At 47.6% G+C, this 288,358-nt stretch overlaps 1 protein-coding gene across 6 annotated transcripts; it reads right to left on the reverse strand.

The window, feature by feature from the left end:
* Nucleotides 1-34,943: 34,943 nt before the first annotated feature.
* Nucleotides 34,944-172,117, reverse strand: DAZAP1 (DAZ associated protein 1). Of its 6 annotated transcripts, none has more exons than XM_063914320.1 (13): nt 171,952-172,117; nt 163,631-163,671; nt 149,662-149,828; nt 135,956-136,021; nt 135,632-135,745; nt 87,154-87,202; nt 84,934-85,016; nt 82,171-82,324; nt 52,348-52,377; nt 52,108-52,245; nt 51,834-52,010; nt 51,428-51,486; nt 35,865-35,951 (listed from the first exon to the last, which is right to left on the reverse strand). In XM_063914320.1, exons 1-12 carry the CDS (start codon nt 171,978-171,980, stop codon nt 51,449-51,451), a joined length of 1,086 nt encoding a protein of 361 aa, XP_063770390.1. In that variant the 5' UTR covers nt 171,981-172,117; the 3' UTR covers nt 35,865-35,951; nt 51,428-51,448. The 6 variants fall into 6 exon arrangements, with proteins under 6 accessions (XP_063770388.1, XP_063770387.1, XP_063770392.1 ...); XM_063914319.1 differs by having other exon boundaries at nt 52,108-52,257; XM_063914318.1 differs by lacking the exon at nt 51,428-51,486 and having other exon boundaries at nt 34,944-35,951; nt 171,952-172,115.
* Between the last annotated feature and the right edge of the window lie 116,241 nt (nt 172,118-288,358).

The raw sequence follows: 288,358 nt of genomic DNA on the forward strand, positions 1-288,358 counted from the left end.
TTTCAGAGGCTCCGCTGTTATCATGCTGTTAACTGGGTTCAGATCACAGGTTGTACAGTGTGATTGGTGTGGCTGGTATGAGTCTTACCCGGGATTCAAAATCCTTCCTTATTGTGTACGCTCGTCCGGGCACAGTATCCTAACTGAGGCTTGGAGGAGGGTCATAGGGGGAGGAGCCAGTGCACACCACCTGATCCTAAAGCTTTTACTTTTGTGCCCTGTCTCCTGCGGAGCCGCTATTCCCCATGGTCCTGACGGAGTCCCCAGCATCCACTACGGACTACGAGAAATAGATTTATCGGTAAGTAAAATCTTATTTTTTCCACATAAACCAACCTATTGTGGTGCCAGTGGCTACTGACACCTTCACTGAGTCAAAGTCTCTTGATGAGGTGAGGGCTTTGAAGATTGATGTTGCTAGAACAGCTAGGATACGGAAAACAGAGGCTCTGTTTGTCCTGTATACCGCCAACAAAATTGGGTGTCCTGCTTCCAAGCAGACTATTGCGCGCTGGATCAGAGGAATGATTCAGCATGCTTATTCTACGGCTGGTTTGCCGTTACCTACGTCGGTGAAGGCCCATTCTACAAGGAAGGTGAGCTCATCCTGGGCGGCTGCCCGGGGGGTCTCGGCATTACAATTCTGCCGAGCAGCTACTTGGTCAGGGTCAAACACATTTGCAAAGTTCTACAAGTTTGACACCTTGGCCGATGAGGACCTCAAGTTCGGTCAATCGGTGCTGCAGGGTCATCCGCACTCTCCTGCCCGTACTGGAGCTTTGGTATAAACCCCATGGTCATGAAGCGGACCCCAGCATCCTCTAGGACGTATGAGAAAACAGGATTTTGATACCTACCAGTAAATCCTTTTCTCCTAGTCCGTAGAGGATGCTGAGCCCCCGTACCAGTGCGTACTTTCCCTGCAGTTTTGTTATTAGAGTTACACAAGTTGTGTTATATTACTTTCAGCAGGTTGCTGTAATTGGTTCATGCCTGTTGGCGTGTGTTATGTTGAATGCCATGTGTGCGGCATGGTTGCGGTGTGTGCTGGTATGTATCTCACCAGAAGTATTAAAATAAATCCTTTCCTCGAAATGTCCGTCTCCCTGGGCACAGTTCCTATAACTGGGGTCTGGAGGAGGGGCATAGAGGGAGGAGCCGGTTCACACCCATTGAAAAGTCTTTAAGAGTGCCCATGGCTCCTGCGGAACCGTCTATACCCCATGGTCATGAAGTAAACCCCAGCATCCTCTACGGACTAGGAGAAAAGGATTTACCGGTAGGTATCAAAATCCTGTTTCAGATGGCACCACAAAGGATCCGCAGCACCTAATTACAGAGTACATAAACAAAATAATCAAAACAGGAAAAACAGGATTTTAATACCTACCAGTTAATCCTTTTCTCGTAGTCCATTAGGGATATTGAGGAATCTAGTACGCTGGGTATAGACGGGGTCCACAGAAGCCAGTGCACTTTAAATTTCTTCAACTGGGTGTGCTGGCTCTTCCCCTCTATGCCCCCTCCCACAGGCAGTTATAGGTAAAAACATGCCCAAAGGAGAAAGGACATATATGAGAGAAGGAACTATTATAACAAAGGGGGTAATTCTGAGTTGATCGCAGCAGGAATTTTGTTAGCAGTTGGGCAAAACCATGTGCACTGCAGGGGAGGCAGATATAACATGTGCAGCAGTGGCGTAAGTTTGTCCCAGTTGCCCGGAGGCAAGATAAATATTGGTGCCCCCCTATTTCCTATATCAAGGTGTGTGTGTGTGTGTGTGTGTGTGTGTGTGTGTGTGTGTGTGTGTGTGTGTGTGTGTGTGTGTGTGTGTGTGTGTGTGTGTGTGTGTGTGTGTGTGTGTGTGTCAGCAGACACCTTACTGATGGAACTATTTGCTCCCGTATAGGAAGCATGAAAATTCTAACTATATGAAGTTACGTGTAATTGTCAGAGAAGTATCTTCATATAGTTAAAATTCTCATATTTCCTATACAGGCGCAAACAGCATCATCAGTATGGTGCCTGCTTCGAGTGTAATAGGTTGTGGTTTCTAATCCTGGGTGTGACACTTGTAAAATGTGTATAATAAAGAGGGTGTGATTTGTAAGGTGCAGGGACCAGTGAGGAAGTCGGCCACTGAAAAGATAGCGGCAGCTATCAATTAACTTAATTCACTGGTGTCACAGAATGGGAGGAGAGGTGCCCCCTTCAGAGCAGGAACCCGGCGGCAGATGACTCCGTTGCCTCCCAGAGTTCTGCCTCTGATGTCCAGAGAGAGTTAGATTTGGGTGGGCTATTTTGTTTCTGTGCAGGGTAAATACTGGCTGCTTTATTTTTACACTGCAATTTAGATTGCAGATTGAACACACCACACCCAAATCTAACTCTCTCTGCACATGTTATATCTTCCCTTCCTGCAGTGCACATGGTTTTGCCCAACTGCTAACAAAATTCCTTCTGCGATCAACTCAGAATTACCCCCAAAGAGTGGTGAGATTTACAAACCAGCACACTACTAACATACAACAACCAGCAATGGCAGGTAACAACAACAGCAACCGCTGAACAGGTTACTGCATAACAAGAACCTGCAGAAAAGTCAACGCACTGAGGCAGGTGCCCAATATCCCTTATGGACTACGAGAAAAGGATTTACCGGTAGGTATTAAAATCCTGTTTTCTCTCGCATACATAAGGGATATTGGGAAATCTAGTATGATGGGGACGTCCCAAAGCTTCCAGAACGGGCGGGAATGTGCGGAGACTGCTGCAGCACAGCCTGCCCAAACTGGGTATCTTCTTTGGCCAGGGTATCAAACTTGTAGAACTTCCCCGACCAGGTAGTAGCTCGGCATAGTTGCAAGGCCGAGACTCCACGGGCAGCAGCCCAGGAAGAGCCCACTGATCTTGTAGAGTGGGCCTTCAGAGACTTAGGAACAGGTAAGGCTGCCGACACATAGGCCTGTTGGATAGTAAGCCTAATCCAATGAGCAATGGACTGCTTTGAAGCAGGGCAACCCTTCTTCTGCACATCATAGAGCACGAACAAGGAATCCGTTTTTCTGACCCGAGCTGTGTGCTTAACATAGATCTTCAAGGCACGCACAGCATCCAATGCCTCCGGAAGAGCAGAAGCGTCAGAACTGGATGGAACCACAATAGGTTGATTCAGGTGAAACGCGGAGACAAACTTCGTCAGGAACTGCTGTCTAGTCCGGAACTCCACTATGTCCTCGTAAAAGACCAAGTACGGACTTTTACACGATAAGGCCCCCAATTCTGAGACACGTTGAGCAGAAGCCAGGGCCAGTAACATCACCTCTTCTACTGTCACCAGAAGTTCAAACCAGGAGGACTGTAGAAATTTCAGCACTACATCCAAAGCCCATGGTGCCGTAGATGGCACATAAGGTGGTTGTATGTGGAGTACACCTTGCAAGAAGGTCTGAACTTTTGGCAACAATGCCAATTTCTTCTGGAAGAAAAAGGAGAGAGCTGAAATCTGGTTCTACGTCTTCCATGGCTGTCTCGGCACGCAGGGGACTCTGGCTGCGCCAATGGTCTGTGGATGCAGAATCAAAGAAGAGTGTGGAGAACCTACCCTTCACAGGTCAGGCTCTATTTGGGGAAGCATTGGATGCATGGATCTCCACGGCAACTGCGGGTAAGTCTACCTTTCATTCCTCAGCCACTCCGACACACCGAAAAAAATCTTTTCTACGTCTACAATGCAGTCCTTTCGGACTGCAAAGGTTAAGAAGTCCAAGCCCCTTCCACTTTCTTCAAAGGTGGTCGGGGAAAATCCAGAAAACCTGCACCTGCAGTTTTCCAGGAACAGAAACCTGGTTCTGTTTCCTCAAAATCCTCAGCATGACGGTGGACCTCCCAGCCTGTAGATCGGGCAGGTGGGAGCGAGACTCAGAAATTTCATTCATGTCTGAGCGTCATCAGGCCTGAATCCCTGGGTACAGGATATTGTGTCCCAGGGGTACAAACTGGAGTTTCAAGAACTCCCATCTCACAGATTCTTCGAATCATGCTTACCAGCTTTGCTGACAGAAAAGGCTGTTCTACAGGAAGCCATTCAGAAATTGGAAAAGGCGAATGTCATTATTCCAGTTCCACCTCATCTGGAAAGCTACTATTCAAACCTGTTTGTGGTACCGAGACCAGACGGTTCGGTCAGACCAATTTTGAACCTGAAACCCTTATTTGAGGGAATTCAAGTTCAAAATGGAGTCTCTGAGAGCGGTGATCTCAGGTCTGGAGGAGGGGGAATTCCTGGTTTCCCTAGATATCAAGGATGCGTACCTCCATATTCCGATTTGGCCACCACACCAGGCTTATCTCAGATTTGCACTGTTGGACTGTCACTATCAGTTCCAGGCATTGCCATTCGTCCTCTCCACGGCACCGAGGGTGTTCACCAAGGTAATGGCAGAAATGATGCTACTCGTCCGCATGCAGGGAGTGAACATAATTCCATATCTGGACAATCTGCTGATAAAGGCATCTTCCAGGGAGAAGTTGTTGCAGTCCATTGCGCTCACGACTCGACTGCTCAGGGATCATGGATGGATCCTGAATCTTCCAAAGTCACATTTGGAGCCGACAAGGAGATTGTCTTTCCTGGGTATGATCCTCGACATGGAAGTGCAGAGGGTGTTTCTACCGGTGGAGAAAGCGTTGGTGATACAATCAATGGTCCGGGATGTCTTGAAGCCTGCCCGGGTATCGGTTCATCAGTGCATTCACCTTCTGGGGAAGATGGTTGCCTCCTACGAGGCTCTACTGTACGGAAGATTTCATGCATGGTCTTTCCAACTGGATCTCCTGGACAAGTAGTTGGGATCTCACCTGCACATGCACCAGAGAATTTGTCTGTCGCCGAAAGCCAGGATTTCACTCCTATAGTGGCTACAAATACCTAACCTTCTCGAGGGCTGCAGGTTCGGGATTCAGAACTGGATCCTTCTAACCATGGATGCAAGTCTCAGAGGTTGGGGCGCAGTCACCCAAGGGGAAACCTTCCAAGGAAAGTGGTCAAGTCTGGAATCCATTCTTCCGATAATCATTCTAGAACTAAGAGCCGTGTACAACGGTCTTCTTCAAGCGGCCCATCTTCTGCAAGATCAGGCCATTCAAGTGCAGTCGGACAATATAAAACGGTGGCCTACATAAACCGACAGGGCAGAACAAAGAGCAGAGCTGCAATGTCAGAGGTAACAAGAATCCTCCTCTGGGCAGAGAAGCATGCGGTGGCGCTGTTAGCAATCTTCATTCCGGGAGTAGACAACTGGGAAGCGGACTTCCTCAGCAGACACGATCTCCATCCGGGAGAGAGGGACCTCCATCCGGAGGTGTTCATAGAGGTGACAAATCTTTGGCGTGTACCTCAAATAAACATGATGGCCTCCCATCTCAACAAGAAGCTTTGGAGGTGCTGTTCCAGTTCGAGAAATCCACAGGCAGTGGCGGTGGATACCCTGGTAACTCCGTGAGTGTTCAAGTCAGTGTACGTGTTCCCTCCACTTCCACTCATCCTAAGAATTATAAAACTCACTACGACTGAACAAGAGTTCAGTCGATCCTCATTGCTCCGGACTAGCCAAGAAGGGCTTGATATGCGGATCTTCTAGCGTTACTGCTGGAAGATCCGAGGCCTCTTCTTCTTCGCGAGGACCTTCTGCAACAGCGCCTGTTAGCCTATCAAGGCTTACCAGGCTAGGAAAGGAGTACCGTCTAAACATTTCCATCGCATTTCCAAAAAGTATGTCTCCTGGTGTGAATCCAAGAAGTTTCCTACGGTGGAGTTTCAACTTGGGTGGTTTCTCATCTTCCTGCAAGCAGGTGTTGATTTGGGCCTGCGTTTGGGCTCCATAAAGGTCCAAATTTTGGCCTTGTCCATTTTCTTCTGGAAACAATTGGAGATTCAGAATTTCTTGAAAGGGGCTCTGCACATCCATCCTCCCTTTGTGCCTCCTACGACACCTTCAGACCTTAACGTGGTGCTGCAGTTCTTACAGTCGGATTGGTTTGAGCCTTTACAGGAGGTTGAGGTCAAGTTTCTTACTTGGAAGGCTGTCACAGTATTGGCATCTGCTAGACGTGTGTCAGTATTCGGGGCATTGTCCTGCAAGAGCCCCTATTTGAGTTTTCATGAAGATAGAGCTGAGCTCCGGACACGTCAGCAATTTTTTCCAAAGGTTGTGTCGGCTTCTCATATCAACCAACCTATTGTGGTGCCAGTGGCAACTGACTCCTCAATTACCTCAAAGTCCTTGGATATTGTGAGGGCTTTGAAGATTTATGTGAAGAGAGCTTCTCATCACAGAAAGTTGGACTCTATTTGTCCTTTATGATCCCAACAAGATTGGGTGTCCTGCTTCTAAGCAGATGATTTCTCGCTGGATTAGGTTCACTATCCAGCATGCTTATTCTACGGCAGGATTGCCATGTCCGAAATCGGTTAAGGCCCACTCTACTCGTAAGGATTGTTCTTCCTGGGCGTCTCCGCTTTACAGCTTTGCCGAGCGGCTACTTGGTCAGGGTCGAACACGTTTGCTAGGTTCTACAAGTTCGATACTTTGGCCTCTGAGGACCTAAGGTTTGGTCATTCAGTTCTGCAGGTGCCTTCGCACTCTCCCTCCCATATTGGGAGCTTTGGTACATCCCTATGGTGCTAATGTGGACCCCAGCATCCTCTAGGACGTGAGAGAAAATAGGATTTTAATTATCTACTGTTAAATCCTTTTCTCATAGTCTGTAGAGGATGCTGGGCGCCCGCCCAGCGCTTCGTTCTCCTGCAGTAGTTACTTAGTTCAGTACTGCCTTGTTCCTTGGTTATGTACTGCATTGTTACCTGGTTAAGTACTGTTGTTCAAGCTGGTTAGCTTGGTTTGCCTTGTATGTGTGAGCTGGTGTGAATCTCACCACTATCTGTCATTCAGCCATTGCTGTTCCTGTTTCAAGTTTGGTTAACTTGGCTTTCCTCTTGGTGTGTGTGCCGGTTCAGAATCTTACCACTATCCTTATCTAGCCTTCTCTCGAAGTATGTCCGTCTCCTCGGGCACAGTTTCTAGACTGAGTCTAGTACGAGGGGTATAGAGGGAGGAGCCAGCCCAAACTATTAAACTCTTAAAGGGCCCATGGCTCCTAGTGGACCTGTCTATACCCCTAGGGTACTAATGTGGACCCCAGCATCCTCTACGGACTACGAGAAAAGGATTTACCGGTAGGTAATTAAAATCCTATTTATACTGACAAAAGTCTCCTTTAAAGCTTAAAACATCACACAAGTGCTAGTCAAGCCCTTTTGTGCCAGTTCTACACGGGGGACCTTAGCGGGACCCCCCGGGAGGGTCTCATACGCCGTGCCCGTGGTTAGCCGCACTCTGACCTGGGGGACACCCTAGCGGGGCCCCTGTTTTGTACTCACCACGGATGTCACCTTCAGACAGCGTTAGGGGTGTGCGGCGTACTGCGGCTGTGACAGCCAAGGCGCAGTGCCCCTCTGAGCAACAAACCCCACAGGAGGTCCTGCAGTGGGGAAGCGGCTCTGCACCATGTAAGGCCAGTGACCGCCCCCCCCCCAACTCCCATGCTGCAGGTATGCTGTTGCCCAGACAGCATACCGAAAATAATAAAAGTTTAAAAGAAATTGAAGAGAACTCTCTGGAGCTGCAGAGATGTGCATCCTCTCCTGAGGGCACTTTTGTCTAAACTGCTTGTAGGAGAGGGCATAGAGGGGAGGAGCCAGCACACCCAGTTGAAGAAATTTAAAGTGCACTGGCTCCTTTGGACCCCGTCTATACCCATCATACTAGGGGGGGTCCATTCACACAGCCGATCGCAAGGAGATTGACAGGAAGAGGGCGTTTGTGGGTGTCAACTGACCGTTTTCTGGGAGTGTTTGGAAAAACGCAGGCGTATCTGATCGCAGCGCTGCAAAAAAATAGCTAGCGAGCGATCAGGTCTGAATTAGGCCCTAGATTCCCCAATATCCCTTATGGATGCTAGAGAAATAGTGACTTACATTGAAGACAATATAGTACAAGTAAAGGGCAAATAAACATAGCTACAGCAGCAGATGACACATAAGTATCAGGGTGGCAGAAAACCGTGGGATTTGGTGCAGCTGAAGACGGTTTAAGTAAGCAAAGGATAAGCACATGAAGGTTGAGGACCCTGCTTGTGAGAGCTTACATTATAAAGGGGATGGGCATACAGACAGACAGACAAGGGTGACACAGATGGGGTAGATAGATCTACAATGTCTAGGAAGACAGTCAACAGGTTGACACTATATAGTCGACAGGTACAAAAGGTCAACACATGTTTTTTAAGCTTTTCACATGGGGTTTTCAACATTTGCTTGATTAGTTATTCGCATAGACATCTATTGGAAATAGTAACCTGTGACACACAAACCTAGTCACCTTGCTCGAAGTGTGGCAAGCTTCTACATTTGTACTTACGGTGGTCACAGAACATGAAATATTCAAAATTTGGCCCAAAAAACATGTAGACTTTTCATGTTGACCTATTGACTGTCTACGTAGATAGTGTAGCTCTATTATACCACACCCGTTGGGTAAATATTCCAAATTAAGGAGAGACAGGGAAATTAATTTTCATCCTACTTAGATTAGGTAAGTGTAGAGACAATTTAGGACATGTTTGCATATTGGATGACTCCGAAATTTCTGTGAGTACTCCCAGAGAAGTGATCATTGCCTGCCAAAATGTTCCTCCTCTGCACACACCTGCCACTTTGATACAAAAAAGTAAGCAAGTATGGGCCTACTTGACCGAAAAATCGGATGAAAAGTGTCACATCAGACGGCTCCTCCGATCCGATGCACGGTCCCTTGTCAGATATGTCTGAGCTATAGATCTTTGGTGCTGCACCAATGATTTATCTGAATCTGTAGAAATCAGGTGCACATCGGAGTGTTTTTTTTAAATTTACTTCAGATGTATCGCATCAGATTCATCTGAAGCATCACTTGACTGGCATCTCCCTGGCCACTCCCACCACAAGAACATGGCGACAGCAGTAGCCTATTATATTAAAATATTGCATCAGATCAATCACATGTAGCATGTGTGCATCAGATCTGTTGGCACATGATAGATCGCATTAGCTATATCTGAAGTGAATCTAGTTAAAATTTAAGCCGAGGATCCGATCCGATTCCAGAGAAGCTGCCGGGAGAGTTCAAGAGAAATCTGATGCGACATGGAGCTCAGACAAGTCGGCCTAGTGGATGGGGGCCTTTAGTCACCTGGCTATCTTTGGACCAGTGCTCAAGCTACTGTACAATTCTCCCATTTGTGGTGTAATACAAGGGGAAAACAAAAACTGAACATCTTAGCTATGCTGTTATTTCAGACTGTCTGGAACACAACACAGTGACAATCTACTGCTTCCAGGAGGAAACTCAAACTTATTGTAGAATAAATTTGAAAAATCACCAAAAAAACGTTTTCTACTTCTCCAATGGTTCTGCCGCACAGTTATCATTTAACAAGAGGTTCAGTCCTCTTTTCTTGACTCTTTCAAATATATGTTACTGTTTTTGCCAGTTTTTAGGTTATAATACTATGTGCTTTTCCTGCACCATGGTTCAAAATTGCTATATTGTGTTTCTCTTTTCTCTCCCTCCCATTTTTTCAGTCTATGCTCCCAACCATGACCAATCCCTGTTCTTTGACTCCTTGTTTCAGCGCCCTAGTTAGAGAGGCACAGGGACACATCATCACGGGTGGAGATTTCAATATTATTATTGACCCATTATTAGATAGAACACTCCTCCCCATGTTTCTGTGATGTCCCTTCCTAGAGCTACCCGTATCCTCATCACGTTCCTTAAACACCATGGGGTAAATTTGCTAAGATAGGAGTTCTATGTAAGATGGGATGTTGCCCATAGCAACCAATCAGATTCTACTTCTCATTTATCTAGCACCTTCTAGAAGATAATACCTTTAATCTGATTGGTTGCTATGGGCAACATCCCATCTTAAATAGCACTTCCATCTTAGTAAATTTACCCCCATGGCTTTTGTGACTCCTGGTGCCTTAAACACCCTCACACTAAAGACTATACTCACTTCTCCACTCCACACCAGCACTACTCCATGATCAACATGATCCATATGTTTTCTTCTATTACTTCCCTGTTACAGATGCAGGTATTACTCTGTTTACATGAACAGCCCATGCAGGTGCATATATTCTTATAGATTTATATCCCCCCCCCTTCCCCTAGGAGTTACAAATGGCGCTTAGATGACTCTCTTCTGCAACACTCTTCTGCTTTGGCTGCAATGCAATAACCCACTACTTTGAAGAGAACATTTCTCCTGATGTTTCCTCTGGTATGTTATCGGAGGCCCGTAAACCTACCATTCGGGGGTTCTCTCATCACAAAATCCTTGGTGGTTCGGAAAAAAGCTGGTCTGGAGATTCAATCTCAGGAATCTCAAATCTTCACTTTACTGATCCAACACAAGACGTCTCGTAGTGCCTCTATGCTCTCTCAAATAGAGACTCTGAGAGGTCAGTTGAACACCCTTTTATCCCACCGTACTGCAATTGTTGGGCAGAAACTCCATCATCGTTTTTACGAATAGGTTGATAAAAGTTACTCCTTTTTGGCTAACAAGCTGCGACGCAGGCAAGCAGGCGTTAGGCTCAATAGACAAACTGTACTCTCAGAGACTTGACTCACCTATGATCCTGAAGTAATGGCTGAGGAATTCCAGACGTTTTATAGTTTCCTTTATAATTTAACGGATTCCTCCCTTTCATCTTCTGCAATCAAGGAAGTACGCTCGTACCTGTCCACTACTCCCTTACCTACTCTGACACTCAACTAACTGCACTCAATGATCGTATTTCAGAGGAGATGATAGCCGCTATACATTCCATGCACACCTCTGTCGCACCGGGGTCAGATGGGTTCACATCTCAATATTACAAACGCTTTGTGAAGGACTTGGCCCCACGCCTTACCTCCTTATTTAATTATATCCTGGAAGGTGCTTCTTTCATGCCAGAGATGACCCGGGCGGATATCGTGATAATCTCAAAGCCTGATAGAGATCCGAATAGGTGTTCCAACTATAGGCTAATTTCGCTATTAAAATAGACCTGACAATGTATGCATTTTAGCTAATCGCCTAACCCCTTTGCTTCCCTACCCGATTCATCCAGACCAGCTCGGGTTTATACTAGGACATCAAGCATCTGAAAACACTAGAACGGCTATTGACATGATTTAGTTCATTCATAAATGGAACTCGATGCAGAAAAGGCATTTGACTGCATATCCTGACCCTTTGTTTTTGCTGTTTTTGACAAAATGTTTTTGTTTCCTGGTAAATTTCTTCATGTCATTCTGTTAATGTCGTTACTTCTACTAGTTTTGAGATTGCTAACGGTACCAGGCAGGGTTGTCCTCTCTCCCTCCTAATATTTGTGCTTGTTCTGGAGCTTCTGGTGGCAAAGATCTGTAGTAATGGTATAGATGTCCCATCTAACAAAGGTGTTTCCTGGGGTGCCTGATACCTGTTTGCATTGTAGTCAATAGGGCTGCAAAGGCCGTGATACCAGTTAGCTGGAGTTCTACATCCCCTCCTACCATTAAGGAATTGTTTACTCGCATTGACATGTATATGTCGAATCAGTATGATATCCCGGCTGTCGGGAACCCGGCTGTCAGAAGAGTGACCCCAGAACCCTGACAACTGGAATACCGGTGGCGAGTGCGTGTCCCCTCACGGGCTCACTGCGCTCGCCATGCTTTAGGCCTGGTGGCGATAATCTATTCCCCCTCGGATGGTGACATGGGCCACCACCCAAGTGGAGATTCTGTTCATTGGTCGGGATTTCGACCGCCGGCATTTCAGTGGGTGTCGGGATTCCAGCATCAGTATCCTGACCTCCGGGATCCCGACAGCCGGCAAATTGACCGCATACCGTATATGTCAATGACTCCGGAGCGCATCTGAAGCTTCACTGCTGCCTGGCATCCTTGGCTGGAATTTAAATCCTCACAAACATATCTTCATTTTGCTGTTTGATTTGGGTGTGCCTTCATATTGGTCTGTGCAGACAGGAGATATGTCTATAGCATTTTTTTTTCACAAGTGCTTCTGGGTACCCATCTCTTCCTACCCGCTACCACCCCTATCCCTATCAAACCTGTAACTCCCCCCCCCCCCCCCCTCCTCTCTTCTTAGCCTTATCCTTTTACAATGTCATCCTCGTTGTTTTGAGTGACGATAGATACTGTTATGGATAACTGTGTTGCATTTTGTGCATATCAAAATTGATAGGCTTCTTATCATTAACAATATTACACTGCACTTGATGTACCATTTTCTCTGATCCCTGACAGTTGGGACAGGTGCTGGATGGGTTGCATGGATGAGGGCATCTTTTCTGCATATTTGGTGTTCCTGTCTGAAACTTGCCAGTATTTGGGTATTACCTGTACCTTACTCTCGCACCTATTTGAAGTCACTATCCCTTTAGATCTCAAATATTTCCTACTCCCCACTCTTAACCGGCATCAAAATAAATTGCTCCGCCACATTGTTTCTGCTATGACCTGTCAAATAGCTGCTAACTCGAAAAACCCCTTGCCATCCCCTATGCAGGCAATTCTATCCCATATCTGGTATGTCTATAAAATGGAGTATATGACTGCCATAATATGAAACTCCTCCAAATCATTTAACAAAATCTGGTCCCCTTGGGTGACTTTTCAAGACCTTCACTCCCCGTTTGGCCCCTGATAATCTGATTTATTTTTTTGCAGAGCTGTATGAATGGAGGTCACCCCCTCTCCTCTATTTACTTATACTCTTCTTTTTCTCTGTTCTATTTTTTATTTGTTCTCCACCTCTCGCCTTCTCTTTACTTTTCTTCCTTTGACAGCCTGCCACACCATCTCTACAAAATTTTCCTCTTGCGCTTATAGTTTCTCGAAAATTTGGATCACATTACTGTTGTCTGACTTCCTGTAACCATCACCTGTTTACTACACTTAATTTATTTTTTACGAGTCATGCTTGCTACATTTTATTGTGATTCATTCAATAAATAGTGTTATAAAAAAAGAAAAGAAAATGGGTGAAAAGGATCTATGTGGCTTCTGAACCAGAAAAAGATTGGAGTAGAGACCTATTCCTCTCCATTTTGGAAGAATAGGCACAATTACTTTCTGATACCAGCAGAGCCTAAATAGCTCCCTTTAGGTCCTGCCATTTTATATGATCTGTAGAAAAAACCTGTATGGAAGAAACTACAAGGATATGGTCCGAAGAGGTCTATCTGGTATCCTCTTGAAACAACTGCCAACACCCAGACATCACCTTTTGCCACATGTCCTTTAATCAAAGTAGACTGAGTCCTATCACAAAACTTATAATAGGTCTGTGTACTACCTGCGCTCACCTTGGGGATGGTGTGAATGGGTATCTATGAGCAAATTATATATCTGAATACAGAGCCGGCCCTAACCAATATGATGCCCTAGGCAACATTTTGTCTGGTGCCCCCTAGCACCACCGCTGGTTCTGCAAGAGATGCCTGCCATGAGTCAGCTGACAGCTCTGCTAACGTCGGGAGCCTTTTGTTTATGAAAATGCATCTTATTTGCATTACTATGCGGCTAGGATGCACAAGCAGCTTCTGCTGATTAAAACGATATGCAGCATGCCTATATTCTGTGTGCGGCTGTATCTGCATACGAATTGCTACACCCAGAATATAGGCATGCCGCATATCATTTTAATCAGCAGAAGCTGCTGATGCCCCTAAGCATACCAAATGCCCTAGGCAATTGCCTAGTTTGCTTATGCCTAAGGCCGGCTCTGTCTGAATATTTTCACATGCAAAGTTAGTCTTCGAGTTACAGTGCTCAAAAACTAATGTTACAAACACTGTATAGGGAAATGCAGATTGGATAAAGGATACAATAGTGTACGTACAGAAACAAGTGAGGTATATGCAATGTTTCAAACGCATGAAAATAAGATTTTACTCACCGGTAAATCTATTTCTCGTAGTCCGTAGTGGATGCTGGGAACTCCGTAAGGACCATGGGGAATAGCGGCTCCGCAGGAGACTGGGCACAACTAAAGAAAGCTTTAGGACTACCTGGTGTGCACTGGCTCCTCCCACTATGACCCTCCTCCAAGCCTCAGTTAGGATACTGTGCCCGGAAGAGCTAACACAATAAGGAAGGATTTTGAATCCCGGGTAAGACTCATACCAGCCACACCGTATAACTCGTGATATTATACCCAGTTAACAGTATGAAATATAACTGAGCCTCACTAACAGATGGCTCATAACAATAACCCTTTAGTTAGGCAATAACTATATACATGTATTGCAGACAATCCGCACTTGGGATGGGCGCCCAGCATCCACTACGGACTACGAGAAATAGATTTACCGGTGAGTAAAATCTTATTTTCCCTGACGTCCTAGTGGATGCTGGGAACTCCGTAAGGACCATGCAGATTATACCAAAGCTCCCAAACGGGCGGGAGAGTGCGGATGACTCTGCAGCACCGAATGAGCAAACTCAAGGTCCTCCTCAGCCAGGGTATCAAACTTTCAGACTTTTTCAAAATTGTTTGAACCTGACCAAGTAACAGCTCGGCAAAGTTGTAAAGCCGAGACCCCTCGGGCAGCTGCCCAAGAAGAGCCCACTTTCCTCGTGGAATGGGCTTTTACAGATTTAGGGTGCAGCAGTCCAGCCGCAGAATGTGCAAGTTGAATCGTGCTACAGATCCAGCAAGCAATAGTCTGCTTAGAAGCAGGAGCACCCAGCTTGTTGGGTGCATACAGGATAAATAGCGAGTCAGTTTTCCTGACTCCAGCCGTCCTGGAAACATCTATTTTCAGGGCCCTGACTATGTCCAGTAACTTGGAGTCCTCCAAGTCCCACGTAGCCGCAGGCACCACAATAGGTTGGTTCACATGAAAAGCTGATACCACCTTAGGAAGGAATTGGGAACGAGTCCTCAATTCTGCCCTATCCATATGAAAATCAGATAAGGGCTTTTGCATGACAAAACCGCCAATTCTGATACACGCCTGGCCGACGCCAAGGTCAATCGCATGACCACTTTCCACGTGAGGTATTTTAGCTCTACGGATTTAAGTGGCTCAACCCAATGCGACTTCAGGAAATCCAACACCACGTTGAGATCCCACGGTGCCACTAGAGGCACAAACGGGGGCTGAATATGCAGCACTCCCTTAACAAAAGTCTGAACTTCCGGCCGTGAAGCCAGTTCTTTTTGGAAGAAAATGTACAGAGCCGAAATCTGGACCTTAACGTAACCCAATTTTAGGCCCGTAGTCACTCCTGACTGTAGGAAGTGCAGAAATCGACCCAGTTGAAATTCCTCCGTTGGGGCCTTCTTGGCCTCACACCAAGCAACATATTTTTGCCATATGCGGTGATAATCTTTTGCGATCACATCTTTCCTAGCCTTAATTTTTTCAGCGTAGGAATGACCTCCTCCGGAATGCCTTTTTCCTTTAGGATCCGGTGTTCAACCGCCATGCCGTCAAACACAGCCATGGTAAGTCTTGGAACAGGCAGGGCCCCTGCTGCAGCAGGTCCTGTCTGAGCGGCAGAGGCCATGGGTCCTCTGAGATCATTTCTTGAAGTTCTGGGTACCAAGCTCTTCTTGGCCAATCTGGAACCACGAGTATAGTTCTTACTCCTCTCCTTCTTAGTATTCTCAATACCTTGGGTATGAGAGGCAAAGGAAGGAACACATACACCGACTGGTACACCCACGGTGTTACCAGAGCGTCCACAGCTATCGCCTGAGGGTCCCTTGACCTGGCGCAATATCTTTTTAGCTTTTTGTTGAGGCGTGACGCCATCACGGCACCTGTGGCCTTTCCCAACGGTGTACAATAATTTTGAAGACTTCTGGATGAAGTCCCCACTCTCCCGGGTGGAGGTCGTGCCTGCTGAGAAAGTCTGCTTCCCAGTTGTCCACTCCGGGAATGAACACTGCTGACAGTGCTAACACATGATTTTCCGCCCCTCGGAAAATCCTTGTGGCTTCTGCCATCACCATCCTGCTTCTTGTGCCGCCCTGCTGGTTTACATGGGCGACCGCCGTGATGTTGTCTGACTGGATCAGCACCGGCTGGTGTTGAAGCAGGGGCCTAGCCTGACTTAGGGCATTGTGAATGGCCCTTAGTCCCAGAATATTTATGTGTAGGGAAGTCTCCTGACTTGACCATAGTCCTTGGAAGTTTCTTCCCTGTGTGACTGCCCCCCAGCCTCGAAGGCTGGCATCTGTGGTCACCAGGACCCAGTCCTGTATGCCGAATCTGCAGCCCTCTAGAAGATGAGCACTCTGCAGCCACAACAGCGACACCCTGGCCCTTGGAGACAGGGTTATCAGCTGATGCATCTGAAGATGCGACCCGGACCTCTTGTCCAACAGATCCCATTGCATGGAACCTACCGAATGGAATTTCTTCGTAAGAAGCTACCATCTTTCCCAGGACTCGCGTGCATTGATGCACCGACCCTGTATTTGTATTAGGAGGTCTCTGACTAGAGATGACAACCCCTTGGCCTTCTCCTCCGGGAGAAACCCTTTTTCCTGTTCTGTGTCCAGAACCATACCCAGGAACAGTAGACGCGTCGTAGGGACCAGCTGCGACTTTGGACTATTCAGAATCCAGCCGTGCTGTTGTAGCACTTCCCGAGATAGTGCTACTCCGACGAACAACTGCTCCCTGGACCTCGCCTTTATAAGGAGATCGTCCAAGTACGGGATAATTATAACTCCCTTTTTTTTTCCGAAGGAGTATCATCATTTCGGCCATTACCTTGGTAAATACCCTCGGTGCCGGGGACAGACCAACGGCAACGTCTGGAATTGGTAATGACAGTCCTGTACCACAATTTTGAGGTACTCCTGGTGAGGAGAGTAAATGGGGACATGCAGGTAAGCATCCTTGATGTCCAGTGATACCATGTAATCCCCTTCGTCCAGGCTTGCAATAACCGCCCTGAGCGATTCCATTTTGAACTTGAACCTTCGTATATAAGTGTTCAAGGATTTCAATTTTAGAATGGGTCTCACCGAACAGTCTGGTTTCGGTACCACAAACATTGTGGACTAGTAACCCCGGCCTTGTTGAAGGAGGGGTACCGTGATTATCACCTGCTGGAAGTACAGCTTGTGAATTGCCGCCAGTACTACCTCTCCTCGAGGGCAGTAGGTAAGACTGATTTGAGGTAACGGCGAGAGGGAGTCGCCCCGAAACTCCAGCTTGTGTCCCTGTGATACTACTTGCAGAACCCAGGGAACCACCTGTGAGCGAGCCCACTGGTCGCTGAAGTTCCCGAGACGCGCCCCCACCGCACCTGGCTCCACCTGTGGAGCCCCAGCGTCATGCGGTGGACTCAGAGGGAGCGGGGGAAGATTTTTGATCCTGGGAACTGGCTGTCTGGTGCAGCTTTTTCCCTCTTCCCTTGTCTCTGTGCAGAAAGGAAGCGCCTTTGACCCGCTCGCTTTTTTGAAGCCGAAAGGACTGTACCTGATAATACGGTGCTTTCTTAGGCTGTGAGGAACCTGAGGTAAAATATTTTCTTCCCAGCTGTTGCTGTGGATACGAGGTCCCAGAGACCATCCCCAAACAATTCCTCACCCTCATAAGGCAGAATCTCCATGTGCCTTTTAAAGTCAGTATCACCTGTCCACTGCCGGGTCCCTAATACCCTCCTGGCAGAATGGACATTGCATTAACTTTGAATGCCAGCCGGCAAATATCCCTCTGTGCATCCCTCATATATAAGACAACGTCTTTAATATGCTCTATAGTTAGCAAAATAGTATCCCTGTCTAGGGTATCAATATTATCTGACAGGGTATCAGACCACGCTGCAGCAGCACTATCCATGCTGAGGCAATTGCAGGTCTCAGTATAGTACCTGAGTGTGTATATACAGACTTCAGGATAGCCTCCTGCTTTTTATCAGCAGGTTCCTTCAAAGCGGCCGTATCCTAAGACGGCAGTGCCACCTTTTTTGACAAACGTGTGAGCGCTTTATCCACCCTAGGGGATATCTCCCAACGTGACCTATCCTCTGGCGGGAAAGGGTACGCCATCAGTAACTTTTTAGAAATTACCAGTTTCTTATCGGGGGAACCCACGCTTCATTCACTCATCTGATGGGGGAACAAAACACTGGCTGCTTTTTCTCCCCAAACATAAAACCCCTTTTTTTTTTTTTTTTTTTTGGTGGTACTTGGGTTAATGTCAGAAATGTGTAACACATTTTTCATTGCAGAGTGCAACGGATGTTCCTAGTGTATTGTGTATATGTCTCAACCTCGTTGACACTGGAGTCAGACTCCGTGTCGACATCTGTATCTGCCATCTGAGGTAGCGGGCGTTTTTGAGCCCCTGATGGCCTTTGAGACGCCTGGGCAGGCGCGGGCTGAGAAGCCGGCTGTCCCCACATAAGGAGTTGACACTGTCGGTTAATACCTTCCACTTATCCATCCACTCTGGTGTCGGCCCCACAGGGGGCGACATCACATTTATCGGCATCTGCTCCGCCTCCACGTAACCTTCCTCCTCAAACATGTCGACACAGCCGTACCGACACACCGCACACACACAGGGAATGCTCTGACTGAGGACAGGATCCCACAAAGTCCTTTGGGGAGACAGAGAGAGAGTATGCCAGCACACACCAGAGCGCTATATAATGCAGGGATTAACACTATAACTGAGTGATTTTCCCCCCAATAGCTGCTTGTATACACAATATTACACCTAAATTTAGTGCCCCCCCTCTCTTTTTAACCCTTTGAGCCTGAAAACTACAGGGGAGAGCGTGGGGAGCTGTCTTCCAGCTGCACTGTGAAGAAAAAAATAAGATTTTACTCACCGGTAAATCTATTTCTCGTAGTCCGTAGTGGATGCTGGGAACTCCGTAAGAACCATGGGGAATAGACGGGCTCCGCAGGAGACTGGGCACTCTAAACGAAAGATTAGGTACTATCTGGTGTGCACTGGCTCCTCCCACTATGACCCTCCTCCAGACCTCAGTTAGGATACTGTGCCCGGAAGAGCTGACACAATAAGGAAGGATTTTGAATCCCGGGTAAGACTCATACCAGCCACACCGTATAATTCGTGATACTATACCCAGTTAACAGTATGAAATATAACTGAGCCTCTCAACAGATGGCTCAACAATAACCCTTAGTTAGGCAATAACTACATACAAGTATTGCAGACAATCCGCACTTGGGATGGGCGCCCAGCATCCACAACGGACTACGAGAAATAGATTTACCGGTGAGTAAAATCTTATTTTCTCTGACGTCCTAGTGGATGCTGGGAACTCCGTAAGGACCATGGGGATTATACCAAAGCTCCCAAACGGGCGGGAGAGTGCGGATGACTCTGCAGCACCGAATGAGAGAACTCAAGGTCCTCCTCAGCCAGGGTATCAAATTTGTAGAATTTAGCAAACGTGTTTGCCCCTGACCAAGTTGCAGCTCGGCAAAGTTGTAAAGCCGAGACCCCTCGGGCAGCCGCCCAAGATGAGCCCACTTTCCTCGTGGAATGGGCTTTTACTGATTTAGGATGCGGCAATCCAGCCGCAGAATGCTCCAGCTGAATTGTGCTACAAATTCAGCGAGCAATAGTCTGCTTAGAAGCAGGAGCACCTATTTTGTTGGGTGCCTACAGGATAAAAAGCGAGTCAGTTTTCCTGACTCCAGCCGTCCTGGAAATATTAATTTTTAAGAACCTGACTACGTCCAGTAACTTGGAATCTTCCAAGTCCCTAGTAGCCGCAGGCACTACAATAGGTTGGTTCAAGTGAAAAGCTGATACCACCTTTGGGAGAAACTGGGGACGAGTCCTCAATTCTGCCCTATCCATATGGAAAATCAGATAAGGGCTTTTACATGACAAAGCCGCCAATTCTGACACACGCCTGGCCGAAGCCAAGGCCAATAACATGACCACTTTCCACGTGAGATATTTCAAATCCACAGTTTTAAGTGGCTCAAACCAATGTGATTTTAGGAAACTCAACACCACGTTGAGATCCCAAGGTGCCACAGGAGGCACAAAAGGGGGCTGAATATGTAGCACTCCCTTTACAAATGTCTGAACTCCAGGCAGTGAAGCCAGTTCTTTCTGGAAGAAAATCGACAGAGCCGAAATCTGGACCTTAATGGAACCCAAGTTTAGGCCCATAGTCACTCCTGACTGTAGGAAGTGCAGAAAACGACCCAGCTGAAATTCCTCTGTTGGGGCCTTCCTGGCCTCACACCACGCAACATATTTTCGCCAAATACGGTGATAATGGTTTGCGGTTACTTCTTTCCTGGCTTTTATCAGCATAGGAATGACTTCTTCCGGAATGCCCTTTTCCTTTAGGATCCGGAATTCAACCGCCATGCCGTCAAAAGCAGCTGCGGTAAGTCTTGGAACAGACAGGGCCCCTGCTGTAGCAGATCCTGTCTGAGCGGTAGAGGCCATGGGTCCTCTGATATCTATTCTTGAAGTTCTGGGTACCAAGCTCTTCTTGGCCCATCCAGAACCACGAGTATCGTTCTTACTCCTCGTTTTCTTATTATTCTCAGTACCTTTGGTATGAGAGGCAGAGGAGGGAATACATAAACCGACTGGTACACCCACGGGGTCACTAGAGCGTCCACAGCTATTGCCTGAGGGTCCCTTGACCTGGCGCACTATCTATTTTTTTGTTTAGGCGGGACGCCATCATGTCCACCTGTGGCCTTTCCCAACGGTTTACCAACAGTTGGAAGACTTCTGGATGAAGTCCCCACTCTCCCGGGTGGAGGTCGTGTCTGCTGAAGAAGTCTGCTTCCCAGTTGTCCACTCCCGGAATGAACACTGCTGACAGTGCTAAGACGTGATTTTCCGCCCATCGGAGAATCCTTGTGGCTTCTGCCATCGCCATCCTGCTTCTTGTGCCGCCCTGTCGGTTTACATGGGCGACTGCCGTGATGTTGTCTGATTGGATCAGTACCGTCTGGTTTTGAAGCAGAGGCCTTGCCAGACTTAGGGCATTGTAAATGGCCCTCAGTTCCAGAATATTTATGTGTAGGGACGACTCCTGACTTGACCAAAGTCCTTGGAAATTTCTTCCCTGTGTGACTGCCCCCCCAGCCTCGAAGGCTGGCATCCGTGGTTACCAGGACCCAGTCCTGTATGCCGAATCTGCGGCCCTCTTGAAGATTAGCACTCTGCAGCCACCACAGTAGAGATAACCCTGTCTCCAAGGACTAGGGTATCTGAAGATGCGATCCCGACCACTTGTCCAAGAGGTCCCACTGAAAGGATCTTGCATGGAACCTGCCGAATGGAATTTTGCCTCGTAAGAAGCTACCATTTTTCCCAGGACTCGTGTGCAGTGATGCACCGATACCTGTTTTGGTTTCAGGAGGTCTCTGACTAGAGATGACAGCTCCTTGGCTTTCTCCTGCGGGAGAAACACTTTTTTCTGTTCTGTGTCCAGAACCATCCCCAGGAACAGTAGGCGTGTGGTAGGAACCAGCTGTGACTTTGGAATGTATAGAATCCATCCGTGCTGTTGTAGCACTTCCCGAGATAGTGCTACTCCGACCAACAACTGCTCCTTGGACCTCGCCTTTATAAGGAGATCGTCCAAGTACGGGATAATTAAAACTCCCTTTTTTCGAAGGAGTATCATCATTTCTGCCATTACCTTGGTAAAGACCCTCGGTGCCGTGGACAGTCCAAACGGCAGTGTTTGGAATTGGTAATGGCAATCCTGTACCACAAATCTGAGGTACTCCTGGTGAGGATGGTAAATGGGGACATGTAGGTAAGCATCCTTGATGTCTAGGGATACCATGTAATCCCGCTCCTCCAGGCTTGCAATAACCGCCCTGAGCGATTCCATCTTGAACTTGAATTTTTTTATGTATGTGTTCAAGGATTTCAAATTTAAAATGGGTCTCACCGAACCGTCCGGTTTCAGTACCACAAACAGTGTGGAATAGTAACCCCGTCCTTGTTGAAGTAGGGGCACCTTGACTATCACCTGCTGGGAATACAGCTTGTGAATTGCCTCTAGCACAGCCTCCCTGCCTGAGGGAGTTGTCGGCAAGGCAGATTTGAGGAAACGGCGGGGGGGAGACGCCTCGAATTCCAGCTTGTACCCCTGAGATACTACTTGAAGGATCCAGGGATCCACCTGTGAGCGAGCCCACTGATCGCTGAAATTTTTGAGGCGGCCCCCCACCGTACCTGGCTACTCCTGTGGAGCCCCAGCGTCATGCGGTGGACTCAGAGGAAGCGGGGGAAGAATTTTGATTCTGGGAACTGGCTGACTGGTGCAGCTTTTTCCCTCTTCCCTCGTCTCTGTGCAGAAAGGAAGCGCCTTTGACCCGCTTGCTTTTCTGAAGCCGAAAGGACTGTACCTGATAATACAGTGCTTTCTTAGGCTGTGAGGAAACCTGAGGTAAACATTTTTCTTCCCAGCTGTTGCTGTGGATACGAGGTCCCAGAGACCATCCCCAAACAATTCCTCACCCTTATAAGGCTCTATGTGCCTTTTAAAGTCAGCATCACCTGTCCAGTGTCGGGTCTCTAATACCCTCCTGACAGAATGGACATTGCATTAATTCTGGATGCCAGCCGGCAAAATATCCCTCTGTGCATCCCTGATATATAAGACGACGTCTTTAATATGCTCTTATGTTCGCAAAATAGTATCCCTGTTTGACAGGGTCACAGACCACGCTGCAGCAGCACTATCTGCAGGTCTCAGTCTAGTACCTGAGTGTGTAAATACAGACTTCAGGATAGCCTCCTGATTTTTATCAGCAAGTACCTTCAAAGTGGCCGTATCCTAAGACGGCAGTGCCACCTTTTTTGACAAACGTGTGAGCGCCTTATCCACCCTAGGGGATATCTACCAGCGTAACTTATCCTCTGGCGGGAAAGTGTACGCCATCAGTAACTTTTTTAGAAATTACCAGTTTCTTATCGGGGGAACCCACGCTTTTTCACACTTCATTCACTCATTTGATGGGGGAACAAAACACTGCCTGCTTTTTCTCCCCAAACATAAAACCCTTTTTTAGTGGTACTTGGGTTAATGTCAGAAATGTGTAACACATTTTTTATTGCCGAGATCATGTAACGGATGTTCCTAGTGGATTGTGTATATGTCTCAACCTCGTCGACGCTGGAGTCAGACTCCGTGTTGACATCTGTGTCTGCCATCTGAGGGAGCGGACGTTTTTGAGCCCCTGATGGCCTTTGAGACGCCTGGGCAGGCGCGGGCTGAGAAGCCGGCTGTCCCACAGCTGTTACGTCATCCAGCCTTTTATGTAAGGAGTTGACACTGTCGGTTTATACCTTCCACCTATCCATCCACTCTGGTGTCGGCCCCACAGGGGGCGACATCACATTTATCGGCATCTGCTCTGCCACCACATAAGCCTCCTCATCAAACGTGTCGACACAGCCGTACCGACACACCGCACACACACAGGGAATGCTCTGACTGAGGACAGGACCCCACACAGCCCTTTGGGGAGACAGAGAGAGAGTATGCCAGCACACACCAGAGCGCTATATAATTTAGGGATTAACACTATATTGAGAGAATTTTTCCCAATAGCTGCTTGTATATACAATATTGCGCCTAAATTTAGTGCCCCCCCTCTCTTTTTAACCCTTTGAGCCTGCAAACTACAGGAGAGATTTTTCGCGGACTTTTCTCCCGCTTTTTTATGGATTCTGGCAGGGGTATTTATCACATATATAGCCTCTGGGGCTATATATTGTGATATATTTGCCAGCCAAGGTGTTTTTATTGCTGCTCAGGGCGTCCCCCCCCAGCGCCCTGCACCCTCAGTGACCGGAGTGTGAAGTGTGTATGAGGAGCAATGGCGCACAGCTGCAGTGCTGTGCGCTACCTTGGTGAAGACTGATGTCTTCTGCCGCCGATTTTCCGGACCTCTTCTTGCTTCTGGCTCTGTAAAGGGGACGGCGGCGCGGCTCCGGGAACGAACACCAAGGCCAGTTCCATGCGGTCGATCCCTCTGGAGCTAATGGTGTCCAGTAGCCTAAGAAGCCTAAGCTAGCTGCAAGCAGGTAGGTTCGCTTCTTCTCCCCTTAGTCCCTCGATGCAGTGAGCCTGTTGCCAGCAGGTCTCACTGTAAAATAAAAAACCTAAAATAAACTTTCTTTCTAGGAGCTCAGGAGAGCCCCTAGTGTGCATCCAGCTCGGCCGGGCACAGAAATCTAACTGAGGTCTGGAGGAGGGTCATAGTGGGAGGAGCCAGTGCACACCAGATAGTACCTAATCTTTCTTTTAGAGTGCCCAGTCTCCTGCGGAGCCCGTCTATTCCCCATGGTCCTTACGGAGTTCCCAGCATCCACTAGGACGTCAGAGAAATGGCGACAGTGTGCTGAGGGAGATAGCTCCGCCCCTTTTTCGGCTGGCTTTTCTCCCGCTTTTTTTATGGATTCTGGCAGGGGTATTTATCACATATATAGCCTCTGGGACTATATAATGTGATTTTTTGCCAGCCAAGGTATTCATATTGCTGCTCAGGGCGCCCCACCCCAAAGCGCCCTGCACCCGTCAGTGACTGGAGTGTGAGGTGTGCATGAGGAGCAATGGCGCACAGCTGCAGTGCTGTGCGCTACCTTGTTGAAGACCGAAGTCTTCTGCCGCCGATTTCCAGGACCATCTTCATGCTTCTGGCTTTGTAAGGGGGACGGCGGCGCGGCTCCGGGACCGAACGATCGAGGTCGGGTCCTGTGTTCGATCCCTCTGGAGCTAATGGTGTCCAGTAGCCTAAGAAGCCCAAACTATCTCCAGTCAGGTAGGTTCGCTTCTTCTCCCCTTAGTCCCTCGTAGCAGTGAGTCTGTTGCCAGCAGATCTCACTGAAAATAAAAAACCTAAAATATACTTTCTTTTCTAGGAGCTCAGGAGAGCCCCTAGTGTGCATCCAGCTCAGCCAGGCACAATACTCTAACTGGGGTCTGGAGGAGGGTCATAGTGGGAGGAGCCAGTGCACACCAGGTAGTCCTAAAGCTTTCTTTAGTTGTGCCCAGTCTCCTGCGGAGCCGCTATTCCCCATGGTCCTTACGGAGTTCCCAGCATCCACTAGGACGTCAGAGAAATATAACATGGAAAGAACAAGGTATTTTCCAACACAAAGTTTGCAACATAATCACATACTCCCTGTTAGTTTTTGAGCACTGTGAAACAATTAAGACAAACTCTGCATGTGAAAACGTTCAGATATATCATTTGCTCACAGATACCGAGTCACACTATCCCCAAGGTGAGCGCAGGGAGCACACAGACCCATTATAAGCTAGCACGCACCGGGCCCGGACAGCACATTGCCACTAGCAGCTCCCACAGCAACAGGTCAGGATAGCAGGTTTGCGCAGAACACCCAACCCACAAGACTCCCTGCTGGTCATCTAGTTAACAATCTGGTCATGAGTTTATCTGAAGATCAAGGAGATGGATGGAGGTCTGTCCAGGCTTTTTTTTTTTCCTCTAGAACATCTTACTCCAGAAGATAACTGACCTTGTGACATGGAAAAACCTCTCAACATGCCGGCATGTGAAGAGACCAAATTGAAGGACATTGACTTTGGTGTGGAAGGGGGGCTTAAACTGCTTTTTTTCCACCCATAGTCAACACTATGTTCTTATCTAATTCTGGACCAAACAAAATGTCCCCTTTAAAGAGTAAGGCTTCCAGGGGCCGCACGCCATGGCCGCAGCCAGATTGTACACCTATTCGGACAATAAAGCAGATACAAGAGTATTGATGAATCCTGCATCTATATCTGCTTCTTCTAGGAAGGATGCAGATTCACAAATGTTTTCCACGAAAGGAATTGTTTGAACAAGGTATACACAGAGACCCTCTGTCCACTACTCCACCAACCACTCAACAATTGCAGATACAAGAATGGTCCAGCAAAAACCGCCCACTGCTGAAAAGATCCCTCTTATGGTGGATTCCAGCTTGTGGCAAGAACTATCCTTAATGGAACCAGAACCTGGTACAACGTAGTAACTTTCATTTATACTTATGGGACTATTAAATATATTTAATAACAAGTTAACACACTATCATCAAATGCTGTTTATTAGATGGCTTAGAACAAAGATGTTCACCATGTTGTTTCACTCCTTCAGGATGTTATGTTGGGCGTTAGATACTTAACGCACAGGGCAGTGGCAGAATTTGTGATTGGTAGGCCCAAAAGTAATAAACATACTGTACTTTAGCCCCATCCCCTCCTCTAACCCACCCCAAGTTCATAATATGTCACACCAGTGGCCAACAGGAAGAGGATGACCAAGAAGCAGTGGGTGGCACCGAAAGGTGACAGGAGTACAATCACAGGAGTACAATCACACAGTCGTGTGGAGAACAGGGGGGATGTAACTTGGTGATAGTGGGTGTTGAAAGAAGTTTGTGTTACAGCACAGACTCATCTTACTGTCCTCCAGGGAGGCCTCATGCCCGATACCAAGGTGGCCACCAAGATCACTATTGAGACTGTGCAGGGGCCGTCTTATTTCTTTACTTTATAAAAGACTGTAGGGACATGGTACCAGGGAGACAGAAGTCTGCTACTTAGCGCCTATGAGAGACCTGGTTAATACCTGCTATAAAACTGTTCCAGCATCCCTGCATAACTACCCATTTCAGTATACAGTCACACTGGGGAGCTGTATGAAACAGTGATCCTCTCCAGCTCCGCCACCAGTATACAAGTAAAAGTAGGTATGGTTGTACCTGCTATGTAGCAATAAGCCAACCCCACGGGTTAATTAACTGGGCGGTTCATAATTTTAGTCATCCTCTGGTGTGTGCCTATATAACGCTGCAATATCAACACCCACACAGCAATCACTGCTCTGTCTGTGATGGGCACAAACCCCCCTGTGCTTTCCTCATTTTGGCACTCAGTCAAGCAGGCTCTGACAACACCAATTACACTGGTAGTGAGCGCCCTTTAATTTACGCACCACTGATTCAGGAAGAATTCACAGCTCTATAAATCAGGTGCAGTAAGCGCCTGTGATCATCAGCGCTAACAGACAGCAGGACTCCCCTATCCGTCCGGTTCATATGACAAACTGATGCGGCTGCAAACACACAAGATCAACCCCGCCTCAATGAGGTAAAGGGCAATTCATCAGGCAGTGGCAACCATCCTGCTTCCTTTGTCTGAATTTGCAGAAATAGTCGTGGCCCAGGGGAAAATTCATTGCTGGTCTGGGCAGCAGTGATCCCCCTAGTCCCCAGTGCAATACACATGTTGCCGCCTCTACAACAGGGGACACACGGGCTATTAAACTTACTTTGCAGAATGCATACCTCTCAACTTTTTAGACTAGACCCATTCATTGTTACTCATGTGGATTCCACTTACACCAAGTTAGTGAAGAAACAGGTCAGGCCCCCGCCGAGTTGTGCCAGTCTGCTGGGGTTACGTAAGATGTTCTCCTATCTGTTAATTGCCGGCAACACAAAATTGGAGTAATTTTGCATACAGCTAGATCTGATATTTTAAAATGCTGGGGATCAAGGGTGGGCAATTATTTTAGATAGGGGACCATTTAACAAGTTTTATGAAACGGTCGAAAGCCGCACACAAATTGTTGAAAACACGTTCATGAATTCCTAAGGCAAATAGCAGCTATTTAAGCAAAGGTTTGTGTGTAATTTAAAAATACTGGTAATAAGGAAAGGTATGAATTATAAAGTATTACACTCAAATCTTAGTAGTACGTTATAATACAGAGATTATAATAATATTTCTTGTTGCTTATCCCAGACTATTGAAGTCCCCTTACTTCCACCAGCTCTGCGCAGAGGACAGACTACTAGAGCAGTGCTAGACATTGGTATCTGGTGGTAACACGGTCTCCTCTCTCACTGCTCCTTCACTCATTTCAGAGATCTGGCTTTAGGAAATTCTTACAACATATCATTTTCTACATATAGTGAGAGGTGTTGTGCTTATACACTGTATTAGCAAACAACCTCCTCGCTTGCAATGTGTAGACAATATTGTATGCCATAAGGCCTATGTGATTAGGCCTTACGGCAACATCTGTGGCTGCCCAATATCTGCCAACGTGACTCGGGAGACAGCAGCAAAGGACAGACCCATTTGTCTTGTGGCCCGTATTTTGCCCACCCGATTTAGATGTTTCAATATTGTTTGATGTAATAAATCATCTTCAGCAATTAAATGACCTTCATTTATAATTTTTGATATCCTGGTCAATCCATCTTTATAGAAGTATTCGATTGTCGTTAACACTAAATTTCTTTTCTCTAACGTCCTAGTGGATGCTGGGGACTCCGTCAGGACCATGGGGAATAGCGGGCTCCGCAGGAGACAGGGCACATCTAAAAAAGCTTTTAGGTCACATGGTGCGTACTGGCTCCTCCCCCTATGACCCTCCTCCAAGCCTCAGTTAGGTTTTTGTGCCCGTCCGAGAGGGTGCAATCTAGGTGGCTCTCTTAAAGAGCTAGTTAGAAAAGTTTTTTTTTTTAGGTTTCTAATCAGTGTCTCCTGCTGGCGACAGGAGCACTGCAACGAGGGACTTAGGGGAGAGACTTGCAACTCACCTGCCTGCAGGAGGATTGAAGTCTTAGGCTACTGGACACTGAGCTCCAGAGGGAGTCGGAACACAGGTCAGCCTGGGGTTCGTCCCGGAGCCGCGCCGCCGATCCCCCTTACAGACGCTGAAGAACGGCAGAACGGAGGTCCGGAAACAGGCGGCAGAAGACTTCAGTCTTCATAGAGGTAGCGCACAGCACTGCAGCTGTGCGCCATTGTTGCTACACGGCTCACGGATCTCGGTCACGGAGGGTGCAGGGCGCTGCTGGGGGCGCCCTGGGCAGCAATATAGAGTACCTTAGAGGCAAATAAATACATCACATATAGCCATTAAGGCTATATGTATGTATTTAACCCAGGCCAGTTTATTAGAAAAACCGGGAGAAAAGCCCGCCGGAAAAGGGGCGGAGCTTATTCTCCTCAGCACTCGGCGCCATTTTCCTGCACGGCTCCGCTGGTGAGGAAGGCTCCCACGACTCTCCCCTGCACTGCACTACAGAAACAGGGTAACAAAGAGAGGGGGGGCATAAATTGGCGATATAAAAATATATTGAGAGCGCATATATAAAAACAACACCTTCTAGGGTTGTTATATACTGTATAGCGCTTTTGGTGTGTGCTGGCAAACTCTCCCTCTGTCTCCCCAAAGGGCTAGGAGGGTCCTGTCTTCAATAGAGCATTCACTGTGTGGCTGCTGTGTGTCGGTACGTGTGTGTCGACATGTATGAGGACGAAGTTGGTGTGGAGGCAGAGCAATTGCCGATGATGGTAATGTCACCCCCTAGGGAGTCGACACCGGAATGGATGGCTTTGGTTATGGAATTACGTGATAATGTCAGCACATTACAAAAGTCAGTTGACGAAATGAGACGCCCGGCAAACCAGTTAGTACCGGTTCAGGCATCTCAGACACCGTCAGGGGCTGTAAAACGTCCCTTACCTCAGTCAGTCGACACGGGTACCGACACAGATGAATCTAGTGTCGACGGTGAGGAAGTAAACGTATTTTCCAATAGGGCCACACGTTATATGATCACGGCAATGAAGGAGGCTTTGCAGCTCTCTGATACTACTGGTACCTCAAAAAGGGGTATTATGTGGGGGGTGAAAAAACTACCTGTATTTTTCCCAGAATCAGAGGAATTGAATGATGTGTGTGATGAAGCGTGGGTTACCCCCGATAGAAAAATGCTAATTTCAAAGAAGTTGTTGGCATTATACCCTTTCCCACCAGAGGTTAGGGCGCGCTGGGAATCACCCCCTAAGGTGGATAAGGCGCTCACACGTTTATCAAAGCAAGTGGCGTTGCCGTCTCCTGATACGGCCGCCCTCAAGGATCCAGCAGATAGGAGGCTGGAAACTACACTGAAGAGTATATACACACATACGGGTGTTATACTGCGACCGGCAATAGCCTCAGCCTGGATGTGCAGTGCTGGGGTAGTGTGGTTGGATTCTCTGACTGAAAATATTGAGACCCTGGATAGGGACAGTATTTTATTGACTCTAGAGCAATTAAAGGATGCTTTTCTTTATATGCGAGATGCTCAGAGGGATGTTTGTACTCTAGCATCAAGAGTAAGCGCGATGTCCATATCTGCTAGAAGAAGTTTATGGACGCGACAGTGGTCAGGTGATGCGGATTCCAAGAGGCATATGGAAGTATTGCCATATAAAGGAGAGGAATTGTTTGGGGTCGGTCTTTCGGACCTGGTGACCACGGCAACTGCCGGCAAATCCACCTTTTTACCTCAGACCCCTTCACAACAGAAAAAGACACCGTCTTTTCAGCCGCAGTCCTTTCGCTCCTATAAAAAGCGACCAAAAGGACAGTCTTATCTGCCGAGAGGCAGAGGAAAGGGTAAGAAAGGGCAGCACGCAGCCCCTGCCCAGGAACAGAAGCCCGCCCCGGCTTCTACAAAGCCATCAGCATGACGCTGGGGCTTTACAAGCGGACCCAGGAACGGTGGGGGGTCGACTCAAGATTTTCAGCAATCAATGGGCTCACTCACAAGTGGACCCGTGGGTCCTGCAGATAATATCTCAGGGTTACATGCTGGAGTTCGAAAGGTTTCCCCCTCGCCGGTTCCTAAAGTCTGCTTTACCAACGTCTCCCTCAGAAAGGACGTCGGTTTTGGAAGCCATTCACAAGCTGTATTCTCAGCAGGTGATAGTCAAGGTACCCCTCCTACAACAGGGAAAGGGGTATTATTCCACACTATTTGTGGTACCGAAGCCGGACGGTTCGGTAAGACCTATTCTAAATCTGAAATCCTTGAACCTGTACATACAGAAATTCAAGTTCAAAATGGAGTCACTCAGAGCAGTGATAGCGAATCTGGAAGACGGGGACTTCATGGTGTCCCTGGACATAAAGGATGCTTATCTGCATGTCCCAATTTACCCCTCACACCAAGGGTATCTCAGGTTCGTGATACAAGACTGTCATCAGTTTCAAACGATGCCGTTTGGTTTGTCTACGGCCCCTCGGGTCTTTACCAAGGTAATGACCGAAATGATGGTTCTTCTACGAAGAAAAGGCGTATTAATTATCCCTTACTTGGACGATCTCCTGATAAGGGCAAAGTCCAGAGAACAGCTGGAAGTCGGTGTAGCACTAACCCAGGTAGTGCTCCAGCAACACGGGTGGATTCTGAATCTTCCAAAATCTCAATTGACCCCGACAACTCGACTGCTGTTCCTGGGAATGATTCTGGACACGGTTCAGAAAAAGGTGTTTCTCCCGGAGGAAAAAGCAAGGGAGTTATCCGAACTTGTCAGGAACCTCCTAAAACCAGGAACGGTGTCAGTACATCAATGCACAAGAGTCCTGGGAAAGATGGTGGCTTCGTACGAAGCGATTCCATTCGGCAGATTCCATGCACGGACATTTCAGTGGGATCTGCTGGACAAATGGTCCGGATCGCATCTGCACATGCATCAGCGGATAGCACTGTCACCAAGAACAAGGTTGTCTCTCCTGTGGTGGCTGCAGACTGCCCATCTGTTAGTGGGCCGCAGATTCGGCATACAGGACTGGGTCCTGGTGACTACGGATGCCAGCCTACGAGGTTGGGGAGCAGTCACAAAGGGAAGAAATTTCCAGGGCGTGTGGTCAAGCCTGGAGACGTCTCTTCACATAAATATACTGGAGCTAAGAGCGATCTACAATGCTCTAAGTCTGGCAAAACCGCTGCTTCAGGGTCAGCCGGTGTTGATCCAGTCCGACAACATCACGGCAGTCGCCCACGTAAACCGACAAGGCGGCACGAGAAGCAGGAGTGCAATGGCAGAAGCGGCAAGGATTCTGCGCTGGGCGGAGAATCATGTCATAGCACTGTCAGCAGTGTTCATCCCGGGAGTGGACAACTGGGAAGCAGATTTCCTCAGCAGACACGACCTTCACCCGGGAGAGTGGGGACTTCATCCAGAAGTTTTCCACATGATTGTGAACCGTTGGGAAAAACCAAAGGTAGACATGATGGCGTCTCGCCTCAACAAAAAATTGGACAGGTATTGCGCCAGGTCAAGAGACCCTCAGGCAATAGCTGTGGACGCTCTGGTAACACCGTGGGTGTACCAATCAGTGTATGTGTTCCCTCCTCTGCCTCTCATACCAAAGGTGCTGAGAATTATACGGAAAAGAGGAGTAAGAACGATACTGGTGGCTCCGGACTGGCCAAGGAGAACTTGGTATCCGGAACTGTAAGAGATGCTCACGGAGGATCCGTGGCCTCTACCTCTGAGAAGGGATCTGCTTCAGCAGGGACCTTGTATGTTCCAAGACTTACCGCGTCTGCGTTTGACGGCATGGCGGTTGAACGCCGGATTCTAAAAGAAAAGGGCATTCCAGAGGAAGTTATTCCTACCTTGATTAAGGCTAGGAAGGAAGTGACTGTACAACATTATCACCGCATTTGGCGAAAATATGTTGCGTGGTGTGAGGCCAAGAAGGCTCCAACGGAAGAATTTCAATTGGGTCGATTCTTACATTTCCTGCAAGCAGGATTGTCTATGGGCCTAAAATTGGGGTCTATTAAAGTTCAAATTTCGGCCTTATCAATTTTCTTCCAGAAGGAATTGGCGTCAGTGCCTGAAGTACAAACTTTTGTCAAAGGTGTACTACATATACAACCCCCAATAGTGCCTCCAGTGGCACCGTGGGATTTGAACGTGGTTCTAAATTTTCTCAAATCTCATTGGTTTGAGCCGTTAAAATCGGTAGAATTAAAATACCTTACATGGAAGGTAACCATGCTGTTGGCCCTGGCTTCTGCCAGGAGAGTTTCAGAGTTGGCAGCTTTGTCATACAAGAGCCCATATCTGATATTCCATTCGGACAGGGCAGAATTGAGGACGCGTCCTCAATTTCTCCCTAAGGTGGTTTCGGCATTTCACTTAAACCAGCCTATTGTGGTGCCTGCGGCTACTAGCGACTTGGAGGACTCCAAGTTACTGGACGTTGTCAGAGCATTAAAAATATATATTTCAAGGACAGCTGGAGTCAGAAAAACTGACTCGTTGTTTACATTGTATGCACCCAACAAGATGGGTGCTCCTGCGTCTAAACAGACGATTGCACGTTGGATCTGTAGCACAATCCAACTTGCACATTCTGCGGCAGGCGTGCCACAGCCTAAATCTGTAAAGGCCCACTCCACAAGGAAGGTGGGCTCATCTTGGGCGGCTGCCCGAGGAGTCTCGGCATTACAACTTTGCCGAGCAGCTACGTGGTCAGGGGAGAACACGTTTGTAAAATTTTACAAATTTGATACTCTGGCTACAGAGGACCTGGAGTTTTCTCATTCGGTGCTGCAGAGTCATCCGCACTCTCCCGCCCGTTTGGGAGCTTTGGTATAATCCCCATGGTCCTGACGGAGTCCCCAGCATCCACTAGGACGTTAGAGAAAATAAGAATTTACTTACCGATAATTCTATTTCTCATAGTCCGTAGTGGATGCTGGGCGCCCATCCCAAGTGCGGATTGTCTGCAATACTTGTACATAGTTATTGTTACAAAAATCGGGTTATTATTGTTGTGAGCCATTTTTTTAGAGGCTACTTCGTTTTGTTATCATACTGTTAACTGGGTTCAGATCACAAGTTGTATGGTGTGATTGGTGTGGCTGGTATGAGTCTTACCCGGGATTCAAGATCCTTCCTTATTGTGTACGCTCGTCCGGGCACAGTACCTAACTGAGGCTTGGAGGAGGGTCATAGGGGGAGGAGCCAGTACGCACCATGTGACCTAAAAGCTTTTTTAGATGTGCCCTGTCTCCTGCGGAGCCCGCTATTCCCCATGGTCCTGACGGAGTCCCCAGCATCCACTACGGACTATGAGAAATAGAATTATCGGTAAGTAAATTCTTATTTTTTATATATATATTATATATATATATATATATATATTTATTTTTTTTATTTTTTTTGTATTAGTTAACCTGGATATTTTTTCATATTGTAATTGTTACACTGCATATTGTATACTACTCTAATTTTTTTATTTGTGCCAATTGCATCTGCCTTAACCCTCCATTAGTGACGCCAAACTGTGCAACACGAATGCCGACGCTGGGTCTGTGAGACACATTTTAATTTCTGCGTTTCAGGAAATTTATGGATATTGATAAGGAATATCAGGAATGGAAATAGAAACCTCTCGTTAATCACCAACTATTGTTTTATTAATTCACCCAGAAAAAAAATTAAAATTTCCTGTCCAGTATTTAAGCATTCCTCACACATAAAATTTTGCATACTCCAAAGAAAATTATTCCTTTTTTTACAGTACTGTTTTTCAATCCTTGTTAATGCATTGCTGCATCTTCCTCGTTTTCCAGGCGGTGGCAATTTTTCTGTACAGCAGTGACTACATGCACTCAAAAAAGAGTTACTTCAGTATGGATACTGGGTCTCTCAGACCCGGCAGACAAAGGATGGGCTGTTACAGCAATCGCGACTAGCACATCGATATGCCTTATTTGTAAACAGAAAGTAAACTACATGATACGAAGATACTGAAAAAGTTTATCACTCCTTCTCTGAAATTCGACCAGATAGAACAATAGCTGGGATAGCTATTCAGAATAGCTGGGTCTCACAGCGTCAGCAGTGCAGGGTTAATGTTTGTGGAATTCAAGGGTTTTGTAGCAAAGTAGTAAAACATTTATATGAAAAAGCCATTTAAAAATCTGAATGACTTAATAAAGAGAGACACGCAAAGGGTTCTAATCCAAATGGATTTATTTTCTTTATTCAAACCAGGAGGTATTCACCAGTTAGTGCAAAATGCACTGCACACCTTCAGCCTGAGGAATTTACATCTAGAGATGGCTCCATTACCCCAAAACATTTGCAAAAGAGATGCAATAAGCACGGGGCACAACTCAAGTCTCTGCATTGTGACTTTGGAGCAGGTGGCTGTTCCCTGCATTCTGCCTCATGTCAAGTAACAAAATCAAGAACTACACTCAGTAGGAATTGGGTAATTCGGAGATGTTGACTTATTGCACTCAACAACCCACAACCCCCAAAGTAAAATAAAATTAAAAGGAAAAAAATATATTTAGAAGCAAGGAGTTAAAATTCTTCTGAACTCCAGTGTCACCGGAAACCCTGCCATTAAATTAAAAAATAAACCTGCATACATAGTAGAAAATTTTCTTTTAAAAAATTCACAATCTTTAAATGTATATATTTTATATCTTTAAACATAAAAGTTTACAATTATGGTAAAACAAAGGCTCAGAAAAAAAATCCCCCCCTCCCTCAAAAAACAAAAACAAAAGAAAACAAAAATGAACCTATAAACCTGAAGAGTTCCATTAAAGCTGCAGATGTTTTCAAAACCCTGTTTGGAACCAGTGACTCATTGGCTTTTATTTGTGCTGATGGGTCAAAAATGATGGAAAAACTCTTGTCCAAACACCCACAGCTTTTCCTTCAAACATACAACCTCCACAAGTCTCTACTAGCAGGATGCGTCTTCACCAGGCGATTGTCACAAGTTCAGAGGTGGATGAGTCCTAGTCTCCACTGTGCACACGTTTCCCTTACGTTAACGTCTATAAGGGTGGAATCCTTGCACATTGTGATTCTGCCCTCGTCCCAAGCCACTCCCCCCAGCGGCCGGGCCTGCCGATGCTGGTGTAGTGGGTCCTGTCGTATAAGAGGGGGGCTGTTGGCTGAGGTCAGAGAAACTCTGTCCAAACCCACTCATGTCCTGTCCATATCCTACAATAAATAAAAGGAAAAAGATTAGGTATTTATACAGATAATGATATTATACAGTTGTAGCAATGAACTATGGTGTCATGGAGTGATTGCAAACCAGGAATAGATGGATAAGCAAAAAATGAAGTGATGCATGAAGTTTTGGCGGTACCTTGATCTGTGTTTCTTAAACCCCTATTGCACAAGGTACAGGCAGTTTTTTGTTGTTTTTAAAGCTTTCAGGCACCTACAATCAAATGTGAGCATGTAGGAGGCTTTTAAGTGCCACAGTAAGTTATCTGTAGCTTGAACAAGACACAAATAAGGAAATAACCTTACTTGCGTTATCCACATTCCAACACTGTATTCATCACTTTTTACCAGCATAAAGCTAAGGCAGTTTTAAGCATTTAATCGCACCTTCTTTACTCACTTTAAATTCCCTCTATTGCTTTTTTAATGGTTTTCATTCACTCCTTTACACCTCACGTTTTGTAAGGAGGCTTTTATTTTCACTCATGCTCACAGTCATAGGGACCTACACATTAGGCGATATAACTGAATGATATGAACGTACTCGTTCATATCGTTCAGTGTGTAGGCACCAACGATGAACGATGCACGGCCCCACGCTCATTCATCGTTGGTGCCGGGTTGCTTATGCATGCAGACCAATATGGACAATCTCATCCATATTAGCTTCCACTGCTATGGAGCTGGGTGACGGTGGGAGTGAAGAAAATTCACTCAACCCGTCACCGGGTCGCCCGTATGCCATATCGGGCAGCTCGGTGGCGGGTCACCGAATGTGTAGGGCCCATCAGTCTAGCAGCTTTGCAACAAACCAATCTAACTGGTGTCATACATAGTGTTTGTCTGCAAATTGCAGTCTATAATAGTGAAGGGGGGAGCGAATACCCTTCAAAGCTCAATTCCAAAGAACACAGTCCATCACATCTTCAGACCCACTGACCTATACAGCGTTTACACCAGGCATTCCCAACCACGGTGCTCAAGGCACACCAACAGTGCAGGTTTTAGTGATATCCAGGCTTCCGCACAGGTGACTTAATTAGTAGCTCAGTTATTTTGATTTAACCATCTGTACTGCAGCCTGGATATCACTAAAACCTGCACTGTTGGTGTGCCTTGAGGACCGTGGTTGGGAATGCCTGGTTTACACATTCATGAGGATTGTTTAGATCAGCGATTCTCAACCCTCACATTTTCCCAACAGGTTATGTTTTGAGGATTTCAGCCTGTGGAAGCAGGTGTGATAATTACTGATGCAGCAAAGTCACCTGTGCATGATTAAAGAAATCCCCAAAACATGACCTGTTGGTGGTATTTGAGGACTGGAGTAGAGAACCACTGGTTTAAATTATTGCTCTCTAGTATACAAAAATAAAAACCTAGAAAATGGCTGTTATTGACTTGTCTATTTGCCAGAGTCCATCACTGTTTGTCTCACTAAATATCCAACTTGTAGATTTTAAATGCAACAGCAAAGTTGTATACTGCTATTTCCACATAATACACACTGGCAGATTACAACATTCCCCTTTTGTGTGAGAACCGACCTAATGTCCTAAGTACATTGTTGTCCTAAAAACATTGTACATTAGTAACAAAGGTCAAACTCTATTGCATTTTGTGCTGAACCCACTGTATTTAGCTTTATGCCAGGATACGGTGTTGTGCAGCTATTACACTGCTGGTCGACAAAGCTCCACTCTGGGGTATCGTACAATCCATACTATTGTAAAAGTTACATACATGCAAAGCCTCAAAATAAATTACTCTGGTAGACAAACACGTAAGGAGGGGGAGCATTAAACCATGAGCTGAAGTAAAACTCTGCTTACAGCTGCCTGCAGGACATTATAATCACCATACAAGTGATTATATAATTCCAGCAGTCACACAAAACAATATTAAAAGAAACATGAGAAACTAACTAGGGCTTAAGTCTGGGGAGGGGGGGAAAGAATCGCCCACAAAGTGCAGACTTAGCGGTGTAAAACCCGCCTGCTTACACACTTCAGCTCACCACCCCTGGGGGATATTAGCTGAAATGTAGATGCTGGCAGCCATCACGCCCAAATGGAGCTACAATTGAATAGCTCCGTTTGGGTGCCATCTAGTGACTGTGGGTGTGACAATTGAATCTCGCCCACAGATAAAATTGTGAAAGATAAAGTACTAGCTAATCAGCTTCTACCATACATCTTACAGGCTGCGTTTGAAAAATGGCAATTAGAAACAGATCGATTGGTACTTTCTCAGTTTTACTTCTCTTCAAGCTTTGAAAAATAAACACTTATGGGACTTGTTTACTAAGCAGTCGATTTAGAACACACTTGATTTCTACAGATTGTTTACCGTATTTAAAAGGGCAATAATAGTAAATACAAAACAAGCCTGAATTTGCATTTACTATTATTGCCCTTTTAAAGATGGTAAGCAAAATCTGTAAATATCAAGGGTTTTGTAAATCCACTGCTTCATAAATAGGCACCTATGAATCACCCTTTTATAACAAGGGCACCAGCATTACCCAGTTATGCATGCCATGCCTGTAAAATGAACCCTTGGGCAGAAATTAAGAATAAACATTAACACACATTCCACAGGAAATAAAAATTATAATTGCTATTAAGGCTCTAAATATATATTTTTTGTCATGCCACACAAACTTCATTTTATTGAGAATTGAAAGTATGTCCACTTCATACAATCCCATTTCCTACAACCAACAGAGGAAGCAATTTTTACGTCACAAGTTTTTTTTTATTATTGTTTTAAAACTAATTTAATATTGAAGTCTTTCTGAAGATTAATTTAATGGCACAGATCATGGCACCAATTACTGCTGACAGATCAGATAAAAGCCACATAAAGGACGTAGTGTAGTATTAAGTTTAACAAAATGGCACATTTACTCCAATACAAACTGATTGCTGAGGTCTGTCTGTCTGTCTCAGTACTTAACACTGCTAATCAGAATAATAGATTCTACAATTTAACAGAGTAAAACTGAAATGCTTAGCATAATTTTGCCCAAAAAATGGGGATTTTTGTTTACTTACCGTAAAATCTCTTTCTCTGAGTCCATCTGGGGGACGCTGCGCCGTTACTTGTGGGTTAGAGGTGTGTGGTAGTGGAGATTGGCACAGAACTATCAAAAGCTGACTCCTCCCCCCTCTAACCCCTCCCATCTCCTTCCTGCTCAGCCCTGATCAGTTAACGTTTAGCCAAGCCAAAGGAGATAGACCAGAATAAAAAATTAACCAATTAAACCAGACAAACTATGGGAGGGATCGCAGCGTCCCCCAGATGGACTCAGAGAAAGAGATTTTACGGTAAGTAAACAAAAATCCCCATTTCTCTGTCCTCCATCTGGGGGACGCTGCGCCGTTACTTGTGGGATTTCCCAAAGCAAGCTAATGAGAGGAGGGAGACGTTGACGGCATAGCCGTCTGTAAAATACGACGCCCAACAGAGGCAGTCTCCAAACTAAAAGTATGAAACCGGTAAAACTTTGTGAACGTATGGACTGACGACCAGGTCGCCGCCCTGCATAGTTGCTCAACAGATGCACCACCGCGAACAGCCCAAGACGCTCCAACTGCTCTAGTCGAATGAGCCTTAATTGAGTCAGGAACCGAAACGCTTGAGGACACGTAAGCCTGTCTGATGGCCGAAGTTATCCAACGGGCCACAGTGTTCTTAGAGGCAGGCCAACCTCGTTTGGGAGCATCAATCAATACCAGCAAGGAATCCGTACGACGGAAAGCCTCCGTGCGAGACAAATAAATACGTAAGGCCCGAACAACATCCAAGAGAGCCAAATGGGAATCCTCCCCCTGAGAAGATGACGGATTAAAAGCTGGAAGAACGATGTCCTGATTTAAATGGAATGCTGAAACAACCTTTGGAAGAAATGAAGGCTTTGTCCGCAGCACCACCCGATTTTCATGAAACACTAACAAGGGTGGCCTGCAAGAAAGAGCCGCCAACTCAGACACTCGTCTAGCTGAGGCAATTGCCAACAGAAAAACAACTTTTTGTGTTAGATAACGTAGTTCCACAGATTCTAGAGGTTCAAATGGAGACTTTTGAAGAGCCTTAAGTACCAAGTTTAAATCCCAGGGAGGAATCGGAGGAACAAAAGGTGGTTGAATTCGAAGTACTCCCTGCAGGAATGTTTGAACCTCTGGAATGATTGCTAATTTCTTTTGAAAAAGGACCGACAAGGCCGAAACCTGACCCTTCAGGGAAGAAAGTTTTAAACCCTTGTCAAGACCCTCCTGGAGAAAGGAGAGCAGGCGAGGAAGTCTAAACAAATGCGGAGTCAAGTTCCTTTTCTCGCACCAAGCAATGTAAATACGCCATACTCTATGGTAAATGCCAGAAGTCACCGGCTTTCTAGCCCGAATCATTGTCTGAACAACCGCACGAGAAAGGCCCTCTGCCTTCAGAATGTTGGATTCAAGAACCAAGCCGTCAAAGCCAGCCGATTTAAATCTGGGTGGCGACAAGGTCCCTGAAGCAGAAGATCTGGTCGCAGAGGGAGGCGAAAGGGGTCTCCGACGACCATGCTGTTTAGAAGAGTGTACCACTGTCGGCGTGGCCAATCTGGAGCCACCAGAATTATTGCAAGGCCTTCTCGCCGAATGCGTTGGAGTAGACGTGGGAGCAGTGGAATTGGTGGGAACACGTAACCCAGCTGAAATTGCCACGGAGCTGTTAGTGCATCGATCAGAAATGCTTGAGGATCCTGAGTTCTTGATCCGTAAACCGGAAGTTTTTTGTTGAGCCGTGACGCCATCAGGTCTAATTCTGGCACTCCCCAGCGATCCACTAGAGAAAGAAACACTTCCTGGTGAAGTTCCCACTCTCCCGGATGAATCGTGTGACGACTCAAAAAGTCTGCTTCCCAGTTTTCGACTCCCGGAATGTGAATGGCTGAAATCACGGGAATCCAACGCTCCGCCCACGTGAGAATCTGAGCAACCTCTCTCATTGCGGACCAGCTGCGAGTTCCTCCCTGTTTGTTGATGTAAGCCACTGCCGTGGCATTGTCGGATTGCACCCGAACTGGATGGCCCTGCACCATGGTCTGAATCCGAATGAGAGCATACCGGATCGCTCTCAATTCCAGAATGTTGATTTGTAGTTTTGACTCTTGATTGCTCCAGCGCCCCTGTAAATGATGAGTCTGGAACACTGCTCCCCAACCGCTGAGGCTTGCGTCCGTGGTTACCATCATCCAAGACCAGACCGTGAACGGCGCACCCTTCCTCAGATTGTGACTGTGAAGCCACCAGTAGAGCGACTGACGAGTTCTTATCGACAAGCGTATCAACTGCAGTTCGAGGCGCGAATCCGTCCGAGTCCAACAGTGGAGAATCTGAGCTTGAAGAGGTCGGGCGTGGAATCTGGCGTATGGAACTGCCTCGAATGAGGCTACCATCTTGCCCAGTACCTGCATGCATCTGAGGACTGATACTGCCGGCAATTTTAACAAGGTTCTGATTCTGGCTTGTAAGTCCTGAATCTTGTCTGTAGGAAGAAACACCTTCTGGCTGTTGGTGTCGAATAGAAGACCCAGAAAAACCATTTTCTGTGACGGGAGTAGAGATGACTTTGGAAAATTGATTATCCACCCGAAAGACTGTAGAGTCTCTATCGTTAGACGCAGGTTCTGAGTGAGAATCTCCGGTGACGGGGCCTTGATCAACAGGTCGTCCAAGTATGGAGTGATGTTGACCCCTTTGCAACGGAGAACTGCGACGACATGACCCAGGACCTTCGTAAACACCCGGGGAGCCGTAGAAAGACCAAAGGGAAGGGCCCGAAACTGAAAATGCCACGGACCTACTGTAAATCTCAGAAGTGATTGATGTCCTGTCCAAATTGGAACATGTAGGTATGCGTCCTTTATATCTATTGAAGCCAAATATTCCCCTGGCTCCATGGCTGCGATAATGGAGCGAATGGATTCCATCCTGAATTTCTGGGATGAAAGGTACGGATTGAGGGCTTTTAGATTTAGAATGGGTCGAAACGAACCGTCCGGCTTGTCTACGAGAAAAAGACCCGAGTAAAAGCCCCGACCTCTCTGAGGAGCTGGGACCGGAAGGATTACTCCATTTTGTAATAGTTTTGCTGTTGCCTGAAGGAGAGCCTGACGTCTGGAGGGGTCGTCTGGGAGAGGCGTCACAATTAGTCGGGCTGGGACTGCTTCTTCGAAATCCAACATATATCCTCTGGAAATGACCCCTATTACCCACCGATCCGGTTTCGATAGGAGCCACACTTCCCTGAAGTGAAGTAAACGAGCCCCAACCTGTATTGATCCCTCCAGAGGGCCCGAAGCGTCATGCCTCAGGCTTGTCGGCAGGCTTACTGGACGGTCTGCGAGTAGCCTGAGCTCCTCTACCTCTGAATGATCCCCTTCGTGGAAATCTGGAGAAGGGTCGAAAGGACTGGAAATTACCTCTGCCCTGCGTACGAAAGGACCGAAATCTTGTAGGCTTTGGTTTGTTTGGAGCAGACGGAAGGAAAGGGCTCTTTCCCCCCGTAGTATCTGAAATAATTTTCTTTAACTCTGATCCAAAAAGAAATTCGCCTTCAAAAGGGACTGCCGTCAAGGTCTGCTTTGAGTCCGAATCAGCATTCCAAACCCTAAGCCAAAGAGATCGTCTTGCGGATACTGTTAAGGCAGAAACACGGGACTGTAGCGCCACCGAATCCAATAATGCTTCACCCACGTAAGTAAGGGCCTCAGAAATCTGTTCTGCTAATTGAATGGCCTCCGACGGATCGTCTGACTGCATCCCAGATACAACCTGTGCAAGCCACTCATCAACGGCTTTAAGCACCCAGGCACTCGCCAGAACTGGACGGAGAGAAACACCTGATAAGGAAAACATAGATTTTAGTAATGCTTCTATCTTCCTATCGGTAGAGTCTTTTAAAGTCGCAGACTGTACTGACGGAATAACCGTAGCTTTTGCTAAATGCGAAATAGGGGCGTCTACCTTTGGGGCGGTTTCCCAAATTGTTGTATCCTCTTCTGTAAAAGGATATAGAAACTTTAACTTTTTAGGCGCCTGGAAACGGGAATCCGGTTTTAGCCAGGGTTCTTTTAAAATATCCGCAAAGTGCGAGTAAGAAGGGAACGCAGTAACCTGTCTCTTCTGTCGTTTAAAGAAAGAGGAAGAAGTCTCGGCTACTGCCTCATCCTGAATATTAAGGGTCTGACGAATGGCTTCTATTAGTAGCCTAACACCTGAATTAGTAGATAAATCCTCATCTTCCCAAGCCGAATTTTCGTCCCCTTCAGGATCTACCTCCCCTTCTTCCAATGGAGATGTCAGAGTATCCAACTCCTCTCCTGGAAATGCAATAGCGGGTAACGGCTGCGTTCGCTTAGAAGCCGCCGAACTACTGGCCGAACTTACAAATTTATTTACAGACTGAGTCAAATCAGTGAGACATTTTCCCATATTCTGGGCCCACAGCGGTTCCACCTGAGTCTGGGCCAAAGCTGCTTCCGACCTTGACTGACGCAAATCTGAAATTGCGTCCACCATGGCCTTGACCCAAGGGGGCATTGACTGATCTGTGGATCTGCCCTGCTGATCTGCCGCTGGTGCACCAGAGCATGATGTACAGAGGGTCCCTGCGTCAGCACTCCCCTTAGCCAGCTTTGTGCCACATTGTGAACATGAGAAATAAACCACTGAGGTTGTTTTTCCCTTAGTAGGTTTCTCTGGCTTGCTGGTCATCTTTACTCTGGTGAACTATGTCCCCCAAGTTGTGTTAAAAAATATCTGAGATTCAACCCACTAGACTTGCTCTTTGTTAATATGCTGCTCTAGCCACCAGACTAGAGGAGACACTGTGATCCCCCTCCCCCCCTTTTATACTTGCGGTTTTTATCCCCCTGTGTATGTAATCCTCCTCCGTAGCACAGCGTCCCCTGTGTGCAGGCAGAGAAGATGGCGCCGTGACCAGCCGTGCGCGCGCGCGGGCAGAGCTGAGCGGGAAGACGGCTCTGCCCGCCTGACGTCATTCTCATCTCGTCAAAAACCGGAAGTTCGGCTCCCGTGCGCCGCTACACAGAGCGGTTGTCACGGCAGCCAAGTAACGGTCCAGGGAGTGAATAACACCCTCCCGGACCTAACACAGTCCTCCACCTCACATTTCACCCCAGATCAGCCTCCGTGCTGTCTGTGGGTGATCGCGCGCTCGGGGGGGGGGGGGGGGGGGGGGGGGGGAGGGAGGGGAGGAGGAGTTTGGTAGTCCCAATAAATTCACCATTAATAACAGGAAATAGGGACATTAATAATAGGAAATAGGGACAGCCCAATACTGTCAATGACAGATTGTGGCTGTCCAGTACCTGATGCTGCTGTCTTCTCTCTTTCTCTCTCTGAAGGCCCCAGTGACCGAAGGTATAGTGGCCTCCCTGCAGCAGTCTGGAATGGGATACTAACCCCTTCCACTGTTATACCTGTCACCTGTAAACAGGGACTAGGTATTTGTGAAAGAAGAAATAATAAAAAAAAAAAAAAAAATTCCTAAAGAGAAATCAAAACTGTGTCTGTACTCCACAGGCACAAAACTAAAACTGATCAGGGCTGAGCAGGAAGGAGATGGGAGGGGTTAGAGGGGGAGGAGTCAGCTTTTGATAGTTCTGTGCCAATCTCCACTACCACACACCTCTAACCCACAAGTAACGGCGCAGCGTCCCCCAGATGGAGGACAGAGAAAGGGGATTTTTGTCTTACTTGTAAAATCTTGTTTTCTGAATCCCTGGTGGACACTGGGTATAGTGGGAGCAAACATCTTTTGTGAGAAGCAGAGGCTCCTCCACTACTATACCCACAGAGAACAGTTTAACTTAACAGGCCACCTAACAGAACCAGATGACCTCTTTGGGAGAGTCCATAACATTCCTAAGGTCCAGAACACAGGACTACGCCGGGCAAGCACAACCCAACCGCCCGAAGGCATCACACCTCAATTTTACTCTGTTAAATTGTAGTCTATAACTGTTCTGATTACCAGTGTTTAGTACATAGAGTGTGTGTGGCACTACAAGTCTCAGCATGTTAGATTTTGAATTAAGAGTGTGCAACCCAGTCCCCACATACTATCTCATAACATCTATATATCCAACTCCAATCCTCTTCACTCAATCATGGCTTGCACTAACCATGATTATTTAGGTTTTCAAATCAATTATTTTACTTTTTGATCTGAAAATTTTATCTCCTGCAAACATTGTAGAATTATATATTTAAAAAAAAATACATAATTAAATCATCCACAAAAAGCACATACTAGTCAGAAGCTGAGGTTTAAGGATAATTCTACTAAAAGAATAAAAATAAGAATTTACTTACCGATAATTCTATTTCTCGTAGTCCGTAGTGGATGCTGGGGACTCCGTCAGGACCATGGGGATTAGCGGCTCCGCAGGAGACAGGGCACAAAAGTAAAAGCTTTAGGATCAGGTGGTGTGCACTGACTCCTCCCCCTATGACCCTCCTCCAAGCCTCAGTTAGGATACTGTGCCCGGACGAGCGTACACAATAAGGAAGGATTTTGAATCCCGGGTAAGACTCATACCAGCCACACCAATCACACTGTACAACCTGTGATCTGAACCCAGTTAACAGCATGATAACAGCGGAGCCTCTGAAAAGATGGCTCACAACAATAATAACCCGATTTTTGTAACAATAACTATGTACAAGTATTGCAGACAATCCGCACTTGGGATGGGCGCCCAGCATCCACTACGGACTACGAGAAATAGAATTATCGGTAAGTAAATTCTTATTTTCTCTGACGTCCTAAGTGGATGCTGGGGACTCCGTCAGGACCATGGGGATTATACCAAAGCTCCCAAACGGGCGGGAGAGTGCGGATGACTCTGCAGCACCGAATGAGAGAACTCCAGGTCCTCCTCAGTCAGGGTGTGCCCCTGACCAAGTAGCTGCTCGGCAAAGTTGTAAAGCCGAGACCCCTCGGGCAGCCGCCCAAGATGAGCCCACCTTCCTTGTGGAATGGGCATTTACATATTTTTGCTGTGGCAGGCCTGCCACAGCATGTGCAAGCTGAATTGTACTACACATCCAACTAGCAATCGTCTGCTTAGAAGCGAGAGCACCCAGTTTATTGGGTGCATACAGGATAACAGCAAGTCAGTTTTCCTGACTCCAGCCGTCCTGGAAACCTATATTTTCAGGGCCCTGACAACATCTAGCAACTTGGAGTCCTCCAAGTCCCTAGTAGCCGCAGGTACCACAATAAGCTGGTTCAGGTGAAACACTGACACCACCTTAGGGAGAAACTGGGGACGAGTCCGCAGCTCTGCCCTGTCCGAATGGACAATCAGATATGGGCTTTTGTAAGACAAAGCCGCCAATTCTGACACTCGCCTGGCCGAGGCCAGGGCCAACAGCATGGTCACTTTCCATGTGAGATATTTCAAATCCACAGATTTGAGCGGTTTAAACCAATGTGATTTGAGGAATCCCAGAACTACGTTGAGATCCCACAGTGCCACTGGAGGCACAAAAGGGGGTTGTATATGCAGTACTCCCTTGACAAACTTCTGGACTTCAGGAACTGAAGCCAATTCTTTCTGGAAGAAAATCGACAGGGCCGAAAATTTGAACCTTAATGGACCCCAATTTGAGGCCCATAGACACTCCTGTTTGCAGGAAATGCAGGAATCGACCGAGTTGAAATTTCTTCGTGGGGCCTTCCTGGCCTCACACCACGCAACATATTTTCGCCACATGTGGTGATAATGTTGTGCGGTCACCTCCTTCCTGGCTTTGACCAGGGTAGGAATGACCTCTTCCGGAATGCCTTTTTCCCTTAGGATCCGGCGTTCAACCGCCATGCCGTCAAACGCAGCCGCGGTAAGTCTTGGAACAGACATGGTACTTGCTGAAGCAAGTCCCTTCTTAGCGGCAGAGGCCATGAGTCCTCTGTGAGCATCTCTTGAAGTTCCAGGTACCAAGTCCTTCTTGGCCAATCCGGAGCCACGAGTATAGTTCTTACTCCTCTACGTCTTATAATTCTCAGTACCTTGGGTATGAGAAGCAGAGGAGGGAACACACACACTGACTGGTACACCCACGGTGTTACCAGAGCGTCCACAGCTATTGCCTGAGGGTCTCTTGACCTGGCGCAATACCTGTCCATCTGTTTACGTGGGCGACTGCCGTGATGTTGTCCCACTGGATCAATACCGGCTGACCTTGAAGCAGAGGTCTTGCTAAGCTTAGAGCATTGTAACTTGCCCTTAGCTCCAGTATATTTATGTGGAGAGAATTCTCCAGACTTGATCACACTCCCTGGAAATTTTTTCCCTGTGTGACTGCTCCCCAGCCTCTCAGGCTGGCATCCCTGGTCACCAGGACCCTTCCTGAATGCCGAATCTGCGGCCCATTAGTAGATGAGTACTTTGCAGCCACCGCAGAAGAAACACCCTTGTCTATGGAGACAGGGTTATCCGCTGATGCATCTGAAGATGCGATCCGGACCATTTTTCCAGCAGATCCCACTGAAAAGTTCTTGCGTGAAAACTGCCGAATGGAATCGCTTCGTAAGAAGCCACCATTTTTCCCAGGACCCTTGTGCAATGATGCACTAACACTTTTCCTGGTTTTAGGAGGTTCCTGACTAGCTCGGATAACTCCCTGGCTTTCTTCTCCGGGAGAAACACCCTTTTCTGGACTGTGTCCAGAATCATCCCTAGGAACAGCCGATGTGTCGTCGGAAACAACTGCGGTTTTGGAATATTTAGAATCCACCCGTGCTGTCGTAGAACTACTTGAGATAGTGCTACTCCGACCTCCAACTGTTCTCTGGACCTTGCTCTTATCAGGAGGTCGTCCATTTTCTTTGAAGAAGAATCATAATTTCGGCCATTACCTTGGTAAAGACCCGGGGTGCCGTGGACAATCCAAACGGCAGCGTCTGAAACTGATAGTGACAGTTCTGTACCACGAACCTGAGGTACCCTTGGTGAGAAGGGCAAATTGGGACATGGAGGTAAGTATCCCTGATGTCCCGGGACACCCTATAGTCCCCTTCTTCCTGGTTCGCTATCACTGCTCTGAGTGACTCCATCTTGATTTGAACCTTTGTAAGTGTTCAAATATTTCAGATTTAGAATAGGTCTCACCGAGCCTTCTGGCTTCAGTACCACAACATAGTGTGGAATAATACCCCTTTCCTTGTTGTAGGAGGGGTACTTTGATTATCACCTGCTGGGAATACAGCTTGTGAATTGTTTCCAATACTGCCTCCCTGTCGGAGGGAGACGTTGGTAAAGCAGACTTCAGGAACCTGCGAGGGGGAAACGTCTCGACTTTCCAATCTGTACCCCTGGGATCCTACTTGTAGGATCCAGGGGTCCTGTACGGCCCCAGCGTCATGCTGAGAAACTTGGCAGAAGCGGTGGAGGCTTCTGTTCCTGGGAATGGGCTGCCTGCTGCAGTCTTCTTCCCTTTCCTCTATCCCTGGGCAGATATGACTCTTATGGGGACGAAAGGACTGAGGCTGAAAAGACGGTGTCTTTTTCTGCAGAGATGTGACTTAGGGTAAAAACGGTGGATTTTCCAGCAGTTGCCGTGGCCACCAGGTCCGATGGACCGACCCCAAATAACTCCTCCCCTTTATACGGCAATACTTCTTTGTGCCGTTTGGAATCTGCATCACCTGACCACTGTCGTGTCCATAAACATCTTCTGGCAGATATGGACATCGCACTTACTCTTGATGCCAGAGTGCAAATATCCCTCTGTGCATCTCGTATATATAGAAATGCATCCTTTAAATGCTCTATAGTCAATAAAATACTGTCCCTGTCAAGGGTATCAATATTTTTAGTCAGGGAATCCGACCAAGCCACCCCAGCTCTGCACCTCCAGGCTGAGGCGATCGCTGGTCGCAGTATAACACCAGTATGTGTGTATATACTTCTTAGGATATTTTCCAGCCTCCTATCAGTTGGCTCCTTGAGGACGGCCCTATCTGGAGACAGTACCGCCACTTGTTTTGATAAGCGTGTGAGCGCCTTATCCACCCTAAGGGGTGTTTCCCAACGCGCCCTAACTTCTGGCGGGAAAGGGTATACCGCCAATAATTTTCTATCGGGGGAAACCCACGCATCATCACACACTTCATTTAATTTATCTGATTCAGGAAAAACTACAGGTAGTTTTTTCACACCCCACATAATACCCTTTTTTGTGGTACTTGTAGTATCAGAAATATGTAACACCTCCTTCATTGCCCTTAACAAGTAACGTGTGGCCCTAAAGGAAAATACGTTTGTTTCTTCACCGTCGACACTGAAATCAGTGTCCGTGTCTGTGTCTGTGTCGACCGACTGAGGTAAATGGGCGTTTTAAAGCCCCTGACGGTGTTTGAGACGCCTGGACAGGTACTATTTTGTTTGCCGGCCGTCTCTGTTGACATGATCACGTAATTCCTTGAATAAGCCATCCATTCCGGTGTCGACTCCTTAGAGAGTGACATCACCATTACAGGCAATTTGCTCCGCCTCCTCACCAACATCGTCCTCATACATGTCGACACACACGTACCGACACACAGCACACACACAGGGAATGCTCTGATAGAGGACAGGACCCCACTAGCCCTTTGGGGAGACAGAGGGAGAGTTTGCCAGCACACACCAAAAACGCTATAATTATACAGGGACAACCTTTATATAAGTGTTTTTCCCTTATAGCATTTTAATATATATAGTCATATCGCCAAATAAGTGCCCCCCCTCTCTGTTTTAACCCTGTTTCTGTAGTGCAGTGCAGGGGAGAGCCTGGGAGCCTTCCCACCAGCATTTCTGTGAGGGAAAATGGCGCTGTGTGCTGAGGAGAATAGGCCCCGCCCCCTTTTCGGCGGGCTTCTTCTCCCGTTTTTCTGAGACCTGGCAGGGGTTAAATACATCCATATAGCCCCCAGGGGCTATATGTGATGTATTTTTAGCCAGAATAAGGTACTATCATTGCTGCCCAGGGCGCCCCCCCCAGCGCCCTGCACCCTCAGTGACCGCTGCTATGAAGTGTGCTGACAACAATGGCGCACAGCTGCAGTGCTGTGCGCTACCTTATGAAGACTGAAAAGTCTTCTGCCGCCGGTTTCTGGACCTCTTCACTTTTCGGCATCTGCAAGGGGGTCGGCGGCGCGGCTCCGGGACGAACCCCAGGGTGAGACCTGTGTTCCGACTCCCTCTGGAGCTAATGGTGTCCAGTAGCCTAAGAAGCCAATCCATCCTGCACGCAGGTGAGTTCACTTCTCTCCCCTAAGTCCCTCGATGCAGTGAGCCTGTTGCCAGCAGGACTCACTGAAAATAAAAAACCTAACAAAACTTTTACTCTAAGCAGCTCTTTAGGAGAGCCACCTAGATTGCACCCTTCTCGGCCGGGCACAAAAATCCAACTGAGGCTTGGAGGAGGGTCATAGGGGGAGGAGCCAGTGCACACCACCTGATCCTAAAGCTTTTACTTTTGTGCCCTGTCTCCTGCGGAGCCGCTAATCCCCATGGTCCTGACGGAGTCCCCAGCATCCACTTAGGACGTCAGAGAAATAATAATTAAAGGCTTGGATGAAATATTCCAATTCGAAACAATAGCCAAACGTAACTTACACTAGCTTGCACCCGTTACAGATCCTGCTGTTAGTGGACTACATACTGTCTGTCTGAAGAAAAGGACCGGCACAAACAGGTTGTTAGGGGACTTATGTGATAATGCAAAATGGAGGGAAGCAGCGAGTGTATGTGTAAGACACTGAATAGGCAAGGAACCTTTAGGCTCTGTTTCACAGGATTTTCAATTGTTCGTTTAATTGTTTTTTTATTAAGTTCAACTCAGAATTATCAGAAGCGATGTGGAAATGTGTATACACAGCACTGAAATATATTGTTGTTTTGTAACATACCTCCTACTCCATGCGTTTTAGCATGCCTTAGTAGCAAAACTGTGGTAGGGCATGCTGGGATATGTAGTTCCACAGCAGCTGGAGGGCAGCAGGTTGAAGACCCATGTCCTACTCTAAATGCCTGTAGACAACTAATAGTAGTTTAAACATGCCTTTTTATCCTACAATCCTACTCACTCAGGTAAATGATTTAATGCAGCTTAAAATACACATTTCAAAATCTCAGTTTAGTGGTCATTGGGAAACAGTGAGCTCACTACAAATGGTAGTGTCCACAATAAAAAAAAAAAAAAAAAAAAAAAAGACTAAACAGATTTCCAGGCAGAAAACCTTGAAATTACACTTTAGAGGTACTCGAGATATCCGTATCATTAATTGTTTGGGACCTGCCTGTGTCACTTCAGCTGGTGGTCAGACTGCTTTTTGTAATGTATGTGATCCCCACAAGCCTCCAAATCAGGATGGATGTTCTACCACTACCTACCATCTCTTACCTTTTTTGTCCTTCAGAGAGCTCAAATCCACTCGGACAATTTCACAAAGCAGGCATTTCCTGGAAAGAGTGATTTCTTCAGGCTTTTTACGTGGGATGGTTAAGGCATGCACTACAACCCCAACCTGTTATCCCACCCAGCCAGGCAATGGGCTTTGTGCATGGCAAGGTTAGACAATGGAGTGGTGCACTCGGATTTTAGGGTAATGGATGGGACGGACATGGGAGTGTTTTTATATATATGATGTAGGGCAGTAAGTATCTAATGTACATATTTAATAAAACACAAGTAAGGCTCCAAGCAAGTTCTCTGGGCAGCAGATTGTGTTTCAAGAGGCTGTCAGGCCCACCCAGCCAAACCCAAATGACATAAACAGGGACAGAACTTGTACAAGGACACCACTTACCAAATTGGCTAAAAGCAAAGTCTTGCTGACCACCAGGGGGTTTACTGGGATCCTGAGCTGACTGCCCTGGGGGTGGAGGGAACGCCAATGGCGCTGCTCCAGGAGTACCAGACGGTGGAGGAACTCCTGATGGGACGAACTGATCAGGAGGGGGAGGGGGTTGGCCATAGCCATAGCCTGCAATAACACAGCGAAAGATATACAGGGATGGCTCGGGATTAGTTTCCCTTACAGGCGGGTCTGACACATGAGTGTAAATAAATTGGTCACTTACCATATGGAGGTGGCGTTGCATATCCTGGTGGAAAGGCTTGCTGTGCAGGATAGCTTCCTGGAGGAGTTGACACTAGGAAGGGAGTAAAAGGCGGAGGTGGAGGAGGAGCACCCCGGCCCGCAGTAGGCCCATACCCGCCTGTGGAGAAGACTACATTAGGAAGAACCAAAAGGTAGGAGAGGATGAAGTGAATTGCCCGAGTGATACAATCATTTTTAAAACGTATGGCTAATTACTTACCAATTGTCTGTCCTGTTGGCATCCACATACCTATGGGAAAAACAAGCAAATTATAAAAAAACGTTTTTCAGTAAAACACAGGCGCCATGTAATGCAAAACAGAAGTCAGTTATTACATTTAGAAAAGAAACAAATCTTTTGAACATATACAGTATAAAGTGCTATTATTCAGTGAATACATTATATATTATACTTTAAAAAAGAAAATCATTGCAAAATTACAGCATGTATGGCCAGCACAGTGTCTTGTCCCAAAAAGAGAACATCCACTATTCCATTCAGAACCTGATCATCAAGTTGGGAGCAAGTCAGTTTTATTTCTAATTCAGCCAAGGAGAGAAGGAGGTGTAAAAAGCTAGGAACAGAAAAACAAAAGGCAACATTCCCCTCCAATGACAGAAAACGTATGTCTAAAACTACAAAAACTGGAGCATACATGGGTAGGTGTCCAGTGTCTCTGATCTCTGCAAAATAGCAGTATTAATTATAGCTTGTAAGTGTACAATGCAGGTCATTAGCAATCAATTGGTCCCCAGGGCATTTTAGAATACTATTTAAAAGTACAAGAAGTAAAAGAGCTCGTCAAAAGACCATCAAGTGGGGAAAATGCATGATACTGACACTACAAAGACTAGAACAAAACCAAGAAAGAAGCACGAACAACAGAATACTAGATACAGACCAAGGGGCGGCAAAATCGTCAGAATGACTTACCTGTGACCACTAAGCACCTAACGATCACCATGGTGCTAAAAATAAGAATTTACTTACCGATAATTCTATTTCTCATAGTCCGTAGTGGATGCTGGGGACTCCGTCAGGACCATGGGGAATAGCGGCTCCGCAGGAGACAGGGCACAAAAAGTAAGCTTTTAGGATCACATGGTGTGTACTGGCTCCTCCCCCTATGACCCTCCTCCAAGCCTCAGTTAGGTACTGTGCCCGGACGAGCGTACACAATAAGGAAGGATCTTGAATCCCGGGTAAGACTCATACCAGCCACACCAATCACACCGTACAACTTGTGATTTGAACCCAGTTAACAGTATAACAACGAAGAAGCCTCTGAAAAGATGGCTCACAACAATAATAACCCGATTTTTGTAACAATAACTATGTACAAGTATTGCAGACAATCCGCACTTGGGATGGGCGCCCAGCATCCACTACGGACTATGAGAAATAGAATTATCGGTAAGTAAATTCTTATTTTCTCTAACGTCCTAGTGGATGCTGGGGACTCCGTCAGGACCATGGGGATTATACCAAAGCTCCCAAACGGGCGGGAGAGTGCGGATGTCTCTGCAGCACCGAATGAGAGAACTCCAGGTCCTCCTTAGCCAGAGTATCAAATTTGTAAAATTTTACAAACGTGTTCTCCCCTGACCACGTAGCTGCTCGGCAAAGTTGCAATACCGAGACCCCTCGGGCAGCCGCCCAAGATGAGCCCACCTTCCTTGTGGAGTGGGCATTTACAGATTTAGGCTGTGGCAGGCCTGCCACAGAATGTGCAAGTTGGATTGTGCTACAGATCCAACGAGCAATCGTCTGCTTAGACGCAGGAGCACCCATCTTGTTGGGTGCATACAGGATAAACAGCGAGTCAGATTTTCTGACTCCAGCCGTCCTTGAAATATATATTTTCAATGCTCTGACAACGTCCAGCAACTTGGAGTCCTCCAAGTCGCTAGTAGCCGCAGGCACCACAATAGGCTGGTTCAAGTGAAAAGCCGAAACCACCTTAGGCAGAAACTGAGGACGCGTCCGCAGTTCTGCCCTGTCCGAATGGAAAATCAGATATGGGCTTTTGTACGATAAAGCCGCCAACTCTGATACTCTCCTGGCTGAAGCCAGGGCCAGTAGCATGGTTACTTTCCATGTAAGATACTTCAAATCTACCGATTTGAGCGGCTCAAACCAATGGGATTTGAGAAAATCCAAAACTACGTTGAGATCCCACGGTGCCACTGGAGGCACAATCGGGGGCTGTATATGTAGTACACCTTTGACAAAGGTTTGTACTTCAGGCACTGAAGCCAATTCTTTCTGGAAGAAAATCGATAAGGCCGAAATTTGAACCTTAATAGACCCCAATTTGAGGCCCATAGACAATCCTGCCTGCAGGAAATGTAGGAATCGACCCAATTGAAATTCCTCCGTTGGGGCCTTCTTGGCCTCACACCACGCAACATATTTTCTCCAAATGCGGTGATAATGTTGTGCGGTCACTTCCTTCCTGGCTTTAATCAAGGTAGGAATAACTTCCTCTGGAATGCCCTTTTCTTTTAGAATCCGGCGTTCAACCGCCATGCCGTCAAACGCAGTCGCGGTAAGTCTTGGAACATACAAGGTCCCTGCTGAAGCAGATCCCTTCTTAACGGTAGAGGCCACGGCTCTTCCGTGAGCATCTCTTGAAGTTCCGGGTACCAAGTCCTTCTCGGCCAATCCGGAGCCACGAGTATTGTTCTTACTCCCCGTAGCCGTATAATTCTCAGTACCTTTGGTATGAGAGGCAGAGGAGGAAACACATACACGGACTGGTACACCCACGGTGTTACCAGAGCGTCCACAGCTATTGCCTGAGGGTCTCTTGACCTGGCGCAATATCTGTCCAGTTTCTTGTTGAGGCGGGACGCCATCATGTCCACCTTTGGTTTTTCCCAACGGTTCACAATCATGTGGAAGACTTCTGGATGAAGTCCCCACTCTCCCGGGTGGAGGTCGTGTCTGCTGAGGAAGTCTGCTTCCCAGTTGTCCACTCCCGGAATGAACACTGCTGACAGTGCTATGACATGATTTTCCGCCCAGCGAAGAATCCTTGCAGCTTCTGTCATTGCTCTTCTGCTTCTCGTGCCGCCCTGTCTGTTTACGTGGGCGACTGCCGTGATGTTGTCCGACTGGATCAACACCGGCTGACCCTGAAGCAGCGGTTTTGCCAGGCTTAGAGCATTGTAAATCGCTCTTAGCTCCAGTATATTTATGTGAAGAGACGTCTCCAGGTTTGACCACACGCCCTGGAAGTTTCTTCCCTGTGTGACTGCTCCCCAGCCTCGTAGGCTGGCATCCGTAGTCACCAGGACCCAGTCCTGTATGCCGAATCTGCGGCCCTCTAACAGATGGGCACTCTGCAACCACCACAGAAGAGACACCCTTGTTCTTGGTGACAGTGTTATCCGCTGATGCATGTGCAGATGCGATCCGGACCATTTGTCCAGCAGATCCCACTGAAATATTCGTGCGTGGAATCTGCCGAATGGAATTGCTTCGTAAGAAGCCACCATCTTTCCCAGGACTCTTGTGCATTGATGTACTGACACATTTCCTGGTTTTAGGAGGTTCCTGACAAGTTCGGATAACTCCCTTGCTTTCTCCTCCGGGAGAAACACCTTTTTCTGAACAGTGTCCAGAATCATTCCCAGGAACAGCAGACGTGTCGTCGGGGTCAATTGAGATTTTGGAAGATTCAGAATCCACCCGTGTTGTTGAAGCACTACTTGGGTTAGTGCTACTCCGACTTCCAGCTGTTCTCTGGACCTTGCCCTTATCAGGAGATCGTCCAAGTAAGGGATAATTAATACGCCTTTTCTTCGTAGAAGAACCATCATTTCGGCCATTACCTTGGTAAAGACCCGAGGTGCCGTGGACAAACCAAACGGCAGCGTTTGAAACTGATAATGACAGTTTTGTATCACGAACCTGAGATACCCTTGGTGTGAAGGGTAAATTGGGACATGCAGATAAGCATCTTTCATGTCCAGGGACACCATGAAGTCCCCTTCTTCCAGATTCGCTATCACTGCTCTGAGTGACTCCATCTTGAACTTGAATTTCTGTATGTACAGGTTCAAGGATTTCAGATTTAGAATAGGTCTTACCGAACCGTCCGGCTTCGGTACCACAAATAGTGTGGAATAATACCCCTTTCCCTGTTGTAGGAGGGGTACCTTGACTATCACCTGCTGAGAATACAGCTTGTGAATGGCTTCCAATACCGTCGCCCTTTCTGAGGGAGACGTTGGTAAAGCAGACTTTAGGAACCGGCGAGGGGGAGACTTTTCGAATTCCAACTTGTAACCCTGAGATACTACCTGCAGGATCCAAGGGTCCACCTGTGAGCGCGCCCACTGTGTGCTGAAAATCTTTAGTCGACCCCCCACCGCCCCTGAGTCCGCTTGCACAGCCCCAGCGTCATGCTGAGGGCTTTGTAGAAGCCGGGGAGGGCTTCTGTTCGTGGGAAGTAGTTGCTTGCTGCACCCTCTTACCCCTTCCTTTGCCTCTGGGCAAATATGACTGTCCTTTTGCCCGCTTGTTCTTATAGGAACGAAAGGACTGCGGCTGAAAAGACGGTGTCTTTTTCTGTTGGGAGGTGACCTGAGGTAAAAAAGTGGATTTTCCGGCTGTTGCCGTGGCCACCAGATCCGATAGACCGACCCCAAATAATTCCTCTCCTTTATACGGCAATACTTCCATATGCCGTTTGGAATCCGCATCACCTGACCACTGTCGCGTCCATAAACTTCTTCTGGCAGATATGGACATCGCACTTACTCTCGATGCCAGAGTGAAAATATCCCTCTGAGCATCTCGCATATAAAGAAAAGCATCCTTTAATTGCTCTATAGTCAATAAAATACTGTCCCTATCCAGGGTATCAATATTTTCAGTCAGGGAATCCGACCACACCACCCCAGCACTGCACATCCAGGCTGAGGCTATTGCTGGTCGCAGTATAACACCAGTATGTGTGTATATACTCTTCAGGGTAGTTTCCAGCCTCCTATCAGCTGGATCCTTGAGGGCGGCCGTATCAGGAGACGGTAACGCCACTTGTTTTGATAAGCGTGTGAGCGCCTTATCCACCCTAGGGGGTGTTTCCCAGCGCGCCCTAACCTCTGGTGGGAAAGGGTATAATGCCAATAACTTCTTTGAAATTAGCAGTTTTCTATCGGGGTTAACCCACGCTTCATCACACACGTCATTCAATTCCTCTGATTCTGGAAAAGCTACAGGTAGTTTTTTCACACCCCACATAATACCCCCCTTTGAGGTACCTGCAGTATCAGAGATATGCAAAGCCTCCTTCATTGCCGTGATCATATAACGTGTGGCCCTATTGGAAAATACGTTTCTTTCTTCACCGTCGACACTAGATTCATCTGTGTCGGTACCTGTGTCGACTGACTGAGGTAAGGGACGTTTTACAGCCCCTGACGGTGCCTGAGACGCCTGGACAGGTACTAACTGGTTTTCCGGCCGTCTCATGTCGTCAACTGACTTTTGCAGCGTGCTAACATTATCACGTAATTCCATAATTAAAGCCATCCATTCCGGTGTCGACTCCCTAGGGGGTGACATCACCATTACCGGCAATTGCTCCGCCTCCACACCAACATCGTCCTCATACATGTCGACACACACGTACCGACACACAGCAGACACACAGGGAATGCTCTTATCGAAGACAGGACCCCACTAGCCCTTTGGGGAGACAGAGGGAGAGTTTGCCAGCACACACCAAAGCGCTATAAAAATGTATATAAACAACCCTAAAAGGTGTTGTTTCTGTTATATGCGCTTAATATATAAAAATATCGCCAAAATATGCCCCCCTTCTCTGTTTTACCCTGTTTCTGTAGTGCAGTGCAGGGGAGAGTCCTGGGAGCCTTCCTCACAGCGGAGCTGAGCAGGAAAATGGCGCTGTGTGCTGAGGAGAATAGGCCCCGCCCCCTAAAACGGCGGGCTCTTCTCCCGGAGTTTGCGATATATGGCAGGGGTTAAATACATCCATATAGCCTCAAGGGCTATATGTGATGTATTTTAGCCATAGAAAAAGGTATTATACATTGCTGCCCAGGGCGCCCCCCCCAGCGCCCTGCACCCTCAGTGACCGCTGGTGTGAAGTGTGCCGACAACAATGGCGCACAGCTGCAGTGCTGTGCGCTACCTTATGAAGACTGAAAGTCTTCTGCCGCCTGTTTCCGGACCTCTGGACCTCTTCAACTTCGGCATCTGCAAGGAGGGTCGGCGGCACGGCTCCGGGACCGGACTCCATGGCTGGGCCTGTGTTCGATCCCTCTGGAGCTAATGGTGTCCAGTAGCCTAAGAAGCAAATCCATCCTGCACGCAGGTGAGTTCACTTCTCTCCCCTAAGTCCCTCGTAGCAGTGAGCCTGTTGCCAGCAGGACTCACTGAAAATAAGAAACCTAAAAAACTTTTTCTAAGCAGCTCTTTATGAGAGCCACCTAGATTGCACCCTGCTCGGACGGGCACAAAAACCTAACTGAGGCTTGGAGGAGGGTCATAGGGGGAGGAGCCAGTACACACCATGTGATCCTAAAAGCTTACTTTTTGTGCCCTGTCTCCTGCGGAGCCGCTATTCCCCATGGTCCTGACGGAGTCCCCAGCATCCACTAGGACGTTAGAGAAAATAGGATTTTGGTACTTACCAGGTAAATCCTTTTCTTTGAATCCATAGGGGGGCACTGGAGTACTCTTGGGATATGGATGGCTTCCGTAGGAAACAGGGCACTGAATATTTAAATTTAGAACACTCCACCCCTCCATATCCCCGAGTACCTCAGTGTTTTTTACTGAGCCGAACAGGAACTATAGAGAGGTTGACAATGGAGTATTACATATAACATAACGGACACCATAACCAGCACTTGATAATTTGAACCAGTCGGTGAGAGTGTGTTACCATAAGATCCCCTGAACTTACCACAAACCAGGTAAAACTGCTCTGGGTGGGCATCCAGTGCCCCCTATGGATTCAAAGAAAAGGATTTACCTGGTAAGTACCAAAATCCTATTTTCTTTTTCATCCACTAGGGGTCACTGGAGTACTCTTGGGACGTACCAAAGCTTCCCCCGTGGGCGGGAGAGCTGTTTGGCAACTGTAACACTAGACGGCCAAAGCTAGATGCTGATGCCGCAAACGTATCAAACTTGTAAAAGCGCACAAACGTGTGCACTGAAGACCATGTAGCCGCACGGCAAAGCTGCGTCGTAGAAGCTCCACGACCAGCTGCCCATGAAGTTCCCACAGAACGTGTGGAATGCGCTGTTACTGATGTAGGCGGCTGTAACCTAGCATTAAGGTAAGCCTGACGTATGGTCAGTTTTATCCATCTGGATAAGGTCTGCTTAGACGCTGGCCAACCCATCTTGGCAGCATCATAGAGAACAAACAACGTATCCATCTTACGAACTGTAGATGTCCGGGATACATAAACGCGTAAAGCGCGTACCACATCCAGAGTTCCAGAATGTGCTGTTAACACAGGAACTACTATTGGTTGATTGATGTGAAAAGATGACACTACCTTTGGTAAGAAAGCGGGATTCGTCCGAAGTTCCGCTCTGTCATGAAACACCAAATACGGTGGCTTGCATGACAAGGCACCTAAATCTGAAACACGCCTTGCTGAAGCTAAGGCTAGAAGAAAAATTGTTTTCCAAGTGAGAAACTTTATATCCACTTGCTGTAAGGGTTCAAAATATGAAGACTGTAAGAAATCTAAAACCAGATTCAAGTCCCATGGCGCTGTAGGTGGAATGAATGGAGGCTGTACTCGGAGGACACCTTGCAGAAAAGTGTGTACAGACGGCAATAGAGCCAATCTTCTTTGAAAATAAATTGACAACGCAGATACCTGCACCTTCAGTGTAGATAAACGCAGTCCTCCATCTAACCCTGTCTGGAGAAATAACAAAAGACGGGATAACTTGAAAGCTGATGTCGGAAACTTCCGAGCTTCACACCAACCTATATAGGCATGCCAAATTCTGTAATAATGAGCTGCCGTAACTGGCTTCCTAGCACGTAACATGGTTGGTATAACAGATTCCGGAATGCCCTCTTCTCAAGAGCGCGGTCTCAACAGCCACCCCGTCAAACGCAGCCGCGCTAAATCGGGGTAAAGGAACGGACCCTGTTGTAACAAGTCCGGACGTAGAGGGAGCGGCCAAGGATCGTCTGCGAGTAGTCCGTGGAGATCCGAGAACCAAGCTCTTCGAGGCCAATGAGGCGCCACTAGTATGACTGTGACGGACTCTCTTGATTCGTTTTAGCACTAGAGGGAGCAGCGGAAACGGTGGAAACAGATACACTAGGCTGTATGGCCACGCGATTGTGAGAGCATCCACCGCCACTGCCTTTGGATCTCTCGTTCTGGACACATACTGGAGTGTTTGGTGATTGTGGCGAGACGCTATCAGGTCCACCTGAGGGTAACCCCACCTGTGAACCAATATGTGAAACACCTCTGGATTTAATGCCCATTCTCCTGGATGAAAATCCCGACGGCTGAGATAATCCGCCTCCCAGTTGTCCACTCCCGGAATGAATACTGCCGACAATATCACCTGGTGATATTCTGCCCAATTGAGGATTCGAGCTACTTCCCGCATTGCCATGCGGCTTCTTGTTCCTCCTTGTTTGTTGATGTATGCGACTGTCGTTGCGTTGTCTGACTGCACTTGGACAGTCTGAGAGCGAAGCATGTGTACTGCTTGTCGTAGTGCATTGTAAATTGCACGGAGTTCCAGGACATTTATAGACAGCAATCTTTCGTGATCCGCCCAGAGACCCTGGAGTTGACAATTTTGAACTACAGCTCCCCAACCTCTGAGACTCGCGTCCGTCGTTAGAATTATCCAATTCCAGCCGCCGAATAGTTTCCCTGCGGTTAAATTGTGTTCCTTGAGCCACCAGAGTAGACACCCTTGCCGACAACCTCACCCTGTGGTGAATCTGCAGATGCGAGCCCGACCACTGTGCGAGCACATCCAGTTGAAAAGGACGTGAGTGAAATCTTCCGAACTTAAGCGCTTCGAAAGCTGCCACCATTGTTCCTAAGAGGCGAATGCACAAATGTACCGAGACAGTGCGTGGCTTGAGCACTAGTTGTACTAGATGGCGAATAATCTGTACTTTCTGTTGTGGTAGGTAAATTCTTTGATTTACCGTATCAAGAATCATACCTAGAAATTGAAGGCGTTGAGACGGAATGAGATGTGATTTTTTGAAGTTGACAATCCAACCGTGGTGAACTAGTACATTGTACGTTAGCAGCGCATGTTGGAGAAGCATCTGTTGAGACGGGGCTTTGATGAGCAGATCGTCTAAATACGGAACTATTGTCACAGACATCACTTTGGTGAATACCCGAGGCGCTGACGATAGGCCAAACGGTAGAGCCTGAAACTGGTAATGGTTTTGGCGTATTGCAAACCGCAAGAACCTCTGATGAGGCTGCCAAATCGGAATGTGTAAGTACGCATCCTTGAGATCTAGCGCAATCATGAATTCCTTTGGCTCTAAACCTGCAATCACTGATCGCAGAGATTCCATCTTGAATCTGTAGTAAGTTACGTACCGATTGAGACCCTTTAAGTTCAATATTGGCCTGACTGAGCCATCCGGCTTCGGTACCACAAACAGACTGGAATAATAACCCTGACCCTGTTGGTGTACAGGGACCGGAATCAAAACGGCTGAATCCAGTAGGGACTGAATGGCAATTTGCAGAACCGCCCTCTTGTCGTCCGACAGAGGCAGTCCTGTCTTGAAAAACCGCAGTGGCGGAAGACAGTCGAACTCTATTTTGTAACCTCTTAGCACTAAATTGCGGATCCACCCATCCGCGTATGTCTGGAACCACGCCAAATGGAACGTCTGAAGGCGTGCTCCCACAATCGGAGAACCGAGATGGGCTGGTAGCCCGTCATGCCACTGGCTTGTCGGTAACCTTAGCGTCCTGACGACTTGTGTTGGTTTGTTGGAAACCACGACCACGTCTACCAGGCGTGGCTGTTCCTCTGCCACGTCCTCGAAAGTACTGAGGTCTAAAGGATTTGAACGAAGGTCCAGAGTACCTCCTTCTTGGTACCGGTGGAGGCAATGGTAAGAAAACAGACTTTCCTCCCGTAGCCTCAGAAATCCATGTGTCCAATTCAGGACCAAACAACTTCTTGCCATCGTAAGGTAACGCCTCTATACCTCATTTGACCTCTGCTTCCGCTTGCCAAGAACGCAGCCAGAGTGCTCGTCGTGCCGTAACTAGCGACGATGAAATACGAGAAGTGAGCTGACAGACGTCAGTAGAAGCTGTACAGAGATACTCCGCAGCCTCACACATTTGATCAGCAAGAAGGATAAAGTGTTCGTCATGTAGGGCAGACTTGAGTTCTGTTATCCATACTATGAGCGCCTTAGTGACCCAGATACCAACCAAGCCAGGTCTCAGCAGCACTCCTGCTGCTAAATACATGGACTTTAGCATAGTTTCTATTTTGCGATCTGAAGGGTCTTTAAGCGTAGTAGCCGCTGGCACTGGTATGGTTAATTTCTTTGTAAGCTTCGACACTGACGAATCAACTATTGGTGGATTCTCCAATGTACATGTCACCGAGTCTGGAAACGGGTAACTAGACTTAAATCTGCGAGGTATAAGAAACCATTTATCTGGAGTCTGTCGTGTTTCTACGAACATCTTATTAAGAGACTCCGAAACAGGAAAACACATTGGAGTTCTCTTTCGTTTAGTAAATACGACCTGATCATTTGTGAGAGGCTCCTCGGTTTCTGTAAACTTGAGAGACTGACGCACCGCTCTGATGAGATTATCAATACCTGAGCTGTTAAAATCCTCACTATCTGACTCCACTTCGCCCTCCTCACCCTCATCTTGTGCCGTGAGGTCTGGCATGGAATCGTCAGAATGCAACATAGCAGAAACTGGTAAATCATAAGAGACATGAAATTTATCCCATCTACCCAAAATGGATTTGGACCTTTCGCAAGGCTGAGACCCCTCCGGTAGTTCTGGCGGTCTCACCCTAGACTCAGATCTTGCCGTTTCCCGCTCTTGTCGAGCGGCGGTCAATTCTGATTGCAACCCAGCCAGTACATTGGCTAGCATTTCCCATGGAGGGTCCGGGGAGGAAATTGGCTTTAAAACCGGAGCAGAAATTTTATTCGGAACCGAATCCACAAAACATACTGTACACGTGGTAGATCCATCCGGTAACACACTGCTACAGACTTTGCAATTATGCTTTTTAGTTTTTGCTGGTGCCTTACTCATTATGGCGACAGACAATATAATAATACACAAAAAACAGACACTTGCAGGACTCCGTAAAATAGTACGAAGGTGTCTCATATATATATATATATATATATATATATATATATATATATATATATATATATATATATATATATATATATATATATATATCTCAGGCCAAGTGCAGTACACGTGGGCAGTACTATGAAATGTGATCCCAAATTCCCACTAACACCCCTGCGCCTCCGGTGGAGTAGAGATGTAGTACTGGAACATTCTGGAATCACAGCACGAAGACACAGGAAGCATGGTTAAAATGGCTGCAATGCTTACACATATAATCACAGTGCAGGTTACCAGCCTTTAAAGTGACATCTATATGAAATCCTGTGTAATTAACCCTGCAGCCTAGCATACCGCTGTTGCTGCAGGTTATCCCTCTCATGCCGCTGATTGCACCCTCTGTTAGCAGTTGTCACTGAGCGCAGTATAATCACAGTGCTGTAATGCCCCCCCCCCCCCCTGTATGCTCAGTTGCGGATGCAGTGCGGGCGGGCAACGAGCAGCGTGTGGGGCCGCCAGCGGGAGCCGGGTAGCGGGACGTGCAGGGACCGACAGCGGGGAGCGCGTCTTGAAGCGCTCTGAGCAGCGGCGGCGGGCGTCTGTAGAGGGATCCCAGCGTCAGCGTACAAACAAAGTCCCCACACAGCGGGGCGGCAGCGGGAGCTGACCGCCCCGTTCAACATACCGTGACTCCTGCTGCTGTTGAGGCTCCGATGGGGCTTCTCTGCAAGCGCCGGCCAGCCTGTCTGCAGGATCTGTATGGCTGTGAGGGTGCTCATTCAGTGAGGACCGACACGCCACAGCTGCTAGTAGCAGCTTGCACTATCCCTGACCCTGCCTTTTGGAAGGGGGAAAGGGATGTGTATGAAAAAAGAAAAAATATTCTCTAAAAAAAAAAAAAAAAAAAATATTCAAAAGAATTGTGGACCCAGCCACAGACCTGTTGCTACTTCGAGCACAGAAAAAACACTGAGGTACTCGGGGATATGGAGGGGTGGAGTGTTCTAAATTTAAATATTCAGTGCCCTGTTTCCTACGGAAGCCGTTCATATCCCAAGAGTACTCCAGTGACCCCTAGTGGATGAAAAAGAAAAATAAGAATTTACTCACCGGTAATTCTATTTCTCGTAGTCCGTAGTGGATGCTGGGGACTCCGTAAGGACCATGGGGAATAGACGGGCTCCGCAGGAGACTGGGCACTCTAAAGAAAGATTCAGTACTATCTGGTGTGCAATGGCTCCTCCCTCTATGCCCCTCCTCCAGACCTCAGTTAAGGAAACTGTGCCCGGAAGAGCTGACATTACAAGGAAAGGATTTTGGAATCCAGGGTAAGACTCATACCAGCCACACCAATCACACTGTACAACTTGTGATAAACTTACCCAGTTAACAGCATGAACAACAACTGAGCATCACTCAACCGATGCTACATAACCATAACCCTTTATTAAGCAATAACTACATACACGTATTGCAGAAAGTCCGCACTTGGGACGGGCGCCCAGCATCCACAACGGACTACGAGAAATAGAATTACCGGTGAGTAAATTCTTATTTTCTCTAACGTCCTAGTGGATGCTGGGGACTCCGTAAGGACCATGGGGATTATACCAAAGCTCCCAAACGGGCGGGAGAGTGCGGATGACTCTGCAGCACCGAATGGGCAAACACCAGGTCCTCCTCAGCCAGGGTATCAAACTTGTAGAATTTTGCAAATGTGTTTGAACCCGACCAAGTAGCAGCTCGGCAAAGCTGTAATGCCGAGACCCCTCGGCCAGCCGCCCAAGAAGAGCCCACCTTCCTTGTGGAATGGGCTTTCACTGATTTTGGATGCGGCAATCCAGCCGCAGAATGAGCCTGCTGAATCGTGCTACAGATCCAGCGAGCAATGGTTTGCTTTGAAGCAGGAACACCCAGCTTGTTGGATGCATACAGGATAAACAGCGAGTCAGTTTTCCGGACTCCAGCCATCCTGTCGACATAGATCTTCAAAGCCCTGACTACATCAAGCAACTTGCAATCCTCCAAGTCACGAGTAGCCGCAGGCACCACAATGGGTTGGTTGAAATGAAAAGATGACACCACCTTTGGCAGAAACTGCGGACGAGTCCGCAATTCTGCCCTATCCATATGGAAAACAAGATAGGGGCTTTTACATGACAAAGCCGCCAATTCTGACACACGCCTAGCTGAAGCCAAGGCCAACAGCATGACCACTTTCCACGTGAGATACTTTAGCTCCACTGTTTTAAGTGGCTCAAAGCAGTGGGATTTCAGGAAACCCAAGACCACGTTAAGATCCCACTGGTGGCACAAAAGGAGGCTGAATATGCAGCACTCCCTTAACAAACGTCTGAACCTCAGGCAGTGAAGCCAGTTCTTTTTGAAAGAAAATGGATAGGGCCGAAATCTGGACCTTTATGGACCCTAATTTTAGGCCCATAGTCACACCTGACTGTAGGAAGTGCAGGAATCGACCCAGCTGGAATTCCTCTGTAGGGGCCTTCCTGGCCTCACACCAAGCAACATATTTTCGCCATATACGGTGATAATGTTTTGCTGTCACGTCCTTCCTAGCCTTTATCAGCGTAGGAATAACTGCATCCGGAATGCCCTTTTCTGCTAGGATCCGGCGTTCAACCGCCATGCCGTCAAACGCAGCCGCGGTAAGTCTTGGAACAGACAGGGCCCCTGTTGCAACAGGTCCTGTCTGAAAGGCAGAGGCCATGGGTCCTCTGTGAGCATTTCTTGCAGTCCCGGGTACCAAGTCGTTCTTGGCCAATCCGGAACAATGAGTATTGTTCTCACTCCTCTTTTTCTTACGATTCTCAGTACCCTGGGTATGAGAGGAAGAGGAGGAAACACATAGACCGACTGGAATACCCACGGTGTCACCAGTGCGTCCACAGCTATCGCCTGAGGGTCTCTTGACCTGGCGCAATACCTCTTTAATTTTTTTGTTGAGGCGGGACGCCATCATGTCCACCTGTGGCAGTTCCCATCGATTTACAATCTGCGTGAAGACTTCTTGATGAAGTCCCCACTCTCCCGGGTGGAGGTCGTGTCTGCTGAGGAAGTCTGCTTCCCAGTTGTCCACTCCCGGAATGAACACTGCTGACAGTGCTTGCACGTGATTCTCCGCCCAACGAAGAATCCTGGTGGCTTCCGCCATTGCCACCCTGCTTCTTGTGCCGCCCTGGCGGTTTACATGAGCGACTGCCGTGATGTTGTCTGACTGAATCAGCACTGGTTGGTCTCGAAGCAGAGGCTCCGCTTGACTCAGGGCGTTGTATATGGCCCGTATCTCGAGGATATTTATGTGCAGACAAGTCTCCTGACTTGACCACAGCCCTTGGAAGTTTCTTCCTTGAGTCACTGCCCCCCACCCTCGGAGGCTTGCATGCGTGGTCACCAGGACCCAGTCCTGTATGCCGAATCTGCGGCCCTCGAGGAGGTGAGCACCTTGTAGCCACCACAGAAGAGACACCCTGGCCCTGGGGGACAGGGTGATCATCCGATGCATCTGAAGATGCGATCCGGACCACTTGTCCAGCAGATCCCACTGAAAGATCCTCGCATGGAACCTGCCGAAGGGAATGGCTTCGTATGACGCCACCATCTTTCCCAGGACTCGTGTGCAGTGATGCACCGACACCTGTTTTGGCTTTAGGAGGTCTCTGACCAGAGTCACGAGCTCCTGAGCCTTCTCCTCCGGGAGAAACACCTTCTTCTGGTCTGTGTCCAGAATCATGCCCAGGAAGGGCAGACGCGTCGCCGGAATCAGCTGCGACTTTGGAATGTTCAGAATCCAGCCGTGCTGACGCAACACTCCCTGAGAGTGTGCTACGCTTATCAGCAACTGCTCCCTGGACCTCGCATTTATGAGGAGATCGTCCAAGTATGGGATAATTGTAACCCCTTGCTTCCGAAGGAGCACCATCATTTCCACCATCACCTTGGTAAAAACTCTCGGTGCCGTGGACAGGCCAAACGGCAACGTCTGGAATTGGTAATGACAGTCCCGTACCACAAACCTGAGGTACTCCTGATGAGGCGGATAAATGGGGACATGCAAGTGTCCAGAGACACCATAAAATCCCCCTCTTCCAGGCTTGCAATGACCGCTCTGAGCGATTCCATTTTGAACTTGAATTTCTTCAGATAAATGTTCAGGGATTTAAAATTTAAAATGGGTCTGACCGAACCGTCCGGTTTCGGTACCACAAACATAGTGGAATAGTAGCCCCTTCCCCGTTGAAGAAGGGGAACCTCTACCACCACCTGCTGGAGAAAAAGTTTGTGAATTGCCGCCAACACTATCTCCCTTTCCATGGGGGAAGTTGGTAAGGCAGATTTTAGGTAACGGTGAGGGGGGCGTCACCTCGAATTCCAGCTTGTATCCCTGAGACACAATTTGTATAGCCCAAGGATCCACCTGTGAGCAAACCCACTGGTGGCTGAAATGTCGGAGACGCGGCCCCACGGCTCCTGGCTCCGCCTGTGGAGCCCCAGCGTCATGCGGTGGATTTAGTGGAAGCCGGGGAAGACTTTTGTTCCTGGGAACTAGCTGCATGGTGCAGCTTTTTTTCTCTACCCCTGCCTCTGGCAAGAAAGGACGCACCTCTGCCCTTCTTGCTCTTCTGAGAACGAAAGAACTGCATTTGGTAATACGGTGCTTTCTTAGGCTGTGGAGGGACATAAGGCAAGAAATTTGACTACCCAGCCGTAGCTGTGGAAACTAGGTCCGAGAGACCGTCCCCAAACAATTCCTCACCCTTATAAGGTAAAACCTCCATGTGTTTTTTAGAGTCGGTATCCCCTGTCCATTGCAGAGTCCATAAAACCCTTCTGGCAGAAAATAAGAATTTACTTACCGATAATTCTATTTCTCATAGTCCGTTGTGGATGCTGGGACTCCGTCAGGACCATGGGGAATAGCGGGCTCCGCAGGAGACAGGGCACATCTAAATAAAGCTTTTAGGATCACATGGTGCGTACTGGCTCCTCCCCCTATGACCCTCCTCCAAGCCTCAGTTAGGTACTGTGCCCGGACGAGCGTACACAATAAGGAAGGATCTTGAATCCTGGGTAAGACTCATACCAGCCACACCAATCACACCGTACAACTTGTGATCTGAACCCAGTTAACAGTATGATAACAAAAAACGAAGTAGCCTCTGAAAAGATGGCTCACAACAATAGTAATAACCCGATCTTTGTAACAATAACTATGTACAAGTATTGCAGACAATCCGCACTTGGGATGGGCGCCCAGCATCCACTACGGACTATGAGAAATAGAATTATCGGTAAGTAAATTCTTATTTTCTCTAACGTCCTAGTGGATGCTGGGACTCCGTCAGGACCATGGGGATTATACCAAAGCTCCCAAACGGGCGGGAGAGTGCGGATGACTCTGCAGCACCGAATGAGAGAACTCCAGGTCCTCCTTAGCCAGAGTATCAAATTTGTAAAATTTTACAAACGTGTTCTCCCCTGACCACGTAGCTGCTCGGCAAAGTTGTAATGCCGAGACCCCTCGGGCAGCCGCCCAAGATGAGCCCACTTTCCTTGTGGAGTGGGCCTTTACAGATTTAGGCTGTGGCAGGCCTGCCACAGAATGTGCAAGTTGGATTGTGCTACAGATCCAACGTGCAATCGTCTGTTTAGACGCAGGAGCACCCATCTTGTTGGGTGCATACAATATAAACAACGAGTCAGATTTTCTGACTCCAGCTGTCCTTGAAATATATATTTTTAATGCTCTGACAACGTCCAGTAACTTGGAGTCCTCCAAGTCGCTAGTAGCCGCAGGCACCACAATAGGCTGGTTCAAGTGAAAAGCCGAAACCACCTTAGGGAGAAAATGAGGACGTGTCCGCAGTTCTGCCCTGTCCGAATGGAAAATCAGATATGGGCTTTTGTATGATAAAGCCGCCAACTCTGAAACTCTCCTGGCTGAAGCCAGGGCCAATAGCATGGTTACCCTCCATGTAAGGTATTTTAAATCTACCGATTTTAGAGGCTCAAACCAATGAGATTTGAGAAAATTCAAAACTACGTTCAAATCCCACGGTGCCACTGGAGGCACTATTGGGGGTTGTATATGTAGTACACCTTTTACAAAAGTTTGTACTTCAGGTGCTGATGCCAATTCCTTCTGGAAGAAGATTGATAAGGCCGAAATTTGAACTTTAATGGACCCCAATTTTAGGCCCATAGACAATCCTGCTTGCAGGAAATGTAAGAATCGACCCAATTGAAATTCTTCCGTTGGAGCCTTCTTGGCCTCACACCACGCAACATATTTTCGCCAAATGCGGTGATAATGTTGTACAGTCACTTCCTTTCTAGCCTTAATCAAGGTAGGAATAACTTCCTCTGGAATGCCCTTTTCTTTTAGAATCCGGCGTTCAACCGCCATGCCGTCAAACGCAGACGCGGTAAGTCTTGGAACATACAAGGTCCCTGCTGAAGCAGATCCCTTCTTAGAGGTAGAGGCCATGGATCCTCCGTGAGCATCTCTTGAAGTTCCGGATACCAAGTTCTTCTTGGCCAGTCCGGAGCCACCAGTATTGTTCTTACTCCTCTTTTCCGTATAATTCTCAGTACCTTTGGTATGAGAGGCAGAGGAGGGAACACATACACTGACTGGTACACCCACGGTGTTACCAGAGCGTCCACAGCTATTGCCTGAGGGTCTCTTGACCTGGCGCAATATCTGTCCAATTTTTTGTTGAGGCGAGACGCCATCATGTCCACCTTTGGTCTTTCCCAACGGTTCACAATCATGTGGAAGACTTCTGGATGAAGTCCCCACTCTCCCGGGTGAAGGTCGTGTCTGCTGAGGAAGTCTGCTTCCCAGTTGTCCACTCCCGGGATGAACACTGCTGACAGTGCTATGACATGATTCTCCGCCCAGCGCAGAATCCTTGCAGCTTCTGTCATTGCTCTTCTGCTTCTCGTGCCGCCTTGTCGGTTTACGTGGGCGACTGCCGTGATGTTGTCCGACTGGATCAACACCGGCTGACCCTGAAGCAGCGATTTTGCCAGGCTTAGAGCATTGTAGATCGCTCTTAGCTCCAGTATATTTATGTGAAGGGACGTCTCCAGGTTTGACCACACGCCCTGGAAGTTTCTTCCCTGTGTGACTGCTCCCCAGCCTCGTAGGCTGGCATCCGTAGTCACCAGGACCCAGTCCTGTATGCCGAATCTGCGGCCCTCTAACAGATGGGCACTCTGCAACCACCACAGGAGAGACAACCTTGTTCTTGGTGACAGTGTTATCCGCTGATGCATGTGCAGATGCGATCCGGACCATTTGTCCAGCAGATCCCACTGAAATGTCCGTGCATGGAATCTGCCGAATGGAATCGCTTCGTAAGAAGCCACCATCTTTCCCAGGACTCTTGTGCATTGATGTACTGACACAGTTCCTGGTTTTAGGAGGTTCCTGACAAGTTCGGATAACTCCCTTGCTTTCTCCTCCGGGAGAAACACCTTTTTCTGAACCGTGTCCAGAATCATTCCCAGGAACAGCAGAGGAGTTGTCGGGGTCAATTGAGATTTTGGAAGATTCAGAATCCACCCGTGTTGCTGAAGCACTACCTGGGTTAGTGCTACACCGACTTCCAGCTGTTCTCTGGACTTTGCCCTCATCAGGAGATCGTCCAAGTAAGGGATAATTAATACGCCTTTTCTTCGTAGAAGAACCATCATTTCGGTCATTACCTTGGTAAAGACCCGAGGGGCCGTGGACAAACCAAACGGCAGCGTTTGAAACTGATAATCACAGTCTTGTATCACGAACCTGAGATACCCTTGGTGTGAGGGGTAAATTGGGACATGCAGATAAGCATCTTTTATGTCCAGGGACACCATGAAGTCCCCTTCTTCCAGATTCGCTATCACTGCTCTGAGTGACTCCATCTTGAACTTGAATTTCTGTATGTACAGGTTCAAGGATTTCAGGTTTAGAATAGGTCTTACCGAACCGTCCGGCTTCGGTACCACAAATAGTGTGGAATAATACCCCTTTCCCTGTTGTAGGAGGGGTACCTTGACTATCACCTGCTGAGAATACAGCTTGTGAATGGCTTCCAAAACCGACGTCCTTTCTGAGGGAGACGTTGGTAAAGCAGACTTTAGGAACCGGCGAGGGGGAGACCTTTCGAACTCCAACATGTAACCCTGAGATATTATCTGCAGGATCCACGGGTCCACTTGTGAGCGAGCCCACTGATTGCTGAAAATCTTGAGTCGACCCCCCACCGCTCCTGAGTCCGCTTGTAAAGCCCCAGCGTCATGCTGATGGCTTTGTAGAACCCGGGGCGGGCTTCTGGTCCTGGGCAGGGGCTGCTTGCTGCCCTCTCTTACCCTTTCCTCTGCCTCGCGGCAGATAAGACTGTCCTTTTGGTCGCTTGTTTTTATAGGAGCGAAAGGACTGCGGCTGAAAAGACGGTGTCTTTTTCTGTTGGGAGGGGGTCTGAGGTAAAAAAGTGGATTTGCCGGCAGTTGCCGTGGCCACCAGGTCCGAAAGACCGACCCCAAATAATTCCTCTCCTTTATATGGCAATACTTCCATATGCCTTTTGGAATCCGCATCACCTGACCACTGTCGCGTCCATAAACTTCTTCTGGCAGATATGGACATCGCGCTTACTCTTGATGCTAGAGTACAAATATCCCTCTGAGCATCTCGCATATAAAGAAAAGCATCCTTTAATTGCTCTAGAGTCAATAAAATACTGTCCCTATCCAGGGTATCAATATTTTCAGTCAGAGAATCCAACCACACTACCCCAGCACTGCACATCCAGGCTGAGGCTACTGCCGGTCGCAGTATAACACCAGTATGTGTGTATATACTCTTCAGTGTAGTTTCCAGCCTCCTATCTGCTGGATCCTTGAGGGCGGCCGTATCAGGAGACGGCAACGCCACTTGCTTTGATAAACGTGTGAGCGCCTTATCCACCCTAGGGGGTGTTTCCCAGCGCGCCCTAACCTCTGGTGGGAAAGGGTATAATGCCAATAACTTCTTGGAAATTAGCAGTTTTCTATCTGGGTTAACCCACGCTTCGTCACACACGTCATTCAATTCCTCTGATTCTGGAAAAGCTACAGGTAGTTTTTTCACCCCCCACATAATACCCCTTTTTGAGGTACCAGCAGTATCAGAGATCTGCAAAGCCTCCTTCATTGCCGTGATCATATAACGTGTGGCCCTATTGGAAAATACGTTTGTTTCTTCACCGTCGACACTAGATTCATCTGTGTCGGTACCCGTGTCGACTGACTGAGGTAAGGGACGTTTTACAGCCCCTGACGGTGTCTGAGACGCCTGAGCCGGTACTAACTGGTTTTCCGGCCGTCTCATTTCGTCAACTGACTTTTGTAATGTGCTAACATTATCACGTAATTCCATAACTAAAGCCATCCATTCCGGTGTCGACTCCCTAGGGGGTGACATCACCATTACCGGCAATTGCTCTGCCTCCACACCAACATCGTCCTCATACATGTCGACACACACGTACCGACACACAGCAGCCACACAGGGAATGCTCTAATCGAAGACAGGACCCTCTTAGCCCTTTGGGGAGACAGAGGGAGAGTTTGCCAGCACACACCAAAAACGCTATAAATGTATATAAACAACCCTAGAAGGTGTTGTTTTTGATATAAGCGCTTTTAATATATCAATATCGCCAAATTATGCCCCCCTTCTCTTTGTTACCCTGTTTCTGTAGTGCAGTGCAGGGGAGAGTCCTGGGAGCCTTCCTCACCAGCGGAGCTGAGCAGGAAAATGGCGCTGAGTGCTGAGGAGAATAAGCTCCGCCCCTTTTTCGGCGGGCTTTCTCCCGGGTTTTAAGAAAACTGGCCTGGGTTAAATACATACATATAGCCTTAATGGCTATATGTGATGTATTTATTTTGCCACTAAAGGTATTTAATATTGCTGCCCAGGGCGCCCCCAGCAGCGCCCTGCACCCTCCGTGACTGAATCAGTGAGACGTGTAGCAACAATGGCGCACAGCTGCAGTGCTGTGCGCTACCTTCATGAAGACTGAGGAGTCTTCTGCCGCCTGCTTTCCGGACCTCCGTCTTCAGCGTCTGTAAGGGGGATCGGCGGCGCGGCTCCGGGACGAACCCCAGGAGGACCTGTGTTCCGACTCCCTCTGGAGCTAAGTGTCCAGTAGCCTAAGACTCCAATCCATCCTGCACGCAGGTGAGTTGGAAATCTCTCCCCTAAGTCCCTCGATGCAGTGATCCTGTTGCCAGCAGGATTCACTGAGATTTAAACCTAAAAAAACTTTTTCTAAGCAGCTCTTTAGGAGAGCCACCTAGATTGCACCCTTCTCGGACGGGCACAAAAACCTAACTGAGGCTTGGAGGAGGGTCATAGGGGGAGGAGCCAGTACGCACCATGTGATCCTAAAAGCTTTATTTAGATGTGCCCTGTCTCCTGCGGAGCCCGCTATTCCCCATGGTCCTGACGGAGTCCCAGCATCCACTAGGACGTTAGAGAAATGGACATTGCGTTTACTCTAGAGCCCAGCAGGCAAATGTCCCTCTGGGCATCCCGCATATATAGGACCGCGTCCTTGATATGTGCCAGGGTCAGTAGAACAGTGTCCCTGTCCAGGGTATCCATCTCCTCAGACAGAGTATCCGTCCATGCAGCTACCGCACTACACATCCAGGCCGAAGCAATTGCTGGCCTCAGCAGTGTGCCAGAATGTGTATAAACAGACTTCAGTATAGCTTCCTGCTTTCTATCCGCAGGATCCTTTAGGGCGGCCGTATCCTGAGACAGCAGGGCCACCTTCTTAGACAAGCGTGTCAACGCCTTGTCTACCCTAGGGGAGGATTCCCAGCGTAACCTGTCCGTTGGCGGGAAAGGATACGCCATAAGTAATCTCTTGGAAATTATCACCTTCCTGTCAGGGGAATCCCACGCTTTTTCACATAATTCATTTAATTCATGTGAAGGGGGAAAAGTCACTTCATGCTTTTTCTCCCCATACATATAAATCCAGGATTTTCCTCAGAAATGTGTAATACATCCTTCATTGCAACAATCATGTAGCGGATGGCTTTAGTCATTTTAGGCTGCAACTTTGCCTCATCGTCATCGACACTGGAGTCAGATTCCGTGTCGACATCTGTGTCAACTATCTGGGATAGTGTGCGCTTTTGAGACCCTGACGGCCTCTGCGCTGTAGGATCAGGCACGGGTTGAGACCCTGACTGTCCCAAGGTTACAGTTTTATCCAATCTGTTATGCAAGGAGTTTACATTATCATTTAACACCTTCCACATATCCATCCAATCAGGAGTCGGCACCGTCGGCGGCGACACCACACTCAGCTGCACGTGTTCTGCCTCCACGTATCCTTCCTCATCAAACATGTCGACACAGGCGTACCGACACACAGCACACACAGGGAATGCTCTGACTGAGGACCGGACCCCACAAAGGCTTTTGGGGAGACAGAGAGAGAGTATGCCAGCACACACCCCAGCGCTATATAACCCAGGGATTACACTGTACCTTGGTGTTTACCCCGTAGCTGCTGTTAAATATCTGCGCCTAAATTTTTGTGCCCCCCCCCCCCCCTCTCTTTTTTAACCTTTATTGCACCTGTATACTGCAGGGGAGAGCCTGGGGAGCGTCCTTCCAGCTGAGCTGTGAAGAGAAAATGGCGCTGGTGTGCTGAGGAAGAAGGCCCCGCCCCCTCAGCGGCGGGCTTCTGTCCCGCTTTAATGTGTAAAAAATGGCGGGGGCTCGGGCATATATACAGTCCCAGACTGTATATATGTCTATTTTTGCCAAAAAGGTAATTAATTGCTGCCTAGGGCGCCCCCCCCTGCGCCCTGCACCCTACAGTGACCGGAGTGTGTGGTGTGCTGTGGGAGCAATGGCGCACAGCTGCAGTGCTGTGCGCTACCTTAAGTGAAGACAGGAGTCTTCAGCCGCCGATTTCGATGTCTTCATGCTTCCGCTGCTTCTGTACTTCTGGCTCTGCGAGGGGGACGGCGGCGCGGCTCCGGGAACGGATGATCAAGGTACCTGTGTTCGATCCCTCTGGAGCTAATGGTGTCCAGTAGCCTAAGAAGCGCTACCTAGCTGCCGTGAGTAGGTTTGCTTCTCTCCCCTCAGTCCCTCGTAGCAGAAAGTCTGTTGCCAGCAGAAGCTCTCTGAAAATAAAAAACCTAACAAAATACTTTATTAGCAAGCTCAGGAGAGCCCACTAGGAGCACCCAGCTCTGGCCGGGCACAGATTCTAACTGAGGTCTGGAGGAGGGGCATAGAGGGAGGAGCCAGTGCACACCAGATAGTACTGAATCTTTCTTTAGAGTGCCCAGTCTCCTGCGGAGCCCGTCTATCCCCCATGGTCCTTACGGAGTCCCCAGCATCCACTAGGACGTTAGAGAAATTCAGACTACTGCTTGCCCAATTCAAGCAAGCATAGGTGACTGTCTAGGTCTCCCTAGTAAAGCATGCATCACAAATGAGGGCTTCTGATCCATCACTTACTGTATCTACAGCACAATATTTAAGGTACTGGGCATTCAGACATTCCTTCGTGATACATACACTGGCGGAGATACATCAACCATTGCATGGACACTTTGCAAGAATTCTTTTTAAACACAACCATGAATCAACACAGTCATATACAATAATTGCAGTGTAATTTTAAAATGGATAAGTTATTTGTCTACTACTTATTTCTTGCTGACATGTACAGCATACTACAAGAAAATAAGATTTTACTCACCGGTAAATCTATTTCTCGTAGTCCGTAGTGGATGCTGGGACTCCGTAAGGACCATGGGTATTAGCGGCTCCGCAGGAGACTGGGCACAACTAAAGAAAGCTTTAGGACTACCTGGTGTGCACTGGCTCCTCCCACTAACACCCTCCTCCAGACCTCAGTTAGGATACTGTGCCCGGAAGAGCTGACACAAATAGGAAGGATTTTGAATCCCGGGTAAGACTCATACCAGCCACACCAATCACACCGTATAACTCGTGATACTATACCCAGTTAACAGTATGAAATATAACTGAGCCTCTCAACAGGTGACTCAACAATAACCCTTTAGTTAGGCAATAACTATAAACAAGTATTGCAGACAATCCGCACTTGGGATGGGCACCCAGCATCCACTACGGACTACGAGAAATAGATTTACCGGTGAGTAAAATCTTATTTTCTCTGATGTCCTAAGTGGATGCTGGGACTCCGTAAGGACCATGGGGATTATACCAAAGCTCCCAAACGGGCGGGAGAGTGCGGATGACTCTGCAGCACCGAATGAGCAAACTCTAGGTCCTCCTCAGCCAGGGTATCAAACTTGTAAACTGTTGTAAAAATGTTTGAACCCGACCAAGTAACAGCTCGGCAAAGTTGTAAAGCCGAGACCCCTCGGGCAGCCGCCCAAGAAGAGCCCACTTTCCTCGTGGAATGGGCTTTTACAGATTTAGGGTACGGCAGTCCAGCCGCAGCATGTGCAAGTTGAATCGTGCTACAGATCCAGCGAGCAATAGTCTGCTTAGAAGCAGGAGCACCCAGCTTGTTGGGTGCATACAGGATAAATAGCGAGTCAGTTTTCCTGACTCCAGCCGTCCTGGAAACATATACTTTTTCAGGGCCCTGACTACGTCCAGTAACTTGGAATCCTCCAAGTCACAAGTAGCCGCAGGCACCACAATAGGTTGGTTCACATGAAAAACTGATACCACCTTAGGAAGGAATTGGGAACGAGTCCTCAATTCCGCCTTATCCATATAAAATACAGATAAGGGCTTTTGTATGACAAAGCCGCCAATTCTGATACACGCCTGGCCGACGCCACGGCCCACAGCATGACCACTTTCCACGTGAGGTATTGTAGCTCCACGGATTTAAATGGCTCAACCCAATGCGACTTCAGGAAATCCAACACCACGTTGAGATCCCACGGTGCCACTTGAGGCACAAACGGGGGCTGACTATGCAGCACTCCCTTAAAAGTCCGAACTTCAGGCAGTGAAGCCAGTTCTATTTTGGAAGAAAATCGATAGAGCCGAAATCTGGACCTTCATGGAACCCAATTTTAGGCCCATAGTCACCTCTGATTGTAGGAAGTGCAGAAATCGACCTAGCTGAAATTTCTCCTTTGGGGCCTTCCTGGCCTCACAGCACGCAACATATTTCCACCATATGCGGTGATAATGGTTTGCGTTCACTTCTTTCCTAGCTTTAAATAGCGTAGGGATAACTTCCTCCGGAATGCCCTTTTCCTTCAGGATCCGGCGTTCAACCGCCATGCCGTCAAACGCAGCCACGGTACGTCTTGGAACAGACAGGCCCCCTGCTGCAGCAGGTCCTGTCTGAGCGGCAGAGGCCATGGGTCCTCTGAGATCATTTCTTGGAGTTCTGGTTACCAAGCTCTTCTTGGCCAACCCGGAACAATGAGTATAGTTCTTACTCCTCTCCTTCTTATTATTCTCATTACCCTGGGTAAGAGAGGCAGAGAAGTGAACACATACACCGACTGGTACACCCACGGTGTTACCAGAGTGTCCACAGCTATCGCCTGAGGGTCCCTTGACCTGGCGCAATATCTTTGTAGCTTTTTGTTGAGGCGGGACGCCATCATGTCCACCTGTGGCCTTTCCCAACGGTGTACAATCATTTGGAAAACTTCTGGATGAAGTCCCCACTCTCCCGGGTGGAGGTCGTGTCTTCTGAGAAAGTCTGCTTCTCAGTTGTCCACTCCGGGAATGAACACTGCTGACAGTGCTAACACATGATTTTCCGCCCATCGGAGAATCCTTGTGGCTTCTGCCATCGCCATCCTGCTTCTTGTGCCGCCCTGTCGGTTTACATGAGCGACCGCCGTGATGTTGTCTGACTGGATCAGCACCGGCCGGTGTTGAAGCAGGGGTCTAGCCTGACTTAGGGCATTGTAAATGGCCATTAGTTCCAGAATATTTATGTGTAGGGAAGTCTCCTGACTTTTCCATAGCCTTGGAAGTTTCTTCCCTGTGTGACTGCCCCCCAGCCTCGAAGGCTGGCATCCGTGGTCACCAGGACACAGTCCTGTATGCCGAATCTGCGGCCCCCTAGAAGATGAGCACTCTGCAGCCACCACAACAGCGACACCCTGGCCCTTGGAGACAGGGTTATCCGCCGATGCATCTGAAGATGCGACCCGGACCACTTGTCCAACAGATCCCACTGAAAAATCCTTGCATGGGACCTGGCGAATGGAATTTCTTCGTAAGAAGCTACCATCCTTCCCAGGGCTCGCGTGCATTGATGCACCGACACCTGTATACGTATTAGGAGGTCTCTGTCTAGAGACGACAACTCCTTGGACTTCTCCTCCGGGAGAAAACCTTTTTATCCTGTTCTGTGTCCAGAACCATACCCAGGAACAGTAGACGCGTCGTAGGAACCAGCTGCGACTTTGGAATATTCAGAATCCAGCCGTGCTGTTGTAGCACTTCCCGAGATAGTGCTACTCCGTCGAACAACTGCTCCCTGGACCTCGCCTTTATAAGGAGATCGTCCAAGTACGGGATAATTATTTCGGCCATTACCTTGGTAAATACCTCGGTGCCGGGGACAGACCAACGGCAACGTCTGGAATTGGTAATGACAATCCTGTACCACAATTTTGAGGTACTCCTGGTGAAGAGGGTAAATAGGGACATGCAGGTAAGCATCCTTGATGTCCAGTGATACCATGAAATTCTCCAGGCTTGCAATAATCGCCCTGAGCGATTCCATTTTGAACTTGAACCTTCGTATATAAGTGTTCAAGGCTTTAAATTTTAGAATGGGTCTCACCGAACAGTCTGGTTTCGGTACCACAACATTTTGGAATAGTAACCCCGGCCTTGTTGAAGGAGGGGTACCTTGATTTCACCTGCTGGAAGTACAGCTTGTGAATTGCCGCCAGTACTACCTTTCTCCGAGGGCAGCAGGCAAGGCTGATGTGAGGTAACGGCGAGGGGGAGTCGCCTCGAACTCCAGCCTGTATCCCTGTGATACTACTTGCAGAACCTAGGGATCCACCTGTGGGCAAGCCCACTGGTCCCTGAAGTTCCCGAGACGCGCCCCTACCGCACCTGTCTCCACCTGTGGAGCCCCAACGTCATGCGGTGGACTCATCGAGGAAGCGGGGGAATATTTTTGATCCTGGGAACTGGCTGCTGGTGCAGCTTTTTCCTTCTTCCCTCGTCTCTGTGCAGAAAGGAAGCGCCTTTGACCCGCTTGCTTTTCTGAAGCCGAAAGGACTGTACCTGAAAATACAGTGCTTTCTTAGGCTGTGAGGAAACCTGAGGTAAAAAAAATTCTTCCCAGCTGTTGCTGTGGATACGAGGTCCCAGAGACCATCCCCAAACAATTCCTAACCCTTATAAAGGCAGAATCTCCATGTGCCTTTTATAGGCAGCATCACCTGTCCACTGCCGGGTTTCTAATACCCTCCTGGCAGAATGGACATTGCATTAATTCTGGATGCCAGCCGGCAAATATCCCTCTGTGCATCCTTTATATCTAAGACGACGTCTTTAATATGCTCTATGTTAGCAAACTATTATCCCTGTCTTAGAGTATTAATATTATCTGACTGGGTATCAGACCACGCTGCAGCAGCACTATTTATGCTGAGGCAATTGCAGGTCTCAGTATATAACCTGAGTGTGTATATACAGACTTCAGGATAGCCTCCTGCTTTTTATCAGCAGGCTCCTTCAAGGTGGCCGTATCCTAAGACGGCAGTGCCACCTTTTTTGACAAACGTGTGAGCACCTTATCCACCCTAAGGGATATCTCCCAACGTGACCTATCCTCTGGCGGGAAAGTGTACGCCATCAGTAACTTTTTAGAAATTACCAGTTTCTTATCGGGGGAACCCACGCTACTTTACACACTTCATTCATTCATCTGATGGGGGAACAAAATGGCTGCTTTTTCTCCCCAAAAATAAAACCCCTTTTATGTGGTACTTGGGTTCATGTCAGAAATGCGCAACACATTTTTCATTGCCGAGATCATGTAACGGATGTTCCTAGTGGATTGTGTATATGTCTCAACCTCGTCGACACTGGAGTCAGACTCCGTGTCGACATCTGTGTCTGCCATCTGAGGTAACGGGCACTTTTTTGAGCCCCTGATGGCCTTTGAGACGCCTGGGCAGGCGCGGGCTGAGAAGCCGGCTGTCCCACAGCTGTTTTACGTCATCCAGCCTTCTATGTAAGGAGTTGACATTGTCGGTTAATACCTTCCACCTATCCATCCACTCTGGTGTCGGCCCCACAGGGGGCGACATCCCATTTATCGGCCTCTGCTCCACCTCCACGTAACCTTCCTCATCCCACATGTCGACACAGCCGTACCGACACAGCACACACACAGGGAATGCTCTGACTGAGGACCGGACCCCACAAAGTCCTTTGGGGAGACAGAGAGAGAGTATGCCAGCACACACCAGAGCGCTATATAATGCAGGGATTAACACTATAACTGAGTGATTTTTCCCCCAATAGCTACTTGTATAAACAATATTGCGCCTAAATTTAGTGCCCCCCCTCTCTTTTTAACCCTTTGAGCCTGAAAACTACAGGGGAGAGCCTGGGGAGCTGTCTTCCAGCTGCACTGTGAAGAGAAAATGGCGCCAGTGTGCTGAGGGAGATAGCTCCACCCCTTTTTCACTGACTTTTCTCCCGCTTTTTTATGGATTCTGGCAGGGGTATTTATCACATACATAGCCTCTGGGGCTATATATTGTGATGATTTTGCCAGGCAAGGTGTTTATATTGCTGCTCAGGGCGCCCCCCCCCCCCCAGCGCCCTGCACCCATCAGTGACCGGAGTGTGAGGTGTGCATGAGGAGCAATGGCGCACAGCTGCAGTGCTGTGCGCTACCTTGGTGAAGACTGAAGTCTTCTGCCGCCGATTTTCCGGAACACTTCTTGCTTCTGGCTCTGTAAGGGGGCCGGCGGCGCGGCTCCGGGACCGAACATCAATGGCCGGTTCCATGCGGTCGATCCCTCTGGAGCTAATGGTGTCCAGTAGCCTAAGAAGCCCAAGCTACCACCAGTTAGGTAGGTTCGCTTCTTCTCCCCTTAGTCCCTCGCTGCAGTGAGTCTGTTGCCAGCAGATCTCACTGTAAAATAAAAAACCTAAAATATACTTTCTTTCTAGGAGCTCAGGAGAGCCCCTAGTGTGCATCCAGCTCAGCCGGGCACAAGAATCTAACTGAGGTCTGGAGGAGGGTCTTAGTGGGAGGAGCCAGTGCACACCAGGTAGTCCTAAAGCTTTCTTTAGTTGTGCCCAGTCTCCTGCGGAGCCGCTAATCCCCATGGTCCTTACGGAGTCCCAGCATCCACTTACGACGTCAGAGAAACTGGGGGGTCTAATTCAGCAACACTCAGATGCAAGAAATATACATTCCTTGCTTTTTATTACTGAAATGTAGCAATAACTGAAGAGTTTAAGTCAGTGTACCCAGTGACCATTCTGTTTTTTCAAGTCATTAATACAAAATTCATATTTGAAGTCTTTCAGTTACAGATGTAACTACTGGACAAATAAATACATTTTTAAAAGAATGAAGGTAAGGATATTATTTACCTTTCAACAGTATTCATTTTACTCAATATAATTCCCTGACAGTCTCACCTTGAGGACTGTAACTCTGCTGCCACGTGGGAGCAGTCTGTCCTGTCCATCCATTGGCTGCACTTTGCATGGCTCTACCACCCCATTGGTTGGATCCTGGAGAGCCAGGAGATTGGCTTTTACTGTCACGAGGCTCCGCACGTTTCACTTCCACCTAAAGAAAGACAGAAACTGGTCAAATAATAGCTCAATGGTTCCTGCCCTCTCCCCTCCCACTGTACCCAAACTTATACTTACAACTAAACTTAGCTTATTACTTTAATTATATAAATTAAAGATTATATATGGGTCCTTAACATACTTAACATGTACAATATATGTCTTAATATAGAGTCATAATTGGGAAAACTAGGGATTCCTGACATGGGTTAAAAAAGAAAAAAACAGATTAAACTCCTCTTAATCATGTAGAGCCCTGTGGATGGCCAGGCAAGGCTTTTTATTGGCATTCACCAGAACAAGATACAGGTGCACGTCATGTGATAGTCTAAACGGTGCTCACAATTTAGAATCCCATAAGGAGGATGGGGTTGGAGTGGTTCTAGGGAGACTGCTGATTGACTGCATCAGAAATTACTAATGGAAGATAAAGACTTACCTTCCCCAGGCTAACGCTTTAAGAATCTCAATTTAATTAACTCGCAAATAATGTCAGAGGGAATGGATGTGGTAAGAGAATCTTACACTATATCTAACAAAAAAAGTAAACAAAACATGCAAGTAATACAAAATGGACAGTTTGGTCAATAAGAAGCATATTCTTCATACTGTGTTGTTACCCAGATGATTTATAGTCCTTAGTATATGTTGGCAAGACTATTATGTGCTTTCCTTTGAAACTAGTTTAAATTAGATTATAATAGAACAATGTTATCTTTACTTGTTGTGCACTTGTTTGTCTATCTATGCATGAAGACTGTTCACAGCCATAACTGATCTAAATGTACTAAATATTAAACCATAGTTTTAAAGGGACAACAAAAATATTAATAGCCATAACATCTGGACTTTGCAGTAGCCTGTGCACCATATGCTTTCCTCTGTCCTAGACACAAGTAGCTGCACTCATTTTGGAGCCATGAGTGCCATAAAACATTAACACTAAGTAACAATTAATGCCAACACAGTGCCAAGTCTCAGGCCAAAAAAAGTTGCAGTTTCAGCAAAAATAGTAAAATTATAAGAAAAACTCCACCAAAATCTGAAAGCTAAACTGGGTCCCAAAACTTCACTTATTTAGGGTCTGGCGTTAAGACTTAACAGCAGGTTACCCTATGTCTTGTTCACTCCCCTTATCTGCTCCACATGTTGCATGTTTTTGTTGGGCAATTTCCAGAACTAGTAGAGACCAGCAAAAACTAGCATATGCTTCTCAATCCTACAGTCTTCTCACCCACTGCAACATACTGCCAGAAGAAATGTAAAGGAGCAAGAATAAGGAAGGGATTGGAGCTTGACTGATTGCCTAATCCTCAAACCACAACTAAATAAGCTTTTGGAATTAATTTTCTCTTTGGATTTTCCGCACAAAGCTAATTTTTCACTTTTGAGTTTAATTATCTATATCTATTTTTTTTTTTTTTTTTTTTTATAATTGTAGAGTATTGATGGTAATGTCCATTTTAAAGGATACATTTGTAATCTACTTATTTCTTAAACACTTGGGTTGATTCAATTTACCGACAGTTGAATAGTGCCGGGAATTAGCTCCCGGCGCTATTCAATTCAACTCAATGTTGATTTGTCGGGAGAACGGGCATTCTCCAACTTAACTCCGCGCCGCGATGCTGATTCCTGACAGAATCAGCCTCGCCCCGCCATACGGCAGCACTTTTGCCGGATTTCCTCTCTCATCCCCCGCGGGTGAGAGAAGAATACCCAACAATTGAGTGTCACTTGGCGCTGTACTGAATAGCACCAGGCGCCAGTTCCCGGCGCTATTCAACTGTTGGTGAGTTGAATCGACCCCATTGAGTCTAACGAAGCAATATTAGGTTTTGTTGTAAATCAACTTAAGTTTTAGCAAATGTTATATATATATATATATATATATATATATATATATATATATATATATATAAAATTCTTCTTTTATTTAAGCTGTACCCAAGCTTTTCTATACTCAAAAAGGGGGCGAACATAGCTGACTGCCCATAGGAAACACAAGGTTTTTTTGGAAACTTGTAATTTTTTGTGTATCTATACTTCATTACTAAAGCTCTCAATGTGGGAGATGGAACTACAACTTCTTAAAGTCCTGACAACACAGTATGAATAGATCACTTTACTGCAGAATGGTTAAACTACTGAAAACTGTTTTTTTTGTACCAAAAGATTAACAGTAAGTGACCCAGTAATGAAACAATAACAGCGACCAGTCCTTCCTGAGGTCTACGAAATTGAAAACATATGTAAAAGTAAGAAATTCAGGTATTGTGCCCATACCCCTAGTCAAATTTGAAGTACACATGACGTCAGAAGGAGTGGCATCAAACCAAGCCTTAGGCAGCAGTGTGTCCTTGAGGGCCATGATCCTGACACATCAGTGACATGTGAGAAAGTTAAATGAGCAGTCACTGGATTTTAAATAGATTAAGGTACTACCTAAACACCTCTTATTTAAAACACCAAAAATATCCTCGCCTATGCTTCAATCCCACACCACCCTAAGACAATATACACTATCGGCCAATCACCAAGGACACGGACTGCTACCCAAGACTTAGTTCAGTCTTAAGGTAAAATAAAACTACAACTACACACTTTTTTGCCCATGATGTCGTGAAAATGCATGTTGACAGCCTGGTCCACTGATTGTTCGTCCTCGAAAGTTATAAATCCAAAACCTAGCCAACGACGAAGAGTGAATCAAGGTAGCAGGGTGTTGTGACACAAAACAGGATGATGAACAGTATTAGGAGCAGAACCAAGGCCTCAGCAGCAGGATCAGACTGTAGCAATTCCAGGCACAGCTATCTTGTATACAGAGTTGTGAGAAAAATTGTAGAGGTGGAAAAAAAAAATGGTTCTAGTCACAGGAAGTAAAGTGTAAACCTGGTGACTGGTGAAGAAAAAAACTTTATCAAATACTTTCATGTAATCAATGTGTTTCTTCCTCACCGCCTTAGTGAGGCATATGTGCTGTGAAGTCGCTGTGCAGTCCTGCTGCTTCCTCCTTGGTGGCATTTCACTTGCAGCTAGTGCTGACAGCAGCCATATATTGTTCTAAAGCGTTAAACAGAGCTACAATATCTATAACAGTTAAGGACCGTCAAAGCTTTCCCAACAGTGTTGGGAAAGCCCAGAGTCTGTATTGGAGAAAAAGCTATATGAATACACAAAGATACAGGCCAAGCTGAGATATGAAAATAATACTCTTTGTAGAGGAGGTTTGCATTTCCCACACTACAGGGAGTGAGGTGTAAACGAAGCATCAGCGGGGTTGCACCTAAACCATCATCAACTTGCACTGACTGACACAGAATATCTGTAATAGTAAATACGTTTAAAGGTCAATCTCTTAAACGGTTCACCCATTCTGTAGCTGGCACCTAAAGCTAGTCTTGGTCAAGAGAAACAAGGCTAATAACTAAGAGTTGGTAATATTTAACAAAATTGACAGCGAATATCGACAACTGCAAACAAAAGATGCTCATGCTTACTTGCCATTTACAAATAATGGTCCATAGTATTTTCCACAAAAAAGGTCAGACTAAACTTCTAATAAAGGGTGGGATTCAAATGATATATCACGCCCAATTTCCTTTCTAAAATGATCTCCGTTATCACGCATATTGCGCCCATAGTGATTAGGTTTAGCTGTGTAAAAAGTTGGGTGCCTCCCTACTTCGTGGGTAGCGAGCTGAAATAATGATACCATGCCCTTGAGGGCAGAAACAGAACGGGTGTAAAAAGAATTTAATCCTACCCACTGAGTTTGATTCATTTACAAATTAGACAGAATAACTGCGGTGTGTGAAATGACAACTACTACAGGGAATACAAACCTAGGCCACATCTGTTTTACGTTTCAAAGCTCTGCTCAAATATACACAAAAGTGGATGGAACTTGAAGGCAAAGAATCACCATAGTTTCATAAATACATAATACAGCCAATACGGCTAAAAACACCATGTAGACAAAAATAGCTGGCACTTCATTTACACCCCAAACTCATCGCGCCCACGCCTTATCTAACAGAACTGGCCTGTACCTGAGTGATCCAGCTTAAACACCTAGAGAGAAAAAAAAGCTAGAGAGATAACATTAATCACAGTCAAACAAAAACAAACTTAACAATACTTTACTGTAACTTACATGAATAATAATGTAAAATGAAAAACAAACTAGAACTTAGCTTACAATGTAAGGAGCACGCTACCATATGTATCTTAATGATGAAATGATTAGGAGGGCATTCAGAAGGCAAACAATTTTGACCGTATGTATGGAACAGGCAATGGATGTACTGTGGCCAGCACCAGCATGTGACCTGGGCTCAGGAGGGAAGGACTGAATTTTATAACAAAGAAGACTTCAACAGGACACTTACACAATGGTCCTCACACACAATGCAGAATACCCAGGATTCTGATTGGTGCATCAATATTTCAAAAGGACCATCCATATGTAACAAAGAAAAAGCAAAGATGGTAGCTAGAAAAAAAAATAGTTTATGCACAGTGAAAAATGTCAGATGTCTGAGACACAAACGTCACAGCTTGCAAATGACCCAAATGCATCCTGCAGCAGAAACAGGCCTGCGGAAAATACATTTCATCATTTCCAGTTCAATTTACAAATGCTGTCAGTTTGTACATAATAGTAAAACATCGCCAATGCAGAATGGAGCAGGGATTAAACCCCTGGGCAAGTGCAGACAGGCAATGTGCAATGCTCGAATTAATGTAAAATTGTTTGCCATCTAAATGAAGAGAATGATGATAGAAGTTGAAAAGTAAGATGGTTCAGCCTTTATTTACCTCTTGGCCTCTGTTTTTCAGCATCATAAATCATCACAACTTCAGTAACCTGTAAATGAACAAAAGAAAAGTAAAATTAACATCCCGTATGATAAAACAAAACCACACACAATTCCAAGCAACATGCTGGAGTGGCTTCTTTACACGTAGCTCCATGTTACTGTGCGCCATGAATGAAATACTGAATTTCAAGGATAAAGGACTATAATAATGAAACACTGTGTAGATGTGTCATGTGAAACAAAGGAAGATGTGGCCCTAAGTTGTTCTAGTAATCTACAAAAACAAAAAGATGCAAATATACGTATACAAAACAATAGAAAAAAGGAAAGCTGTATATTGTGTTGCCTTCATATTGTCAAACACCCACAAGAATAAGCATACAATAATATTACTGAGTAGATACACCCAGATTTAAGGATTGAATCTAAAGGCTAGATTAATGTAACCACCAATTCTTGGCAGTTTTGATTCCTGAAAAGAGGATTATAATTACATACCGGTAAATCCTTTTCTTGTAGTCAATAAGGGATACTGGGGACCTTAGTACAATGGGGTATAGAAGGGGTCTAAAGGTGCACTTAAAATTTCTTCCACAGGGTGTGCTGGCTCCTCTATGCCCTCCCCTACAGCTCAGTCTAGGAAAACTGTGCCCGAAGGAGAGGGACATACTCCAGAGGAGGATACATAACAATGAGTGATGATATTAATAAACCAACACAAAACACAACAATGAGCTAGCAAAACACAACAGCAACAGCTCTTGAAACAACTTCCCACAAGAACAAAACCTTGCAGGAAAGTCGCAGCACAGAGGCGGGCGCCCAGTATCCCTTATGGACTACGAGAAAAGGATTTACTGGTAGGTAATTAAAAATCTCTTTTCTCCATCATCCATAAGGGATACTGGGGACGTCACAAAACGCCCCAAAAAGGGTGGGAACATGCCAAGACGCCTGCAACACTGTACGTCCAAACTGGACATCCTCTGCAGCCAGAGTATCAAACCTGTAAAACTTGACAAACAGGTTTGTCCCCGACCAGGTAACGGCCCGACACAGTTGAAGGGCCGACACTACCCAAGCAGCCACCCAGGAGGAACCCACTGACCCTGTGGAGTGGGCCGTGATAGACCGAGGATAGACTGAAGCATAGGCCTGTTGAACAGTAAGCCTAATCCAACGGGTAATTGACTGCTTTGAAGCAGGACAACCCTCTTTGAGAGCATCATACAGCACAAAGAGGGAATCCGATTTTCTGACAGCAGCAGTCCTCTTGACAAATTCTCAGGGCTCGCACCACATCCAATGACTCAGGAATTGAGGAAGAGGCTGAAGCTGCCGAGACCACAATAGGCTGATTCAAGTGGAATGCAGATACCACCTTAGGTAAGAACTGTTGTCGAGTCCGGAGTTCCGCTCCGTCCACATATAAGATCCAAGTAGGGACTTTTATAGGACAAAGCACCAAGTTCAGAGACACGCCTAGTGGAGGCCAAGGCTAGGAGCATAACAGTCTTCCACGTAAGGTATTTGTCCTCCACTGACATCAGAGCTTCAAACCAAGAGGACTATAGAAAGGACAAAACCACGTTTAGATCTCAAGGTGCCGTGGGCAGCACAAAAGGAGATTGGATGTGCAGGACACCCTGCAAGAATGTCTGGACTTCGGGCAAAGCAGCCAGTTTCTTCTGAAAGAAAATTGACAAGGCCGAGATCTGAACCTTTATGAAGCCCAACCTTAGGCCTATATCCACACCAGCCTGTAAAATGCGTCCCAGGTTGAAATCCGCAGAAGGATATTTTCGGCCCTCACACCAGGAAATGTATCGTTTCCAGATATGGTGGTAGTGCTTCGACGTAACCGGTTTTCTGGCTTGAATCATGGTGGTAACAACTTTTCCTGGGATGCCCTTCTCAGCTAGGAGGTTCCGCTCAACTGCCATGCCGTCAAACGAAGCCGCCGTAAGTCTGGGTAAACTAATGGTCCTTGTTGAAGATCTTCCCTTAGCGGTAGGGACCAGGGGTCTTCTATGGCCATCTCCAGAAGATCCGCGTACCAAACCCTCCAAGGCCAGTCTGGTGCGATGAGAATCGCCTGAGCTCCCTCGCTTTTGATTTGCTTTAGAACCTTGGGGAGCAACGGAATCGGAGGAAACAAGTACACCAGCTGGTAATCCCATGGAGTCATCAGAGCATCCACTGCTGATGCCAGAGGGTCCCTCGTTCTGGAACAATAGCACTGAAACTTGTTGCTGAGCCGAGAGGCCATCAGATCGATCTGTGGGCAGCACCACAGATCTGTTATCAGTTGAAACACCTGAGGGTGGAGACCCCACTTTCCTGGGTGGAGGTTGTGACGGCTAAGGAAGTCTGCTTCCCAGTTGTCAACTCCTGGAATGAATATGGCCGACACCACCCTTGCATCTGTTCGGTCCAAAGGAGAAACTTGGATAGCTCCCTCATGCAGGCCCTGCTCTTTGTTGCACCTTGCCGATTAACGTAAGTCACAGCGTTGTCCGACTGTACCTGAATGGCCAGGCCTGGGAGCAGATGAGCTGCCTATAACAGAGCATTGTACTGTAGATCGCTCTGAGTTCCAGTATGTTTATAGGGAGGCGGCTTTCGAGGAGTGACCACCGGCCCTGGAACTGTTGTCCCTGGGTTACCGCTCCTCAGCCCCAAAGGCTGGCATCTGTGGTCAAGAGAATTCAGTCCTGGATCCCGAAGCTCTGCCCATCCAAGAGGTTGGAGGATTGCAACCACCACAGGAAGGAGATCCTGGCCTGCGGTGAGAGACGTATGACCTGGTGCATCTGCAGATGTGAACCCGACCATTTCTTCAGGAGATCCAGTTGGAATATCCGTGTGTGGAATCTGCAAAATTGAATGGCCTCGAAGGAGGCCACCACTTTCCCCAACAGACGGTTGCAGAGATGTACCGAGACCCGGTCCTTCTGCAGAACACCCCGAACCAACTCCTGAATTGCATTCACCTTGTCCGTAAGGAGGAAGACCTTCTGAGCCACCGTGTCCAGGATCATCCCGAGAAACTGGAGATGCTGGGTTGGCTCCAGGTGTGACTTTTGAAAGTTCAGAACCCACCCGTGGCATGATAGCAGGGAGATGCTGTCCAGCAGTACTTCCTTCGACCTGGCTTTGATCAGCAGATCGTCTAGATCCTGAGTTGAAACATCATTCCCACCATCACTTTGGTGAAAACCCTTGGGGCCATGGATAGGCCGAAGGGCAGCGCCTGTAACTGGTAATGTTTTCTGCGGACCAAACCTGAGGTAAGCTTGATGAGGCGGCCACATCGGTATATGGAGGTAAGAATTCTTTATATCCAGGGAGACCAAGAACTCTCCCTCCTCCAGACATGAGATCACTGCACTCACAGACTCCATTTTGAACCGTAAAACCCGCAGATATGGGTTTATCGATTTGAGGTTCAAAATGGGTCTCATTGAACCGTCCGGTTTTGGTCCCACAAAAAGGCTGGAGTAGTATCCCTCGCCTTGTTGTTGAGGTGGCACAGGAACAATGACCTGGGTCTGGGCTAACTTTTGAATGGCCTCCTGCAACGTGAGGCGCATGGTTTCTGAAGCTGGTAAACCCGACCTGAAAAACCTGAGAGGTGGAAGACTTTTAAATTCCAGCTTGTAGCCTTGAGAGGATCAGATCTTCTACCCAAGCGTCCTGGCAGGAGCGGTTCCAGATGGAGCTGAAGTATCTCAGATAAGCTCCCACCCTGAAGTCCCCCTGGAGTGGAGGGACACAGTCATGCTGAGGGTTTGGAGGAGACAGAGCTGACGCCTTGTTCCCGGGAAGCGGAGGTGGCAAGTTTACGAGACTTACCACTTGAACCTCGTACCACATTTGAGGCACCTCGCGTCTTACCTTTAACCACTTGCCTGGCATGGTCGCATCAAATGCGACCATGCCTGCAAGTGCTCTATCTGTCCTGGTCGCACAGGATGCGACCAGTCAGATTGAGAGTGTTAGCAGCGGCAGGGAAAATAAACTTCCCTCTGCTGCTGCTGTCAGAGGGACCGGAAGGTCCCTCAGTCTCCCCGCACTCTCCCCCAATGATTGCCGTGCTGCCGATCACTGCTGATCGGTCAGCACGGCAGGATACCCCCCTCCAGGGGCTGCAGGCAATGGCAGCTGCTGGGGAGTGTAAATGAACCCTCTCAAGCCACCCCCCGAATCCCCCCCCCCCCCCCCTTTATACCTGCAGGCTGTCCCGACTTTTAAAATGAAAGCAGTGATGTTCCGATGATCGCAATGTTCCCGATCGATGTTTGGGGGGGGGGGATTTTTCCTTTTTTTTTATTTTTTTTTACTAAAATCATTTGGGATAGGGTTAAATTCATGTTCTTCACCTAATTCACTCATAAAAACCCAGACAATTTTGGAGCGTTTTTTGGCGAAATACATTGTCAGTTAAGTGGTTAAAGTGCGACATCCGAAAGGACTGCAGAGATCGCCCAGTGTAGGAACGTCTAGCCAGTGGAGCAGCCGAGGGGAGGTACGTGGACTTACCAGCAGTAGCCTTCGAAATCCAGGAATCCAATTCACCCCCGAACAGCCAATCTCCTGCGAAGGGTAAGGCTTCCACAATCTTTTTTGACTCCGCGTACGCCACCCACTGATGTAACCACAACGCTCTGTGTGCGGAAACTGCCGCGGTAGCAGTACGGGCATTTATTACTCCAATACCTTTGATGGTATCATAGAGGAAGCGGGTAGACTCTTGTATGTGCTGAATTAGTATCACCATATCAGCTAGGAACTTGTCCCCAGCAAGGACCTCTTGGATGTTACCGGCCCAAGTATGAATGGCATGTGTCACCCAACAACCTGCAATAACAGGCCTCTGGGAGGCCTCCGCTGCAACATAAACAGATTTTAAAGTAGTTTCTATTTTCCTGTCCGCGGGTTCCTTTATGCAGTAGCCCCAGGAACCGCCAGCGCTGTCTTTTTTTGACAGACGCGATACTGATACATCAACAGCAGGGGGAGCTTCCCAGACCTTGCGCACCTTGTGCAAAAGGGAAGCTGACCATTAATTTCTTTGATACCTGGAATTTCTTATCAGGAGTTGTCCATGTCTCTCTAAAAAGATCATCCAGTTCCTTAGAGTCAGGAAATGTGACCTGTAACTTTTTCTGTGATGAGAAAATAAGAATTTACTTACCGATAATTCTATTTCTCGGAGTCCGTAGTGGATGCTGGGGTTCCTGAAAGGACCATGGGGAATAGCGGCTCCGCAGGAGACGGGGCACAAAAAGTAAAGCTTTCCGATCAGGTGGTGTGCACTGGCTCCTCCCCCTATGACCCTCCTCCAAGCCTCAGTTAGGTACTGTGCCCGGACGAGCGTACACAATAAGGGAGGAATTTTGAATCCCGGGTAAGACTCATACCAGCCACACCGTACAACTTGTGATCTAAACCCAGTTAACAGTATGATAACAGAGGAGCCTCTGAAAGATGGCTCCCTACAACAATAACCCGAATTAGTTAACAATAACTATGTACAATTATTGCAGATAATCCGCACTTGGGATGGGCGCCCAGCATCCACTACGGACTCCGAGAAATAGAATTATCGGTAAGTAAATTCTTATTTTCTCTATCGTCCTAGTGGATGCTGGGGTTCCTGAAAGGACCATGGGGATTATACCAAAGCTCCCAAACGGGCGGGAGAGTGCGGATGACTCTGCAGCACCGAATGAGAGAACTCCAGGTCCTCCTTAGCCAGAGTATCAAATTTGTAAAATTTTACAAACGTGTTCTCCCCTGACCACGTAGCTGCTCGGCAAAGTTGTAATGCCGAGACCCCTCGGGCAGCCGCCCAAGATGAGCCCACCTTCCTTGTGGAGTGGGCCTTTACAGATTTAGGCTGTGGCAGGCCTGCCACAGAATGTGCAAGTTGGATTGTGCTACAGATCCAACGAGCAATCGTCTGCTTAGACGCAGGAGCACCCATCTTGTTGGGTGCATACAATATAAACAACGAGTCAGATTTTCTGACTCCAGCTGTCCTTGCAATATATATTTTCAATGCTCTGACAACGTCCAGTAACTTGGAGTCCTCCAAGTCACTTGTAGCCGCAGGCACTACAATAGGCTGGTTCAGATGAAATGCTGACACCACCTTAGGGAGAAAATGCGGACGAGTCCGCAGTTCCGCCCTGTCCGAATGGAAAATCAGATATGGGCTTTTGTAAGATAAAGCTGCCAGTTCTGACACTCTCCTGGCCGAAGCCAGGGCTAGTAGCATGGTCACTTTCCATGTGAGATATTTCAAATCCACATTTTTTAGTGGTTCAAACCAATGAGATTTTAGAAAGTCCAAAACCACATTGAGATCCCACGGTGCCACTGGAGGCACCACAGGAGGCTGTATATGCAGCACTCCCTTAACAAAAGTCTGGACTTCAGGGACTGAAGCCAATTCTTTCTGGAAGAAAATCGACAGGGCCGAAATTTGAACCTTAATAGATCCCAATTTGAGACCCATAGACAATCCTGATTGCAGGAAATGTAGGAATCGACCCAGTTGAAATTCCTCCGTCGGAGCACTCCGATCCTCGCACCACGCAACATATTTTCGCCAAATGCGGTGATAATGTTGCACGGTTACTTCCTTCCTTGCTTTAATCAAAGTAGGAATGACTTCTTCCGGCATGCCTTTTTCCTTTAGGATCCGGCGTTCAACCGCCATGCCGTCAAACGCAGCCGCGGTAAGTCTTGAAACAGACAGGGACCCTGCTGAAGCAAGTCCCTCCTTAGAGGTAGAGGTCACGGATCTTCCGTGATCATCTCTTGAAGTTCCGGGTACCAAGTCCTTCTTGGCCAATCCGGAACCACTAGTATCGTTCTTACGCCTCTTTGCCGTATAATTCTCAATACTTTTGGTATGAGAGGCAGAGGAGGAAACACATACACCGACTGGTACACCCAAGGCGTTACCAGCGCGTCCACAGCTATTGCCTGCGGATCTCTTGACCTGGCGCAATACCTGTCCAGTTTTTTGTTGAGGCGAGACGCCATCATGTCCACCATTGGTCTTTCCCAACGGGTTACCAGCATGTGGAAGACTTCTGGATGAAGTCCCCACTCTCCCGGGTGAAGGTCGTGTCTGCTGAGGAAGTCTGCTTCCCAGTTGTCCACTCCCGGGATGAACACTGCTGACAGTGCTATCACATGATTCTCTGCCCAGCGAAGAATCCTTGCAGCTTCTGCCATTGCACTCCTGCTTCTTGTGCCGCCCTGTCTGTTCACATGGGCGACTGCCGTGATGTTGTCCGACTGGATCAACACCGGTTTTCCCTGAAGCAGAGGTTCTGCCTGGCTTAGAGCATTGTAGATTGCTCTTAGTTCCAGAATGTTTATGTGAAGAGACGTTTCCAGGCTCGTCCACACTCCCTGGAAGTTTCTTCCTTGTGTGACTGCTCCCCAGCCTCTCAGGCTGGCGTCCGTGGTCACCAGGATCCAATCCTGTATGCCGAATCTGCGGCCCTCCAATAGATGAGCACTCTGCAACCACCACAGAAGAGATACCCTTGTCCTTGGAGACAGGGTTATCCGCTGGTGCATCTGAAGATGCGACCCTGACCATTTGTCCAACAGATCCCTCTGGAAAATTCTTGCGTGGAATCTGCCGAATGGAATTGCTTCGTAAGAAGCCACCATTTTTCCCAGGACTCTTGTGCATTGATGTACAGACACCTTTCCTGGTTTTAGGAGGTTCCTGACAAGCTCGGATAACTCCTTGGCTTTTTCCTCCGGGAGAAAAACCTTTTTCTGAACCGTGTCCAGAATCATCCCTAGGAACAGCAGACGAGTTGTTGGCATTAACTGGGATTTTGGAATATTCAGAATCCACCCGTGCTGTTTTAGCACTTCTTGAGACAGTGCTAATCCCATCTCTAGCTGTTCTCTGGACCTTGCCCTTATCAGGAGATCGTCCAAGTATGGGATAATTAATACGCCTTTCCTTCGAAGAAGAATCATCATCTCGGCCATTACCTTTGTAAAGACCCGAGGTGCCGTGGACAATCCGAACGGCAGCGTCTGAAACTGATAGTGACAGTTTTGTACGACGAACCTGAGGTACCCCTGGTGTGAGGGGTAAATTGGAACGTGGAGGTACGCATCCTTGATGTCCAAGGATACCATAAAGTCCCCTTCTTCCAGGTTCGCTATCACTGCTCTGAGTGACTCCATCTTGAACTTGAACTTCTTTATGTACAGGTTCAAGGACTTCAGATTTAGAATAGGCCTTACCGAGCCATCCGGCTTCGGTACCACAAATAGAGTGGAATAATACCCCTTTCCTTGTTGTAGAAGAGGTACCTTGACTATCACCTGCTGAGAGTACAGCTTGTGAATGGCTTCCAAGACCGTCTCCCTTTCGGAGGGGGACGTTGGTAAAGCAGACTTCAGGAAACGGCGAGGTGGATCTGTCTCTAGTTCCAACCTGTATCCCTGAGATATTATCTGCAGGATCCAGGGATCTACCTGCGAGTGAGCCCACTGCGCGCTGAAATTCTTGAGACGACCGCCCACCGCCCCCGAGTCCGCTTGAGAAGCCCCAGCGTCATGCTGAGGCTTTTGTAGAAGCGGGGGAGGGCTTCTGTTCCTGGGAAGGAGCTGCCTGTTGCTGTCTCTTCCCCCTTCCTCTGCCTCGTGGCAGATATGAATATCCCTTTGCTCTCTTGTTTTTAAAGGAACGAAAGGGCTGCGGTTGAAAAGTCGGTGTCTTTTTCTGTTGGGGAGTAACTTGAGGTAAAAAGGTGGATTTCCCGGCTGTAGCCGTGGCCACCAAATCTGATAGACCGACTCCAAATAACTCCTCCCCTTTATACGGCAAAACTTCCATATGCCGTTTTGAGTCCGCATCGCCTGACCACTGTCGCGTCCATAAACTTCTTCTGGCCGAAATGGACATAGCACTTACCCGTGATGCCAGTGTGCAGATATCCCTCTGTGCATCACGCATATAAAGAAATGCATCCTTTATTTGCTCTAAAGACAGTAAAACATTGTCCCTATCCAGGGTATCAATATTTTCAATCAGGGACTCTGACCAAGCTACTCCAGCACTGCACATCCAGGCTGTCGCTATAGCTGGTCGTAGTATAACACCTGTATGTGTGTATATACTTTTTTGGATATTTTCCATCCTCCTATCTGCTGGATCTTTAAGTGCGGCCGTCTCAGGAGAGGGTAACGCCACTTGTTTAGATAAGCGTGTGAGCGCCTTGTCCACCCTAGGAGGTGTTTCCCAGCGCGCCCTAACCTCTGGCGGGAAAGGGTATAAAGCCAATAACTTCTTTGAAATTAGCATCTTTTTATCGGGGGCAACCCACGCTTCATCACACACCTCATTTAGTTCTTCTGATTCAGGAAAAACTATAGGTAGTTTTTTCACACCCCACATAATACCCTGTTTAGTGGTACCTGTAGTATCAGCTAAATGTAACGCCTCCTTCATTGCCAAAATCATATAACGTGTGGCCCTACTGGAAAATACGGTTGATTCGTCACCGTCGCCACTGGAATCAGTGCCTGTGTCTGGGTCTGTGTCGACCGAGTGAGGCAAAGGGCGTTTTACAGCCCCTGACGGTGTTTGAGGCGCCTGGACAGGCACTAATTGATTGTCCGGCCGTCTCATGTCGTCAAACGACTGCTTTAGCGTGTTGACACTATCCCGTAATTCCAAAAATAAAGGCATCCATTCTGGTGTCGACCCCCTAGGAGGTGACATCCCCATATTTGGCAATTGCTCCGCCTCCACACCAATATCGTCCTCATACATGTCGACACACACGTACCGACACACAGCAGACACACAGGGAATGCTCTTAACGAAGACAGGACCCCACTAGCCCTTTGGGGAGACAGAGGGAGAGTTTGCCAGCACACACCAAAGCGCTATATATGACAGGGATAGCCTTATAATAAGTGCTCCCTGTATAGCTGCTTTTATAATATAATTTTTGCCACTATTTTGCCCCCCCTCTCTTGTTTTACCCTGTTTCTGTAGTGCAGTGCAGGGGAGAGACCTGGGAGCCGTCCTGACCAGCGGAGCTGTGTAAGGAAAATGGCGCTGTGTGCTGAGGAGATAGGCCCCGCCCCTTTTTCGGCGGGCTCGTCTCCCGCTCTTTAGTGGATTCTGGCAGGGGTTAAATATCTCCATATAGCCCCCGGAGGCTATATGTGAGGTATTTTTTAGCCATATAGGTTTTCATTTGCCTCCCAGGGCGCTCCCCTCCCAGCGCCCTGCACCCTCAGTGACTGCCGTGTGAAGTGTGCTGAGAGGAAAATGGCGCACAGCTGCAGTGCTGTGCGCTACCTTTAGAAGACTGAGGAGTCTTCTGCCGCCGATTCTGGACCTCTTCTTGTTTCAGCATCTGCAAGGGGGCCGGCGGCGAGGCTCCGGTGACCATCCAGGCTGTACCTGTGATCGTCCCTCTGGAGCTGATGTCCAGTAGCCAAGAAGCCAATCCATCCTGCACGCAGGTGAGTTCACTTCTTCTCCCCTAAGTCCCTCGTTGCAGTGATCCTGTTGCCAGCAGGACTCACTGTAAAATAAAAAACCTAAGCTAAACTTTTCTAAGCAGCTCTTTAGGAGAGCCACCTAGATTGCACCCTTCTCGGCCGGGCACAAAAATCTAACTGAGGCTTGGAGGAGGGTCATAGGGGGAGGAGCCAGTGCACACCACCTGATCGGAAAGCTTTACTTTTTGTGCCCTGTCTCCTGCGGAGCCGCTATTCCCCATGGTCCTTTCAGGAACCCCAGCATCCACTAGGACGATAGAGAAAAAGGATTGCTGCACATCTGTCTCATTCCCAGGAATATTTAAGACATCCCTTATAGCAATGATAAGTAAGTAAACTCCTTGTGCAGCAGATGAATCATCTAATAGAGCAGGCTTTCCCAACCACGGTCCTCAAGGCACACCAACAGTGCAGGTTTTAGTGATAACCAGGCTGCAGCACAGATGGCTAAATCAAAATAACTGAGCTACTAATTAAGTCACCTGTGCTGAAGCCTGGATATCACTAAAACATGCACTGTTATAGGCCCTACACACTGGCCGATTTTCAGAAAGATATGAACGATCTCGTTCATAAATGAACGAGAACTCGTTTATATCTTTCAGTGTGGAGACTCCAGCGATGAACGATGCGCGGCCCCGCGCTCGTTCATCGCTGGTCTCCCGTCAGCTGTGCATGCAGGCCAATATGGACGATCTCGTCCATATTTGCCTGCACTTCAATGCAGCCGCGTGACAGGGGGAGTGAAGAAACTTCACTCCCCCGTCACTGCCCCCCCGCCGCCGGGTCGCTCGTCGGCCGTATCCGCCGTCGGGCAGCTCGGCGGCGGGTCGGCCAGTGAGTAGGGCCCCTTAGTGTGCCTTGAGGACCGTGGTTGGGAATGCCTGTAATAGAGTATTAGATTCCAGATTGATTATGGGATCACCGCCAGGGGTGTACATATGCCTGCTCCACGTTCATGCCGCACATAGGAACCGGGCACCCCGGTTGTCACTCACCACTCTGCCGTCCTTCGGGCTCTGTACTGGGGGGGGTGCGGCGTGCTGTGGGTGTGTGCGCGAGAGAGCGCAATGCATGCGGTACACTGACCCGCAGGACCGGTCATGTAAACATGCAAGATCCGACTCAGCACCTCTAAACGAGGCTGGTGTTGGTCCCCCCAGTGTCCCTCGGGGCAGGTAAGCTGTTGCCCAAACAGCTTACCTGAAAATAAACAAACTAAACTGAAGAAATACTCACTGGAGCTCCAGAGTGTGCATCCTCTCCTGAAGGCACATTTTTCTAAACTGAGCTGAAGAGGAGGGCATAGAGGGGAGGAGCCAGCACACCCAGTGGAAGAAATTTGTGCACTGGCTCCTTTGGACCCCTTCTATACCCCATTGTACTAAGGTCCCCAGTATCCCTTATGGATTATAGAGAAAACTCAAATGGCAATAATACTAAATGCAAGTACACATGGTTTTGTAGTTATTTTTACATTTTCGGGGTCACAGCTGACAAGAATTATCAACTTGCAAAAACCAACACTTTGTAAATCTAGACCTAAGTCACCAGAGCTCGACAAAAACTACTGTGTACTTCCAAGGGACCTGTTTCACTCCCTAACACTGAGGGGTGGAAGGAGTGATTTAGGCACTGTGCACATCAGCCATACATACATTAGCCAGATCATGATGCATTTTAGTATGCACTCCTGTTGGGTCGCTAAATAAAATGTGTGATGTAGGGGCACTGCCAGCATTCACAATAGCACATCATGGGCATGGCCTGCACACGTACCCTTCATTGAATAAACCCCTAAATGGGTGGATTCCTACATCCCTCACATCATCAGCACCTAGTGCAGCACTATGAAGACCTGAGTGACTATATGTTCCTCCATCCCAGAAACAATTAGATTTTACTTACCGGTAAATCTATTTCTCTTAGTCCGTACAGGATGCTGGGGACTCCGTAAGGACCATGGGGAAGAGACGGGCTCCGCAGGAGATAGGGCACTTTAAGAAAGACTTTAGGATTCTGGGTGTGCACTGGCTCCTCCCTCTATGTCCCTCCTCCAGACCTCAGTTAGGGAAACTGTGCCCAGAGGAGACTGACAGTACGAGGAAAGTATTTTTGTTAATCCAAGGGCAACATTCATACCAGCCACACCAATCACACCGTATAACTTGTGATAACTACCCAGTTAACAGTATAAAAAAACAACATAGCATCAGTACATGACCGATGCAACCATAACATAACCCTTATTGAAGCAATAACTATATACAAGTATTGCAGAAGTAGTCCGCACTTGGGACGGGCGCCCAGCATCCTCTACGGACTACGAGAAAATAGGATTTTGGTACTTACCAGGTAAATCCTTTTCTTTGAATCCATAGGGGGCACTGGAGTACTCTTGGGATATGGACGGCTTAGCAGAAACAAAGGCACTGAATATTTAAATTTAGAACTCTCCACCCCTCCATATCCCCGAGTACCTCAGTGTTTTTTACCGAGCCGAACAGGAACTATAGAGAGGTTGACAAAGGAGAATTACCTATAACATAACGGACAACAACAAAGTTGACACATAACGTTACTGACAACGAAACAGTTGACACCATAACCGATAGAACCTTATAATTTGAACCAGTCGGTGAAAATGTGTTACCATAAGATCCCCTGAGCTTAATACAACCCAGGTAAAACTGCTCTGGGTGGGCGTCCAGTGCCCCCTATGGATTCAAAGAAAAGGATTTACCTGGTAAGTACCAAAATCCTATTTTCTTTTTCATCCACTAGGGGTCACTGGAGTACTCTTGGGACGTACCAAAGCTTCCCCTGTGGGTGGGAGAGCTGTTTGACACCTGTAACACTAGGCGGCCAAAGCTAGATGCTGATGCCACAAACGTATCAAACTTGTAAAAGCGCACAAACATGTGCACTGAAGACCATGTAGCCGCACGGTCAAGCTGCGTCGTAGAAGCTCCACGAACAGCTGCCCATGACGTTCCCACAGAACCTGTGGCATGAGCTATTACTGATGTAGGCGACTGTAACCTAGCCTTAAGGTAAGCCTGACGTATAGTCAGTTTTATCCATCTGGATATGGTCTGCTGAGAAGCTGGCCTCCACTTGGCAGCATCATAGAGAACAAACAACGTATCCGTATTACGAACTGTAGACGTTCGGGACACAAACGCGTAATGCGCGTACCACATTCAGAGTTCCAGAATGTGCTGTCAACACAGGAACTACTATTGGTTGATTGATGTGAAAAAGATGACACTAGCTTTGGTAAGAAATCGGGTTTCGTCCGAAGTTCCTCTCTCTCATCATGAAACACCAAATACGGTGGCTTGCATGACAAGGCACCCAAATCTGAAACACGCCTTGCCGAAGCTAAGGCTAGAAGAAAAATTGTTTTCCAAGTGAGAAACTTTATATCCACTTGCTGTAATTGTTCAAAATATGAAGACTGTAAGAAATCTAAAACCAGATTCAAGTCCTATGACGCTGTAGGTGGAATGAATGGAGGCTGAACTCTGAGGACACCTTGGAGAAAGGTGTGTATAGACGGCAATAGAGCCAATCGTCTTTGAAAGTAAATTGACAAAGCAGATACCTGCACCTTTAGTGTAGATAAACGCAGTCCTCCATTTAAACCCGTCTGTAGAAATAACAGAAGACGGAATAACTGGAAAGATGATGTCGGAAACTTCAGAGCTTCACACCAACCTATATAGGCACGCCAAATTCTGTAATAATGAGCTGCCGTAACCGGCTTCCTAGCTCGTAACATGGTTGGTATAACCGATACTGTAATGCCCTCTCTTCTTAAGAGGGCGGTCTCAACAACCACCCCGTCAAATGTAGCCGCGCTAAATAGGGGTAAAAGAACGGACCCTGTTGTAACAGGTCTGAACGTAGTAGGAGCGGCCAAGGATCGTCTGCGAGTAGTCCGCGGAGATCCGAGAACCAAGCTCTCCGAGACCAATGAGGCATCACCAGTATGACTGCAACGGACTCTCTTGTGATCCGTTTTAGCGACTGAGAGAGCAGCGGAAAACGGTGGAAACAGATACACGAGGCTGTACGGGCCCGCGATTGTGAGAGCATCCACCGCCACTGCCCTTGGATCTCTCGTTCCGGACACATACTGGGGCGTTTGTAATTGTTGCGAGATGCCATCAGGTCCACCTGAGGATATTCCACCAACTTTTGAAACACCTCTGGATTTAATGCCCATTCTCCTGGATGAAAATCCCGACGGCTGAGATAATCCGCCTCCCAGTTGTTCACTCCCGGAATGAACCCTGCCGACAATATCACCTGGTGGTATTTTGGTCAATTGAGGATTCGAGCTACTTCCCGCATTGCCATGCGGCTTCTCGTTCCTCCTTGTTGATGTATGCGACTGCAGTCGCGTTGTCTGACTGCACTTGGACAGTCAGAGGGAAGCATGTGTAATGCTTGTCGTAGTGCATTGTAAATTGCGCGGAGTTCCAGGACATTTTTAGACAGCAATTTGTCGTAATCCGCCCAGAGACCCTGTCGCTGACAATTTTGAACTATAGCTCCCCAACCTCTGAGACTCACGTTCGCCGTTAGAATTATTCAATTCCAGCCGCCGCCTGCGGTTAAATTTTGTAACCTTGAGCCCCAGAGTAGAGACACCCTCGCCCTTGCCGACAACCTCACCCTGTGGGAAATCTGCAGAATGCGAGGCCGACCACTATTGTTGAAATGGACGGGCGGGAAAACTTCCGAACTGAATCGCTTCGAAAGCCACCACCATTGTTCCTAATAGGGGAATACACAAATGTACCGAGAGTGTGCGTGGCTTGAGCACTTATTGTACCAGATAAATAATCTGTACTTTCTGTTGTAGTAGGGAAATTCTTTGATTTACCGTATCCAGAATCATACCTAGAAATTGAAGTCGTTGAGACGGAAATAGATGCGATTTCTTGAAATTGACACTCCAACCGGGGTGTATGTTTATCAGCGCAAGTTGGAGGAGCATCTGTTGAAACTGAGTTTTCATGAGCAGATCGTCTAAGTACGGAACGATAGTCACTGCCAGGGATCTGAGATGAGCTATTATCACAGACATCACTCTAGCGAATACCCGAGGCGCTGACGAAAGGCCAAACGGTAGGGCCTGTGTGGCGAATTGCAAAACGCAAGAACCTCTGATGAGGTGACCAAATCGAAATGTGTAAGTACGCATCCTTGAAATCAAGCGCAATCATGCAATCTTGTGGCTTCAAATCTGCAAATACTGACCGCAGAAATTCCATATTCAATCTGTAGTAAGTGACTTACTGATTGAGACAGACGGAGCCCTCCGAAATCGGTACCACAAACAGATGGGAATAACAACCCTGACCTTGTTGGTGTACCAGGCTGGAATTAAAAACTGCTGAATCCAGCAGAGACTGAATGGCAATCTGCCAAAAGCCTTCTTGTCGTCCGACAGAGACAGTCCAGTTTTGACAACAAAAACGCAGTGGCGGAAGACAGCTTTCTTTTAACACTAAATTGCGGATACATCCATCAGTGGATGTCTGGAATCCCGGCAAATGTAACATCTGAAGGCGCGCTACCACAATTGGAAATCCAAAATGGCCTGGGAGCCAGTCAAGTCACTGGCTTGTTGATGATTTTAGCGCCCTGGTGTTACAAGGCGTGGCTGTACCACAGCCTTGACAGGACTGAAGTCTAAAGTGAACGCCGGACCAGAGTATTTCCGTCTTGGTACCAGTGGAGGCAATAGCAGGAAACTAGACTCTCTCCCCTCCGCCTTGGCCTGAGAAATGCATTTGTCAATTTTAGGACCAAACAACTTCTGGCCACCGTATTCTTTTGACCTCTGACTCCGCTTGCCAAGAACGCAGCCAGAGAACCTGTCGTGCTGTAACTAGCGACGATGAAAGGCGAGATGCGAGCTAACAGCCGGCAGCAGAAGCTGTACATAGCTACTTAGCAGCTTCTCCGATTTGATTAACGATAAGTATAACGTGATCGTCATTGTTTCCATACAAAAAGCGCCTTAGTGACCCAAATCTATGTTACATCTGAAGGGTCTTTATAAGGTTTGACACAGACGAATCCACCAATGTCGGATTCTCCAATGTAGATGTCACTGTCTTACATTTGAAGGGTCTTTATAAGGTTTGACACAGACGAATCCACCAATGGCGGATTCTCCAATGTAGATGTCACTGTGTGGAAACGGGTAAATAGAATTAAATCTGGGAGGTATAGAACCGGTTATACGGTTATTTTGCGTTTCTACTAACATCTTATTAAGATATCCTAAATAAGAGCCCGATTGCTCCTTAGTCTCTGTAAACTTCAGAGACTGACGCACTGGTCATTATCAATGTCTGGGCTGTCAAAAAAAAAAACACACTTGTGACTGCTGGTCTAATGTGCCCTCCTCACCCTTATGTAGCGTCGTGAGGTTTGGCATAGAATTGTCAGACCACAACACAGCAGAAACGGTTAAAGTATAAGACCAATTAATTAATATCCGTTAGATTTGACGGTCTTTTCCGAGACTCGGATCTAACCGCTCGTGTCGAACGGTGGCCAATTGTAATTGCAGGCCAGCCATTACATTTGCGTAGTATAGGAATGAAAACTGGTTCCGGAGTGGAAACCACACAATAAATAAAGACCGACACTTGCACGCTCAGTAAAAGCGTTACTTAAGGTGTGTAATATATATATATATATATATATATATATATATATATATATATATATATATATATATACATATACATATATATATATATATATATATACACACACACACACACACACACACACATATACATTATATATATATATATATATATATATATATATATATATACACGAAATGCATTCACTTTGCCAGCCTATATAAAAGCTGAAGCAAAAATTCCCACCAACACCCCTGCGCCTCCGGTGGAGTAGTGTTGTAGGACAGGAACGTTCTGGAATTAGAAAGAGGAAGAAACAGGAAGCATGGTTAAAATGGCCCCCATGCCATGCTTACACTGATAATCCCAGATCAGGTTACAATACATTCTGTGTGAATATAGGCTCAATAGTCTATTATACAGGGAGAATCACAGGTTAGGTTATTAATATAACCTATATGAATGTGGCAGCCTGTCATATTTTACTAACATATCTTTCCCTGCAGCCGCGCTGCCTGTGGCTTGTCCCCCTCACCTCCCCCTGTGTTCCGTGTCGCAGCGGGGAGAGGGTGCCGGGAAGCTGGCCTTGCAGGGAGGCAGGGAACGTTGTGAGGAGAGCGGCCGAGTGTTCGGCTGGCTGGAGCGGCGTGTAGCGGCTTCCGGCGGTGCTAGTGAGAGCGCTGTGCTGCGGCGGTCTCCCTGGCTTTGAAGTCCGTACAGCGCGGACGGAGCGGCTGGGGCGGGCGCTGGTATTAGCGGCGGGTGCGGGCGGCGGTAAAGAAAACGGACCCCACACAGCGGGGCGGCAGCGCGCGCTGACCGCCCCGTTCCCCCCAGCATACCTTGTCTCGTAGGGAGGGCTGCGACGGGCTTCTATCTGTAAGCTCCGTCCAGCTCTTGTTCCTGGCTGCGACAGGGCTTCTATCTGTAAGCTCTGTGCAGCTCTCGTTCATGGCTGCGACGGGGCTTCTATGTGTAAGCTCCGTCCAGCTGATCACGTCTTCATGGCTGCGACGGGGCTTCTTTCTGTAAGCTCCGTCCAGCTCTTGTTCCTGCCAGTTGATCACTTCTTCATGGCTGTGACGGGGCTTCTATCTGTAAGCTCTGTGCAGCGCTCGTTCATGGCTGCGACGGGGCTTCTATGTGTAAGCTCCGTCCAGCTGATCACGTCTTCATGGCTGCGACGGAGCTTCTTTCTGTAAGCTCCGTCCAGCTCTTGTTCCTGCCAGTTGATCACTTCTTCATGGCTGCGACGGGACTTCTATCTGTAAGCTCCGTCCAGCTGTTGCAGGAGGCAGTGAGCTGCCTGTGGCTGTGAGGGTGCTCTTTGTGAGGACCGACACGCCATGCGCTGCTTGCAGCGGCACTATCCCGGACCCATGTTTTTCCAGAAACTGGGAAGGGATGTAAAAAAGTAAAAATGTAAAAGTAAAAATGAAAAATTAATAAAATCTTCAACTAAGTGTGGGAACTCCACACAAGCCTTGTTAGTGCTGTGAGCACAGAAAAAACACTGAGGTACTCGGGGATATGGAGGGGTGGAGAGTTCTAAATTTAAATATTCAGTGCCTTTGTTTCTGCTAAGCCGTCCATATCCCAAGAGTACTCCAGTGACCCCTAGTGGATGAAAAAGAAATAGATTTACCGGTAAGTAAAATCTTATTTTCTCTAACGTCCTAGAGGATGCTGGGGACTCCGTAAGGACCATGGGGATTATACCAAAGCTCCCAAACGGGCGGGAGAGTGCGGATGACTCTGCAGCACCGATTGAGCAAACAGGAGGTCCTCCTCAGCCAGGGTATCAAACTTATAGAACTTTGCAAAGGTGTTTGACCCGGACCAAGTAGCAGCTCGGCACAATTGTAATGCCGAGACCCCTCGGGCAGCCGCCCAAGAAGAGCCCACCTTCCTAGTGGAATGGGCCTTAACCGATTTAGGCAATGGTAATCCTTCCGTAGAATGCGCCTGCTGAATCGTGTTACAGACCCAGCGAGCAATAGTTTGCTTTGAAGCAGGAGCGTCAACCTTGTTGGCCGCATACAAAACAAACAGAGCTTCAGTCTTCCTGATCCTAGCTGTTCTGGACACATAAATCTTCAAATTCCTGACCACATCCAGGGACTCGGAATCCCCCAAGTCCCGCGTAGCCACAGGCACGACAATAGGTTGGTTCATATGAAAAGATGAGACCACCTTTGGCAGAAATTGAGGACGAGTCCTCAATTCTGCCCTATCCACATGAAAAACCAGGTAGGGGCTTTTATACGACAAAGCCGCCAATTCCAAAACACACCTTGCAGAAGCCAAGGCCAATAACATAACCACTTTCCAAGTGAGATATTTCAATTCCACCGTCTTGAGTGGTTCAAACCAAGGTGACTTGAGGAAACTTAATACCACGTTAAGATCCCAAGGTGCCACCGGAGGTACAAAGGGAGGCTGAATATGCAGTACCCCCTTCACAAATGTCTGTACTTCAGGAAGAGAAGCCAATTCTTTTTGGAAGAAAATGGATAAGGCCGAAATTTGGACCTTTATGGACTCTAATTTAGACCCAAATTCACTCCCGTTTGCAGGAAGTGAAGCAGACGGCCCAAATGGAACTCCTCCGTAGGAGCAGTTCTGGCCTCACACCAAGACACATTTTCGCCATATACGGTGATAATGTTTCAATGTCACGTCCTTCCTAGCCTTGATCAGGGTAGGAATGACCTCCTCCGGAATACCCTTTTACGGCGTTCAACCGCCATGCCGTCAAACGCAGCCGCGGTAAGTCTTGGAACAGACAGGGCCCCTGCTGCAGCAGATCCTGCCTTAGGGGAAGAGGCCACGGATCTTCTGTGAGCAACTCTTGCAGATCCGGATACCAAGTCCTTCGTGGCCAATCCGGAACAATGAGGATCGATCTGACTCCTCCTAGCCTTATTATTCTCAACACCTTGGGTATGAGAGGTAGAGGAGGGAACACATAGACCGATCTTAACACCCAAGGTGTCACTAGAGCGTCTACCGCTACCGCCTGAGGGTCCCTGGACCTGGCGCAATACCGCTTTAGCTTTTTGTTGAGACAGGACGCCATCATGTCTATCTGAGGCAGTCCCCACTGACCCACGATCTGTGCGAAGACTTCTGGATGAAGTCCCCACTCTCCCGGATGCAGGTCGTGTCTGCTGAGGAAGTCCGCTTCCCAGTTGTCCACCCCCGGGATGAATACTGCTGATGGGGCGCTTACATGGCCTTCCGCCCAGCACAGAATCCTGGTCGCTTCTGCCATGGCCACTCTGCTCCTTGTGCCGCCTTGGCGGTTTACATGAGCCACTGCTGTGACATTGTCTGACTGAATCAGAACCGGTTTGTCCCGAAGCAATGCCTCCGCTTGGCGTAGGGCGTTGTATATGGCCCTCAACTCCAGGACGTTGATGTGGAGACCAGTCTCCAGATTTGACCAGAGACCTTGGAAATTTCTTCCCAGTGCGACCGCTCCCCAACCTCGGAGGCTTGCGTCCGTGGTCACCAGGATCCAGTCCTGAAATCCGAACCTGCGGCCTTCTAGGAGGTGAGCACTGTGCAGCCACCACAGGAGAGATACCCTGGCTCTGGGAGACAGGGTGATCCTTTGATGCATTTGTAAATGGAACCCGGACCATTTGTCCAGTAGATCCCATTGAAAGGTCCTTGCATGGAACCTGCCGAAGAGGATGGCCTCGTACGATGCCACCATCTTCCCCAGGACACGTGTGCAATGATGCACTGAAACAGTTTTTAGCTTTAATAGGTTCCTGACCAGGGCCATGAGCTCCTGAGCCTTTTCCATCGGAAGAAAAACTTTTTTCTGGTCTGTGCCTAGAATCAGACCCAGAAAGGTCAGGCTCGTTGTAGGGACTAGCTGGGACTTCGGTAAATTGAGAATCCAGCCGTGCCCCTGCAACATCCTCACAGACAGCGACACGCTGTCCAGCAACTTCTCCCGAGATCTCGCCTTTATGAGGAGATCGTCCAAGTATGGGATAATTGTGACCCCCTGCTTGCGCAGGTGCACCATCATTTCCGCCATTACCTTGGTGAAAATTCTCGGGGCTGTGGAAAGCCCAAACGGCAACGTCTGAAATTGGTAATGACAGTCCTGTACTGCAAATCTCAGGAATGACTGATGAGGAGGGAAAATCGGAACATGAAGGTATGCATCCTTTATGTCCAGGGACACCATCCAATCCCCCCCCCCCCCCTCCAGGCTGGCGATGACCGCTCTGAGCGATTCCATCTTGAACTTGAACTTTTTCAAGTACAAGTTCAGGGATTTTAGATTCAAAATGGGCCTGACCGAACCGTCCGGTTTCGGGACCACAAACAGGGTTGAGTAATACCCCTTTCCTTGCTGGAGAAGAGGAACTTTGACTATCACCTGTTGAAGATACAATTTTTGAATCGCAGTCAACACTAACTCCCTCTCTGACGGGGAAGCTGGCAGAGCAGATTTGAAAAACCGGCGAGGAGGCACGTCTTCGAATTCCAGCCTGTATCCCTGCCCTGAGAAACAATCTCTATAGCCCAGGGATCCACCTGTGAATGAACCCAGACCTGGCTGAAAAATCAAAGACGCGGCCCCACTTGAGCTGACTCCCCCCCCGGGAAGCCCCAGCGTCATGCGGTGGACTTTGCAGATGTAGGGGAGGACTTCTGCTCCTGGGAACTAGCTGCATGCAGCTTTTTTCCCCTTAGCTTTTCCTCTGGCAAGGAAGGACGATCCCCGTACCTTCTTGCTTCTATTGGAACGAAAAGACTGCATTTGATAATGAGGTGCCTTTTTAGTATGATGCGGGGGGACATAAGGTAAGAAATTCGATTTACCGGCCGTAGCAGTAGAGACAAGGTCAGAGAGGCCTTCTCCAAACAACTCCTCCCCCTTGTAAGGCAATGACTCCATATGCCGCTTTGAGTCGTCATCCCCCGTCCACTGTCGGGTCCACAGGAGTCGCCTAGCAGAAATAGACATAACATTTATTCTGGAGCTTAGTAAACAAATGTCTCTTTGAGCATCCCTCATATACAAAGCAGCATCTTTGATATGCTCTAGGGTCATTAGAATGGAATCCGTATCTAGGGTTTCAAGTTCCGTAGATAAGGAATCTGTCCATGCTGCGATAGCACTACACACCCAGGCCGATGCCATAGCCGGTCTAATGATAGTACCGGAATGTGTGTAAATGTGTTTCATGGTAACCTCCTGCTTACGATCAGCAGGATCCTTGAGGGAAGCTGTATCCTGAGAAGGCAGTGCCACCTTCTTGGATAAGCGTGTCAGCGCCTTGTCTACCTTCGGCGAAGATTCCCATCGTACCCTGTCCTTTTGTGGAAAGGGATACGCCATAAGAATCCTTTTGGGAACTTGTAGTCTCCTATCTGGAGACTCCCAAGCCTTTTCGCACAAGTCGCTTAATTCAAATGAGGACGGAAAAGGGACCTCAGGCTTTTTCCCTTTATACATGTGTACCCTCGTGTCAGGGACATGGGGTTCCTCAGTGATATGCAAAGCCTCTTTAATGGCCATAATCATGTAACGAATACCTTTCGCTACCTTTGGCTGTAATTTTGCAGCCTCATAGTCGACACTAGAGTCAGTCTCTGTGTCGGTATCTGTGTCAGTGATCTGGGATATGGTGCATTATTGAGACCCCGAAGGTCCTGTCTAATCGTTTATGCAGTAAATTTACATTTGCATTCAAGACATTCCACATATCCACCCAGTCCGGTGTCGGCGTTGCTGACGGCGACCTGACCATCATGCACTCCCCCCTCCTCCTTAGGTGAGCCTTCCTCGTCAAACATGTCGACACACACGTACAGACACTTCACACACACAGGGAATCTCTTTTCTGAAGACAGGTTCCCCCTGAGGCCCTTTGGAGAGAGAGAGAGTGTATGCCAGCACACACCCCAGCGCTATATGTCCCTGGAGAAAAACACAGAATGTTTACCCAGTAGCGCTGCTGTAGTGTATAAACGCCAATAATGTGCCCCCCCTCTACTTTAAAACCCCCTTTCACCGTGTGTCAATCAGGGGTGAATCCGGGGAGCTTCCTCTCAGCGGTGCTGTGTAGAGAAAATGGTGCTGGTGAGTGCTGAGGGTGAAGCCTCGGCGGCGGGATTCTATCCCGCTCAAACTTATTAAAAAATGGTGGGGGCTCTTTTATATACATGTACAGTGCCCACCTGTACATGTATATACACTTTTGCCATAGGAGAGGTGTTTTATTGCTGCCCAGGCTGCCCCCCCTGCGCCCTGCACCCTTACAGTGACCGGAGTGTGTGAGGTGTAGCGGAGCAATGACCCACAGCTGCAGTGCTGTGCGTTACCTCTGTGAAGCACCGAAGGCTTCTGCCGCCTGAGACGTCTTCTGTCTTCGTTTCTTCTGGCTCTGTGAGGAGAACAGCGGCGCGGCTCTGGGGTGAATGCCCAGGACGAACCTGTGTTCATTCCCTCTGGAGCTAATGGTGTCCAGTAGCCGAGGAAGCAGAGCCTAACATTTAAGTAGGTCTGCTCCTCTCTCCTCAGTCCCTCGTGCAGGGAGCCTGTTGCCAGCAGTGCTCCCTAAAAAAGAGAAAAAATCCTAACAAAAAAACTTTCTAAGCAGGAAACTCAGGAGAGCTCCCTGCAGTGCACCCATTCTCCTCTGGGCACAGTCTAAAACGGAAGTCTGGAGGGGGGGCATAGAGGGAGGAGCCAGTGCACACCCAGAATCCTAACGTCTTTCTTAAAGTGCCCTATCTCCTGCAGAGCCCATCTATTCCCCATGGTCCTTACGGAGTCCCCAGCATCCTCTAGGACGTTAGAGAAAATAAGAATTTACTCACCGGTAATTCTGTTTCTCGTAGTCCGTAGTGGATGCTGGGAACTCCGTAAGGACCATGGGGAATAGCGGGCTCCGAAGGAGGCTGGGCACTCTAGAAAGATCTTAGACTACCTGGTGTGCACTGGCTCCTCCCACTATGACCCTCCTCCAAGCCTCAGTTAGGATACTGTGCCCGGACGAGCGTACACAATAAGGAAGGATTTTGAATCCCGGGTAAGACTCATACCAGCCACACCAATCACACCGTACAACTCGTGATATGAAACACAGTTAACAGTATGAAACAATAGAGCCTCTCAACAGATGGCTCAACAATAACCCGATTTAGTTAACAATAACTATGTACAAGTAATGCAGATAAACCGCACTTGGGATGGGCGCCCAGCATCCACTACGGACTACGAGAAACAGAATTACCGGTGAGTAAATTCTTATTTTCTCTAACGTCCTAGTGGATGCTGGGAACTCCGTAAGGACCATGGGGATTATACCAAAGCTCCCAAACGGGCGGGAGAGTGCGGATGACTCTGTAGCACCGAATGAGAGAACTCCAGGTCCTCCTCAGCCAGGGTATCAAATTTGTAGAATTTTGCAAACCTGACCAAGTAGCTGCTCGGCAAAGTTGTAAAGCCGAGACCCCTCGGGCAGCCGCCCAAGATGAGCCCACCTTCCTTGTGGAATGGGCATTGACAGATTTTGGCTGTGGCAGGCCTGCCACAGTATGTGCAAGCTGAATTGTACTACAAATCCAACGAGCAATAGTCTGCTTAGAAGCAGGAGCACCCAGCTTGTTGGGTGCATACAGGATAAACAGCGAGTCAGATTTTCTGACTCCAGCCGTCCTGGAAACATATATTTTCAGGGCCCTGACAACGTCTAGCAACTTGGAGTCCTCCAAATCCTTAGTAGCCGCAGGCACCACAATAGGCTGGTTCAGGTGAAACGCTGACACCACCTTAGGGAGAAACTGGGGACGAGTCCTCAATTCTGCCCTATCCATATGGAAAATCAGATAAGGGCTTTTACATGATAAAGCCGCCAACTCTGACACTCGCCTGGCTGAAGCCAAGGCCAATAACATGACCACTTTCCACGTGAGATATTTCAGATCCACGGTTTTTAGTGGCTCAAACCAATGTGATTTTAAGAAACTCAACATCACGTTGAGATCCCAAGGTGCCACAGGAGGCACAAATGGGGGCTGAATATGCAGCACTCCTTTCACAAATGTCTGAACTTCAAGTACTGAAGCTAGTTCTTTTTGAAAGAAAATCGACAGAGCCGAGATCTGTACCTTAATGGAGCCCAGTTTTAGGCCCATATTCACTCCTGCTTGCAGGAAATGCAGAAATCGACCTAGTTGAAATTCCTCTGTTGGGGCCTTTTTGGCCTCGCACCAAGCAACATATTTCCGCCATATGCGGTGATAATGCTTTGCCGTAACATCTTTCCTGGCTTTAATAAGCGTAGGAATGACTTCCTCCGGAATGCCCTTTTCCTTCAGGATCCGGCGTTCAACCGCCATGCCGTCAAACGCAGCCGCGGTAAGTCTTGGAACAGACAGGGGCCCTGCTGCAGCAGGTCCTGTCTGAGCGGCAGAGACCACGGGTCCTCTGAGATCATCTCTTGAAGTTCCGGGTACCACGCTCTTCTCGGCCAATCCGGAACCACGAGAATTGTGTTTACTCCTCGCTTTCTTATTATTCTCAATACCTTTGGTATGAGAGGTAGAGGAGGGAACACAAACTGACCGGTACACCCACGGTGTCACTAGAGCGTCCACAGCTATCGCCTGAGGGTCTCTTGACCTGGCGCAATACTTCTCTAGTTTTTTGTTTAGGCGGGACGCCATCATGTCCACCTGTGGACGACCCCATTGATTTACAATCATTTGGAAGACTTCTGGATGAAGTCCCCACTCTCCCGGGTGGAGGTCGTGCCTGCTGAGAAAGTCTGCTTTCCAGTTGTCCACTCCCGGGATGAACACTGCTGACAGTGCTAGTACATGATTCTCCGCCCATCGGAGAATTTTTGTGGCTTCTGCCATCGCCGTCCTGCTTCTTGTGCCGCCCTGTCGATTCACATGGGCGACTGCCGTGATGTTGTCTGACTGGATCAGCACCGGCTGGTGTAGGAGCAGGGATTTTGCTTGACTTAGGGCATTGTAAATGGCCCTTAGTTCCAGAATATTTATGTGAAGGGCAGTCTCCTGACTTGACCATAGTCCTTGGAAATTTCTTCCCTTTGTGACTGCCCCCCAGCCTCGTAGGCTGGCATCCGTGGTCACCAGGACCCAGTCCTGTATGCCGAATCTGCGGCCCTCCAGAAGATGAGCACTGTGCAGCCACCACAGAAGAGACACCCTGGTTCGTGGAGACAGGGTTATTAAACGATGCATCTGAAGATGCGATCCGGACCACTTGTCCAACAGGTCCCACTGAAAAATCCTGGCATGGAACCTGCCGAATGGAATTGCTTCGTAAGAAGCTACCATCTTTCCCAGGACCCGCGTGCAGTGATGCACCGATACCTGTTTTGGTTTTAGGAGGTCTCTGACTAGAGAAGACAACTCCCTGGCTTTCTCCTCCGGGAGAAACACTTTTTTCTGGGCAGTGTCCAGAATCATTCCCAGGAACATTAGACGTGTCGTGGGGACCAGCTGTGACTTTGGGATATTCAGAATCCAGCCGTGCTGGCTCAGCACTTCCTGAGATAGTGCTACTCCCACTAACAACTGTTCCTTGGATCGTGCCTTTATTAGGAGATCGTCCAAGTATGGGATAATTAAAACTCCCTTTTTTCGAAGGAGTATCATCATTTCCGCCATAACCTTGGTAAATACCCTTGGTGCCGTGGAGAGTCCAAACGGCAGCGTCTGGAATTGGTAATGGCAGTCCTGTACCACAAATCTGAGGTACTCCTGGTGAGAATTGCAAATGGGGACATGCAGGTAAGCATCCTTGATGTCCAGGGATACCATGTAATCCCCCTCGTCCAGGCTTGCAATAACCGCCCTGAGCGATTCCATCTTGAACTTGAATTTTTTTATGTATGTGTTCAAGGATTTCAAATTTAAAATGGGTCTCACCGAACCGTCCGGTTTCGGCACCACAAATAGTGTGGAATAGTAACCCCGGCCTTGTTGAAGTAGGGGTACCTTGATTATCACCTGCTGGGAATACAGCTTGTGAATCGCTGCTAGCACTGCCTCCCTGTCTGACGGAGCAATCGGCAAGGCGGATTTTAGGAAACGGCGGGGTGGAGTCGCCTCGAATTCCAGCCTGTATCCCTGAGATACTATTTGAAGGATCCAGGGATCCACCTGTGAGCGGGCCCACTGATCGCTGAAATTCCTGAGGCGGGCCCCCACCGTACCTGGCTCCGCCTGTGAAGCCCCACCGTCATGCGGCGGCCTTGGAAGAGGAAGCGGGGGAGGACTTTTGTTCCTGGGAACCTGCTGTTTGCTGCAGCCTTTTTCCCCTGCCTCTGCCTCTTGACAGAAAAGACCCTTCTTTTCCCCGCTTGTTTTTCAGGGACCGAAAGGACTGAACCTGATAAAATGGCGCCTTCTTAGGCTGTGAGGGGACATGGGGTAAAAATGCTGACTTCCCAGACGTTGCTGTGGAAACTAGGTCGGAGAGACCATCCCCAAATAATTCCTCCCCCTTATAAGGCAAGACTTCCATGTGCCTTTTGGAATCTGCATCTCCAGTCCACTGGCGAGTCCATAAGCATCTCCTAGCAGAGATAGATAATGCACTTATTTTAGATGCCAGTCGGCAGATTTCCCTCTGTGCATCTCTCATGTATAAGACTGAGTCTTTTATATGGTCAATTGTTAGCAGGATCGTGTCTCTGTCTAACGTGTCAATATTTTCTGACCGTTTATCTGACCACGCAGCGGCAGCACTGCACATCCATGCTGACGCAATAGCTGGTCTGAGTATAATGCCTGAGTGTGTATATACAGACTTCAGGATCGCCTCCTGCTTTCTGTCAGCAGGTTCCTTAAGGGCGGCCGTATCCTGGGACGGTAGTGCCACCTTTTTAGACAAACGTGTGAGCGCTTTATCCACCCTCGGGGGTGTTTCCCAACGTAACCTATCCTCTGGCGGGAAAGGGAACGCCATTAGTAGCTTCTTAGGAATTACCAATTTCTTATCAGGGGAAGCCCACGCTTCTTCACACACTTCATTTAATTCATCTGACGGGGGGAAAACTACAGGTAGTTTTTTCTCCCCAAACATAATACCCTTTTTTGTGGTACCTGGATGTAAATCAGAAATATTTAACACCTCTTTCATTGCCTCAATCATGCAGTGAATGGCCTTAACGGGCATTAAATTTGACTCATCGTCGTCGACACTGGTGTCAGTATCCGTGTCGACATCTACTTGTGCCACCTGAGATAACGGGCGTTTCAGAGCCCCTGATGACTTTTGAGACACCTGGACAGGCACGAGCTGAAGACTCGGCTGTCCCACAGTCGGCATGTCGTCAAATTTTTTATGTAAGGAGTCTATACGTGCACTCATTTCCTGCCATAATACCATCCACTCAGGTGTCTGACCCCCAGGGGGTGACATCCCTGCTAAAGGCATCTGCTCCCCCTCCACATCATTATCCTCCTCAAACATGTCGACACAGCCGTACCGACACACTCCACACACACAGGGAATGCTCAAACAGAGGACAGGACCCACAAAAGCCCTTTGGGGGGACAGAGTAAGAGTATGCCAGCACACACCAGAGCGCTATATATATATATACAGGGACTAACTGAGTTATGTCCCTAATAGCTGCTTTTTATATAATATACTGTATACAGTGCCAATTTTAATGCCCCCCCTCTCTTCTCCCTCTTACTGTACTGTAGAATTGCAGGGAAGAGCCAGGGAGCTTCCTTCCAGCCGAGCTGTGAGGGAAAAATGGCGCCAGTGTGCTGAGGAGATAGGCTCCGCCCCTTTTTCGCGGCCTATTCTCCCGCTTTTTATGGGATTCTGGCAGGGGTATTTACCTCATATATAGCCCCAGGGGCTATATATTGGAGGTATTTTAGCCAGCCAAGGTGTTTTTATTGCTGCCTCAGGGAGCCCCCCCCCAGCGCCCTGCACCCTCAGTGACCGGAGTGTGAAGTGTGTATGAGGAGCAATGGCGCACAGCTGCAGTGCTGTGCGCTACCTTGGTGAAGACAGGATGTCTTCATGCCGCCGATTTTCCGGACCATCTTCTTGCTTCTGGCTCTGTAAGGGGGACGGCGGCGCGGCTCCGGGACCGAACATCAAGGCTGGGCCTGCGGTCGATCCCTCTGGAGCTAATGGTGTCCAGTAGCCTAAGAAGCCCAATCCGGCTGCAAGCAGGCGAGTTCGCTTCTTCTCCCCTTAGTCCCTCGCTGCAGTGAGCCTGTTGCCAGCAGGTCTCACTGAAAATAACAAATTCTAAGACTATAACTTTCTAAGAGCTCAGGAGAGCCCCTAGTGTGCATCCAACCTCGGCCGGGCACGAAATCTAACTGAGGCTTGGAGGAGGGTCATAGTGGGAGGAGCCAGTGCACACCAGGTAGTCTAAGATCTTTCTAGAGTGCCCAGCCTCCTTCGGAGCCCGCTATTCCCCATGGTCCTTACGGAGTTCCCAGCATCCACTAGGACGTTAGAGAAATAACAGATGGAAGTGTCTCTGGTCGACTAAATAGCTGCAAACAGTATACAGCTTGCGAAGCTCGGAAGGGCCACACTGGGGACACTATTTTTTTTAAAGGTTGCAAGACTTATTTTTTCGTTAAGGGGACACTAATTTTATCCTTTTAGACTGCAAAGAAATAGTAATGTGTAAGGGGTAATGTGTTATTTATCATTGGAAGTGGCCTTAAATTAGCACTCTTACATTACAGGATAATCTTACTGAAACATTTAATAACCGTGTGCACTAGGTGGTATCCGGTCCTTAGGTCGACCACTATTGGGTTGACATGGTCACTAGGTTGACATAGCAAAGGTCGACACATTAAAAGACTGACATGAGTTTTTCACATTTTGAACTTTTTCATACTTTAAAATCCACGTGGGAATAGTAACCTGTGCCAAGCGCAGCAGTAGCGGAGCGAGGCACCGTGCCCGAAGCGAGGGGACACGGTGCACTTATTGGGGTTCCTGGTCACTTTACGAAGAAAATGACACAAAAAAAATAAAAAATTTAAAGAAACTCATGTCGACCTGTTTTAGGTGTCAACCTAGTCACTGTCAACCAATAGTGGTTGACCTAATGACTGTCGACCCAACGAACCACACCTGCACTGGGGTGTTATTTTAGCCAATATCAAAGACTACTAAATGAACCCCACAGTCCAAAAAATAACTTAAGCCAAATGAGCCCGTACATACACACTGTGTTTCAACTCAATTTTGACATTGCCTGAATGGTTCAGAAGCTTTAATTACTCTGGGAAAATAATATTTTACTTACCGGTAAATCTATTTCTCGTAGTCCGTAGTGGATGCTGGGGACTCCGTAAGGACCATGGGGAATAGACGGGCTCCGCAGGAGACATGGGCACTTTAAGAAAGAATTTAGATTCTGGTGTGCTCTGGCTCCTCCCTCTATGTCCCTCCTCCAGACCTCAGTTAGAGAAACTGTGCCCGGAAGAGCTGACAGTACAAGGAAAGGATTTTGGAAATCCAGGGTAAGACTCATACCAGCCACACCAATCACACCGTATAACTTGTGATAACTTTACCCAGTTAACAGTATGAACAATCACAGAGCATTAGATAAACTCTGATGCAACTATAACATAACCCTTATTTAAGCAATAACTATATACAAGCATTGCAGTAGAAGTCCGCACTTGGGACGGGCGCCCAGCATCCACTACGGACTACGAGAAATAGATTTACCGGTAAGTAAAATCTTATTTTCTCTAACGTCCTAGTGGATTGCTGGGGACTCCGTAAGGACCATGGGGATTATACCAAAGCTCCCAAACGGACGGGAGAGTGCGGATGACTCTGCAGCACCGAATGAGCAAACACAAGGTCCTCCTCAGCCAGGGTATCAAACTTGTAGAACTTTGCAAAGGTGTTTGAACCTGACCAAGTAGCCGCTCGGCAAAGCTGTAATGCCGAGAACCCTCGGGCAGCCGCCCAAGAAGTGCCCACCTTCCTTGTGGAATGGGCCTTAACTGATTTAGGCAGCGGCAACCCAGCCGCAGAATAAGCCTGCTGAATGGTGTTACAGATCCAGCGAGCAATAGTTTGCTTTGAAGCAGGCGCCCCAAGCTTGTTGGAAGCATACAGGATAAACAAAGATTCCGTTTTCCTGACCTTAGCCGTTCTGGCTACATAAACCTTCAAAGCCCCGACTACATCCAGTGACTCGGAATCCTCCAAGTCAGTAGCAGCCACAGGCACCACAATAGGTTGGTTTATATGATGAAACCACTTTCGGCAGAAATTGTGGGCGGGTCCGCAATTCTGCTCCATCAGCATGGAAAACCAGATAAGGGCTTTTATGTGACAAAGCCGCCAATTCTGACACACGCCTAGCCGAAGCCAAGGCTAATAGCATGACCACCTTCCACGTGAGATATTTTACTTCCACCGTTTTGAGTGGTTCAAACCAGTGTGATTTCAGGAAACTTAACACCACGTTAAGATCCCAAAGTGCCACTGGAGGCATAAAAGGGGGCTGAATATGCAGCACTCCCTTTACAAACGTCTGGACTTCAGGCAGAGAAGCCAGTTCTTTTTTAAAGAAAATGGGGGGCGTGGCTTGGCCGAGCATGGAGTAGGAAGCTAGGCGTTAGAGCTCAGTCTATCCTGCCTTATATATCCTGATTCCCCCGCTCGTGGCTACTACTGACCCGGCTCACGCATTGTGGCTCTTAACCCTGCTTATGTTGATGGGTCTGCGGGACTGTGTTTCTGCCCTGGGAAGCAGCTGGACGAATCTCGGCCTACACCGCTCGGCCTCACTCCTTCCGCCCGGCGCCATCTTGAGAACCAACGGCGGAGTCCGGAGCCGCGCTGGGACGGAGCTCCCTTCACCCGCACCCTCTGCTGTTTTCTGCTGAACCGGAGGTCGTTGTGTGTCCCTGTCTCCTTCCACCTTGCGTCTGGCGGACTGCATGTCCCTCTGTGGCGGTGATAGTTGCTGGCGGCGCGGGGGTGCATCTGCCTGCACGGACCGTCTCTCCTCACATCCCCTGCCTCTCTGCACTGCTGGTCGGAGCCTCCCAGTCTGCACTACTCTACTACTGCCTTGATACCTGCAACTACCCTGCTCTGTCCACACTGCTGGGTGACGCTTCCATATCTACACTACTCTCTGAGAGGGTCCACTCAAAAGCCTGCTGTTGATTATACTGCCTGACTACCGACATTAAAGATTTCCTCTTCCTTGCCTGGGTTTATTCACCTGCGTGAGACTCTGGAGTCCTGGGGATTTTACAGCCTGTGGTGAGCACGTATTGCTTATTCTATATCACTGAATCCGCCCGTCTCCCATCATGGTACGTGGGGGCAGTGCTGCTGCTGCTACCGCTGCTGCTAAACTTGAGAAATATGCTAGAGGCTCTCAATCCTCCTCCCAACCCACCCGGGGTGCTGCTCCCCCATCCCCCTCGGGATAACCACCTCGTGAAGACGACACGTCTCGGTCGACACAGCAAATTCTCTTAGCCATATCCACGTCCGAGCACAGAGTCATGGATAAAATTGGCCAAGTACAGGTGGATATCACTTTAATCAGGCATGACATGCAAAAGATTCGTGAACGGGTGGGGGAGGCGGAGCACCGTATCTCCGACCTAGAAGACGTCACCAATCCTCTTATAGACACAATTTCCAACCTCACAACCCAGATGTCGGCAGTGAAGGAAGACTGCGTCGTAAGAACGTTCGCTTTGTGGGCCTCCCGGAGAGAGCGGAGGGCTCCTCCCCAGAATCGTTCCTCGAAATATGGCTTCTCCGCCTATTTCAACGCGATGACTTTGGTCCTTAGTTCTCTGTGGAGAGGGCCCATCGATTGCCTGCCAGGGCTCCTCCCCCGGGCGCACCTGCACGCACTTTCATAGCCCGTTTTCTACATTACAGGGACCGGGATGCGGTCCTACGGCTGGCCCACACACAGGGTCCTTTGAAATTTGACAACCATGATATTTCTGTTTACCCAGACTTTGCCGTAGAAGTCCAGAAGTCGCGTACGCAGTTCCTACAGGTCAAAAGAAAGCTTCGTGACCATCAAATTCAATATGCCATGTTGTTTCCGGCACGTTTAAGGGTGGTGTATGATGGCTCCACACACTTCTTCAATACCCCTCAAGAGGCGGAGGCCTGGCTGGAGCGCAGACCCAGGCCCCCTATTTAGGGACTGTCTCTCCCTCAGAGGTCGCATTGACTGCTGGGTTCTGTACTCCTCCTAACCATGTAGCGGGAATGATCTTTATTTCTAGGAGCTGAATGCTAGGGATATAGCCTTTTTGTAGAGGCATTAGTTGTCTCTACTCCCTAGGGTTATTATAGGTTCTCAGCCTTAGTTTAGTTAGGGGTTTTTTTGGGATCCAGGCGTGTCTAGTTTGGGATGGATATGCAGGGAGGGGGGGGTTTGGGATGTTCTGGGTTTGTTCTTCTTTTTGTACATGTATTGCTTCATGTGTCATTGTGCTATTTTTTTTTCTCGAACTGTAATGTGTCCATGATTTCTTCTATGTATGCCTTCTGCTCTCCGTATGCTCTGCCTGTGTGCTGGCGGGGGGCCGTAGTGATCCCTTTGCTCCTTCTCCCTCTACATTATGGGTTCCTCTCTTTTGCGCGCCTTGCTTGCCTTGAATTTCCCTCTTCTCCTGCCTCTCCGTATTTGCCCCTTGCCCTTTTTCTCCTTCGGTCCTTACTCTTTTGTATCCATGGCTGCAGGGGTTGATGGACTCCGCATACTCGGCTGGAATGTGAGGGGCCTGAATGACCGCATTAAGCGGGCTCTGGTTTTATCTCAGGTGAGAAAGTATAGGGCAGATATCATATGCCTTTCCGAAACGCACCTAGTTGGTACTAGAACCTTGGCTCTCAGGAAGCCCTGGGTGGGTCTCTCCTATCATTCCACCTTCTCTGCTAACTCCAGGGGGATTTCAGTTTTGGTGCGGAAGTCGGTTAATTTCCACTTAGTTCATAGCCAAATTGACCAATATGGCAGATATGTATTTCTTAGGGCCTATGTTAACCGTACACTTTTACACATACTTGCTATCTACGTCCCTCCCCCCTACAATAATGAGGTACTCAGGCAGGCAATGTCGTTTCTTCCTACTTCTCCCTCAGCTCCGGTCCTTTGCATCGGTGACTTCAATAATGTTTTGGATAAAGTTTTAGATAGATGGGCTGAACTTCCCCCTTCTCTACCCTCTGCCTCCCCGTCCCCCACTCCGTTCGCGAGGTTGGTTTCCGAGCTTGGACTCCTGGATATTTGGAGGTTAAGACACCCTAAACAACTCCAATACTCCTGCCACTCGGCCAGCTTTCACTCGTTCTCGAGAATAGACTTGGCCCTCGTCTCCCCTGCTCTCACTGCTAGAATACTGGATGTCCAGTACCTTCAGAGGGGAATCTCGGATCACTCACCTGTGCTGGTGGTCCTAGATTCTGTTCCTGCCTGTGGGGCTAAACTCTGGAAATTGAATCCCTTCTGGTTGACCTTGCTGACTGACCACGAGGCCTTGCTTAGTGAATGGAGTGATTTTGGGGTTCATAATGCGTCCTGTTCTGATCCACTGGTTAAGCATGACGCATTTAAAGCTTCCCTACGGGGCTCCTTCATACGACAAATAGCTAATGTCAAGAAATCTAGTAGGGGAGGAAGAGATGCGCCTGGAGCTTGCCTGTTCCCAATCCGAATCTGCTTACCTCACTACTAGGACCCTTGATGATCGGGCAAGTTGGGATTTGGCCAGGAAAGCCTGGTCTGACCACTTGCTTGATAAATCAAAGCGCAAATTACTTTTCTCCCAGCACACACTCTATTCACAATCGGACACGGGGGGTAGTTACTTGGCCTTTCTGGCTCGGGGAGAGAGGGTCTGTGATACGACATGGTATATGCCACTCCTGAAATAGCCCAGGTTTTCCAGTCCTTTTATTCTTCGTTGTATGCCTCTAGGGTCACCTATACCCCCACTCAACTACAGCAATATCTTTCAGACATTGCCCTCCCACAGCTGTCCCAACAATCTGTAGATGTTTTGGATGCTAATATCACCCCAGAGGAGGTTGACGCTGCTATTGCCTCCTTCCCTAATAAAAAGGCCCCGGGTAGCGACGGTATACCGGTTGAAGTTTATAAACAATATCGTGCATACTTTGTCCCCTATCTTTTGACTCTCTTTAATACATTGATGGAGGGCGCTCGTCTACCTCCCTCTATGTCCGAAGCTATTATTGTGGTGATCCTTAAACCGGGTAAAGACCCTACGGCCCCGGAGTCCTACCGCCCGATCTCATTGCTACCTACTGATGTCAAGATTTTGGCCAAAATTCTGGCACTTAGACTCAATAGTGTTATCACCTCGATCATTCATGATGACCAGACAGGATTTATGCCAGGCAAGTCCACCCTCCAAAATTTGAGGCGACTGTTTTGTCACCTGCAGATGGAGGACCGCCCTGAGTCGGGGGCTGTGGTGGTTTCCTTGGATGCTGCCAAGGCCTTCGACTCTGTAGAATGGGAGTATTTGTGGGAAGTCCTTAGACGGTTTGCTTTTGGCCCCAAATTCATACGCTGGGTACAATTACTCTATTCCTCCCCCGTGGCTCGAATATCTGTCAATGGCTATGTGACGTCCCCATTTGCTTTGTCCCGTGGTACCAGACAGGGCTGCCCACTCTCCCCTGCCCTTTTTGCCCTGGCTGTAGAGCCATTGGCATGTTTCATCAGGGCGTCCCCTGATGTTAGAGGCATCACCATTGACGGACATGAGGATGTTATTGCATTATATGCCGATGACATGCTCTTGTTCCTCAGAGACCCTGATGCTTCCCTGACCTCCCTTCTGGGTATTGTTGATACATTTGGCCTTTACTCCGGCCTGACTATCAACTGGAATAAATCTAATGTCTTTCCCATATCTGGTATTCTTCCTGACCCGTTGCCTGATGTGTCCTCCTTGGCCTGGACCCTTCGCTTTCAGTATCTTGGTGTCTGGATCACTCCTAATGTTAAGTCTTTTGTACATCAAAACATTGACCAGGTCACGGTGGATCTGAAGCGACGGGTTCATGTATGGAAGAAGCTTCCCCTTACTGTCACGGGTCGCATTAACCTTATCAAGATGGTGATGCAACCAAAGTATCTTTATCTATTGCAGCACTCTCCTACTTATATCCCCAAGAAAATATTCACTAACATTGATAGTGTGCTTTCCTCCTTTGTTTGGGGCGACAAAACGCCTAGGGTTGCCCTGAGAGCTCTGGTTAGGGCTAAATCGGATGGAGGTTTGGGCTTTCCCAATCTCCGGGCCTATTATATAGCTGCTCAGCTTGCACACCTGTCTAATTGGATTCTCAGTAGGGATAGTCTCACATTTGAGAGATTCTTTGCAGAGTATGTGGGATCTCATTTCTCCCCTCTCCAGTTTCTTCTCTCTGCCTCTTCTACTGCTGGTCTTCCTCCTTTGCTCCGTCAATCGCTACTTGTGTGGCGTCAGGCGCACTCCTATTATTCATGGCAAGGCACAGACTCTGACACGCCACTTTGGTTCAATCCAAGATATAGGGAGTTGTTGCAGCTCTCACAGGACAACATATGGATTGGGGCGGGCCTTACCACAGTCTCGCAACTGTATGATAATGGTGTTTTCAAGTCATTCGTACAACTGAAGGAGGAGCTTGAAATATCCAATAGATCCTTTTATCGCTATCTACAGCTCCGCCATGCGGTGCAGGCACAGTTTGGGGCCTCGCCCCCGCCCATTTCTGACTCCCCGATTAAAGATATGGTTAGGAATTTGGGTGCAAGACACCAAGTTTCCATTTTATATAGTAGTCTGAATGCCCACATCTGTCCGAATATATTTGACCAACTTAAACTCAAATGGGAACAAGACATTGGCCCAATTGCAGACGACCAGTGGCTACAGGTGTTGAGCTCACTTAAATACTCTACTCAGTGTATCAAATATCAGCAGGTTTATTTCTTTGTTCTGCATAGAACATACAGAACTCCAGTTTCTTTATATAAAGCAGGCCTACGGCCTGATAGTACCTGCCCCAGATGTGGTGCCCTTGAATCTACTTTTTGGCACCTATTATGGCTGTGCCCCACTGTACATGCCTTTTGGGAAGCAGTTTGGGCGGCCATTCCTACGCTGCCCCCCCTCTCTTCTACTATATGTATGTTTGCGCTAGACTTAGAGGAATCCTACTGCCCGGCACTATACAAATATGTTCTTTGCCTGACTACCTTAGCTTAGGTGATTATAGCGCGTAACTGGTTTGCTACTTCTTCCCCCAATGTGTACAACTGGCGAGCCCTGGTAAATGAGGCGTCAGGACATGAGAGGTTTACACATAGGTCTAGAGGGACCCTACCCCATTACTTTAGCAAGTGGGATAGGTGGAATACCTCCCGTCTGGCTACAGCTGGAGCACTATTCTCCGACTAATAGAGGCTTTATATTTGAATTTGCGATGTTGCCGTGACACTTATTATCTTTTTCCATGTGACACTGACACAGATTGTATTAATTACTGTATTTTTCCTGTAATTTTTTTTTGTTTTGTTTGTTGTTCTTGTTTTGTTCTGTATTCAAGGTTATTGTTTTTTTTGTTTTTTTGTCTTGTCCCTGTGAAAAACTCTAATAAAAAACTACACAAGTTAAAAAAAAAAAAAGAAAATGGATAAGGCCGAAATCTGAACCTTAATGGAACCCAATTTAAGGCCTTAAGTCACTCCCGACTGTAGGAAGTGAAGGAAACTGCCCAGCTGGAATTCCTCCGTAGGGGCATTCCTGGCCTCACACCAAGCCACATATTTAGGCCATATACGGTGATAATGTTGAGCCGTCACATTCTTCCTAGCATCTATCAGCGTAGGGATGACCTCATCCGGAATGCCTTTTTCTGCTAGGATCCGGCGTTCAACCGCCATGCCGTCAAACGCAGCCGCGGTAAGTCTGGGAACAGACAGGGCCCCTGTTGCACAAGTCCTGTCCTAGAGGCAGAGGCCACGGGTCCTCTGTGAGCATTTCTTGCAGATCTGGATACCAAGTCCTTCTTGGCCAATTCGGAACAAAGAGTATTGTTCTCACTCCTCAGCACCTTGGGTATGAGAGGAAGAGGAGGAAATACATACACCGACGGGAACACCCACGGTGTCACCAGTGCGTCCCACAGCTATCGCCTGAGGGTCTCTTGACCTGGCGCAATATCTCTGCAGCTTTTTGTTGAGGCGGGATGCCATCATGTCCACCTGTGGCAGTTCCCACCGACTTGCAATCTGCATGAAGACTTCTTGATGAAGTCCCCACTCTCCCAGGTGGAGGTCGTGCCTGCTGAGGAAGTCTGCTTCCCAGTTGTCCACTCCCGGAATGAACACTGCTGACAGTGCGCTTACGTGATTCTCCGCCCAGCGAAGAATTCTGGTGGCTTCTACCATCGCCACCCTGCTCCTTGTGCCGCCTTGGCAGTTTACATGAGCCACTGCGGTGATATTGTCTGACTGGATCAGAACCGGTTGGTCGCGAAGCAGGGACTCCGCTTGACGTAGGGCGTTGTATATGGCCCTTAGTTCCAGGATGTTGATGTGAAGGCAAGTCTCCTGACTTGACCACAGCCCTTGGAAATTTCTTCCCTGTGTGACTGCCCCCCACCCTCGGAGGCTTGCATCCGTGGTCACCAGGACCCAGTCCTGAATGCCGAATCTGCGACCTTCGAGAAGGTGAGCACTCTGCAGCCACCACAGGAGAGACACCCTGGCCCTAGGGGAAAGGGTGATTAACCGATGCATCTGAAGATGTGATCCGGACCACTTGTCCAGTAAGTCCCATTGGAAGGTCCTCACATGGAACCTGCCGAAGGGAATGGCCTCGTATGATGCCACCATCCTTCCCAGGACTCGAGTGCAGTGATGCACTGACACCTGTTTTGGTTTTAACAGATTCCTGACCAGTGTCACGAACTCCTGAGCTCTCTCTATCGGGAGATAAACCCTTTTCTGGTCTGTATCTAGGATCATGCCAAGGCGAGGCAGATGAGCTGTAGGAACCAACTGCGACTTTGGAATATATAGAATCCAGCCGTGTTGCCATTACACTTCCAGAGAAAGTGATACGCTGTTCAGCAACTGCTCTCTTGATCTCGCTTTTATGAGGAGATCGTCCAAGTACGTGATAATAGTGACACCTTGCTTCTGCAGGAGCACCATCATTTCCGCCATTACCTTGATGAAAATTCTCGGGGCCGTGGAGAGACCAAACGGCAACGTCTGAAATTGGTAATGACAATCCCGTACCGCAATTCTGAGGTACGCCTGATGAGGTGGATAAATGGGGACATGAAGGTATGCATCCTTTATGTCCAGAGTCACCATAAAATCTCCCCCTTTCAGGCTTGCAATGACCGCTCTTAGCGATTCCATCTTGAACCTTTTCAGGTATATGTTCAGGGATTTTAAATTCAATATGGGTCTGACCGAACAGTCTGGTTTCGGGACTACAACATGGTCAAATAATAACCCCCTCCTTGTTGAAGGAGGGGAACCTTGACCACCACCTGTTGAAGATACAATTTGTGAATTGCAGTTAACACTGTTACCCTCTCGTGGGGGGAAGCCGGCAGGGCCGTCGGTGAGGGGGCATCTTCTCAAAGTCCAGCTTGTATCCCTGAAACACAATATCTATTGCCCAGGGATCTAACAGGGAGTGAATCTACTTGTGGCTGAACTTACGAAGGCGTGCCCCCACCGGGCCTAGCTCCGCCTGTGGAGCCCCAGCGACATGCGGTGGATTTTGTAGAGGCCGGGGAGGACTTCTGTTCCTGGGAACTAGCTGTGTTGTGCAGCTTCTTTCCTCTGCCCCCGCCTCTGGCAAGAAAGGACGCACCTCGGACTTTCTTGTTTCTTTGTTCGAAAGGCTGCATTTGATAATGTCGTGCTTTCCTAGGCTGTGCAGGAATATAAGGCAAAATATCAGAATTACCAGCTATAGCTGTGGAGACCAGGTCGGAGAACCCTTCTCCACACAATCCTCAGCCTTCCATATGCCTCTTAAGTCGGCATCATCTGTCCATTGCATATTCTACAGGACACGTCAAGCAGAAATCGACATAGCTTTGACTCTAGGACCCAGTATACTCATGTCTCTTTGGGCATGTTTTATATCTATGTCTCTTAAGACAGCATCTTTAATATATATATATCTCTATACACATATATACATACATACATACATACATACTAGGGTCTCAATCTCTGCTGATAAGGTACCTGTCCACGCTGCCACAGCGCTATAAACCCATGCCGACACAATCGCCAGTCTGAGTAGTGTACCAGAATGTGCACGCTATCTGCAGGATCCCCGAGAATAGCTGTTACGTCAGGGCTACCTTTTGGGTAAACATGACACCCTAGGGGAAGATTCCCATCATATCCTGGCCCTAGTGGGGAAAGGATACTGCCTGAGAATTCTTTGTGGGAAACTACAGTCTCTTGTCTGGAGATTCCCGCTCTTTTTCATCATGAGAGGAGGGAAATTTACCTCAGCTTTCTTCCCCTTAAACATGTATACCCTTGTGTCAGGGACAGATGAGTCATCAGTGATATGCAAATCATCTTTTATTACAATAATCATATATTGAATACTTTTCTGCCATTTTCTGTGCATTATCGTAGTCGACACTGGAGTCAAACTCCGTGTCGATATCAGTGTCTATTATTTTGGATAGTGAGCATTGAGAGACTCTGAAGGTCTCTGCGACATAGGGACAGACATGGGTAGATTTCCTGTCTGTTCTCTAATCTTTTGTGCAATAAATTCACCTTAGCACTTAATTACACATATCCAAACAGGTGTCGGCGTTGTCGACGGAGACACCCTCTCACACATCTATTTGCTCCATCTCCTCCTTAGGGGAGCCTTTTACCTCAGACATGTCGACACACACGTACCGACACACCACACATTCAGGGAATGCTCATCTGAAGACAATTCCCCCATAAGGCCCTTTGGAGAGACAGAGAGAGAGTATGCCAGCACACACCCCAGCGCTATTAACCCAGGAATAACACAGTAACTTAATGTTAACCCAGTAGCTGCTGTTTATATTGATTTTTGCGCCTAATTATGTGCCCCCCCTCTCTTTTTACCCTCTTCTACCGTGTAAATGCAGGGGAGAGACTGAGGAGCTTCCTCTCAGCAGTGCTGTGGAGAAAAAAACATGGCGCTGGTGAGTGCTGAGGAAGAAGCCCCGCCCCCTCGACGGCGGGCTTCTGTCCTGCTTTCATGTACAATTTTGGCGGGGGCTCATACATATATACAGTGCCCAACTGTATATTAAGACAACTTTTGCCAAAGAGGTCTCTAATTGCTGCCCAGGGCGCCCCCCCCCCCCCCTGCGCCCTACAGTGACCGGAGTATGTGGGTTTAATGTGGGAGCAATGGCGCACAGCTGCAGTGCTGTGCGCTACCTCAGTGAAGACTGGAGTCTTCTGCCGCCGATTTCGAAGTCTTCTTGCTTCTTTCACCGGCTTCTGTCTTCCGGCTCTGCGAGGGGGGCGGCGGCACGGCTCCGGGATCGGACGACAAAGGGTGAGATCCTGTGTACGATCCCTCTGGAGCTAATGGTGTCCAGTAGCCTAAGAAGCAGGACCTATCTTCAGTGAGTAGGGCTGCTTCTCTCCCCTCAGTCCCACGCTGCAGAGAGTCTGTTGCCAGCAGATCTCTCTGAAAATAAAAAAACCTAACAAAATACTTTCTTATAGCAAGCTCAGGAGAGCTCACTAAGTAGCACCCAGCTCGTCCGGGCACAGATTCAAACTGAGGTCTGGAGGAGGGACATAGAGGGAGGAGCCAGAGCACACCAGTATCCAAATTCTTTCTTAAAGTGCCCTGTCTCCTGCGGAGCCCGTCTATTCCCCATGGTCCTTACGGAGTCCCCAGCATCCACTAGGACGTTAGAGAAATACAATTACTTGCGTCAGCTTATTCAATTACCGGGGTTTACAACTCACACTGAAAACCGAGGTGGACTTTTCATCACAGCTTCATGAGCTACAAGGAAAAGCCTGCGATAAAAAGGCACCCTCTGGAGTTTAGTGCTCTGGAAAACTTACTGATTCACATTTTACATAGACTGATTTTGTTTCCCTACACGTTCATCTCATGGTTCACCTTATGGGAAGAAGTTTTATTGAATAGCTCGGGGCATAAAATCCCAAAGTTTTTCTCTGCATGGAAAAAACCCTGCGGTTAATTGTATTGACCCCATAATGCCACTAGGGAAAGCAGCATTTTCTTTAACATACTGTAGAAATAAAAGGAATGATTAAGCATGTGGTGAACAATTGCAAAACAAGAACGTTTATATGGTGATATAGGCTTATTTTGAATAGACAGATGTTCATTTAGCTTATTGTAACATTTCACATAATAAGCAAATGACTAACAATGCACCTTTAAGTGAAACGAGGCTGAATACAGTGATGATTGTATTATAAGGGAAAATAAGAATTTACTTACCGATAATTCTATTTCTCGGAGTCCGTAGTGGATGCTGGGGTTCCTGAAAGGACCATGGGGAATAGCGGCTCCGCAGGAGACAGGGCACAAAAGTAAAGCTTTCCGATCAGGTGGTGTGCACTGGCTCCTCCCCCTATGACCCTCCTCCAAGCCAGTTAGGTACTGTGCCCGGACGAGCGTACACAATAAGGGAGGAATTTTGAATCCCGGGTAAGACTCATACCAGCCACACCAATCACACCGTACAACTTGTGATCTAAACCCAGTTAACAGTATGATAACAGCGGAGCCTCTGAAAAGATAGTTCACAACAATAATAACCCGATTTTTGTAACTATGTACAAGTATTGCAGATAATCCGCACTTGGGATGGGCGCCCAGCATCCACTACGGACTCCGAGAAATAGAATTATCGGTAAGTAAATTCTTATTTTCTCTATCGTCCTAGTGGATGCTGGGGTTCCTGAAAGGACCATGGGGATTATACCAAAGCTCCCAAACGGGCGGGAGAGTGCGGATGACTCTGCAGCACCGAATGAGAGAACTCCAGGTCCTCCTTAGCCAGGGTATCAAATTTGTAGAATTTAGCAAACGTGTTTGCCCCTGACCAAGTAGCTGCTCGGCAAAGTTGTAAAGCCGAGACCCCTCGGGCAGCCGCCCAAGATGAGCCCACCTTCCTTGTGGAATGGGCATTTACATATTTTGGCTGTGGCAGGCCTGCCACAGAATGTGCAAGCTGAATTGTATTACACGTCCAACTAGCAATAGTCTGCTTAGAAGCAAGAGCACCCAGTTTGTTGGGTGCATACAGGATAACAGCAAGTCAGTTTTCCTGACTCCAGCCGTCCTGGAACATATTTTCAGGGCCCTGACAACATCTAGCAACTTGGAGTCCTCCAAGTCCCTAGTAGGTGCAAGGCACCACAATAAGCTGGTTCAGGTGAAACACTGACACCACCTTAGGGAGAGAACTGGGGACGAGTCCGCAGCTCTGCCCTGTCCGAATGGACAAACAGATATGGGCTTTTTTGAGAAAAAAACCACCAATTTGACACTCGCCTGGTCCAGGCCAGGGCCAAGAGCATGGTCACTTTTCATGTGAGATGCTTCAAATCCACAGATTTGACTGGTTTTAAACCAATGTGATTTGAGGAATCCCAGAACTACGTTGAGATCCCACAGTGCCACTGGAGGCACAAAAGGGGGTTGTATATGCAATACTCCCTTGACAAACTTCTGGACTTCAGGAACTGAAGCCAATTCTTTCTGGAAGAAAATCGACAGGGCCGAAATTTGAACCTTAATGGACCCCAATTTGAGGCCCATAGACACTCCTGTTTGCAGGAAATGCAGGAAAAGACCGAGTTGAAATTTCTTTGTGGGGCCTTCCTGGCCTCACACCACGCAACATATTTTCGCCACATGTGGTGATAATGTTGTGCGGTCACCTCCTTTCTGGCTTTGACCAGGGTAGGAATGACCTCTTCCGGAATGCCTTTTTCCCTTAGGATCCGGCTTTCCACCGCCATGCCGACAAACGCAGCTGCGGTAAGTCTTGGAACAGACATGGTACTTGCTGAAGCAAGTCCCTTCTTAGCGGCAGAGGCCATAAGACCTCTGTAAGCATCTCTTGAAGTTCCGGGTACCAAGTCCTTCTTGGCCAATCCGGAGCCATGAGTATAGTTCTTACTCCTCTACGTCTTATAATTCTCAGCACCTTAGGTATGAGAAGCAGAGGAGGGAACACATACACCGACTGGTACACCCACGGTGTTACCAGAACGTCCACAGCTATTGCCTGAGGGTCTCTTGACCTGGCGCAATACCTGTCCCGTTTTTTGTTCAGACGGGACGCCATCATGTCCACCTTTGGTATTTCCCAACGGTTTACAATCATGTGGAAAAAACTTCCCGATGAAGTTTCCACTCTCCCGGGTGGAGGTCGTGCCTGCTGAGGAAGTCTGCTTCCCAGTTTCCATTCCCGGGATGAAACACTGCTGACAGTGCTATCACATGATTTTCCGCCCAGCGAAAAGTCCTTGCAGTTTTTGCCATTGCCCTCCTGCTTCTTGTGTCGCCCTGTCTGTTTACGTGGGCGACTGCCGTGATGTTTTTCCCACTGGATCAATACCGGCTGACCTTGAAGCAGAGGTCTTGCAAAGCTTAGAGCATTATAAATTTACCCTTAGCTCCAGTATATTTATGTGGAGAAAAGTCTCCAGACTTGATCACACTCCCTGGAAATTTTTTCCTTGTGTGACTGCTCCCCAGCCTCTCGGGCTGGGCTCCGTGGTCACCAGCATCCAATCCTGAATGCCGAATCTGCGGCCCTCTAGAAGATGAGCACTCTATAACCACCACAGGAGAGACACCCTTGTCCTTGGATATAGGGTTATCCGCTGATGCATCTGAAGATGCGATCCGGACCATTTGTCCAGCAGATCCCACTGAAAAATTCTTGCGTGAAATCTGCCGAATGGAATTGCTTCGTAGGAAGCCACCATTTTTACCAGGATCCTTGTGCAATGATGCACTGTTTTTAGGAGGTTCCTGACTAGCTCGGATAACTCCCTGGCTTTCTCTTCCGGGAGAAACACCTTTTTCTGGACTGTGTCCAGAATCATCCCTAGGCACAGCAGACGTGTCGTCGGGATCAGCTGCGATTTTGGAATATTTAGAATCCACCCGTGCTGTTGTAGCAGTATCCGAGATAGTGCTACTCCGACCTCCAACTGTTCCCTGGACTATGCCCTTATCAGGAGATCGTCCAAGTAAGGGATAATTAAGACGCCTTTTCTTCGAAGAAGAATCATTATTTCGGCCATTACCTTGGTAAAGACCCGGGGTGCCGTGGACAATCCAAACGGCAGCGTCTGAAACTGATAGTGACAGTTCTGCACCACGAACCTGAGGTACCCTTAGTGAGAAGGGCAAATTTGGGACATAGAGGTAAGCATCCCTGATGTCCCGGGACACTATATAGTCCCCTTCTTCCTGGTTCGTTATCACTGCTCTGAGTGACTCCATCTTGATTTGAACCTTTGTAAGTGTTCAAAAAAATTTTTTTAGAATAAGTCTCACCTAGCCTTCTGGCTTCAGTACCACAATATAGTGTGGAATAATACCCCTTTTCTTGTAGTAGGAGGGGTAATTTAATTATCACCTGCTGGAATACAGCTTGTGAATTTTTTCCCATACTGCCTCCTTGTCGGAGGGAGACCTTGGTAAAGCAGACTTCAGGAGCCTGCGAAGGGGAAACGTCTCGACATTCCAATCTGTACCCCTGGGATACTACTTGTAGGATCCAGGGGTCCTGTACGGTCTCAGCGCCCTGCTGAGAACTTGTCAGAAGCGGTGGAACGCTTCTGTTCCTGGGAATGGGCTGCCTGCTGCAGTCTTCTTCCCTTTCCTCTATCCCTGGGCAGATATGATCTTATAGGGACGAAAGGACTGAGGCTGAAAAGACGGTGTCTTTTTCTGCAGAGATGTGACTTAGGGTAAAAACGGCGGATTTTCCAGCAGTTGCCGTGGCCACCAGGTCCGATGGACCGACCCCAAATAACTCCTCTTCCTTTATACGGCAATACACCTTTGTGCCGTTTGGAATCTGCATCACCTGACCACTGTCGTGTCCATAACATCTTCTGGCAGATATGGACATCGCATTTACTCTTGATGCCAGAGTGCAAATATCCCTCTGTGCATCTCGCATATATAGAAATGCATCCTTTAAATGCTCTATAGTCAATAAAATACTGTCCCTGTCAAGGGTATCAATATTTTTAGTCAGGGAATCCGACCAAGCCACCCAGCTCTGCACATCCAGGCTGAGGCGATCGCTGGTCGCAGTATAACACCAGTATGTGTGTATATACTTTTTATGATATTTTCCAGCCTCCTGTCAGCTGGTCCTTGAGGACGGCCCTATCTATAGACGGTACCGCCACTTGTTTTGATAAGCGTGTGAGCGCCTTATCCACCCTAAGGGGTGTTTCCCAACGCGCCCTAACTTCTGGCGGGAAAGGGTATACCGCCCATAATTTTCTATCGGGGGGAACCCACGCATCATCACACACTTTATTTAATTTATCTGATTCAGGAAAAACTACGGTAGTTTTTTCACATCCCACATAATACCCTCTTTTGTGGTACTTGTAGTATCAGAAATATGTAACACCTCCTTCATTGCCTTTAACGTGTGGCCCTAATAAGGAATACGTTTGTTTATTCACCGTCGACACTGGATTCAGTGTCCCTGTCTGTGTCTGTGTCGACCGACTAAAGTAAACGGGCGTTTTAAAAACCCCTGACGGTGTCTTTGAGACGTCTGGACCGGTACTAATTGTTTGTCGGCCGTCTCATGTCGTCAACCGACCTTGCAGCGTGTTGACATTATCACGTAATTTCCTAAATAAGCCATCCATTCCGGTGTCGACTCCCTAGAGAGTGACATCACCATTACAGGCAATTGCTCCGCCTCCACACCAATATCGTCCTCATACATGTCGACACACACGTACCGACACACAGCAGACACACAGGGAATGCTCTTAACGAAGACAGGACCCCACTAGCCCTTTGGGGAGACAGAGGGAGAGTTTGCCAGCACACACCAAAAGCGCTATATATGACAGGGATAGCCTTATAATAAGTGCTCCCTGTATAGCTGCTTTTATAATATAATTTTTGCCACTATTTTGCCCCCCCTCTCTTGTTTTACCCTGTTTCTGTAGTGCAGTGCAGGGGAGAGATCTGGGAGCCGTCCTGACCAGCGGAGCTGTGTAAGGAAAATGGCGCTGTGTGCTGAGGAGATAGGCCCCGCCCCTTTTCCGGCGGGCTCGTCTCCCGCTCTTTAGTGTATTCAGGCAGGGGTTAAATATCTCCATATAGCCCCGGAGGCTATATGTGAGGTATTTTTTTAGCCAAATAGGTTTTCATTTGCCTCCCAGGGCGCTCCCCTCCCAGCGCCCTGCACCCTCAGTGACTGCCGTGTGAAGTGTGCTGAGAGGAAAATGGCGCACAGCTGCAGTGCTGTGCGCTACCTTTAGAAGACTGAGGAGTCTTCTGCCGCCGATTCTGGACCTCTTCATGTTTCAGCATCTGCAAGGGGGCCGGCGGCGAGGCTCCGGTGACCATCCAGGCTGTACCTGTGATCGTCCCTCTGGAGCTGATGTCCAGTAGCCAAGAAGCCAATCCATCCTGCACGCAGGTGAGTTCACTTCTTCTCCCCTAAGTCCCTCGTTGCAGTGATCCTGTTGCCAGCAGGACTCACTGTAAAATAAAAAACCTAAGCTAAACTTTCCTAAGCAGCTCTTTAGGAGAGCCACCTAGATTGCACCCTTCTCGGCCGGGCACAAAAATCTAACTGGCTTGGAGGAGGGTCATAGGGGGAGGAGCCAGTGCACACCACCTGATCGGAAAGCTTTACTTTTGTGCCCTGTCTCCTGCGGAGCCGCTATTCCCCATGGTCCTTTCAGGAACCCCAGCATCCACTAGGACGATAGAGAAATATATATGAAATTTATACATGCTTAGTATTTTTGCAAAGTAATTAATTGCTGGTAAGTGAAGTTGGTGAGTGTTATAAAGTAGCAACAGCATGTGGTTCTCCAGCTACGCCGCATTTTCATCTACAAATTATTACACAGTACTGACAGAACTTACCACTCCGAAACGCTTGAAGTAATCTCTAAGTTCAGTTTCCCCACAGTTGTGTGGTATTCCACCAACAAATACCTTGTTACTCCTATTGTTTTCAGTCCTGGGACTTTTTTGTTGCTGTACAAGTAAATAAACACATTTTAGATTCAAACACTGTCATTTTTAAGGCTGAATTTTGTAAACTGCTCAGCTTCCATTTTTACACATAGAACATATTTGCTTATCATTCAACCTTAGGATTAAATGCCTCAGTAAATGAAATTACTACATTTAACTTACATGGTCAACATTCAACGGTTCACATGTTCTCTCACACACATTCCTTACCCATCCTTCTCGTGGCCGAGATCTCTCAGGCTGCATTCCCCGGGGCGTGCATGGCTTTGGATCAATCTGTAATTACAGTATTGTGCTATCAATGCACACAATCTCTTGGCCAGCCTTTCAGCTCATAACCACTGACTTTAAATACATGCTAGTTTGTCCTAAGAAAATACATGAAATGCAACAAAATAGGAGGTAAATTTGGAAACACTGACTGGCGCACTGACTTGGCAAAAAATGCAGCCTGCAAGTGACCTTCATCCACTGCTTTAAAAAGAAAAGGAAATCAGGTCACAACACCAAGTCCTAGGGACCACTAAAATGAGCATATATAAACAGTCAAAAGAATAGAACAGAAACCAATCTTTGACACCTAAACACGAAAATGGTGGTGGGAAGGGGGGGGGGGGGGGGGGGGGGATGATGTACAAATGCAGGTTGGTTCCACCATCCAACAGAACAAAGACCTTTGATCTATTAGATGGTGAAACATGTCAGCAAGTTTGGCATAATGTTGGAAGGAAAAGGGTGGAACCAGTGCCCCCTGAACATTGCTAATTTATTCTGTACTCTGGTATGTTTCCACCCATTTATCATGCTGCTGTTTAAATGTGCACTTTATTAACATAATTAATTCGGTTAACGTTTAAGCACATTTATTATTTTCAAGTAAGCTCAATACCAAAGGGGTTCTTCCCCCATCCTATACATCAGGGAATATATTTAGTGGATATAGCTATTGCTTATGGTTTTACATCATCATACATTTTTCTTCCCTTTCATGTTATGATATAATAAAAAAAGAAACATGCTTGCACTCGTTTTTACCCATATTGTACATGGTACCATTTGCGTGGCATTACTAATGCCATATATGTAATTAAAACAACAAGACTTTTGTTTTCATGTTGTGATGCCAAAGATAAATATCTATAAATGCCCACACCATTTTGTTTTTTGAAGGGAAGTGAACATGTTTATTTCATTGACCCTAGCACAACTTATTATAAACCTAGTGTCACCATACCCATTGCTTCTATTACGTTTCAGCTTACATTGGATTTAATTTACCTTGGGTACACGCACTGGCAATGTATAAAAAGGAGATTTATGGTAGACTTACCATTGTTAAATCTTTCTGCGAGGTACATTAGTTCCACAGGGAAACATCGGGGGTGTAGAGATGGATCTTGATCCAGGCACCAACAGGCTAAAGCTTTAGACTGCCCCAGGATGCATTGGGGCCTCCTCTATAACTCCACCTTCAGGCACTGTGAGCTCAGTTTCGTTAACCAGTCCAATGCAGGAGCAGGTAAAAGAGAAGGTAGATGTTAGTCATCTAGAACCACGTTCTCACGACAGGAGAAGGGACTAGCGGCCAATGCCATACAAACCCATAGAAGCTAGGTGCGTCAGGGTGGGTGCCCTGTGGAACCAATGTACCTCGCAGAAAGATTTAAAAATGGTAAGTCTATCATAAATCTCCTTTTCTGCAGCGGGGTACATTGGTTTCCACAGGGAAACATCGGGGATGTCCTAAAGCAGTTTCTCATGGGAGGGGACGCACTGTAGCGGGTAAAAGAACCCGGCGCCCAAAGGAAGCATCCTGGGAGGCGGAAGTATCGAATTAACCTGTTCACTGTGACCACGTAGCCGCCTTGCACAATTGTTCAGCGGACACGCCTCGGCGGGCCGCCCAAGAAGGTCCAACAGACAGAGTAGAATGGGCTTTCATAGCAACAGGAGCTGGGAGACCAGCCTGCGCATAGGCTTGTGCAATCACCATTCTAATCCATCTGGCCAAGGCTTGCTTATTCACAGGCCATCCATGTTTGTGAAAACTAAAAAAAGAACAAAATTGGTATTTGACCTCCTGATAAAGGCAGTCCTCTCCACAAACACACGGAGAGCCCGTACCACATCCAAAGACTGCTCTTTGGAGGACAAACCAGAAGAGATGAAAGCCGGAACCACAATCTCTTGGTTAAGGTGAAAAGATGACACCAAAAAATAACCCGGGCGAGTTCTAAGAACTGCCCGGTCACGGTGATATATCAGGAAGGGTGGACGACAGGACAAAGCGTCTAGGTCTGACACCCTCCTAGCAGAGGCGAAAGCCAGTAGGAACAGGACCTTGACCGTAAGACATTTAAGATCCACTGACTCAAAGAGGTTCAAATGGAGACTCTTGCATGGCATTCAGGACAACAGACAAATCCCATGGAGCCACAGGAGGGACGTAGGGAGGCTGAATCCGTAACACAAGTGAAAAGTATGAACGTCAGGAATAGACGCAATTTTTCTCTCAAACCACACCGACAAGGCAGAGATATGGACCTTGAGGGAGGCCAGACGAAGTCATAAATCCAGGCCTTGTTGTAGAAAAGCCAGAAGTCTGGAAGTACTGAATTTGTATGCATCGTAATTCTTAGCAGCACACCAGGTGAAGTAAGAATTCCAGATCCTGTAATAAATCCACGCACATGCCGGTTTGCGGGCCTTCAGCATAGTTTGGATAACCCCTCGGAGAATCCTTTGGCCCTCAGGACTGAAGCTTCAAGAGCCATGCTGTCAACGCCAGTCTGGCCATGTCCGATTAGACACAAGGACCCTGAACGAGGTCTGGGCGTTGAAGTAGAAGAAGACAATCTATCGACAGACCCTGCAGGTCTGAGAAACAATGCTGGCTTGGCCACGCTGGAGCGACTAGAAGTAGTATTCCTCCTTCGTGTTTGAACTTCCGCAGTACCCTGGGCTTGAGTGACACTGGAGGGAACATGTATGGCAGCCAAAAGTTCCATGGAATTGCCAGTGCGCTCACGAACGCTGTTTGAGGATCCCTGGTCCTTGATCCAAAGATCGGAACTTTGTGATTGTGTCGAGACGCCATCAGGTCTACATCTGGTAGGCCCCACTTGTCCACTAGGAGTTGAAAGACTTCCGGATGAAGGCTCCACTCTCCGGCGCGCACGTCCAGACGACTGAGGAAATCCGCTTCCCAGTTGAGGACTCCAGCAATGACAATGCTGATATTGCCGGCAGATGGCGTTCCGCCCAACTAAGGAATTTTGACACTTCCATCATTGCCATGCGGCTTTGTGTGCCGCCTTGATGGTTTATGTACGCCACCGTGGTGGCATTGTCTGACCGTACCTGAACAGGCCTGTTCTGTTTCAGAGGCAGGGCGAGAGACAAAGCATTGAACACTGCCCGCAATTCCAGAATGTTTATCGGGAGGAGCGATTCCTCCTTGGTCTACCGACCCTGGAAAGAGTGTTGCTCCAACACCGCGCCCCAACTCCTCAGACTGGCATCCGTAGTCAGTAGGACCCAGTTGGGGATTCAGAAGGGACGGCCCCTGCTCAACTGCTGGTCCTGTAGCCACCAGGTCAGCGACAGACGAACCTCCGGAGTCAAGGAGATCATGTGAGACCTGATCCGATGAGGTAGGCTGTCCCACTTGGAAAGGATTAACCTCTGGCAGAGGGCAGGAATGAAATTGAGCGTACTCTACCATGTCGAACTCCGACACCATGAGGCCTAGTACTTGCATCGCCGAGTGTATCAACACTCTTGGGTGAGAGAGGAAGCATCTGATCCTGTTCTGAAGTTTCAGGACCTTCTCCAGAGATTGTGCGTCTCCAGCAGTGACCCCAGGAGCACGATGCTCCGAGCAGGGACCAGCGAGGACTTCTTCCAGTTGATGAGCCACCCGTGGGCTTGTAGGAAGTTTACAGTCAGTTGTAGATGACTGAGGAGAACATCGTGGGAGTTCACCAGAATCAGCAAGCCGTCCAGATACAGCAGGATCCTGACTACCTGGCGACGGACATGAGCAGTCATCACGGTCATAATCTTGGTGAAGATCCGAGTGGCCATGGGCCAGTCCAAACAGCAGAGCCCGGAATTGATAGTGAAGGTTGCCAATAGCAAACCGCAGATATTGCTGATGTGATATGGCAATAGGTATATGCAGGTAAGCATCTTGTATATCCAGGAATATCATATAGTCTCCGGGGTTCCATGGCCAGAACAATTGAGCAGTGTTTCCATACGGAACTTGGATACCCTCACAAACTTGTTCAGTGATTTTAGGTTGAGTATAGGCCGGAAAGACCCATTGGGTTTCGGGACTAGAAACAGGGTCAAATATTATCCTCTGCCCCTCTGGGACAGAGGTATTGGCACTACCACTCCTGTATTCAGGAGGGAACGCACAACCAGCTGTAGAGCTTACAGCTTCAACGTAAGGGATAACCGTTGTGCAGAACTGGCGAGGGGGACATCTCTTGAAAGAGACTGCGTACCCGTGAGAGACAACTTCTCGCACCCATGCGTCTGAAGTGGTCTTTAACCAGACCTGTGTGAATCGCAGAAGTCGGCCTCCCATCTGGAGTTCCCCAGGGGAGGCCCGCCCTTGTCATGCAGCATGCTTGTCGTGTTTAGAAGCAGGCTGACGGGCGGCCCATGACTGCTCTGTCTTGGGCTTGGTGGTTTTGGGAGCACAAGATTGTCTCAGGAATTTCCGACCTTTTGCTTTACCTTGAGGCCGAAAGGAGCGAAAAGTGGTACTCTTTACCTTCTGTGCAGAAGGATTAGTATTCGGGAGAAATGCAGTCTTAGCAGCCGCTAAATCAGTCACAATCTTATTGAGATCTTCCCCAAATAGGATGTCTCCCTTAAAAGGGAGTACCTCCAAGGTCTTTTTGGGGTTCAGGTCCACCTTCCACGACCTCAACCACAGAATACGGTGAGCCAGGATGGACGTAGTTGATGCCTTGCCCTCTAACACACCTGCCTCAGAGGACGCCTCCTGAATGTAATAGGCGGCGGTGGTAATGAGAGACAAGTACTGTCTGGCAATGTCAGATATATCATGAGGCAGCTCTTCTGCTAATGCCTGAACCCAGGCTTCAATTCCTTTTGCAGCCCAAGAGGCTGCTATAGTGGGCCTATGTACAGCACCTTTAAGGGAGTAAATAAGACTTCAGGCATCCTTCCACACGCTTATCTGTCGGTTCCTTCAATGAGGTGACAGTGGTGACAGACAGAGTAGAGGACAGCACAAGACGGGTGACATGGGAATCCCCCGGCGGTGAAATTTCCTACTAGTTACACAACTCAGAAGGGAGAGATTAAAGAGCAACCATCTTTTTCGATAGGGAAAAATTTTTCCTGGCGAATACCAGGGTTCTTGACGCATGTCTACTAAATGGTCAGAACGCAGTAATAATGTTTTAGTTACCTTCTGACGTTTAAACTTATCATGTTTCTTAGAAACTGTAGTGGAATCCTCATCATCATCATCAGTGATCTGTAGGATCTGCTTAACAGCAACCACTAAATCAGGGACATCAATCTGAATAGTAGATTCCTCGTCAGAAGCAGCTGTATGAGTGTCTGACGGGTCAGTATACTCCCCATCAGAAGAATCTTCCGAGATTAGTGGATCGTGAGGAGGAGGTAGCCCTCTTAGATGACCCCTTGACACGAGAGTGGGTTGGGGTAGGTTTATGTCTAACCAAAGATTGATTCAATTGCTGCAACTGGATAGACAAATTATCCGCCCAAGGCGGATATACCATAGGGACAATATGTGGCTGTAATGGCACAGGAGGTTCCATAGGGGGTGTGAGGCTCAAGAGTATTGAGCATAGTTGAAAACGCCGTCCAAGGTGGCTCCTGATTGGTTACAGGAGCTGCGGACTGACTGGAAGATGTATGGCACACACTACACAGACCTTCATACAAAGCTTCCCCCTCAGGCAAATCCCTGACGCACAATACAGGAGCGTCTGTGGATTTCCCGCCTTTTGTGTTAGACATTTTAGTGAATGTAACCAGAGTGTATGAGTACGATACAGCCAGACAGAGTACAATACCAGCAAATAAATCCCCTAGTATGTGACAGTGTTCACAGTACACAACACCAGCGTCTAAATCCGGTACTATGTGACTGCGTACACCAGAGGTTCTCAAACTCGGTCCTCGGGAGCCCACACAGTGCATGTTTTGCAGGTAACCCAGCAGGTGCACAAGTGTATTAATTACTCACTGACACATTTTAAAAGGTCCACAGGTGGAGCTAATTATTTCACTTGCGATTCTGTGAGGAGACCTGCAAAACATGCACTGTGTGGGCACCCGAGGACTGAGTTTGAGAACATCTGGCGTACACAGTACCAGCGAATAAATCCGGTATTAAGTGACTGAGTACACAGTAGTATACACTTGACGGTAAATACTGTGAAATACTGTGATTATATATATATATATATATATATATATATATATATATATATATATATATATATATATATATATATATATATATATATATATATATAAAAATAAAATAGAAAACACGGTATGGCACTCCCAATGAATAAAGGTATAATTTGCTCCGGTGCCCTGCGTCAGTCACAGCTGAGAGATAGAATCACAAAATCGCTGGCACTCAAAGAGACTCAAAGAAAACACAACTGCTATAGCTTTCAGTCAACGTTTCAGGGCTATGCCCTTTTATCAAGACCTACTATACATACAAAAAAGAAAACATTTATACATTACCAGTGACACCTCGTGTACAGACAACCGCCGCTCTCCGGGAGACCCGCTGACGTCATGGGCGCGCGCCGGCGACCCGGCGTCTCCAGGGGGCGTGGTGAAGACAATTGTGTGACCCGTAACTTGTCCCCATGGAGAGTGTGAGGCAGCTCCAGAGCGGGAACACCAGCAGAAGATGGCGCCCGGAGCTTGGGGAGGGGCTACAGGTCAAGCGCCTTCTTCCCCTATCCTGGTCCTCACTACCTGGTACTCTGGAGTCTTAATAAAGTGGGTATTAGTACACCCGACCCGTACTTCTATGCCCTGGTGGATATAGTGGGGTCCCTGCTCTGTTACAGTGTCCATGCCAGCGTCGCAGTCTGTCTCCTTAGACTGCGACCGGAACGCGATTTAATGGCAGGTCCCGCCTGGGGGACCCTCATACCCCCTCCCTTCTGTAACAGCCACGCGAACCAGGAGACCGTCTGCGACAGTGTGCCTAGAGCCGGAGCGTCTCTGCCGCAAGTACCCAGGAACAGAGCCAGCTAGAGTATGCGACGCCGCTGGGGAGGTAACGGAGCCGCAGCACAGAATGTCACTGACATGTAAGTGCTGCAGCCCTGGAAGTCTTCTAAAAGCTTTTTCAGGACTGCCCAGTGCAGCCCCCCTGTTAAGAGACTTGCTTCTGCAGGCACCAACTCGAAACTGAGCTCACAGTGCCTGGAGGTGGTGTTATAGAGGAGGCCCCAATGCATCTTGGGACAGTCTAAAGCTTTAGCCTGTTGGTGCCTGGATCAAGAGCCATCTCTACACCCCCGAAGTTTGCCTGTGGAAACCAATGTACCCCGCTGCAGAAATAATAAGAATTTACTTACCGATAATTCTATTTCTCGGAGTCCGTAGTGGATGCTGGGGTTCCTGAAAGGACCATGGGGAATAGCGGCTCCGCAGGAGACAGGGCACAAAAAAGTAAAGCTTTACTAGGTCAGGTGGTGTGCACTGGCTCCTCCCCCTATGACCCTCCTCCAGACTCCAGTTAGGTACTGTGCCCGGACGAGCATACACAATAAGGGAGGCATTTTGAATCCCGGGTAAGACTCATACCAGCCACACCAATCACACCGTACAACTTGTGATCTAAACCCAGTTAACAGTATGACAACAGAAAGGGCCTCTTAAAGATGGCTCCTTAACAATAACCCGAATTAGTTAACAATAACTATGTACAAGTATTGCAGATAATCCGCACTTGGGATGGGCGCCCAGCATCCACTACGGACTCCGAGAAATAGAATTATCGGTAAGTAAATTCTTATTTTCTCTATCGTCCTAAGTGGATGCTGGGGTTCCTGAAAGGACCATGGGGATTATACCAAAGCTCCCAAACGGGCGGGAGAGTGCGGATGACTCTGCAGCACCGAATGAGAGAACTCCAGGTCCTCCTTTGCCAGGGTATCAAATTTGTAAAATTTTACAAACGTGTTCTCCCCCGACCACGTAGCTGCTCGGCAGAGTTGTAATGCCGAGACCCCTCGGGCAGCCGCCCAAGATGAGCCCACCTTCCTTGTGGAGTGGGCTTTTACAGTTTTAGGCTGTGGCAGGCCTGCCACAGAATGTGCAAGTTGAATTGTGTTACAAATCCAACGAGCAATCGACTGCTTAGAAGCAGGTGCGCCCAACTTGTTGGGTGCATACAATATAAACAGCGAGTCAGATTTTCTGACTCCAGCCGTCCTTGCAATGTATATTTTTAAGGCTCTGACAACGTCCAACAACTTGGAGTCCTCCAAGTCGCTAGTGGCCGCAGGCACCACAATAGGTTGGTTCAGATGAAATGCTGATACCACTTTAGGGAGAAAATGCGGACGAGTCCGCAGTTCTGCCCTATCCGAATGGAAGATTAGATAAGGACTTTTATAAGATAAAGCCGCCAATTCAGATACTCTCCTGGCAGAGGCCAGGGCTAGTAACATAGTCACTTTCAATGTGAGATATTTCAAATCCACCTTTTTCAATGGTTCAAACCAATGGGATTTGAGGAAATCTAAAACTACATTTAGATCCCACGGTGCCACCGGAGGCACCACAGGAGGCTGTATATGCAGTACTCCCTTGACAAAAGTCTGGACCTCAGGGACAGAGGCCAATTCTTTTTGGAAGAATATTGACAGGGCCGAAATTTGAACCTTAATGGATCCCAATTTGAGACCCATAGATAATCCTGATTGCAGGAAATGTAGGAAACGACCCAGTTGGAATTCCTCCGTCGGAACCCTCCGATCCTCGCACCACGCTACATATTTTCGCCAAATGCGGTGATAATGTTTCACGGTGACTTCCTTCCGTGCCTTAATCAAGGTAGGAATGACTTCTTCTGGAATGCCTTTCCCTTTTAGGATCTGGCGTTCAACCGCCATGCCGTCAAACGCAGCCGCGGTAAGTCTTGAAAAAGACAGGGACCCTGCTGTAGCAGGTCCCTTCTCAGAGGTAGAGGCCACGGTTCGTCCGTGAGCATCTCTTGAAGTTCCGGATACCAAGTCCTTCTCGGCCAATCCGGAACCACTAGTATTGTTCTTACTCTTCTTTGCCGTATGATCTTCAATACCTTTGGTATGAGCGGCAGAGGAGGAAACACATACACTGACTGGTACACCCAAGGAGTTACCAGTGCGTCCACAGCTATTGCCTGTGGATCTCTTGACCTGGCGCAATATTTGTCCAGTTTCTTGTTGAGGCGAGACGCCATCATGTCTACAATTGGTCTTTCCCAACGGTCTATTAACATGTTGAAGACTTCTGGATGTAGACCCCACTCTCCCGGATGAAGATCGTGTCTGCTGAGGAAGTCTGCTTCCCAGTTGTCCACGCCCGGGATGAACACTGCTGACAGTGCTATCACGTGATTCTCCGCCCAGCGAAGAATCTTGGCAGCTTCTGCCATTGCACTCCTGCTTCTTGTGCCGCCCTGCCTGTTTACATGGGCGACCGCCGTGATGTTGTCCGACTGAATCAACACCGGCTTTCCTTGCAGGAGAAGTTCCGCCTGGCTTAGAGCATTGTAGATTGCTCTTAGTTCCAGAATGTTTATGTGAAGAGACTTTTCCAGACTCGTCCATACTCCCTGGAAGTTTCTTCCTTGTGTGACTGCTCCCCAGCCTCTCAGGCTGGCGTCCGTGGTCACCAGGATCCAATCCTGAATGCCGAATCTGCGGCCTTCTAATAGGTGAGCCTTCTGCAACCACCACAGAAGTGACACCCTTGTCTTTGGTGACAGGGTTATTCGCAGGTGCATCTGCAGATGCGACCCTGACCATTTGTCCAACAGATCCCTTTGGAATATTCTTGCATGGAATCTGCCGAATGGAATTGCTTCGTAAGAAGCCACCATTTTTCCCAGGACTCTTGTGCATTGATGTACTGACACTTTTCCTGGTTTTAGGAGGTTCCTGACCAGATCGGATAACTCCTTGGCTTTTTCCTCTGGAAGGAAAACCTTTTTCTGAACCGTGTCCAGAATCATTCCTAGGAACAGCAGACGAGTTGTCGGGATTAAATGGGATTTTGGAATATTCAGAATCCACCCGTGTTGTCTTAGCACCTCTTGAGATAGTGCTAAAGCTGTCTCCAGCTGTTCTCTGGACCTTGCCCTTATTAGGAGATCGTCCAAGTATGGGATAACTAATACGCCTTTTCTTCGAAGAAGAATCATCATCTCGGCCATTACCTTGGTAAAGACCCGAGGCGCCGTGGACAATCCGAACGGCAGCGTCTGAAACTGATAGTGACAGTTTTGAACAATGAACTTGAGGTACCCCTGGTGTGCGGGGTAAATCGGAACGTGTAGATACGCATCCTTGATGTCCAAGGATACCATAAAGTCCCCTTCTTCCAGGTTCGCTATCACTGCTCTGAGTGACTCCATCTTGAACTTGAACTTTTTTATGTAGAGGTTCAAGGACTTCAGATTTAGAATAGGCCTTACCGAGCCATCCGGCTTCGGTACCACAAATAGAGTGGAATAATACCCCTTTCCTTGTTGTAATAGGGGTACTTTGACTATCACCTGCTGAGCGTACAGCTTGTGAATGGCTTCCAACACCCTCTCCCTTTCGGAAGAGACGGTTGGTAAGGCAGACTTCAGGAAACGATGAGGAGGATCCGTCTCTAATTCCAACCTGTACCCCTGAGATATTATCTGCAGGATCCAGGGGTCTACCTGCGAGTGAGCCCACTGCGCGCTGTAATTTTTGAGACGGCCCCCCACTGTCCCCGAGTCCGCTTGAGAGGCCCCAGCGTCATGCTGAGGTTTTTGCAGGAGCCGGGGAGGGCTTCTGTTCCTGGGAAGGAGCTGCCTGTTGGTGTCTCTTCCCTCTTCCTCTGCCTCGTGGCAGGTACGACAAGCCCTTCGCTCTCTTATTTTTGTAGGAGCGAAAAGGCTGCGGTTGAAAGGTCGGTGCCTTTCTCTGTTGGGGAGTGACTTGAGGTAAAAAAGTGGATTTCCCGGCAGTAGCCGTGGCCACCAAGTCTGATAGACCAACTCCAAATAACTCCTCCCCTTTATACGGCAAAACCTCCATGTGACGTTTTGAATCCGCATCGCCTGTCCACTGTCGTGTCCATAAGGCTCTTCTGGCTGAAATGGACATAGCACTCACCCGAGATGCCAGTGTGCAAATATCCCTCTGTGCATCACGCATATAGATAAATGCATCCTTTATTTGTTCTAACGACAGTAAAACATTGTCCCTATCTAGGGTATCAATATTTTCAATCAGGGATTCTGACCAAAATACTCCAGCACTGCACATCCAGGCAGTTGCTATAGCTGGTCGTAGTATAACACCTGCATGTGTGTATATATTCTTTTGAATAACTTCCATCTTTCTATCTGATGGATCCTTAAGTGCGGCCGTCTCAGGAGAGGGTAACGCCACTTGTTTGGATAAGCGTGTGAGCGCCTTGTCCACCTTAGGGGGTGTTTCCCAGCGCGCCCTAACCTCTGGCGGGAAAGGGTATAATGCCAATAACTTTTTTGAAATTATCAACTTTTTATCAGGAGCAACCCACGCTTCATCACACACGTCATTTAATTCTTCTGATTCAGGAAAAACTGTTTGTAGTTTTTTCACACCATACATAATACCCTGTTTTACGGTATCTGTAGTATCAGCTAAATGTAACGTCTCCTTCATTGCCAAAATCATATAACGTGTGGCCCTACTGGAAAATACGTTTGAATTTCTACCGTCGTCACTGGAATCAGTGCCCGTGTCTGGGTCTGTGTCGACCGACTGAGGCAAAGGGCGTTTTACAGCCCCTGACGGTGTTTGAGGCGCCTGGACAGGCATTAATTGATTGTCCGGCCGCCTCATGTCCTCAACTGACTGTTTAAGGGAAGATAAACCATGACGTAATTCCACAAATAAAGGCATCCATTCTGGTGTCGACCCCCTGGGGGGTGACATCTGCATATTTGGCAATTGCTCCGCCTCCACACCAATATCGTCCTCATACATGTCGACACCACGTACCGACACACACCGCAAACTCACAGGGAATGCTCTAATGAAGACAGGACCCACTAGCCCTTTTGGGGAGACAGAGGGAGAGTCTGCCAGCACACACCACAAAGCGCTATATATACAAGGGATATCCTTATATTAAGTGCTCCCTTATAGCTGCTTTAATATATATATATATATATAGCCATTAATGTGCCCCCCCTCTCTGTTTTACCCTGTTTCTGTAGTGCAGTGCAGGGGAGAGACCTGGGAGCCGTTCTGACCAGCGGAGCTGTGACAGAAAATGGCGCCGTGTGCTGAGGAGATAGGCCCCGCCCCTTTTTCGGCGGGTTCTTCTCCCGCTATTTTTCCAGTCAGGCAGGGGTTAAATATCTCCATATAGCCCCTATGGGCTATATGTGAGGTATTTTTAGCCTTGTATAAGGTTTATATTTGCCTCTCAGAGCGCCCCCCCCCAGCGCTCTGCACCCTCAGTGACTGCCCAGTGAAGTGTGCTGAGAGGAAAATGGCGCACAGCTGCAGTGCTGTGCGCTACCTTATGAAGACTGAGGAGTCTTCAGCCGCCGGTTTCCGGACCTCTTCACGCTTCAGCATCTGCAAGGGGGTCGGCGGCGCGGCTCCGGGACCGGACTCCACGGCTGGGCCTGTGTTCGATCCCTCTGGAGCTAATGGTGTCCAGTAGCCAAGCAGCAAATCCACTCTGCATGCAGGTGAGTTTACTACTTTCCCCCTAAGTCCCACGTTGCAGTGATCCTGTTGCCAGCAGGACTCACTGTAAAGAAAAAAAACCTAAACTAAACTTTCTCTAAGCAGCTCTTTAGGAGAGCCACCTAGATTGCACCCTTCTCGTTCGGGCACAAAATCTAACTGGAGTCTGGAGGAGGGTCATAGGGGGAGGAGCCAGTGCACACCACCTGACCTAGTAAAGCTTTACTTTTTTGTGCCCTGTCTCCTGCGGAGCCGCTATTCCCCATGGTCCTTTCAGGAACCCCAGCATCCACTTAGGACGATAGAGAAAATTGTTTTCTTTTCAGCTATTGTGAACACTAGTAATAGTGATGTACTGTACTGTGATACATAGAAACAAAATTAAAATCACACATCCTCTTAAGGTGACACTGATACATATATCTGCTGATCAATTGATCGGCAGATATATCTATGGACGGATCGGGCAGTGTGCTGTGCATACACACTGCCCGATCCGTTGGGGACTGACATCATGAACTGGGCGGGACCCAGTTCAGCTGTCAATCACCGTGGACTGACGCAGCATGTGTATGGGCGGTCGGCCACACACAGCGACGTGCCAATATATTTGTAGATAAATTGGTCGTCGGCTGTGCTGCAGGGCCGACGCGATATGTCTGAACGACGGAGTTCACAAACATATCGCCCGTACACACTGGCCGACAGACCCGCGATATATCGGCCGTTCAAGAGAACGGCCAATATATCGGCCAGTGTGTACCCACCTTTACCATGAAACAAATCTAAATAAATCTCTCAGTATATGCTGATCGTAAATATAATTTTAACTATTATATTATAACATATAAATTAAATATATTAGATGAGCAGGACAGAGTAATATAAGCAACGCTAAAACATACCAACTTGAAACTACATTTTTATACTTACATTCCTGCCATCCAATGTATGAGGTCTACTGGCTAAGACAGTTCCAACACAATTTGGATCTTGAAATTTTACGAATCCAAAGCCTCTTGACTGATTTGTTGTTTTGTCTTTCATTATCACACAGTCTACGACTTCCCCATACTGGGAGAAATAACCACGCAGGGTTTCTGTACAAAGAATGTGTGTGTATATATAGAGGAAAGGAAATAAGGACAAAGTCAATTCAGGATTATGAATTCAACCATAGTCAGCACTCTTAACAGACAGTGTAGATTCCACTGGAAGGACATTCATTATTATTATTATCATTATCATCATCATCAGTTATTTAGCGCATACATATTCTGCAGCACTTTACAGAGAATATTCGGTCATTCACATCAGTCCCTGCCCCAGTAGAGCTTACACTCTATATTCCCGACCACATGTGCACACACATTCATGCTAGGGTTAATTTTGTTAGGAGCCAATTAACCTACCAGTATATTTTTGGATTGTGGGAGGAAACCGGAGTACCTGGAGGAAACCCACGCAAGTATGGGGAGAATATATAAACTCCACACAGGGCCGTGGTGGGAAACAAACCCATAACCTCAGTGCTGTGAGGCAGTAATGCTAACAATTACTCCATTCGTACTACCCCGATAATTAAAGCACTAGTAAAACAAAACATTGAGTACACTAACATAGATAACAATTGCAAGATCTGAAGATAACGGAAGATAGAGTTACAATGGATGTCAAGGGAGCTTCCTACTTATACCACAACACTGTCAAAGTATGGAAGCTTTTGCATTCACAACTTAGTGGGGTATTCAATTACACGTGGCCAATGTATCGGCGGGGGCAATTCTATCCCCCCCCCCCCCCCCCCCCCCCATTGTCAGCACAGATTATGGGGCACCTGAAGCATAATCCACGACAAGCGGATGCCGGAGCTGCGTTAACACATGGTATCTGGGACTTATCCCAGATCCCATGTATATTTGCGCAATCGCGGGTCTGTTTTCGGCCGATGAAAGCGGTAGGATAGGATACCGCGATAATGGCCATCGGTCATTAATTGTGATATCTGCCCGTTTTCACCTGCCGAAAATGAATCGGCTGTAATTGACTACCCCATAAGTATATGAAAAGGTTTGTTGAGCAATTTGTATCTTATATTTTATAGTTTTAGGGAGAAATTAACTGTTTTGTGGGCACCCACTGCAGCAAGTTAATTGTTTCCCCCATACGTCACTTCCTCATTTCACAAGTTTGAATGTTAAATGGTATTGTCATCTTTCTTCTATTGCCAATATGTAGCCAATGAGCGCAAGCATTATTTAGGCTCGAGATTGCTCTCGCCTATACTGTTGGAGCGATAGACGTGTATCAGCAGTGAAATTTAAATTACACTCGCTGCGTCAGTTGTTTCCTATATCACGGAAGTGTAGCCTCACCATTGTTCACTGTAATGAACAGTGGAGGTACATTACTGTATGTCACACAGGCAAAGCATACACAGCCACAGTTTATCCAGTACAGTTGTGCAAACATCACAATGTTCTTAGGGTAACAAAAAATAAATTTCAATGAAGAAAATAAAAAAGAAGATTTTACTTACCGGTAAATCTATTTCTCGTAGTCCGTAGTGGATGCTGGGGACTCCGTAAGGACCATGGGGATAGACGGGCTCCGCAGGAGACATGGGCACTTTAAGAAAGAATTTAGGTTCTGGTGTGCTCTGGCTCCTCCCTCTATGCCCCTCCTCCAGACCTCAGTTAGAGAAACAGTGCCCAGAAGAGCTGACAGTACAAGGAAAGGATTTTGGTAATCCAGGGCAAGATTCATACCAGCCACACCAATCACACCGTATAACTTGTGATAAACTTACCCAGTTAACAGTATGAACAACAACAGAGCATCAGGTCAACCCTGATGCAACCATAACATAACCCTTATTGAAGCAATAACTATATACAAGTATTGCAGAAGAATTCCGCACTTGGGACAGGCGCCCAGCATCCACTACGGACTACGAGAAATAGATTTACCGGTAAGTAAAATCTTATTTTCTCTAACGTCCTAATGGATGCTGGGGACTCCGTAAGGACCATGGGGATTATACCAAAGCTCCCAAACGGGCGGGAGAGTGCGGATGACTCTGCAGCACCGATTGAGCAAACACGAGGTCCTCCTCAGCCAGGGTATCAAACTTGTAGGACTTTGCAAAAGTGTTTGAACCTGACCAAGTAGCCGCTCGGCAAAGCTGTAATGCCGAGACCCCTCGGGCAGCCGCCCAAGAAGAGCCCACCTTCCTAGTGGAATGGGCCTTAACTGATTTTGGCAGCGGCAATCCAGCCGCAGAATGAGCCTGCTGAATCGTGTTACAGATCCAGCGAGCAATAGTTTGCTTTGAAGCAGAAGCACCAAGCTTGTTGGAAGCATACAGGATAAACAAGGACTCTGTTTTCCTGACCCTAGCCGTTCTGGCTACATAAAACCTTCAAAGCCCTGACCACATCAAGCAACTCTGAATCCTCCAAGTCAGTAGTAGCCACAGGCACCACAATAGGTTGGTTTATATGAAAGGATGAAACCACTTTCGGCAGAAATTGTGGACGGGTCCGCAATTCTGTTCTATACGCATGGAAAACCAGATAGGGGCATTTATGTGACAAAGCCGCCAACTCGGACACACGCCTAGCCGAAGCCAAGGCTAATAGCATGACCACCTTCCACGTGAGATATTTCAACTCCACCGTTTTGAGTGGTTCAAACCAGTGTGATTTCAGAAAACTCAACACCACGTTAAGATCCCAAGGTGCCACTGGAGGCACAAAAGGGGGCTGAATATGCAGCACTCCCTTTACAAACGTCTGAACTTCAGGTAGAGAAGTCAACTCCTTTTGAAAGAAAATGGATAGGGCCGAAATCTGGACCTTAATGGAACCCAATTTGAGGCCCAAATTCACTCCTGACTGTAGGAAGTGAAGGAAACGGCCCAGCTGGAATTCCTCCGTAGGGGCATTCCTGGCCTTACACCAAGCAACATATTTTCGCCATATACGGTGATAATGTTGAGCTGCCACGTCCTTCCTAGCCTTTATCAGCGTAGGAATGACCTCATCCGGAATGCCTTTCTCTGCTAGGATCCGGCGTTCAACCGCCATGCCGTCAAACGCAGCCGCGGTAAGTCTTGGAACAGACAGGGCCCCTGTTGCAACAAGTCCTGTCTTAGAGGAAGAGGCCACGGGTCCTCTGCGAGCATTTCTTGCAGATCTGGATACCAAGTCCTTCGTGGCCAATCTGGAACAATGAGTATTGTTCTCACTCCTCTTTTTCTTATTATTCTCAGCACCTTGGGTATGAGAGGAAGAGGAGGAAATACATAGACCGACTGGAACACCCACGGTGTCACCAGGGCGTCTACAGCTATCGCTTGAGGGTCTCTTGACCTGGCGCAATACCTCTGTAGTTTTTTGTTGAGGCGGGATGCCATCATGTCCACCTGTGGCAGTTCCCACCGACTTGCAATCTGTGCGAAGACTTCCTGATGAAGTCCCCACTCTCCCGGGTGGAGGACGTGTCTGCTGAGGAAGTCTGCTTCCCAGTTGTCCACTCCCGGGATGAACACTGCTGACAGTGCGCTTACGTGATTTTCCGCCCAGCGAAGAATTCTGGTGGCTTCCGCCATCGCCACCCTGCTCCTTGTGCCGCCTTGTCGGTTTACATGAGCCACTGCGGTGATGTTGTCTGACTTAATCAGTACCGGTTGGTCGCGAAGCAGGGTCTCCGCTTGACGTAGGGCGTTGTATATGGCCCTTAGTTCCAGGATGTTGATGTGAAGGCAAGTCTCCTGACTTGACCACAGACCTTGGAAATTTCTTCCCTGTGTGACTGCTCCCCACCCTCGGAGGCTTGCATCCGTGGTCACCAGGACCCAGTCCTGAATGCCGAATCTGCGGCCCTCGAGAAGGTGACAACTCTGCAGCCACCACAGGAGAGATACCCTGGCCCTGGGGGATAGGGTGATTAACCGATGCATCTGGAGATGTGATCCGGACCACTTGTCCAGTAAGTCCCATTGAAAGGTCCTCGCATGGAACCTGCCGAAGGGAATGGCCTCGTATGATGCCACCATCTTTCCCAGGACTCGAGTGCAGTGATGCACTGACACCTGTTTTGGTTTTAATAGGTTCCTGACCAGTGTCATGAGTTCCTGAGCTTTCTCTATCGGGAGATAAACCCTTTTCTGGTCTGTGTCTAGAATCATGCCTAGGAAAGGCAGACGAGTCGTAGGAACCAACTGCGACTTTGGAATATTTAGAATCCAGCCGTGTTGCCGTAACACTTCCAGAGAAAGTGCTACGCTGATCAGCAACTGCTCTCTTGATCTCGCTTTTATGAGATCGTCCAAGTATGGGATAATTGTGACCCCTTGCTTCCGCAGGAGCACCATCATTTTCGCCATTACCTTGGTAAATATTCTCGGAGCCGTGGAGAGACCAAACGGCAACGTCTGAAATTGGTAATGACAATCCTGTACCACAAATCTGAGGTACGCCTGATGAGGTGGATAAATGGGGACATGAAGGTATGCATCCTTTATGTCCAGAGACACCATAAAATCCACCCCTTCCAGGCTTGCGATGACCGCTCTCAGCGATTCCATCTTGAACCTTTTCAGGTACATGTTCAGGGATTTTAAATTCAATATGGGTCTGACCGAACTGTCCGGTTTCGGGACTACAAACATGGTCGAATAATAACCCCTTCCTTGTTGAAGGAGGGGAACCTTGACCACCATCTGTTGAAGATACAATTTGTGAATTGCAGTTAACACTATTTCCCTCTTGTGGGGGAAAGCTGGCAGGGCCGATTTGAGGTATCGGTGAGGGGGCATCTCTTCGAATTCCAGCTTGTATCCCTGAGACACAATATCTATTGCCCAGGGATCCAACTGGGAGTGAACCCACTTGTGGCTGAAATTTCGAAGACGTGCCCCCACCGGGCCTAGCTCCGCCTGTGGAGCCCCAGCGTCATGCGGTGGATTTTGTGGAAGCCGGGGAGGACTTCTGTTCCTGGGAACTAGCTGTGTTGTGCAGCTTCTTTCCTCTGCCCCTGCCTCTGGCAAGAAAGGACGCACCTCGGACTTTCTCGTTTTTCTGTGATCGAAAGGACTGCATTTGATAATACGGTGCTCTCTTAGGCTGTGAGGAAACATATAGCAAAAAATTTGACTTTCCAGCAGTAGCTGTGGAGACCAGGTCCGAGAGACCCTCCCCAAACAATTCCTCACCCTTGTAAGATAAAACCTACATATGCCTTTTTGAGTCGGCATCACCTGTCCATTGCCGAGTCTACAGGACCCTTCTGGCAGAAATTGACAAAGCATTTATTCTAGAACCCAGTAGACTAATGTCTCTTTGAGCATCTCTCATATATAGGACAGCGTCTTTAATATGCCCCAAGGTCAACAATATAGTATCCTTGTCTAAGGTATCAATTTCCTCAGATAAGGTATCCGTCCATGCTGCTACAGCACTACACACCCAGGCCGACGCGATCGCCGGCCTTAGCAAGGTACCCGAATGTGTATAAATGGACTTCAGGGTAACCTCCTGTTTGCGATCCGCAGCATCTTTGAGGGTAGCCGTATCCTGTGACGGCAGGGCTACCTTCTTGGATAAGCGTGTCAAAGCTTTGTCCACCTTAGGGGAGGATTCCCAGCGTAACCTGTCTGTTGGCGGGAAAGGATACGCCATAAGAATCCTTTTGGAGATCTGCAGTTTTTTATCTGGAGATTCCCAAGCCTTTTCACATAACTCATTTAGCTCGTGTGAGGGGGGAAAGGTTACCTCCGGCTTCTTTTCCCCATACATATGTACCCTCTTGTCAGGGACTGGGGTTTCCTCTGATGTGCAACACATCCTTAATTGCTATAACCATATAACGGATGGATTTAGCCAATTTAGGCTGCAACTTTGCATCATCGTAATCGACACTGGAGTCAGAATCCATGTCTGTATCTGTGTCAACAATTTGGGATAGTGGGCGCTTCTGAGACCCTGACGGCCTCTGCGACATAGGATCAGGCACGGGTTGAGACCCTGACTGTCCTGAGGCTTCAGCTTTTTCTAACCTTTTATGCAAGGAATTAACATTATCATTTAAAACCTTCCACATATCCATCCAATCAGGTGTCGGCGCCGTCGGCGGAGACACCACATTAATTTGCTCCCGCTCTGCTTCCACATAGCCTTCCTCGTCAAACATGTCGACACAAGCGTACCGACACCACACACACAGGGAATGCCCTTTTTAAAGACCGTTCCCCCACAAGGCCCTTTGGAGAGACAGAGTATGCCAGCACACACCCCAGTGCTATAAACCCAGGAATAACACAGTAACTTAATGTTAACCCAGTAGCTGCTATTTATATTGATTTTTGCGCCTAATTATGTGCCGCCCCTCTCTTCTTACCCTCTTCTACCGTGTATCTGCAGGGGAGAGCCTGGGGAGCTTCCTCTCAGCGGAGCTGTGGAGAAAAAATGGTGCTGGCGAGTGCCGAGGAAGAAGCCCCGCGCCCTCAGCGGCGGGCTTCTGTCCCGCTTAAATGTAAAGTTTTTGGCGGGGGCTCATACATATATACAGTGCCCAACTGTATACCTGTATATGTTAAACTTTTGCCAAAAGAAGTCCCAATTGCTGCCCAGGGCGCCCTCCTGCGCCCTGCACGCTTACAGTGACCGGAGTATGTGAGGTGTGTGGGAGCAATGGCGCACAGCTGCAGTGCTGTGCGTTACCTCAGTGAAGAACGGAGTCTTCTGCCGCCGATTTGAAGTCTTCTTGCTTCTCATACTCACCCGGCTTCTGTCTTCCGGCTCTGCGAGGGGGGCGGCGGCGCGGCTCTGGGATCGGACGGCGAGGGTGAGATCCTGCGTACGATCCCTCTGGAGCTAATGGTGTCCAGTAGCCGAAGAAGCAGGACCTAGCTTCAGAGAGTAGGGCTGCTTCTCTCCCCTCAGTCCCACGATGCAGAGAGTCTGTTGCCAGCAGAGCTCCCTGAAAATAAAAAACCTAACAAAATACTTTCTCCCAGCAAACTCAGGAGAGCTCACTGAAAAGCACCCAGCTCGTCTGGGCACAGTATCAAACTGAGGTCTGGAGGAGGGGCATAGAGGGAGGAGCCAGAGCACACCAGAACCTAAATTCTTTCTTAAAGTGCCCATGTCTTCTGCGGAGCCCGTCTATCCCCATGGTCCTTACGGAGTCCCCAGCATCCACTAAGACGTTAGAGAAAAGGGATTTAAGGTATTAAAGAAAACCAAACATAAATCAAGCCAGATATACTCTTGCAGTATTTGCATATTTGCATTGTGTGCGTGCCAAACTCTCCCCGAGGTCTACAGGCATAGGAACCTCCATATCAGATTAACGGATCCATGTAGGGAGACAAAATGTCCGACCAGTGCACATCTTTCTGCAACATGTACACATTACTAAGATTAACTAGAAAACATCAGCCATTCAATGTAACAAAAGTGATCAGGTACAAAATAAAAGGACTGCGTTTGCAAAAAAAAAAAAGGAAGGAGACGATACTTTCCTGAACAGCACAATATGTTACAAGTAAGTTCCTTGATTCACCACCTTTTTATTGCTAATGTTAGTGTGTGGGTTTGCTTATGTAATCCTCTTGTAAGTCAAATAAGGAGATTATGTGACCTGCCCGTCTCCGCTTAACAATCTAGTACCTGTCCTTGCAAGGCACAAATCACTTCTAAGCAAACACTTATTCTTACAAGCAACTTGCCCAGTGGCTATGTCCATAATGCACTTGGGGGTAATTCAATTCTGACGGTGTGTGGTAGTGATGTATGGTTGTTCACCTCAAACAGAATTACGGTACCGCGAAACAGTACATTTCCTGCACACCCCTATGAAGCACAAGGAGAAATGTGCTGTGTAGATGGCCTTTAGGTAACAGCATTCCAACCCGTTCTATGGCACTACTTGTCTTTTGCTTCTAATTCAATTGCCTCTCTGTGTGCGCAATAGTTTATTTTCCCTACTCATGAGATACATGGTTTTGATATAATCCTATCTTAATTATCTCAAATAACAATCAACAATTGTTTTATTATTAATGCAAGAGCCACATAGGGGATATTCAATAAGGCGCTGCAAATTGTTGCACGGGAAAAAAAAAAAAAAAAACACACGGGTGTTTTTAGTGAATTTTGCCTGATGTTCATTATCGGGCAATTACCCCCTTTACTCGTGTTAAAAAATATCCGTTTTCGTGCGAAAACACACAGGATCTGGAATAAGTTCCCAAAATCCACGACACTGCTGGCTGTCGGGGATAATTGAATATCCCCCATAGTATTTATATAAGAATTTACTTACCGATAATTCTATTTCTCGGAGTCCGTAGTGGATGCTGGGGTTCCTGAAAGGACCATGGGGAATAGCGGCTCCGCAGGAGACAGGGCACAAAAGTTAAGCTTTAGGATCAGGTGGTGTGCACTGGCTCCTCCCCCTATGACCCTCCTCCAAGCCTCAGTTAGGATACTGTGCCCGGACGAGCGTACATAATAAGGAAGGATTTTGAATCCCGGGTAAGACTCATACCAGCCACACCAATCACACTGTACAACCTGTGATCTGAACCCAGTTAACAGTATGAGAACAGAGGAGCCTCTGAAAGATGGCTCACTACAACAATAACCCGATTTAGTTAACAATAACTATGTACAAGTATTGCAGATAATCCGCACTTGGGATGGGCGCCCAGCATCCACTACGGACTCCGAGAAATAGAATTATCAGTAAGTAAATTCTTATTTTCTCTATCGTCCTAGTGGATGCTGGGGTTCCTGAAAGGACCATGGGGATTATACCAAAGCTCCCAAACGGGCGGGAGAGTGCGGATGACTCTGCAGCACCGAATGAGAGAACTCCAGGTCCTCCTTAGCCAGGGTATCAAATTTGTAGGATTTTACAAACGTGTTCTCCCCCGACCACGTAGCCGCTCGGCAAAGTTGTAAAGCCGAGACCCCTCGGGCAGCCGCCCAAGATGAGCCCACCTTCCTTGTGGAATGGGCATTTACATATTTTTGGCTGTGGCAAGCCTGCCACAGAATGTGCAAGCTGAATTGTACTACAAATCCAACGAGCAATAGTCTGCTTAGAAGCAGGGGCACCCAGCTTGTTGGGTGCATACAGGATAAAACAGCAAGTCAGATTTCCTGACTCCAGCCGACCTGGAAAACTATATTTTCAGGGCCCTGACAACATCCAGCAACTTGGAGTCCTCCAAGTCCCTAGTAGCCGCAGGTACCACAATAAGCTGGTTCAGGTAAAACGCTGACACCACCTTAGGGATAAACTGGGGACGAGTCCGCAGCTTTGCTCTGTCCGAATGGACAATCAGATATGGCTTTGTGAGACAAAGCCGCCAATTTTGACACTCGCCTGGCCGAGGCCAGGACCAACCGCATGTTCACTTTCCATGTGAGATATATCAAATCCACAGATTTGAGTGGTTTAAACCAATGTGATTTTTGGAATCCCCAAAACTACGTTGAGATCCCCCAGTGCCACTGGAGACATCAAAAGGGGTTGTATATGCAGTACTCCCTTGACAAACTTCTGGACTTCAGGAACTGAAGCCAATTCTTTCTGGAAGAAAATCGACAGGCCGAAATTTGAACCTTAATGGACCCCAATTTGAGGCCCATAGACACTCCTGTTTGCAGGAAATATAGGAATTAACCTAGTTGAAATTCTTCCGTGGAGCCTTCCTGGCCTCACACCATGGAACATATTTTCACCTAAACTGTGATAATGTTGTGCGGTCACCTCCTTCCTGGCTCTGACCAGGGTAGGGATGACCTCTTCCGGAATGCCTTTTTCCCTTAGGATCCGGCGTTCACCCGCCCCTGCGTCAACGCAGCTGCGGTAAGTCTTGGAACAGACATGATTCTTGCTGAATCAAGACCCTTCTTATCTCTTGAAGTTCCGGTTACCAAGTCCTTCTTGGCCAAACCGGAGCCACGAGTATAATTCTTACTCCTCTCCTTCCTATAATTCTCAATACCCTGGGTATGAGAGGCAGAGGAGGGAACACATACCCGACTGGTACACCCACGGTGTTACCAGAGCGACCCAGCTATTGCCTGAGGGTCTCTTGACCTGGCGCTTCAGGTGGGACGCCATCTTATGACCACCTTTGGTCTTTCCCACGGTTTACAATCATGTGGAAACTTCCAGATGAAGTTCCCACTTTTCCGAGTGGAATTCATTCCTGCTGAGGAAATTCAGTTTTCCACTCCCGGAATGAACACTGCTGACAGTGTTATCACATGATTTTTTTGCTCAGCGAAAAGTTCTTGCTGTCATTGCCCTCCTGCTTCTTGTGCCGCCCCGTCTGTTCACGTGGGCGACTGCCATGATGATGTCCGACCAGATCAGCACCGACTGACTTTGAAGCAGAGGTCTTCCTAGGCTCAGAGCATTGGAAATTGCTCTTAGCTCCAGTATATTCATGTGGAGAAAAGTCTCCAGACTTGACCACATTCCTTGGAAATTTCTTCCCTGTGTGACTGCTTCCCAGCCTCTCAGGCTGGCATCCGTGGTCACCAGAACACAGTCCTGAATGCTGAATGTGCTGTCCTCTAGAAGATGAGCACTCTGCAGCCCCCACAGAGAGACACCCTTGTCCTTGGAGACAGGATTATCTGCTGATGCATCTGAAGATGCGATCCGGACCATTCGTCCAGCAAATCCCCCTGAAAATTTTTTGCGTGAGATCTGCCGAATGGAATTGCTTCGTAAGAAGCCACCATTTTTCCCAGGACTCCTGTGCATTGATGCACTGATACTTGGCCTGGTTTTAGGAGGTTTCTGACTAGTTCGGATAGCTCCCTGGCTTTCTCCTCCAGGAGAAACACCTTTTTCTGGACTATGCACAGAATCATTCCTAGGAACAGCAGACGTATCGTCGGAAAAACGCTGCGATTTTTGGAATATTTAGAATCCACTCGTGCTTCTCTGGACCTTTCCCTTTTCAGGATATCGTCCAAGTAAGGGATAATTAAGATGCCCTTTTCTTTGAAGAGAATCATCTTTTCGGCCATTACCTTGGTAAAGGCCCGGGGTGCCGTGGATAATTCAATGGCAGCGTCAGAAACTGATATTGACAGTTCTGTACCACGAACCATAGGTACCCTTGTTGAGAAGGGCAAATTTGGACATGGAGGTAATCCTTGATGTCCAGGGACACCATATAGTCCCCTTTTTTCCGGTTCGCTATCACTGTCTGAGTGACTCCATCTTGATTTGAACCTTTGTATGTAAGTGTTCAAAAATTTCAGATTTAGAATATGTCTCACCAAGCCGTCTGGCTTCAGTACCACAATATAGTTTGGAAGACTAATACCCTTTTCCTTGATTGTAGGAGGGGTACTTTGATTATCACCTGCTGGAAATACAGCTTGTGAATTTTTTCCCAATACTGCCTCCCTGTCGGAGGGAGCCTTTGGTAAAGCAGACTTCAGGAACCTGCGAGGAAAAGATGTCTCGAATCTCCAAACTGTACCCCTGGGATAATACTTTGTACGATCTAGGGGTCAACTTGCGAGTGATCCCACTGCACGCTGAGACTCTTGAGACGACCCCCCACCTCACCTGAGTCAGCTTGCACGGCCCCAGCGTCCTGCTGAGGACTTGGCAGACTCGGTGGAGGGCTTCTGTTCCTGGAAAGGGGCTGCCTTCTGCAGTCTACTTCCCTTTCCTCTATGTCTGGGCAGATATGACTGGCCTTTTGCCCGCATGCCCTTATGGGAACGGAAGGATTGAGGCTGAAAAGACAGTGTCTTTTTCTGCCGAGATGCGACTTGGGGTAAAAAGGTTGGATTTCCCAGCTGTTGCCGTGGCCCCCAGGTCCGATGGACCGACCCCAAGTACCTACTCTCCTTTATACGACCATACTTTCATGTGCCGTATGGGATCTGCATCACCTGACCACTGTCGTGTCCATAACATCTTCTGGCAGATATGGACAACGCACTTATCTTGATGCCAGAGTGCAAATATCCCTCTGTGCATCTCGCATATATTGGACCGGTACTAATTGTTTGTCGGCCGTCTCATGTCGTCAACCGACCTTGCAGCGTGTTGACATTATCACGTAATTCCCTAAATAAGCCATCCATTCCGGTGTCGACTCCCTAGAGAGTGACATCACCATTACAGGCAATTGCTCCGCCTCCTCACCAACATCGTCCTCATACATGTCGACACACACGTACCGACACACAGCACACACACAGGGAATGCTCTGATAGAGGACAGGACCCACTAGCCCTTTGGAGAGACAGAGGGAGAGTTTGCCAGCACACACCAAAAACGCTATAATTATATAGGGACAACCTTATATAAGTGTTTTCCCTTATAGCATCTTTATATATATGTCTAACGCCAAATTAGTGCCCCCCCTCTCTGTTTTAACCCTGTTTCTGTAGTGCAGTGCAGGGGAGAGCCTGGGAGCCTTCCCTCCAGCCTTTCTGTGAGGGAAAATGGCGCTGTGTGCTGAGGAGATAGGCCCCGCCCCCTTTTCGGCGGGCTCGTCTCCCGCTCTTCAACGGATTCTGGCAGGGGTTAAATATCTCCATATAGCCCCCGGAGGCTATATGTGAGGTATTTTTTGCCAAATAACAGGTTTCCATTGCTGCCCAGGGCGCCCCCCCCCCCAGCGCCCTGCACCCTCAGTGACTGCCGTGTGAAGTGTGCTGAGAGCAATGGCGCACAGCTGCAGTGCTGTGCGCTACCTTAAGAAGACTGAAGAGTCTTCTGCCGCCGATTTCTGGACCTCTTCTCTTTTCGGCATCTGCAAGGGGGCCGGCGGCGCGGCTCCGGTGACCCATCCAGGCTGTACCTGTGATCGTCCCTCTGGAGCTAATGTCCAGTAGCCTAAGAAGCCAATCCATCCTGCACGCAGGTGAGTTCACTTCTTCTCCCCTAAGTCCCTCGATGCAGTGATCCTGTTGCCAGCAGGACTCACTGTAAAATAAAAAACCTAAAACTAAACTTTTCTAAGCAGCTCTTTAGGAGAGCCACCTAGATTGCACCCTTCTCGGCCGGGCACAAAAACCTAACTGAGGCTTGGAGGAGGGTCATAGGGGGAGGAGCCAGTGCACACCACCTGATCCTAAAGCTTAACTTTTGTGCCCTGTCTCCTGCGGAGCCGCTATTCCCCATGGTCCTTTCAGGAACCCCAGCATCCACTAGGACGATAGAGAAAATGGATTTATCCTTAGCATATTATCATATATGTTCTTGTACCTATTATATGTACTTCATAATAACAGGTGCAGTGTGACCAGATAACTTAACGACTGCCCTAACAATTTGTTATACAACCATGTCAGCCAAGTCCAGTGGTGCCAGTGAAGACCTCGAACACTTCACTTCCGCATACAGGAAACATAAGTGCACTGACAGCAACAGAGTGAGACTGTGATGGAGATACTTTTAAAAGAGCCTAATGCCAAGTATAAAGTATTTGTTTAAGAACACACTGTTGCAATCACTAGCAGTTCTCAGATATTCAGCTGCATGTGTTTTATTCTGCATGGGGCCAATTGCTACCTCTGCTGAGAATACTGAGGATTCATTCATTTAAGCCGAGACGCGACCCTAGTAATTTACTTAAAGCACAATACACGTGTTGCATACTATTCAGTTTTCAGACATGTGTAGCATAATTCTCACAGTGCCATCTGATGGCAGAAAAAATGTACTGCAAAAAATGTGATTACTACACTTAATGGAAACGCACTCCACACAATGCAATGTGTTTCCTTAAAAAGGCAACACACAGACTTGACAAAATCACCTGGCGTTTGTAGACAATTTGGCACATGGATACCAGCAGCTACACAATTTAACAACAGAAGTGTGAAAATACGTCACTCACCCTGCGTTGTACTCCAATCGAGGCCACCAACAAAAAGTTTTCTGCAAAACAAGGGGTGCATAAATTACCTTCTAACATGATTTTCTACACAACAATACACATTTTACGCCATATAATGCAGCATAATGAACACGCATCAATTTAATGCAACATGCTACATTTTTCAGACATACAAGTACGAATACCAAAGTCGTTATTAGCATACAATTACTGAAATAATGGGTAGGAGACCGTTAAGATAATAGTGACATTATTTAGTCTGCATTCATGTACACTTAGATACAAGTCCTGCCATACAGAGTGAATAACGCTTTCATTTCTAGAAACAACATTGCATTTATCAATGTAATAATAAAGCACAAGAGAGATTAGCTGGGAACACTGAAGTAGAGAGATTAGTACACGTTGTGGGACTAGGAAGTGGGCACATTACTGGAAGATAATGGGAGTTATGGTTGATAGATGGGCAGCAATGGCTGTCCTACCAGCATAAAAAAAAAAAAAAGTTAAAGTACATCTTCATCACTTTGTGGAGAGAGTTGTGTGCCTCCTTGATGAATGAGACATGTACACAAAAGGTGTGTGAAGGATTTCTAGTTGCAAATTAAACTTTGCAGAGACATGTTATTTGTAATCCATTTTCCCTTAAAAAAAAAAAAAATAAGAATTTACTTACCGATAATTCTATTTCTCGGAGTCCGTAGTGGATGCTGGGGTTCCTGAAAGGACCATGGGGAATAGCGGCTCCGCAGGAGACAGGGCACAAAAAGTAAAGCTTTTACAGGTCAGGTGGTGTGCACTGGCTCCTCCCCCTATGACCCTCCTCCAGACTCCAGTTAGGTACTGTGCCCGGACGAGCGTACACAATAAGGGAGGATTTTGAATCCCGGGTAAGACTCATACCAGCCACACCAATCACACCGTACAACTTGTGATCTAAACCCAGTTAACAGTATGATAACAGAGGAGCCTCTGAAAGATGGCTCCCTAAACAAAATAACCCGAAATAGTTAACAATAACTATGTACAAGTCTTGCAGATAATCCGCACTTGGGATGGGCGCCCAGCATCCACTACGGACTCCGAGAAATAGAATTATCGGTAAGTAAATTCTTATTTTCTCTATCGTCCTAAGTGGATGCTGGGGTTCCTGAAAGGACCATGGGGATTATACCAAAGCTCCCAAACGGGCGGGAGAGTGCGGATGACTCTGCAGCACCGAATGAGAGAACTCCAGGTCCTCTTTTGCCAGGGTATCAAATTTGTAAAATTTTACAAACGTGTTCTCCCCTGACCACGTAGCTGCTCGGCAGAGTTGTAATGCCGAGACCCCTCGGGCAGCCGCCCAGGATGAGCCCACCTTCCTTGTGGAATGGGCCTTAACAGAATTAGGCTGTGGTAGGCCTGCCACAGAATGTGCAAGTTGAATCGTGTTACAAATCCAACGAGCAATCGACTGCTTAGAAGCAGGTGCACCCAACTTGTTGGGTGCATACAGTATAAACAGCGAGTCAGATTTTATGACTCCAGCCGTCCTTGAAATGTATATCTTTAAGCTCTGACAACGTCCAACAACTTGGAGTCTTCCAAGTCGTTTGTAGCCGCAGGCACTACAATAGGCTGGTTCAGGTGAAACGCTGACACCACCTTCGGGAGAAAATGCGGACGCGTCCGCAGCTCTGCCCTATCTGAATGGAAAATTAAATAAGGACTTTTATAAGATAAAGCCGCCAGTTCTGATACTCTCCTGGCCGAAGCCAGGGCCAGTAACATAGTCACTTTCCATGTGAGATATTTCAAATCCACCTTCTTAAGTGGTTCAAACCAATGGGATTTGAGGAAATCTAAAACTACATTTAGATCCCACGGTGCCACCGGAGGCACCACAGGAGGCTGTATATGCAGTACTCCTTTGACAAAAGTCTGGACCTCAGGAACTGAGGCCAATTCTTTTTGGAAGAATATAGACAGGGCCGAAATTTGAACCTTAATAGATCCCAATTTGAGACCCATAGACAATCCTGATTGCAGGAAATGTAGGAAACGACCCAGTTGAAATTCCTCCGTCGGAGCATTCCGACCCTCGCACCATGCCACATATTTCCGCCAAATGCGGTGATAATGCTTTTCGGTGACTTCTTTCCTTGCCTTAATCAAGGTAGGAATGACTTCTTCAGGAATGCCTTTTTCTTTTAGAATCTGGCGTTCAACCGCCATGCCGTCAAACGCAGCCGCGGTAAGTCTTGAAAAAGACAAGGACCCTGCTGAGGCAGGTCCCTTCTCAGAGGTAGAGGCCACGGATCGTCCGTGACCATCTCTTGAAGTTCCGGGTACCAAGTCCTTCTTGGCCAATCCGGAGCCACTAGTATCGTTCTTACTCCTCTTTGCCGTATAATCCTCAATACCTTTGGTATGAGAGGCAGAGGAGGAAACACATATACCGACTGGTACACCCAAGGTGTTACCAGCGCATCCACAGCTATTGCCTGCGGATCTCTTGACCTGGCGCAATACCTGTCCAGTTTTTTGTTGAGGCGAGACGCCATCATGTCCACCATTGGTTTTTCCCAACGGTTTATTATCATGAGGAAAACTTCTGAATGAAGTCCCCACTCTCCCGGGTGAAGATCGTGTCTGCTGAGGAAGTCTGCTTCCCAGTTGTCCACGTCCGGGATGAATACTGCTGACAATGCTATCACGTGATTCTCCGCCCAGCGAAGGATCCTGGCAGCTTCTGCCATTGCACTCCTGCTTCTTGTGCCGCCCTGTCTGTTTACATGGGCGACTGCCGTGATGTTGTCCGACTGGATCAACACCGGTCTTCCTTGAAGCAGAGGTTCCGCCTGGTTTAGAGCATTGTAGATTGCTCTTAGTTCCAGAATGTTTATGTGAAGAGACTTTTCCAGGCTCGTCCACACTCCCTGGAAGTTTCTTCCCTGTGTGACTGCTCCCCAGCCTCTCAGGCTGGCGTCCGTGGTCACCAGGATCCAATCCTGTATGCCGAATCTGCGGCCCTCCAGTAGATGAGCCTCCTGCAACCACCACAGAAGAGATACCCTTGTCCTTGGAGACAGGGTTATCCGCTGATGCACCTGAAGATGCGATCCGGACCATTCGTCCAGCAAATCTCCCTGAAAATGTTTTGCGTGAGATCTGCCGAATGGAATCGCTTCGTAAGAAGCCACCATTTTTCCCAGGCCTCCTGTGCATTAATGCACTGATACTTGGCCTGGTTTTAGGAGGTTTCTGACTAGGTCGGATAACTCCCTGGCTTTCCCCTCCAGGAGAAATACCTTTTTCTGGACTATGCCCAGAATCATTCCTGGGAACAGCAGACGTATCATCGGAAAACACAGCTGCGATTTTTGGAATATTTAGAATCCACTCGTGCTATCGTAGAACTACTTTAGATAGTTCTTTTCCGACCTCCAACTGTTCTCTGGAACTTGCCCCTTTCAGGATATCGTCCAAGTAAGGGATAATTAAGATGCCCTTTTCTTTGAAGAGAGTCATCTTTTCGGCCATTACCTTGGTAAAGGCCCGGGGTGCCGTGGATAATTCAACGGCAACTTTTGAAACTGATATTGACAGTTCTGTATCACGAACCCGATGTACCCTTGTTGAGAAGGGCAAATTTGGACATGGAGGTAATCCTTGATGTCCAGGGACACCATATAGTCCCCTTCTTTCCGGTTCGCTATCACTGCTCTGAGTGACTCCATCTTGATTTGAACCTTTATGTAAGTGTTCAAAGATTTCAGATTTAGACTATGTCTCACCAAGCCGTCTGGCTTCAGTACCACCATATAGTGTGGAAGACTAATACCCTTTTCCTTGTTGTAGGAGGGGTACTTTGATTATCACCTGCTGGAAATACAGCTTGTGAATTTTTCCCAATACTGCCTCCCTGTTGGAGGGAGCCGTTGGTAACGCAGACTTCAGGAACCTGCGAGGAAAAGATGTCTCGACTCTCCAATCTGTACCCCTGGGATAATACTAGTACGATCCAGGGGTCAACTTGCGAGTGATCCCACTGCGCGTTGAGACTCTTGAGACTACACCCCCACCTAACCTGAGTCCGCTTACACGGCCCCAGCGTCATGCTGGGGACTTGGCAGACGCGGTGGAAGGCTTCCTTTCCTGGGAAGGAGCTGTCTGCTGCAGTCTACTTCCCTTTCCTCTATGTCTGGGCAGATATGACTGGCCTTTTGCCCGCTTGCCCTCATGGGAACGGAAGGATTGAGGCTGAAAAGACGGTGTCTGTTTCTGCTGAGATGTAACTTGGGGTAAAAAGGTTGGATTTCCAGCTGTTGCCGAGACCCCCAGGTCCGTTGGACCGACCCCAAATAACTCTTTCCCTTTATACGGCCATACTTCCATGTGTCGTATGGGATATGTATCACCTGACCACTGTCGTGTCCATGACATCTTCTGGGAGATATGGATCACGCACTTATTTTGATGCCAGAGTGCACATATCCCTCTGTGCATCTCGCATACATAAATATATAATGCATCCTATTAAATGCTCTATATCAATCAAATATTTTCAGTCAGGGAAACCGACCAAGCCAACCCAGCACTGCATCTCCAGGCTGATGGCGATCGCTGGTCGCAGTATAACCACCTTATGTGTGTATATACTTTTTAGGATATTTTTCCAGCTGCCTATCAGCTGGCTCCTTGAGGGCGGCCGTATCTGGCGACGGTAACGCCACTTGATAAGCGTGTGAGCGCCTTATTCATTCCCAACGCGCCCTAACTTCTGGCGGGAAAGGGTATAACGCCAATATTTGCTATCGGGGTACACCCACGCATCATCACACACTTTATTTTATTTTATCTGATTCAGGAAAAACTACAGGTAGTTTTTTCACTCCCACATAATACCCTTTTTTGTGGTACTTGTAGTATCAGAAATATGTAACACCTCCTTCATTGCCCTTAACGTGTGGCCCTAATAAGGAATACGTTTGTTTATTCACCGTCGACACTGGATTCAGTGTCGGTGTCTGTGTCGACCGACTGAGGTAAATGGGCGTTATTAAAAACCCCTGACGGTGTTTCTGAGACGCCTGGACCGGTACTAATTGTTTGTCGGCCGTCTCATGTCGTCAACCGACCTTGCAGCGTGTTGACATTCTCACGTAATTCCCTAAATAAGCCATCCATACCGGTGTCGACTCCCTAGAGAGTGACATCACCATCATAGGCAATTGCTCCGCCTCCTCCAACATCGTCCTCATACATGTCGACACACACGTACCGACACACAGCACACACACCGGGAATGCTCTGACAGAGGACAGGACCCCACTAGCCCTTTGGAGAGACAGAGGGAGAGTTTGCCAGCACACACCAAAAAAACGCTATAATTACATAGGGACAACCTTATATAAGTGTTTCTCCCTTATAGCATCTTTAATATATTTATGTCGCCAATTTAGTGCCCCCCCTCTCTGTTTAAACCCTGTTTCTGTAGTGCAGTGCAGGGGAGAGCCTGGGAGCCTTCTCTCCAGCCTTTCTGTGAGAGAAAATGGCGCTGTGTGCTGAGGAGATAGGCCCCGCCCCTTTTTCGGCGGGCTCGTCTCCCGCTATTTATTGTATTTAGGCAGGGGTTAAATATCTCCATATAGCCTCTGGGGGCTATATGTGAGGTATTTTTAGCCTTATATAGGTTTACATTTGCCTCCCAGGGCGCCCCCCCCAGCGCCCTGCACCCTCAGTGACTGCCGTGTGAAGTGTGCTGAGAGGAAAATGGCGCACAGCTGCAGTGCTGTGCGCTACCTTTAGAAGACTGCAGGAGTCTTCAGCCGCCGATTCTGGACCTCTTCTTGCTTCAGCATCTGCGAGGGGGCCGGCGGCGAGGCTCCGGTGACCATCCAGGCTGTACCTGTGATCGTCCCTCTGGAGCTTCATGTCCAGTAGCCAAGAAGCCAATCCATCCTGCACGCAGGTGAGTTCACTTCTTCTCCCCTCTGTCCCTCGTTGCAGTGATCCTGTTGCCAGCAGGAATCACTGTAAAATAAAAAACCTAAGCTAAACTTCTCTAAGCAGCTCTTTATGAGAGCCACCTAGAATTGCACCCTTCTCGGCCGGGCACAAAAATCTAACTGGAGTCTGGAGGAGGGTCATAGGGGGAGGAGCCAGTGCACACCACCTGACCTGTAAAAGCTTTACTTTTTGTGCCCTGTCTCCTGCGGAGCCGCTATTCCCCATGGTCCTTTCAGGAACCCCAGCATCCACTTAGGACGATAGAGAAAAAAAAGATAGTGAATAACTTTCAGGACTAAAGTATTATTACTCTGGTGGTGTTCAACAAGTGGGGTCTTAAGGGGGGTACACACGGAGCGATCGCTTCTTAAAATCTAAGCAATCTGACTAGATTGCTTAGATTTTAAGCAGCGATCACTCCGTGTGTACCCCCTCACAGCGACAGCGATGCGCAGCCCCACGCATCGCTATCGGTGGTGCTAGATTGGCCTGCATGAATACGGGCCTTAACAGTTGTACAGTGCTTAGAAGGCAGGGGCTTATCTATTTAATAATACAAGTGAAAAGGTATCAGTTTGTAGACTGGTCACGTATAAAGACAATACTGTGGGAGGTTCTGCTTTTAACATTATGTGCGATTGTTGTACCGTAAATAAATCACACAATGATCTGAAGCCAAGAAAACCTTTGATCAAGCCATGACACTGACCTTCTATTATGATAGCATGTACATTGTGGATGAACAAACGGTTTCACTTATTTTGTAGTCGTTACAATTTACAGATGGCTCAGCAAATAGGAACTTTTGTAAATTGATAATTAAAGTCTGATATAATATACAATAGCTTTTAAAGCGGAACAGAAAAAAAAAAAAAAGGTCCAACTTATTTTAAATATCAAAGAAGAATTCTACCCAAAACTGGCGGCAATGAATGAATTGTTAAGCAAAGAATACGACATTTACCTGCGGGGCTCGTGATGCCAATTTGAGCTGAAGGTAGGACTGGGGAACAGACATTTTTGTTAAAGTGCTAGAAGCAATGTCAGTGTGCATCTGCTGTGTGCTGCTGAATGGGAGGCCTCTCAGGGGCCGTCATGACATAACAGTTTCACAAAAGAAGGAACCACCAAAGGGGAGAGAAAAACTCCTGTTGTAAAAGGAAGGGGCATCAAGGGACCAGCTTTGACAGAGAATCTGGTAGCTGGCAATTATGCAACTCAACAATTCTCAACCTAAATTAGTTTTGGATGGAATTACACTTTAGCATAAGTTGTGTGTGTTTCCAATAAGGAAGAGTTTAAAGTGCTGAATTGGAAAACGATTAAAGCTGTGCATAGACATTTTTAGAATTACTATGGAAAGCAGTATAGCTCACTGCTGGCGTAAGCAGAAATTGACACGTACAGAAAAGTGACGCTGAATTTCATAGAATATAAGAAACTTAATAAACAATCCAAAAGTTACAATGTACGGACACCATGTAGAATTGCAAAATATAAGAATTTTTTTTTTTTTTTTTAACAGCTCTCTTTCTACTGTACCAGGCTACAGTATGTTCCCTTACGTTTTATACTACATGTAGAAGCAGGAGTTGACAAAGAAAACAAAGCAAAAACAGCAAGTAACAATCATGTGTGCCTTCTGCCTCATTAGGGAAGCCAGGGCGGATCACAAGGATAATAGTGCTGGGAATAGGAGAGTGAGCCCCTGGGCCAGCGCTCACACAGTTCTGTACTCCCATGGGGCAGCCTGGGCACCGTGTGTGCAGGTACTACACCTTCTGCTCATCAGAAGAATAAACAGGTGCTGCATATGGAAATTGCCAAACAATGGAGGAACCTGTCAGACCTGTTCTTAAGCCAAAACCTCGGAGCCAAACACAGAGCAGGTCTCCCGTGAGCAAATGGATGGAGCCCTGGCCCTACTCAGTCGCCCACTGCAGCCCTGCTCCCCTCACAGCCAGCCGCCGGATGGCAGGGGAGGGTCGCAAGGACGCGTGCTATAGGCCGGGCGCTAGTGCCGGGTGGGTGGAGGGTCGTGTAACACCCGCACTCACCCGGCCCTCTATCTCTCACACCCCCTGCACGTTATCAGCAAGCAGCTGGTGCACGGCCGGCCATGACTGATTCCCCTCTCCCACCCCCCATCTCAGTGGGTGCCGGTGCACCGAGGCCTATTCACACGGCAAGGCCTGCCTGTATTCCGGCTTTCCTGCCCGCCCAGGCCGCGCACCCGCTCACACTTTCTCAGGGTCACAGCACTTACTACCCCACATCCTAAGCCCCGGATACAGCTGCCCAGGCGCCCTCACCACCCGGCCACTCACCCGATCTCGTCCTCGCCCTGGTTATTCATTTCTCCGCGGCGGCTCTTGTGTCTCTGCCGCTTCTCTCAGTAACACCAGCTCCTCCGACCAACGGTAACACAGCGCGAGGCTACGGGGTTTCCAGGCAGGGGGCGGCGTAACGTCATTACGCACACGTGGAGCACACAATGCCGGGAGGGATTCTACACTAGAGGAAAACATTTTGTTACGCTCCAGGGTGCAGAAAAGACGCCATTTTTCTGGAGACAAATCTGTAGGACACCAGCTAGAAGAGCCTTTTGCTTCGCTGCAAATATTATGCATACTGGTCATCTATCTATCTATCTATCTATCTATCTATCTGGAAAGCATAAATAAGTGTGTGTGTCTAAGCTTCTGCGGACTGCCACAAATGTCTGTAACATATTTTCATTTATTGCCATTTGAAAATGTTGTTACAGTAAATTTCTCATTGTTTACCTCACAATACATTCTATTTACCTGCATGCTCCAAATTATCATGTATACTGTGACCATTCAGTAAATATGACATGTAGCTTATATAACTCCAAAGTCAAGTCCAATGTCGTATGTGTAGATCAGTAAATATGACATGGATCCATCTGATAGACTGCACAGTTCTGTTGTGTCCTCTAATTTAAGGATCTGTAGAAAATAAAATCTTTTTATGCCCTTAGGCAACTTCAAAGGAATGTGTACACATACCAGCCTGCGGAAAAATGCTTGCATACATGTCACTAGCATTTTATAATACAGTAACTCACTGTCAGGGGTATAGTCAGAACTTTGTGGGCCCCATAGCAACATTTTGAAGGGGCACCCGTCCCAATGCTTCTAGAGCACAGGTTCTCAAACTCGGTCCTCAGGACCCCACATGGTTCATGTTTTGCAGGTCACCCGTAGATTTTTAAAATGTGACAGTTGGTGATACACAGTGCAGCTGCTGGGTGACATGGAAAACGTGAACCGTGTGGTGTCCTGAGGACAGAGGGGGACATTTACTAAGCAGTGATAAGAGAGGAGAAGTGAGCCAGTGGAGAAGTTGCCCCATCAACCAATCAGCAGCTCTGTATAATTTTATAGTATGCAAATTATAGATGTTACTTAAGTGCTGATTGGTTGCCATGGGCACGTCTCCACTGGCTCAGTTCTCCGCTCTTATCACTGCTTAGTAAATGTCCCTCAGAGTTGAGAACCACTGTTCTAGAGCAGAGGTTCTCAAACTCGGTCCTCGGAGGCCCACACAGTGCATGTTTTGCAGGTAACCCAGCAGGTGCACAGGTGTATTAATAATACTTGCCTACCTGACCCTCTCCATGAGGGAGAAAATGCTCTGTTCCTGGACTTTCCTGGTAATGTATGATTGCCATCACCTGTGGTGAAACACCTTTCTTATCAATTACCTAGCTCACCACAGGTAATGACAACCACACATTACCAGGAAAGTCCAGGAACAGAGCATTTTCTCCCTCATGGAGAGGGTCAGGTAGGCAAGTATGGTATTAATTACTCACTGACACATTTTAAAAGGTCCACAGGTGGAGCTAATTATTTCACTTGCGATTCTGTGAGGAGACCTGCAAAACATGCACTGTGTGGGCCCCCGAGGACCGAGTTTGAGAACCTCTGTTCTAGAGTGACACTTCTCTGCAGCAGTTGTTAATTTTATGCCCTATAATTGTGCCCTAGTTCATTTTCTGAACCATAGCAGTGCCTTATTTCATGTTATGCTTCATAGTAGTGCCTTACTTTCTTTTATGTATCTCAGTAGTGCTTAAGTTCACCCTGTGTCACATTTCAGAGTTGCCAGTACACATTATGCCGCACAGTACCCCCAATTCACATTATGATAAATAGTGCTCCCTGTTCATATTGTGCCATATTACAGTGACCCGGTTCATATTATATAACATTAAAATGCTTTCCAGTTCATTTTATACCACACTACAATGAGCAGGTCCAGGGGCATACCTAGATATATTGCAGGCCCCAAGGAAAAAGTTTGAAAGGACCCCTACGTACCACTCAATGGCGAAAAATGTATATAACACATGTAACTTTGACAAGGAAAGTGGTCCCCTCTCAGCTCTGTGCCCTATAGCAGCTGCACTGCCTGCACCTATGGTAGCTACGCCCTTGGTAACTGTCATGTCAGTACTTTCTATACGATTCAATATACTGTAGAGAGATGTTAGGCTCATAAACTACCTGCTTAAAAACTAGTGTTGTAGAAATAGCTATACAATATAAACTACAGTTATCATGTAACCATCTTTGAACAATTTGTCTAGTAGCAGCGTGTTATTATTATTATTATCATTATCCTTTATTTATATGGCACCACAAGGGATCCACAGCATCCAATTAGCATACATAAACAAGCAAAATAGGAAACAGTGACGTAAGGTGTGTACACACGGTGAGATTTACCCTTGCGATTTTGACTATATAGTCAAAATCACAAGGAAAGTTAGTGCAAATCACACCGTGTGTACACAGCTTGCCATACTGATGCGCGCTCCCGTGGGGTTGGTATCGCAAGGAAAGACAGACTGTGCAGGCAAGTCAATCTGGACTATATAGTGTACTTTCTAGTACAAAGTATAGTCAAAATTGGCACTCAGTCAAAATCGCACATAGTCAAAATCGAAAGTACAGATAGTACAGATAGTCCAAATTGGTGCTTCTCGGCTCTGGGGGAGTTCAAGGGAAATCGCATAGTCAAAATAAAATCTCAATGTGTGTATGCACCTTTAGGGGGAGATGTACTAAGCAGTGAAAAAATAAGATTTTAAACCTACCGGTAAATCTTTTTCTCCTAGTCCGTAGAGGATGCTGGGGACTCCGTAAGGACCATGGAGTATAGATGGGCTCCGCAGGAGACATGGGCACCTAAAAGAACTTTCTAGTATGGTGTGCACTGGCTCCTCCCTCTATGCCCCTCCTCCAGACCTCAGTTAGAGAACTGTGCCCAGAGGAGATGGACAATTTGAGGAAAGGATTTTGTTAATCTAAGGGCAAGATTCATACCAGCCCACACCAATCATACCATATAACCTGGAATACACATAACCAGTTAACAGTATGAACAAAACAACAGTATTGGTCCAAGACCGATTATAACTGTAACATAACCCTTATGTAAGCAATAACTATATACAAGTCTTGCAGATTTTCCGCACTGGGACGGGCGCCCAGCATCCTCTACGGACTAGGAGAAAAAGATTTACCGGTAGGTTTAAAATCTTATTTTCTCTTACGTCCTAGAGGATGCTGGGGACTCCGTAAGGACCATGGGGTTTAAATCAAAGCTCCCAAACGGGCGGGAGAGTGCGGATGACTCTGCAGCACCGACTGAGCAAACGCTAGGTCCTCATCAGCCAGGGTATCAAACTTGTAGAATTTAGCAAAAGTGTTTGACCCCGACCAAGTTGCTGCTCGGCAAAGCTGTAATGCCGAGACGCCCCGGGCAGCCGCCCAAGAAGAGCCCACCTTCCTAGTGGAATGGGCCTTTACTGAATGCGGTAACGGCAATCCAGCCGTAACATAAACCTGCTGAATCGTGTTACAGATCCAGCGAGCAATAGTCTGCTTCGAAGCAGGCGCGCCAATCTTGTTGGCAGCATACAGGACAAACAATGCATCTGTTTTCCTAATTCTAGCCGTCCTGGCTACATAAATTTTAAAGGCCCTGACTACATCCAGGGACATGGAATCCTCCAAGTCACTCGTAGCCACAGGCACCACTATAGGTTGGTTCATATGAAACGAAGACACCACCTTAGGTAAAAATTGAGGACGAGTCCTCAATTCCGCTCTATCCACATGAAAAATCAAGTAAGGGCTCTTGTAAGACAAGGCCGCCAATTCTGACAAACGCCTCGCAGATGCCAAGGCTAACAACATGACCACCTTCCAGGTGAGAAATTTCAACTCCACCGTTTTAAGGGGTTCAAACTAGTGTGATTTAAGGAACTGCAACACCACGTTCAGGTCCCATGGTGCCACTGGGGGCACAAAAGGAGGCTGGATGTGCAGTACTCCTTTTACAAACGTCTGGACTCCTGGGATAGAAGCCAATTCCTTCTGAAAGAATATTGACAAGGCCGAAATCTGTACTTTAACAGAGCCTAACTTTAGGCCCATATCCACTCCTGTCTGTAGGAAGTGGAGAAAATAACCCAGATGGAAATCTTCCGTAGGAGCATTCTTGGTTTCACACCAAGAGACATATTTCCGCCAGATACGGTGATAATGATTTGCCATCACCTCCTTCCTAGCCTTTATTAGAGTAGGTATGGCCTCCTCCGGAATACCCTTCACATGAGCTACTGCTGTGACATTGTCTGATTGAATCAGAACCGGTAGGTTACGAAGAAGATTCTCCGCTTGTCGAAGGCCGTTGTATATGGCCCTTAGCTCCAACACGTTGATGTGTAGACAGGACTCCTGGTCTGACCACAGTCCCTGAAAATTTCTTCCTTGGGTGACTGCTCCCCATCCTCAGAGGCTCGCGTCCGTGGTTACCAGGATCCAGTCCTGAATGCCGAACCTGCGACCCTCTAGAAGGTGAGCACTCTGCAGCCACCATAGAAGAGACACCCTGGCCCTGAGGGACAGTGTTATTTTTTGATGTAATTGTAGATGGGACCCGGACCATTTGTCCAGAAGATCCCATTGAAACGTCCTTGCATCGAACCTGCCGAAGGGAATGGCCTCGTAAGTTGCCACCATTTTCCCCAGAACCCGAGTGCATTGATGAGCTGACACTCTTTTTGGCTTTAGTAGTTTTTGGACCATGTTCTGGAGGTCCTCGACTTTTTCCAACGGGAGGAAAACTTTCTTTTGTTCCGTGTCCAGTATCATGCCTAGGAACGCTAGTCGAGTTGTCGGAACCAACTGTGACTTTGGTAGATCGAGAATCCACCCATGTTGCTGAAGCACTCTCTGAGAGAGTGACACGTTCTCCAGTACTTGCTCTCTTGATCTCGCTTTTATCAGGAGATCGTCCAAGTATGGGATAATTGTGACTCCTTGCTTGCGCAGGATCACCATCATTTCCGCCATTAACTTGGTGAAAATCCTCGGGGCCGTGGACAGCCCAAACGGCAACGTCTGAAACTGATAATGACAATCCTGTACCGCGAATCTCAGGAACTCCTGATGAGAGGGATATATGGGGACATGAAGGTAAGCATACTTTGTGTCCAGTGACACCATAAAATCCCCCCCTTCCAGGCAGGCTATCACCGCTCGGAGAGATTCCATCTTGAATTTGAATCTTTTTAGGTACAGGTTCAGGGATTTTAGGTTTAAAATAGGCCCGACCGAACCATTCGGCTTCGGAACCACAAATAGGGTTGAATAATACCCTTTTCCTTGTTGGCTCAGGGGAACCCTGATAATCACTCGCTGTTGACACAGCGTTTGAATTGCAGCTAGCACTACTTCCCGCTCTGGGGTAGAAGCTGGTAAGGCCGACTTGAAAAATCGGCGAGGGGGCACCTCTTCGAATTCCAGCTTATAGCCCTGGGAGACTATTTCTATCACCCAAGGGTCCACGTCTGACTGAACCCAGACTTGGCTGAATAGTCGAAGGCGTGCCCCCCACCTGTGCGGACTCCCGCAGGGGAGCCCCAGCGTCATGCGGTAGACTTAGCGGAAGCCGGGGAGGACTTCTGCTCTTGGGAACCAGCCGCAGTAGGTGTCCTCTTGCCTCTACCCTTACCTCTGGCGAGGAAAGAGGAGCCCCGACATCATCTGGATCTATGCGACCGAAAGGTCTGCACCTGATATTGTGGGGGTTTCTTTTGCTGTTGGGGAACAAAAAGTAAAAAGGTCCACTTACCCGTAGCTGTAGAAACCAGGTCCGCGAGGCCGTCCCCAAACAATACATCACCTTTGTAAGGTAAAACCTCCATATGCCTTTTTGAGTCTGCATCCCCCGTCCATTGGCGGATCCATAAGGCTCTTCTTGCCGAAATAGCCATAGCATTGGCTCTTGAACCCAGTAATCCAATGTCTCTTTGAGCGTCCCTCATATATAAGACTGTGTCCTAAATATGAGCTAATGTTAACAAAATTGTATCCCTATCTAGGGTATCAAGGTCAGCTGACAGTGTATCTGTCCAAGCTGCTACTGCACTACATACCCATGCCGACGCAATTGCCGGTCTAAGCAAAGTACCAGTATGAGTGTAGATAGACTTTAATGTAGTCTCTTGCCTGCGGTCCGCAGGATCCTTGAGGGCCGCTGAGTCAGGGGACGGTAGCGCCACCTTCTTGGAAAGGCGTGTTAAGGCTTTGTCCACTGTGGGAGAGGATTCCCAACGTACCCTGTCCTGTGTAGGGAAAGGGTACGCCCTAAGAATCCTTTTGGGAATCTGCAGCTTCTTATCTGGAGTTTCCCATGCTTTTTCACATAACTCATTAATTTCATGTGAAGGAGGAAAGTTTATAACCTGTTTCTTTCCCTTAAACATGTGTATCCTCGTGTCGGGCACCGAGGGCTCATCAGTGATATGTAAGACATCTTTTATTGCAATAATCATGCACTGAATACTTTTTGTCACCCTGGGGTGCAATTTTGCTTCATCATAGTCGACACTGGAATCAGAGTCTGTGTCGGTATCTGTGTCCCTTATTTGTGAGAAGGGACGTTTCTGAGACCCCGACGGGTCCTGTGAGTCGGTACAATCCGTAGATTGATTACCTGCCGACGCGCTGGACTCTGCTTTGTCCAGTCTTTTATGCAGTGAAGCTACACTAGCATTTAACATATGCCACATATCCATCCAATCCTGAGTCGGCACCGCCGATTGAGACACACCACTCATCTGTTCCACCTCCTCTTTGGATAAGCCTTCTATTTCAGACATGCCGACACACGTACCGACACCCCACACACACAGGGATATAGCTATGAGGGGACAATTCCCTAAAGCAGGCCCTTTGGAGAGACAGAGAGAGAGAGTATGCCAGCACACACCAGCGCCAAACAGACCCAGGGAAAAAAACCCAGATAGCGCTTATATATATATATATATATATATATATAGATTTCCCCCACTCACTGCGCCAAATATGTGCCCCCCTCTCTTTTTTTTCAGCCCTCTGATGCTCAGCAGGGGAGAGTCCGGGGAGCCAGCGTTCTCTGCAGCCTCTGTGGAGAAAATGGCGCTGGTTAGTGCTGAGGGATCAAGCTCCGCCCCCTCACGCGGCGGGCTTCGGTCCCACTCGTAAATTTGAAAAAATGGCGGTGATCTGTAGTTTACTGCCTCCGTAGCCTAACTACATGCTTTAATGCCCAAAACAAGGTTTATTGCTGCCCAGGGCGCCCCCCCTGTGCCCTGCACCCATCAGTGCCCAGTGTGTGTGTAAGTGTGGGAGCAATGGCGCGCAGCTTCCTGCTGCGCGCTTACCTCATGAAGATCTGAAGTCTTCTGCCGCCTGACGTCTTCATATGTCTTTCAAACTCACCCGGCTTCTTTTTTCCGGCATCTGTGAGGAGGATGGCGGCGCGGCTCCGGGACGAACCCCAGGGTGAGACCTGTGTTCCGACTCCCTCTGGAGCTAATAGTGTCCAGTAGCCTAAGAAGCAGAGCCCTTAAACTCTTAAGAAGTGGGTCTGCTTCTCTCCCCTCAGTCCCACGATGCAGGGAGTCTGTTGCCAGCAGAGCTCCCTGAAAATAAAAAACCTAACAAAATTCTTTTTACAGAAAACTCAGGAGAGCTCCCTGTAATGCACCCTATCTCCTCTGGGCACAAGATCTAACTGAGGTCTGGAGGAGGGGCATAGAGGGAGGAGCCAGTGCACACCATACTAGAAAGTTCTTTTAGGTGCCCATGTCCCCTGCGGAGCCCGTCTATACCCCATGGTCCTTACGGAGTCCCCAGCATCCTTTAGGACGTAAGAGAAAAGTGGAGCAGTGAGCCAGTGAAGAAGTTGCCAAATGGTAACCAATCACCTTTGAAGTAACATTTATAATTTGCATACTATAAAATTATATAGAACAGCAGATTGGTTGTCATGGGCAACTTTTCCACTGGCTCACTACTCTTTTCACTGCTTAGTACATCTCCCCTTTACAGTTGAAGACAATATAGAACAAGTACTGGGTGGATAAACATAGCTACATCAGCAGTCAACACTGAAATAATTATCAGGGTGGCAGAAAACTGCGGGATTTGGTGCCATTGATGATGGTTTAAGTAAAAGAAGGAAAAGCACATGAGGGAAGAGGTCCCTACTCATGAGAGCTTACATTCTAAAGCAGGGATGGGGAACTTTCGGCCCTCCAGCTGTTGATGAACTACACATATCAGCATGCCTTGCTACAGTTTTGCTATTTGGCCATGCTAAACCTGTTGCAGGGCATGCTGGGACGTGTAGTTCAACAACAGCTGGAGGGCTGAAGGTTCCAGGGACATGCGGTGAGGTAAATGGCTCAGGTGGCACTGGCTAGCACCAGAGCCAGATTTACATGCAATATATGAGCCAAAAGGTACATCTGGACATTATACACAGGCAGTGGCGTCAGAACGCTTTTTGGTTGGGGGGGCAAGATATAATTTCAGTTTGGCGCCCCTAAATATCTAAATGTCGCCCCCTCTGTTATACCTCATAACAAATATGGAGAGAGAGATGTAGAGAGAGACATGGCGAGAGAGAGACATGGAGAGAAAGAGAGACCTGGAGACAGAGACACATGGAGAGAGAGAGATGGGGAGAGAGATACATGGAGAGAGACACATGGATGGAGAGAGAGAGAGAGAGAGAGAGAGAGAGAGAGAGAGAGAGGTATATCACCATCAGCAGAATGTGTGCCCAGGAGAGCAGTTACCTGGAGGTTTTCGGGAGGATGTTGCAAGGTCTCTCCGGCCAGGTAGAGGTTCTGCAGGGGCTCTGGAGGGCGTCGCTCACATGTAGGCAGTGGTCCAGCAAAAATTTGGTGGCCGTGGGGGTAGGGGGGGATGTAGGGAGGAGGAGGGGAGGATAGGCAGTGACAAGGCGGATGATGCAGGATGGTGTAAGGCGTAACTACAACTTTGTGGTTCCCATAGAAAAATCTTGACAGGGCCTTCCCTGCCCCCCGCCGTTGTCACTTTAATACCCCTTAGGGGATCAAGAGAGAGAGCGAGAGAGAAAGACAAAGCAGGTATTAGGGGTAGAGAGAAAGAGAGGTGCGAGAAAGAGAGGGAGGTCAGGGAGAGAGAGAGGGTTTCACAGAAAAAGAGGGAATGAGCAAGAGATAGGAGCGAGAGAGAGAGGGTGTAAAGGCGGGTACACACTAGGTGACGGGGAAATGCTGGCGATCAACGATATAGTTCGTATACACTGATCGTTATCGTTCAACGATAACGATCAATGTCGTCATCGCCGGAATTCCCGACCATGATGCTCAGCCCAACATTGACAGGTTAAGCTACATGTCAGCTCAATATTGGTGATCGCTAAACGGGGTGCGGGAGCGCACCTCATTCATCGGTCACCGATATTGCCCACATACACACTGGACGATAATAAGATTTTACTTACCGGTAAATCTATTTCTCGTAGTCCGTAGTGGATTCTGGGGACTCCGTAAGGACCATGGGGAATAGACGGGCTCCGCAGGAGACATGGGCACTTTAAGAAAGAATTTAGATTCTGGTGTGCTTTGGCTCCTCCCTCTATGTCCCTCCTCCAGACCTCAGTTAGAGAAACTGTGCCCGGAAGAGCTGACAGTACAAGGAAAGGATTTTGGAAATCCAGGGCAAGACTCATACCAGCCACACCAATCACACCGTATAACTTGTGATAAACTTACCCAGTCAACAGTATGAACAACAACAGAGCATCAGTTCAACCCTGATGCAACAATAACATAGCCCTTATTGCAGCAATAACTATATACAAGTATTGCAGAAGAAGTCCGCACTTGGGACGGGCGCCCTGCATCCACTACGGACTACGAGAAATAGATCTACCGGTAAGTAAAATCTTATTTTCTCTAACGTCCTAGTGGATGCTGGGGACTCCGTAAGGACCATGGGGATTATACCAAATCTCCCAAACGGGCGGGAGAGTGCAGATGACTCTGCAGCACCGATTGAGCAAACAATAGGTTCTCATCAGCCAGGGTATCAAACTTGTAGAACTTCGCAAAAGTGTTTGAACCTGACCAAGTAGCAACTCGGCATAGTAGTAATCCCAAGACCCCTCGGGCAGCCGCCCAAGAAGAGCCCACCTTCCTAGTGGAATGGGCCTTAACTGATTTAGGCAGCGGCAATCCAGCCGCAGAATGAGCCTGCTGAATCGTGTTACAGATCCAGCAAGCAATAGTTTGCTTTAAAGCAGGAGCACCCAGCTTGTTGGATGCATACAGGATAAACAGCGACTCCGTTTTCCTGACTCTAGCCGTTCTGGCTACATAAACCTTCAAGGCCCTGACCACATCCAGTAACTCGGAATCCTCCAAGTCACGAGTAGCCACAGGCACCACAATAGGTTGATTCATATGAAAAGATGACACCACTTTTGGCAGAAATTGTGGTCTGGTCCGCAATTCTGTTCTATCTATATGGAAAATCAGATAGGGGCTTTTATGTGACAAAGCCGCTAAATCTGACACACGCCTAGCCGAAGCCAAGGCTAATAGTATGACCACCTTCCACGTGAGATATTTTAACTCCACCGTTTTAAGTGGTTCAAACCAGTGTGATTTCAGTACACTTAACACCACGTTAAGATCCCAAGGTGCCACTGGAAGCACAAAAGGGGGCTGAATATGCAGCACTCACTTTACAACGTCTGAACTTTTGGTAGAGAAGCCAAATCTTTTTGAAAGAAAATGGATAGTGCCGAAATCTGGACCTTAATGGAGCCCAATTTTAGGCCCAAATTCACTCCTGGCTGTAGAAAGTGAAGGAAACGGCCCAGCTGGAATTCCTCTGTAGGAGCATTCCTGGCCTTACACCAGGAAACATATTTTCGCCATATACGGTGATAATGTTTAGCTGTCACGTCCTTCCTAGCCTTTATCAGCGTAGAAATGACCTCGTCCGGAATGCCCTTTTCTGCTAGGATCCGGCGTTCAACCGCCATGCCGTCAAACGCAGCCGTGGTAAGACTTGGAACAGACAGGGCCCCTGTTGCAACAGGTCCTGTCTTAGAGGAAGAGGCCACGGGTCCTCTGTGAGCATTTCTTGCAGATCTGGATACCAGGTCCTTCGTGGCCAATCTGGAACAATGAGGATTGTTCTCACTCCTCCTTTCCTTATTATCCTCAGCACCTTGGGAATGAGAGGATGAGGAGGAAATACATAGACCGACTGGAACACCCACGGTGTCACCAGGGCGTCTACCGCTATTGCCTGAGGGTCTCTTGACCTGGCACAATATGTAGTTTTTTGTTGAGGCGGGATGCCATCATGTCCACCTGTGGCAGTTCCCACCAATATGTGATCTGTGTGAAGACTTCCTGATGAAGTCCCCACTCTCCCGGGTGGAGGTCGTGTCTGCTGAGGAAGTCTGCTTCCCAGTTGTCCACTCCCGGGATGAACACTGCTGACAGAGCGATTACATGATTCTCCGCCCAGCGAAGAATTCTGGTGGCGTCTGCTATCGCCACTCTGCTCCTTGTGCCGCCTTGGCGGTTCACCTGAGCCACTGCGGTAATGTTGTCTGACTGAATCAGAACCAGTTGGTCGCAAAGCAAGTGCTCCGCTTGACGTAGGACGTTGTATACGGCCCTTAGTTCCAGGATGTTGATGTGAAGGCAAGTCTCTTGACTTGACCACAGACCTTGGAAATTTCTTCCCTGTGTGACTGCTCCCCACCTTCGGAGGCTAGCGTCCGTGGTCACCAGGACCCAGTCCTGAATTCCGAATCTGCGTCCCTCTAGAAGGTGAGAACTCTGCAGCCACAACAGGAGTGACACCCTGGCCCTGGGGGACAGGGTGATTAACCGATGCATCTGAAGATGTGATCCGGACCACTTGTCCAGTAAGTCCCATTGGAAGGTCCTCGCATGGAACCTGCCGAAGGGAATGGCCTCGTATGATGCCACCATCTTTCCCAGGACTCTAGTGCAGTGAAGCACTGACACCTGTTTGGGTTTTAATAGATTCCTGACCAGTGTCATGAGCTCCTGAGCTCTCTCTATCGGGAGATAAACCCTTTTCTGGTCTGTGTCCAGAATCATGCCTAGGAAAGGCAGATGAGCCGTAGGAACCAACTGCGACTTTGGAATATATAGAATCCAGCCGTGTTGCCGTTACACTTCCAGAGAAAGTGATACGCTGTTCCGCAACTGCTCTCTTGATCTCGCTTTTATGAGGAGATCGTCCAAGTACGGGATAATTGTGACACGTTGCTCCCGCAGGACCACCATCATTTCCGCCATTACCTTGGTGAAGATTCTCGGGGCCTTTGAGAGACCAAACGGCAACGTCTGAAAATGGTAATGACAATCCTGTACCGCAAAACTGAGGTACGCCTGATGAGGTGGATAAATGGGGACATGAAGGTGCATCCTTTATGTCCAGAGACACCATAAAATCTCCCCCTTTCAGGCTTGCGATGACCGCTCTTAGCGATTCCATCTTGAACTTGAACCTTTTCAGGCATATGTTCAGGGATTTTAAATTCAATATGGGTCTGACCGAACCGTCCGGTTTCGGGACTACAACATGGTCGAATAATAACCCCCTCCTTGTTGAAGGAGGGGAACCTTGACCACCACCTGTTGAAGATACAATTTGTGAAACGCAGTTAACACTATTTCCCTCTCGTGGGGGGAAGCCGGCAGGGCCGTCGGTGAGGGGGCATCTCCTCAAAGTCCAGCTTGTATCCCTGAGACACAATATCTATTGCCCAGGGATCCAACAGGGAGTGAACCCACTTGTGGCTGATCTTACGAAGACGTGCCCCCACCGGGCCTAGCTCCGCCTGTGGAGCCCCAGCGACATGCGGTGGATTTTGTAGAGGCCTGGGAGGATTTCTGTTCCTGGGAACTAGCTGTGTTGTGCAGCTTCTTTCCTCTGCCCCTGCCTCTGGCAAGAAAGGACGCACCTCGGACTTTCTTGTTTCTTTGTGTTCGAAAGGCTGTATTTGATAATGTCGTGCTTTCCTAGGCTGTGCAGGAATATAAGGCAAAATATCAGAATTACCAGCTATAGCTGTGGAGACCAGGTCCGAGATCCCTTCTCCACAAAATCCTCAGCCTTCCATATGCCTCTTAAGTCGGCATCACCTGTCCATTGCATATTCTACAGGACACGTCAAGCAGAAATCGACATAGCGTTCACTCTAGAACCCAGTAGACTAATGTCTCTTTGGGCATGTTTTATATATATATCTCTTAAGACAGCATCTTTAATATATATATCTCTATACATACATATATATATACATACTAGGGTCTCAATCTCTGCTGATAAGGTACCTGTTCACGCTGCTACAGCACTATAAATCCATGCCGACACAATCGCCGGTCTGAGTAGTGTACCAGAATATGCACGCTATCTGCAGGATCCCTGAGGATAGCTGTTAAGTCAGGGCTACCTTTTGGGCAAACGTGACACCCTAGGGGAAGATTCCCATCGTATCCTGGCCCTAGTAGGGAAAGGATACTCCCTGAGAATTCTTTGTGGGAAACTGCAGTCTCTTGTCTGGAGATTCCCGCTCTTTTTCATCATGAGAGGAGGGAAATTTACCTCAGCTTTCTTCCCCTTAAACATGTGTACCCTTGTGTCAGGGACAGATGAGTCATCAGTGATATGCAAATCATCTTTTATTACAATAATCATATATTGAATACATTTCTGCCATTTTAGCTGTAACGTTGCATTATCGTAGTCGACACTGGAGTCAGACTCCGTGTCGATATCAGTGTCTATTATTTTGGATAGTGATCATTGAGAGACTCTGAAGGTCTCTGCGACATAGGGACAGACATGGGTAGATTTCCTGTCTGTTCTCTAATCTTTTGTGCAATAAATTCACCTTAGCACTTAATTACACATATCCAAACAGGTGTCGGCGTTGTCGACGGAGACACCCTCACACACACATTTGCTCTATCTCCTCCTTAGGGGAGCCTTTTACCTCAGACATGTCGACACACACGTACCGACACACCACACACTCAGGGAATGCTCATCTGAAGACAATTCCCCCATAAGGCCCTTTGGAGAGACAGAGAGAGAGTATGCCAGCACACACCCCAGCGCTATTAACCCAGGAATAACACAGTAACTTAATGTTAACCCAGTAGCTGCTGTTTATATTGATTTTTGCGCCTAATTATGTGCCCCCCCTCTCTTTTTACCCTCTTCTACCGTGTAACTGCAGGGGAGAGGCTGGGGAGCTTCCTCTCAGCGGTGCTGTGGAGAAAAAAGCTGGCACTGGTGAGTGCTGAGGAAGAAGCCCCGCCCCCTCGACGGCGGGCTTCTGTCCCGCTTAAATATACATTTACTTGGCGGGGGCTCATACATATATACAGTGCCCAACTGTATATATGCTAAACTTTTGCCAAAGAGGTCTCAATTGCTGCCCAGGGCGCACCCCCCCCCCCCCCCCCTGCGCCCTGCACCCTCACAGTGACCGGAGTATGTGAGGTGTGTTTGGGAGCAATGGCGCACAGCTGCAGTGCTGTGCGCTACCTCAGTGAAGACAGGAGTCTTATGCCGCCGATTTCGAAGTCTTCTTGCTTCTTATGCTCACCCGGCTTCTGTCTTCCGGCTCTGCGAGGGGGACGGCGGCACGGCTCTGGGATCGGACGACGAGGGTGAGATCCTGTGTACGATCCCTCTGGAGCTAATGGTGTCCAGTAGCCTAAGAATCAGGACCTATCTTCAGAGAGTAGGGCTGCTTCTCTCCCCTCAGTCCCATGATGCAGGGAGTCTGTTGCCAGCAGAGCTCCCTGAAAATAAAAAACCTAACAAAATACTTTCTTACAGCAAGCTCAGGAGAGCTCACTGAACAGCACCCAGCTCGTCCGGGCACAGATTCAAACTGAGGTCTGGAGGAGGGACATAGAGGGAGGAGCCAGAGCACACCAGAATCTAAATTCTTTCTTAAAGTGCCCATGTCTCCTGCGGAGCCCGTCTATTCCCCATGGTCCTTACGGAGTCCCCAGCATCCACTAGGACGTTAGAGAAATAAGACTAAAAATAAACGATTAAGACTTTTATGTCGTTGTCGTTTATTTTTTAGGCTAAAATCGCCTAGTGTGTAGCCCCCTTAAGGGAGAAAGAAAGTGTCAGGGACAGAGAGAGAGTGTGTGTCAGAGGGAGAGCGGGTCAGCAAGAGCGACAGACTGAGGTAGAGGGAGAGAGAGACTGTCAGGGGGAGAGACAGTGTTAGGGAGTGAGGAAGAGACAGTGTCAAAAAGAGAGACCGACAGTGTCAGGGAGAGAGAGAGACAGTGCCAGCAGGGAGGGAGAGAGACCTAGACAGCATCAGGGAGAGACATTGTCACAGAGAGAGATAGAGTGCCAGGGAGAGAGAGACAGTGTCAGGAAGAAAGTGAGGGAGAGAGAGTGTGTCAAGAAGAGAATGAGGGAGATGATGTCAAAGAGAGAGAGTGTAGGGAGGGGACAGAGAGACAGTGTCAGGGAGAGAGTTGAGAGGGAGAGTGTCAGAGGGAGAGGGAGAGCTAGAGAGGTGGGGCAGCCCGAGACACTACCTTTATAGTCTACAGCACAGCACAGGTCTCTTATGGGGGCTGGCACTTCACGGCATTAGGCCCCGCTCCTTAAATACCCGCAAATTGCGGTACTGCCACCGGGAGCCTGCCAGGGCAGGTAGGTTAGTGGCAGAGTAGACCGTGCCAGGCTGGTCCCCCCTCTCCCATTACATACTCCGTGGCTGCAGGCAGGGCCGGCCCGAGCCTCCTTTTTTTTGCAAGCGAAAATATATTTTGGCGCCCCTTAGTGGAATTTATAGGAGCGTGGTTTCATAGGGAAGAGACGAGGCCATAGAATAGTACCAATTCACATTACACCTCACAGTAGCGTCAATTACGAACGTTACACCTCATAGCAGCGTCCGTTAGTCACATTACACCACACAGCAGCATCCGCTAGACACATTACACCTCACAGCAGCATCCGCTAGTCACATTACACCTCACAGCAGCAACCGCTAGTCACATTACACCTCACAGCAGCATCCGCTAGTCACATTACACCTCACAGCAGCATCCGCTAGTCACATTACACCTCACAGCAGCGTCCGCTAGTCACATTACACCTCACAGCAGCGTCCGCTAGTCACATTACACCTCACAGCAGCGTCCGCTAGTCACATTACACCTCACAACGGCATCCGCTAGTCACATTACACACCTCACAGCGGCGTCCGCTAGTCACATTACACACCTCACAGCGGCGTCCGCTAGTCACATTACACACCTCACAGCGGCGTCCGCTAGTCACATTACACCTCACAGCGGCGTCCGCTAGTCACATTACACACCTCACAGCGGCGTCCGCTAGTCACATTACACAGCACAGCAGCGTCCGCTAGTCACATAACACAGCACAGCGGCGTCCGCTAGTCACATGATAGAGTCAAATATCTACCTTTTAACATAAGCTATTTACTAATACCGTGAAGCCGTAATGGCCGCTAAACCACGTGCACGTACTACGCACTTTGTACGCTATTTGCGTACAAAGACTTCGCACGTGGTACGCAAGTTACGTACACACGTTGCGCTGGGTGTACGGAGTACACACAGCGAGCGCACACACAGTCAATAACATTTTAAACCTTAAACACAGAGTATGCTTATACTGTAAACCTTGTTATTTAAGCAAGCTGTTTGAGCGATTTAGATGCTCAGACTCAGAGACCCTTGGTAATAACTGGTGAAACACACAACACTTGGTAAGGTTCCAACACCTTCTAGATGATTTTAGTACGTAAAAAGGGGAAAAACAGTTACAGCTTATACACTACAAACCTAACATTAATAACTAAACAAAATAACATAAAAAGAAAAATATACAATAGTGAACGATCGCAAACACAAATACACAGAGAGAGAATGAATGGCATACACAAGAGGTAACAAAATGAGAACGAATGGCGTACATATAAGAATAACAAAATGAGAACGAATGGCGTACATATAAGAATAACAAAATGGCTACAGAGAAACTTACACACGTGGGAATGATTAAGTTGCGCAACCCGGATCCAGTCCTCCAATTATCAGGTAGATAAATGTTGATGAGAGAGGGAGTGAGTGCTGGTCCGGCTAGCGAGGCCTTTATATACACATCATACAGTACAATACAATGGGCCCTACAATCTTATAGTTCATTGGACACAGGAATGTGTCTCTGCATTATAACAAAAGGTCATAGGTGGGTTCGAACAGGTGGGCTGTGTCTATTTCCAACTGCTCAGGTGGGAGGTATCCTCAGGATTCCCGCCGCATGGATAATGAACAGTAAATACAGTAAATGTCTAGAAACTACTTTTAAACATAACTATACGCAGGAGCGAACAATCTCTTCCTAATCAACACCGAAATGTTACATTTAAAATACTCTACAGTTGGATACTAGACATCACCGTTCTACCTTTGTCTGACCCTTCATATCATGCAAAGAGGAATTTCTCTGTCCAAGAACCGTTTACACTAAACATACTTTCTGACATTGTTAAGGGAAATACTATCTATAAAACACACTATTTAGGTTAAATATGTTGCGATCGAGTCGCCCGCTACACGCTCACAAACTCTACCGTAAATGCGCATAACATGCGCGTGATCGCCGGAGCGATCTTACGCAATTTGCGGATATGCATACGCACGGCAGAGCGTGTGCACACGCAGCGGGCATGTGCATGGGGTTAGTACAAGGCATGTGAATCATGATATTTTTCGACTTTGACACACATTACACAGCACAGCGGCGTCCGCTAGTCACATGGGAGAGAGAGCAGCCTGTATCCAAGGCGGGCGGCAGCGGTGCTGTACAGCGAGTGACGGTGAAACCCGGAATGAACACGTTTCCGGAGCACCTGACCGGATCAGCTCCCTGCAGCGACCTCTGCGGCTGGGGAGCATAAACAGTGGGTATGGGGTCACTTATTACTTATTCATTTATTCATGCATTAAAAACATTTGCCCCGTCCTATGCAGCCAGATTTATATAGATAGATAGGTGCAGGACCAGCAGCTATCTCAGTGCTCCCACTCTGGGTGGTCTTCAGTATGCCGACTGACGGGATCCCGGCGCACAGTATACCGGCGCCGGGATCCCGACAGCCGGCATACCGACACTTATTCTCCCTCGTGGGGGTCCACGACCCCCCTGGAGGGAGAATAAAATAGTGTGGCGCGCGTAGCGCGCCACCGTGCCCGTAGCATGGTGAGCGCAGCGAGCCCGCAAGGGGCTAATTTGCGCTCGCCACACTGTCGGTAAGCCGGCGGTCGGCCTCCCGGCGCCGGTATGCTGGTCGCCGGGAGCCCGACCGCCAGCATACCATAGTGAACCCCCCACTCCCTCTGTCTGAGAGCAGCAGCAGGGTAGGTAGGAGGCTGTCAGCCCTGCACAGTGTCACTCTGCCCAGGGGTAGCGGCAGCAGGGTAGGTAGGAGGGCTGACAGTCTTCAGGCAGTGCGGGAGCAGCAGCAGCTTCGAGCTGGCAATGATCTCTCCCTCCCCGCTGACAGCCCATCGCATACACTCCCCTGGACACTTACTCAGCTCCCCAGCGGCAGTGCTCGATGCAGTGACCTGATCCTGTCCGGCGCTCTACGCGGACGCCGTAGTCCGCAGCGCGTATGTGTCGGCCCGGCGCTGGCTGCAGGGGGTTTCAAGGTGGAGCCACTGTAGGAGGGGGCAGAGCCACTGTAGGGGAGGAGGTGGCACAATGGAGGTGTCCGTGACTGCCAGACGCACTGAGGACGCCTGAGGAAGCAGGAAGTGCGGCAGCCGGCAGCAGTATTTCACCTGACCATCTGCCGCTCCTCTGCTGCAATTGCTAGGCGCCTCGCACATTTTTGCAGGGGGCGAGCTGCCCCCTTGTCCCTCCCCCCATTCCGACGCCCCTGTACACAGGTGCAGCAGTATATACTTTTGGAAATTTGGTGAGTTTTGATCAGAGATGTGCAGAAAAGACAGTCCTGCCTCACCCCACCGCACGTCACTGGAAGGTTCCCCATCCCTGTTCTAAAGTGTTACAACAGTGGTTCCCAAATTGAGTGTAGGCACTTGCAAGGTGACACCGGGGTTGGTGATCTAGGTCCAAATTAAATTATTTATAGTCCAAGTGATGTGATAGGCTAAACCAGAGCTGATAGCTGGCAATCATAAATATGTGGGCAAACAGAAACACAGCCCTGTCTACCACCACATAACTGAAGTAAGGATAACATATAAGAATTATTAACTTCATTTCTTATACATCCTAGAGGATGCTGGGGACCACATCAAGACCATGGGGTATAGACGGGATCCGCAGGAGACATGGGCACTCTTAAGACTTTTCATTGGGTGTGAACTGGCTCCTCCCCCTATGCCCCTCCTCCAGACCTCAGGTTTAGAAATGTGCCCAGGCAGACTGAATGCACTCTGAGGAGCTCTACTGAGTTTCTCTGAAAAGACTTATGTTAGGTTTTTTATTTTCAGGGAGAACTGTTGGCAACAGACTCCCTACTTCGTGGGACTGAGGGGGCAGAAGCAGAACCAACTTCCTCAGAGTTTCATGGCTCTGCTTCTAGCTGACAGGACACCATTAGCTCCTGAAGGGAACTGAACGCTAGCCGTGTCTAGATGCTCACTCCCACAGCACGCCGTCACCCTCCTCGCAGAGCCAGAAGTCAGAAGACAGGTGAGTATGAGAAGAATGAACTATCAAGTAAGTGACGGCCGAGGTGCGGCGCGGCTGGCGGGAGCGCAGCGTGCCATTGATGCCCACACACACAGGCACTGCAGGGCGCGGGGGCGTCCTGGGCAGCAAAAATATACCTCAAACTGGCTAAAAGGGGGCATAAGATGCCGCTGGCACAGCCCTACCCCCGCCAGTATAAATATCATAATGTGTACTGAGTGTAAGGACGCGCCATTGCGGGGGCGGAGCTTCTTCCTCAGGCAGCCAGCACACTACTCAGCGCCATTTTCTCTCTCTCCTCAGGCTGCAGAGAACACGCTGGTCCTCTCCTCCACTTCTGACAAGTACAGGGTGCTATTAAGGGGGGGCACAAAGCGATTGTGGTGCATTTAATAGTGTGAATTACTGTTTAAAAGCGCTATTTGGCTGTGGGCATTCTGTGTTCACAGGCATAGCATACTGGCGCTGGGATTGTGAACTGGCTGCTCCTATACTGTGTTCCTCTGACAGATTTTACTGTGGGTCTGTCCCCAAATAAGTCCCAGTGTGTCTGTGAGTGCGCTGTACACGTGTGAGGCATGTCTGAGGCAGGGAGTTCCTCCCCGGAGGAAGCCATTTTAGGGACACAGACTTGTAATGTGGTGGCGCTGCCGGCACACCAAGAGCCTGCATGGGTGAAAGAGATACGTGACAGTATGCATCTGATTAATCGAATATATGAGATAAGTCTGAATCTAAGGCTGCATGCTGGAGAAAATCTGTGGAAGATGTGATTTTTCAGGATGCTGTTATTCCTTATGCAGGCGGCCCCTCTGGGTCACATAAGTGACCATTTGCGAATGTTGTAAACACTGATACCGACACGGACTCTGATTCTTGTGTCGCCGATAGTGACTCCAGAGAGATAGATCATAAATTGGAAAAAAGTATACAATATATGATTGTGGCTATAAGGGACGTGTTGGAGGTTACTGAAACTACTCCTGTACCTCAGGAATAGGCTTATTTATGTAAGGAAAAGAAATCCAAAGTCACGTTCCCTCCTTTACACGAACTAAATGCTCTTTTTGAAGGGATGTGGGTGAATCCTGATAAGAAATTTCGTATTCCCAAAAGGATTCAGATAGCTTACCCTTTCCCGGCTGAGGACAGGAAAAAATGGGAGTCACCCCCTGTGTTAGACAGCGCGCTTTCCAGGTTGACAAAGAAGGTAATTCTCCCTGCACCTGGCACGGCTTCACTTAAGGAGCCGGCAGACAGCAAAATGGAAACGACATTGAAATCCATTTATGTTACCAATGGTACACTGCTCAGGCCCACTATTGCCTGCGCGTGGGTGAGTCGCGCTATTGAAAAATGGTCAGAAAGCGTGTCATCAGAAATTGACACAATTGATAAAGATGAGATACTCCTTAAGTTAGGGAATATTAAGGACGCTGCCGCCTACATGCTGGAAGCAATGAAGGATGTGGGACTCTTGAGTTCACAAGCCGCTACCATGGCAGTATCGGCTAGGCGGGCATTGTAGATTCGCCAGTGGAACGCGGATGCAGATTCCAAAAGAAACATGGAGGTGCATATAAAGGTGAGGCCTTATTTGGCGATGGTCTGGATACGTTAGTCTCGGTGGCTACCGCAGGTAAGTCGACATTTTTGCCCTCTGCGCCTGCACCGGCAAAAAAGACCTATCACCCGCAAATAAATACAAAAAGACGAGAGGTTCCCCCTTCTTTGCAGGTAGGGGAAGAGGAAGGGGAAAGAAGCCCACAGCGGCTTCAGGTTCCCAAGAGCAGAAGTCTACCCCTACTTCTGCCAAATCCTCAGCATGACGCTGGAGCTCCATGGCGGGAGGCCGCTCGGGTGGGGGCACGTCTCAAACTCTACAGCCAAGGTGGGATTCTGTCTGGCCTGGATCCCTGGGTGTTACAGAGAGTATCCCAGGGATACAAACTGGAGTTTCAAGACGATCCCCCATGCCGATTTTTCAAATCGACCTTGCCAGTTTCTCCGCCAGAGAGAGAAGCAGTAACAGCGGCAATCCAAAAATTATGTCAAGAACAGGTCATAGTCCTGGTACCGTTGTCACAACAAGGGCAAGGTTTTTATTCAAGCCTCTTTATTGTTCCGAAGCCGGACGGCTCGGTCAGACTGATCCTTAACCTAAAGGATCTGAATTGTTACCTGAAAAGGTTCAAGTTCAAGTTTAAGATGGAATCACTTCGGGCGGTGATTGCCAGTCTGGAGGAGGGGGACTACTTGGTGTCGGTGGACATAAAGGATGCTTACCTGCATGTTCCCATTTATCCTCCTCACCGGGCTTATCTGAGATTCGCGGTTCAGGATTGCCATTATCAATTCCAGACGTTACCTTTTGGCCTCTCCACAGCGCCGAGGGTATTCACCAAGGTGATGGCGGAGATGATGGTCCTCCTTCGTCAGAAAGGAGTCAATATAATTCCTTATCTGGATGATCTCCTGATAAAGGCGAGATCCAGGGAGCAGTTGTTACAAAACATATCACCCTCTCTGTCAGTACTCCAACAACACGGGTGGATCATAAATTATCCAAAGTCACAGTTGGAACCGACAACAAGGTTGTCTTTCCTCGGGATGATTCTGGACACAGAAGTTCAGAGAATATTTTTGCTGTTGGAAAAGGCGGTGGAAATACAGAAAATGGTAAAACAGATAATGAAACCATCCTGTGTGTCGATCCATCAGTGCATTCGGTTGTTGGGGAAGATGGTGGCGGCCTACGAGGCCATACAGTTTGGCAGGTTCCATGCCAGAGTATTCCAGTGGGACCTGTTGGATAAGTGGTCGGGGTCACACCTACACATGCACCGAAAGATAATCCTGTCGTCAAAAAACCAGGATTTCACTTCTGTGGTGGTTACACAGCTCTCACCTACTAGAGCAGGCATTCCCAACCACGGTCCTCAAGGCACACCAACAGTGCAGGTTTTAGTGATATCCAGGCTTCAGCACAGATGGTTACATCAAAATAACTAAGGTACTAATTAAGTCACCTGTGTTCAAGCCTGGATATCACTAAAACCTGCACTGTTGGTTTGCCTTGAGGACCGCGGTTGGGAATGCCTGTACTAGAGGGACGCAGGTTCGGGATTCAGGACTGGGTCCTGGTAACCACGGATGCAAGTCTCTGAGGCTGGGGAGCAGTCTCTCAGGGAGAAGTCTTTCAAGGACGTTGGTCACATCAGGAAGCCTGCCTTCATATAAACGTGCTGGAGCTAAGAGCCATTTACAACGGCCTTCAACAAGCGGTACATCTTCTTCAAGACCGTCCCGTGCAGATCCAGGCGGACAATGTAACAGCAGTCGCGTACATAAACAGGCAGGGCGGAACGAAAAGCAGAGCGGCAATAGCAGAGGCGACAAAAATCCTCTGCTGGGCAGAAAAACATCTACAAGCTCTGTCGGCAATATTCATTCCGGGAGTAGACAACTGGGAAGCAGACTTCCTCAGCAGACACGATCTCCATACAGGAGAGTGGGGCCTCCACCAAGAAGTTTTCGCAGAGGTCACAAGTCTTTGGGGAGTTCCTCAAGTAGACATGATGGCATCTCGCCTCAACAAGAAGCTTCAGAGATACTGTTCCAGGTCGAGAGACCCTCAAGCAGTAGCAGTGGATGCGCTAGTGACCCAGTGGGTTTTCCCGTCAGTGTATGTCTTCCCTCCACTTCCGCTGATCCCAAAAGTACTCAGGATCATAAGAAAAACAAGGGTTTGAGCAATTTTCATTACCCCAGACTGGCCAAGAAGGGCTTGGTACCCAGATCTTCAGCAGTTGCTCATAGAAGATCCTCGGCCTCTTCCTCCTCGCGAGGACCTGCTGCAGCAGGGGCCGTGCGTGTACCAACACTTACCGCGGCTACGTTTGACGGCATAGCTGTTGAGCGCCGGATCCTAGCCAGGAAGGGTATTCCCAAGGAAGTCATCCCCACCCTTATTCAGGCCAGAAAGGGAGTAACGTCGAAACATTACCACCGTATTTGGAGAAAATATGTGTCTTGGTGTGAATCCAAGAAAGCTCCTACGGAAGAGTTTCACTTAGGACGTTTCCTCCATTTTTTACAGGATGGTGTGGAGGGGGCCTCCGATTGGGATCAGTCAAGGTCCAGATTTCGGCATTGTCAGTGTTCTTCCAAAAACAATTGGCCTCTCTTCCAGAGGTTCAGACCTTCGTGAAATGGGTTCTGCACATCCAGCCTCCATTCGTGCCTCCAGTGGCACCATGGGACCTTAACGTGGTATTGCAGTTCCTTCAATCGGATTGGTTTGAGCCTCTACAAAAGATAGAGTTGAAGTTTCTCACTTGGAAAGTGGTGATGCTTTTGGCTTTGGCATCTGCAAGACGGGTGTCTGAATGTAAGCTCTCACGAGTAGGGCCCTCTTCCCTCATGTGCTTATCCTTTTCTTACTTTAATAATCCTCAACTGCCCAAATCACGCAGTTTTTTTGGCCACCTGGAACTTATCTCTGTCATTTACTGGTGTAGTTATGCTTAGTTACCCTGTACTTGTCCTAAATTGTCTTCAACTGTAAGTCACTGTTTTCCTGTTTTGATTATGTGCATATGTACTCTGTAATTGGGCGCTGCGGAACCCTTGTGGCGCCATATAAATAAAGGATAATAATAATAATAATAATAATAATAATAATAATAATAATTGGGGGCCTTGTCTCACAAGAGCCCTGACCTGATCTTCCATGAAGATAGGGCAGAGTTGAGAACTCAACAACATTTTCTTCCTAAGGTGGTTTCATATTTTCACATAAACCAACCTATTGTAGTGCCAGTAGTTACACATTCACTGAATCAAAATCTCTAGATGTGGTCAGAGCTTTGAAACTCTATGTTGCTGGAACGGCTCGTATACGGAAAACAGAGGCCCTGTTTGTCCTGTATGCTCACAACAAAATTGGGTGTCCTGCTTCCAAGCAGACTATTGCACAGTGGATCAGAAATACGATTCAGCAAGCTCATACTCAGGCTGGATTGCCGTTACCGCCGTCGGTGAAGGCCCATTCCACAATGTTTAAGGAAATTACTCAATGTCTTCATATCAGCATTATACAGCTATAGATGCTTGAAATGCAATATTTATATATTTATAAAAGGTATTAATATACCTCCCCTTCTGCAGCGGTGTACACTGGGGTTCCACAGGGAATAACATTGGGGTGTAGAGTAGGATCCGAGGCACTAACTGGCTAAAAGCTTTGACTGTTACCAGGATGCATAGCGCCACCTCCACTATAACCCGCCTCCAGGCACTGATCTCAGTTTGTAAGTTGGTGCCCTGCAGGCAGGTCACTAATTGGGAGGGCTGCTCCAGCAGCTCTGAAAAGAGCTTTTATGTGAAGAAATAGAAGACTTCAAGTGCTGCAGCATAGGCACTCATAGCTCCATCACCTCCCCCTGCGGCGCTGTATACTCCCGCGCCCTGGTTGCCAGGTACTTACAGAGGAGGGCTTCGTTTTTTTCCTCAGCTAGCGCACACTCAGCGCAGCTCTCCGGGATCACGTGGCCGCATCGAGGGAGGAGGTAAGAGGGTCCTTCAGGCGGGACCCGCTGCAAATTGCGATCCAGCACGGTCCTTAGAAGACGGGCCACGCGCGCTGGCGTGGATACTGTGTTGGTACAGGGACCCCACTAGACCACCAGGGCAAGGGCACAGGTCGGATTCTCTATAATCCGTTTTATTATGGGCCCACAGTACCCGGTGGTGAAGTCCAGCATGGGGATAAGGCTCTGACCTGTAGCCCCTCCCCCAGCCCCAAGGCGCCATTTACAGTAAATGTTCCCACCCTGGAGCTGCATCTCTCTCTCTCCCTCACTCCCTGTCAGCGTTTGGCGCCATCACTACATGCTGAGCTGATTCTGGGACTGCATGTAAAGCCGCCTGCATAATCAGCGCTGTGCATTTTACAGGACACTTAAGTATTCTATATGTCTTTTGACAGTGTTAGTAAAGAAACAGTGCATTACTACAGGGCTATTTAGTACAAGTACCCTGTGATATACATCAAGTCTTTACTGTGCATTGATATATCTATAAGCCTATATAGCTTTACTTAGTACTACTTAGTATTGCTGGTCCAGTGCAGTTTTATTGTTTGTCATAATTTCTGCATTGTACAGGGGGTACTGACAGGGAAGATGTGTGCTGAGCGATCTTAACACAGACCGCTCAGCACACATCTCTCCCCCCGCTCAGCGAGGGGGAAGATGGACGGGGTGCCACTCACTTCACACAGCGGTGAAGTGAGCGACCCGCTAGATTGAGCCTGCATGCAGGCTCAATCTAGCACCGGCGATAGTGATGCGCGGGCCGTGCATTGCTATCGCTGGGGGGTATACACACGGCAGATCCGTGCTTAAAATCTAAGCAATCTAGTCAGATTGCTTAGATTTTAATCATGGATCTCTCTGTGTGTACCCCCCTTTAACGTGACTGTGTGTGTGCATATAGCTGCTGTGTGATATCTACTCCGTGTATCTCACTCATACTGCTATCCCTATATTCTGTACCCTGAGGGGGGCTAAGTGCGTCAGGGTTATTATTTGATATAGGTATTTCACAGGATATACTTATTTTGTATTTTTCTCTGTGATTCTCAGTCACCAAATACCTCCTGAGTCCTCTGTTTGTGCTGTCACGCCATAGGCAAACGCAGGGGTGGTTCCGGTTGCCCGGAAACCCCCCTCTTCTTGGCAAGTGGCTCATATTACGACAATAGCAATGGTATATATAATATGATTACTAGAGCTGATGCCACATTATGCAGTTTAAGAGACAGAGCAGAGCTGCTGCACATGCCCAGTGGTAGCAGCTTCTTCTACCAAGTTTGCTGTGTGTGGATCTAAGTCCTCAATCAGTGCACTGGACCAAAAAGTAGCTACTGGGAAGAAGAGACAGGAGTCTTATCATGAGGTGGGAGAATGTGTGCTTAGAAAGTGCAGTACTGGTTCAATTATGTTTAGTATATGTATTTATTATAGTATGTTTAACCTATTATATTTTTTTATTAAATGTTTGATACAGCAATACTATAGACCATCTATAGTGTTAAATATTAATACTGTATTCAATACAGTATCCAGTGTATAAAAAGACCAATGTTTACATTAATGTCCAGGGTCGTTACTAGGTTCTTCTATTTCCCCAGACTCCCGCACTTGCTACAATTTTCCACATAGCGGGAGATTGTGGACTGCATTTGGAAACCCCGATCTAGAAATCCTGCGCTTGCCACTGCACGCTGCACAGGGGGTTCTTGGTTAGGTATTATATCTGCTGATATTGTACTGTGTCGCCCATGGTTTACGCTTTCAAATCATGTCAGCTACAGGGGGCGATGGTTCTGTGGCTGATCCCACAATACGCGGTGGTGATGCCGCAGATGCATTAGAGGAAAACATAGCAGCGAAAGGTTCAGGTTCTGGGGGTTCCCTACCCTCCAGTCAGTTTGTAGCAACGGAGGCACATCACGACCCGACTTGGTTGGACTAATTTCTCTAATTTACTGACTACGCTGGTAACTAGACTTACACCCCCTATGGGACCTCACGTGCCTTTACAGCCACATATCGTCCCTGCGGTTAATCCGACATCGGCAGATCTCCTGTCCACTCGGTTACAGCAATTGGATCACTCACTGACTAAACAGAAACCTAACCCTTGCCCGCCTAAGACCAAGGGGTCCTCTAAGCGGGCCATTACTTTCTCACAATCCACCCATGTTCCAGACACTTCGTCTGATGAGGATGGCGTGTATACTGAACACTCAGATACTGATCCAGATGCTTCTGATGGGGAGTCTGTTTCACAGGTGGATGTTCCTTACCTCTTAGAGGCTATCAGGCTGATTCTTCAAATTTATGATGACCCAGAACCTGTTGTTGCCTCAAAGAAACCTGATAGAGTCAAACGTCAGAAGGTTACCAACTTAATTTTGCCTCATTCTGACCACTTAGTTTATATACGTCAGGAATCCTGGGAGAATCCAGGAAAGAAATTCACACCTCACAAAAAGATGCTAACTCACTATCCCCACACTGTGGAGTTAAGTAAACTTGGGAAACGCCACCGGTGGACTCGCAAGTCGCTCGGCTGGTGGTGTCATCTGCTCTGCCTGTCACTACCATCACCTCTCTGAAGGAACCGACGGATAAGCGTGTGGAGGGTTGCTTGAAGTCTATTTATACCCTTGCATAGGCCCACTATTGCGGCTATTTGGGTTGCAGAAGCTATTGAAGCGTGGGCTGAGGAGGTGGAAGCAGAGCTGCCTTCCAATTTTTCTGATAATGCTAGACAATGTCTTTCGTATATTGTTACAGCCTCTCATTACATTAAGGAGGCGGCTTCTGATGCCGGTGTTTTGGCGGCCAAGGCCTCTACTGCGTCCATTCTGGCTTGCCGGATTCTCTGGTTGCGGTCCTGGTCTGTGGCTCTGGACTCTAAGAAAACCCTGCAGGTGCTCCCTTTTAAGGGGAACATCCTTTTTGGTGAGGATCTCAACAAGATTGTTGCTGACTTAGCTTCCGCTAAGACGGCATGTCTACCTAGTACTCTTCCTTCGACTTCGAAGGTTAAGAGTACTTCCTTTTGTTCCTTTCGACCTCCAGGTAAAGCAAAGGGTCAGGCATACCCGAAACAGGCTTGCAGTTCCAAAACCACTAAGCCCAAACCTAAACGTGCCTGGGCTGCCCGTCAGCCTGTTTCCAAATCAGACAAGCCTGCTACATGACGGGGCGGGCCTCCCCCTGGGGCATCCCAGGGTGGGAGGCCGACTTCTACGGTTTACCCAGGTATGGTTGAAGACCACTTCAGATGCCTGGGTAAGGGAAGTCGTCACTCACGGATACGCCATATCCTTCAAGAAACGTCCCCCTGCCTGACAAACATCCCTTCAGATCAGGTAAAGGCAAAAACTCTTCATTTGGTGGTACAGTCCCTCCTGGACACAGGAGTGGAGGTGCCAGTGCCTCTGGCTCAGAGAGGCAGGGAATTCTATTCACCACTGTTCCTAGTCCCGAAACCGAATGGTTCCTCCCGGCTCATTCTCAACTTCAAGTCTTTGAACAAATTTGTGAGGGTCTCCAAGTTTCGTATGGAAACTTTTCACTCTATTGTTCTGGCTTTGGAACCAGGGGACTATATGGTCTCCTTGGACATACAGGATGCTTACCTACATATTCCTATTGCCATGTCGCATCAGCAATACCTGCTATTGGCAATCTCCATTATCAATTCCGGGCCTTACCTTTTGGACTGACCACGGCTCCGCAAATCTTCACCAAGGTCATGGCGGTGATGAGGGCCCTGCTCCGCCATCAGGGTATCAGGATCCTACCGTATCTGGATGACTTGCTGATCCTGGCGAATTCCCCAGAGGTTCTCCTCCGTCATCTGGATCTGACAGTCCAGTTTCTGCAAGCCCACGGGTGTCTCATCAACTGGAAGAAATCATCCCTGGTCCCTGCCCAGAGCATGGTGCACCTGGGGGCATTGTTGGACACAAACAATCAGCGGTTGTTCTTGTCACAGGAGAAGATCCTGAACCTTCAGGACAGGATACGATGCTTCCTCTCTTGCCCGAGAGTGTCGATACACTCGGCAATGCAAGTACTAGGCCTCATGGTGTCGGCTTTCGACATGGTAGAGTACTCTACATGGTACTCTACATGGTAGAGTCTCAATTTCATTCCCGCCGCAGAAGATGATTCTTGCCAAGTGGGATGGCCTGCCTTACCGGATCAAGTCTCACATGATCTGCTTGTCTCCGGAGGTTCGTCTGTCACTGAGCTGGTGGCTTCAGGACCAATGATTGAGCAGGAGTCGTCCCTTCTGGATCTCCAACTGGGTCCTGCTGACAACGGATGCCGGTCTGAGGGGTTGGGGCACGGTGTTGGAGCAACACTCTCTTCAGGGTCGGTAGACCAGGGAGGAGTCTCTCCTCCCGATAAACATTCTGGAATTGCGGGCCGTGTTCAATGCTCTGAAATTGGCCCAGCATCTGATACAGAACAGGCCTGTTCAAGTACAGTCGGACAACGCCACCATGGTGGCGTACATAAATCATCAAGGAGGCACTCGAAGCCGTATGGCAATGATAGAAGTGTCAAGGATTCTTCAATGGGTGGAACGCCATCTGCCAGCCATATCGGCAGTGTTCATTCCGGGGGTCCTCAACTGGGAAGAGGTCAGGTTGGGAGATATTTTGAGATAAGCGAAGAGTTGTATGTTGGTGTAGTTTGGTTGATGGCCGTGTGTGTGAGTAAAAGTATTTTATATTGAATACGATAGAATGGAGGGACTGACAGAGTGGATCTGCAGACGATGAACGTCTATCAAGGAAGATCAGGCTCGCAGCTGCATTCAGAATGGATTATAGTGGAGAGCCTCTTTTTGGTAAGACCAGACTTGCCTACCCTCCCGCATTTAGCGGGAGGCTCACGGTTTTTCATTGAGCCTCCGACTGCCCCGCAAACCCTGTCTGTCCTTCCGTTTTTTTTTACTGTGCCTCTGAAAATTGGGACTGCACTTGCACGGAGTCCTTTGATGTCGGGGTACAGGGCTTCCGCGGGAGATGTCAGGATGCTGGACATAGCACTGTACATAGAGAGGTAGCCCAATGCAGTGGAGGCTAGTGTCACACTAGACCACGCACCCCCACCACCCTTATGAATGTTGTCACGGACAGTCCCCCTGCTGTCTCCCGACCCAGGCTTTGCCTGTCTGTGCCACACACGCTGGAGGTGAGGACATATCTAAGCCCTGTGTGCTGCCAGCTAAGCCCAGACACGTGTGCTGATCGCTGCCCATCCTGCATCCAAGCTTGACCAGACCTAATCCCCGCAAACCCCCCCACCCCCCACCCCCACACACTCATATGCGATTATGGCACTGCTCTCTGAAGCCGTGCCTGTGCAGCTGCATATGCGAGTGCCAGAGATCCCTGTTAATTGGACTGTGCAGCAGCACTGTGCAGCCTGTATGGCCACAGCCGCACAGCCCATACCTTCCTGGCTGCGGGACCCGAGAAGTTTCTCCTCCTCTGAAGACAACACTGTGGACCTGTGGCTGTGGGAGCCTGAGGAACAGCTGGTACTGTTAATTTAATCTACAACACTCACTAAAATGGGGGTTATTTTATTGTTCACAGTAGAGTGTAACATTGAGGACATACAGCACACACTGTATTTTGGTTGGACCCCTAGCTATTACAGGTTTTCTTTTCTTTGCTCCCCTTAGATGCTCTCTTTGTCCCCTTACATCTCTCTCCCTGTCTTGCTCAATCTCCCCCACCATCTTTCGCAATCTCTCCCTCACACATCTTTTCTCCACACATGTCTCTTTCTCTTTTCCCCCTTCTCTTCCCACTGTCTGTCTCTCTGGGTGGGATGTATTAATGGAAAAATGTGGTAAAACCCCTGTTTTCTGGGTTTTTACCGCATTTCTATATGTTCTAAGCCAAGGCTTCAGTGTGAAGGGTAACGCCAGCTATTGTTGGCGTTACCTTATAGAAGCCTACAGGCTTCTTTCCACATTGATACTGAGAGGGATCCAATTGTGTGTGTGTATAATAAATATATATATATTGTCGAAGTCTAAAAATATCCTGATACATATGCCTTGTACTAACCCCTCATGCACATGCCCGCTGCACATGCACACGCTCTGCTGTACATGCACATATCCGCAATTTGCGTAAGATCGCTTCGGCGATCACGCGCGGTGTATGCGCATTTACGGTAGAGTTTGTAAGCGTCTGGCGAGCGACTCGATCGCAACATATTTAACCCATATAGTGTGTTTTATAGATAATATTCCCCTTAACAATGTCAGCAAGTATGTTTACTTTAAACGGTTCTTGGACAGAGAGATCCCTCTTTGCATGATGGGAAGGGTCAGATAAAGGTTGAACAGTGGTGTCTAGTATCCAGCTGTAGAGTATTTTAATGGTAACATTTCGGTGTTGGTTAGGAAAAGATTGCTCGCTCCTGCGTATAGTTATGTACAAAAGTAGTTTATGGACATTTACTGTATTTGCTGTTCATTATCCATGCGGCAGGAATCCTGAGGATACCTCCCACCTGAGCAGTTGGAGAAAGACACAGCCCACCTGTTCAAACCCACCTATGACCTTTTGTTATAATGCAGAGACACATTCCTGTGTCTAATGAACAATGAGATTATAGGGACCATTGTATTGTTACTGTATGCTGTGTATATAAGGACCACCATTGCCTGGGCCAGCCACTCACTCTCTCTGAAAGGCTTTCTCATTGAATGCTGAGGGCTGGATCCAGGACGCGCTTGCGAATCATTCCCACGTATGTATTGTTCTCTGTAGCCATTTTGTTATCCTTAGTGTTTGCCATTTATTCTCATTCTGTTTGCTTGTGTTTGTAATTGTATGCTATTGTTCATATTATTCCTTGTTATTCTGTTTAGATTTTGATGTTAGTTTTGTAGTGTATAAGCTGTACTGTTTTTCCCTTTTTACTCTAAAGAATCATCCACGAAGGTGTTAGAGCCGGAGTGGTTTTTAAATCCAAACCAGGTCTTGTGTTTTCACTAGTTACTGTAAAGGGTTTTCTTAGCGTCTCAATCGCTCAAACAGCTTTCATATTATCAAGGTTAATAAGCGTTACATCATTGTAGTATTACATTGCTAAGGTTTAGAGTATAAGCATACCCTTACTGTGTGTTGTTAACAAGGTTTACTGTGCGTCATTCTGTGAGCGTCTGCGCCGCTTGTGTCTCACTCGCACGGCGCAGCGTCCGCTACGCCGATAGCGTAGAATTACGGTACTCGGGACGCCTATAGCGTGTTCGATACTAAGCGTGAGTCTGTGAGCGTACGTGTCGCTCGTGCGTCGTGCCCACGGCCTAGCGTCTGCTACGCTAAGTGCGTACCCTTACGGTACTCTGTGCGCCAATAGCGTACTTAGGCCCTCATTCCGAGTTGTTCGCTCGTTCTTTTTCATCGCATCGCAGTGAAAATCCGCATAGTACGCATGCGCAATGTTCGCACTGCGACTGCGCCAAGTAACTTTACTATGAAGAAAGTATTTTTACTCACGGCTTTTTCTTCGCTCCGGCGATCGTAATGTGATTGACAGGAAATGGGTGTTACTGGGCGGAAACACGGCGTTTCAGGGGCGTGTGGCTGAAAACGCTACCGTTTCCGGAAAAAACGCAGGAGTGGCCGGAGAAACGGTGGGAGTGCCTGGGCGAACGCTGGGTGTGTTTTTGACGTCAACCAGGAACGACAAGCACTGAAATGATCGCACAGGCAGAGTAAGTCTGGAGCTACTCTGAAACTGCTAAGTAGTTAGTAATCGCATTATTGCGAATACATCGGTCGCAATTTTAAGAAGCTAAGATTCACTCCCAGTAGGCGGCGGCTTAGCGTGTGTAACTCTGCTAAATTCGCCTTGCGACCGATCAACTCGGAATGAGGGCCTTAGTCCGTAAATAGTATATAGCTTATGTTTAAAGGTAATATTTGACATTATCAATTGGGGGCATCGTCCGGGCCTCCTCATATCCACAGCCTAGCGGGACAAGGCAGACTTTATCCATCAGCAAAGGGCGGGAAGGTAGTATCCCCTGTTAGCCGTTCGGTGGTCGGGGATACGGTAGTGCTGATTAGATAAGCGTCTGCTCCGCTTGGTTTGTAGGGATGCTGGTGGGATCCGGATCTGAAAGGTAAGAGCGTTAAGCTATTGTCTTTTAAATCTGTTTTAATTTCTGTATTGATGCAAATTGCACACGCAACACACGCACACACCTGTATTTTCATTTGTGTATTTTCACATATCTACCTTTCTGTTTGCCATTAGCATTGATCACGTGCTGAGAAAATTTGTTGCTATTTAGTTAAAAGTAAGATTAATACTTAAGGGAGTAATTGTAAAACACGCACGCAGCCTGACCCAGTTATAAAGGTTATACAGGAAATACTGTGTGGTGCTTGGTAAACGATTATAGTTAAATATCGTTTGCATTTATAGAAGCGTGTTATTTTGTGTTATTGCGGACGTATCCAGCCTGTGTATACGTGTCTCTGACCGAGTGTGAGACAGCGTACGCAACGCAAAGGCCTACACACGTGGCGTAAATTACGCAACGTGCGTACAGATACGCCCACTAAATACAAATCACACGATAGCATTGTTTTAATAGGCGATACGGAAGCCACGAGATAATAGCACAAATTTGTTCAGTTTCCAAAATTCTAGTTTAAAAAGATCCTTCTCTCGTTGCATCACCTCTGGGATTAGCCTGTGTTACCTGAATGAAAGAAATTTTCTGTACAGAAAAATCAAAGTGTATATGAAGTGCAAGAAGTGTGTGTATGCAAATAAAGGTTTTTGAGTGAACCCCGGAAATCGAGATCTCGTCGAAGGACACCCGTGAAGTGAACACGTGGTGGCGTGGGAGAAGGCCATCTCACGTCAGTGTATAAGGTAAAAGGAGCAATTAGTAGTACAGCAGACCAAAAGGTCCGCCAAAGTCAGAAATCCGTTTAAAATAAGTAACGAAGCTCTGAAGACCCTGACTTAAGAAAGGTCAGAGGTAGTGAGCGCAGCCCCGGGGGTTGGCGCAGTACCCATATAGGCCCGTTTTGAGAAGACGCTCCGGCTGAAGGTTTCGCAGCCTAAACAACCGATTCCGCTGGTCGTTCAGCGGATAAGTAATAGTTACTTATACGCAGTGCGACTGTACCGCATGTAATTGTGTGCATTAGTTGGTTACCTTGATACCCATTACGCAATTTGCGTACACTTTGCGGGATCATAAACGCTATTTGTACACTTTGACGTGATTTGTGTAGGTTTTTTTTATTTTAAGGGAGGTTCGCTGATCACTCAGGAATTCTCCAGCAACTGATATTTACTGGGAAGGGTAGCATGCTCCCACACGCCCCAGTAAATAGAGGTCACATAGGGGCCCTGGGTTGAGTACGCCAGCGCTGAGGCAGTGTGTGGGAGTATTGGTCGACGTGGGCGAGTGTGGGTGAAAGCACTCGTTGAACTTTCACCGTTGCCTTACCTCTGGGAACGTGGTTTTTGTAGGAATTCGCTGAGAAGTGGCTCAAGTAAGGGACGATCAACCAAGGTTCATGTTGATATAATGCCGCGGCCAGTAGGGTCGGCAAAGTATATAATGTGTGAAAAATATGGATCACATGCCGAGGTTTTATGCAATGAGTGGGAACGTATGACTGTGAACGATGGGGAAAAGTTCCCTAGGGTAGGCAGTTTTAATCCTGAGGTTTTGCAAAATTTAAGGAGAAGGATATGTCTGATAAAATCCGGCAAGCAACAGATTAGACCTTATGATTATTTACAGTTATGGCAACAGGAAGGTGAGATACACAGGGGATTAGCTCAAGCAGCTGGTTCCAACCCTATCAGGAAACTGAAAGCTACCGCACCACCACCACCATACATAACAGGAGAGAAAGTGGCTACAGAGAATGGCATACTGGTATATGATAAAAGTGCACTTAATAAATGTATTAATTATAAGAGTAAAGTAGATAAGTGTATTGATGCTAATGTTAACCCGTGCAAGTTGTACCCTGTCTTAAACTTCCCTCAGGACTGCGACCAGGAAGATGAGCCTACCACAATATAGGCACTCTCTCTAGCAGCCACCATACGAGAGACTACAGTGGGCACGGCCCAACCAGTAAGAGGAGTAGCAAAGGCCCCTAGTGGAGGGACAGGTGAGGTCGTGTCCGCAGGTAAGTACGGTACTGTACATTATGCAGAAACAATTACACCACACATTGTAGAATCAACCCAGAGTGATGTGATTGAACTTAATCCTGTCAGGGTAATTGCAGTCCCAAATGGAAAAACTGACGCTTCGGGAATCACTCCCGTCAGGAACATTGCAATGCATTGTCCCTTTTCCCGGACAGAATTAAGAACAATGATGTCTGAATTCCCCGATCCTAGGAAAGATCTAGTTGCAAGCCAAAGGTTCATTAAAGAACTAGGTAACTCCGCAGAACCCAATAACAAAGATTGGCGGACATTGCTGAGGGCATGTTTGCCCCCCAATATCGACTCTGCGAGATTTATCACTGATTGTAGGTTAGATGAAGAGGTACCTCTCACTGATGAGTACAATCAAGACAATGTAAAATGGATCAACCTGCAGTTAGGAGTATATTTCCCAGCTGTTGTCAAGTGGAACACAATCTTCTCCATAAGACAAAAAGAAGGTGAAATTGCTTCTGATTATTTCCATCGGGCACTGCAGGAAATGGCTAGGTACACTGGAATAGAAGACATTAAGACAAATGTGCACCATAGGGAAGTAGCAGTTTCTGTATTAATGGATGGTTTAAAGGAAGTGTTGAGGACAAGGGTACAGACCACTCAACCTAACTGGAGAGGTATGTCGGTGGCTGCTTTGAGAGAGACCGCTATTGAGCATGATCAGAACATCATGAGACCCAGGGAGTCACAGGGCGATAAGCTGATGGCAGTAAGTATACAAGCCCTTACAACAAAGCCACCTCAGCCTAAGCCCCAGACCCCTGTTGGTAAGTCAAATGTGATAACATGTTATAACTGTCACAGAGAAGGACATATTGCACGAGGTTGTATGTTTAAAGACACATACAAGGTATATCAACCCCCTAGACAACGACATGACACACGTTATTGGGATCAGGGACCGCAGAGACGGAATTATGAGCCACATGCAGGGGAAACAAGAAGGTACCCACCAAGAAGAGACTGGCAAGTCTCTGAAAATTCCCATTTACCCACTTCACATGTTGTAGCTGCCAGTGCGCTGCGGGGAGGTCACCACATACAATAGGGGTCAGGCCACACCTGTAGTCTGCAGCCAGTGAAATTAATTGCGAGCCTTGGAAGTGAACCCGAGGTCACAATTGATGTAGCTGGTAGATCACTACCTTTCCTTGTAGATACGGGGGCGGCCAAGTCAGTGTTAAATTCAACAGTGGGTATGAAAACCACTGGTAAAACAATTCCAGCCATGGGAGTAACAGGAGTAGTACAACACTACCCTTTAAGCAAACCAGCAGAGATTACGATAGGGCCTTTGCAGACCAAGCACTCCTTTTTGCTAGCTGCATCGGCTCCGACTAATCTACTTGGGAGAGATTTACTGTGCAAGATGGGGTGCGTCATATATTGTACTCCTGGAGGTGTGTTCTTAGATATACCCGAGAATCACGCTCAGGAAGTGCAGGATATGCTAGACTCCCCTCAAAGGTTAATGTCACACACTGCTGTTACAGACAGATGTCCATCCAAGGTAGAGGAAATGATCTCCCAGATACCGGAGTCACTTTGGACCAAGGATGGACAAGACACTGGATTAATGGCAAAATGTAGCTCCTGTAGTAGTTCAAGTAAAAGATGGTAGGATAGCTCCAAAAATCCCACAGTATCCTCTGAAGCCAGAGGTGGAGTTAGGAGTTTACCCAGTAATAGAGCGCTTGCTACAACAGGGCATTCTGGTTAGGACGTCCAGCACTGCCAATAGTCCCATCTTCCCTGTGAAAAAGAGTGGGGGGAGGGGTTACAGGCTAGTGCAGGATCTAAGGGGATCAACAAAATAGCTGAGAGCCAATTCCCCGTAGTGCCAAATCCAGCTGTCATCCTTATGCAAATCCCTCCCACTGCGAAATTTTTCACTGTTATTTCTTTTCGGTTCCTCTGCATCCTGACAGCCAATACTTGTTCGCATTTACGTACAGTACACCTGGACTCGTTTACCACAAGGTTTCATTGACAGCCCAAGTATTTTCTCACAGGCTTTGCATGATTGTTTACAATCCTTTCAACCTGAGAGCGGATCAGTATTAATACAGTATGTAGATGACTTACTGCTGTGTTCTGATTCACTCGAAGCATCCTTGAGAGACACGAAACAGCTTCTGTTTCATCTTTCTAATACGGGACACAAGGTTTCAAAGGATAAGTTACAGTTATGCCAGACCAAGGTAAAATATTTGGGACATTGTTTGACACAAGGACTTAGACACCTCACCGCTGATAGAATACAGGCGATTCGCGACATGACTCTGCCACAAACCCAGCAACAGATCCGCACTTTCCTAGGAATGTGTGGGTACTGCCGCAACTGGATCCCAGGGTTTTCCATACTAGCCTTACCTTTACAAAAGATGGTCTCATCAAACAAACCAGATCGGATTTCGCACACAGATGAGTCCGAACTGGCATTTGAGAGACTCAAACAGTGCCTTTCGCAGGCACCAGCATTAGGTATGCCAGATTATGGGAAACCCTTTGAACTGTACGGTACGGAAAGTGCTGGGTGTGCGGCAGGTGTTTTAACCCAGAAACATGGTGATGCCAGCAGGCCGGTAGCCTACTACAGCGCTCAGCTAGACACCGTAGCACGATCTCTCCCCACATGCTTGCGAAGTGTTGCAGCGATAGCATTGCTAGTGAGTAAAAGCGAAGATGTAGTGTTGGGACACAACCTGACCATTCATACACCTCATGCAGTGTCAGCCTTACTGAATTCTGCCCAAACCAGACACGTCTTATCTGCACGGTTTACAAGGTGGGAATTAGCACTAATAGCCCCTGTAAACATCACCATAAAGAGATGCAGCGCACTAAATCCTGCAACGTATCTCCCAGGTGTGCCTGGACAGGCACAAAGGGTGGGGGATGAGAGTGATGGTGAAGGAGGATTTAGTACAGACACTGACACACATGATTGTATGGAATATTTGACCCAAAATTTCACTGCAAGGCCTGACATCAGTGACAACCCACTGGAAGGTGTAGATTTTACTTTTTACACTGACGGTAGTTGCCACAGACAGACGGACTCAGGAGACTTGTGTACTGGATACGCAGTCGTAGATGACAAAGGTACCATAGAAGCGGAACCCCTGGGCCCACCACACTCAGCACAAGTTGCTGAGCTGGTCGCCCTAACCAGAGCGTGTGAATTGGCTAAGGGTAAGTCAGCCAATATTTACACGGATTCTAGGTATGCCTTTGGAGTAGTGCATGATTTCGGGGCCCTATGGCGCCTCAGAAATTTCATGACGGCAGCTGGCACACCCGTGGCGCATGCAACCCACATCAAAAGACTTCTAGCAGCGATACAGGAACCTGACAGAGTGGCTGTTATCAAGTGTAAAGCCCACACTTACATTCAAGACCCAGTGTCACTTGGTAACAGCCGGGCAGACGAAGCTGCTAAATTAGCAGCCAGTACCCCCATACAGACAGACATCACACAACTGATGGTATTCAATACCGTCAACACACAGAAATTGAGTGAAATGCAAAATTTGTGTTCCCCACAGGAAAAGGCAGTCTGGAGGTCAAAAGGATATGGCCAGGAGTCCTCAGGACTCTGGACAGATGGACAGGGTAAGCCAGTGGCACCCAGAGCATACCTTCCAAGTTTAGCAGAGGCGGCACATGGGCTGACTCATCTTGGCAAAGAAGGTATGTGCAAGTTGGTAAGAGCCTACTGGTGTGCACCAGGATTTTCTTCCCATGCGGGTAAGAGGGCAATGACATGCCTCACCTGCTTGAGGAAGAACATTGGAAAGGCAATACCAACAGAACCATCCCATATCCCGCCAACGGACGGCCCTTTTCAGGTAATACAAATTGATTTCATACAATTGCCACCTTGTAGAAATTTAAAGTATGTATTGGTTTGTATTGATGTGTTTTCAAATTGGGTTGAAGCGTTCCCCGCTGCCACAAATACCGCTACGTTTACTGCAAAGAAAATTGTGCAGGAATTTGTGTGCAGGTATGGTATCCCTAGGATAATTGAAAGTGATAGGGGTACCCATTTTACAGGTGAAGTCTTTCAGGTAATGTGCAAATTAATGGGAATTAATAGTAAGCTGCATACTCCGTACCGCCCACAGGCGAGTGCGAAAGTGGAAAGAGTAAACAGCACTATTAAGAAGAAGTTGAGCAAAGTGATGGCTGAAACTGGATTGTTGTGGCCAGAAGCTTTGCCACTTGTACTGTACAGCATCAGAACCACTCCCAGGTCCCCTCTTAACTTGTCACCCTTTGACATTCTTTTTGGTCGACAACCCCATGTAATGATTGACCCCCAGGATGATTTGAAATGTAACAATGAAGTCACTGTAAAGTATTTGGTTAAGATGAGCAAGCAGTTGAGGAATCAGAATAGCAATCTAAAGCTATTGATTCCTGATCTGCCAGACAGTAATTGTCATGACATTGAACCTGGGGATTATGTAATGATTCTGAATTTTCTACGATCAGGTTGCCTGATTGACCGTTGGGAAGGACTGTACCAAGTCTTACTGACCAGCACGACAGCATTGAAGGTTGCCGAGAGAGAGAGACTTGGGTCCAATCATCCCACTGTAAGAAGGTCGCTGACCCAGAGAAAGCCCGTGACAAAGAGCAGACTGTGGAGGAAACCATATCACTGGAGTGTCTGTTCCGGGAAGGCTCAGAGGCAGGACTGTTGTCACAGCACCTGAGCACAGAGAACTACAAGATCAGAGGCAGTTGTCGCGCCAAGTTTTCTTTCCCTTCTAGTTGTATTCTTTCCCCATTACAATTTTTTCTTTCTGCTTCTGTAAGATGGACTCGCCCCAATAGACTGCAGTTCGTGTTTTCCTGTTGACCCTGTTGTTGACCAGAGCAGTCTGTTTCGGTGAGAGTACCAGTGAGGTCGAGAAAGGATCTGGAATGGGTTCTGATGACCAGGATGGATTCGTAGAATTCCGAGAGCAACACAATCACCGAGCAAAGGCGAGTATCAGAAAACGATCTGGTAGCCATGACACTAACAGATATTGTGAAGGATTGTTAGCTGAAGAGAGTTGTATCTGTGACAACATAGTTGAGGACGGGTGCATCCAGAGATGTCAGTCCAGCATTAATATCAACATGGACCGTCATCCATTGAGTGACTATCACTCATTAGTGGGTAAGGTTTTAAACCAAACGGAATGCTGGGTGTGCTCACAAGTACCTCAAGGTCATACAAAATCAGGACTAGTGCCATACTCTTTAACGATACATGAGGTACTTGAATTAAGGGGTGGGAGACCGGTGGACAAGAAATTTAATATTTCTAGGCCTCCTAGTTTGAAGCTCCACCAATATCATGTGGATAGGTCCTTAGTATGTTTTAACATTTCCAATCCCCGAAAGCCGGGAAATTGGGAAGTGACATGGAACAACCAAACCATGACATTCTCACACAGAGCCGATAGAATGCCCGTAGACTCAGAGCTTATACGCCAAATAGCCAACAGTGGGAGATATTTTCAATATAGGTACACTCTAGGAAGTAGGACCATGCGGGTTGGAGAAGTATCACCAGGAAACTGTGCGCATATCATACAGCCTGATACGTGTACTGAACAGATGAGAGAGTTAGGGATAGGATTTTTCACCTGGAAGGTTTGTAATATGGTGATGTCATTTTCTGTCCCATATGTCCTCCCCGATGATGCATATTTCATATGTGGGAGGAAGGCGTATAAGTGGCTTGCCCCAAACTCAGAGGGATTGTGTTACATTGGAAGAGTGTTGCCAGAAGTAATGACCATTACCCATGAAAAGATGAAAGACGTTCACCGCAATGCTCAAGCTCCTTACACTCACACCCATTACGAACACATTGTAAAAAGACACCTTATAGATAGGACAGAGCATGCAGCCTCTGATTTGATCCACGAATCCACCGGGATTCAACTCCTACTCGCGCTAGATATCACCCGTACCGCCAGAGGAGTTATAAATTTTAGGTATATAACTGCGCTAGATGTATGATGACACCTTTAGGTATACTGGGAGAGAATTGCAAGCCTACAAAACGGAACTGATCCAGCACAGGATGGTTCTCAATTACATCACAGCGGTGACAGGAGGGTATTGTGTCACCCTAGCAACTCAGTATGGTGTGAAGTGTTGTACGTATATCACAAACAGCACTGAGGACCCAACCGAGGTCATAGATCAAAAGATGGACGATATCTTGCAATTGAAGTGGGAGTTCCGAAGGAGACACAACCTTACCCTTGCTTCTGTGGGTAATGAACTGACCGGCTGGGTTTCATGGTTGAACCCACGCAATTGGTTCTCAGGTTTAGGAGAATGGGCTCAAAATGTTATCGTTACTGTAGGGAAATTCCTCTTATGTATCCTAGGAGTTGTCATATGATTGGATTGATATTCAGATGTGTTCGGATTTTAATGAATTGCAAGCGTAGTACCAAATTGATGAGTTTGAGGAGCGAGGGCATTGTAACAACAACTGGTTTAATTTATGACCCATCAATCGAGACAATGCTGTGATAAAATGTGATTCCACGGTCCGTTTCTTTCACCTGTTTCTCCTTTGTTTTTCTCCAAGGTAAAAAGACACCGACTCGGAAGAAGATTTTGATGACCCTTTATACAAACCACCGATGAACTTTTATACAGACATTTGATGAACTTTTAGAGACTTTAACTTTATGGACACTTGAAAAACTTTGCTTGCCATTTACAGCAAAGATACAGTAACCCGGACAAGAAATCACCAAGACTGCAACAAGACATCCAAGGACAATCACATACAATACCATATGAATGCATTTATAACGCATGTTTCTTATCTTCATCTCTACGATCTTCAGGTAGTGACACACAAAGTCGACAGGTAATATAAGTACATATATTAGCACTCACATATTTTTCCCTTCATGTATCATCAACTAATGTGCACCCCATTTGTTGGAACTAAAAGCCGAAAAGAGCTCGGTAGAGTTTGTTAGCCCACTTACAGACCCTTAATACGGGATAAGAAGGATTCAATGTATACTTCGCAATACCTCAAAGCTTATTTTAGAACATGTACGGCACGATGATACATGACCCCTCAGACACGAATTTCATACATACATGCTTTTACTATCCCACTAGGTTATACATTTCCCACCTTCTCCTCTCCTCCCCACACCCAATCATAAATAGGTATTTCACGGTATTATATATTTTTCTGCTTAATTGTTTAGATAGTGGCAGTTATTGTTGACTGCCAAAGGGTGGACTGTCGAAGACGAAAAATATCCTGATACATATGCCTTGTACTAACCCCTCATGCACATGCCCGCTGCACATGCACACGCTCTGCCGTGCTTGCACATATCCGCAATTTGCGTAAGATCGCTTCGGCGATCACGCGCGGTGTATGCGCATTTACGGTAGAGTTTGTAAGCGTCTAGCGAGCGACTCGATCGCAACATATTTAACCCATATAGTGTGTTTTATAGATAATATTCCCCTTAACAATGTCAGCAAGTATGTTTAGTTTAAACGGTTCTTGGACAGAGAGATCCCTCTTTGCATGATGGGAAGGGTCAGATAAAGGTTGAACAGTGGTGTCTAGTATCCAGCTGTAGAGTATTTTAATGGTAACATTTCGGTGTTAGTTAGGAAAAGATTGCTCGCTCCTGCGTATAGTTATGTACAAAAGTAGTTTATGGACATTTACTGTATTTGCTGTTCATTATCCATGCGGCGGGAATCCTGAGGATACCTCCCACCTGAGCAGTTGGAGAAAGACACAGCCCACCTGTTCAAACCCACCTATGACCTTTTGTTATAATGCAGAGACACATTCCTGTCCAATGAACAATGAGATTATAGGGACCATTGTATTGTTACTGTATGCTGTGTATATAAGGACCACCATTGCCTGGGCCAGCCACTCACTCTCTCTGAAAGGCTTTCTCATTGAATGCTGAGGGCTGGATCCAGGACGCGCTTGCGAATCATTCCCACGTATGTATTGTTCTCTGTAGCCATTTTGTTATCCTTAGTGTTTGCCATTTATTCTCATTCTGTTTGCTTGTGTTTGTAATTGTATGCTATTGTTCATATTATTACTTGTTATTCTGTTTAGATTTTGATGTTAGTTTTGTAGTGTATAAGCTGTACTGTTTTTCCTCTTTTACTCTAAAGAATCATCCACGAAGGTGTGAGAGCCGGAGTGGTTTTTAAATCCAAACCAGGTCTTGTGTTTTCACTAGTTACTCTAAAGGGTTTTCTTAGCGTCTCAATCGCTCAAACAGCTTTCATATTATCAAGGTTAATAAGCGTTACATCATTGTAGTATTACATTGCTAAGGTTTAGAGTATAAGCATACCCTTACTGTGTGTTGTTAACAAGGTTTACTGTGTGTCATTCTGTGAGCGTCTGCGCCGCTCGTGTCTCACTCGCACCAAAAATATACATTCTTTTATTATTATTAAATGTCTGTTTTATAATAAATACCCCCCCACCTTTTAGAAATACGTATTTTATCGTTTTTTCATATATATATCCTTTAAAGTGTAGACACTGTTAGTCGCTATTACCCCTACCCTCTCTTGCACATTTCTAACTAAACAGGCAGCTTATCACTGCCTATCTATTGGGGTCAGCTGACACCTTTTATCCTTAAAGGTGTGTCTACACCTCTGGCTATTGCATTTTATGTATATATTTTAAATTATACAGCCGGCCTATACACCTATACTTGTGGCGCCATACTCTCACCACGCCATATATATATATATATATATATATATATATATATACACACATATATGAACACATGCTTGACACGCCCCTTCATGCTGTGCAAACATATAATCTCCCTTAAACTAGTTTTAAAAAGTAGGCAAGTATGGGTAAGACCAGTAAGAAGGCTATTGCAATAATTACTGCAGAATATAATTTGAATTCTCTTGTCACAATATAGCTACATATTTTTGCACTATTACATGACTTACATATACACTATATGGACAAAAGTATTCGGACACCTGACCATTGGAGGGTTATATTGTTTCTGTGCAGGGTAAATAATACTGGCTGCTTTATTTTTACACTGCAATTTAGATTTCAGTTTGAACACACCCCACCCAAATCTAATGGTGCCCATACACTTGTGCGATGCCCCGCGACACGACATCGCGGGGCATTGCACCGGCAGTTCAGGTGCGATGAAATTGCACCTGAAATGCCAAAGTTATTACCATGCGATCATGCGATAGATCGCATGGTAATCGCTTGATGGGCACGTCACCGCTGAGTCCCAGCGGGTACCCATCAATATATTGCATGTGTTAAAAAAAAACACATGCGATCGCACTGCGATGCGAGAAATATTATGTGCAGCACATACTATCAGGAGACGCGATATTTCGAGCGGCATGCCCGCGCATCGCGTCTTATGGTACCTTAAATGTGCATACAATCCTTCGATTTCTCTCGCAGATCCGGTCGAATTCGAAGGATAGCACTTAATATCTCACAAGTGTATGGGCACCATAACTCTCTCTTCACATATATGTGCCCCCCTGCAGTGCACAAGGTTTTGTCCATTAGCTAACAAATTTGGTGCTACGATCAGGTCTGAATTAGGCCCTATGTCAGTGGTTTCCAAACTTTTTTGAATCACGGCGCCCTAGAATATCAGAATTTTTTTCACGGCACCCCTAGGCCAAAAATTTCTTATTGAGAAATTTAGAAAGAAATATTACATTAAGTAGATTGCGATTCTATGTCATCCTTAGGGTCAGTTGTTGGTGAGGGACAAGATTTGCTTCTGTTTGGCCACATATTTTATGACTGGCAGCCACCAGCACTGGTTTTACCTATTATATTGACCATGAATAATTTGAATTGGTCCTGGACCACCAACCCAGGGCACCCCTGCAAGTGTCCCGAGGCACCCCAGGGAGCCACGGCACACAGTTTGGGAACCTCTGCCCTATGTCTTTATAGCAATTGCTTTGTGTACTGGGACACAGTCATATTGAAATAGAAAAGGCCTTACACAAGCTGTGGTCACAAAGTTGGAAGCATAGCATTGTCCAAAATGTCTTGGTATGCTGAAGCATTAAAATTGTCCTTCACTGGAGATTAGGGGCCTAGCCCCATACCATTAGCCCTCCTCCACCAAACTTCCCAGTTGGCATGATGAAGTCAGGCAGGTAACGTTCTCCCAGCAGCCGCCAAACCCAGACTCACTCATCTGACTGCCAAACAGAGAAGTGTGATTCATATGGGTATGGGTCGTTGGGTAGACACAACTTAGCAGTGGCAGACTGGGGCATAAAGGGCCCACCGGGGAAATGCAGTGGTAGGGGCCCATGCTTAAGGGTGTGGCCAGGCAATAGTGGAGGTGGGGCCAAACACCACAGAGGCTTGGCTAAACTTTATGACAATGTACCAGATTAATAAAAGCAATGCACTGTAGAAAATACACCATAGTCCTGTGCAGTATAATGTAACATATGTATAATGTATAATTAAAGTAAACTAGGATAGAGTTTGGAACCTAATCCCAAGAGGAGGTGGGCCCACAGGTAGAGCAGGTGGGCCCACAGGCAATGGGGCCTACCGGTGGTTTCCCCGGTTCCCCTGTGGGCCAGTCCGAGCCTGCAACTTAGGTTGACAGTCATTGGGTCGACCATGGTAGGTCGACATGCATTAGGTCAACAGGGACAATGGGTCGACATGGTCATTAGGTCAACATGTACTAGGTCAACAGTTCAAAAGTTCAACATGGTTTTTTTTAAACTTTTTTTGGAGTTGTTTTCTTCGTAAAGTGACGGGGAACCCCAATTAGTGTACCATCTTCCTCGCATGGCGAGCGAACTTCAGGCAAGGTGCTTCGCTCCACTACCGCTTCGCTCGGAACAGGTTAACATTCCAATCGTAGTCCATGTGGATCATTAAGTATGAAAAAATCCAAAAAATGGAACAAAAATGTGAAAAACTCATGTCAACCTTTTGACCTGTCGACCTAGTACATGTCGACATAATGCATGTCAACCTTCAGTGGTCGACTTAATGACTGTTGACCTAAGCTGTGTCGACCTAACGGCCGTATCCCCCACAGAACACGTTTCCACTGCTCCACAGTCCAGTGTTGGTGTGCTTTACACCACTACATCCAATGCTTGGCATTAAACTTGGTGATGTGAGGCTTGCATGCAGCTGCTCAGCCATGGAAATCTATTCCATTAAGCTCCATTCCGTCATTCCATAGTTTTTATGCTTATATTTATGCCAGTGGAAGTTCGGAACTCTCCAGCTATGGAATCAGCAGAGCATTGGCGACTTACACGCACCATGCACCTTAGCAATTGTTGACCCACTCTGTGATTTTACGTGGTCTTCTGCTTCGTGGCTGAGTTGCTGTTGTTCCTAAACGCTTCCACATACCTCCCAAAATGACCCTCTCCAGGAGGGACAAAATGCTCTGCTTCTGGCTTTTCTCTTAATCAATGATTGCCGGCACCGGTTTTAAACAGGTTAATGCACAGGTTCTCAAACTCGGTCCTCAGGACCCCACACAGTGCATGTTTTGCAAGTAACCCAGCAGGTGCACAAGTGTACGAATAACTCACTGAAACATTTTAAAAGGGCCACAGGTGGAGCTAATTATTTCATGCACTACACTGTGTTTTAGATGGCAATCATAAATTAAGAGGGAAGTCCAGGAGCAGAGGATTCTGCCCCTACTGGAGAGGGTCATGTTGGGAGGTATACTTTCCTTTTTCTAATAATGGCCCTCATTCCGACCTGATCGCACGCTGCTCTTCTTCGCAGCAGTGCGATTGGGTCTGGAATGCGCGGCATGCGCAGCATTACCTGGCGACATCAGTCACCGGGCAATGACGCTGACAGCAAAGAAAGCGGTCTCAGCGGCGACAGCAAGAAGATTGACAGCAGGCGTCAACTGACCGTTTGAAGGCGTGGTAAGAAAAATGCAGGCATGTCCAGGCGAACGGAGGGTCGTGACCATCTCGCTGGACCCGTCGCACAGGGTAAGTATGTCCAGGGCTGGTCTTGTTTTGTGTAAAACTTTTTTTGCATAGCAGGGCTGCACAAGGGATCGCAGCCCTGCTATGCTAAAATACACTCCCACGTAGGCGGAGATTAGTTGATCGCACCAACAGCATCAAAAAGTTGCTTGGTGCGATCAACTGAAGGCCAATAGCGCTTACAGGGGGTAATTCAGACCTGATTGCTAGACTTCGTTTTCTCACAGCCTGTGATCAGGTCCAAACTGCGCATGCGTATGCACCGCAATGTGCAGACGCATCAAACGACTGCACCGTGCATTGGTGCATAGCGACAGGATGGTGCAAAAAAAGCGAGATTGACAGGAAAAGGGCGTTTGTGGGTGGCAACTGAACGTTTTCAGGGAGTGTCTGGAAAAACGCAGGCGTGTCCAAGCATTGGAAGGGAGGGTGTCTGACGTCAATTTCGTTTCTGGACAGGCTGAAGTGATCGCAGCAGCTGAGTAAGTCCTGGGCTGCGCAGAGACTGCACAAAATCAGTTTGTGCAGCTCTGCTACACAGGTGTTCGCACACTTGCACAGCTAAAATACACTCCCCCAGTAGGCGGCGACTATCTGATTGCAGGACAGCAAAAATCGCTGCCCAGCGATCAGGTCTGAATTGCCCCCACAGTCAGAGCCGTAACAAGACTTTTTGGTGCCCTGCGCTAGAGAGAGCATTGGGCCCCCCATTTTTTTCAATAGGGACATAAGGCGCATGCCGCGTGGGAAAGCGGCATGACAAGATTGATCCCAGAGAAAGCCCATGCTGTGATGCCCATTCCCACATTATCTAATTTTATATATATATATATATATATATATATATATATATATATATACCGTATATACTCAAGTATAAGTCGACCCGAATATAAGCCGAGGCACCTAATTTTACCACAAAAACCTGGGAAAACTTATTGACTCGAGTATAAGCCTAGGGTGGGAAATGCAGCTCTAGCCGTACTCAGCCCTCATACTGTCAGATATGCCCCCACACAGTGTCAGATATGCCCTCACAGTGCCAGATATGCATGCCCCCTCAGTGCCAGATATGCCCTCATACCGCCAGATATGCATGCCCCCTCAGTGCCAGACATGCCCTGACACTGCCAGATATGCCCCCACACAGTGCCAGTTATACCCCCACAGTGCCAGATATGCCCTTATACTGCCAGATATGCATGCCCCCTCAGTGCCAGATATGCCCTCACACTGCCAGATATGCCCCCACACAGTGCCAGATATGCCCTCATACTGCCAGATATGCATGCCCCCTCAGTGCCACATATGCCCCCCCCAAGTGCCAAATATGCTCCCCCAGTGCCTGCTATAACTTACCCTCCGCTGCTCCCACGTTGTCTTGTGAAGGAGGGACACGGAGGGCACAGCGCGCGGCTCTCCTGTGTCCCTCCTGCGTCTCCGGCGGGTCTGTTAAATGAAGTGCCGGTTTGTGAGCCAATCAGAGCTCACGAACGTGTACTTCCTTTAATAGACCCGCCGCTGCCACCGGAGACGCAGGAGGGACACAGGAGAGGCGCGCGCTGTGCCCTCCATGTCCCTCCTTTGCACTGCACTGCACTGCCAGCACTGACTCGAGTATAAGCCGAGTGGGCTTTTTCAGCACAAAAAAAAGTGCTGAAAAAGTCGGCTTATACTCGAGTATATACGGTGTGTATATATATATATATATATATATATATATATACAAATCCTCTTTATACCACTTTCATACACTTAGGGGGTCATCCCGAGTTGATCGTAGCTGTGCTAAATTTAGTACAGCTACGATCAGGCACTCAGACATGCGGGGGGATGCCCAGCACAGGGCTAGTCCACCCCGCATGTCAGTGCCGCCCCCCCTACCAAGCAGAAATGCAAAAGCATCGCACAGCGGCGATGCTTTTGCATCTCAGGAGTAACTTCCAGCCAGTGCAGCTCCTGCGGCTGCCCGGGAGAACCTCTTCGCTGCCCCGGGTCACAGCGGCTGCGTGTGATGTCATGCAGCCGTCGTGGCCCGCCCCCCATGGTCCAGCCACACCTGCGTTGGCCAGACCGCGCCGCCGTCCAGCCCCCTCCCACCCATCAACCGCCTCTGCCTCAGGGGCGATCGCTAGGCAACGACGGCTGGCATGATGCGCCAGCGCACTGCGGCGCATGCGCAGTTCCGACCCGATCGCTGCGCTGCGATAAACTGCAGCGAGCGATCGGGTCGGAATGACCCCCTTAACCACTTAACTTGAGGCTTGTTGTTATTCAGTTACAATACCCTTTATTAAATAACACATTTCAATATACTGCCATACCCAGGATTCAAGTCTATAACCTGTTGAATTCTAATCAAACGCCCTACTCATTTGCTCCTGCATAAAAACTATGAACACTATATGTAGCTACTGGCACTTTGTAAAAAAACAAAATCAGCATTGCAATTAAGCAGATCTATGTAGTGTGCAGCCACAAATCCAATCCCTTCCAGCCACACACAACATTGGGGGTCATTCCGAGTTGATCGCTCGCTAGCTATTTTTTGCAGCGCTGCGATCAGATAGTCGCCGCCTATGGGGGAGTGTATTTTCGCTTTACAAGCGTGCGAACACTTGTGCAGCCGAGCGTTACAAAAAAGTTTTGTGCAGTTTCTGAGTAGGTCTGAACTTACTCAGCCGCTGCGATCACTTCAGCCTGTCTGGTCCCAGAATTGACGTCAGACATCCGCCCTGCAAACGCTTGGACAAGCCTGCGTTTTTCACTCCCAGAAAATAGTGAGTTGACACCCATAAACGCCTTCTTCCTGTCAATCTTCTTGCGATCGGCTGTGCGAATGGATTCTTCGTTAAATCCATCGCCCAGCACCAATCCGCTTTGTACCCGTATGACGCGCCTGCGCAAAGTGGTGCATACGCATGCGCAGTTTTGCCGAGTTTTGACCTGATCGCAGCGCTGCAAAAAATAGCTAGCGTGCGATCAGGTCGGAATTGCCCCCTATAGATCTGCTCAGCTGCGATGATGATAATTTTTTCACAAAGTACAAGGTAAGTGTCAAATAGAGTTCTTTAGCTTAGAATTATCTACAAGTGGATACACACAAATAGATCTGTGCTTAAATTCTAAGCAATCTGACTAGATTGCTTAGAAATTAAGCAAGGATCTCTCCGTGTGTATAACCATAGCGATAGCGATGTATGCTCATAGCGATAGTGAATACCTAAAAAAATCTCAAGTTGAGTTCACGAATGTGGTTTAGTTATTAGCAATAGAAGGGACCAAGGTAGGAGACAGCGGCGGTCAGGAGATGCTTGGCTTCAAAGAAGGAGAAAGCTTCAAGTGAAAGTAATTAAAACAGATAATTGACAAGTGCCGCCAACAGCGCCCCTTACCCAGCATCGCTAAGTGCGCTGCCTCCTCCGCACACAACTAGTTACGGCCCTTCTTACAGTTGACCTTGGAATATCCAGCAGGGATCAAATTTCATGAACCGTCTCATTAAAAAGGTGGCATCCTATCAAATTACCATGCTTGAAGTCACTGAACTCTTCAGAACGACCCATTTTGTATCACAAATGTTTGTATATGGAGACTGCATGGCTAGGTGCTTGATTTTATACACCTGTGGCAACGGGTCTGATTGAAACACCTGAATTCAATATTTAACAGGTGTGGCCTAATACTTTTGTCCATATAGTCACTGGGGCAGATGTATTAACCTGGAGAAGGCATAAAGAAGTGATAAACTAGTGATAAGTGCAAGGTGATAAACGCACCAGCCAATCAGCTCCTAACTGTTAATTTACATATTGGAGCTGATTGGCTGGTGCGTTTATCACCTTGCACTTATCACTGGTTCATCACTTCCTTATGTCTTCCCCAGGTTAATACATCTGCCCCAGTGTATCTTATTCATGCTGTCACACCACCCTACAGATTACATGGGTCTTGTTTGGAGAAAGAGCACTATATTAATAAAATTCTTATTATTATTATGTGATGCTTTGTACCTTGTATTAGTAGCAATTGTATTTTCACGTTGAACTGTGCACCGAGTTTCTGTCCTCAGGTGCATTGCAGCGTCACTGTAAAATACTTTTTTTTGGGTGACACTTTGATATTTGTCCAAGGTCACTAGGAGCTGACACTGGGAGTCATGCCAGGGCCTTCAGCCTGTCAAGTTAGTACATATCACAGCTATTGCTTTATTGTACTGTTTTGCTTGTTTAAATATTACCCATACAATTGGATTTGTTTTCTTTGATTACTTTATATACTGCTATTGTTATCTCACTTTCCCTAGGGCCAGCGCCACCATTAGGCAGCTTTCGGTAGCTGCCTAAGGTCACTTGCCACCGGCGGGCGGCACGCTTACCAGTCCCGCTAAAATAAAAATTATTGTAAAAATAGCTGCATCTGGAGGATGCGGCCACAGATGATGTGTCCCAGGCTGCACTGCTCTTCTGCTGCTCCTGAGAAGGTGGCAGCGGCGGCAGCAGAGCTGAGTGTGCTGCTGCTGCTTTGTGCGGAAGTCACGGGATCGGGGGATGCCGGGGCGCAGCTTTTCTGGATGGAGATGCGGAGGAGGCGGCAGCAGCGGAACTGAGCATCCTGCTGCAGTGTGTTGAAGTCACGGGTTCGGGGGATGCCGGGGCGCACCTTCACTTGACAGAGATGCTGGGGAGCAGAGGTAACTTGACTTTGTGGTGAATCAACAGCCCAAATCCCGGAGATCAAGTCACTGGCACCCTGCTGGCCTCTCCCTGCTCTGCCGTGTTTACACAGCTGATAAGAGCAGTGAAACAAGTGGTCAGAGTGTGGACAGGAGCGCAGTAGTCTGTATATGTGCATGCTGCACAGTATGTGTGTGTATATGCGCATGCTGTATATGTGTGTGTATATACGTGCATGCTGAATGTGTGTGTGATACGTACGTGTATATGTGCATGTTGTATATGTGTGTGTATATATGTGCATGCTGAATGTGTGTGTGATACGTACGTGTATATGTGCATTTGTATATGTGTGTGTGTATATATGTGCATGCTGAATGTGTGTGTGATACGTACATGTATATGTGCATGTTGTATATGTGTGTGTAGATATGCATGCTGAATGTGTGTGATACGTACGTGTATATGTGCATGTTGTATATGTGTGTGTATATATGTGCATGCTGAATGTGTGTGTGATACGTACGTGTATATGTGCATGTTGTATATGTGTGTGTTTATATGTGCATGCTGAATGTGTGTGATACGTACGTGTATATGTGCAAGTTGTATATGTGTGTGTGTATATATGTGCATGCTGAATGTGTGTGTGATACGTACGTGTATATGTGCATGTTGTATGTGTGTACATGTGGAAGCTTTGTATTATCCCATCACAGACACATTGCTCTTAGTTTCTGAAACCCTATCAACAATTGTAGGCTTTGCAGACCATGGTGTTATTAATAATTAGATATAGTGCCTACCTACAATATAAAACAACAGACTGTTGTACAGTAGGGATCAGTGTGAGAGGTCCCTGGAGGTGCCTAAACCGAACCTCGATTCCCCCCTGCCTAAACCTAACCATCCCACCCCGTAGCCTAACCTTAATCCTCTGAGGGGGGTCCTAACCCTAACCACCCCCTGAAGGTGCCTAAACCTAACCCCCCCCCCCCATCCCCGCTGCCTAAACCTAACCCTCCCTCCCCGCAGCCTAACCCTAACCCCACAGGACGCAGTCTAACCCTAACCCCCCCCCCCCCCTCCCTCCCTTGTGGCTTACCTCTGCAGCGCCGCGGTGTCTCCTCATTTGGGATCCTTGTTGTCCCTTTCTGAATGGCGGTGTCAGCACTCAGACTAGTGTCGGGATCCCGATGTTGGTATTCTGACTGCCAAGTTCCCGACAGCTGGGATCCTAACTGCTGCCCGTACAGTATTATACCTTATCTGGTTTTGGGACAGGGGTCATTTATGTATACTGTATATATCATGAGTTTTTCTTTTTCTGCTATTTTCTGCTTCAGGAACATCAGAAACAGACTGTCTACACAGCTTCTAGAACAGGCATGTCCAAACTGCGGCCCTCCAGCTGTTGTGAAACTACATATCCCAGCATGCCTTGACAAAGTTTTGCTGTCAAAGAATGCTAAAGCTGTGTCAGGGCATGCTGGGATGTGTAGTTTCTCAACAGCTGGAAGGCCGCAGTTGGACATGCCTGTTCTAGAACATGATCACACCTCATACTTTACGGGCCGAATGTAATGACGGCCAAGATCACTGTAGGTGCAGGATGCCGGCCAATCTTGGACATTTTTTTAAAGGGGCAGCCACTTACAAGGCCTTGCAAGTGATTACCCCTTTAAAAAAACATCTGAGCACCTCCAGTGATCTCAGACATCATTGCATTTAGCCCCACGTCTTTATTAGAACTTATTTTCACTAATGTTAGTAGAAGCGGGGGGACGGGGTCAGGCAGGCAGTAGGCTGAACTTTTGCCTAGGGTGTCGAGAAACCTTGCGGCGGCCCTGACTTTCCCTTCTGACACTTTCCTCTGTTCTCCTTCACATTTCACATTGTAGTAGCAGCATCTGCACTGTTAGCACTGAAAGACATTTAGGGTTATTTCTTATCAGAGGCATCCAAAGTTCACTCCACTCAGAAGGCCATGTGTCCAAGAACAAAGTGCAGGGCAGTGGGGGAAAGTGCCAAATGAAATTGAAAGCTTGAAGGACACACACACACACACACACACACACACACACACACACACACACACACACACACACACACACACACACAGCGCCTGATTGCAAATGTGAGATTTCATACATTGAGCGATTATCGGCAGACTGTGCATACGCTGCTAATGCATTGCGCGTGCGCAAAGGGCAAAATGCGATCGCAATCCGTATGCAGCCTAATTTTAAAGAGATCTCAATTTCGATTGACAGGAAGTGACTGTTTGCGGGTGGTAACATGGCGTTTGTGGGGAGTGGTTGGGAAAACGCAGGCGTGTCATGGCTGTTTTTGGGACGTGTATATGGGGTCTACTACGTTATGCCGGCTGTCGGGATCCTGACACCGGGATCACGACCACCGGCATGCCGGCAGCGAGGTGAGCGCAAAAGAGCCCGCTATTTATTCTCCCTCAAGGGGTGTCGTCGACCCCACAAGAGGGAGAATAGTTGTCGGTATGCCGGCTGTCCGGATCCCGGCGCCAGTATGCTGAGCGCCGGGATCCCGACAGCCGGCATATCAAATGCCTCCCGTGTATATGACGTCATCTGCGAATGCTGCATTCAAGACTGCCATCTTAAGGCCCCATCTAGAGATGATAGCCTCTGGAGGGTTTGATGAAGAGGTGAACAAAAGTCAGCCAGAATTGCTCCCACACTGCATGCACAGAACTAAGGGGGTCATTCCGAGTTGATCGTAGCTGTGCTAAATTGCCTTTGAACTTCAAGAGTAGCTACCAACCAGCGCAGCTTTAGCGTGCTGGCCGGGAGCTACTCTTCGCTCCCCGGCCCGCAGCTGCTGCCACTCCCCGCACGGTCCGGCCACGCCTGCGTTTGCCGGACCGCGCCCACGAAACAGCGGGCAAGCGGCGCCATTTCGCCCCCTTCCCCCCCATCGACCACCTCTGCCTGTCAATCAGGCAGAGGTGATCATAGCGAAGCGACGGGCGGCCATGCGCCAGCGCACTGCGGCGCCGGCATATTTCTGACCCGATCGCACCGCGAAAAACTGCAGCATGCGATCAGGTCAGAATGACCCCTAAATGCATATGTTTGCATGCAGGCAGAGTTGTATCTGTGCAGCTGGATGCCTCTATCTGTATGCTTGGCTCGATAGGCATCATCATTATTATTATAGGTTGAGTATCCTATAGCTGAATATTCCGAAATACGGAATATTCCGAAATACAGACTTTTCTGAGTGAGATAGTGAAACCTTTGTTTTCTGATGGCTCAATGTACACAAACTTTGTTTAATACCCAAAGTTATTAAAAATATTGTATTAAATGACCTTCAGGCTGTGTGTATAAGGTGTATATGAAACATAAATGAATTGTGTGAATGTAGACACACTTTGTTTAATGCACAAAGTTATTAAAAATTAGGCTAAAAATATATTCAGGCTGTGTGTATAAGGTGTATATGAAACATAATTCATTCTGCGCTTAGACTTATCACCATGATATCTCATTATGGTATGCAATTATTCCACAATATGGAAAAATCCGATATCCGACCTAAATACTTCTGGTCCCAAGCATTTTGGATAAGGGATACTCAACCTGTATTATCATCAGTGCGCACTAGCCAATACTAGGTGCGGAAGATATGGCTGAAAACAGGCTTAGCACTTCTGCACAACTATAGCTCAGTTGTGACAAGATGTGAGTCAGTTGCATAGAGCTCTGTCGGTCGCTGTCTGCCATCTGCGCAAAGTGATAACACTTAAGATACTCTCTGCAAACGCACTTGCATTCAACTCTCCATGAATGCCTTGTTTAAAACAAACAAACAAACAAACAAACAAACAAACATATTTGAGCTTTTGCAGTACAGGCAGACCTACCATTTTAGCCGGTACAATGCAGTTTTTTCTTTTTAAGGTCAGTACTGGCAAGAACCCTCATATCGGTTTGTACCGGATTTCTTAAGGGCCCCACACATTGCGCGATCCGCCGCCGAGCTGCCCGACGGCAGATACGGCCAAGAGGCGACCCGGCAGTGGGGGGGGGGGGGGGGCAGTGACGGGGGAGTGAAGTTTCTTCACTCCCCCCTTCACCCGGCTCCATAGCAGTGCAGGCAAATACAGTATGGACGAGATCGTCCATATTGGCCAGCATGCACAAGCGACGGGGCACCAACGATGAACGAGCGCGGGGCCGCGCATCGTTCATCGCTGGTGCCTCCACACTGTAAGATATGAACGGTATCTTGTTCATTACTGAATGAGATCGTTCATATCTTTCACTCATATCGCCCAGTGTGTAGGGCCTATTAGTGGCACTGCGGGACAACAGACTACCTGCAGTGCTGCTCAGTAACAGGCGGCTCCTCCACATTCTTCCATGGCTGTTTGCAGAGCACACAGAACTGAAAACAGAGGAGAGAGCATGGATGGGGGTAAGAGCCTGGGGGAGAGACAGAGTGGCACATAAAATGAGAAAGAGGGCTGGGACTGAGAAAAGGAGGGAGGTGACACGTGTGAGGGAAAAACAACTGTAGAAATGAAAGATGACAGAATCTGAGACAAAGAGAGAATAGGAGTGGCAATAAGAGGGGGTTGATAAAGCTGATTATCTTTACAGGAATGAAAGCTATACCTTAAACATACCTTAAATACACTTTAAACCTTTAGCCGCAGCGGCCGCAATACTTAATTCACACTCTACGCACCTTTTACGCTATTAGCGTACAGAGTCCCGTACAGTGTACGGACTTTGCGTACACACGCCGCGCTGACGGTACAAAGTACTCACAGCGCATACACACCCAGAGATTCAATTTAAACCTTCTACAGCAATGCTATGCAATAATAATACACTTTAAACCTTAGCAGGGCAATGAGGACACGACACCAATTGTGATTTTACCGCTGGGTTCCGACACCACAGTGGATTATTTCTGAAAATAAGATTTTACTCACCGGTAAATCTATTTCTCGTAGTCCGTAGTGGATGCTGGGAACTTCGTAAGGACCATGGGGAATAGCGGCTCCGCAGGAGACTGGGCACAACTAAAGAAAGCTTTAGGACTACCTGGTGTGCACTGGCTCCTCCCCCTATGACCCTCCTCCAGACCTCAGTTAGGATACTGTGCCCGGAAGAGCTGACACAATAAGGAAGGGATTTGGAATCCCGGGTAAGACTCATACCAGCCACACCAATCACACCGTATAACTCGTGATATTATACCCAGTTAACAGTATGAAATATAACTGAGCCTCAGTAACAGATGGCTCATAACAATAACCCTTTAGTTAGGCAATAACTATATACAAGTACTGCAGACAATCCGCACTTGGGACGTGCGCCCAGCATCCACTACGGACTACGAGAAATAGATTTACCGGTGAGTAAAATCTTATTTTCTCTGACGTCCTAGTGGATACTGGGAACTCCGTAAGGACCATGGGGATTATACCAAAGCTCCCAAACGGGCGGGAGAGTGCGGATGACTCTGCATCACCGAATGAGCAAACTCAAGGTCCTCCTCAGCCAGGGTATCAAACTTGTAGACTTTTGCAAAAATGTTTGAACCCGACCAAGTAACAGCACGGCAAAGTTGAAAAGCCGAGACCCCTCGGGCAGCCGCCCAAGAAGAACCCACTTTCCTCGTGGAATGGGCTTTTACAGATTTAGGGTGCGGCAGTCCAGCCGCAGAATGTGCAAGTTGAATCGTGCTACAGATCCAGCGAGCAATAGTCTGCTTAGAAGCAGGAGCACCCAGCTTGTTGGGTGCATACAGGATAAATAGCGAGTCAGTTTTCCTGACTCCAGCCGTCCTGGAAACATATATTTTCAGGGCCCTGACTACGTCCAGCAACTTGGAGTCCTCCAAGTCCCACGTAGCCGCAGGCACCACAATAGGTTGGTTCACATGAAAAGCTGATACCACCTTAGAAAGGAATTGGGAACAAGTACTCAATTCCGCCCTATCCATATGAAAATCAGATAAGGGCTTTTGCATGACAAAACCGCCAACTCTAATACACGCCTGGCCGACGCCAAGGCCAACAGCATGACCACTTTCCACGTGAGGTATTTTAGCTCTACGGATTTAAGTGGTTCAACCCAATGCGACTTCAGGAAATCCAACACCACGTTGAGATCCCACGGTGCCACTAGAGACACAAACGGGGGCTGATATGCAGCACTCCCTTAACAAAAGTCTGAACTTCAGGCAGTGAAGCCAGTTCTTTTTTGGAAGAAAATGTACAGAGCCGAAATCTGGACCTTAAAGGAACCCAATTTTAGGCCCGTAGTCACTCCTGACTGCAGGAAGTGCAGAAATCGACCCAGTTGAAATTCCTCTGTTGGGGCCTTCCTGGCCTCACACCAAGCAACATATTTTTGCCATATGCGGTGTTTTTCGATCACATCTTCCTAGCCTCAATCAGCGTAGGAATGACTTCCTCCGGAATGCCTTTTTCCTTAAGGATCCGGTGTTCAACCGCCATGCCGTCAAACACAGCCGTGGTAAGTCTTGGAACAGGCAGGGCCCCTGCTGCAGCAGGTCCTGTCTGAACGGCAAAGGCCATGGGTCCTCTGAGATCATTTCTTGAAGTTCTGGGTACCAAGCTCTTCTTGGCCAATCCGGAACCACGAGTATAGTTCTTACTCCTCTCCGTCTTAGTATTCTCAGTACCTTGGGTATGAGAGGCAAAGGAAGGAACACATACACCGACTGGTACACCCACGGTGTTACCAGAGCGTCCACAGCTATCGCCTGAGGGTCCCTTGACCTGGCGCAATATTTTTTTAGCTTTTTGTTGAGGCGGGACGCCATCATGTCCACCTGTGGCCTTTCCCAATGGTGTACAATCATTTTGAAGACTTCTGGATGAAGTCCCCACTCTCCCGGGTGGAGGTCGTGCCTGCTGAGAAAGTCTGCTTCCCAGTCGTCCACTCCGGGAATGAACACTGCTGACAGTGCTAACCCATGATTTTCCGCCCATCGGAGAATCCTTGTGGCTTCTGCCATCACCATCCTGCTTCTTGTGCCGCCCTGCTGGTTTACATGGGCGACCGCCGTGATGTTGTCTGACTGGATCAGCACCGGCTGGTGTTGAAGCAGGGGTCTAGCCTGACTTAGGGCATTGTGAATGGCCCTTAGTCCCAGAATATTTATGTGTAGGGAAGTCTCCTGACTTGACCATAGTCCTTGGAAGTTTCTTCCCTGTGTGACTGCCCCCCCAGCCTCGAAGGCTGGCATCCGTGGTCACCAGGACCCAGTCCTGTATGCCGAATCTGCGGCCCTCTAGAAGATGAGCACTCTGCAGCCACCACAACAGCGACACCCTGGCCCTTGGGGACAGGGTTATCAGCCGATGCATCTGAAGATGCGACCCGGACCACTTGTCCAACAGATCCCACTGGAAGAACCTTGCATGGAACCTGCCGAATGGAATTTCTTCGTAAGAAGCTACCATCTTTCCCAGGACTCGCGTGCATTCATGCACCGACACCTGTATTTGTATTAGGAGGTCTCTGACTAGAGATGACAACTCCTTGGCCTTCTCCTCCGGGAGAAACCCTTTTTCCTGTTCTGTGTCCAGAACCATACCCAGGAACAGTAGACGCGTCGTAGGAACCAGCTGCGACTTTGGACTATTCAGAATCCAGCCGCGCTGTTGTAGCACTTCCCGAGATAGTGCTACTCCGACGAACAACTGCTCCCTGGACCTCGCCTTTATAAGGAGATCGTCCAAGTACGGGATAATTAGAACTCCCTTTTTTTTTTTTTTTTTCTTTGAAGGAGTATCATCATTTCGGCCATTACCTTGGTAAATACCATCGGTGCCGGGGACAGACCAACGGCAACGTCTGGAATTGGTAATGACAGTCCTGTATCACAATTTTGAGGTACTCCTGGTGAGGAGGGTAAATGGGGACATGCAGGTAAGCATCCTTGATGTCCAGTGATACCATGTAATCCCCTTCGTACAGGCTTGCAATAACCGCCCTGAGCGATTCCATTTTGAACTTGAACCTTCGTATATAAGTGTTCAAGGATTTCAATTTTAGAATGGGTCTCACCGAACCGTCTGGTTTCGGTACCACCAACATTGTGGAATAGTAACCCCGGCTTTGTTGAAGGAGGGGTACCTTGATTATCACCTGCTGGAAGTACAGTTGTGAATTGCCGCCAGTACTACCTCTCCTCGAGGGCAGCAGGCAAGGCTGATTTGAGGTAACGGCGAGGGGGAGTCGCCTCGAACTCCAGCTTGTATCCCTGTGATACTACTTGCAGAACCCAGGGATCCACCTGTGAGCGAGCCCACTGGTCGCTGAAGTTCCCGAGAGGCGCCCCCACCGCACCTGGCTCCACCTGTGGAGCCCCAGCATCATGCGGTGGACTCAGAGGAAGCAGGGGAAGATTTTTGATCCTGGGAACTGGCTGTCTGGTGCAGCTTTTTCCCTCTTCCCTTGTCTCTGGGCAGAAAGGAAGCGCCTCTGACCCGCTTGCTTTTCTGAAGCCGAAAGGACTGTACCTTATAATACGGTGCTTTCTTAGGCTGTGAGGAAACTTGAGGTAAATTTTTTCCTTCCCAGCTGTTGCTGTGGATATGAGGTCCCAGAGACCATCCCCAAACAATTCCTCACCCTTATAAGGCAGAATCTTCATGTGCCTTCTAAAGTCAGCATCGCCTGTCCACTGCCGGGTCCCTAAAACCCTCCTGGCAGAATGGACATTGCATTAATTCTGGATGCCAGCCGGCAAATATCCCTCTGTGCATCCCTCATATATAAGACGACGTCTTTAATATGCTCTATGGTTAGCAAATAGTATCCCTGTCCTAACAGGGTAATAGACCACCCTGCAGCAGCACTATCCATGCTGAGGCAATTGCAGGTCTCAGTATAGTACCTGAGTGTGTATATACAGACTTCAGGATAGCCTCCTGCTTTTTATCCGCAGGCTCTTTTGACAAACGTGTGAGCGCCTTATCCACCCTAGGGGATATCTCCCAATGTGAACTATCCTCTGGCGGGAAAGGGTACGCCATCAGTAACTTTTTAGAAATTACCAGTTTCTTATCGGGGGAACCCACGCTTCTTCACACACTTCATTCACTCATCTGATGGGGGAACAAAACACTGTCTGCTTTTTCTCCCCAAACATAAAACCCCTTTTTATTTGGTACCTGGGTTAATGTCAGAAATGTGTAACACATTTTTCATTGCCGAGATCATGCAACGGATGTTCCTAGTGGATTGTGTATATGTCTCAACCTCGTCGACACTGGAGTCAGACTCCGTGTCGACATCTGTGTCAGCCATCTGAGGTAGCGGGCGTTTTTGAGCCCCTGATGGCCTTTGAGACGCCTGGGCAGGCGCGGGTTTAGAAGCCGGCTGTCCCACAGCTGTTACGTCATTCAGCCTTTTATGTAAGGAGTTGACACTGTCGGTTAATACCTTCCACCTATCCATCCACTCTGGTGTCGGCCCCACAGGGGGCGACATCACATTTATCGGCATCTGCTCCGCCTCCACATAAGCCTCCTCATCAACCATGTCGACACAGCCGTAACGACACATCGCACACACACAGGGAATGCTCTGACTGAGGACAGGACCCCACAAAGTCCTTTGGGGAGACAGAGAGAGAGTATGCCAGCACACACCAGAGCACTATATAATGCAGGGATTCACACTACCCACAGTGATTTTTCCCTTATAGCTGCTATATACACAGATTTGCGCCTAAATTTAGTGCCTCCCCTCTCTTTTTAACCCTTTGAGCCTGAAAACTACAGGGGAGAGCCTGGGGAGCTGTCTTCCAGCTGCACTGTGAAGAGAAAATGGCGCCAGTGTGCTGAGATAGTCCCGCCCCTTTTTCGGCTGACTTTTCTCCCGCTTTTTTATGGATCCTGGCAGGGGAATTTTACACATATATAGCCCCTAGGACTATATATTGTGCTTATTTTGCCAGACAAGGTGTTAATATTGCTGCTCAGGGCGCCCCCCCCAGCGCCCTGCACCCATCAGTGACCGGAGTGTGAGGTGTGCATGAGGAGCAATGGCGCACAGCTGCAGTGCTGTGCGCTACCTTGTTGAAGACCGAAGTCTTCTGCCGCCGATTTTCAGGACCATCTTCATGCTTCTGGCTCTGTAAGGGGGACGGCGGCGCGGCTCCGGGACCGGACAATCGAGGTCGGGTCCTGTGTTTGATCCCTCTGGAGCTAATGGTGTCCAGTAGCCTAAGAAGCCCAAACTAGCTGCAAGCAGGTAGGTTCGCTTCTTCTCCCCTTAGTCCCTCGTAGCAGTGAGTCTGTTGCCAGCAGATCTCACTGAAAATAAAAAACCTAAAATATACTTTCTTTTCTAGGAGCTCAGGAGAGCCCCTAGTGTGCATCCAGCTCAGCCGGGCACAAGATTCTAACTGAGGTCTGGAGGAGGGTCATAGTGGGAGGAGCCAGTACACACCAGGTAGTCCTTAAGCTTTCTTTAGTTGTGCCCAGTCTCCTGCGGAGCCGCAATTCCCCATGGTCCTTACGGAGTTCCCAGCATCCACTAGGACGTCAGAGAAAGGGGGTTTACAATACAAATTATACACTACAATACAAGACAATATAACAGAATAATGGCTACAGGTCAATGTACATACGTGAGTATATTCGCGTGCGCTTCCCGGTCCGGTCCTCCGTCATCAAATAGATAACGTTGTGAGTCTTGTGTCAGGCCAGGCTGCAGCAGGCTTTATTTATACAATTCTTCCAAAAGCAATACAATGGATACTGTAATCCCTTTGTCCATTGGACACAGGAATGCACTTTTACAGTACAGGAGAGGTCATAGGTTGATTTTTAAAGGTAGGCGATGTCTTTCTCAACTGCTCTTGTGGGTGGTCTCCTCTGGATTCCCGCCGCATACATAATATACAGTAAATACAGTTTATATCTATATTCTGCTTCTGCACATAACTATCCGCAGGAACATGCGATCTTCCGCAGACCAACACCGGAATGTTACCCTTAAAATACCCTACAGCTGGATACCAAATACCACCTTATAACCTTAGTCTGTCCCCTCTTATCCTGTAAAGGTGAATCCCTTTGTTCTGCAACCATTTAAACAGCTATAACTTTGTGATGTGGTGCAAGGAGACTATGTGTACATTGTGCACTATTTGGATTAAATATGTAATGTGTTTTGATGGCTCTCCATGCGTACACAAACTCTGCCGTAAATACCCATACCACGCGCCGATGCGCAGGACCGCGGGAGCGACCATACGCAAATTGCGGATATGTGCACGCACAGCAGAACAAGTGCACGCGCAGTGGGCATGTGTGTGCAGTTTGTACGTGATGTGTGTTCTGCAATATTTTTCGACTTTGGCAGTCAACAATAACTGCCACTATTTAATCACTAAACAGAAAAATATCAATACAATATCTACAGACGATTGGATGGCCGGAGGAGAGTTGTAGGTGGGAAATGTATGACCTAGTGGGATAGTAAAAAGCATGTATGTATGAATCCATGTTTGAGGGGCATGTATCATCGTGCCGTATATGTTTTAGATAAACTTCGAGGTATTGCGAAGTATACATTAAATCCTTCTTATCCCGTATTAAGGGTCTGTAAGTGGGCCGACAAACACTACCGAGCTCTTTTCGGCTTCTTGTTCCAACAAATGGGGTGCACATTTAGTTGATGATACATGGAGGGGGAAACATATGTGAGTGCTAGTATATGTGGATATCACCTGTCGACTATGTGTTTCATTAACTGAAGGTTGTAGAGATGAAGATAAGACACATATCTAAAATACATTCACATAGCATTTACATAATCATTCTTGGGTAGGGCTGATGTCTTTTCCGGATGGGTGTATCTGGGCAGAGGGGGAGACAAAGGAAAAACGGGTGAAAGAAACAGGCCATGGAATTCATTTGCAATCCTTATCATAACACTGTCTCCATGGATGGGTCGTAAATTATATCTGCTGCTATGACAATGCCCTCCTTAAACTCATCAAATTTGTGCCGTGCTTGCACCGCGTCAGAATTCGAACACGCCTAAATAGCCAGCCAATAATTATGACGACTCCCAGGATACAAAGGAGAAACTTCCCTACACTCATAATAAAATTTTGAGCCCACTCTCCTAATCCTGAGAACCAATTTCGTGGGTTAAACCATGAGACCCAGCCGGTCAGCTCATTACCCACAGCGGTCAGGGTAAGGTTGTGTCTCCTCCGGAACTCCCACTTCAACTGCAATATATCATCCATCTTTTGATCGATAATCTCTGTGGGGTCGTCAGTGCTGTTTGTAATATACGTACAGCACTTCACACCATACTGAGTTGCCAAAGTGACACAGTACCCACTCGTCACGGCTGTGATATAATTAAGGACCATCCTGTGCTGGATCAGTTCCGTCTTGTAAGCTTGTAACTCCCTTCCCGTATACCTGAAGGTGTCGTCATACATCTCAGTGATATTATCTATCAAGTTTGCTAGCGCATGGATATACCTATAATTTATAATTCCTCTGGCAGTACGGATGATGTCTAATGCAAGAAGGAATTGAATCCCGGTGGATTCGTGGATCAAATCAGAGGCTACGTGCTCTGTCCTCTCTATGAGGTGTTTCTTGACGATGTGTTCATAGTGAGTATGAGTATAAGGAGCCTGAGCACTGCGGTGAACATCTTTCATCTTATAATGGGTTATGGTCATGACCTCTGGCAACACTCTTCCAACATAACACAATCCCTCTGAGCTCGGGGCAAGCCACTTGTACGCCTTCCTCCCACATATGAAATAGGCATCATCAGGGAGAACATAGGGGACAGAATATGACATTACCATATTACATACTTTCCAAGTGAAAAACCCAATCCCTAGTTCTCCCATCTGCTCAGTACAAGTATCGGGCTGGATGATATGAGCACAGTACCCTGGTGATACTTCTCCAACCCACATGGTCTTGCTTCCTCGAGTATACCTATACCGGAAATACCTCCCACTGCTGGCTATTTGGCGTACAAGTTCAGAGTCTATGGGTATCCTATCAGCTCTGTGCGAAAAGGTCACTGTCTGGTTATTCCACATCACTTCCCAATTTCCCGGTTTTCGGTAATTGGAAATATTGAAACATAATAAGGATCTATCTACATGATACTGGTGGAGCTTCAAGCTAGGGGGCCTAGAAATATTGAATTTCTTGTCCACCGGTCTCCCACCCCGTAATTCGAGTACCTCATCTATTGCTAAAGGGTACGGTACTAATCCTGACTTGCTCTGACCTTGAGGTACTTGTGAGCACACCCAGCATTCTGTCTGGTTTAAGACCTTACCCACTAGTGAGTGGTAATCACTCAATGGATGACGGTCCATGTTGACATTAAGGCTGGACTGACATCTCTGGATGCACCCATCCTCGACTATGTTCTCACAATTCCTACAAATGCAATTTTCCTCAGACAATAACCCTTCACAGTGCCTCCGAGCTCCCTGACTACCAGATCGCTTTCTGATACTCGCCTTTGCTCGAGTGATGTGTTGCTCTTGAGATTCTACAAATCCATCCTCGCCATCAGAACCCATTCCAGATCCTTTCTCGACCTCTCTGGGACCCTCACCGAAACAGACTGTCCTGGTCAACAACAGGATTAACAGGAAAACCCAGAACGCAGTCTCTTGGGGTGAGTCCATCTTGTTAAGGGAAGAGAAGGGAAACAAGAAGGGGGAGAAAGAGAAGGAGAGAAGGAGGGTAGTGGGGGATGGAGAAAATAAAAAAAACTGGTGCGACAACCGCCTCTGGTCTTGTTGTTCTCCGTGCTCAGGTGCCGTCTCAACAGTACTGCCTCTCAACCTTCCCGGAACAGACACTCCAGTGATACGATGTTCTCTACACTCTGCTCTTTGTCACGGGTTCTCTCCGGGTCAGCGACCTTCTTACAGTGGGACGAGTGGACCCAAGTCTCTCTTTCGGCAACCTTTAATGCTGTCGTGCTGGTTAGAAAGACTTCGTACGGTCCTTCCCACCTGTCAATGAGGCAACCTGAGCGTAGAAAATTCCGAATCATTACATAATCCCCAGGTTCAATGTCATGACAATTACTGTTCGGTAGGTCAGGAATCACCAGCTTTAGATTTCTATTTTGATTCCTCAGCTGCTGGTTCATCCTAACCAAATATTTTACAGTCACTTCGTTATTGCATTTCAAATCATCCTGGGGGTCTATCATTACATGAGGTTGTCGGCCAAAAAGAATCTCAAAGGGTGATAGGTTAAGGGGGGACCTGGGAGTGGTTCTGATGCTGTACAATACTAGTGGCAAAGCTTCTGGCCACAACAATCCAGTCTCAGCCATCACTTTGCTCAGCTTGTTCTTAATAGTGCTGTTCATTCTCTCCACCATCGCACTCGCCTGTGGTCGGTACGGAGTATGCAGCTTGCTATTAATTCCCATCAGTTTGCACATTACCTGAAAGACTTCACCTGTAAAATGGGTACCCCTATCGCTTTCAATTATTCGAGGGATACCATATCTACACACAAATTCCTGTACAATTTTCTTTGCAGGGAACGTAGCAGTATTTGTGGCAGCAGGGAACGCTTCTACCCAATTGGAAAATACATCAATACAGACTAACACATATTTTAAATTCCTACAGGGTGGTAACTGTATGAAATCAATTTGTATTACCTGAAAAGGGCCGTCTGTCGGAGGGATATGGGATGGTTCTGTTGGTATTGACTTTCCAATATTCTTCCTCAAGCAAGTAAGACATGTCATTGCTCTCTTACCCGCATGAGTAGAGAATCCTGGCACACACCAGTAGGCTCTCACCAGCTTACACATAGCCTCTTTACCCAGATGAGTCAGACCGTGTGCCACCTCAGCTAAGCTTGGAAGATATGCTCTGGGGGCCACTGGCTTACCGTGTCCACCTGTCCAGAGTCCTGAGGACTCCTGGTCATACCCCTTTGACCTCCAGACCGCCTTTTCCTGGAGAGAACACAAATTTTGCATTTCAATTCATTTTTGTGTGTTGATTGTGTTAAATGTCATCAGTGATGTGATGTTCGTTTGTATGGGGGTGCTGGCTGCTGATTTAGCAGCTTCGTCTGCCCGGCTGTTACCAAGTGAAATTGGGTTTTGGTTGTAAGTGTGTGCTTTGCACTTGATAACAGCCACTCTGTCTGGTTCTTGTATCGCTGTTAGAAGCCTTTTTATGTGGGATGCATGCGCTACTGGTGTGCCAGCTGCCGTCATGAAATTTCTGAGGCGCCATAGGGCCCCGAAATCATGCACTACTCCAAAGGCATACCTAGAATCTGTATATATATTGGCTGACTTACCCTTGGCCAATTCACACGCTCTGGTTAAGGCGACCAGCTCAGCAACTTGTGCTGAGTGCGGTGGGCCCAGGGGTTCAGCTTCTATGATAACTCTGTCATCTACGACTGCGTATCCAGTACACAAGTCTCCCGAGTCTGTCTGTCTGTGGCAACTACCGTCAGTGTAAAAGGTAAAGTCTACGCCTTCCAGTGGGTTGTCACTAATGTCAGGTCTCGCAGTGAAAGTCTGATTCAGGTATTCCATAGAATCATGCGTATCAGTATCTGCACTAAATCCTCCTTCACCATCATTCTCATCCTCCACCCTTTGTGCCTGTCCAGGCACACTTGGCAGATAAGTTGCAGGATTTAGTGCGCTGCATCTTTTGATGGTGGTGTTTACAGGGGCCATCAGTGATAATTCCCACTTTGTAAACCGTGCCGATGAGACATGTCTGGTTTGGGCGGAGTTCAGTAAGGCTGATACTGCATGAGGTGTATGGATGGTCAGGTTGTGTCCTAACACTACGTCTTCACTTTTACTTACTAGCAAAGCTATCGCTGCAACACTTCGCAAGCATGTGGGGAGAGACCGCTCTACGGTGTCCAACTGTGCACTGTAGTAAGCTACCGGCCTGCTGGCATCACCATGGGTTAAAACTCCTGCTGTGCACACTGCACTTTCTGTACCGTATAATTCAAAAGGCTTCCCATAATCTGGCATACCTAATGCAGGTGCCTGTGATAGGCACTGTTTGAGTCTCTCAAAGGCCAATTTCGGACTCATCTGTGTGCGAGATCCGATCTGGTTTGTTCGAGGAGACCATTTCTTGCAAAGGTAAAGCCAGTATAGAGAATCCTGGGATCCAGTTTCGGCAGATCTGTTGCTGGGTTTGTGGCAGGGTCATGTCGCGAATCACCTGTATTCTATCAGCGGTGAGATGTCTAAGTCCTTGAGTCAAGCAATGTACCAAATATTTTACCCTGGTCTGGCACAGCTGCAACTTATCCTTTGAAACCTTGTGTCCCGTATTGGAAAGGTGAAACAGAAGCTGTTTCGTGTCTTTCAAGGACGATTCGAGTGAATCAGAACACAGCAATAAGTCATCGACATACTGTATTAATACTGACCCGCTCTCAGGTTGAAAGGATTGTAAACAGTCATGCAAAGCCTGGGAGAAAATACTTGGGCTGTCAATGAAACCTTGGGAGGGACGAGTCCAGGTGTACTGTACTCCCCTGTATGTAAATGCAAAGAGGTATTGGCTGTCAGGGTGCAGAGGGACAGAAAAGAAGGCAGAACAGAGGTCTCAATGACAGTGAAAAATTTTGCAGTAGGGGGAATTTGCATGAGGATGACAGCCGGATTGGGCACTACGGGGAATTGGCTCTCAGCTATCTTGTTTATCCCCGTTAGATCCTGCACTAGCCTGTAACCCCTCCCCCCACTCTTTTTCACAGGGAAGATGGGACTATTGGCAGTGCTGGATGTCCTGACTAGTATGCCCTGTTGTAGCAACCGCTCTATGACGGGGTACACTCCTAATTCTACCTCTGACTTCAGAGGATACTGAGGGATTTTTGGAGCTATCCTACCGTCTTTTACTTGCACTACTACCGGAGCTACATTCGCCATCAATCCAGTGTCTTGTCCATCTTTGGTCCAAAGGGAACCCGATATTTGTGAGATCATTTCCTCTACCTTTGATGGACACTTGTCTATAACAGCAGAATGCGACATTAGCCTTTGAGGGGTGTCTAATATATCTTGCACTTCCTGAACGTGATTCTCAGGTATATCCAAGAATACACCCTCAGCAGTACAGTATATGACACACCGCATTTTACACAATAAATCTCTTCCAAGCAGGTTAGTCGGAGCCACTGCAGCCAGCAAAAAAGAATGCTTGGTTTGCAAGGGCCCTTTTCCCCAGGATTGCGAACAAGAAGATGAGCCCAGCACGATATCGGCACTCTCTCTAGCAACCACCATACAAGACACTCAGGTGGGCACGGGCCAACCAACAAGAGCAGTAGTCAGGACCCTTAGCGGAGGGATAAGTGAGGTCGTGTCCACAGGTAAGTATGTTATGCAGAAACCATAGCACCCCACATTGTAGAATCAAACCAGAATGATGTAATTGAATTAAATCCTGTCAGGGTGATTGCAGTCCCCAATGGGAAGACTGACGCTCAGGGAGTCACTCCCATCAGGAACATTGCCATGCATTGTCCCTGGTCCCGGACAGAATTGAGGTCAATTATGTCAGAATTTCCCGATCCCAGAAAGGATCTAGTCGCATGCCAGAGGTTCATTAAAGAGTTAGGTAACGCCACCGAACCCACAAACAAAGATTGGCGAACAGTGCTACGGGTATTCACCTCGCTTCTTCTCCCCTTAGTCCCTCGTAGCAGTGAGTCTGTTGCCAGCAGATCTCACTGAAAATAAAAAACCTAAAATATACTTTCTTTTCTAGGAGCTCAGGAGAGCCCCTAGTGTGCATCCAGCTCAGCCGGGCACAAGATTCTAACTGAGGTCTGGAGGCGGGTCATAGTGGGAGGAGCCAGTGCACACCAGGTAGTCCTAAAGCTTTCTTTAGTTGTGCCCAGTCTCCTGCGGAGCCGCTATTCCCCATGGTCCTTACGGAGTTCCCAGCATCCACTAGGACGTCAGAGAAAGGGGGTTTACAATACAAATTATACACTACAATACAAGACAATATAACAGAATAATGGCTACAGGTCATTGTACGTACGTGAGTATATTCGCGTGCGCTTCCCGGTCCGGTCCTCCGTCATCAAATAGATAACGTTGTGAGTCATGTGTCAGGCCAGGCTGCAGCAGGCTTTATTTATACAATTCTTCCAAAAGCAATACAATGGATACTGTAATCCCTTTGTCCATTGGACACAGGAATGCACTTTTACAGTACAGGAGAGGTCATTGGTTGATTTGAAAAGGTAGGCGATGCCTTTCTCAACTGCTCTTGTGGGTGGTCTCCTCTGGATTCCCGCCGCATACATAATATACAGTAAATACAGTTTATATCTATATTCTGCTTCTGCACATAACTATCCGCAGGAACATGCAATCTTCCGCAGACCAACACCGGAATGTTACCCTTAATATACCCTACAGCTGGATACCAAATACCACCTTATAACCTTAGTCTGTCCCCTCTTATCCTGTAAAGGTGAATCCCTTTGTTCTGCAACCATTTAAACAGCTATAACTTTCTGATGTGGTGCAAGGAGACTATGTGTACTGTTATGAACCACAGGTAATGGTTCATTCCTGTTTTCCGTATTTTATGTTTATAGTTCTCTTGCAGGCCAGGATTTCCCTTTGCTCTGGTTTAGAAGATTCTTGTTTGCTGTCGGTGGTGAGTCTGTGTAATTGCAGCCTGTTTCCATGTGTTTGGCCTCACCTGTCTGCTAATTGCATCTTGTCAGTTTGGAGTCATACAACAGGGCAGCTGCACGACATAATTAATTAGGGCTCTCTGTTATATTCTGGCTCAGTGCAATACACAGACGCCAGTGATAGTTCTTGAGTTCTGAGCTAGTTCCTGCCAGTTCCTGAGTGTCTGATCCAGTGTCTGATCCAGTGACCTGCCGCGAAGCGTTCCTGTCCAGAAGTCCTGTGGCTTTGTCTGTGCCTGGTCGAGTATCTGGCTTCTTGGTGTCCACCGGTCTGTCGTTTGGGAATCTGCCTGTCCTCCGGTTCTGAGAGCCTGTGTCGGCTACATTGGGGGTTCCTGTCCGTTTGCCAGTATTTGTACTGGTTCCGTGAGTAGCGGCTTTGCTGCGTCCGTCGGCCTAGGCCGCTGTATTCCTTGGTTATATCTGTTACTGGTGTTTTGCAGAGGGTTCTGCATATGCTGTCACCGCCGGTACACAACAGTATAGTGTCGGCGTGTGGACAGCATTTCCTTTGTTGCTCTTTTCCTTTGGCGGTGTGCCGCACATGTATTTAGTTTTAGGGTTGTTAGTAGCCCCTAGCCTGTTTTCTTTAGTTAGAGGTCCCCTTGTTATTATCCTGTCTCGGTTCACGCCTTGTCTCACTCTAAGACCTGGGGGCATCGGAGTTGGGCAGACCTAATCCGCCCTTCAAACGCGGCTGCCGTGGGCCCAAGAAACCATAGTCACGCAGGCGTGAACTGACCACACCGGTGAAACAATGGAGGTAGGCTGCTAGGGGCTATTTCCATACCACACCTTATTTCAGCGTCACGTCCTTGTGCTCTGGACTCACTACGCAACATCTCTCTTGTTCTGAGCACCAGGAACGTAACATGTACATTGTGCACTATTTGGATTAAATATGTAATGTGTTTTGATGGCTCTCCATGCGTACACAAACTCTGCTGTAAATACCCATACCACGCGCTGATGCGCAGGTCCGCGGGAGCGACCACACGCAAATTGCGGATATGTGCACACACGGCAGAACAAGTGCACGCGCAGTGGGCATGTGTGTGCAGTTTGTACGTGATTTGTGTTCTGCAATATTTTTCGACTTTGACAGGGTGAAAGGTCAAGAAAGAGTTAGGAAAGATTAAAGATGATAGAGTGAGAGAAGAAGCTAAGAGACAGAAGGGAGGAAAAAAGGACTTAGATTTACCCTGCCGGCCCTTTTACCCGTGGCCATGCCCCCTCATCTCATCTGTACCAATATTTAACAGAAAAATGTTGGAGAGTATGTAAAGGTTGTTGTAACAGAATTACTGCCTCACAGCACTGAGGTCTTCAGTTCGTTACTTAACAAGGTCCTATGAGTTTGTACATCCTCTCTGTGCATGGGTTTTGTACAGGTGCTTTGTTTTCTTCCACAATCCAAAGACATATTAGAGATGTGCACCGGACATTTTTCGGGTTTTGTGTTTTGGTTTTGGATTCGGTTCCGCGGCCGTGTTTTGGATTCGGATGCGTTTTGGCAAAACCTCCCTGAAAATTTTTTGTCGGATGCAGGTGTTTTTTTTCAAAAACCCCTCAAAAACAGCTTAAATCATAGAATTTGGGGGTAATTTTGATCCTATAGTATTATTAACCTCAATAACCACAATTTCCACTCATTTCCAGTCTATTCTGAACACCTCACACCTCACAATACTATTTTTAGTTCTAAAATTTGCACCAAGGTCGCTGGATGACTAAGCAAAGTGACCCAAGAGGGCGGCACAAACACCTGGCCCATCTAGGAGTGGCACTGCAGTGTCAGACAGGATGGCACTTAAAAAATTGGCCCCAACAGCACATGATGCAAAGAAAAGAGAAAAAGAGGTGCACTGTGGTCGCTGGACGACTAAGCTAAGTGACACAAACACTTTAATATCACAGGAATTATTAGTTCTAATCAATGGTATTATTGGTCCAAATCACTGGAAGAAAATGACAAAATCACTGGAATTATTCGTTCTAATCAATGGTATTATTGGTCCAAATCACTGGAAGAAAATGACAAAATCACAGGAATTATTTGTTCTAATCAATGGTATTATTGGTCCAAATCACTGGAAGAAAATGACAAAATCACAGGAATTATTTGTTCTAATCAATGGTATTATTGGTCCAAATCACTGGAAGAAAACGACAAAATCACAGGAATTATTCACTCTAATCAATGGTATTATTGGTAAAAATCACTGGAAGAAGACTGACATTTTGGGGATTATGGAGACATAATGTTTTTGAATATAAATCCTAAAGCAGGTGGTGTATTAGAGCAAAAATAGGATTTTGGTACTTACCAGGTAAATCCTTTTCTTTGAATCCATAGGGGGCACTGGAGTACTCTTGGGATAAGGGCCCTCATTCCGAGTTGTTCGCTCTGTATTTTTCATCGCATCGCAGTGAAAATCCGCTTAGTACGCATGCGCAATGTTCGCACTGCGACTGCGCCAAGTAACTTTACTATGAAGAAAGTATTTTTACTCACGGCTTTTTCTTCGCTCCGGCGATCGTAATGTGATTGACAGGAAATGGGTGTTACTGGGCGGAAACACGGCATTTCAGGGGCGTGTGGCTGAAAACGCTACCGTTTCCGGAAAAAACGCAGGAGTGGCCGGAGAAACGGTGGGAGTGCCTGGGCGAACGCTGGGTGTGTTTGTGACGTCAACCAGGAACGACAAGCACTGAACTGATCGCACAGGCAGAGTAAGTCTGGAGCTACTCTGAAACTGCTAAGTAGTTAGTAATCGCAATATTGCGAATACATCGGTCGCAATTTTAAGAAGCTAATATTCACTCCCAGTAGGCGGCGGCTTAGCGTGTGTAACTCTGCTAAATTCGCCTTGCGACCGATCAACTCGGAATGAGGGCCCTGGACGGCTTCCGTAGGAAACAGCACTGAATATTTAAATTTAGCACACTCCACCCCTCCATATCCCCGAGTACCTCAGTGTTTTTTACTGAGCCGAACAGGAACTATAGAGAGGTTGACAATGGAGTATTACATATAACATAACGGACAACAACGAAGTTGACACATAACATTACTGACAACTAAACAGTTGACACCATAACCAGCACTTGATAATTTGAACCAGTCGGTGAGAGTGTGTTACCATAAGATCCTCAGAACTTACCACAAATCAGGTAAAACTGCTCTGGGTGGGCGTCCAGTGCCCCCTATGGATTCAAAGAAAAGGATTTACCTGGTAAGTACCAAAATCCTATTTTCTTTTTCATCCACTAGGGGTCACTGGAGTACTCTTGGGACGTACCAAAGCTTCCCCCGTGGGCGGGAGAGCTGTTTGGCACCTGTAACACTAGGCGGCCAAAGCTAGATGCTGATGCCGCAAACGTATCAAACTTGTAAAAGCGCACAAACGTGTGCACTGAAGACCATGTAGCTGCATGGCAAAGCTGCGTTGTAGAAGCTCCCCGACCAGCTGCCCATGAAGTTCCCACAGAACGTGTGGAATGAGCTGTTACTGATGTAGGCGGCTGTAACCTAGCATGAAGGTAACCCTGACGTATGGTCAGTTTTATCCATCTGGATAAGGTTTGTTTAGACGCTGGCCAACCCATCTTGGCAGCATCATAGAGAACAAACAACGTATCCGTCTTACGAACTGAAGACGTTCGGGATACATAAACGCGTAATGCGCGTACCGCATCCAGAGTTCCAGAACGTGCTGTCAACACAGGAACTACTATTGGTTGATTGATGTGAAAAGATGACACTACCTTTGGTAAGAAAGCGGGATTCGTCCGAAGTTCCGCTCTGTCATCATGAAACACCAAATACGGTGGCTTGCATGACAAGGCACCCAAATCTGAAACACGCCTTGCCGAAGCTAAGGCTAGAAGAAAAATTGTTTTCCAAGTGAGAAACTTTATATCCACTTGCTGTAAGGGTTCAAAATATGAAGACTGTAAGAAATCTAAAACCAGATTCAAGTCCCATGGTGCTGTAGGTGGAATGAATGGAGGCTGTACTCTGAGTACACCCTGCAGAAAAGTGTGTACCGACGGCAACAGAGCCAATCGTCTTTGAAAATAAATTGACAACGCAGATACCTGCACCTTTAGTGTAGATAAACGCAGTCTTCCATCTAACCCCGTTTGTAGAAATAACAGAAGACGGGATAACTTGAAAGATGATGTCGGAAACTTACGAGTTTCACACCAACCTATATAGGCACGTAATAATGAGCTGCCGTAACTGGCTTCCTAGCTTGTAACATGGTTGGTATAACCGATTCTGGAATGCCCTCTCTTTTTAAGAGGGCGGTCTCAACAGCCACCCCGTCAAACGCAGCCACGCTAAATCGGGGTAAAGGAACGGACCCTGTTGTAACAAGTCCGGACGTAGAGGGAGCGGCCAAGGTTCGTCTGCGAGTAGTCCGCGGAGATCCGAGAACCAAGCTCTTCGAGGCCAATGAGGCGCCACTAGTATGACTGTGATAGACTCTCTTTTGATCCGTTTTAGCACCAGAGGGAGTAACGGAAACGGTGGAAACAGATACACAAGACTGTACGGCCACGCGACGGTGAGAGCATCCACCGCCACTGCCTTTGGATCTCTCGTTCTGGACACATACTGGAGCGTTTGGTGATTGTGTCGAGACGCCATCAGGTCCACCTGAGGATAACCCCACCGCTGAACCAACATGTGAAACACTTCTGGATTTAATGCCCATTCTCCTGGATGAAAATCCCGACGACTGAGATAATCCGCTTCCCAGTTGTCCACTCCCGGAATGAACACTGCCAACAATATCACCTGGTGATATTCCGCCCAATTGAGGATTCCTCCTTGTTTGTTGATGTATGCGACCGCCGTCGCATTGTCTGACTGCACCTGGACAGAGTGAGACCGAAGCATGTGCACTGCTTGTCGTAGCGCATTGTAAATTGCGCGGAGTTCCAGGACATTTATAGACAGCAATCTTTCGTGATCCGCCCAGAGACACTGGAGCTGACAATTTTGAACTACAGCTCCCCAACCTCTGAGACTGGCGTCCGTCGTTAGAATGATCCAATTCCAGCCGCCGAACAGTCTCCCTGCGGTTAGATTGTGTTCCTTGAGCCACCAGAGCAGAGACACCCTTGCTCTTGGCGACAACCTCACCCTGTGGTGAATCTGCAGATGCGAGCCCGACAACTGTGCGAGCACATCCAGTTGAAATGGACGCGAGTGAAATCTTCCGAACTGAAGCGCTTCGAAAGCTGCCACCATTGTGCCTAAGAGGCGAATGCACAAGTGTACAGACACTGTGCGTGGCTTGAGTACTAATTGTACTAGATGGCGTAGAATCTGTACTTTCTGTTGTGGTAGGTAAATTCTTTGATTGACCGTATCGAAAATCATACCTAGGAATTGAAGGCGTTGAGACGGAATTAGATGTGATTTCTTGAAGTTGACAATCCAACCGTGGTGAACTAGTACATTGTACGTTAGCAGCGCATGTTGGAGAAGTATGTGTTGAGACGGGGCTTTGATGAGCAGATCGTCTAAATACGGAACTATTGTCACTCCCAGGGATCTGAGATGAGCTATCATCACAGACATCACTTTGGTGAACACCCGAGGCGCGGACGATAGGCCAAACGGTAGAGCCTGAAACTGGTAATGGTTTTGGCGTATTGCAAACCGCAAGAATCTCTGATGAGGCTGCCAAATCGGAATGTGTAAGTACGCATCCTTGAGATCTAGCGCAATCATGAATTCCTTTGGCTCTAAACCCGCAATCACGGAACGCAGAGATTCCATCTTGAATCTGTAGTAAGTTACGTACCGATTGAAACCCTTTAAGTTCAATATTGGTCTGACTGAGCCATCCGGCTTCGGTACCACAAACAGACTGGAATAATAACCCTGACCCTGTTGATGTACAGGGACCGGAATCAAAACTGCTGAATCCAGTAGGGACTGAATGGCAATTTGCAGAACCGCCCTCTTGTCGTCCGACAGAGGCAATCCTGTCTTGAAAAACCGCAGTGGCGGAAGACAGTCGAACTCTATTTTGTAACCTTTTAACACTAAATTGCGGATCCACCCATCCGCGGATGTCTGGAACCACGCCAACTGGAACGTCTGAAGGCGTGCTCCCACAATCGGAGAACCAAGATGGGCTGGTAGCCCGTCATGCCACTGGTTTGTCGGTAACCTTAGCGTCCTGACGACTTGTGTTGGTTTGTTGGAAACCACGTCCACGACTACGTCTACCAGGCGAGGCTGTTCCTCTGCCACGTCCTCGAAAGGACTGAGGTCTAAAGGATTTGAACGAAGGTCCAGAGTACCTCCTTCTTGGTACCGGTGGAGGCAACGGTAAGAAAACCGACTTTCCTCCCGTAGCCTCAGCAATCCATGTGTCCAATTCAGGACCAAACAACTTCTTCCCATCGTAAGGTAACGCCTCTATACCTCGTTTGACCTTTGCCTCCGCTTGCCAAGCACGCAGCCAGAGTGCTCGTCGTGCCGTAACTAGCGACGATGAAATACGAGAAGTGAGCTGACAGACATCAGTAGAAGCTGTACAGAGATACTCTGCAGCCTCACACATTTGATCAGCAAGAAGTATAAGGTGTTCGTCATGTAAGGCAGACTTAAGTTCTGTTATCCATACTATGAGCGCCTTAGTGACCCAGATACCAACCAAGCCAGGTCTCAGCAGCACTCCTGCTGCTACATACATGGACTTTAGCATAGTTTCTATTTTGCGGTCTGAAGGGTCTTTAAGCGTAGTAGCCGCTGGCACTGGTATGGTGTAAGCTTCGACACTGACGAATCAACTATTGGTGGATTCTCCCATGTACAGGTCACAGAGTCTGGAAACGGGTAACTAGACTTTAATCTGCGAGGTATAGAAAACCGTTTATCTGGAGTCTGTCGTGTTTCTACTAACATCTGATTAAGAGACTCCGACACAGGAAAACTTATTGGAGTTCTTTGTCGTTTAGTAAATACGACCTGATCATTTGTGAGAGGCTCCTCAGTTTCTGTAAACTTCAGAGACTGACGCACCGCTCTGATGAGATTATCAATGCCGGAACTGTTAAAATCCTCACTATCTGACTCCACTTCGCCCTCCTCACCCTCATCTTGTGCCGTGAGGTCTGGCATGGAATCGTCAGAATGCAACATAGCAGAAACGGGTAAATCATAAGACATATGAAATTTATCCCGTCTACCCAAAATGGATTTGGACCTTTCGCAAGGCTGAGACGCCTCCGGTAGTTCTGGCGGTCTCACCCTAGACTCAGCTCTTGCCGTTTCCCTCTCCTGTCGAGCGGCGGTCAATTCTGATTGCAAACCAACCAGTACATTGGCTAGCAGTTCCCAAGGAGGGTTCGGGGAGGAAATTGGCTTTAAAACCGGAGCCGAAATTGTATTCTGAACCGAATCCACAAAACATACTGTACATGTGGTAGATCCATCCGGTAACACACTGCTACAGACTTTGCAATTATGCTTTTTAGTTTTTGCTGGTGCCTTACTCATTATGGCAACAGACAATACAATACACAAAAAAAACAGACACTTGCACGACTCAGTAAAACAGTACGAAGGTGTCTCTATATATATATATATCTGGCCAAGTGCCTGCCATGCTTAAAGTTATAATCACAATACAGGTTACCACCTTAAAGTGACATTTATCCTGTGTAATTAACCCTGCAGCCCAGCATACTGCTGGTGCTGCAGGGTATCCCCCCTCATGCCGCTTATTGTATATCACCGTAATGCCCCCCCCCCTGTACTCCATGCAGTGCGGGCCGCCAGCGGGAGCCGGGTATTGGGACGCAGGGACCGACAGCGGGGAGCGCGTATTGAAGCGCTCTAAGCAGCGCCGGAGCAGCGGTGAGGGCCGGCGACGGCCGGAGCAGCGGTGGGGGCTGGTGACGGCCAGAGCAGCTGTGGGGCTGGCGACGGCCGGAGTAGCGGCGGCGGGCTGTAGAGGGATCCCGGCGTCAGCATATAAACAATGTCCCCACACAGCGGGGCGGCAGCGGGAGCTGACCGCCCCGTTCCACATACCTATACTCCTGCTGCTGTGGTAAGGCTCCGACGGGGCTTCTCAGTAAGCGCCGGCCAGCCTGTGTGCAGGAGATCTCTGTGTGGCTGTGAGGGAGCTCATTTAGTGAGGACCGACACGCCACTGCTGCTATCAGCAGCCTTGCACTATCCCTGACCCTGCCTTTTGGAAGAGGGAAAGGGATGTGTATAAAATAGAAAAAAAAAATATTCAAAGTAATTGTGGACTCAGCCACAGAGCTGTTACTACTTCGAGCACAGAAAAAACACTGAGGTACTCGGGGATATGGAGGGGTGGAGTGTGCTAAATTTAAATATTCAGTGCTGTTTCCTACGGAAGCCGTCCATATCCCAAGAGTACTCCAGTGACCCCTAGTGGATGAAAAAGAAAGAGTGCAAGAGACCAGCCATGCAGTTTCTGAAATATTATGACAAAATGTTACTGTATTTCATAAGCACTCATTCCTAACTCTGCTAAGTACTATTTGGTATACTGTATTTGGCTTCCATGAGGTAGTTGTCCATTATTTCAGCTTCCATTGACCTTTTTGAAAGCGGTAGAAGTTATCTATACTTTTTCTTTATTTTTATTTTCCCCTATTTTAAATTTTCTCCTGCATAGCCCAGTAAAATGTTGCAATGTTAAGTATTGCATTGTACCTTCTGGGGGTCCACTTCTTCACCAAACCCAGCCAAATCTCATCCTGATTCCTAACCCTCTGTTCCACGTTCTCTATGTACCCCATCTGTGTCACCCATGTCTGTCTACCCCTCCCCTTTAGAATGTAAGCTCTCACGAGCAGGGCCCTCTTCCCTCATGTGCTTATATACTGTTGGTCACCAAAATGCTGCACTGTAATACTATATATACTGCTCACAAAAATGCCGCACAGATATGGAATGGATACTTGCAGTGACACAGAGCTGCAAGATACAGCAATGGCCTACTGTACAACTATATACTGTTAGTCACCAAAATGCTGCACTGTAATACTATATATACTGCTCACAAAAATGCCGCACAGATATGGAATGGATACTTGCAGTGACACAGAGCTGCAAGATACAGCAATGGCCTACTGTACAACTATATACTGTTAGTCACCAAAATGCTGCACTGTAATACTATATATACTGCTCACAAAAATGCCGCACAGATATGGAATGGATACTTGCAGTGACACAGAGCTGCAAGATACAGCAATGGCCTACTGTACACAGCTATATACTGTTAGTCACCAAAATGCTGCACTGTAATACTATATATACTGCTCACAAAAATGCCGCACAGATATGGCAGCACATTCAATCTGGAGGATCCGATCTGATGCTCACGGGAACGCGCATCTGATTGGATCGGAAACGCCTGCAAAATGCCCAATTTAATCCGATATATCGGGCCGAATGCCCGAAATCGGATTAAATCGGACATTATCGTCCTAGTGTATGGGGCCTTTAGTAATTTGTAGGTTACTCAGATGGATGATGGTCCCACAGAGTGATCCAATGTTGCATCCTCAGATGCAACCGCAGATCATACATGCATGCAGGAGAATCAGGCCCATAGCTTGTAAGCCTCACTGGAGCAGGGACTGATGTGAATGACTAAATAGTCAATATCTGTCAAGTGTTGCGGAATATGTGTACAAGTCACTCATATAAATAACTTAATAAATAAATATTTCTGTGTCAGGAATAGAAATGAGCTTACATGGCTCCGGTTCCGGTATGAATGGTCGACCATGTTATGGTCGACAGTCATTAGGTCGACCACTATTGGTCAACATTGACATGGTCGACATGGACACATGGTCGACACATGAAAATGGTCGACACATGAAAGGTCGACATATGAAAAGGTCAACATGAGTTTTTTTTACTTTTTTTGGTGTCGTTTTTTGCGTAAAGTGACTGGGAACCCCAATTAGTGCACCGCGTCCCCTTGCATGGCTTGCTTCGCTCGCCATGCTTCGGGCATGGTGCCTTCGCTCTGCTACCGCTTCGCTCGGCACACTTTACCGTTCCAATCGTAGTCCATGTGGATCGTAAAGTATGGAAAAGTTCCCCAAAAGAAAAAAAAGTAAAAAAACTCATGTCGACCTTTTCATGTGTCGACCTTTCATGTGTCGACCATTTTCATGTGTCGACCATGTGTCCATGTCGACCAATAGTGGTCGACCTAATGACTGTCGACCATAACATGGTCGACCATGTGAACGGATACCCATGGCTCCACAGTAGCATAGAAATGCAGCTTGACAGTGTTAGCAATGCAAAAGTCAAATTAGTTTATTTGTGCATAATATAATGTAATGAACAGGGCCGGCTCCAGGCCTACTAGCAGCCTGAGTGAGAAAATGTAAAAAGCGCCTCCCCACCCCATGCTCCTGGAAAAGTGGGCGTGGCCTCGCAACTTTATATTATCAGACTGTAAATATATTTTCAAACCCCTCAACACAGACAATTAACAGCCCTACACATAACGCCTACAGTAGTGTACTTTAAACATAATGTCTCCAGTATAGTGTGCAGTGCCAGATACACACACGCCCCCAGTAGTATCAAATACACATACACCCCCAGTAGTGCCAGATACACATTATATGCCCCCCACAGCGCCAGATACACTTTATATGCCCCCACAGTGCCAGATACACATTATATGCCCCCAGCAGTGCTATATACACATAATATGCCCCCAGTAGTGCAGTGCCAGATGCACATTATATGCCCCCAGCAGTGCCAGATACACATTATACGCCCCCGGCAGTGCCAGATACACATTATATTCCCCCAGCAGTGCCAGATATACATTATACGCCCCAGCAGTGCCAGATACACATTATACGCCCCCGGCAGTGCCAGATACACATTATATTCCCCCAGCAGTGCCAGATATACATTATACGCCCCCAGCAGTGCCAGATACATATTATATGCCCCCACAGTGCCAGATATATATTATATGCCCCCACAGTGCCAGATACACATGATATGCCCCCAGCAGTGCCAGATACACATGACATGCCCCCAGTAGTGCCAGATACACATTATATGCCCCCAGCAGTGCCAGATACACATTATATGCCCCCAGCAGTGTCAGATACACATATGCCCCCAGTAGTGCAGTGCCAGATACACATTATATGCCCCCCAGCAGTGCCAGATACACATTATATGCCCCCAGCAGTGCCAGATACACATTATATGCCCCCAGCAGTACCAGATACACATTATATGCCACCAGCAGTGCCAGATACACATTATATGCCCCCACAGTGCCAGATACACGTGCCCACCACAGTGCTTATACACATGTCCCCAGAGTGCCAGATACACATGCCCGCAGAATGCCAGATACACGTGCCCCCAGAGTGCCATATGCACTTACCCCCAGAGTGCCAGATACACTTGCCCCAAAAGTGCCAGGTACACTTGCCCGCAGAGTGCCAGATACATTTACCCCCAGAGTGCCAGATACGCATGCCCCCGTGTGTGTTTGGCCGTGGGACAGCTGCACTGAGTCTGCAGCAGTGTTCGTCCTGCGGCCCGCTCCTATCAGTGGCTGTGTGTGCCGATGAGGGGGAGTGCTGTGGGCTGACTAAAGCAAAGCTATTTTGTGCACGCTGTACGGCGCTGTACAGCGCGCACAGAGTCATTTGTCCCACCCACAGCACTCCCCCTCGTCGGCACACACAGCCACTGCAGTGCTGCAGGACTTATCCTGGCTCCAGGCAGGCTCCAATATGGTGGCGCTAGTGTGCGGCACCCTTTAAGGGTGGCGCCCTGCGCGGTTGCTCTAGTGTAACATGCCTGGAGCTGGCCCTGGTAATGAAGTGTTATAAACATACGAAAGAACACCTTTTTGATAAAATACAAGCACATTCACATTCAGTATACTAGTGATGTGCACCGGACATTTTTCGGGTTTTGTGTTTTGGTTTTGGATTCGGTTCCGCGGCCGTGTTTTGGATTCGGACGCGTTTTGGCAAAACCTCACCGAAAATTTTTTGTCGGATTCGGGTGTGTTTTGGATTCGGGTGTTTTTTTCAAAAAACCCTAAAAAACAGCTTAAATCATAGAATTTGGGGGTCATTTTGATCCCATAGTATTATTAACCTCAATAACCATAATTTCCACTCATTTCCAGTCTATTCTGAACACCTCACAATATTATTTTTAGTCCTAAAATTTGCACCAAGGTCGCTGGATGGCTAAGCTAAGCGACACAAGTGGCCGACACAAACACCTGGCCCATCTAGGAGTGGCACTGCAGTGTCAGGCATGATGGCACTTCAAAAAAATAGTCCCCAAACAGCACATGATGCAAAGAAAAAAAGAGGCGCACCAAGGTCGCTGTGTGACTAAGCTAAGCGACACAAGTGGCCGACACAAACACCTGGCCCATCTAGTAGAGATGAGCGGGTTCGGTTCCTCGGAATCCGAACCCGCCCGAACTTCAGCTTTTTTTACACGGATCCGAGCGACTCGGATCTTCCCGCCTTGCTCGGTTAACCCGAGCGCGCCCGAACGTCATCATGACGCTGTCGGATTCTCGCGAGGCTCGGATTCTATCGCGAGACTCGGATTCTATATAAGGAGCCGCGCGTCGCCGCCATTTTCACACGTGCATTGAGATTGATAGGGAGAGGACGTGGCTGGCGTCCTCTCCATTTAGATTATAAGAGAGAGAGATTTACTGGAGCTTAGGACTAGGAGGAGTACTGTAGAAGTGTAGAGAGTGCAGAGAGTTTACTAGTGAGTGACCACCAGACAGTGCAGTTTATTTAATATATCCGTTCTCTGCCTGAAAAAAGCGATACACACAGTGACTCAGTCACATACCATATCTGTGTGCACTGCTCAGGCTCAGCCCAGTGTGCTGCATCATCTATATATATTATATATCTGTCTGACTGCTCAGCTCACACAGCTTATAATTGTGGGGGAGACTGGGGAGCACTGCAGTGCCAGTTATAGGTTATAGCAGGAGCCAGGAGTACATAATATTATATAGTGAGTGACCACCAGACAGTGCAGTTTATTTAATATATCCGTTCTCTGCCTGAAAAAAGCGATACACACAGTGACTCAGTCACATACCATATCTGTGTGCACTGCTCAGGCTCAGCCCAGTGTGCTGCATCATCTATATATATTATATATCTGTCTGACTGCTCAGCTCACACAGCTTATAATTGTGGGGGAGACTGGGGAGCACTGCAGTGCCAGTTATAGGTTATAGCAGGAGCCAGGAGTACATAATATTATATAGTGAGTGACCACCAGACAGTGCAGTTTATTTAATATATCCGTTCTCTGCCTGAAAAAAGCGATACACACAGTGACTCAGTCACATACCATATCTGTGTGCACTGCTCAGGCTCAGCCCAGTGTGCTGCATCATCTATATATATTATATATCTGTCTGACTGCTCAGCTCACACAGCTTATAATTGTGGGGGAGACTGGGGAGCACTGCAGTGCCAGTTATAGGTTATAGCAGGAGCCAGGAGTACATAATATTATATTAAAATTAAACAGTGCACACTTTTGCTGCAGGAGTGCCACTGCCAGTGTGACTGACCAGTGACCTGACCACACTGACCACCAGTATAGTTAGTAGTATACTTATATTGTGATTGCCTGAAAAAGTTAAACACTCGTCGTGTGACTTCACTTGTGTGTTGTTGTTTTTTTTATTCTATAAAAATAAAACTCATTCTGCTGACAGACAGTGTCCAGCAGGTCCGTCATTATATAATATATAATATATACCTGTCCGGCTGCAGTAGTGATATATATATATTTTTTATATCATTTATCATCCAGTCGCAGCAGACACAGTACGGTAGTTCACGGCTGTGGCTACCTCTGTGTCTGCACTCGGCAGGCAGTCCGTCCATAATTGTATACCACCTAACCGTGGTTTTTTTTTCTTCTTTATACATACATACTACTACGACATCTCTTTATCAACCAGTCTATATTAGCAGCAGACACAGTACAGTACGGTAGTTCACGGCTGTGGCTACCTCTGTGTCTGCACTCGGCAGGCAGTCCGTCCATAATTGTATACCACCTAACCGTGGTTTTTTTTTCTTTCTTCTTTATACATACATAGTTACATAGACATCTCTTTATCAACCAGTCTATATTAGCAGCAGACACAGTACAGTACGGTAGTTCACGGCTGTGGCTACCTCTGTGTCTGCACTCGGCAGGCAGTCCGTCCATAATTGTATACCACCTAACCGTGGTTTTTTTTTCTTTCTTCTTTATACATACATAGTTACATAGACATCTCTTTATCAACCAGTCTATATTAGCAGCAGACACAGTACAGTACGGTAGTTCACGGCTGTGGCTACCTCTGTGTCTGCACTCGGCAGGCAGTCCGTCCATAATTGTATACCACCTAACCGTGGTTTTTTTTTCTTTCTTCTTTATACATACATAGTTACATAGACATCTCTTTATCAACCAGTCTATATTAGCAGCAGACACCGTACAGTACGGTAGTTCACGGCTGTGGCTACCTCTGTGTCTGCACTCGGCAGGCAGTCCATAATTGTATACTAGTATCCATCTCCATTGTTTACCTGAGGTGCCTTTTAGTTGTGCCTATTAAAATATGGAGAACAAAAATGTTGAGGTTCCAAAATTAGGGAAAGATCAAGATCCACTTCCACCTCGTGCTGAAGCTGCTGCCACTAGTCATGGCCGAGACGATGAAATGCCAGCAACGTCGTCTGCCAAGGCCGATGCCCAATGTCATAGTACAGAGCATGTCAAATCCAAAACACCAAATATCAGAAAAAAAAGGACTCCAAAACCTAAAATAAAATTGTCGGAGGAGAAGCGTAAACTTGCCAATATGCCATTTACGACACGGAGTGGCAAGGAACGGCTGAGGCCCTGGCCTATGTTCATGGCTAGTGGTTCAGCTTCACATGAGGATGGAAGCACTCAGCCTCTCGCTAGAAAAATGAAAAGACTCAAGCTGGCAAAAGCAGCACAGCAAAGAACTGTGCATTCTTCGAAATCTCAAATCCACAAGGAGAGTCCAATTGTGTCGGTTGCGATGCCTGACCTTCCCAACACTGGACGTGAAGAGCATGCGCCTTCCACCATTTGCACGCCCCCTGCAAGTGCTGAAAGGAGCACCCGCAGTCCAGTTCCTGATAGTCAGATTGAAGATGTCAGTGTTGAAGTACACCAGGATGAGGAGGATATGGGTGTTGCTGGCGCTGGGGAGGAAATTGACCAGGAGGATTCTGATGGTGAGGTGGTTTGTTTAAGTCAGGCACCCGGGGAGACACCTGTTGTCCGTGGGAGGAATATGGCCGTTGACATGCCAGGTGAAAATACCAAAAAAATCAGCTCTTCGGTGTGGAGGTATTTCACCAGAAATGCGGACAACAGGTGTCAAGCCGTGTGTTCCCTTTGTCAAGCTGTAATAAGTAGGGGTAAGGACGTTAACCACCTCGGAACATCCTCCCTTATACGTCACCTGCAGCGCATTCATAATAAGTCAGTGACAAGTTCAAAAACTTTGGGTGACAGCGGAAGCAGTCCACTGACCAGTAAATCCCTTCCTCTTGTAACCAAGCTCACGCAAACCACCCCACCAACTCCCTCAGTGTCAATTTCCTCCTTCCCCAGGAATGCCAATAGTCCTGCAGGCCATGTCACTGGCAATTCTGACGAGTCCTCTCCTGCCTGGGATTCCTCCGATGCATCCTTGCGTGTAACGCCTACTGCTGCTGGCGCTGCTGTTGTTGCTGCTGGGAGTCGATGGTCATCCCAGAGGGGAAGTCGTAAGCCCACTTGTACTACTTCCAGTAAGCAATTGACTGTTCAACAGTCCTTTGCGAGGAAGATGAAATATCACAGCAGTCATCCTGCTGCAAAGCGGATAACTGAGGCCTTGACAACTATGTTGGTGTTAGACGTGCGTCCGGTATCCGCCGTTAGTTCACAGGGAACTAGACAATTTATTGAGGCAGTGTGCCCCCGTTACCAAATACCATCTAGGTTCCACTTCTCTAGGCAGGCGATACCGAGAATGTACACGGACGTCAGAAAAAGACTCACCAGTGTCCTAAAAAATGCAGTTGTACCCAATGTCCACTTAACCACGGACATGTGGACAAGTGGAGCAGGGCAGGGTCAGGACTATATGACTGTGACAGCCCACTGGGTAGATGTATGGACTCCCGCCGCAAGAACAGCAGCGGCGGCACCAGTAGCAGCATCTCGCAAACGCCAACTCTTTCCTAGGCAGGCTACGCTTTGTATCACCGCTTTCCAGAATATGCACACAGCTGAAAACCTCTTACGGCAACTGAGGAAGATCATCGCGGAATGGCTTACCCCAATTGGACTCTCCTGTGGATTTGTGGCATCGGACAACGCCAGCAATATTGTGTGTGCATTAAATATGGGCAAATTCCAGCACGTCCCATGTTTTGCACATACCTTGAATTTGGTGGTGCAGAATTTTTTTAAAAACGACAGGGGCGTGCAAGAGATGCTGTCGGTGGCCAGAAGAATTGCGGGACACTTTCGGCGTACAGGCACCACGTACAGAAGACTGGAGCACCACCAAAAACTACTGAACCTGCCCTGCCATCATCTGAAGCAAGAAGTGGTAACGAGGTGGAATTCAACCCTCTATATGCTTCAGAGGTTGGAGGAGCAGCAAAAGGCCATTCAAGCCTATACAATTGAGCACGATATAGTAGGTGGAATGCACCTGTCTCAAGCGCAGTGGAGAATGATTTCAACGTTGTGCAAGGTTCTGATGCCCTTTGAACTTGCCACACGTGAAGTCAGTTCAGACACTGCCAGCCTGAGTCAGGTCATTCCCCTCATCAGGCTTTTGCAGAAGAAGCTGGAGACATTGAAGGAGGAGCTAACACGGAGCGATTCCGCTAGGCATGTGGGACTTGTGGATGGAGCCCTTAATTCGCTTAACAAGGATTCACGGGTGGTCAATCTGTTGAAATCAGAGCACTACATTTTGGCCACCGTGCTCGATCCTAGATTTAAAGCCTACCTTGGATCTCTCTTTCCGGCAGACACAAGTCTGCTGGGGTTGAAAGACCTGCTGGTGAGAAAATTGTCAAGTCAAGCGGAACGCGACCTGTCAACATCTCCTCCTTCACATTCTCCCGCAACTGGGGGTGCGAGGAAAAGGCTCAGAATTCCGAGCCCACCCGCTGGCGGTGATGCAGGGCAGTCTGGAGCGACTGCTGATGCTGACATCTGGTCCGGACTGAAGGACCTGACAACGATTACGGACATGTCGTCTACTGTCACTGCATATGATTCTCTCAACATTGATAGAATGGTGGAGGATTATATGAGTGACCGCATCCAAGTAGGCACGTCACACAGTCCGTACTTATACTGGCAGGAAAAAGAGGCAATTTGGAGGCCCTTGCACAAACTGGCTTTATTCTACCTAAGTTGCCCTCCCACAAGTGTGTACTCCGAAAGAGTGTTTAGTGCCGCCGCTCACCTTGTCAGCAATCGGCGTACGAGGTTACATCCAGAAAATGTGGAGAAGATGATGTTCATTAAAATGAATTATAATCAATTCCTCCGCGGAGACATTGACCAGCAGCAATTGCCTCCACAAAGTACACAGGGAGCTGAGATGGTGGATTCCAGTGGGGACGAATTGATAATCTGTGAGGAGGGGGATGTACACGGTGATATATCGGAGGGTGATGATGAGGTGGACATCTTGCCTCTGTAGAGCCAGTTTGTGCAAGGAGAGATTAATTGCTTCTTTTTTGGGGGGGGTCCAAACCAACCCGTCATATCAGTCACAGTCGTGTGGCAGACCCTGTCACTGAAATGATGGGTTGGTTAAAGTGTGCATGTCCTGTTTTGTTTATACAACATAAGGGTGGGTGGGAGGGCCCAAGGACAATTCCATCTTGCACTTCTTTTTTCTTTTCTTTTTCTTTGCATCATGTGCTGATTGGGGAGTGTTTTTTGGAAGTGACATCCTGCGTGACACTGCAGTGCCACTCCTAAATGGGCCCGGTTTTGTGTCGGCCACTAGGGTCGCTAATCTTACTCACACAGTCAGCTACCTCATTGCGCCTCTTTTTTTCTTTGCGTCATGTGCTGTTTGGGGAGGGTTTTTTGGAAGGGACATCCTGCGTGACACTGCAGTGCCACTCCTAGATGGGCCCGGTGTTTGTGTCGGCCACTAGGGTCGCTAATCTTACTCACACAGCTACCTCATTGCGCCTCTTTTTTTCTTTGCGTCATGTGCTGTTTGGGGAGGGTTTTTTGGAAGGGACATCCTGCGTGACACTGCAGTGCCACTCCTAGATGGGCCCGGTGTTTGTGTCGGCCACTAGGGTCGCTAATCTTACTCACACAGCTACCTCATTGCGCCTCTTTTTTTCTTTGCGTCATGTGCTGTTTGGGGAGGGTTTTTTGGAAGGGCCATCCTGCGTGACACTGCAGTGCCACTCCTAGATGGGCCCGGTGTTTGTGTCGGCCACTAGGGTCGCTAATCTTACTCACACAGCTACCTCATTGCGCCTCTTTTTTTCTTTGCGTCATGTGCTGTTTGGGGAGGGTTTTTTGGAAGGGACATCCTGCGTGACACTGCAGTGCCACTCCTAGATGGGCCCGGTGTTTGTGTCGGCCACTAGGGTCGCTTATCTTACTCACACAGCGACCTCGGTGCAAATTTTAGGACTAAAAATAATATTGTGAGGTGTGAGGTATTCAGAATAGACTGAAAATGAGTGTAAATTATGGTTTTTGAGGTTAATAATACTTTGGGATCAAAATGACCCCCAAATTCTATGATTTAAGCTGTTTTTTAGTGTTTTTTGAAAAAAACACCCGAATCCAAAACACACCCGAATCCGACAAAAAAAATTCGGTGAGGTTTTGCCAAAACGCGTTCGAACCCAAAACACGGCCGCGGAACCGAACCCAAAACCAAAACACAAAACCCGAAAAATTTCAGGCGCTCATCTCTACCATCTAGGAGTGGCACTGCAGTGTCAGGCAGGATGGCACTTCAAAAAAATTGTCCCCAAACAGCACATGATGCAAAGAAAAAAAGAGGCGCACCAAGGTCGCTGTGTGACTAAGCTAAGCGACACAAGTGGCCAACACAAAGACCTGGCCCATCTAGGAGTGGCACTGCAGTGTCAGGCAGGATGGCACTTCCAAAAAAATGTCCCCAAACAGCACATGACGCAAAGAAAAATGAAAGAAAAAAGAGGTGCAAGATGGAATTGTCCTTGGGCCCTCCCACCCACCCTTATGTTGTATAAACAGGACATGCACACTTTAACGAACCCATCATTTCAGCGACAGGGTCTGCCACACGACTGTGACTGAAATGACTGGTTGGTTTGGGCCCCCACCAAAAAAAGAAGCAATCAATCTCTCCTTGCACAAACTGGCTCTACAGAGGCAAGATGTCCACCTCATCATCATCCTCCGATTCCTCACCCCTTTCACTGTGTACATCCCCCTCCTCACAGATTATTAATTCGTCCCCACTGGAATCCACCATCTCAGGTCCCTGTGTACTTTGTGGAGGCAATTGCTGCTGGTGAATGTCTCCACGGAGGAATTGATTATAATTCATTTTGATGAACATCATCTTCTCCACATTTTCTGGAAGTAACCTCGTACGCCGATTGCTGACAAGGTGAGCGGCTGCACTAAACACTTTCGGAGTACACACTGGAGGGAGGGCAACTTAGGTAGAATAAAGCCAGTTTGTGCAAGGGCCTCCAAATTGCCTCTTTTTCCTGCCAGTATACGTACGGACTGTCTGACGTGCCTACTTGGATGCGGTCACTCATATAATCCTCCACCATTCTTTCAATGGTGAGAGAATCATATGAAGTGACAGTAGACGACATGTCAGTAATCAATGGCAGGTCCTTCAGTCCGGACCAGATGTCAGCACTCGCTCCAGACTGCCCTGCATCACCGCCAGCGGGAGGGCTCGGAATTCTTAGCCTTTTCCTCGCACCCCCAGTTGGAGAATGTGAAGGAGGAGATGTTGACGGGTCACGTTCCGCTTGACTTGACAATTTTCTCACCAGCAGGTCTTTGAACCTCTGCAGACTTGTGTCTGCCGGAAAGAGAGATACAACGTAGGTTTTTAATCTAGGATCGAGCACGGTGGCCAAAATGTAGTGCTCTGATTTCAACAGATTGACCACCCGTGAATCCTGGTTAAGCGAATTAAGGGCTCCATCCACAAGTCCCACATGCCTAGCGGAATCGCTCCGTGTTAGCTCCTCCTTCAATGTCTCCAGCTTCTTCTGCAAAAGCCTGATGAGGGGAATGACCTGACTCAGGCTGGCAGTGTCTGAACTGACTTCACGTGTGGCAAGTTCAAAGGGTTGCAGAACCTTGCACAACGTTGAAATCATTCTCCACTGCGCTTGAGTCAGGTGCATTCCCCCTCCTTTGCCTATATCGTGGCCAGATGTATAGACTTGAATGGGCACAAAGAAAAGGGTTTGTTCTGAACTGTTCACCCGTGTGGCGCAAAGCAGCCCGTCCACTACAAATGCCGGAGTAAAAATCACCAATTTTACAAGAACAGTATATAATACAAAATGCGTACCCCAACTTACACAATTTGCAGTTGGAACATATATATAAAGGTATCTTTTAAGTTTTCTACCACCAAGGAAAATGCGTACCACAACTCACTGAGTATGGAGATGTTCAAATCCTATCAAGGTATCTTTATCCACGGTCTCAGTAAATTATTCCATACAGGATACACGAAGAAAACAGGGAAAAGTTCCTCTTTGTTTGATTAAAACGGAGGGTTTATTTCCCAAACATATTAAAAAGTCAAAGACAATCTTCTTAAAAATAGATGCCGAAATACAAATAGCAAAAATAGAAAATAAAAAATATTTTGATTCAATTCAGGTCGTCCCAGGCTACTCACAGTACTGAACAAAACAGTACTGTGAGTAGCCTTGATAGGATTTGAACATCTCCATACTCAGTGAGTTGTGGTACGCATTTTCCTTAGTGGTAGAAAACTTAAAAGATACCTTTATATATATGTTCCAACTGCAAATTGTGTAAGTTGGGGTACGCATCTGATAGATCAAAATATTTGAAAGATACCTTTATGTGATTCCTCATCATTTTACGATTGTGAGTCTTGGGTACGCTCCTGAAACTCCAACATTCTAGAGAAATTTACTTGGTTGAAAGATACCTTTATGGGTTTCCACTCACTTGTCTCTGTGTGAGTGGGGTACGCCCTTTTATTTCCTAAAGTTGTGGAAATAACCAACTGGTGTAAAAACTGTTCTACACATTCTCTCTTTACTTCTGTTTTTTATGAACATTGGGATCTCTGTGGGATTCTACGAGAGGAGGAAGGAGAAATCAGAGAAACCATCAATTTGTCATACGAAGGATATACCATCTTCTCAAAAATAAAAGGGATGTATTCCAAGTTATAAATATTTTATATGCGCCCTGTACATAGACAGATACCACCCCACATTTTGTATTATAGACTTGAATGGCCTTTTGCTGCTCCTCCATCCTCTGAAGCATATAGAGGGTTGAATTCCACCTCGTTACCACCTCTTGCTTCAGATGATGGCAGGGCAGGTTCAGGATTGTTTGGTGGTGCTCCAGTCTTCTGTACGCGGTGGCTGAATGCCGAAAGTGGCCCGCAATTCTTCGGGCCACCGACAGCATCTCTTGCACGCCCCTGTCGTTTTTTAAATAATTCTGCACCACCAAATTCAATGTATGTGCAAAACATGGGACGTGCTGGAATTTGCCCAGATGTAATGCACGCACAATATTGCTGGCGTTGTCCGATGTCACAAATCCCCAGGAGAGTCCAATTGGGGTAAGCCATTCTGCGATGATCTTCCTCAGTTTCCGTAAGAGGTTGTCAGCTGTGTGCCTCTTCTGGAAAGCGGTGATACAAAGCGTAGCCTGCCTAGGAACGTTTGCGAGATGCTGCTACTGGTGCCGCCTCTGCTGTTCTTGCTGCGGGAGGCAATACATCTACCCAGTGGGCTGTCACAGTCATATAGTCCTGAGTCTGCCCTGCTCCACTTGTCCACATGTCCGTGGTTAAGTGGACATTGGGTACAACTGCATTTTTTAGGACACTGGTGAGTCTTTTTCTGAGGTCTGTGTACATTTTCGGTATCGCCTGCCTAGAGAAATGGAACCTAGATGGTATTTGGTACCGGGGACACAGTACCTCAATCAAGTCTCTAGTTGCCTCTGAATTAACGGTGGATACCGGAAACACGTTTCTCACCGCCCAGACTGCCAAGGCCTGAGTTATCTGCTTTGCAGCAGGATGACTGCTGTGATATTTCATCTTCCTCGCAAAGGACTGTTGGACAGTCAATTCCTTACTGGAAGTAGTACAAGTGGTCTTCCGACTTCCCCTCTGGGATGACGATCGACTCCCAGCAGCTACAACAGCAGCGCCAGCAGCAGTAGGCGTTACACTCAAGGATGCATCGGAGGAATCCCAGGCAGGAGAGGACTCGTCAGACTTGACAGTGACATGGCCTGCAGGACTATTGGCTTTCCTGGGTAAGGAGGAAATTGACACTGAGGGAGTTGGTGGTGTGGTTTGCAGGAGCTTGGTTACAAGAGGAAGGGATTTTAGTGGTCAGTGGACTGCTTCCGCTGTCACCCAAAGTTTTTGAACTTGTCACTGACTTATGATGAATGCGCTGCAGGTGACGTATAAGGGAGGATGATCCGAGGTGGTTAACATCCTTACCCCTACTTATTACAGCTTGACAAAGGCAACACACGGCTTGACACCTGTTGTCCGCATTTATGTTGAAATAATTCCACACCGAAGAGCTAATTTTTTTTTGTATTTTGACCAGGCATGTCAATGGCCATATTCGTCCCACGGACAACAGGTGTCTCCCCGGGTGCCTGACTTAAACAAACCACCTCACCATCAGAATCCTCCTTGTCAATTTCCTCCCCAGTGCCAGCAACACCCATATCCTCATCCTGGTGTACTTCAACAGTGACATCTTCAATTTGACTATCAGGAACTGGACTGCGGGTGCTCCTTCCAGCACTTGCAGGGGGCGTGCAAATGGTGGAAGGCGCAAGCTCTTCCCGTCCAGTGTTGGGAAGGTCAGGCATCGCAACCGACACAATTGGACTCTCCTTGGGTATTTGTGATTTAGAAGAACGCACAGTTCTTTGCTGTGCTTTTGCCAGCTTAAGTCTTTTCATTTTTCTAGCGAGAGGATGAGTGCTTCCATCCTCATGTGAAGCTGAACCACTAGCCATGAACATAGGCCAGGGCCTCAGCCGTTCCTTGCCACTCCGTGTCGTAAATGGCATATTGGCAAGTTTACGCTTCTCCTCAGACGCTTTTAATTTTGATTTTTGGGTCATTTTACTGAACTTTTGTTTTTTGGATTTTACATGCTCTCTACTATGACATTGGGCATCGGCCTTGGCAGACGACGTTGATGGCATTTCATCGTCTCGGCCATGAATAGTGGCAGCAGCTTCAGCACGAGGTGGAAGTGGATCTTGATCTTTCCTTATTTTAACCTCCATATTTTTGTTCTCCATATTTTAATGTGTGGAATTATATGCCAGTATCAATAGCAATGGCCTACTACTATATATACTGCGCACAACTAAAATGCACCACAGGTATAGAATGTAGATGGATAGTATACTTAATGACGACACAGAGGTAGGTACAGCAGTAGCCTTCCGTACCGTACTGCTATATATAGTATACTGGTGGTCACTGTGTCAGCAAACTGCAAAACTAAAATGCACCACAGGTATAGAATGTAGATAGATAGTATACTTAATGACGACACAGAGGTAGGTACAGCAGTGGCCTTCCGTACCGTACTGCTATATATAGTATACTGGTGGTCACTGTGTCAGCAAACTGCAAAATTAAAATGCACCACAGGTATAGAATGTAGATGGATAGTATACTTAATGACGACACAGAGGTAGGTACAGCAGTGGCCTTCCGTACCGTACTGCTATATATAGTATACTGGTGGTCACTGTGTCAGCAAATCTCTGCACTGTACTCCTCCTATATAATATTATACTGGTGGTCCCGACTCCCCAGTCCCCACAATAAAGCAGCACACTGAGCACAGATATGGAGTGTTTTTCAGGCAGACAACGTATAATGGTGGTCACTGTCAGCAAAACTCTGCACTGTACTCCTCCTATATAATATTAATTATACTGGTGGTCCCCAGTCCCCACATTAAAATAAAGCAGCACACTGAGCACAGATATGGAGTGTTTTTCAGGCAGATAACGTATACTGGTGGTCACTGTCAGCAAAACTCTGCACTGTACTCCTGCTATATAATACAGCTGCTCCCCAGTCCCCACAATTAAGCAGTGTGAGCACAGATATATATGCAGCACACTGAGCACAGATATGGAGCGTTTTTTTCAGGCAGAGAACGGATAACTGGTGGTCACTGATCAGCAAAACTCTGCACTGTACTCCTCCTATATTATACAGCTGCTCCCCAGTCCTCCCCACAAGGAATTAAGCAATAATGCACAATCAAATTCAACAATAACGGAGAGGACGCCAGCCACGTCCTCTCCCTAACATTTGCAATGCACGAGTGAAAATGGCGGCGACGCGCGGCTGCTTATATAGAATCCGAATCTCGCGAGAATCCGACAGCGGGATGATGACGTTCGGGCGCGCTCGGGTTACCCGAGTCATACGGGAGAATCCGAGTATGGCTCGGACCCGTGTAAAAAGGGTGAAGTTCGGGGGGTTCGGTTTCCGAGAAACCGAACCCGCTCATCACTAGTATATACCACATTAAAAACATTTTTCCTTCAAAAGCTTAAATGTAAAATAAGCATCCAAATGGACATACACAACTTCATCATAGGTGTGCGCAGGGGGGGTGCCTGGTGCGCACAGGCACCCCCTAATGTAGGCATTCCCAACCGCGGTCCTCAAGGCACACCAACAGTGCAAGTTTTAGTGATATCCAGGCTTCAGCACAGATGGTTAAATCAAAATAACTGAGGTACTAATTACGTCACCTGTGTTCAAGCCTGGATATCACTAAAACCAGGACTGTTAGTGTGGCTTGAGGACCGCGGTTGGGAAACACTGCCCTAATGTCTGAAAACCCTAATCTCATATGCCTGATGCAGCGATCCCCTCTGTGCTGCACCCTGTCAGGACTGCATTACTGACTGGACAACTGGGTTAATGAAAGGTGCCACTGCCACCGGCTTTCAAACTCCCGGTTCCACCTACATGTACAAAAACAGTGTGATGTGACGTGATTACGTCATGCTGCTCGCACGCCCACCCATCACACCCGTTACACCCGCCACACGCCCACCTCTCTCCTTCAGTGCTATGCCAACGCCAGCCACTGATGAGGATCAGCATGCAGCCAGCGTTCCTCTTAGGAAGACAAATTCAATACTTGCAGGCGGTCTGCAGTAACATTGACACGTCACTTGTTTTTCCAGCAGCAGCAGCGGTACTAGTCTGCGACTGTCAGTGTCAGTGAGTGACTGACTTGTAAGTAAGCTGCTGCAGCTTGCAGGGGAAAGAGAGGGGAATCCAGACCAGGCTGAGGAGGAGCAGTGTAATTGCAGCGAATGCCATCAGGGGTGTTTGTTTGGTGCACACCACAACATCTGACAATGTATCTGCTTTATTAGGATTGGTACAAGGGTGGATATTTTATATTGCGTTGACCATCAATAGATGGTGCTAGACACACCCAATAGGCAGTGCTAGACACCCCCCTCCGACGGTGCACCCTCTAATAAAATGTGCTGCGCACGCCTATGAACTTCATATAACTTCATAAAATATAGCCGCAACGCTGATGAGTGCAGTATAGCAGGAGAGGTCAATCAGAAGTGGCTAGATAGTGTTTATGGTAAAATGATGATATATCAGACTCAGCTTCTGAGTTGAAAAACTGTAGTGTCTAGGTGATCAATTCAGAGCTGAATGCAAGTAGGTCAGAATTACTACCACTTCCCATGCACAGGGCTAAATGCGTACCATTATTATGTATTCCAATACCAGGCCTTCAATACCCACATAAGTTACACCTTCCAAGAACCATATCTGGGGATGTGTCATAACTTGCATATACAAACCAGTGTATTATTATTATTACATTTTATTTGTAAGGCACCATAATTGGTCTGCAGTGCCGTACATCTGACAACAGTAGGACAGTACTGGGTACAAGGGGGGTCATTCCGAGTTGATCGCTCGCTAGCAGTTTTTAGCAGCCGTGCAAACGCTGTGCCGCCGCCCACTGGGGAGTGTATTTTAGCTTAGCAGAAGTGCGAACGCATGTGCAGCCGAGCTCTACAAAAACAGTTTGTGCAGTTTCTGAGTAGTTCAGAACCTACTCACTTCAGCCTATTCGTGTCCGGATTTGACGCCATACAACCACCCAGCGAACGCCCAGCCACGCTTGCGTTTTTTCAGACACGCCTGGGTTTTTGCAAACACTCCCTGAAAACGGTCAGTTGACACCCAGAAACGCCGCCTTCCTGTCAATCTTCTTACGGCCGTCAGTGCGAAGGAAAACTTTGCTAGAACCTGAGCACAACCACAAAGAGCTTTGTACCCGTACGTCACGTGTGCGCATTGCAGGCCATACGCATGCGCATAAATGCCATTTTTGCACCTGATCGCTGTGTTGTGAAAATCGGCAGCGAGCGACCAACTAGGAATGAGCCCCAAAGAGCATTACATTACAGTGGGCAGAACATAAACAGCACAAGTAGCAATTAGCACCACAATTCTCAGTACACAGCGGGTAATTCAGACCTGATCGCTGGGCAGTGATTTTTGCAACCCTGCGATCAGATAGTCGCTGTCCAGTGGGGGCGTGTATTTTAGCTGTGCAAGTGTGTGAACGCCTGTGTAGCAGAGCTGTACAAACTGATTTTGTGCAGTCTCTGTGCAGCCCAGGACTTACTCAGCCACTGCGATCATTTCAGCCTGTCCAGGACCGGAATTGACTTCAGACACATACCCTTCCAACGCTTGGACACACTTGCGTTTTTCCAGACACTCACTGAAAACGGTCAGTTGCCACCCACAAATGCCCTCTTCTTGTCAGTCACCTTGCAATCACCCGTGCGATCGATTTTTTTCACACCATCCCGTCGCTATGCATCGATCCCCGTTGCTGCAGTCCGTTGCACCTGCACATTGCAGTGCATACGCATGCACAGTTCGGACCTGATCGCAGGCTGTGAGAAAACGCAGCCTAGCGATCAGGTCTGAAATACCCCCACATTACAGCTGGGAAGCAAGCTGAGTGAGGGAGTAATCAGCGAAGGGTACAACCTGTCTTCTGTAATGCACGACTAACAGGAGAAGAGCTGCTGGAAGAGATACACAGGGATGAGCAAGAGGAATTCCAAGCTAAATGGCCACTAAATGAGTAGGTTACAGCTGTCACTGAAGTGCTAGAGTAGAGGGCTGTGAGAACAGGAGGGAGGAGGACCATGCTCCTGGGCGCTTACCTGTCATACCCTATTCTGCCTCTCCAGACCTAAGAAGACACAAATATAAAATACACACAAATTTAGATATGGACACCTTTTAATATGTCTTTTCTGCAGTCAGAGCTTGGCCTGCATTTGCTAAGAATGTATTTCACGGATGCAGTTAGAACCGGAGTTTGAACTGGATTTGGACTTTGGACTACTCTAAAATTTCTAATTAAACTAGTTTCACAAACAATGCAGCTCAGGATCATTATGTGGCCTCTCCTCTCGTCTGACATGAGAACATCAGTACCAAGCCTACCACGCCTCCATCTGAGAACATCAGGACTGCCCCCGGGCCTACGTCTGAAGCTGAGCACAGAGCAGTGGTGGGAGAGCACTGTGATGTTAGTGTATTAGAATGCTTAATATTTGTAGACACTCCCTTACTAATCCGTGTAAGCCTGAACCTTCAGTGATGGTCCCTAGGACCAGGGGGATGCTGGGAAGTGGGTGGTCCAGTGTGCAGTGTGTCTGGAGTTGGTGATGGAATAAACAGCACAGCAGTGAACTCACATGTCTCTGTATCCTTATGACTGGATTTACAAACATATGAACAAAACATGGTGTCAGAAGAAGTTTAACTTGGACTGCTAGTGCTCTCAGAGTGTTAAAGAATCCTGCAGAAGTCTGTAAGGCTGTGATACTCAGTGTCTGCAAAGCCTGCCGTTTGCTCCTCTCTTCAAACAGTGAGTAACCATGGATAAACTGGCTCCTCCAACCGGCATGCTGATGTCTGGTAACTTGTCTGAAAACTGGAAAAGATTTAAGCAAATGTTTAATATATATCTTGCTGCATGTGGAGCTGATACAGAGGCTGACAAAACTAAGGCATCCATTTTCCTCCATGTGATAGGAGAGGATGTGCTGGACATTTATAATAGTTTTCAGTTTGATGAGGGGCAGAATATGGTGCTATCTTCTATAATGCAAAAGTTTGAAGATTACTTTGTGCCAAGGAAAAATGTGACATATGAAAGATATAAGTTTTTCACATGTGATCAGAAGTCTGTAGATGGATTTGATCAGTATGTTACAGAGCTGCAATCACTCAGTAAAACCTGTGAGTTTGGTGATTTAAAGGATCCACTGACTAGAGATCGTATTGTCTGTGGAATACCTGATAATGGACTCAGAGAGAGATTGCTGAGAGAGCAAGACCTAACACTAGAAAAGGCAGTGACTATGTGCAGATCTGCAGAAATAACTAGATTTCAAGCCAAAACGTTACACAAGGAAGTTGATGCTGTTGTCCATGTAGTGCAGAAAACAGTGCAAAGCAAACCTCCATTCTCAAGAATGAAGCAGTCTAAGCCACAGTCTAATAAGGAAATGTGTAGTAGATGTGGAAATGCTCACAATCCTAAAATGTGCCCTGCTTATGGTAAAACCTGCATGAAATGTGGTAGACTTAATCACTTTGCCAAATGCTGTAAAATGTTAAACAAACAGAGGAATTCTTTGTGGATTGCATTGAACTTTGCAGTGCAGATAAGAAAGAATGGATTGTCCCTTTAACTGTGAACGAGATTGTCATTCCCTATAATATTGATACTGGCGTGCATGTGAATTTAATATTGTTTCAAGACTATAAGACTTTTAGAGTAAAACCTAAAATTCATCCAGCTAAAGTGAAAGTTACAGGGTACACTGGGGAGGAAATTCCTGTGAAAGGTACATGCTTAGTGACACTGAAATATAAGGGACAACAGTTTAAAACATTTCTACTGATTGTGGATAAAAATGTGCAACCGATTCTAGGATTAAGTTCCTGTGAGAAACTAAGCTTGCTAAAGAAAGTTTTTATGGTGACATAAAGATGACTGCAAATCGATGTTTACAGAATACAGAGACTTGTTTGAAGGTCTAGGTTGTTTGCCCGGAGAGCATAAAATAAATATAGACACGCAAGTTTCTTTAGTGATACACACCTGTAGAAAAGTGCCGTTTGCGCTGAGAGAAAAACTTGAAACAGATCATTACAGAGCAACCAGTGCTAAAATTCTTTGATCCTGCAAAAAGAATAAGAATTTCAGCAGATGCTTCGCAATTTGGCCTAGGCTCAGTGCTGTTACAAGAACATGAGGATACATGGCAACCAGTAATCTATGCATCAAGAGCACTGACAAGTGCTGAAACAAGGTATGCTCAGATAGAAAAAGAACTTCTAGCGATCACATATGCATGTGAGCGATTTCATCAGTTTGTGTATGGTCAAACATTTACAGTGGAAACTGACCACAAGCCATTGGTAGCTATCATGACTAAATAATTACATGATTGTCCCATGAGAATTCAACGAATGCTTATCAGACTACTGAAATAAGATGTACACTTGCTGTACTGTCAGGGCAAATACATGTACATTGCTGATACACTTTCTCGTGCTGTGGACAAAAGTGAAGGTTCCAAAAGTCTGATGGATGAAGAGATAGAAGCCTATGTAATTTGATCGTAGCTTCTCTACCAGTGTCTCTTGCAAGACAAGAACAGATTAGGAAAGAAACTGAGACAGATGACACAATGAAAGTGTTGAAAGATATCATTCTGAAAGGTTGGCCAGCAGAAAAACATGCGTGCCCGCTGTCTATCCATGATTACTGGATGTACCGCAGTGACCTTACAGTTGTCGATGGTATTATTTACAAAGGCAATAGGTTTGTAATACCTGCACGACTAAGAAAAACTATGCTGTGCAAGATACATGAAGGCCACTTAGGAGAAGAAAAATGTAAGCGGAGAGCGCGTGAAGTTATGTATTGGCCAAGAATGAACCAAGACATAGCACAGACTACAGCTACATGTGAATTATGTCTTATGTATAGACCGAAACAACAAGTCAAGCCATTGAGTCCTCACACAGTGCCATAGAGACTATACCAGAAAGTTGGCGTAGATTTGTTTGATTGTAATGGGAAGATGCACATTGTCGTGACTGATTATTACTCTAACTACCCTGAGGTGAAGACACTACATACAACTACTAGTATAGCCGTAATCAATTGCATGAAGTCAATCTTTGCAAGGCATGGTTTTCCTACGGAAGTGTTCACTGACAATGGTCCTCAGTTTTCCAGTGCTGAATTTAGACAATTTGCTGATGAGTGGGAATTTGTCCATACTACGTCAAGTCCCCACTATCCACGCTCAAATGGGTTGGTGGAAAGTTCAGTAAAAACTGTAAAGAGTCTCATGAAAAAAGCTCAAGAAGGTAAAGAAGATTTCTACAAAAGTCTTTTAATCTACCGCAGTACACCTTTACAGAATGGACTTTCTCCTGCACAAATGCTGATGGGAAGGAGGATTAGAGCAAATCTCCTGATACATGATGAACTGCTTAATACTAGTGATGAGCGGATTCGGTTTTACTCGGTTTTACTCGGTTCTCAAAACCGAATCTTATTGGCTCACTGATGTCACGTGTTTTGGATAGCCAATAAGATTCGGTTTTGAGAACCGAGTAAAACCGAATCCGCTCATCACTACTTAATACACATAACTCAGCGTTGGTCAGACTGAGTAAGGAACGTCAACAGGCGAAACAGAAACTGTTCCATGACAGACGTACAAAAAGCTTATCTGATCTAAAATCGGGTGACCAAGTCCATCTCAGAGATCACGAGAAAGGTATTTGGGTGCAGAAAGGTATTGTGCAAGCACAAGTAGCACCAAGATCTTATACTATACGTACAGAGCGTGGAACGGAAGAAGAAATCGGGTGGATTTAAGATCTCAACCTAACCATAATGAAGACAACATGACTGAAGAATACCCTTCATCTGACATGTATAATGATCCTGATAATGGTGAACCAACCACGATTCTAGAAAGGTCCAACATGGTCGATGAAACACAGACTGTGTATGAAAGACCTAAAAGGGAAATACACATACCTGAGAGACTCATTGAAATGTGTTAGATGATGTTCTTAATATGATGTTGTTAATTGTTGCATTGAAGCGTATAGGGCTTATCTTTAAAGAAAAGAGGATGTGATGTTAGTGTATTAGAATGCTTAATATTTGTAGACACTCCCTTACTAGTCTGTGTAAGTCTGAATCTTCAGTGATGGTCCCTAGGACCAGGGAGATGCTGGGAAGTGGGTGGTGCAGTGTCCAGTGTGCCTGGAGTTGGTGATGGAATAAACAGCACAGCAGTGAACTCACATGTCTCTGTATCCTTATGACTGGATTTACAAACATATGAACAAAACAAGCACCAGGACCAGGCTCAGCAGGGACATTTCCATCGGACATTAGTGTGCTCCCCACATTCTCTCACCCACCCGTACTGCTCTTATGAGACCAGGAGACTTATAATGTCATCAAATGTTATTAGTTATTCCTCCTACTGTTGGTTACCTGCAAATGTGTTCTTAGTATGTGTGTGTTTTTTGTTTTGCAATGTACTTCCACCCCACTGTGTGCTATTCCTGTAATATGTACCTTCACTGATTACACAGCCTGCCAGCAGCAACCTACGGAGTGCACCCCAGATGGTTGCCTCGGATGGTTCCTCTGCAGGCAGGATGTACTTCACATGGATCTTAAGGGAGAGAGGGTAGTCTGCTGTGTCCCTGCTAAACCAACCCCAATATCTCCCTAAATCATACTCGGAGACAAAATCTGTGATTGAATCATTGGCCACAGTTTTATTTACATTACCTTATTTACATTATGCAGGGTAGGGACAGAGAATGGTGGGCAAGGCGCAAAAACCCTATCAATGCCCATCATTGATTTATGAAAGGGCGTGCCACATACCTACACCATAGCCCTCAGAAACACCCCCATTATGGAGCCAGCCCCCACAGATCACTTTGGCCTGGTGCGCAGCCGACAGCCCACCACTGACAGCTGGAGCTTGGGATGCGGCACCTTGCCAATGGTAAATTTGCAACCTCAGCTGGCTCCCCTCCTCCACCTGCCTTGCGCACCACTTCTTCCTGTCTTGCTACATATATCCCCGTACCCACTGTGACAAAAGACAATAATGCATAACCATTACACAGTCTCTTTCCAACCCGGTTACCCAAGCCGACTGCATCTCTACAAACCTTGTACCTCACAAAGCATTCTTGACCACCAATGCATCCATAAATGACCCATTTTCTCTCAATGGAGGTTTTTTTTTTTTTTTGCAATTAACACAAAATGCTGACAGGCATAAAGCAGAAATTGTACATTCACAAAAGGGGTGGGTGGGCGGGATCTGTGTCCGGCTCTGTCCATGGAATGCAGCCTCCCCCTCTGCCTCAGCCTTTTAACCCCCCCTCCTGGCTCTCTCTTTCCCCGCCAGCCTACTGGCTGCCCTGCTCCCCCAGGTGTGAAAGGGAGGACCGAAAATGGCGGACAAGGCGCAAAAACCCTATCAATGACCATCACTGATTTATGACGGGGCGTGCCACATACCTACGTTGTAGGCCCTCAGCAATGCCCCTGCTATGGAGCCAGCCCCCACAGATCACTCTGGCCTGGTGCGCAGCAGACGGCCCGCCGACGACAGCTGGAGCCTGGCGTGCAGCACCTTGCCGACGGTGAATCTGCAACCTTAGCTAGCTCGCCTCCTCCACCTGTGCTCTTTGCTCTGGTGCTGGCTAGCGATACTGCTGCTATATGTGTCCGGCTCTGTCCATGGAATGCAGCCTCCCTCCTCTGTCTCAGCCTTTTAAACCCCCTCCTGGCTCGCTCTTCCCCCACTTCCTGACGTTTGGCTCGCAGTCACGTGGGCCACCCCTCCCTCCTATATCACAGCAGTGCCATCTTGGCGCCTGTGCTCCCTTTCCATGCAAGGTACATCATACTACTACACATGTGTCAGTTTTCCCATATCTGCATTGGGCCCTTGTATGGCTCACCTCCCACAGTGTAGCCTTCGTGGTGCACCCAACATGGCTGCCTCATCTGGTACGCTTGTGGATGGGATGAAAAATACATGGACCTGACTGTTTTGTTGGGATTGTTTACTGAGCGTTAGGATGCTGCAATCACGCCATTTTGTGTCATCTCTTCTAGGGGTAGACTATTCCACCCAGGGAAATTTAACGCAATGCGCCTAAGATGGTTGCCTCACCTGGTACCTGTGAGGGTGGAATACACAACTCGTGGAAGTTATTACCCAAAATGCCTACACAAATCCTGTATCATGCTTACTCTGCGTTCTAGATTTTCTTTTTTTTATGTCTGTATGGCTTGTCTATTGATGTATTACTTAAATCTTCTGTATTATGGTGGTCATTCAGAGTTGTTCGCTCTGCAATTTTCTTCGCCTCGCAGCGATTTTCCGCTATTTGCGCATGCGCAATGTTCGCACTGCGACTGCGCCAAGTAAATTTGCTATGAAAATTGGTATTTTACTCACGGCATTACGAGGTTTTTTCTTCGTTTTGGAGATCGGAGTGTGATTGATAGGAAGTGGGTGTTTCTGGGCGGAAACTGGACGTTTTATGGGAGTGTTTGAAAAAACGCTACAGTTTCTGGGAAAAATGCGGGAGTGGCTGGAGAAACGGAGGAGTGTCTGGGCGAACGTTGGGTGTGTTTGTGACATCAAACCAGGAACGACTAGCACTGAACTGATCGCACTGGAAGAGTAAGTCTCGAGCTACTCAGAAACTGCACAGAGAAGTCTTTTCGCAATATTGCGAATCTTTCGTTTGCAATTTTGATAAGCTAAGATTCACTCCCAGTAGGCGGCGGCTTAGTGTGTGCAAAGCTGCTAAAAGCAGCTTGCGAGCGAACAACTCGGAATGAGGGCCTATGTGCATTGTTTTTGATGTCTGTAAAGCGCCTTGAATCCTGTTGTAGAAAGAGCGCTATATAAATACAATTATTATTATTTAATAACTGAATTGCATATACTGTATGTACATGCTATGCCTTTATATTTCTGTGAGTCTGTCCAATATCCCTAGTCACAAAATATCAAACTTTTATTTTATTCCCATTACCTGTTTAAATATTGGCCCTCATTCCGAGTTGTTCGCTCGCTAGCTACTTTTAGCAGAAATGCAAACACAAAGCCGCCGCCCTCTGGGAGTGTATCTTAGCATAGCAGAATTGCTAACGAAAGATTAGCAATTGCTTAACGAAAGATTAGCAATTCTGCTATTATTAGCAGAATTGCTAACTAAAGCAATTTACTTGCAGTTTCTGAGTAGCTCCAGACCTACTCCTAGATTGCGATCACCTCAGTCCGTTTAGTTCCTGGTTTGACGTCTCAAACACGCCCAGCGTCCAACCAGCCACTCCTCCGTTTCTCCAGCCACTCCTGCGTTTTTACCTGGCACGCCTGCGTTTTTTAGCACACTCCCTGAAAACGGCCAGTTTCCGCCCAGAAACACCCACTTCCTGTCAATCAGCAGAGCGATTGAAAAGCTTTGTTCGCCTGTGAGTAAAATAGCATAGTTTTGTGTAACTTTGCTTAGCGCGTGCGCCCTGCTGTGCATACGCATGCGCAGAACTGCCGGATTTTAGCCTATTCGCAATTCTGCTAAAATTAGCAGCGAGCGAACAACTCGGAATGAGGGCCATTGTCTCCTAAGAAGAGGCTCACTAGGTCACATCTCAATTATTATTATTATTATTATTATTATGGAGGAGGAGGAGAGGGCATGAAAGAGTGTGGAGGGAGATGAGAATAGAGATGTACTGAAGGGAGGAATGATTTAAGGCTTTGAAAGAGAGGTTGAGTAGCTGAATTAGAGGCATGCAAGGCAGTAACTAGGGGTGTGAGAATGGTGCATCACACAGGGCCCTGTGGGTTGCACCGTCACTGCCCCACAGCACTTGCATTTGGCATTCAGAGTGCCAGGAACGGCAGTCATTGACAGGGGCATGGCTCACGGCATCATCCCCAGTTTCATCACTCTGGGGGGCTCTCCAGCACTCCCCAAACATGCTGGTCTGCCCCCAGAGACTGTCCCTGCATTGTATAGATGGTCCAGCATCTATTCATCTGCTGTAGCGGTGTGTGATCCCCCCAACTCTCCCCCCCCCCATCTGCAGGACCCCTGGAATAAATAGCGTGGCACCCGCAGCGCAGTGAGCCCGAAAGCGGCTCTTTTGCTCTCACCCGCTGCCGGTGTCCCGGCGATAGGGATCCCGGCGCCGGTATACTGGGCGCCGGGATCCCGGCCCACGAGTGGGACAGCAAGACAATCCCAGGAAACGGGACAGTTACGCCGAAAGTGGGACAGTTGGGAACTATGCTAAGGGCACTCAGGGCCAGTAGTGCTGAGGGGTGGTTGTGGTGGGGGGAACAGGTACCAATTACACAGACCTGGGCTGCTGTAGGAGCACAAGTCAGCTGCCCCGCCCACTCAAGAGTATACCTATACTTAAGGCCGGCGTCATCTTCCCAGTGATATCTTCGGGAAGATGGTGCCCGCACATTGTTCTCTAGTACACATGCTCCATCTTCCCAAATATCAGTGGAAATATGGTGCCAGACAAGTAGGAGGGACCCACTTCCTGTAAGCAGGGTAGGAAGTGGGTGCCCTCCCCTATGTCCCATTCTACCCCCTCTGCATTAGAATGGTGCACGTGGGGGACCCTTCTTGGCTCTGTAATTATTAAGCCACGCCCCCTTTCATTAACGAGGCCCAACATGGCCCTTTATGCCCCTGCTCAGGGCATGTACCCTGCAGCCTGTAGAGTCTTCTAGAAAGAGAAAAGAAGACTCTATCTTGGGGGCACTCTTTGAAATATAAATAGGGCCAGATATACCCTTAGGTATCATTAAAATATAACCTTTAATTGTATCTTTAAAATTAATAGGAATTTGAAAAGGAAAAATATATAAACACACACACAGGTTAATTCATATACACCTTGGGATCACTTGTCTATCACAAGGAGTTCAAAGAACACTGATTGCTCACTATGGAGCTTATTGGTTCAGAGAACACTGATTGCTCACCGAGGAGCTTGTTTTAATTATTTTTATTCAGATTTTTTTTATAACCAATTATGATCTCTCACTGTTTAAACAACCATATCATGAATAGGTATTGATTTACCGAACGTCAGCTCCTATATTCTCAAACACATGTATAATTATAAAAATTCAAAATTTGCCCAAATGGTATATACACAGTGTTGAGAGATGCAGAATGCCCATCATATTTATATGGTATCTTATGCGCTCATTAGTAGCCCGACATAAATAGTTGGTATAGAGAGAAAAAAGGAAAGAGTAAAAAAGATGATCAGTATGCCATGGTACATTGCTTCTACTGTCTCACCGTCATGAGCTCAAGGTTTTTGTTAGCTCAGCGGCCGGTGGATGAGAGGGCAGCGACCTTGAAATTTCTGACCAGAAAGAGGATAAGTGGCCGTACTGCTTTCCCTGTTAGAGCGGATGGAATGTCTCGATATCCTAGGACATTGCAGGACACTGCACCGCAATCCAGGGATGAGTGTTAACCGAAATTGAGTACAATTCCTGCCTGTTTAATTTTCAGGTAATTGCAGGGAGATGATAGGGAGTGGTTCAATGTTAAACCAGTGCCGTGCACATTCTCACATAGAAATGCATTTATCAAAAAAGCCGTTCTCCACACAGGCTATTAGCAAAGTACTTTCCCAAATTTATTTTCAGGTATACTTTATCGGTATACTAATATTGTTAGGCTCACTTAGCATAATTCATTATTTTCTCTAACATTTGACCATAGGTCACTGAACAGTATGTGTTGGGCTAAAAGTAGCAGCAAACCCAGCTAGAATAAAAAAAGTTTTTATGACCGCAAACCCAGTCCAGCCGCTGAGATCTCTTTTCGTCATGTACTCTGGTCACTAGGACCGGTGCAGCGGACGGCAAATATGAAAACAGCAGCGCTTCGGGTATTACTGGCCGGAAAAAAGATTAGTAGCTGTGCTGCTTTCCACGTTAGAGCGGTTGCAGCGCCTTGATATCATAGGACAGAGCAAGGACGCTGCACCACAATCCGTGGATGAGAGCTAGCTGAAAATAGGAAGATTACCGTTCTAAAGGCAGCAGGACTTCTGGACGGAGCAGCGTATGTTGGTTGTAGGACCAGTGATTCTAACTTTCACAAGGCGACATTGCCATGCTGATTCCAGCCGTGCCAAAACGCGTTCTCTAGTACACATGCTCCATCTTCCCAAATATCCGTGGAAATTAGAGATGAGCGGGTTCGGTTTCTCTGAATCCGAACCCGCACGAACTTCATGTTTTTTTTCACGGGTCCGAGCGACTCGGATCTTCCCGCCTTGCTCGGTTAACCCGAGCGCGCCCGAACGTCATCATGACGCTGTCGGATTCTCGCGAGACTCGGATTCTATATAAGGAGCCGCGCGTCGCCGCCATTTTCACACGTGCATTGAGATTGATAGGGAGAGGACGTGGCTGGCGTCCTCTCCATTTAGATTAGGAGAGAGAGAGAGAGATTGACCTGAGGCTGATACTGTAGAAGAGAGTGCAGAGTTTAGTGACTGACCACAGTGACCACCAGCAGTGCAGTTGTTTTATTTAATATATCCGTTCTCTGCCTGAAAAAAACGGTACACACAGTGACTCAGTCACATACCATATCTGTGTGCACTGCTCAGCCCAGTGTGCTGCATGCCTGCATCATCTATGTATATATTATATATCTGACTGTGCTCAGCTCACACAGCTTATAATTGTGGGGGAGACTGGGGAGCACTGCAGTGCCAGTTATAGGTTATAGCAGGAGCCAGGAGTACAAGACAGTCACATACCATATCTGTGTGCACTGCTCAGCCCAGTGTGCTGCATCATCTATGTATATATTATATATCTGACTGTGCTCAGCTCACACAGCTTATAATTGTGGGGGAGACTGGGGAGCACTGCAGTGCCAGTTATAGGTTATAGCAGGAGCCAGGAGTACATATTATATTAAAATTAAACAGTGCACACTTTTGCTGCAGGAGTGCCACTGCCAGTGTGACTGACCAGTGACCTGACCACACTGACCACCAGTATAGTTAGTAGTATACTATATTGTGATTGCCTGAAAAAGTTAAACACTCGTCGTGTGACTTCACTTGTGTGGTGTTTTTTTTTTTATTCTATAAAAAACTCATTCTGCTGACAGACAGTGTCCAGCAGGTCCGTCATTATATAATATATATACCTGTCCGGCTGCAGTAGTGATATATATATATATTTTTTATATCATTATTTATCATCCAGTCGCAGCAGACACAGTACGGTAGTTCACGGCTGTAGCTACCTCTGTGTCGGCACTCGGCAGTCCATCCATAATTGTATACCACCTACCCGTGGTTTTTTTTTCTTTCTTCTTTATACATACATACTACTACATCTCTTTATCAACCAGTCTATATTAGCAGCAGACACAGTACAGTACGGTAGTTCACGGCTGTGGCTACCTCTGTGTCGGCACTCGGCAGTCCGTCCATAATTGTATACCACCTACCCGTGTTTTTTTTTTCTTTCTTCTTCATACATACATACTACGACATCTCTTTATCAACCAGTCTATATTAGCAGCAGACACAGTACAGTACGGTAGTTCACGGCTGTGGCTACCTCTGTGTCGGCACTCGGCAGTCCGTCCATAATTGTATACCACCTACCCGTGGTTTTTTTTCTTTCTTCTTCATACATACATACTACGACATCTCTTTATCAACCAGTCTATATTAGCAGCAGACACAGTACAGTACGGTAGTTCACGGCTGTGGCTACCTCTGTGTCGGCACTCGGCAGTCCGTCCATAATTGTATACCACCTAACCGTGGTTTTTTTTTCTTTCTTCTTCATACATACATACTACGACATCTCTTTATCAACCAGTCTATATTAGCAGCAGACACAGTACGGTAGTTCACGGCTGTAGCTACCTCTGTGTCGGCACTCGGCAGTCCGTCCATAATTGTATACTAGTATCCATCCATCTCCATTGTTTACCTGAGGTGCCTTTTAGTTGTGCCTATTAAAATATGGAGAACAAAAATGTTGAGGTTCCAAAATTAGGGAAAGATCAAGATCCACTTCCACCTCGTGCTGAAGCTGCTGCCACTAGTCATGGCCGAGACGATGAAATGCCAGCAACGTCGTCTGCCAAGGCCGATGCCCAATGTCATAGTACAGAGCATGTCAAATCCAAAACACCAAATATCAGTAAAAAAAGGACTCCAAAACCTAAAATAAAATTGTCGGAGGAGAAGCGTAAACTTGCCAATATGCCATTTACCACACGGAGTGGCAAGGAACGGCTGAGGCCCTGGCCTATGTTCATGGCTAGTGGTTCAGCTTCACATGAGGATGGAGGCACTCAGCCTCTCGCTAGAAAAATGAAAAGACTCAAGCTGGCAAAAGCAGTAGCACCGCAAAGAACTGTGCGTTCTTCGAAATCCCAAATCCACAAGGAGAGTCCAATTGTGTCGGTTGCGATGCCTGACCTTCCCAACACTGGACGTGAAGAGCATGCGCCTTCCACCATTTGCACGCCCCCTGCAAGTGCTGGAAGGAGCACCCGCAGTCCAGTTCCTGATAGTCAGATTGAAGATGTCAGTGTTGAAGTACACCAGGATGAGGAGGATATGGGTGTTGCTGGCGCTGGGGAGGAAATTGACCAGGAGGATTCTGATGGTGAGGTGGTTTGTTTAAGTCAGGCACCCGGGGAGACACCTGTTGTCCGTGGGAGGAATATGGCCGTTGACATGCCTGGTGAAAATACCAAAAAAATCAGCTCTTCGGTGTGGAACTATTTCAACAGAAATGCGGACAACAGGTGTCAAGCCGTGTGTTCCCTTTGTCAAGCTGTAATAAGTAGGGGTAAGGACGTTAACCACCTCGGAACATCCTCCCTTATACGTCACCTGCAGCGCATTCATAATAAGTCAGTGACAAGTTCAAAAACTTTGGGTGACAGCGGAAGCAGTCCACTGACCAGTAAATCCCTTCCTCTTGTAACCAAGCTCACGCAAACCACCCCACCAACTCCCTCAGTGTCAATTTCCTCCTTCCCCAGGAATGCCAATAGTCCTGCAGGCAATGTCACTGGCAATTCTGACGAGTCCTCTCCTGCCTGGGATTCCTCCGATGCATCCTTGCGTGTAACGCCTACTGCTGCTGGCGCTGCTGTTGTTGCTGCTGGGAGTCGATGGTCATCCCAGAGGGGAAGTCGTAAGCCCACTTGTACTACTTCCAGTAAGCAATTGACTGTTCAACAGTCCTTTGCGAGGAAGATGAAATATCACAGCAGTCATCCTGCTGCAAAGCGGATAACTGAGGCCTTGACAACTATGTTGGTGTTAGACGTGCGTCCGGTATCCGCCGTTAGTTCACAGGGAACTAGACAATTTATTGAGGCAGTGTGCCCCCGTTACCAAATACCATCTAGGTTCCACTTCTCTAGGCAGGCGATACCGAGAATGTACACGGACCTCAGAAAAAGACTCACCAGTGTCCTAAAAAATGCAGTTGTACCCAATGTCCACTTAACCACGGACATGTGGACAAGTGGAGCAGGGCAGGGTCAGGACTATATGACTGTGACAGCCCACTGGGTAGATGTATGGACTCCCGCCGCAAGAACAGCAGCGGCGGCACCAGTAGCAGCATCTCGCAAACGCCAACTCTTTCCTAGGCAGGCTACGCTTTGTATCACCGGTTTCCAGAATACGCACACAGCTGAAAACCTCTTACGGCAACTGAGGAAGATCATCGCGGAATGGCTTACCCCAATTGGACTCTCCTGTGGATTTGTGGCATTGGACAACGCCAGCAATATTGTGTGTGCATTAAATATGGGCAAATTCCAGCACGTCCCATGTTTTGCACATACCTTGAATTTGGTGGTGCAGAATTATTTAAAAAACGACAGGGGCGTGCAAGAGATGCTGTCGGTGGCCAGAAAAATTGCGGGACACTTTCGGCGTACAGGCACCACGTACAGAAGACTGGAGCACCACCAAAAACTACTGAACCTGCCCTGCCATCATCTGAAGCAAGAAGTGGTAACGAGGTGGAATTCAACCCTCTATATGCTTCAGAGGTTGGAGGAGCAGCAAAAGGCCATTCAAGCCTATACAATTGAGCACGATATAGGAGGTGGAATGCACCTGTCTCAAGCGCAGTGGAGAATGATTTCAACGTTGTGCAAGGTTCTGATGCCCTTTGAACTTGCCACACGTGAAGTCAGTTCAGACACTGCCAGCCTGAGTCAGGTCATTCCCCTCATCAGGCTTTTGCAGAAGAAGCTGGAGACATTGAAGGAGGAGCTAACACGGAGCGATTCCGCTAGGCATGTGGGACTTGTGGATGGAGCCCTTAATTCGCTTAACAAGGATTCACGGGTGGTCAATCTGTTGAAATCAGAGCACTACATTTTGGCCACCGTGCTCGATCCTAGATTTAAAGCCTACCTTGGATCTCTCTTTCCGGCAGACACAAGTCTGCTGGGGTTGAAAGACCTGCTGGTGAGAAAATTGTCAAGTCAAGCGGAACGCGACCTGTCAACATCTCCTCCTTCACATTCTCCCGCAACTGGGGGTGCGAGGAAAAGGCTCAGAATTCCGAGCCCACCCGCTGGCGGTGATGCAGGGCAGTCTGGAGCGACTGCTGATGCTGACATCTGGTCCGGACTGAAGGACCTGACAACGATTACGGACATGTCGTCTACTGTCACTGCATATGATTCTCTCACCATTGAAAGAATGGTGGAGGATTATATGAGTGACCGCATCCAAGTAGGCACGTCACACAGTCCATACTTATACTGGCAGGAAAAAGAGGCAATTTGGAGGCCATTGCACAAACTGGCTTTATTCTACCTAAGTTGCCCTCCCACAAGTGTGTACTCCGAAAGAGTGTTTAGTGCCGCCGCTCACCTTGTCAGCAATCGGCGTACGAGGTTACATCCAGAAAATGTGGAGAAGATGATGTTCATTAAAATGAATTATAATCAATTCCTCCGCGGAGACATTGACCAGCAGCAATTGCCTCCACAAAGTACACAGGGAGCTGAGATGGTGGATTCCAGTGGGGACGAATTGATAATCTGTGAGGAGGGGGATGTACACGGTGATATATCGGAGGGTGATGATGAGGTGGACATCTTGCCTCTGTAGAGCCAGTTTGTGCAAGGAGAGATTAATTGCTTCTTTTTTGGGGGGGGTCCAAACCAACCCGTCATATCAGTCACAGTCGTGTGGCAGACCCTGTCACTGAAATGATGGGTTGGTTAAAGTGTGCATGTCCTGTTTTGTTTATACAACATAAGGGTGGGTGGGAGGGCCCAAGGACAATTCCATCTTGCACCTCTTTTTTCTTTTATTTTTCTTTGCGTCATGTGCTGTTTGGGGAGGGTTTTTTGGAAGGGACATCCTGCGTGACACTGCAGTGCCACTCCTAAATGGGCCCGGTGTTTGTGTCGGCCACTAGGGTCGCTAATCTTACTCACACAGTCAGCTACCTCATTGCGCCTCTTTTTTTCTTTGCGTCATGTGCTGATTGGGGAGGGTTTTTTGGAAGGGACATCCTGTGTGACACTGCAGTGCCACTCCTAAATGGGCCCGGTGTTTGTGTCGGCCACTAGGGTCGCTAATCTTACTCACACAGTCAGCTACCTCATTGCGCCTCTTTTTTTCTTTGCGTCATGTGCTGATTGGGGAGGGTTTTTTGGAAGGGACATCCTGCGTGACACTGCAGTGCCACTCCTAAATGGGCCCGGTGTTTGTGTCGGCCACTAGGGTCGCTAATCTTACTCACACAGTCAGCTACCTCATTGCGCCTCTTTTTTTCTTTGCGTCATGTGCTGATTGGGGAGGGTTTTTTGGAAGGGACATCCTGCGTGACACTGCAGTGCCACTCCTAAATGGGCCCGGTGTTTGTGTCGGCCACTAGGGTCGCTAATCTTACTCACACAGTCAGCTACCTCATTGCGCCTCTTTTTTTCTTTGCGTCATGTGCTGATTGGGGAGGGTTTTTTGGAAGGGACATCCTGCGTGACACTGCAGTGCCACTCCTAAATGGGCCCGGTGTTTGTGTCGGCCACTAGGGTCGCTAATCTTACTCACACAGTCAGCTACCTCATTGCGCCTCTTTTTTTCTTTGCGTCATGTGCTGATTGGGGAGGGTTTTTTGGAAGGGACATCCTGCGTGACACTGCAGTGCCACTCCTAAATGGGCCCGGTGTTTGTGTCGGCCACTAGGGTCGCTTATCTTACTCACACAGTCAGCTACCTCATTGCGCCTCTTTTTTTCTTTGCGTCATGTGCTGATTGGGGAGGGTTTTTTGGAAGGGACATCCTGCGTGACACTGCAGTGCCACTCCTAGATGGGCCAGGTGTTTGTGTCGGCCACTAGTGTCGCTTAGCTTAGTCATCCAGCGACCTTGGTGCAAATTTTAGGACTAAAAATAATATTGTGAGGTGTGAGGTATTCAGAATAGACTGAAAATGAGTGGAAATTATGGTTTTTGAGGTTAATAATAATATGGGATCAAAATGACCCCCAAATTCTATGATTTAAGCTGTTTTTTAGTGTTTTTTAAAAAAAACACCCGAATCCAAAACACACCCGAATCCGACAAAAAAAATTCGGTGAGGTTTTGCCAAAACGCGGTCGAACCCAAAACACGGCCGCGGAACCGAACCCAAAACCAAAACACAAAACCCGAAAAATTTCAGGCGCTCATCTCTAGTGGAAATATGGTGCCAGACAAGTAGGAGGGACCCACTTCCTGCAAGCAGGGTAGGAAGTGGGTGCCCTCCCCTATGTCCCATTCTACCCCCTCTGCATTAGAATGGTGCACGTGGGGGACCCTTCTTGGCTCTGTAACTATTAAGCCACGCCCCCTTTCATTAACGAGGCCCAACATGGCCCTTTATGCCCCTGCTCAGGGCATGTACCCTGCAGCCTGTAGAGTCTGCAGTGCTCTACTTCCTGGTGCTTGTAGCCCCTCCTCCTCAACATGACATCATGAAGTCACATGTGCAGAACAGTGCATCACCATATCTAGGGAGCAGGGGCAAACGCAGGATTTGTGAGGGGGGGGTTTCCACGCACGTGTGTGCGTATTACATATAATGTTGGAAATAAGGCGGCACTCATCAGCAGGCTTGTTATCTTTATAAAACGTTGTCCGCAAAATAACAAGCCTGCTGAGTGCCGCCTTATCTCCAACATTGTATTTGGCAACGCATGCTATAGGAAGGCACCACAGTAGGTAGATAAGGTATCCCAACAAGTGCCAGGCTATTTTTTCCAACACATATATATATATATATATACATACACACAATATGAAACACACTCACACAGTCAGACTGTAAATTTACACACCGACAGCCCCCCCTCACGCACCCACTCAGACTGCAGATTACACACACAGACTGCCCCCTCTCACACACACGCTCTCACAATTAGACTGCAGACAGAATCTCCTCCCACACCCAGGAAGGCACCTGTAGCAATGGAGGGGCTAGTATTACCTGCCGCCCTGGACATCATCCGGAGTCATGCAGAAGCCCCTTCCATACCACCGCTTTATACTTCACTCCTGCGCCCGATCTATAGTAAGCTGTAGCGGGGC

The sequence above is a fragment of the Pseudophryne corroboree genome, chromosome 1 (genome assembly GCF_028390025.1).
Source record: "Pseudophryne corroboree isolate aPseCor3 chromosome 1, aPseCor3.hap2, whole genome shotgun sequence".
NCBI classification, from domain to species: Eukaryota; Metazoa; Chordata; class Amphibia; order Anura; family Myobatrachidae; genus Pseudophryne; species Pseudophryne corroboree.

Excerpts from the sequence above, each read along its gene's own strand:
- DAZAP1 (XM_063914317.1), bottom strand. The coding sequence starts at position 171,980 with ATGAATAACCAGGGCGAGGACGAGATCGG. Across the intron at positions 163,672-171,951 it reads CAGGGCGAGGACGAGATCGG|AAAACTTTTTGTTGGTGGCC; the intron begins GTGAGTGGCCGG and ends CTTGTTTTGCAG. Across the intron at positions 35,952-51,833 it reads CTTTGCTTTTAGCCAATTTG|GATATGGACAGGACATGAGT; the intron begins GTAAGTGGTGTC and ends TATTTATTGTAG.